General features: G+C 33.6%; 6 protein-coding genes across 9 annotated transcripts; 4 read left to right on the top strand and 2 right to left on the bottom strand.

The window, feature by feature from the left end:
* Window positions 1-49,667: 49,667 nt before the first annotated feature.
* Window positions 49,668-67,190, top strand: LOC140744799 (uncharacterized). Of its 3 annotated transcripts, none has more exons than XM_073076463.1 (3): window positions 49,668-49,914; window positions 58,962-59,344; window positions 66,059-67,190. In XM_073076463.1, the coding sequence occupies exons 1-3, from the start codon at window positions 49,839-49,841 to the stop codon at window positions 66,515-66,517; spliced, it is 918 nt and encodes a 305-aa protein (XP_072932564.1). In that variant the 5' UTR covers window positions 49,668-49,838; the 3' UTR covers window positions 66,518-67,190. The 3 variants fall into 3 exon arrangements, with proteins under 3 accessions (XP_072932564.1, XP_072932565.1, XP_072932566.1); XM_073076464.1 differs by lacking the exon at window positions 49,668-49,914 and adding an exon at window positions 54,920-55,204; XM_073076465.1 differs by lacking the exon at window positions 49,668-49,914 and adding an exon at window positions 55,301-55,460.
* An 8,665-nt stretch (window positions 67,191-75,855) lies between these two features.
* LOC140744808 (uncharacterized) lies at window positions 75,856-155,701 on the top strand. Its single transcript, XM_073076478.1, has 2 exons — window positions 75,856-76,092; window positions 154,628-155,701. Exons 1-2 carry the CDS (start codon window positions 76,002-76,004, stop codon window positions 155,482-155,484), a joined length of 948 nt encoding a protein of 315 aa, XP_072932579.1. The 5' UTR covers window positions 75,856-76,001; the 3' UTR covers window positions 155,485-155,701.
* Window positions 155,702-156,503: 802 nt separating this feature from the next.
* Window positions 156,504-183,123, top strand: LOC140744805 (uncharacterized). 2 transcript variants are annotated; one of them, XM_073076475.1, is made up of 15 exons: window positions 156,528-157,027; window positions 157,810-157,924; window positions 158,851-159,015; window positions 159,555-159,670; window positions 162,394-162,560; window positions 163,063-163,215; window positions 163,947-164,052; window positions 164,327-164,392; window positions 165,604-165,686; window positions 168,357-168,480; window positions 169,131-169,959; window positions 180,635-180,719; window positions 181,234-181,399; window positions 182,075-182,168; window positions 183,016-183,123. In XM_073076475.1, the coding sequence occupies exons 1-15, from the start codon at window positions 156,718-156,720 to the stop codon at window positions 183,071-183,073; spliced, it is 2,637 nt and encodes an 878-aa protein (XP_072932576.1). In that variant the 5' UTR covers window positions 156,528-156,717; the 3' UTR covers window positions 183,074-183,123. The 2 variants fall into 2 exon arrangements, with proteins under 2 accessions (XP_072932575.1, XP_072932576.1); XM_073076474.1 differs by lacking the exons at window positions 180,635-180,719; window positions 181,234-181,399; window positions 182,075-182,168; window positions 183,016-183,123 and adding an exon at window positions 170,296-170,390 and having other exon boundaries at window positions 156,504-157,027; window positions 169,131-169,986.
* Window positions 170,985-173,482, bottom strand: Tango14 (transport and golgi organization 14). The gene is made up of 2 exons (XM_073076480.1): window positions 172,998-173,482; window positions 170,985-172,542 (listed from the first exon to the last, which is right to left on the bottom strand). The coding sequence occupies exons 1-2, from the start codon at window positions 173,305-173,307 to the stop codon at window positions 172,076-172,078; spliced, it is 777 nt and encodes a 258-aa protein (XP_072932581.1). The 5' UTR covers window positions 173,308-173,482; the 3' UTR covers window positions 170,985-172,075.
* Window positions 183,124-183,457: 334 nt separating the features above from the next.
* Window positions 183,458-225,994, bottom strand: LOC140744806 (monocarboxylate transporter 12). Its single transcript, XM_073076476.1, has 9 exons — window positions 225,683-225,994; window positions 206,816-206,937; window positions 201,398-201,523; window positions 191,054-191,142; window positions 190,075-190,190; window positions 189,052-189,237; window positions 187,739-188,758; window positions 187,168-187,293; window positions 183,458-186,703 (listed from the first exon to the last, which is right to left on the bottom strand). The coding sequence occupies exons 2-9, from the start codon at window positions 206,927-206,929 to the stop codon at window positions 186,552-186,554; spliced, it is 1,929 nt and encodes a 642-aa protein (XP_072932577.1). The 5' UTR covers window positions 206,930-206,937; window positions 225,683-225,994; the 3' UTR covers window positions 183,458-186,551.
* A 13,046-nt stretch (window positions 225,995-239,040) lies between these two features.
* On the top strand, window positions 239,041-242,508 carry LOC140744800 (uncharacterized). The gene has a single exon (XM_073076466.1). It carries the CDS (start codon window positions 239,483-239,485, stop codon window positions 242,360-242,362), a length of 2,880 nt encoding a protein of 959 aa, XP_072932567.1. The 5' UTR covers window positions 239,041-239,482; the 3' UTR covers window positions 242,363-242,508.
* The last annotated feature ends 13,035 nt before the right edge of the window (window positions 242,509-255,543 follow it).

The following is a 255,543-nucleotide window of genomic DNA, read 5'->3' on the forward strand; positions in this document are numbered from 1 at the left end:
TGTACAATATATAAAAGTTATTTTCGAGGATATGTAGCATATGGTTGGTCTCTTTTAAGATTCCAACAATAATCTTCTTGCATTCGTGGACTCCATTTCCCTTGGTAGCGCTTCTCCATTAAAGAAATGTCCTGATGAAACCTCTCGCCTTGTTCATCATTCATAGCACCCCAGTTTGTGGGAAAGAAATCCAAATGAGATCGCAGCATGTGTATTTTTAAAGACATGTTACACCCCAAAGCAATGTAAAATGTAAATTAGTGAAAAACAGTAGTCTTACAGTTGCCGAAATAAAGTTTATCTTATAAAAACGCGTTTTGAGCGTAGTAGGCATGGCGATCTGTAAACGATTAATCGAAAAATCGATCTTTTAGCCCAAAACAATCTATTATTTTAATCGATCCCCAGTAATCGATTCAGTGAATCGATCTTTCATCCTATAAAACTGAAAGGCGATCTTTTCGATGTTGGTTTAAGGTGTTATAGACATTTTTTGCAGATGTATGCGTATTTCAGTGCTTGTTGGGTCCTGATGACCTGTTTTTCGCTACCTTCGCCCTTTCTAGCCGTAAAGATTGAAGATCGATTATATATATATATATATATATATATATACATTAATACAGTAATAAATCGATATATATATATATATATATATATATATATATATATATATATATATATATATATCTATCGATTTATTACACTTCGATTCGGATCGATCTTTTTCGGAAATAATCGCCATCCCTAGAGGCTAGAAATGTATCTATAGGTATCACAAAAAAACTGGACGTGATTGGAGGGAAATAATATTTTTTTTTATGAAGGGTTGCCAACAATAAAAAAATCACCACTAACTTCATGTGACAAAAACAGTGTTGACCAGTGTTATTTTCACAAAGCCTTATACGGATATAACATGGGATGACGTAAAATTGAGTATTACAAAATATTGTTTATTCTTTAACTAGCATTGAACAAAACCGCAAAAGTGAGTGGGCTAGTTAAAAATAACTTGTATCTCCCGTTGTTACGTCGAAATGTAGTGAGTCATTGACGTCATTATTGGCACAAAAATTGCCATGTGCGGTCTCCCGTGAGAGATGAGCTAGTCACTGTCCATACAGACCGATTACAAAGTTTAAACGATTATTTTAACTAAAAAATAATTTTAAAATTTCTGAAGTAAGATATAAGTATGCTAAAATGTGTCAGATAATACATTTTCATAACTATTTCCGAAATTAGCTAAAATATTTCACTGTATTACCTAGAAATACTGAATAACGTATGCGCAAGAGAATAAATAACAATTATTTATATTTATTTTTAAAGTCTGAAAAAAATAGGCTATAAAAATCCGTATACCCAATATTCGCATTTCTTCTGATGTTTTCCAAAAATCGATTTATTTTTCTAAAATGTTGTTCATATTTCGCACCAAAAGAGGTATGTACAGACATTCACAAAAATATTTTACATCGTATACCAGATTCTGGTTAAATCGCAGTCCTCGGCATAAAGATTTCCACCATACATTTCAACCTTGCATCAAGTTTGCTTTTAAATTGATTGTAATAAATTGTCCAAGTTTTTACTACATGCAAAAACACAGACACTCGTATGCGTGCTAACAATAACAAATTGCTGTTTAAACCGCTTACAATACAAGTTAACAGGTTTTACAAATTACTACAAACAGTCTAGGGCACTACTAGAAAAGGATTGCCTGTACAAAATAATATTCGCTTCCAACTCCCCTGTTTTTGAAAAAAAAATAGCTTGAGTTTTAAATGTGCTATTTCAATTTATATTTCTGAAACTTTTAAAAATGTTCTTGATTCGACACGCATTTATATTATACTATATTAGGATTTATATTTTTGTTTGAATTATTTATATAGAAATAAATAAATATATTCATACTTTAATATTTACTTCACATTAAAAATTACAGCATATTGTTTGTGTATATGTTTGTGTATGCATTATTTAAAAGTATTATTTTTTATCACACTTCAAAAAAGGAGATTCTGTATTCGACCGCTATGTACTCGTATGTAAGTTTGTATGGCCTCGATTTTTATTATTTAATAAGAGTTTTTAAGCGAATTAATATCTTATTATATCATTAATTTAAATCATCAAATCATATTCTAAGAAAGTGATATATTATTTTCTAAAACTTTCTAGCTTTAGATTCACTTAGAACTCACTTAAAGTTTCAAAATAGCTTGTCAGATTTTAAAGTATGAAGTATAGTCCTCGCCAAATTGCTAGTCCGTTCTGAGGTTGTTGCGAGCAGGTGTACTCATACAATTTGCTATGGCAACGCGATTTATTTCTATATTCACAGCGGACTAGCAGTTTGGTGCGGACTATAGCTATCTATGCAGGAATTCTTTTCTAATAGGTACCATACTTGCAAACCAGTGTAACGTAAGCTTTGACCACACACTCCCCAAAGGGCCGGTGTCGCGTGTCTCTTTGAGTAAAAGTCAAACATTGCCTTCAAGATGAAGCTAAAACAAAAACTACTTACGATATTTGAGAAATTTGTAAACAAACCTTTATACAGATTGGTGTTGTGCTTTACCGACATAAGCAGAATTAATGGAAATGCTAATAACTAATTCATATCCAAATGAATAATGATTCAAGAACTTTGTACTTAACAATCTTGGTACTAGTAGCCATAAGTTTTGGAAACTTCGAGAAATACTTGAATAAAATATTTAGAATTATCAAGTATTTTTAAGACTAAAAAAACTATTTAAATTTACATGAATAGCCTTGATTGGTGTAGTATTTTAACCATTTAAAATAAAGTATGTAAGCTATATTATTAGTTCTATATTAAAAAAAAATAATAAATAAAAATAATGGACATGCTTTCAAATAACCAAAACCCCATTCAAATAAGATCAATTGTTTTTGAGCAAATCGCGGACATTAAATCATATATACATACATACATAGCGGTCCAATACAGAACCTCCTTTTTTAAGGTTAAGTAATTATACGTAAAGAATCTTTGAAAGATCATTTCATTCCGTTCATTCGTAATATTATTATTTAAATAAAAGTTTCCCAAACAAATCGACAGCCCTTAGCGAATGAAAGATGCGTTTTTATTGTGCGTACACTTAATTTGTTTCTTTATGCGGTTTGTCATTACGCGTCATCAATCCTGAGGCAAATGCGTTCGCTTCGAAGTTTACCGACTGTTAATAGGTAAACGCAAAGTGAATTGTTTGCCCGCTTCAAGGCGGACTTCGATGCATACAATGCTATGACCTTATGGAAACTTAACACCATAAACATATTTTTTTCAAGAAATGGGAAACAAATCAAAAATTGTGATAGAATTCGTGGTTCTGTCGCCTTTATAACTGGCCAGTAACAAGACAGTCTTGTCTTAAGTTTGAAAAGTGAATTGTTTACGCTTTAACACATCCAACTCCTTAATCTTATGAGAAAATAATTGTACTAATGCCTTGAATGCTTCGTTCTACCGCCTATAAACATCTGTAACCGCCAACTAATATGACAGGAGACTGACTGCCCCTGATGACCAATGTGGAACGTTTTGTAGCACTATCTCTCCTTCACAATATTTTTCAACTATAACAAGCTTTATATAATATACTGGCTGAGCCGGCAAACGTTGTGTTGCCATATAAATAAAAAAATGTTAAGGCTGAACAACCATTATCACTTAGGGTTATGAAAAATAGATAGTAGCCGATTCTCAGACCTACTGAATATTCATATAAATTTTGGTGAAAATCGGTAAAGCCGTTTCGGAGGAGAACGGTACTAACATTGTGACACGAGAATTTTATATATAAGATAATGTAGAAAAACGGAATTATAATATAAAAAAAAAAACATTGATTCTGTCACAAAAAATCTACCATAATCATACTTTGTTTTGCTTTCAGAAGTGCTTAAATGTTATAATAATATTATGTATGAATACTATTTCAATATTCACCTGAACACTTTTAGTTTAAGCCTAGGCTTCGTATTACGGAAGAGAACGGCCGTTTACTCAAACCTTTTAATATTTGTTCCGAGTAAATTGGTTGTTATAAAACAAAGTCCGTTTACGCAATTGCGTTAACAGTTAACAAACCTATCGAGACTTATTTTTCAACGACTTTAGGTCTCTGGATATAAAAATGAGTTGTAAAATAAAACTGCATCTAGCATTTTGAAGCATCATACTTTAGAATAATAAAATAAAAAAATCGTTTATATAAAAATTTCAAGTAGCTATTTATTTAAAATTTTATTATATTTCTACATAAATAGAGCACTCTTTTCTATAATCAATGATTAAGAAACAAAATAGACTTCTAAAATGCATTAGGTACATTTACATGCGTTTAGAATAAGGACTTCACATTGAGTGACATGATAAAATAACTATTTAAATTTTAATTTGACTTGTTATTTTTCTAACAGAAAACTGACAGACATTAAGTGTCACTTACGAAACATATAACAAATGCATAAAGTATTAAGTGCAATGTACATTTCACATATTCTAAGAAAGAGTTCTATCTGAAATTAGGAGTCTAATTTAATGATACGAAATTCCGCCGTCATTGACACGTTCACAACAACATTTTTAATTTGTTATAATACTTTATTGCCTCTTTGCGGTTTCGGTGTATAAGTGTTTACACACTCGAACCTTTCAATTCAGTATCAAATTATAATAATCGATTGTATTCCGACCGCTCCGTTATGTCAAAAATTCTTTGCACTGTGTCTCATTTGAAATATTACGACAAAAAATGTTTGATAAGTCGTTCTACTTGTGCGGGATGATCGTTTTTTGTATTTTTTTGCTAACTCGTTTGATTTTTCGGCCCACTGACTTTTCATGTTGTTACTGACATTGACATATTCTAATTAGCTTAAATTACACGTTAAATTAGTAACCGATCAACATATTATACACGCAATAAGATCCATATCATGATCCTAATTACGCCTTTTTGTTACAAATATTGTTGGTAAAACGATACTTCCATAATAAAACTATATTTAGTTAAGTATATTACGCGTACTCTACATATTGTACTAACGAAACAAAAATATTGAGAGAGAGATTTTCCTTATATCCGTTTTTTCATTAATATATTATTATTGTTCTTTCATTATTCATTAGGACATTTTTTCAGACTCACAAATAAACAGACATTTTATATAATAGTTTTTGTTTTTTAATTACGTAATCATAAGCTTAAATCGACGCAAAGAACGGAGCAAGAATAAATTTGGCAGCAGATAAACTGCATCATTAATCAAATATTTCGATAAACTGGCTGATTGACATGTAACCGAGTGGTGTATTATTTAACTAATTTTAGTCCGGTTGTTTAGTTTTTTGGTTGTCTACAGTTTTTAGATCATAGTGACCGACGCATAGCGTCATGCTGTCATAACAGAACCTATATTTATATATAATCTGTACTTCATTCTTTTGATCTAGTTCATTATCCGCTTAAACCCATACAGGCCCACTGCTACAGTCTTAGACTGTTTAATAGTCTATCACATACATACGATTTAAATTACAGACCTATATATTTAAAGAACCTTATTATAGGTTCCATAGTGTAATTTACTAACATAGTTGTAAGTAAAATTGTTACTCACACTATATTTTATTTTATTTCCTTTTATTTGTTGACATTTGTGATCAATTTTAATTTTATAATATGGAATCTAATTCTGAAATAAATGATTATCATTATTATTATTCAATGTTTTTTTTTCTAAATTACGGTTAAAACAAATTTATTTGTAAACTATTATTGTTCAACTTTGATTTTTTTATAGAAAATTAAGAGTTATTAATTTTTTACAATTATGAAGAGTAATATTTTCGAGCGCATGATTTTGTATGTGCATGGCTATATATATGTACATGTATGTATATGATATTCTTTTGTACGTTCTGTAGCCCAAAAAGATTAACAGATTTAAACTGTGGTGTGATTTTAATTGTAGGAGTGTTATTGTAGTAATTTTGTAGCATTTCTCGTTCGATTAGTTAGTAGGCCAATAATAAATATAGTATGCTCTTTGAACACTAACTAGATAACTATTGAAGGTATTTCACTATCAGAAAGCAAAACAATATAATCTATAAGTGTGCGAGTTTAACCTTAATATGACAAGAATTTTACGCAGGTTCATTGTCACTTCTATGGACTAAGTGGTACACCGTTGTCTGTCAAGAGCAGTAAATACTGTGTAACATAAATGGCGTAAAATTTTTACGCCATTTATGTTACACAGTATTACACATAAATGGCGTAATTTTTTTTACGCCATTTATGTTACGAAACTAGTTTTACGAACTAATTCTGGCAATTTCACAGATCCAAAACTCTTTACACTAATTTAGAAAGTATTGTTAGAAATATTCAGTTAATTAATTTAATTTCTTTGAATGATAGTGACGGACCGTTGGTATAAATCTTGACCCTTGTGTTGGTCCAGGTTCAAATTCTGGTCTCGTGTCTATGATTTTCAAAATTGCACATTATGTGAAATTACATGTCTATTTTCAATGTTCTCATAATGTATGGAGTGTAACTTAGCCAGCCTGATGAACCTTTTAGATATAAAGTGGTAGAACTTTTCTTATTTGGACTTTGGAGGCACCAACACCACACATTTCTACCTCATAACAGCAGTGTCAAGCGCTGTATTTTGGTCTGATGGGTGTGAAAACAAAAAAATATGAAGCCAACTTAGTCCCTAGAGGTAGCAAAGCATCTGTAGTCTATTTCAAGTAGAACTTCAACATTAATTGACCGTTGTGACCACTTGACACCAGGTAGGCTAAAAATAAAATTGCTACATTTTTATTATAAAAAATATAGTTTTACATTAATCCTGTCACCAGCAATGGAGCAGTAATAACTTGATGATGAAATATACCTTACGTTTAATTAGTTGTAGTATTGTTAACAATAATCGACCAATAAAATTATTGACATTTGCGATCTCAGAACTTGATGACATCGTAACCTTTACTGTTAGGGTCTAACCACACTATAGTATTTGTGAAGCGTAGCAATAGTGCTTACTTTTACATATAGACATATGTGATAAGCTTTTAGTGGGGCTCCTACATATGGTGAAAATTAATAACGCAATGGGACATAAAAATGAAGGCAACCAGCATCGCCTTGCGACTATGAGCTACGCTACGTAGAGTTCAACACGACTTCTAAAAGGAAATTTCTATTCAAGAATCATCTGTAAGAGTTTGCCTACATGATCGAGTAAGTCATCTCCTGAGTATGCGGCCTAATTTTAGATCTTGCGCAGTTAAACCGCAAAATTCTCTCATAGAAGGATATAGGACATTCCCTAAGTAAGTTTGAAAAGGAAGTAAAGCGAATGACATATGATTTTTAGCGGCTGTATGACCGTGTAACGACTCATATTGAATGACAGTGTGAATAGACCCTAAAACACTACAAATACTTGGATAAATCATAGCGTCAAGGTATTTCTTGGTAATCGAATTATTACGAACATAAACCCCACTGTTTAGCTTCACGTACGCAAGTCTCAGCAAATATTATTATCAATTCTATTTATTGGATGGCGCCTAAATACTTCGTAAAGCGTTGTTCGATCCATCGGCTGATAAAATATGTTTATTGACTCATATTTGATAAATAATAGCACTAATCATTCAATGTATATGTATGATAATGATAAAAGTGGATAACTATCGAACATCTATTATCGACGCGTCGACACACCGTAATTGTATTAATAGTAAAATGATTAATTAAATTCCTTAGGCCGATAATAAATGTAATGTATTTACGATTGCGGTCTCTAGGAGTTTGTTTTACGAACAAATATATGTCAAGTTGTTTTATGATGCATACTGTTAAGTCATTCACTGATGTCATTGTACACTTTCGATTTAATAATTGATTTAGGGGTGGCTCTTTCCGAAACAGATCAATTCTTGAATCGATTCGAGTCGAAGTGCAAAAAATCGATATACATAAAATCGAAGCCCACAGAATCGATTCTCCAAAAATCAAAAATGTCTACAACACATTCAATGAACTTCGAAAAGAAAGACTTGCGATTTTCTAAGATGAATATCGATTCACTGAATTCGATCCATTACTAGAGCTTTACTAAAATAATGAATTTTTTGACCCAAAATATCGATTCTTCGATTAATCCATCTCAGATCACCATCCCTAAATTATTTTACATAAACAATGAAGAAATTGATGAATTTGAAATGAATTTTTTGCACGATTTTATTATTTATAGAAAAATAGTGTTCTTAAAATGTGTATTAACATATTTACTCATATATTTATCGTAACACGATCGCGCAGATGTGAGCCGTGCGGGGTAAACCAAATATTATATATGAAAATATAATTCTGTCCGTCACGGTCCATTTGAAATAAAATATCCGTTTTAATACACCCGTTTTTAATAATCAATTTATCCAAAAGTTTTGCCTATTATAGTGTCAACTTTCAATTTTTGATATACAAAAATTGAAGAAATTGATTTATTAACGACCGATAAACGGGCCTTTAATCTTTTTAGTTCCATTAAAACGTAAGTTCTTATCAATGATATGACAACTCATGAACAAAAAAATATGAAGGACTTCCAAATTTGGTTTACTTTCGCAATCATATTAATCGTACAGTCGTTTTAATGTTTCTTACACGAACTATGTACCTGCAGAGTCGATAATAATTGATTTGTTTGGGCGACACTTAGCTATCAACAAGGCTTCAAGCTTTGATTGATTACTAAAACTATGAAAGGTGACAGAGGCAATGCCGATATCGTCATAGTTTATTACTCTACCACATAAAATTGAATGTAATATAAACAGCAATTATTTGAACACAACAAACGAACTTGTGCGATCATCATCATCATAATCATTCTAGTGTTGCTGAGCGAAGAGGTTTTTCCAAAATGAAGATAAGTTCATAGTCTACGAATGTCAAGAGCGCGTTAATAGATTTTGCACTTCGATCCATAAGTCTTGCGTATGCGACTCAAGTTCATATCAGTCGACGAAGTCCACCGTCGTCATTATCATTAATACAAGTTTGTCTATTTCTTCTATAGACGTCTACGGAGGTATTTATAGTATTAAATGTAGGAAATACTAACCGTCATACAAGAACCCTCCACGACAACTACCACTAAGGCGACCATTAACATATGATTTTAGACTATGACCATTAACATATGATTTTTTATGCAAGTCACAAATTGTGCAAAGTACGGTGCGTAAGGATATTGTCAGTGTTGTGTGTCGTGATATGAAACCTAGAAAAGAAAAACGAACTAGACGTAGGGTAGATAGATTAATCTACCACTAGTACTTGTCAACGGTTTCTCCCCTCCACCTCAGTTTCGCCGTGACCACGATCCATGCAACTGGGTCGAAATATCGGCAATAAAAAACGCATATCGTGAGTACCCGTTACATAATAAAATGACCATTAACATGTATAGCAACCAAGACTGAAAACTACAGAATACTCTCCTTTATTGATAAGGCCTGTATTCAGCCTAGGGACCAGCATAAAGCCAACTTTACAAACCACCTTGATCTTCACGTCCATTAACTATATTATTAGTGGCTTATCAATGACTATAACTATGAAGTATGTAAAATCAAAGCGGTGAGCGGTAGTAACCACTTAACATTACAACCATTTGCTAATCAAATTACATAAACAACTCCGGAAGTAACCAATTAAGGACTTATACTCGGGGGTTAACCTACGTCAGTGCTTCGAGTGTCACATTTCCTACAGATAAGATAGCGATGCAAAAGTGGATAACATGTCTAAGGATAAGTTTGTTTGACAACCTCTACGTCATAGCCGATTACTCGTTATTTGCGATGCCTGGTGAATTACGTACATGTATGAAAGCCGTAACAATAATCTTTTCATTCAACTATTGATACAATCAATCACGCTAACGGATCTAGTTACTTGACTTATTTTCCTGAAATACTCTAACTCAAAATTTATTTATAGTTCTTACGTATGTATCCTTTACCATAACTATTAAGGTGAATCAGAGTAGAGTATTTGCATTCCAGTTAAATCCCCGTTTCAAATAGTCCAGCTTACCAAGTGTCAATAAAGAAACTTGGTGACATCACAAGGCAAATCTCAATATCCATTTGTGACGCATTCTGTGAGGTCCATAAAATGGCCTCAAGTTTTATAACTAAGTAAAGGCATTCCTGCAGAAAAGAGGTTACATTATTTAATTCGAAATAAACGTTAATATACGCACTAAAATATTAGAAATTAATTATTATTATCACTAATCAAGTGACTAATCAAGTAACAGTAAAGGAAAACATTGCGAGGAAACCTAAACACCTGAAAGTTCATAAAAAAGAAGTTCGTAAAAGTGTGTCATCATGTGAAGGTGGTAGAACCCTTTGTGGTTCGACTCCGGCGGCACCACCGCCCCATCTATTTCTGCCTAATAACAGCAGTGTTAAGCGCTGCTGTGTTCCGTTTTGAAGGGTGTGGTAAGGGAGACATACTTTTCCGAGGCGTTCCAGCTTAGTTCTCAGGGGCAGCGGCGCATCTGTGGCCGACGTCAGGTAGGAATATCTAATCCTTTCTGGGGTTGATTACAGATGTCAATGGGCGGCAGCACTTACCATCAGGTGGACTGCATGCTCGTCTGCTACTCCTATATTATAAAAAAAAATCTACACGCACACAGCCAGCGTGATGAACTACGGTCTTAATACCTCTCGCTTTGAGAGGAGACCCATGTTAAACAGTGAGACAATATGAGGACGAGACCCTAAAGTATACTTATTTTTAGATTATATGGTTTAGGATGGGGTAGTAGACTGTGCGCTAGATCGCTTCTCAATCTGGTACTAGCGATGATTTAATAGCAAATTAAAAAAAATACAATCATTGTTGTATTCTATAACAGTCTTACCGTGTGACCTATTAAGTTCATACACATTGTAGGCATAATGGTTTAAGACGTCAATTAATTTATAGTAGACATACGAGATACAGTTAATCATCACCCACATCTAACTAGGATTCCCCGCGGTACTCGCTGTAATCTACGTCAATATCTAATACAAATATTTTTACATAAACTAACAATAAGCACATAATAGAGATAATATTATCAATTACAAATACATAGATAATAAGATATCATTACCGCTTTTGATACCTATTTTTATCAAGTTATACATAGTAAGTCAGAGATGTCTGGATTTCTCATAAATTTATCTTAATCTAAACATATATAACTCAAAAGTGACTGACTGACATAGCGATCTATCAACGCACAGCCCAAACCACTGGACGGATCCGACTGAAATTTGGCATGAAGGTAGATGTTATGACGTAGGCATCCGCTAAGAAAAGATTTGGTCAATTCTACCCCCAAGGGGATAAAATAGGGGATGAAAATATTACTTCGTAACGCGAGCGAAGCCGCGGGCAAAAGCTTGTATTATATATGAGGTTTATCTTACACTTAGTTTAAGTATGGTTAAATATCTATTTCAATCAGGAATTTTTAAAGTAACTACAAAATAGAACTGATATCCAGCGTGGAATTAATCTTAAGGGCGTTGCTTTCCCTCAGAACTATGTTAAAGTCCTGACCGACGAGTACCTAACATCGTTAGATTACTGCTACAATGCAAAATTGTTGTGACAGTGGTGCCACTACAGTTCCGAAACATCCACCGAAAGTTCTAGCACTTTTTAAAAGGTTAAATAACAATACATTATTTACATGTCTGATAGATCTAGTTCAACAGATACAATCTTAAATGTTGAACCAGATACCATCTCGGTGTTAACGCCCACACTATCATAATCTAAGCGTGTTATAAAATTTCTAAGCTATATTTAAACTTTTGCAATAAAGTAATATGATGAAATCATAAAGGATTATAAGATAAAATTATGTTAAAGATTTTTGGGTCTCCGATTCTTTTTAATTATTTACAAAAGTACAGTCGAAAAGAAAACTTCCTACGTTTTATAATTCGGTTAAAAACGTTCCGTTCTAAGCAGTTTTATTGATCTTAATAACCTACAAATCCTAAAATTATGAAACAAAATTTAAGATGTTAAATTTTACTTGCATTTCAACGCAATTCATCGCTAAATTCCAATTCTATCAAGAAAATTCATCATCATTATCATCATCAAACCACTGTCCCACTGCTAGGCACGAGTCTCCTCTCATAATGAGAAGGATTGGGCCATAGTCCACCGCGCTGGCCCAGTGCGTTGGTAGACTTCACATACCTTTGAGTTTTTTTTATTAATCACTCATTCAGGTATGCAGGTTTCCACGATGTTTTCCGTCACCGTTTAGCAAGTGATAATTAATTACTAATACGCACATAACTTTGACAAATCAGAGGTGCGTGCCTGGGATTTGAACCTCGAACCCCTCGATCGAGAAGCCGAGTTTCTTAACCACTTAACCACTTAAGAAAATTGATACTAACCAAAATTTTAATCATGTTATAAAGCTAAAACACAGGTGGCACCGCGGACAAGACTAGTTGCTAAATAGTTGTTGACACATGCATTTCCCCTTGAACTAGAGATCATGGTATTAAGGCCTGTATCAGAAGGTATTAAGCTCAAACAGTACCTCAGAACCGCAAGCGTAACCTTATACCGCCTTACCTAAATAACTTAGCTAGGAAAATAAGGTAAATTGAAAACGTCAGCCGAACTTTATACGGTAAATATTAATATTAACATCGGTAGACTTGATATTAAGAAATTCAGATACACAAACTGCACACACACACAAGCATACTCACACACACGCACACACACAAACAAACAATCTACATACAAACAAACACACACCCATGTGCACGAACGTACGCATAAACGCACACCGTCAATTGTCTGCCTATACTAATTGTGTAACCCTATTTCGGCTTAATTTACAACATACGGTATATATTGTGAAAATATTATATGTATCGCTGTTGGATAACCTAATAAATTAATTAAAAAAAAATTAAGAAGTTATAGCAACTTATGAATATTTTGTATTGCTCTGGAATTCATTGAAGTATTACAACATTGAAGTTAATCTACTAAAAGAAGATTAGGTTATGCCTTCAATTCGGCAACATAAGCCACAAATTACATTTGCCTACTTTGCTCTCACCTTTCAAATGCTATGACAATATGGAAACCTTTTCTAAATTACATATAATTATATCTGCTATAAATTTTAATAAATGAAAAAAAATGAAATTTGACAACCATTATAGTTAAATACGAGGTATTTACAGAATATGAATATTGAAAACATTTACATACACTATTAAAGTAGCTACACGCTGTACAGTAATTACAGTTAGGTTAACTCAGTGAATGAAATTAGTTCCGTAAATTTGTTCCATTTAAGTTTATTCATATAAAATTGTAGAAGAGTATTATACAGTGTAAACATAACTTTGCGTATTTAACGGATCAAAGCTAATTGAAAAGACAAACTTTATTCATTTAAATGTTCAAAACAATCTCATTGTCGTCACATCGTAACAAGAATTTAATAACATTGTTTTGATTTTTATGGGATAAACAGTTTGACGACATAAATATTGACTTATACAATAAGTAGGTACTTATAAACTGCAAGTTCGGTTGCCCCTGTTAATGACTATTTTAATGAAAGCAATATAACAAACAGTTATGATTGGAGAACATTTACAAAATTAAATAAATCTATATAAGCAAATTGATACTTACTTACCGATTAAATATCGCGAAGCTTAACTACTGAAGCCAGTACCCTTATCATGAGTTTTTACGTTTCGACAAATATGACTGTTTTGGTATTTTTTACGTATGGGCCAATACGATTTCCTAGTTCTGACACAATCCGCTAGGGGCGCTGATTGGAATTTGTAATGGCAAATACGTAAACAAATACCGAAACATATTTGTCGAAACGTAAAAACTCCTGGTAAGTGTACAGAACTACGCTTGGACAATAGGTTCTATAACTAAGAAAGGGTTATGGTCGCGTACGAAATCACGGGTATCAGTTAGTTTTTCAATGTCATTAAATATGTGTTAAATGTTAAGGTACTCCAAATTAAATTAGGAATGAAATATAATAAGAATCAATTTATGTAACGGGTACTCACGATACGCAATTTTAATTACTTTAATGCCGATATTTCGATTCAGTTGCTTGGACCCTGGTCACGACGAAACTCATTGCATACTAAAATGTATTAATTTCGCGATAATATTAGTCTAAATTTAACTTATAAAACTTTTAAATGTTTCACCCGTTAAACCGATTAAAGCAAACGATTATTTATTATACGACTTTCCTTTCTAAAGGTATAAATACATGACATCGAACATAATCAAACATTCCGACTTTGTTGTTGAAAAGGGAAGTGTTTATCGATTTCTAAGTATCGATCTCTGTAAGCATTGATCAAATATTTGGCGCAAACTAGCTCACACAGTTGGGCGGCAGACTATTGCGTCAGAGCAAGATCTTTGACGCATGCGTAAAGTGAGGTGTGAACTGTGAGCAGTCAATCTGTGGCAAATATGCAACCAGTCTTATTTTTGCGCGCCATTTCGTGGAAGTGATAACCGGCGGGGACGCTTCACAACGTCTGCTGTGTTGAAAACACGAAAAATAGAATTGTAGCTCCAATTCCGTTAACATAAGACCCGTTATGTAGTTTTAATGTTTTAGAAAATTTAAATCGTTTTTGTAACTTGTTAGATAAATAACGTTAGTTCATATTTTAAAGTACAATAACAGAACACATTCTTAGCCGAGACTAAGATTTTAGTTTTTGGACATCCTACAATTTTGAATTGAATACAATAACAAACATATTAATACAAATTCGCAACTCACACACTCGCACAAATTCCCAACAATTTGTCCGGAAAATTGCAATTTTTTATCGGTAATTGTAACTAATATTCTCTACTATAAACATCAAAATCGTAATTTCAAGAACGCTACTACCAACACTAAGCATAAAATGATAACTATTTTATTTCTTAAGAGACATAGCCAATCCCATTAAACATATTTCACATATAAAGATCGTGTTACGAACCTGTACTTATACTTACATGTTATACCTGTACTTACTTCATTTTTGAAGTCGTTTAAAAATCGTTGTTTACGCATTTAACTGCGACCAACTCAGTTATCAAATAGGCCAGTTGTTAGAGCTAACCACCGTTACAAATTTAATTGTCCACGGACATTACGGATTGACGACTCATTACTTGTTACTTATGAAATTGTATGTTATCCTGGCATATGTACAGTTAGTGTTTTATATCTCGCTAGTACACAAACGCTTGTTAGCAATAAAGTTAATGTTAATCAATTTTTATATAGTACAGTTATAAATTTATCACTGCACGTAGGCAAAATTGTCTTAGATTGTGATACTAACGGGCGATATAAAATAATTGGTCTTCTAATCTCATCATAATAAAGTACAATATCATCATAATAAGGTACAATATATGGTTATACATATGTTGTGGAGAACTAAGCAATATAAAGAGATTATCTTACTAGAGTTGGTCGAACAGTGATATAAATTAGATTCAGGGCCATAGATACTGCATTTTTGCTTAATAATACTGTTAATGAAGTCTTCAGCAAATCCAGCCATATAATTTAGTATATATAAGTATATACAAGTAAACTATAACCAATTGAATTTTTGCGCCTATATCAATATTTAAAATTTGTTTTCACATATTTTGAAACGGTGACTTTGTCGCAACATTAATCACGACTAACCAATCCGTATCAAAGTATGTGCTAATAAATAACAAACTCAGATCGAAAATGGAATATAATATCCTTTGAAAGTTGAAAATAACCAATTTTGCATGCAACAAGCGTGTCATAACAAGTTTAACTTTACATAATTGTTGTCAGCCAACCTACTGAAATACTAATACACTGCAATCTGCATACATCCCACAGTCCCACTTCATTGCAAATCGAGTTACAAATCCACTAAAAAGCAGACAGAACCTATGACACACAGCCTTAAGCTCCCGGTACACAGGACTAGACGAAACTCTACTGTTGCAATTATTATTACGAAACAAAGACATAGTTCACTCATATTACATCTGTGCCATATAAATACCGTAAATCTTCAATCTTCACTGTGAAACTGAATACACATTAATCGTTTAAAAATATGTATAAACTATTTCAATTGCACATGCCCGATGTGTTTCTGACATTTTTAGTGAAATTTTAACACTACAAAAAAATTGAATAAAATCCAAAATTTCAGACTTTTGTAATTAAAACCTAAGTAAATGGCGAACACACAACTTATTTTTTTTATTCGAAATTTATTTGAATGTCCAAATTGTCTTACTTTAGCCATAAAAATGAACCTACAAAATGTTTTCTGATACACTTTTACAATACCAAATTTTGTAGCACACCACAAAACAAAAACACAAACACATAAACTCATCTCACATGGAAGATATCTGCCAAGAATCGAACCCAGACCTCAACACTACAATTGACAGACAGCATACACGGCATTGTTCCACATCGCAACGGATAGTTTATAAGCGCCTAACGAAGCGCGGGAGCTGCTTGCGCAACGGTGGCGATACCATCGCGATGTGGGCCGCTTACCCCGCCTCGGCCTATGACGTGCTACACGCTACTCTAATGATGAAGGGTCTCATCATTAAATGGCTTAAAAATACTTGAATATTTTATAGGCTACTGGCGCCCGCGGTTTCGCCCGCATTTTAAAGAAATAATATGACATACGATTTTTTGTGGTCAAAAAGATCGATTCTCCGATTAATAAATCTAAGATCGCTATCTTTAGTTCCCGTGGGATATCTGGGATAAAAACTATCTTATGTCCATTCTAGGGTCTCAGACTATCTTTGTCCAGAATTTTATTAAAATCGGTTCAGTGGTTTAGGCGAAAAGAACAGACATACAAACAGACAGACAGACAGAGTTACTTTCGCATTTATAATATTAGTAAGGATTTGTGTTTTACAGGGTATGTCTATTAATTGTCGACTGGGTCAACGGTCACTGTACGTCTCTACAATTTCTAAGTGGTAAACTTAACTTTAACAAATAGCAACAGGGCCCGAATTGACATTTGGGTAATTTGTTTTGTCTGAAAAAGAAAAAAAAAACTTCGTTGCCATTTTAAACTAAATAATATGTAAGTACAGTCTTTCTTTTACCATACTTTACCTTACTTTACCATTAGTCCAAAGTTTAAATCACAGATTTGCAACAAAGCTCTCGCTATTAACATTATTATGTAAGTCTTGCAAAATATTTACGAAACCTACACGTCTTTTTCATAATGCTCAAAAGTATGTCGTCTCGATCAATCCCAAAAACGATGAGCATGGAAAACTATGGGCAAGATGAGCTGAGCTGAGTAAATAAGCGACAAACAAAGACTTCATTTACTTATCTATTTAGCTACCTAACAGACTATAGTCCTGTACATTCGTAATCCAAAATTGTCACACCACGGTGACATTTGAAACTATTTAATTACAAGCATTTACCGGCGTGGTCATTAAGTTCGTATTGACGCTATCAGTAAAGCACGCGACCAGTTCACATTGAAAGCTCACGATCTGGATAAGCATATACGTATGGGATTAAATAATTCTGCACGAAGTAATATCGATGTGTCATCGCACTGCTAACCTTTACGTCGATTGAGATATATTGATGTGACGAGAATACCGTCTACCGATCAAGGTTTGTGTTGTATTTTTATGAATTGAAGTAGAAGGCGCGACTGGTGATGGTAATCACTGCCGCCCATGGACATCCGAAGTCAATCCCAAATGCGATTTAAGACCTACCTGAACGTGGCTTCAGATATAGGTATTTAATACTATTCGTAGGAACTAAGTTGGTATTGGTTCGTGTAAGTACTCGTATTTTTGTATAACCACACTCTTGAAACTGAATAACAGCAGCAATTGAAACTGTTGTTATATTCCTAAAAATGTATGACATTGGTTCCACAAAAGTTGAACCATAAAGGGATCGATTACCTTTACAAATAAAAGTAACAACTACAAAAATAAGTAAAATTTAATACTATACATAGTATGGAAATAGATGATGAAAAGTGTATGCCCAACTTTCATATTGTATCAAAAGTCTAAGAAGTCTACCAACCTTCATAAGACAGTGATGTACCCAAAATAAAGCAATAACATAATATTGGCTACGAATTAATTGGAACATTAAAAAAATATAATCCAATGAATTAAAATTTCAAACTGCATTTAAAATCAATCACATTCAATTAAGCCAAGCTAGTAATACTCGATCGTAACCAAGTAAGGTTTATTCCGATTAAAATTTATTAACAGATATTATACTAAAAGATATGATATTATTAAAGACATCGTAAACACCCACATCATTATTAGAATATCCATCGTGAACGATGTCTAGCCTGTATAGGGCTGCCATATTCGCACAGGAAATTTTAAGATGCTTATTCAAGATTACTATTCCATTTTAATGAATGTCAGTATTCATATGATGCATGATCATATTTCCGCAGTCGACTCCTTGCGATTGATTTACTTCTACTTTGATTTTTTTTTATAATATAGGAGTAGCAGACGAGCATGCAGTTCACCTGATGGTAAGTGGCTACTGCCGCCCATAGACATCTGTAATCAACCCCAGATAGGATTAGATACTCCTACCTGAGGTCGGCCACAGATGCGGCGCTACCCCTGAGGACTAAGCTGGAACGCCTCGGAAGAGTATGTCTCCCTTACCACACCCTTTAAAACGGAACACAACAGCGCCTAACACTGCTGTTATTAGGTAGAAATAGGTGTGGCGGTGGTGCCGCCGGAATCGAACCACAAAGGTTCTTCTACCTTCAAATAACATTAATAACACTATGTTCTGCCTACCAAAGATTAAAATTAAATTAATAAGAAAATAACAAATTTACATCTTTGGTCGGCAAAAAATGCAAAGATTGAGATAGAACGAGATTATACAACAATACAATACAAAGCGAGTCTTGTATTGTTTAGAGCCTTTTATTAATATAATCAATCTATCCAAAGTTTTGCCTACTAAAGATCGCAATTAAACAGTTATAGGAGGCAGAAATTAAAATGTTTGTGAGGCAAAAATTTGATCGATTGATTATTAAAAACAAACTTCAAATAGACCGGTAACCGGAAACCTGTAAACAACTCGAACTTCCAAAAAAAATCAATCACAAATTGGTTACAAACGTATTAATTGGTATTTCAAGCTGGAACGCCTCATGTGGTTGTCCATAATACCTACGTAATGGGCGTGGTGGAGTTGGTGGAAGGACGGCAGCGCCGCACATCCATCAAGCGTTGAGTTAATGTCGCCGACGCCGACGAGGCTCAACGAGGATCTATCTACGGCTGGAATAAAATCAGCAAAGGTTTCTGTGCTGTTAAAGGGTAATGCAAAAAAGTGTTTATACCTATATAATATGTAATATAGAATAATTTCCAAGTCCGTAAGTACTCTTAAGTGTGTTTTTTTATGTCTCTTTATTGCATGTTTGTACTAGAAATTTTTTGGTAAAACTATAAATACTTTTTATTCCAAATCCACTAAGTTGACTTGCGTTTATAAAAGACTAATCTATCCAATGTCTCGCATACTAAAAATGGAAATTTGACAATTTGAGCTGGTAGAAATTGATACCTTTATGAGACAAAAATTTGATCGATTGATTATTAAAGTTTGGTATTTCAATGGTTCGAGCTGGAACGCCTCATGTGGTTGTCCATAATACCTACGTAATGGGCGTGGTGGAGTTGGTGGAAGGACGGCAGCGCCACACATCCATCAAGCGTTGAGTTAATGTCGCCGACGCCGACGAGGCTCAACGGGGATCTATCTACAGCTGGAATAAAATCAGCAAAGGTTTCTGTGCTGTTTTTGGGTAATGCAAAAAAGTTTTTATATATGGAATATGTAATCTATACTAATATTATAAAGAGGAAAACTTTGTTTTTTTGTTTGATTGTAATGAATAGGCTCAAAAACTACTGGACCGATTTTAAAAATTCTTTCACCATTCGAAAGCTACATTATCCACGAGTAACATAGGCTATATTTTTTTATGAAATACACATATTTGATAAATAGATTTTGAGGCGGTACAAAGTTTGCGGGGTCAGCTAGTATAGAATAATTTTCAAGTACGTAAGTACTCTTAAGTGCGTTTTCTTATGTCTCGTTATTGCATGTTTTTACTAGAAATATTTTTTAGGAAAAATATAAATATTTTTATTCCAAAATCGTCGAAGCTAACTTGCGTTTATTGAAGACTAATATATCCAATATTTTGCATACTAAAAATCGAAATTTGACAATTTTAGCTATTGATATCTTTATGAAACAAAAATTTGATTGTTTGATTATTAAAAATTGGTATATCAAAGGATCGAGCTGGAACGCCTCATGTGGTTGTCCATAATACCTACGTAATGGGCGTGGTGGAGTTGGTGGAAGGACGGCAGCGCCGCACATCCATCACGCGTTGAGTTAATGTCGCCGACGCCGACGAGGCTCAACGAAGATCTATCTACAGCTGGAATATAATCAGCAACGACTTTTTGTGCTTGTTCATTGTATATCGTGTAATGCAAAAAAAGTATTTATAGACACAGTAAATAATATGGCATAGTCTTCAAGTACAATTTTGTTTTGTAATGTGTCTCTTTATTGTAAGTTTGTCTCAAATATTTCAGTTAAAATATGATATATATATTCAGTTAAATCCACAACAATATCTTGAGTTAATTATTAAAGATCAATCTGTCCAATGTTTTGAAAGAAATTTGACAATTTCTGCCCAGTAGATACTTTCGAATTTCGTACTTTACTAGGCAAAAAATTGAATAGATCGATTAATAATGGGCGTAATTGTAGCAAAAAGACTAGCTAATATTTTTCATAGAATTTGTATATTATTTGAAAGTTATTCATTAAAACGACTCGTTCACTAATTTAATAGGCTGTAATTCTAATAGAGATAAACTGTATTTATTACTATTGTTTTTAAAATATATGTGTAATAACAGCTCCATATAAATATTTCAGTGCCGAGTTACAATCCATTCATCGCGGCGGACAAATCGAACGCAACCCGCTTCCCCTCATTCAATATGAAGACGAATGGAATATTCACTTGGTTACAACCGAATACAATTGCACACATTGTGGGGACAGCTATGAAAATAAATAGGATTTGCGAAAGCTTCTCTTATTTTCTTTTCGCAATGGAGAATAGAGTAGAATCCTGATTTGAAATACTAATATTAAATAGCAGCCAGTTTATACTAAGTAACTTTTAGACTAACAAACTGACTCAATCTAATTTTTATTACAGTTTTAAGTACTAAATGTATTTAACACATGAAATTAAATACTATTCTTTATTACATTTGTATTGTCTTTTGTGTTATATCTACATTCTACTTCATAGTAATACAATATACGTATGTATAATGTATAGTTATATTTAAAAAAAGCATTAAATGTATCAATTATTATTATTGTTAAGTAGAAATATCGGCACGTTGACGTCGTATGTTGTCAATCATATCATAATAATATCAGTAACTACCCTTTGTGATACTAACGACATTCTTAAAAACTACTAAAACAAAATTCTCTTATCATTATCATAGAACAATATACAACATATCATAGAAACAGAATCATAGAGTTCTGTCAACATTACATATACACTTTTCTCTATTTCGAAAATTGTTACCAATTGAAATAAGTTTGACTTTGCTTCCCTCAATACCACACAGCAGCTGTGTTACCGTAAGTAAATTGTCCCTGTTTGTTATAAACGTCAATATGGTTTACGCGCATAACTGACCATAAATATAACATAGCAGGTAATAGACATGTCAGGCTCTATCTTGAATTACGTTGTTGACTTAGAAATCAATCATAGGGGTGTTTGAAAAAGTTATAGCTTCCGTATATTCTCTAGGGTTTCGCAGTCAATATTCGATATATTCTGACACCCGGAATTTGAGTTTGATGTCAAGTAAGACAAATATGTAACTTCATTCATAAAGCAAAAGAAATATTTAAATAACGATAATACTTTTGACAATTTAACGATAATATTAAGGTCGATTATTGAAGTCATCATCGCCTTGAAATCAGTCGGTCTCTTATATGATTTTTGTACCAAACGAGCATGGAATCTATCCGATGGTATAGTCCGTGTAAAACTGCCAGTCCGCTCTGAATATAGAAATTAATCGCATCGCCATAGCAAATTGTATGACTACACCTGCTCGCAACAACTTCAGACATCCCTCATGGACCCCTCATGGACATCTGTATCCAACTTCATACGGAACTAGGATTTTATCTAAAGTCGATCCCAGATTACAAAAACAATTATATTTATTTATATATTTGACATGTACTAAGCCCTCTTTCATTTAATATTCAACACGACATCAATAAAAAAGATTTTGTTTGTTCATGACTTTATGTCCTCTTGAAAGCGCCGTATTCATTTCAATATGATGTACATAACCACCACGACGTAACACTGCCAGTAATTTAGGAAATTGTAAAAGAATAGTTGAACATACAAACTCAAATAAATATATATGTACAAACATACCGATCAAATTCATAATCCTTTTTGCGCCGTAGTCGGCTAAAAAGTAAATGTCACGCCTTCAAAAGCATTTATAATGCAAATTCTATTAAATTAATTTCTGTTCAGATTTGAAAAGCATTTGACTCGCCCATGTAGATTAAAGATTACCCACTTTGAAACAATGCGAATAAAATTTTATCACACCCAGTCGTGATTATTAGCAATAATTCGTGACTACTACGTTTTAAACACTGTTTAGAACTAGATACGTCGTAAATGAAAACACTTAAGGCAAATTATTAAGACATTGAAACTTGTTCCGTTAAACTGAGCTGTGTCTAATGAACTGAAAATGTTTCGCTGTTACAAGCCGCTTTAATTAAATCTAGTAATATTGTTAAGATTATAATAACTTTATATTCAAATGCATATTTTGGTACAGATTGCAGTTAGCGTGAGACAATTTATTTAAAGTATTGTTTCATATTTAAATAATGAAATGAAACAAAATGATATCCGTGATTTGGACATTGTGTGAAGTTAACACTTTTTTCTACCGTCCATTCCATCCGTTGTAGCTACTTCCATAGGGTAATGTGGGACAATTTATTTTAAGTATTATTTCATATGTAAATAATGAAACAAAATAATATCAGTGATTTGGACATTGTGTGAAGTTGACACTTGTTTCTACCGTCCATTCCATCCGTTGTGCTACTTCCATTAGGAATTTAAGATAGTTCGGAAAAGATTTCCTTTAAATAAGCTGATCTTTTTAATACATACCGGCAAATTAAAGTCACTCGGTCTACGCCTTCAAAACCAAATTAGTTACCATATACTTTAAGGGAGCACTCACTTTAGTAGGTAGTTTATTGCAGTAATTGGACATGTTCTTATTGGAGTTTCTTAAGTCACTGTTCTCTTGAAAATATACGAGTGTATTTGACAATAATAACCCAAAAATGTTCTACGTAGTTCGTGGGACCGATCCAGTGTGCCCTCCGATCGATCCTATCTTTAGTCGAAAATCTTCAAAGTTTTCACTACGCTATCTTAGTTACTGTAAATAGTAGAATAAAAAACAATTTACAGAATGAAAGAAAACGTTCATGTGTTGTTTATAGAAAATGGCCGAAATAGAAAATAAAAAATACTGGATATAAATAAACTTCATGTCAACACATACAGTGTAGGGCGGTCATTTTCTGATATGGACACGCGCAATTTCCCTTCGTCACTTGGCTAATTACATAACATTTCTTATCGGTATCTAATGTACTCATGGCGCCACGACATATCCGCGAGTACAATCAATCCGTTAACACTCACCTGTCGTAACCACGCCTTTTTTGGTTGCAGAACCACTGATTCATAGTACATAGACACTGGTGGGCGGGCGGCGTTTCATAACGTCATAGCACGTCATCCAAAAACAGTGATAACCTAGTGGCTAAGAAACTCGGCCTTTCGATCGAAGGGTCCGAGGTTCAAATTCCGGCACGCACCTCCAATTTTCAAAGTTATTACTTTGAATTTTACTAGCTTATACAAGGAAAACATCGTGAGGAAACCTTCATACCTGAGAGATTTATAAAAAAATCTCTAAGGTATGTGAAGTCTACCAATACGCACTTGGCCAGCGCTGTGGACTATGCCCTAATCCGTCTCATTCTGAGAGGAGGCCCGTGCCCAGCAGTGGGACAATAATGCGTTGATGATGGACATCAACTGTACATGCAGTATTCATCATTTTCTGACATGTAGACGCGCAATTTCCTTTTGTCACTTGGCTAATTACATCACATTTCTCATCGGTGTCTAATGCACTCATTGCGCCACGACACATCCGCGAGTACAATCAATTCGTTAACACTCACCTGTCGTAACCACGCCTTTTTTGGTTGCAGAACCACTGATTCATAGTACATAGACACTGGTGGGCGGGCGGCGTTTCATAACGTCATAGCACGTCATCGCTTACGGTAAGCGTAAGGTCACCTAAAATACTTACCCAATGACTGTAGTTCCTTCCGCAGCTTGTAGGCTATATCCTGATGAAGTTACGTCAGGTTAATTAAGTTTGAACAGAGCATGTACAGCCTCACAGAGTGCCTCACTGATTCGCATTTCAGAAATTAATTATTACAAAGTCTTTAAGTAAAGGTTATCGACACAATTAAGTTTATAGCATTGAAATCATTATGACTATGATTCATAATACAATAAGTATACATAAAGAAAATTCAGAATTAATTAATAAAGGAACACATTATTACACTGCACATTTTAATTTTCTTAATGTAAAGTTTACATGTCTGACAATTTTAGTTTTTTTGTCTACAGTAGCAGTAGGCAGTATAATTAAGATCCTTTACGATTTTTGGTGAAATTGAATCGCAAATTAGCAAGCACTAGTTGGTAAGTTGGCACTGCATCATAAATTTAACATATACTCGTACCTAACATTAATAATATTCGTAAGATCAGCCCCAGACTATGCTATACTGGAGTCCTAAGTTGAAAAAAATCTTCCAGGTCTCTTTGCACACCACAAGTGTGTCTGTGTGGTCTGGCCACAGCAGCTTTGCCGCTATATTGCGCAATATGGACTCATCAACATTCAAATGTACTTCACACGACATATGCCAGCTGTTTAGCAACAAACAAAATGCAATTCGTGTCGCGGGTGTACGTTGCTCAATCAATCGTTGACATAAGTACGGTAAACAATCTAAAATTTCATCTCGGGACGTGATTCATGAAACAAATATTACTCGACTAGTGACTAGCGAGCCGAACTCGCTCGACCTCGGACCTTGCGGATTATCTTATATAATATATTCTTTACACAGATGGAGTAATTATAGACTGCTAATGAGTAAGAAAGTGTGTGTTGAAAACATTATGCCCAGCTGAAACATGCAATCAGGCAATTAGACAAAAATACAGAAAAAATAAATAGAAAAACTCAATTGAAAGTTCATCTTAAATAAAACTCACTTTCCTCATATACTGGCGAAGTGAACAGCGTGCAATAATGGCTAACTTAACATTGATTGACTCAAATAAACACACCATAAAACCATATTACATTTGTAATAATTATAGTTTAAAAACTTAAAACCCCGCTAAAATACCACAAGGAAAATCGTTAGGATCATCTGATGAGGAGAATGGGATAAAATTATTAAAATTGTGTATTGTCATCATAATTTTTCAAAATTTTAAATTAATCAGACCTTTCAAAGTGGGTAAAAATCGAGTTCAACGATTCCGTTACATACATACATACAGGTCAAGCTAATAAAAGCGTGGTAAAAAGGGGTTTACATAGAATCTATTTCACTGATGCAATACCAGGAAATGCACACGATAAGTTTGGTGTCTATCTTATTGCTTAGTCTTTGATAAAAAGTGACTAACGCTACCGTTGGAATTGACACTTTATGTTAATAAGTAAAAGTTATTTTTACGCCTGAGCATCGCGTAGGATTTACGTACCTGTTGAATCACCAAGATTACTATTTCGAACCATTTATAGATTGAAGAACTTCGTCGTATTAAAGCAAAATCTGATAGAACTCCACTATAGATTATTTCTGCTTAATTGAAGCAGTTTGTTTGTAGCGCCAATTTCTTCTCATTCAAATACTCCTGATAGACCGGTTTATATAGCCCTTCCAACATGAATTTCAGAAGTACCTCATGTTAGACTTTATAAATCGGTATATATTTTTCAAAGCAAAAGGCCTTTTTAATTTATGTTTGGCTTAACAGGTTTCATAGGCTTCAGTTATCAACTTATGTCACATACGCTGCGCTGGCCAGGTGCACATTAATAGCACTAACACATCTTTAAGAACTTATTTAGAGATCTTTCAAAGATTTCACGATGTTTTCCGTCACCATTAAAGTATGTGATATTCTAATACGCATACAACATCGGTAACATAAATCACAGGTGCGTTCCCGGGATTCAGTGACCTTATTATGAAATGACCTATTTTGCTACTTCCATCACATTAAAGGAATTATTTGTTTCATAACTTTTGATATCCACTTCAATGTTCCGATGTTCTCAATGTTTCGACTGAAGTGCTGATGATAAACAAACATCGATTAGAGATCAAATAATTCGGTAATGTATGTACATTACATGTGTCACGTCGAATACCGTTTGTATTCAATCTAATTTATGAAATCGGGACACGTGTTTTTTACGCAAGTGTTAGTTGTTTTGAATGATAAATTCATAAGGTTTTTTGGCAATATATGTTTGGCCGTTTGCTATATAGACTGAGATCATTTCGATACGATTTTATTTAGCATTTTTATTTCTTCAGTATTTATTCTTAAAGTCTTTTCTATTTCTCATCAACGTTGTGAATATACGTAGACAGTGCTGACAAAAAATGTATTATTTAGTTACAATAATGATCTAACACCTAACACTGCTAATAATAGCAGTGTTAGGCGCTGCTATGTTCCGTTTTTAAGGGTGTGGTAAGGGAGACATACTTTTCCGAGACGTTCCAGCTTACTCCTCAGGAGTAGCGGCGCATCTGTGGCCGACCTCGGGTAGGACTATCTAATCCTATCTGGGGTTGCTTGCAGATGTCCATGGGCGGCAGTAGCCACTTACCATCAGGTGGACTCCATGCTCGTCTGCTACTCCTATGTTATATAAAAAAGCGAATTTATCAAGAATCCGTTATTTGGCATTGCTACTGTACCTATTATTCTTGTCAAAACATTCGGATAATCGTTCATGTTCAAATTATGTCCTTTATTAATCCAATTAATTAATTAATCTACCCAATGCTTTTTCTGACAAAGATCGGATTTTAACAATATTTGCCTTCTACAAATTATTCAATTTCCATCTTTGAAAGGCAAAAAATGAATAAATTGATTATTTATAACGGGCCTTGTGATCATCGAGAATTAGCTTTAAGTTTTGAAACTCAAGCAAGCAGATATTCTTTGCCGTCAAAAAGCAACAGTAAATTTATCTTATTAAATAGTCATGACGTCAAAAAATTAGGAGTACGTGACTAGGAACACAAATTCGCACAACTCAGCTTCCTAAAATTCTGTTACATTGTATTAACTTGCAACCTTTCCTTTAAAAATTTCGAAGAAGGTAGATATTACGCTCGTCTGAGTCATTTAACCGTAAAAGGCGTATATGAGTTTGACGATCACACGGTCCGAATTTCCTAACGAAATGCAATATGTTGCCAGTTAGCGGTGACTTTATTTGACCGTTTTAATTGGTTCTTCAACACGAATGTTCAATTAATCCGATGCGAATAAAACGGGTGCTTAAAACGACCGAAACAAATCGGCAAGTCGGCGACTTGCCCCGAATGGTCAGTAGCTTCCATTTTCATAAATCTCCTCTTTTATATTTGTTTAAATGTTATTACGTTCTGACACTTTGGGTGTTAGTAACATTATTATTAGCGATAAATTATTACTGTAATGTTGTATGCAACTTACAGTTACCATAGTCAAATTCAAGATATTTATATTAGTATCTATTATCCAATAATAACTAAAATATACTTTGTTTTATATTACTTCATTTTATTTGTTGATATTTGTGATTAATTTTAATTTTATAATATGGAATCTAATTCTGAAATAAATAATAATAATTATTATTATTATTTGTAGGATTAACCGGATATTTACTTAGCATAACAGCACAAACGGATCAATTACCTTAAAATATTCTAATGATATTAAATACCTTATAGCCTAAGACCATTATAAAAGTAATTTCTACGAAATCTAATTAAACTTCAAAATGTAAACGTAACATAAAAAAATGCCAAGCCAAATCCTAATCTTTAAATCAAGAAATCACATTTATAAATGACATTCCACATTATTTACAACTAACTATTAAATAAAACGAGAACGTAGCGTCATCCTTATCGAGCACAGTTACTCACAACGGTTGCCGAAATATAAATTGGATTACGTTCCCTTAGCTTACATTCGTTGCATACATTACTGTATGACGGGACGGCGCGCGTGGGCGGCAATCCGTCGTGAAAGTACGCCCGTGCGATTGACTGGCACACGGCTTGGGGCGTCTGCCCACTGTACTGCACTTTGATTTAAATATTTCAAATTATTTAAATATATGTACAGCAATTTGAAAAAACAGCTTGTTTAAAAGTAAGTTATTATCGCATGTTGCTAAAAATGGCATTGTCGTTATAAGGCAGAAATAGAAAAGTATTCGATATTGTGAAATGATTTTCAAATATTTTTCAAATTATCGAAGAGTTAGAAAAAATATGAAAATTAAAGAGACGCAGATAAAAGCTCGTTTGTAAGTACTAGTGATTGCAACTAACAATATTCAAGATCGTTTCACAAGATCTCAAAGTATTGCAGATATTTTTACTATTATATCGTTTTTATAAGTCTTTTAAGTTATGTTTGTGTGAAAGTTTCATTTAAATTAATTCCGTTGTTTCAACGAACGATTGATTACGTATATAAAGAAAAAATGTAATACTTTTTTATATTGTGCTAATAACCACAAAAAAACGTGTATTCTTTTCGAAATAAGTTATACTCAATGGAGTACAATTTATTAAAATTCATAGTCATTTTATAATTTACTTATAAATTAATACATTATCAGAGACGTGCTGATGCGTGCTATGTGGGCTATGTGATATATCATATAGCACATGCCATCATTATAATGAGTTCAGTCATGTGGTAACAACCACAATACTAGGAAGTGTATGTCAGTATGTCAACTGAGCTTAAGTTAATAGATAAAATAATATGTAAACTTAGTTAAATAACATTATAATATATTATAAGATAATATTTTTCATGCATGTTATTGTTTTTATAGGATATATTAATAAATGAGCATACAGTCCACCTCCGTAACCACTTGTTACCAAATATATATAGAACAAGAGTTCTACATAAAGCCGTTCAGAGATGCGTTACCAGTCCTGAGGACTATTATAGTCGCCTCATATGTAATTTGGGCGGCATCCACAACTTTCCACTAAATCGTAAGAAGTACTTCACACTAGAAATAGGTGTGATGTTAGTACCTTGAAGGTGGTAGAACCCTTTGTGGTTCGACTCCGGCGGCACCACCGCCACACCTATTTCTACCTAATAACAGCAGTGTTAGGCGCTGCTGTGTTCCGGTTTGAAGGGTGTGGTAAGGGAGACAGACTTTTCCGAGGCGTTCCAGCTTAGTCCTCAGGGGTAGCGGCGCATCTGTGGCCGACCTCAGGTAGGAATATCTAATCCTATCTGGAGTTGATTACAGATGTCCATGGGCGGCAGTAGCCACTTACCATCAGGTGGACTGCATGCTCGTCTGCTACCCTTATATTATTAAAAAAAAAAAACCTTCCCTCTTGGACTATTGATTCGACCACCTTTCAAATATTGATAGTTTGCGGATCTAGTTTTAATTGTATACTGTGCTATTTAAATCCACTGTTAGGATCGATTACAATACCGTCTAGTGGGCTGACTCCTTTACTTTAATGTCATTGTTAAGCTTACGTATGTTTTTAGTTACATTGTTTTGGCATTATGTATGTACTACGTAGGTATGTTATTATATTAGATACCTATTTGTAGTGTTTTTAGTATCAGTCATATAAAAGTCAGTTTTGAAGGGTTTCATTTTTTTGTAATACTCATAGAATTAAGCAAACGAAGACGAACCACTAAGGATTCTACCACTTTCACAATGTTCATAATACTCTGATCTCATGATTTGTAAATGTTATCCTCGTCAGACAGTCTATGTAAAAAGATTTACTTAAATCTAGCGTAAAAATAGCGTATCTACTCTTATTTAATTCAGATTGCACTACTGATCAAAATATCGAAAATAAAAAAGACAATTACTAAATTAGAGTCTAGAAATTTGTAAATGGAAAGGTAAGTGACTGATGTAAGTGGTGCTAAATTTAAAGCGTATGGTCTAAATTATGCGAAGCTTTTTGCACTGGTAATCTAATCACATGAGAATTACTCTTATCTAAGAAGAAAAGGCTTTGTAACTTGTAATGTAATTGCATCTGACGTAAATCCGAAACTTCGTTTGATTTTGTAGAGGAATTTATTTTATTTTAGTCGAATGATGTATCTTTTTATAGTGTTACTAGCTGACCCGAAGAATTTCTTATATATAAAATTCTCTTGTCTCAATGTTAGTTACCGTTCTCCTCCGAAGCAGCTTTACCGATTTTCACCAAATTTTATTTTCATATTCAGTCGGTCTGAGAATCGGCTACTATCTATTTTTCATACGCCTAAGTGATAAAGCTTGTTCACCCTTAACATTTTTTTTATTTATATGGCACCACAATGTTTGCCGGGTCAGCTAGTTAATTACTAATTTTTTACCATTTAGCCAGTCAGCTAGTTATATATAAGATTATTAAGTATGTAGTTTTTAATTAAAATAGGACATGAAAATTATGATATCTTAATTTCCTATATTTTTTTTGTTAAGTATTTTATTTTTTTATTTAAACCACATCGCATGGAGGTTAACATATTCATCTACCACATAAAAGTTACTGATTCTGGTACATCTAGAGATAGAAGTTTACGTATTTTTTACCTGTGGGAATGTTACTATCTAGGGAACTTACTGTCTAGTCATCATATTTATGTATCTTAAGCCCAGTGTTTGCTGACATTTCATATTCACCATCCAGGACTTGACATTTAGCGACTGTTTAGAAAAAAACATTATGTCACCCAAGTGTTTGTGTATTAAATACGGAGTTTCGTGGGAAAAGTGAGAACAGCATTATGAGTCAAAGTTTGCAAGTTAGAAATATTAGACGAAATTAGCTGTAACTTAGGTCACAACGGGAAAAACCTAAAACTTATGACATAGAGCATATATTGTATTCAACAGCAGCACCGCCTTATCTCTGTCTAACCGACGAAGCCAACAAATTGCTCGTTGATTTTCAATCAAATGAAGTTGGTAGAACCCTTTCTGGTACAACTCCGGCGTCACCACCCCCACACAACGCCCATTTAAAAGCAGCAGTGGTAAGTGCTGCTGTGTTTTAGTTTGATGGGTGTGGTAAGGGAGACTTTCCGAGGCGTTCCAGCTTAACCCTAGGGGTAAGTGTCGCATCTGTATAATCAGGTAGGAATCTAATCCTATCTAGAGTTGATTCTGTGTATAAAAAAAATCTTAACATTTATAAGCAAATATTAAAACTATAACGGTAGGACTAAGTACATCACAAGATACCTATGACAAAATTACCGACATAAACACAGCCTATTATCTGAATATTACCTAAGTTACGCTTAGTTGTCCTTACGAAAGAATTACCATTTTCTAATGAAGCTAATTGTTTAAAGAGAATTCCGTGCTAGCGTCCTACCCACGGTGGTTGTAAGGAAATACCATAATTATGAGGTTTAGTTCACATTTCGGTATTAATAACTTTAATTGGTGCAATTACGACGGACATAACGACAAGGTACAATGTGCATCGGTTGCACGCAAGTGATCTGGCTTACTCACGTCTAGACATTCGTATGTTGAACTTACAATGCTATATAGCATATATTATGTGAAAGAATCTTAAAACTCGACTCCCGAAAAATATTGTCTATCCCTCCGCCGCTCCCACAATTTAGAGAATTCAATGACGTCTCGAATGTTTTAATCCGTCAAGCCGTTTGGTCTGAAGGGCGTGCCAAAAAATTAAACATAGGTATATACGCATTCTTACGTACATACGCTAGTAATACAACACCCTATTTATACTACCTTGTATTGCTATATTGTTTTTAAAGTTACATAAAAGTCTTAAAGACGCACTGAAGCCCATAGACACCTAAAGGTTTTTAACTTCGGCATCACCTATTTCAGAAGGATGTGAAGACAGTCAAATACAACAATAATTTATTGAGGGAAATACTCACCTGAAATCACTTGTCTACCTTCATAAAAAATGGTAATAACATCCCATCACATAAATAAATAAATGTAAGTTAAAGTTTTAAATTGAAAAGCGATATTGACTAATGTCTGCCATTAATTGTAATCCCAATACATAAACATCCTCAATCCTTCGTATCGATATTAACTAACGAGCTTTCACTCCGCCGACACAGGAATCCACTCAAATAAACGACACTTATCTCACTTACAATAAGCAATTTATCATAAGCAAAGTTGATTTTAGGCGTTACACTTACCCAGTAAGCCAGAGAGAGCAGACCGTGGCCTTGATACCGATTCGCAACTAATACCAAACTATCTATTTGTGTCACTTTTTTTAAGTCTGACCAGTTGATATGCAAATAAAGGTACCGCAAATTCGAGTACATCGACCTTGTATGCCGATGAGTCGCCCACAGGCTGTATGAATCAAAGCGCAGATCTAGCGTAACCGCGTCTCACGTCAAAACAGCTCCTAGTGACCTACTGATTTCCATAATGCACGTAGGCGGCTGTATCGATGTTACGGTGGTTATTTTAATTCGAATTAACACAGGTGATATGGGTCGGTGACAAACGGTCTCAAAGCTGACATGACATGATCATCCTCAATGTTCATCCTGTAACCAATCGTGATTTGTAACCGAGATACATCTTAGCCGCTTGTATTGTCCTCTACAGCATTAATATTAGTAACCACTTAAGTATTAGTCACATGTTCCCATTTTCTTTGTTTATATAAGTAAATCAGTACTAACAAAGCTATCAATGTGATTTTTGTGCAATTTTTTAGCAAAGATACATGTAAATTTTTGCATTGAAGTGAAAATGATAGCAAATTTTATGTGCGTTACCTCGAGTTTGTTAAATCTTTTCTTGGAACATCACTAACATTGAGTTCCAGTTTTACAATTTGTCTCTAATATAAGTATTTGCGAACTAATTGAGTTCAATGCTAATTATTCTGTACATTCATACATTTACTTAGTTTATTTTATTGTACACACGATTTTAATATTCTCATCGGAACACAATAACACTATCTACACCACACCACACTAATGCATATTTTTTAAATGAACTCAATACAAATTATTAAAATTCGACGGCTTGTCTGTCTATAGTTTTGAAAATAGACATATTTTTTTTTATTATTTATTTATTCATTTATTTCAGACAACAAGGTCCATATTACATATACCTTACAGACTAAACTATGAATTTTACGACTATGTATTATATAGAAATCAAATACTCAAAATAGTTATAATATAAGAACACAGAGGTAACTCTAATTTATAATTTAAAATAAAATAAAATTAAGACACCAAGTATGACAAAAGCATAGTATGATGCAACAACCAATACATTTACTTGCCAGGGTCGCTTTTAAAGCTCAGATTCTAGTGTCAATGCTATTTCTTAATTTAATATCGATACACGGGCTTATAAATGTTTACTGCTCACTTAAATTAACACTTATGTTTATAGTTCAGGAGATGACTTCGTAAGTAAGTGAACGGCAAACTAAAGGATTTTTTAACCGATATTTCTTTGGGAGAAATATTTTGTAAGACTTTGATGTATTTATATTCCATAATGTGTGTAGTTTGAAGGGGGGGTAAGGAGACAGACTTTTCCGAATCGTTCCAACTTAGACCTCAGGTGGAAATATCTTTAATCTAACCTATCTGGGGTTGATTACAGATGTCCATGATGATGTTACAGGGCGGCAGTAGCCACTTACCATCAGGTGGACTGTATGCGCGTCTGCTACTCCTATATTATAAAAAAAGTTATTTATTTAATTTATTATATCAGTTATGAAAAATAAAATACAAAATCAAAAAAGAATTCACATGCGTAACAACGTGAAGATATGAATTCATCGACTGGGCGGGCAGCTTCTGTCACTATAACTGGTACCTACAACCAATTAAGCATACGATATGAAAAACGAACAAGTTTTGATACAAACTTTTACCTCCTTTTTTACAGTTATAAGAAATAAAAGTACTTTGTTTTTATTTTGTCAAGTTTTCCTTGAATTTTGTTGAGCTTACGCATTCATATATCGACAAAGTAACACATACACTGATTTCTTGATGCATGCGACATCTGTTACAAAATATACCTTTTGTAGTACTACGCTTACACCTTAACTCTATACATAGCAAGCTCCTATACTAACTTATTCATCGTCGACAACGCTTATTGAATGGAGAGTAATAACCGCTTTGTCGTTATTCCTCAATTAATATTAAAACCTATCATTATTTATACTGTACGTGCCTACCCGTACAAAATATGATAAATATTATTACATACCTAACAATACGTGTATTTTATAGTTGTACATAAATACGACACACCTACCTGTTTATGCCGCAATGCAGCATTGTTTTAATACACAGACCGCTTTGAAAACTTCTTTTATATTTAAGATTCATTAGGTAATATTTAGTACGTCCCTGTAGTCCCGGGACAGGAATAAGGCTACGGTATGCCCTGCCTGTCGTAAGAGGCGGCTAAAGGGGGATTCCGGGGTTGCGGCCGGCAAGAGTGGAAGGCGAACTCTCCAGCAAGCGATCCCGGAAAGGACGACGGTGTGTGTGGTCACATACCGCCATAAACACCTACTGTGCGGGAGGAGTGTAATTGCTCCCCCCCGGGCAAGGCCTGGTAGGGCATCGTGCTTGGAGGAATGCGGTTGTGTTTCGCCGGAGATCCCGAAGTTCTCCACCAAGCGCTGAGGACGGCCACATAACCACATAACCTGTTGTCGCCTCCACGGCGTCGGGTACCTTTTAAAGGTTCCCCCTCGTGGGAAAAGAAGGTAATATTTAGTAACCACTTATCTGAACAAACTTAAACTGCGTTGTTGAATTATTATGTATCAATATTTATGTCGAAAAGTTGTTAGTATTTAAAAATAACTACCATTATAATCGGGGAGCCCAAGATTCGGGAGTGTTGAGCGTGGCAGATTAAGATATGGGAGATACCTTACGCCCTGTAAAGAATCCTTAACCATATACGAGCTTCTATATAGGATGGTTTGTACAGAGCCTTATAGGCTCATTGTGACTTTTAAATTTTATCACCAGTTTATTTTCTTAGATGGCAGTCTACTGAAATTATTTAAAAAATATAATAGACAGAGCTTTTGCCCAAATGCTTTAATGATTTGAGCTTTCATGCTTAAATCGAAAAACCGTGTATAGAAATGGCTATAGCAATAAGGATTTTTGAAATTCTTGACGCTTGAATTATACTTATTTGCATATATTAATAAAATCTATTCAAAATGGAGAAGAATCTTAGTTGATACCTATTTTACTTAACCCTTTGAAACTATCTTTGTGAAAATATGAACACATAAAAAAAAAAGTTCAACAACCTTCAATCACATTACACAAGTACATACTTGATTTAAAACAATGATCTAATAGAATGACGCATCATAATCACGCTATTGATTATCGAATTTATTAGATCACACTGATTTTTTGTTGTTTAAAATATTTTATATTGAACCTACTAATTTGCATTTGTAGTTACTATAGCCTTAATACGTATTTAATTGTACATAGTAACTATACGTACGTACTTATCTGAATGATTTAGTTCACTAATAAAATGTTTACACTGAAGTTTATCAGTTCTTTATTGAATACTAACTGACCCGGAAAACGTTGTGTTGCCATATAAATAAAAAAATGTTAAGGGTGAACAACCCATATCACTTAGGGGTATGAAAAATAGACAGTAGCCGATTCTCAAACCTACTGAATATGCATATAATTTGGTGAAATTCAGTAAAGCCGTTTCGGAGGAGTACGGTAACTAACACAAGAATTTTATATATAAGATTTTATTACAAAACGTGATGTTTTCTTATATAGAGTTTGCGAACGGGCTTCCAATCCACCTGATGGTAAGTGGACATCGCGGCACCTATACATCTGTAATCAACCCCAAAAAGAAACGGAGTCCTACATAAGGTCGACGACTGATATATCGCAATATTTGAGAACTAAGTTGGAATGTTCTGTGTTAATCTCTCCCCCTTACCATGTCGTTAAAACCAGAACTCGGCAGCGCCTAACCGCTATTGTAAGCCATACATAGTTGTGGCAGAATTTCTTGCATTATCCAATCACGAAGAGTTTTACCACCTATAATTACTAAGAAATTAATGATTGAAGGTGATAGGTAGAACCCTCTGTAGTTCGACTCCCGCGGCACCACCGCCATACCTATTTCTGCCTAATAACAACAATGTTCAACGCTGCTGTGTTCCTACGTTAAAATTATTAAGAATTTACTTGGTTACTATGTACGTGTACGCTCAATTTTAATTAAGATTAACGTTTCCTTAAGTCTAGTTTTTAATGAATGCACACAAAAAAATAAGAAATACAAATAAGGCTAGTTATCACCAACCCACATGGATTTGTAAACAAAAAAGGATCTTGTAGGTGCGAATCATTTGTTTGAATAACTTTTATATTCGTAAAAACATTTTTATACACATATGCAAATGAGTCTAATATATTTTCATTAATATTAATAGATTTCACTTAGCGAAGCGAAAAGCGTGGAATATCGATATATCAAACGACATTTTTTCGTATATGGTAGTGTCCTGCTTTCATAACTCAATACTTTTCGTTAAAAACAAAAACAAATATAATTTATTTCATGCCTCTTGTATATGCATACGAAATTCTATAGTCAACCTTTGTACACCTTTCGAAAAGTAACGTAACGTAAGTAAAGTAATAAAAAAATTGTAAGTACTTTTCATGATTTCCAAATTTAAGGTTATTCGTCCCCTATATTTCGCTTCATTTGATATAGTCGTACTTTTATTAAAGTCGACGTCAAATTACACATAATTATTAATTTACATAGATATACTACTAATATTAGTAGTATATCTATGTTTACTTATATTTTTTATGTTTAGTTAACAAAGACATTACGGTTACTTGCATAGCTGTACGCTATTTATTATTCGAAAAGTTCATAACCATTTTAACGTCCAAGGTAAATTAAAAATATATGTATTTAGTTTAATTTTTTATCAAAATCGGCCTTTTATATTTTGCTATCCACGCGTAGCAGAATAATTCACCCTGTATACTCTATATGACATCAGTAGTTAGCGACCATCCTCCACGGTGTCAATCTCAATTATCCCGACCGTTGATACTGGATCACAATACGCGTGGTAACGGCATCATTGAGTTAGCTGGCCCGCCCTCCGCCCACGCCAGGAATGGACCTAGCCGCGGGACAATAGTCTAGACCGAAAGCACTAAATTTAGATGTGTGAAATAAATCTAGGTCACTTTCTATTCTCGATGAAAAATTAAATCGATTAACAATTTAATTAAAGAAACATTAGCGCGGATTGGTGACCACATCGACCTGCCATGCTTGGGTACGTTAGCCGGTTAGTCTAACGCCCATTGTTAATATTTAATCTATCCAATTTCTGCTTACAAAAATCGAAAATCTGCAATTTTTAGTGGGCGGAAATTGTCAAATTTTAATCTTTTTGTGTCAAAACTTGTATAGGTAGATTATTGATAACGGGTGTCTTTTTTGTGTGTATACGTTTTTTAGGATCCAAGTAAATCATATGTTAAATATAAAAAATAATTATAAATTATTTTTTGTCAATGATTTTTTTTTGATGGTTCATAGTCATGTTATTACGCAGTTAAAATAAATTTAAATATAATCTAATTATCCATATAGTACTCTATAAGTAAGTAACCGAATTTCCAAATAAAGTTTTAAAATTTGCAATTCACTTTGTACACATATTTTATTATTCAAGTATAGTTAAAGCAAAACCTGTATATCCATATCTTTGCAAGGACTTACTTCACAAGTATAGAGGATAATGTTTAGGGTATTACAGTGTCGGATCACACACTTATCGCTTATCTTTGTTTATTTGCTTTGATCAAGTCCAGACGAGCACAGTTACATGTAACGGATGTTTAGAATATTTGACAAAGCAGTACGCGCTTACAGATCGACTCAGTACAATGTAAGTCTAGCTTTGTCTGTAAGACACTGTTTAGTAGACAGACATTAAGTTTAGATATGGTAACCAATTACTGTTTTATATTTAAAATAGAGACCTTATCCATCTTAAGATATTTTTTATAATTTAGAAGTAGCATGCAGTCCACCTGATGGTAAGTGGCTACTGCCGCCCATAAACATCTGTAATCAACTCCAGATAGAATTAGATATTCCTACCTGAGGTCGGGGACAGGTTCGCTTCTACCCCTGAGAACGCTGAAACGCCTCGGAAAAGTATGTTTCCCTTACCACACGCACCCTTTAAACCAGAACAAGAGCAGTGCTTAATGTTATGAAGTAAAAATAGGTTTGGCGGTAGTACCGCGGTTCGCGGAGTCGCGGTTCTACCGCCTTCTTAGATAAGGAAATTGTACTTGAAGCTGATCATAAATACGTAGGCACTACTGAGGACTAAGATGAAACAGGAATGCTTCACGTTATAAATAGGTGTGCCGGTATCTCCTCGTTCTAATTATACTGAGTTTGGTTTGTAAAATATATATGCAAAATATAGAAGAAATTAGAGCTTCTTTGGAACTATATAAGAAGCTTTATTAGAACTCTATAGCATACCTGTGCTCTACACGTCTATCTATTTTATACACCGGAGGTAAGAATTGTGGGGAAAATATTTGAATCCGGGAGATCAAATATTAGATAGCAAATATAAACTGACGTGAAATATCACGTATACGGGGATTTTCTTAATAATTGCTATGATGCAAATTTCAAAGATCGTTACATCTTAATCGTTACCGCTTACGTCATGGAGTTTATAGCAACAATTGCGACTGCAACAAGGTAAAGAATAATTTTTGCCCCACTTTTGCTATTTCTTCTAAGAATGTTGATTGACGTAAATAGATGACTTATTCAGTAAAATGTTTTAAATATAGAGAAAATTATTGCTACACGCTTGTTAATAACAATAATAACAAACGTGGATATACATTTCATAAATATATATATTTTATGTCTACGTATGAATAATGTGTGTGATAAGTAAGCCACCGGTTTATTGTATAGGATTGCGCCTGATTTTTGTTTATTTTTTGGAAATAAAACACATATTTTAGATTGTCTACCAAAAATTTGTTTTGTCTGATATACGTTCAATTTACATAATAATACTTTACGCATAATAATTATTCATAATAACATGTGAAACATATTTCATATAAAATGTATGAAAGTGTAAGTGAAACTCGTGAAAAAGTGAACCACTGGCTATTACAATTCCTATATAAAAATAGGTATTGATTAAATACTATAAAATGACTTCATCTTCTTTATTTCTTACTAATCGGCACGACTAATACTTCACCCACGTAATCATAGGTACATTAATATTTGATAAGAGTTATTTTCAAAATAGGTGTCATAAACAGTGATTCACCGATTTCACCTTTTACCTATTGCCTATTTAAGCCTTTCTCTACTAAAGATAGCCTAAGTAAATGTTACTAAGCCATTTGTCTGGCGCCATGCTAATTTAGCTAATTGTTGAGATAACGAAAAGCATATAAATGTTTGATAGGAAAAGATAAACAAAACTTTTTAAACTAAGATAAACCTTCTTTTAATATCGAAACACTTAATTGCCTACCTTATAAAGTCTATCATAGCATATTTGTATACTCAAATTAAATGTATTTTATTGATGTGTAAAAATAAAATTAAGTACCTTTTACACATTTTTAGACGTCATCGTGTCACAAGTATGTTAATATATTTATATATTACAAGTATGTTAATATATAAATATTGCTTTGAGAGCTATCATTGACAATTACCCATAGTAAGCCATACGTAACTTAACTTCCCTACGTTATATCGCGTAACTTAACTGCTATGTCTCTCACAAAAACTTGAAACAAACGTAACGTAACACAACGTATTATATATAATAAGACTAGATATAAAATACTGTAACATACACACTATAACAGTTATTATCAGAGACCAAGCTCTACATAACGTATGCACATTGTCGGTTCTTTTCGGGTTTATTAAAGAATTTATCCTAAAAGAGCTATTTCCCGTGGCTTCGCCTCATCCCCTATTTTATCCCCTTGGGCTACGCCCAAAATCTGGCCCCCAAAAAAGGCCTTGATCAAAATCCTTTCTTAGCGGATGCCTACGTCATAACATCTACCTGCATGCCAAATTTCAGCCCGATCCGTCCAGTGGTTTGGGCTGTGTGTTGATAGATCGCTATGTCAGTCAGTCGCCTTAGAGTTATATATATTTAGATAAAGTTGCGCACTAAAATTAATTAATAATGTTTAAGTCGAATCAGATAGCTCGTCAATATGTACTCATATATAACAGTCACTTCACTTTTAATATTGAAGTTAAAGTTGATTTTATTGTAAATATTATACATTATCTTATATATAAAATTCTCGTGTCACAATGTTAGTGACCGTACTCCTCCGAAACGGCTTTACCGATTTTCACCAAATTTTATATGCATATTCAGTAGGTCTGATAATCGACTATTATCTATTTTTCATACCCATAAGTGATAAGGGTTTCACCTTTAACATTTTTTTATTTATGTGGCAACACAACGTTTGCCGGGACAGCTAGTCCTGCTGTAAAATTGTATTTAAAAGAGAGGAGAATTGGGCATAGAGAAAACGTTAAATACACAATGACGTGCAACTCAATTATCATTGCAAGCGATAATAATCATCGAGAATAGTAGTCAACGTAATTCCAAGATAAGAAATGGTATTGAACTTGAAGCGGACAACATGCTATATTATGTCTACACTTTTCCTTTTAGCCATAAAGGAAAAAATAACATTTATCTAGGATTAACAAAAAATATAAAAATAATATTTAGAATTCGATAAAGAATAAATAAACCTTTGAATATTATAACAATAACCCATACCTAATCAAATTAAACGTAATGAAAAGTAAAATTAATAAAATTGCTAATCTCAAATCTAATTATTGTAATAGTATCTCTGTTTATAGTCTGAAATAAATAATGATTATTATTATTACGGCGACCTGCGTGGCGGAGCGGTCCGGTCTGACGCGCAAACGGTCCCGCGTTCGATCCCCGGCCAGACAGATATCTGAATGATGAATTTAGATTTCTGTTTCTGGGTCTGGGTGTTTGTGTATTTGTCTATGTGCGTGTCCATGGTACCCACGACATAGGGAATACTAGTGTGGGGCTGTGAGCGTAGAAAGCGTTGAAGCGTTTAAGAGTTTATTTATGTAAAAGAATCGTATTTAATATTATTATGTAAACAAAGCAAACACATTATACACTAGTTTTTATTACAATAGCAGTATAATGCATTGGAATTTAAGTCGAGAACAATTTTGCGTAACAACTGGGAAACAGGAAATACAGGACAGGTGAGTGGTATGAAACGATGGTCGACAATCATTAGTGATGTCGTGAGAAATTAGCCTTTTTTATGGACACTTACTGATGTACTCGATGTGCGAGTATCACGTATTTTATGCAAGCCTTCCGTTACATCTGCGAGAATCTGTTCTACACTTTCTGTTATTGTACGCGAAATCTAATAAGTTAATTTTATTTAAATGAATTCATGAGAACTACCAATTTCTGACGGTAGACGCTCTAACTCAGTATAAGAGGAAACCGTGGTCAATTTGACGTTGTATAAAATTAATCTGAAAATTTTAAAATTTATATGACCAAGGAACTGAATTACGCATACACAAAGCTTTGATGTATCATTCATATTTTGTGTGAGTATTGATTGTATGTGTTTTTTTTTACTTTCTACATATTTTTTTAAATATCGCCTGCTTATCATGGTTATTTTATTTATTGTACAATAAAATAAAAGACCACATTTTGAATCTCACAGAAAAAAGTTCAAACATGTCGTTAAACAAACTATATGTAAAAAAGCGTACTATAAACTAAGTGATTATTTGACTGACAAAACGGTGTGGTCTGGAGTAGCTCCAGCTCCACATGTACCATTAGGTTAAGTTTGACATTGTAAAAACATTTTTTTAAAGTTGTGTGTTATGGAGTTCCATAACACACAACTTTTTATATTCGGCAAAAGAAACTTCTTTCGCCGAATATAAAATATATTAATAATAAAATAAATGATCAAATATTCTGTAAGTAAAGGTAAAGTTTCTAACTTAAGCTTTACTTACACATTAAAGACTTAAAATTTACTAAAATTTTCATTACAATCGACCTAGCCAAAACATAATTATAATTGATATTACGGGATAACTAACACAACAATTAAAATTAACTGTTTAGATTTTTAGTAAATGTATTACGAGATGCCATTACATAGATACTCATTACAAACATGCCATTACATAGATTCAAGATCGTACGAAGCTCATGCCGTAATCAATAAAGTCTCTAATCAATACTTTATAATCCTACACTGTCGATCTTACTTGGACACAACAAATAAACTCGTTTGCATGTAATTCCACATGTAATACTTAACCATCTATAGCCATGTTACCTCTCGATTGGCAATTTTGCGGACTTTTGCTCGATATGCCCTGAATGCAAAGCATTCGAAATTACGTCCAGCGGCCAGCTCCCTGTTCTTAACAAGGGCATTTTATTAAGTAACTAGCTGTAATTTATATTTATTGCGCCTAATAAAATTGTTACTTTAAAATGTACCTGTACAATCCAGTTTATACTTTTACTTCTATTAAAAAGCTAAAGAAATTGTCGCATATTAAAGGAAGGACACTATCGCTTAGAAGAATCATTAACCCAATTTTAATGAAACGTAGCGCTGGGTCTTAATGAAGAATTCCGTTTAGTAGTTCAGGTAAGTTATGTATGTCATTTCGAAAACTGTCAAAAAATATAGTAAGTTTTGTGTCCTATTTTGCCGATGATATGATTAAAAATTTTCTTATGTTACTTTTTATCCTGAATACTTCTAGGGTCCTGCGTAAAAGTCAGTAAACGTTCCTAATGAAAAGATTTATTACTAGAGTTTTTCCGATCATTAATTTCGTCCTAGATATGACTAACTAAAGAGTTGCCTGCTATTGCTCGTTATTTATGTACCTCAGTCACATACTTATCACGATACCGAACACGTTTCCGATCTGCATGGATCATTGTCACGCCATGGTTATCCCAGCCGGTTTTTATTTAAGCACCATTTCTGTGTATCGGAAAACAAATTATGATCTTTTTGCTGTGTAATTGTCATTATATTAATATCATGGAGGAAGTAACTAAATAAACTCCAATAATTTTGCTAATTTGCTGAACTATGCACGTATTTTAAACCGAATCTACGCTGATTGCTTGGCACTGCACCCTATATGGGCAAAATAATTCTTGCTTCGAATAACAGATCTAACCCTTATTTCTGATGAAATGTCAGAGTTGTAGAACTTACATTAGGTGTCTATGAAATTAATAGATCCATGGGTAAAATAGATCCAAGACACCAAGGACGGCCAGCGGCGTGGGAGCGATGCGCCGTATTCAAATAGCTTCTACAATCGGAAAAAAGCAATTTACAGAAACACTTTCCAGTTTTTCCGGTAATGTAACCATTTTGCCGCGATTATCTTCTTGCGATTCAAATTAGTTCTATTGAACAACATTATAATAAAATAGTCTCACGATTCAACTCGTGCATCTATATTCAAATGAATCTTTGTCTAAACGGTGGTTATTGTTTTGTCACGTGTTTGTTTCTTTGAGTCAAAGTTGCTCCAATTTATTGCACGAGTTTCTTTGTTTTTAATTTTAGTGACGTGTATCAACATTGGATACTTACTTATATTTTATACAATGTGTCTGTAAGATGTGGCAAGATTTGAATAGCCTACTGGCGGTTAATTTTTGAACCCGCTGCTGACTTCAGCTTCATAAATTCAGCTCATAAATTCATAAATTTCATAAATTCATAGCTTCAGCTGAATAAATCAAATGGGGAGGAGAAAAAGGGGAGTTTACCGTAGTCTCCGCTAATTTTCAACATTGACGCCATTTAATTCCTTTGGTGTTTCCTGCGTTATCTATAGGAGAATGATGATATTTTAGGCTGACGCGATAAGACGTAACTGAACGTCCATTTGCGATATATTCTCCCACGGTGCAACGGTAAACTGGCGACAAATTGTTTTTTTTTTTTATATATATAATTTAATACACATTTTGCCCGAATAATAATTTATATACAGTTTTGCATGCAAGCAGAAAAAATCTAAAGCGCCTCTAATTTTTCGAAGTACTACTAAATAAATGTACTAAAATTACTGTGAAACATCGTGATGAAACGAATAGATAACATTTCTGAATCTGGCTAATACTTAGCCAGGATAATGGGCTGACCATACATTTTCCTTCTAATATCGCCCGTACCCAGCAGGGCGCACTAGTGGGTCGATGTTCAGTATTCGTTTTACGATAATTCAAATATTCTTTAAGCTTCAATTTAGCGGAAAAGAAACACGGACCGTGACCTGTTATCATTGCCCCTCATGGCATTTCCTTTGCCGCCGTATAAGTACCTGCTTCGAGCTTTTTCTCGGAACAAAGCCTAACGCCCAAAATCACGCAAGCTCGTTAGTCATCGCTGATATTTCATTAAATCATAAGCTCAATCAGATAGGCACTAAAAGCAAAAATAAAACCCATGGCCTGTATTGTTATCTCGCCGCCTATTTCATATTTGCCGCATTCAATAAGATGTAGTCATTATAAAAAAACTATTCTACTACATTTTATTGGAGGATATATTTTAAGTTACTAGACATAAGGAATTTGATATTTAGAAATAATGTTGCACATGTATGTAGCTTGGACAACATAAGCTTAAAAAAGTAATACCACTTTCGTGGCACAGAATCAGGAACATTCCACTAAATTAACGATATAGGTAACGGGTAGAACACCGACTTATGGATCCATAACATCAGGATCATAAAACTTTGGCGTAAGTCTGTTATTTGCAAAACTTGTAACCATTACCTTCATTAATCCGTATCATCAGTATAAAGTATGCCCATAACATCTTTTGACCCTATCAGTTTGAGGTCTGTGTCAACCTGTGGGGGACCTTCATTTATTATTCTATTGGACTAGTTACATCAATTACCTTCGGGAAAATCCTATTCCCAAGTCAATCACATTTTCCAGGTACTTTCAATAAAACGGTTACTAGAACATCACATTATAACATTGTTCCAATAATTGACTCTACATTTGCACATAAAATCAATAAAGCACACTTATATTATACAGTTATATTTGCACTGTGATAAATGAAGTTAAAAAACTTACTTACGAGATTTACGTCAGGACCCCCGTAGTAATAGGAAATGACAGCATCATGAGAGAATGACGGATTTGCATAGACAATGAATCGGCATTACATCGGGGGTTTTTACTGGGCCCGACATAACTGTGTTCTCTGAAATTTATCAGGATGTATGGGATGCCCGTGCATTTTCACTTCATTACCTCCTCCGTACCAATTTAGAATTCCCTAAGAGATGAGCACTTTTTGTATGTTAATCGCGGGGGCCGTGTTACACCGATTAGAACGAAAAAATATAATAGACATCTACTTTACTGTCTTATATGCTTGTTTAAAGCTTTAATTCTCTATTTAACCTATTTAAGAGAAGATTTTTAAAAGCGCTTTCATATAGCTAATCTATCATACTGCCATGTTTTGGTTTCAGGGCTATGGTGAGGAAAACTTACATTACATACAAGAGTCGGTTATAAGGGTAGCTACGCATTTATAATCCACTTCAGGTATGATGTCGGTACTTTTTTGAGTCGGTTACTTTACGTCAGATCAGTTAGACTTCAGTTTTTAAAACACTACTTCTTGAATTGTACTTACCCAATATTAACAAAAATTGTGAAACTTCACTAAAATAAACGGTAAAGTATATACTTTACCTATATACTTGACTTGAAATTAAACATGTTACATGACAATTATTATTATTTTGTGTTGTTTAGTATTATAATAACCAGTTGTGTGATGTCGTCTTATTTCCTTGTAAAATATCTCAATCATTTTGCGGTTTATTATTAATTATAAATGTATCAACGTAGTCAGGAACATTTCATCGATTTGATGGAAAATTATTGATGTTTCTGCTTACGGGAATTATTATGTATTAGTAATCGGTCGTTAACGTCATTGAAATCATTTACCTGCTATAATATATATTATTATTTTTTACTTTCCTCGTGCTTACCGCTAATTATACAAACTTCGGTAACATAAAAAAGTGACTTAGACTTAGGTATGATAGGAAAAGTGGGTATAGAAATTAAATTTCCAAATGCGAATTTATGTTATTATTATCCAAAGAACTTCATGACAACCACGGCATACGCAATTTTAGTTAATGAGTGTTACAAAATTTAAAAAATATAAATAATAATTTTAAAAATTTTAAAAATATAAAATAATAATAAAATTTAAAAAATAAAAGTAGTATAAAATAATGAGCACCTTTGATTATTTATTTAGATTGATTGTTATTTTATTTAATTTTATCTGTTACATTAGTTAGTTAAGCATAAATAATATCCTTTAGGGTACCTTTTTATATTTGGATTTTTTATATTTATTATAATACGTTAAGAGTTCATAAAAATCGTATAGCATCACTTACCTTACGGTGTGATGTGTAGTGCGGGCAATTAACTGTTTATCGTATCGGTTGCGTTAACGTAGTAATTATTACGCGAGACAATGCTTTGATGTCGTGGTAATACGTATAATACGAGTATCGGCATTCCGTTGTCAAGCTTTGGGATAAAAGGGCCTATGTGCTGTGCTATAACACGGTCCTAGACATACCACTTTTAGCGACGATTCGCATTTTTGAGATTGCAATGCCGCATCACGTCTTCGCGACTTGCTTGCGTTAGGTCGCGGTATAGAGAATGCGTTTTAGCAACTTGCCCAAGTCGAATTTCTTGCGTTAGGTCGCGGTATATAGAATGCGTTTTAGCGACTTGCTTAAGTCGAATTTCTTGCGTTAGGTTGCGGTATAGAGAATGCGTTTTAGCGACTTGCCTAAGTCGAATTGCTTGCGTCAGGTCGCGGCATAGAATGCGTTTTAGCGACTTAAAGTTGCATCGCGTTTCATTCAATTGCTGCCTCAAAGGGACAAAAGTTTGAAATTTTAATCCCTATATCTAATCTCTAAAAATCAGCTGTCATCGATCGCGCGTATAGAAAGTGTCATGTTTGACGGAACCCTTAAGGCTTGTTTCGCAATATATGAGTAAAGTTAATGCACAAATTAATTATTTTACCAGTTAAATTTCATTAGAAAATTGTCATTTCCTTCTATTTGAAGTTTTTAACTTAATCTATACATTTACTCGGAACATAATACCTAAGTTGCTTGTGTTAGTCGTTATTCGAATTCACCCTTACTCATTTAAAACTCAGTTAAAACATAACTATTTGTGTCATATTCATCATTTAAGAACACGTAAAAAGGAATAACCACATATAACAAATTGTAATGACGTACACTAAATTCGAAAATGATTTATATGTTTAATTATGTCATATATTCATCAATGATATCATCTTTTGGACAAATTCATCATACGAGAGTCCAAAGTTATGTAGAATATTTTCCTTTTGGATTTGGATGATCACAGCTGACGATAATCATACCTACGCTACGCATAGTCGCATAAGCATGTGAGCATCGTTCAGAGTTCTTTTTTAAGATGTCGAGCGCAATAAACTTTTACACTGGATGGATGTAATAGGCGAAGGGATTAACCCGACGACCAATAGAACGGGACTATTTCGGGATTAGAACAAGAGGCGGCTTCGTGGAGGCGGGAAGATGTAACAAGCAACACCTCCGTTGAAATTGCAAATGGTTTTCAATCGACGAATTTCTAAATTTAAACTTTCCTAGGTTTGTACGCCGCGTACTTGACATGGCGATAAATCTGCCAGTAATTACTGACACAAGGCTGAAAGCTGAAAAAAGATGCTGAAACGCGGAACTTTACTGATAAACACTGAAAACAGATTACACACTACACAGGCTACACAAATATTAGTGCGATTTTTGGTAGAGTTATTTTATCATGTTAAAATAATCTGCACAAAATCTTACATTTATTTTATACATACCTTATTACATTAAATAACTATTTCCCAGTTGCATATTAGCTTATTATACATATTTATTGCATTATTCTGTATGAATTGTAATGAAATGTAATGAAAATTACCAAAATAAAATAAAATAACTAATACTTAATAATAACGTCTTACCTTCTACTAAGAAATAAATATAATAATCGAGTAAAAAATCAATGTTTTATCAATACAAATTAAACATTAAATGTATAAAAAGTATAACAATTAGTTAAGTAATAATTTATAATACTAAACAAATTAAATATTTTACTATTTAAATATATGCTGTAACTAGGGTCATTGTCTATTGATTAGAAGTGCAAATAACAAATGTTTTGCCAATTAATCACCGATTAATATCAAGCAATAAGCCGCTAGACAATTTTCACACACCTCCGATTAGGATCCGGTTCTGTAACACATGCACCTATTTATTTGAACAACCTATTGCGTAAGAGCATGTGTTTCGTTTACGTCCTATCGGCGCGGCGACGTCGTATCGGTGACGTATGGCGGGCCCTCGCAAACATTAGTTTTTGCACCCTTTATCACGGGAGCGCAGACCACATAAAAGCCGAGGAAATCCGTTCAGGACACCCATTACATGTAAAGCGGCCCACTGAACGAAGCCGCACGCAAGTCCTGAACGAACCGCGGTTGCCGCCAACACGTTACGTTTTTACCACAGACTGTTTATCGAGTGATGTGCCAGTGGAGAAAATTACTGTGAATTTTTGCGTGTGACAATTTTTTTTTATGCCAAAGATTTTCTGTGATAAATAAAATGTCAAAAATTGACGATTTTTTTTCGTGCTGCGATAAGTGCTCATTAAGACGACGATCGAGTTCGGCCAAATACGGTATGTTTTTTAAGTGTAATATTTAGGAAGTATTTAGTGCAAAAGTCGCGTGTATTTAATTATCATTGATACTGTGTTTAGCTTCGAGTAAACATTTGTTTTCCTTCCTTTGTTTATCTAACGTTCAGGTATGAGTACGGAAAGCCGGTATAAGTGATGATCTAATCGAACAACGACGCTACAGTTGATAATTTCACTTATGATTTTAATTATGACACACTTACTTTTACCGAGTAATCTTTGTGACCTAATTCTAATAGATTATTGAATTTAAGTAACATTAACCTACATAGGTATTTAGATGAATTAAAAATATATTTATGTCACTCATTTTTTTTTTCGAAATACAACTATCAGACATACCTGCTAAAATCTCAATTAACTTATAAAATTTGTATAACTTCGCTCGCTATATAAATATTCATTAGTTTTTATACAGTAATTGAATTATATATATTCATATGTACATAAATATATTATAAGAAATATACGGACATGTCTGATATTAACCAATTATGTTAATATTATAAAATAGGTTATACAGTATCCACACATCAGTAATACAACATCAACAATAATATTTGATTTTTATAATATCGTATATCAATAAAAATTGCTTACAGTGATAAAGATATTTAGAAATACTTATCTCTTGATAAATGTCAGATCAAACGGGGTTAGAGGAAGTTACGCGAGAAGCCTTTACAATAGTAAGAACCTCCGTAAGCAATGCTATTCGGGTATTGCCCGCGCCGATATTAACCAACTAAAAAAATACGCCAAACACATAACTATTACCTACAACAGCATTTGACATTTATAGACATAAATAATTATGCACAGTGATGTAGTATGATGTAAACTAGTAGAATATTATTTAAAATTCATAGACATAAATAATCATATGTATCTGTTGATAAGTTGCCAGACGGTGACGTTTAGTGGTGACTTAGACAAACGGGGTTAGAGGTACTCGTACGTTAGAAAGAGCTTTTACAATAGTACGAAGCTTGGGTGCGATTAATAGGCGACCCGCAAAAAATCGCTACGTCATCATCAACCCATTACTGTCCCACTGTTGGGCACGGGTCTCCTCTCATAATGAGAAGGATTAGGCCATAGTCCACCGCGCTGGCCAAGTGCGTATTGGTAGACTTCACATACATTTGAGATTTTTTATAAATCTCCCATGTATACAGGTTTCCTCACAATGTTTTCCTTCGCCAATTAGCAAGTGATAATTAATTTCTAATACGCACATAACTTTGAAAAATCAGAGATGCGTGCCTGGGATTTGAACCTCGGACTCCTCGATCGAGAGGCCGAGTTTTTTAACCACTAGGCTATCACTGTAATCGTTACATTACTACAATAAATAAATCAATATAACGTTATGTACATGATATAACAGAAATAAAAATAATTAACATGTTTTAATGACGAATCTAATCCTATCTGGGGTTGATTACGGATGTCCATGGGCGGCAATAGCCACTTACCATCAGGTAAACTACATGCTTGTCTGCTTATCCTATAATATAAAAAAACATAGATGTTCAGTGGTGACTTAGTGTGGTCAAACGAGGTTAGAGATACGCGCGAAGCGGCCTCTACAATAGTAAGCTCGGGTGTGATTTATATGCGGCCCGCAAACAATGCCATTCGCATATGCGCGCCGCCGCGGAAGCTTATGTTTACGGTAAACTTAAATTAACTGAAACTATGTTCTAAAGGCTGTTGATTTGACAGTGTAACCTCTCGCGCCAATGCCGTATTAGACATAAAATACTTTGTAAGTTTTTACGAAGGCAATGTGAAGTTGATAATATGTTTTAGTAATTAAGAAGTCATGTGATAATTGGAAATAAGCTTTTAGTAGCTAGAAATCTACAAATTTGTCTGAAAGTTTAATTGGGTAAATATATCAAAGCTATTTTATTATCAATATATAATGTCATCAAAACTTGTCCATTTTATTGCAAGTTTTTAATATTCTGGTAGTGTTGTCACTTTGCATTGCAACTAAAAAGTGAAACCGCTGTGAAGAGGTAGTCATAAATTAATTTAAATATTCTTTACAAAACAAAAGCGAGCTTTCAAAATTCCGAAAAACATTGAATCACCCAAACACTAGGAACTAGGAAAAGTGATGTATTGTATATTATTTTTATCGCAATTAAATATTGTACAAGATATTACACAATAAACACTTGTTCAACGTTACAAGATTGTTTCAAGAACAGTCGACAGAAATAGATTATTTGATAACATGCACACTTCTGATCAATCATTTCTTTTGAACCTTTGCACTATAAAAGTGGGCTATAATTTTCGTACATTATGTTATGCATATCAGTGACCAAACGTACAAAGTTACGTGGATGGAACACGCCACAAATTGAACTTGCATGAGTAATGGCTAACTCATTCCGGTACTCGACACCGCTCTTGTAGGCTTTCAGATTTTCATCGGTCGCGTGTCTATTCACGAAAATTTGGGAAATCCATGACTCACCGATGAGACAACCGCCGGAAAGGCATTTTCACTCATCATTTTCTTATAGAACGTTGGTTCGTAAAGTTAACTTCATGTATACTAAACGCGTCTGAAATTATGTTTTACTTGTTTAGGAAGAATATTGTTTGAAATGACCTTTATTAGTTTTAAATTTCTTATTAATTACAAAATTATTAAGCTATAAATTATTCAGATAAAATTATATAGTAAAAGTTATTCGGATGAGCAATCCTAATCGTTAGCGCCTTGATCTCTTACTCATTTAAAATTATAAGATGCATCAGTTTAACAAATGGTTGATCGATTGGTTACTTAGCTATAGATCATAGGCCGCCGTAATTACATAATAGACACAAACTACTTATTATTAGACTTGATAACTACTTGATAACACTGACATTCACGAACGTTTCAAAGTAAGATTTATTTCAATGATTTGTTCATGATCAAAACCCAACGTCAAAGGGCAAAGACCTTCGTAATTGGCGAACCAAAACATGCTTCTGTCCTTAAGATTAATTAGCCGACGGTAATGTTCGTTCTCTCGCTATAGATTGAATTCCTGTACTCGACACAATGCCTCACTAAAAACATCGTATTTCAATCGACCAGAGTACAATTGCCGACCGGAAAAGCCTCTACTTAAACTAATTACAAACTCATTTTCGCATAAAAACTGCTAATTGACGAAAGCTGTGTCATCATGTCACAAGAACGATCGCGTTGGGATTCTCCTCCACTTACATCCTACAAAAAGATCATACTCACTCATTATGAGTCGATTTGTTATACACAATAAAACATACAATGCATCCGTGTACGTAGAACGTATAGCAACACTAATTATTCAGAATAACTTCATGAATTTGCAGAAGTATGACACAACTAAAATTTATTATCCTAGTTTGACACGCTGAACTACTTTTCTCCGCTTGTACGTAAAACATCGCTCAAGAGGTACTATTAATCATGAACATAATAATCCTCTATTGACACTATCAATAAGCGGCTGAGTACAATGGCATCGCCTTGTTAACCACGAAAAAAACGTGTCAATGTAAATACTAGCAACGCTCGTTCAGATATTTGTACCACGAGCCATATGCAAGCGATTCCCCTTTGACTGGATATTATAAACAACCAGTATGCTAACTGCTTTCTACGTCGCTTACTTATCACTAAAATTGTCTGTAATAAACAAATCCTTTGTGAGTAGCTGTCCTTATGTTAGTGTAGTTGTTCCTCAGGTCGCCCCGCGGTAATCTGTATGACTATCAGAGCCGGACGAGTGTCTTTCCCATACTTTCAAAGTTTTTTTTCACTCCGTTTGCTTTCGTGTTTAGTCCTTCGGTTCTTTTTCGCGTCGTGTTTGTTGTCCGTTCACGGAGAAAGACGCAATGTTAAAAAGAAAACGAGAATTGTCTTCGGTGTATAACTTGAGCATAATGTCCGTTGAAAAACAATTAAAAAGGATACTCTTCGTGTGAAAAACTTTTTGTTATGCAGATTGGACAACTGTCCAGTAAATAGACGTTGAAAATCCTAATATTGACTTTAGATGCTGCTGTGTTTAATATTGAGTGAATGGTTATAAGACTTTTTAAAAGTTGGTTAACTAAAAAAAATATTTACGTTATTTTACGAATATAATAACTAACGCACCTTCACATAGTACTCCTGACCTATTTCAATAAATACGATTTTCTACGAGCAGAAATAATGCAAAATACGTATAATTCAATCAATTCTTACTACTTTTATCTCTTAAAAAAATTAAGCCACGTTTATTTAGCCGAATGCGTCAGGTTCGCAATTTTTTATTTAAATTACGCAATTGAAAACCAATCGACAAGAATTAACATGATATTGCGAGCTGATCGCGTCTGTGATAAGGCGAGGCATGCCCCACACGTGCTACGACTAGCGTCCGATAAAAACTCACTTTAGGATACACTCATCGATGAATCACCGTCGAGGTCTAAGCGAATAATTGTTACTTGCACAAGATGTGGAAAGCGAATGGTGACCCTCATTTCGAATGTTTTAAATTATAGTGCCGTGCCAGGTTTTAGTTTCTTTTTATACATTAAATATTTAAAGTGCTGTATTTATAGTAGTATATATGTCTACTTTCTCTAATACAACTTCGGCACTGTAAAAAAAATTTAATATTTACTTGCTGAAATTAATGAAACTATTTCTTTCCGTTAATGACTCATTATAATGAAAGTTATTGTAAATTACGTTATAATTGTGAAATTCTGTTATCTAATACAGAAATTAGAAGCATATCTTTTCAATATATCCCATTGAAATTATATAAATACGGGAACTTTCTATTGCGAAGTTCGTCTCAAGCGCTTTGTCATCATGAAAAAATTCGGCAAGAATGCGCGGAGGATGTGTTCGAGAGGGTCGATTTTCGCTTTCCGGCGGGCGTGTAAGGGTTTTCGCAGTGTTTGACTGGCTATTTCATGTACGGTGCCGCATTTCGGTGCTCATTCAACGAGCGAGCTGCCCGCGCGCCGGTCTCGCACACTCGCTCCACTCGGTGACAATCACGAGACCAAACACTTCGTTGTTTAGTGCGACAACTTGTACACTTGTGATTTCTATGTGATCCTGAGTGCGACACGTAACGCGAGTGCTTTCAGTCAGTGTTTTCAAAGGTCCCGCCAAACGTTTTACTATCGGGAATTATTTTGTTGAATGAATATGGACTTGCCCGAAGGAGCTACATCAATGCCTTGTTCATGGATGTCTTTTTAACTGGTGTGTGAATTTTTTATGTTGAAGGGATATTTTATTTATAAATACTGATTTTATTTGTAGTTGTCATTGCCAGCCTTGATGCGTAATGTAAACAATAGTCATTGAGTGGGTAGATGTAAATATTATTTTAATTGTGATTTACAATTACGCTGGGTATGTTGATTAGTTATTTAAGTGCGTGAGCATCCATATGAAGTCGATTTAAAAATGTTTTAAAATGAACAGTGATTTATTATTACCACTGACAGGCTTACAGGTAAGGTAATATTTAAGGGATTACACATAAAATTAAAATATTTACGTAAATATGGTAACGTCCGTGCATCTATTGCGTTGAACAATTTTCCGAACAACTTAGAAATATTTAAGACGAAATATCGTCCAATAAATATATTTAATTATAGCAACCATCTATTAAAATTGTATAATTGACTTTTGTTAAGTAATTATTTGAGATCTTTAAACTTATAACAGTGGATTATGAAATGTCTTTGATTGTTTTGACTAAAGTAAGCCTTAAAACAGAAACATAAGAAGCAATTTTGTATCCTTTTCATAATGTTGCTGATACGTTACTCCAAAATATTATTAGTAATAAGTCGTAAAATCACAGGTGTTCAGTCATTATACCTGCGTGCGATATTCGAGATTACAGGCGTTCGAGCGTTTTAAAACCTTATTATTTTAATATCATGTTATTATTTAAGTGTATCGCAAAAAATATAAAACTTAATTTCTTATTTATACCGCTATGTATACAAAATAGGTAGGTACGTAAAATACACAGCTTGCGAAAATTACTGAAACATTGTAAAATAATAATATCAATAAATGTTCGTATACCCAAAATACCGACATCAGGAGGTATTAAAAATAAACACCAATAATCATATTTAGTTCAAGAAACCAATACTACTAAAAATACCAGAATGATTTTTATGCTACCAAGAATAAAAATCAACTCATATTCCAAAAAGATCTATGTTAATAAATCTTTCCTCGAAGTAATTTAAGTAAAACAGGAATACGACATCATAACAAGGGTAAGACAATGGAAATAAACCGTAAAAGCAAAACAGGTTCTAATAATAAATAGAGACAATAGAAAAACCTTATAATTTCTAAAGAAGTCGCGGTAACATTTCAAAAAATTGTATTCTTTGAGAAATTCGTTGATTTTTAAATAAATACAGATACATAAAAAATAAAGCTAAATAAAATTTTCGCGTTTTTCTAATTGTGTCTATAAGTTTATTTTAACGCCAATTAAAAATAATTTTAATCTATTTTATATCAACAAATTATATACCGTTAGTTATTAATTTATAATTAGCTAAATCAAGAGCGATACCAATAATATAATTGCTAATACAATTAAGAATGAAAATAAGGCTAATAAAAGTTAAACGAATGTTTATGTATTACATCACCGTTTATCCATATAAGCGTAATTGTACAAGGTATTGTTATTGAAGCCGGTGCTGTAATGAAATCGATTGATGATCATTTTAGGAAAGACAATATAGATAAAGAAAGAAATCGATACAGCGTAGTAAGCGGATCGTGTGGGAATGAACAACATTCACTCGCCGGCGACTGATCAAAGGGGTTTCACTGAATTCTGCCCGCGATGTCATCCGATACCGATTAGTTTAGCTAACCGAATTCGAAATACCGATCGATTACCTCTCCTGCCTTTTTTGATCGTAATTATTTAATTTGTATCAACTCCGGTGGCAATGTTGCATCCTATTTCTAGTTTATAGCAGTGTCAAGCGCGGCGATTTTGAGTAAGGGGGAGACACTTATCCGAGGCATTCCAAGTTGGTCCTAAGGTACACATTCTAAGCCGAGCCCAGTTAAGACTTTATCCCTATTTGGGGTTGTTTAGAGATTTCCGAGGGTTATAGCGGTCACTTACCGTCAGTGGAATACATTTTCGTCGCTAATTTGATGTCATTAAAATCTCATTTCGAATCACGGATGTCATATTAAGATATGAAAGGAAAATAAGTTATTAATACTATTTTCCCTAAATCTGTCACACCTACGTCTGTTATGATGTAGGATAAGCCGCGGGAAAACCCTATTACAAATGACATAATATACGTACCTGGTTTTCGTGGTAACGCACGTAATCATTGTTTGAACTTGACAATGCATTCGTTATAGATACTGAAGTCAGTGATCACGAACAATGACCACAGGATAAAAAATACCGTATATAAATACCTCGCAGGCCGGCAATATACAAACGTTTTGCTTGTATCCTATTTTTAACTATACGTGAAACGTCGTGTTTAGTTAGCATACATTACATTGTCAACGACACAGATTGACCTAATGATTCACTGACCATAAACACCGCTTATCCTCGTGTGACGTAACTTAAGTAATACATAGTTCCTATATGATGTCGGTTTGTTCTAATTTTGTAATATTTTTCTTATAATCTCGAAATAGTAATCTCGAAATAGTCGGTGTCACTCCTGAGGACTTAAATGGTTACCTCAGTAAGTCAGCCGGCTTCTAACCCCTTCCATTAAAACGTAAGAACTGCTTTATGCTAGAAATAGATGCGGCGGTAGTTCCACCCCTATACGAACCATTGTACATACATATGTTTTAATAAACCTTATATCACCGTGTAACATGTTCAATTTTAATTGAACCTTTGAATCGTTTTAAATATTTATTTTTTTATATAAATGTCACTGAGGATTGAAACCTAAGGAAATGCTTGAGAAACCGTAAATCCTACATATTTGCTAACGGAAACTATACCTGTATGGTAAGAACAAAGACCGAGTAATATATTAGACTCCTAACCAAAAATAATATTTCCTAAGATTACATTAGTTTAATAGATACTTACACACTATGACATGCACCATTCGTGAATACGTTATGGGAATAAATTTTGTCGCAAATTTAACATAGCTACTATAGGAGTAGATACATAGAGGGGGGACTATAGGAGTTTATTTAATTACTTCGTCGATGGTTCAGAACCACAACATAGGGCTTTCTACATTTTAGCACTTGAAGTGAACAAAGCTGCTTCTAAGTGGGGATTTCTCTTTTAAAAGTTAAAAAACTTTGCTTTACAGAATAAGTCTCGACATAAAATATGTTTTATGACCCTGTACTAAACATAATATCTTCAATACGAGTCGAACTTTAAATCGAAGAGTCCTCGTAAATTTTTGGGAAGCGGACCAAATGTATTTTTAAAAATATATAAATATTTTAAACAACCAAAAACTGGTTTACTCGGGAAATTGATTAAAAATTACGTGCAAATTCCAACATGCCTAAAGTTTGAAGATGAAGATTGTTCACTTAAGCCATAATATGTAATATGAAGTGCGTTTATCATAATAATGTAGCTTATTATTTTTTATGTGACTCCCGCCTGCTTATAGGAATGCACTCACTGCGTGAAGTTAACACTAAACTACGCTATTGAGCTCAAGCCTTCAAAAATAAAAAAAAATAAAACTATCATTTTTGCAAGCAGGCACAAAAATATTTACTAAATTAGTTTAAAAGGGAAAAAATCTGGAAACTGCAACATAGTACACTAATTACCAAAAACAAACTGACAAATTTACAGTTGTCTGAATCCGGACACCTGTAAATCAGAAACGAATCCAAAGCCCAGAATCCGTAAATACCACTACCATAAATAAATAAAAGCATTGAACTTCAAATGTTATAAACAATGAAATAAAAGTCTTTCATCTCCTTGTTTCAGGTTTTCCCAAAAGGCTTTTGGTAGCTACATCTGTCGTTATAATAATCGCCATGTGTCTAATCCCGGCTGAGGCTCGCTCGGTGGAACACAGGAGACGGCATCAGAAAAGGCAGCCAGAGACCATGGCGCAACTAACCAAAGAATTGTCGTCAATGAAACGACCAAAAAATCCAAGCATCGAGCTTTACAAGAACGCAACTAGAAAGATTAACAAGAAGCTACGGAACACAAAAAGGTTCTTTGATCAGAAACGAAGGATTCTAAACGAGACGAAAGAGTACGGTGATGGGAAGCCGGAGTGGCTGCCGACGTTCAGCTTCGTCGACGTACACTTCCACGATTATAAGTCGGCTAGGAAGGGCGCATCGATAACAGAAAGAAAGGTAAGATTTTATCATAGACATAGCAAGACCTTATGTTAAGGCACTTATCAAAAGATAGTATCGCCGATTCCTAGAAACTAAGTTGGAACTTTAAACCAGAACGCAGAAGCCTCATCAGTGTTGTTTTAAGGCTAAAAAAGGAGTAATAATTCCACTAAAAACTGTTTATTGACCAATAACTACTAACTTCTATTAAATATTTATATACGTTTTGTATTGTACAATTATGTTTCCAATAATTATCGTAGAAGACTGAGGAAACTAACTTCATTCTCTACACTAACTTTACGCTATAAATCGAAATCTTTGAATCCAACGACGAGCTGATTTGGAGTAAGCTTTAAGAGTCTGACAGTGTAATTACTGTGGCCGATCATTTCCCATCTTGAGGGTGTGGTGGTCCAACCCATCAGTCTTTTTGTTCCGTTCAATGTTTTTACGTCATTTTTAATTTATTTTTGCTTTATTTAAGACAAAGAGTGTATATTAGCCCGCCCGAGACCGTTGCAACTTAAATGAGGTTCCGTCGAGCCAAATTACACGTGGCTGGCCTTTGTACCGCGTTTATTTACTTCACATTGTACTTAAGGGCAATAACTAGAAGTACAAGCCCTTCATTTTCACCGCCGCATTTTGTTCTGATCGGTGCGTTTTTTGCATGAATCCATAATTACGACTGATTACAGTTTTCTTATACTTAGATAAAAAATACAGAAATTCTATTAACTTTCAATATTCCATTTGAATGATTTTATTTGAATACACATGATTTGCACACCACAGTCATTGCCTGTTAAGTAGAATAATTATGCGCAAAAAGAGGACATGCTCATAACTTAAGCCCAATGAGAAATGACCTCAAACAGTTGTCCATTTCCATTGTAAAGCTAAGTTAAGTGCCCGAGAAAGAGGTTCCCGTGTCGCTGGTGGCAAATAAATCTGAAGGTTTTGTTTAGTCTCAGTTGGAGCAACCACGGATCCAGTTAAATGTTTCGGAGAAATTTGCATAGATGGCCACCGACCGATGGTGCGCGCACGCGATCTTAAATTGAACCTTTAATAACAATAAACGTGCCTTCTTATTTGAGAATATTCTTCTCGATATTTTATATTGCAAGAACTCGTAACGTACAATAAGAAGATTTTACAATTTTCATCGTTTTCTTTCTATCTAAGTAATTCTTATTATTATAGTTGTGCAATAACACCGAAACTAAACTCATAAAAAAAAAATTCGTGAGATTTTTCTGCCATAATTTTAAATCTTAAACTAAAGTTTTAATTTCTGAGAGCTAAGAATTGAATTTCTTCAATAAAGAAAAACATTTAAACATATATGTCCAAATCACCGTAATTGCCAAATTATCCGCTTTTGACAAAGCCGATATCAGTTCTGTAAATACACCTTAGAACCTTTTTGCTCAATTAGGGCCGTACGCTAACACCACTAACACAAATATGTAAATGAAACAAACATTGTCCAATGAAAATGTATTTATAGTTTCAATTGTACTTACCGCCTCCGTTCACGAAAATCTATTATCCACAAGCATTTTGTAACGGATCTCTTAAGCTTTTATTATTTACCGAACACACATCTGGACTGCGAGACTTTCTATTACGTATTCATATTGAACACCCACTAATTAGTACACAAAAGTTAATACGACACGAGACAATAAGTATGTGTGCATTCAGTGTCCGATGTCCTTACACATTAGAGCGACCTTTTCGTTGAGAGAGCCATACACTAAATTATTTTCTAACACAGCAGTGCCGAGTCGCCCGGTATCCATGTCAATGAATATTAAATATTTCTTGTGTATGTCTCGACAGTTCGTCAATGCACGGCCACTTAAGATATTTAAATATTTGACGTTGGGCAAAGGAAAGCGTTAGAATTCAAGTGATCTCAGCTTCGTTCGGGTCTTAGTTGACTTACGAACAATTTAAAAATTAAATACTGCTCAAATGAGACGTTAAAACAGTGGGTCCGACTAAAGAGTAATGTGGATACACTTTTATTTTAAATAACTTTTTAACACAATTGGATTTTACTGTTATCTTAGTAACATAGATAACTTATGAGCACTAGTTTAACAAATTCATGTAATTATATTTTTGAAGATGATTTCATAAACTTTCTTTTAACAACATTGGAGTTCACATTAGCTTATCTATCAATACCGCTCTAATTAATAAAATTTATGAATTGGGAACATATTATTATCCAATGTCAAAATATCTAATGGGAAGATGTTCGATCCTATATCCTATAGAAATACGTTTTTCACTTCTTAGGAATTCCGGTAATTTCGATAGTTATACGTTACAACAAACGAGAACTGCGAGCGCTTTATATATTCACGTATAGTAAGATACGCCGCGGAGAGCAAAGGGCAGGCATTCCACAGTATTAGCACGAAAGCTTTCGTGGTGACAGAGTGCGTTAAGCGGCCGCTCCGTACGTTCGGTGTTTGTTCAGTATTTACGATTTAACAAAACAACACGAAATGTTAAAAACACATTATTTGTCCAAGTGAGACGAATGTGAACTTACGATTCCGGCACAGTGCGTTTGTCTCCAACACGTTCCGCGGACTTCGTTCGCCTCTTTAAGGCAAATGTACGGCTCATTGTCGGGTTTTCAGTGTTAAAACTTCGCCATATTTACTCACAGACCCCGACGCTTTTATTATCGTGCCCAACAGTTTCTTTGCGCGTCTCTCACAATGGTCGTGGCAGCTCCACGGCACAGCACTCAATGCTTTTATGAACCGTAAAAGATTAACGATTAATTTTTCAGTCGACCATACGACGCCTTATAAATATCGAATATTCATTATAGTTACGCGAAATTCCTAAGCCTATTACTGTTCATTTAACGACAAATTTATCATACTTCTGAATTATATAGACTTACTGTGAGAAACAATAATTTATTATCCAACGCCAGCATGATTGTATGAAAAGGAATGCGTATTCCGGAAATGTGGTTAAAACATTAAAGAAATCAATAACAGGCTATAAAATATAAGTACTGATAGGTTAGAATTAATTACAAACTACTGCCTTCATAATACATTGTTAAGAATTAGAATCAAAATTATAAAAAAAAATATTAGTTATGCTTTGTATAAATATATTAATCAAATCAAAGTCCTCAACGCGTTAAATGTTGAAATAGTTAAGATTTAAACCAAGCAGACAATGTAAAAATAATTGCACATTGACGTAAAGATGAGCGGAAAACGGACCTCGCTCAAGATTTCCGGAAAATGAAATATTTCCGTTGTGCGCATTACCGTAACATATGTGTCACAAGTATGACGGTTTCAATATGTTAATCGCGTTAAATGTTGACATAGTTTAGATTTAAACCAAGCAGACAATGTAAAAATAATTGCACATTGACGTAAAGATGAACGGAAAACGGACCTCGCTTAAGAGATCCGGAAAATGATCGAAATATTTCCGCTGTTCGCATTACCGTAACATATGTGTCACAAGTATGACGGTTTCAGTATGTTAATTGAGTACCAGTATGATTCGGCAAATTAATTACTAGTAGCGCTAGACAGTAATCCGACGTTCCCGGAATAATAATGAGTGCTTGAATGGGATGAGTTCATTCATTACTCCCGCTTCAGTGGATTGTTTTCCTGAAATATTAGTCACCGTAGTAATGTAGTATTACTCAATGCTTAGTGATGATATAGTTACTGTAATATGTGACTGGACGCGCGAAAGATATTACGTGTACGTTCATTCATTTGTATGCGACAGGGAGAATGTGCAAAGCGATAGCTTTTAGAAAATTGAAAATTAATGTTATCAAGAAAAAAATCAAACTTAATGTTTATGTGTAGTTCCAACCACAATGCGAAAATATTATTTTCAAATAGATTTATTAATTTTTATTAATAATGATTTAATCCTAATCCATCAAACTGCGCCAATAGCATAATTTCAACAATCTTTACACATCAAAAAGCAGCAAAAAGCTTTACACGTCAAAGGACATTATCCATTATCGCAATGTTTTGAATTGCTCATAGGTAGACGCTCTTAAGGCATGTATTTTTGAAAGACAATAAGTGATCTGTTACAAGCGTTGCCGTCGAGGCAAACCGGATCATCTGGTATTTGTATTTGCGTTTCCTTCCAATCGTAAGATTGTATTCTAAGAATGGTTTTCGGTAAACGTCAAAAATACAGGATATTTTTATATGTTTTTAAATTTAAAATATGTTAAGTAGAAATTAAACTAGTCAAACATCTAGCGGTAAGTGACATAAATAATCGACCCGAGATAGGATTACAATCCTACCTAAAATTGGTCACATGAGGTTAGTCCTTGTTGGAACACCTCGGAAAAATGTATCTCTCTTATCGAGAGAAATGATGACACCAGAACAGCTGCGCCTGCCTCTTGTTATGTCCCTGGAAACATACCACAAAGAGTTCTGTCACTTTATCTTCTTAATATTATGACTCCATAATATATGTACGTTATATATACTTACGTTATAATTTTGGAGCACCGGCAGACACACACATTAAATATTTTTTGCATATTGTTTTGTTACCTAAAATCTATAACGTATTTATATCTTTGACATATCATTGTTCTTTAAACCAGTCACGCACACTAACATACGTATTGTCGTAGTCCATGTAACGTACTTAATATTATAAAGTTTCTCTCTTTCATACTGTATTTATTAATTTGTTTTACCTAAAGGTTTACTGGAAGGGAATGCTCGTAGCATTAAGAAGCATTAGCACAAGCCTTATGACATAAGACGCCTTAATAAATAATAAGTTATTTTAGAACAGTATCTTAATATAGATATATTTCGCTTCGGCACAGAATGAAACTAAGCTTCATGATCGGAAATTAAATGTTAATCGAGTATAGAAAACATGTAGATCTACAAGTTTTTCCCGTTTTCTTACTACATTGTAGACGCTATTTTACTAGCCAACTAACTAACTATTGCCACTTAAGTCGTCATAAATACTTAGAAGTTAATTCCTCGAAATCAATAATGACTAGAAATCAATCAAAGATCTACTAGAAACAGTCAGACTTCGATCTTTGATAGGTAAAGTAGGTTATGTTTCTTGGTTTAACTTAAAATACCTTATTGAGACTAGACGAGAATCTACTAGAAATAGTCAATTTCCATCTTTAGTAGGCAAAATTTGCATTGATCGCGTATTGATAATAAGCGTCAGTAATTTCTCTATCTTGGTTAAGTTAACTTAAAAGAACCTTTTGAGATTTCAAACAAAAACACGAGGAAACACTTAATAACCTTCTGCTCTATATAGCCTAATGCGTTACGTCAAAACAATAAATAAACATTATTAATAAATCATAAAGCAATAACATTACGTCAATTTCTGAGGAATGGATTTCCTACGTTAAGTTATTGAAGGATATTTATAGGTTAATATAGTTACGTCGAATTCGAGTAACTGTAACCTTTATACAACCTATTAAGACCTTTATATAATACGCTAGGTATTTAAACCAAAATTGATCAAGTGAATTAATTATTTCTATATTTAGTACATGACATTGTCCTGTTTACTAATAAATTTCTTAATTACAAATTTTAGACAAATGACATTCATTGGAATGTTTTACTTACTTTATAAGGAATGAAAGTGGTAATTTATATAATAGATACATTGTAGGAAAATTATAGTTAATAACTATTGTATTACATGATATTACATATAGAGTTTACAAACAACGTATATTTGTGGATGTATGTTTAAGCTTAAAAACTAAATAGGACACTCTACAGGGCTTTTTGTATAACTTTCATAAGCACTTACATATTTTTGAAAATCTGATTTAGAGGAGAAATGGAAAATCGAATATTATCTTAATTACTTATATTTTTTACAATAAATGAATATGAAAAAGTATTACCTACTTATTGTAAATTATTTTCACATTTATTTTGATTGAATAAAAACAGAAACTTATTTCAAAGCTCGGTCTATGTATAAACTTAACGCCACGCAATACGAGTCTAAGAATAATGCCACTTGAATGGCTGTATCACAAATGCTTATGGATTATACAGCCTCGACACGAATTAGCGCTGTCGTAAAGTATTCATGATATAAAGGCAATATTAATTAACACTACCTATCTTCATTCCCTGCATTGATTGTAAAGAGAGCGTAAAATTATTCTTCAAAGTTTTATATCTCTATCTTATTTAATTTGGTTATTTATATCAATATCTTGTTTAAGTTATATTCCTTTTGGCGCGTTCGAAAAATCGTTCAGAGTGTATTTTAAGTGGGGTGCTGCGTGTAACGATGTAACACATAATTTAGTGGCTTTTGCCTGCAAATAGCGACATCTATTTTAAAAAATAAATGTTAACACGCGGCGGTATCGGTATAAGGACATTTAAAGTTATATGGACTGCTGTAAATAATGAAGTAGCGAACTGTATATAAAATTAGATATTTCATCGCAACTATTTGCACCAATTAGATGGCAGATTGGTTAATTTAAACAAGCAATAGATGTCTAACTTGTCACGCTACTTCACGGGCGGTATAAAGCTTGTTTGTAGCCAAATTATAGCAATGTAAAAATATATCATATAGTTCGAACTTATAAGTAACTCAAAATACTTAAAACTTGCGACACATAATAAAATTCCTTTTCTTTTGTTACAGTTTACGTACATAATGCCGAAACTCTACAAGTCGTTGAAGGAGTACGAGGTGATATTCACACGACTGAAAAACGTCAAAGTAGAATTTCCCGACAATCCGTTCAACAACTACAAAATACTACGTGACCAGCTGATAGCAGACACCTTACAGCGGCTGATCAGTACCATCGCGGAAATATCAGAGAACATGTATTCAGTCAACGCTAAAATTCCACCCTTCGAGGAGAGCAGAATGAAGTTGGACTCGCTCGAGATGAAAGTAGACGCAACTCAGTGCCTCAAGAACGACTACATCGCATTCCGAGGCTACGGCAACTTACTTAACAATTGGTACTTAGTATTCAGATGTCCCAGAAACAAGAGAAACACGAAGAGATGCATTGATTTCGAACATAAACTCGAAATGAAAAGAGGGTACAGACGTCAGAAAAATAACAAACCTAAATCTTTAATGAGTTGAGTATCAAATACTACCCATTTATAATAAAATCCGTTCTCGAACTAAGTATTTATTCCATTACTGAAGTATTCGCTTTTGTACTTATTTATTTTAGGATTGTTAAGTGCGCTCTCTTTAACTCGCGAGATGTTAAACATTTTGAATTACTTGACGAGACAAAGTTTGTCGATTAAGTAATGGGTACTTCCTCTGTGATATTTAGTATTCTGTAGTTATAAATGTTAATTTATTGAAAGATGTAGATTGTAAGTTGTTATAAGTTCCTCTATTTAAAATTCTTCCTTCCTTGCTTTATCTGTTGTACAGCCTGTGAAAGTATTATTTCGTATTTATTTATTTACTTATCTTATGAATCTGTTGTCTTGTCTCTTGCAATGAGTATTAACAAACCTATATTTAATCTCAACTAGTATTACTAGAAGGCGATAATGTCATTTTAGAAAGAAAGACTTTTAGCTTATATTAATGTGTACTTATTTATAATACTTAGATATAAGTTTTTATGTAAAATCTGTGCCGTTATTTTCGTAATGAATAAATGAACTGATACCATGTGAGTTTTACCGACGGAATGTACATATTTTGTATTATTTTTACCGATTTGTTAGCGCAACGGACAAAAATTAATACAGACTTAAGTATTCAAATGAAATAAATTTATAAAATATGTAAATATATTTTTCATTTCACCCCTTATTTTTATTTCATTTCAGCCTGTCATTAGAATATAATGAAATAATTCCTAGAAGTGGAGTTTGAAATAAAGAAAATTAAAAGTAATAAAGTAAAGTAAAATTTGACTAAAAATATGTATTAAGTAAGGCCTTTATACCAGACTGTATGTTCCCGTTATCCCGTTAATAAAATGGGGAAGTTTCTTTTAGCATTGTTTCTATTTACTTTTTTTATTAAAAGTTAAAAATGGATGTAGCATTTCTCTACAAATCAAAGTTAAGGAATGACACACAGTGATGTTAGATAAAGAATAATATGAAAGTCAATCTTCCATTGATGCTCAGAAATTTAAATTCAAAGTACCATATAATATAGATTTCTCGTAATAACGACTGCATTACTAGAATATTACTTCCTTTAAAGGTAAAAGAAAACATCGCGAGAAAATCTGTATTATTATGACCAAGATTTCTCCATAATTGTCTCAGTGGTTTAAAAACCCTATCCACAGTAAGTTAATAATAGCTTAAATTTGAATCCGTGGATTTCCAGTGAATAGGTATCGTTAACCGATATTAAATATGTAATATTTATATAACACTAAGAATATAAGCAGTCAAAGACACGTTCGTATTCCAAGAAGTAGTTTGAATATTGTATATGTGCCTACAACGAATACGCATCAAATAATTATATTATTAGGTACATAATATTATTATGTATCGTATACGTAACGCCATCGCATATGTAACAAATAATAATAGTTACAACATTTAAAAATTATGACTCTCGAAAGAATTAAAAATACAGAACATTGTACAAATATTATTTTATAACATTTATAATAACAGCAATAGTACATAACAAAAATATATATGCTGTACGTCACCAGAATTATCTAAACTTTCTGCTTAATAAAGCAGCTTTAGTGCCACCTGTTGTGTAATTTTTGCATTTTTCCTAAAAGTTCCGCTACTCAACACTAGATGGCGCTGAAAACACACGCCATCTAGTGATAAACTTCTGCAACTATATTGTACCTATGTAACTCCTACTGCAAATAGTTATCAATACTGTCACTAGATGGCAGAGTAATGGAATAACACCTATGGTTATTGCAACAAATATTTTAAATCACAGAGTACAAGCGAAGTTTTATTTGATTACAAAGTAAGTATTTATTTATATATTTAAACTTATCTATTAAAGTAAATTCATATTATATTTTTATAATTTATTTTTACTGTTTTACTAGTGCAAGCATTCATGTTTCATAATTAATGGAAATCCATTCTGCCGGCAAGTACCTTCCTTATTCGCAATAATTATTTTCTCCTCAAAGATGACCTAAGGTGTTCGCTACAGTACTCTCCGGGAAAACATCCAGATTTGTCTTGTACGAGTATTTTGTGGTTTACAATCAGTAACAATATCTAGAGGCGACTTGGTCACAAAATGGCAGGCAATTAATAGTTATTATATACATACTTGCCTTAATTATTGTTTCTTAATGCAAAACGGTTGCATCCCGTATATGCAGATTTGTGTACAAAACAATGATAAAACCAGATTGTTTAGTGGCCTTCATACTTCAGGTGTTACGTTTCGACAAACAGCTTCCGTCGACAATTATTTATGTTGTAATCTGACTTTGATTGTTAACGTTGTTTAGCTTTATCAACATTTTGTTAACGTACGAAGTGCACATTGAGAGTTATTTGATATATTTAGTTGCATAGCTCAAACAGCAATAACTAAAATTTAAGCTAAAGGAATAGCAATATTGAATGTGGCTAAACCCTGTAAAATTATTCCTAGGATTGGAAGTAATTTTAGATTCATTCTTAACTTATCATAAACACACATATTCCATAATTATTTCGCAGTTAAGGAGGTTACACACCAGCTACAGTTTGTGCAGTTTGTGTCTCGCACCATCGCAGAGGGTCATTGGTGCTGACGACGGGTGGCAGCGCTCGGCAGTCGCTGACTTTCAGTACCCTTACCATGAGCTTTTACGTTTTGACAAATATGACTGTTTAAATATTTACGTATTTTCCCATACAATTTCCAATCAGCGCCCCTAGCGCATTGTATCAGAACTATAGTGTCAGGAACGTAACATTAAATGTCTAATTTGACAAAATGGCGCTTTATGTTTTGTCTCTCTTTTTTGCGAACGTGTGAGGTAGGCAAAAATAATTGAGCACTTACTTATTGTAACGTTTACTCAGTCTACTGAAGTAAACGGAACAAAATAATGAATTGAGTAAACGTAACATAAAATTGTGGGATGTTTTGAAAACTCAGGTTAAGGGTACAGGCCGCGACAGTCGGCCGCCGTCTAAGTTGGATATATATTGAGGTACATCGTACTCGTGCTTAGTACGTACTATGTTTTGTCAATGTCACTATACCTTATACTTTTCAATTTTTTTCAACATAGGTCGGTAGGAAACATTATTAAGAATTTCTTGCACTTATTTTATCTATTTTAAATATTCATCATCATCATCATCATAAACCCATTACTGTCCCACTGCTGGGCACGGGTCTCCTCTCAGAATGAGAAGGATTAGGCCATATTCCACCGCGCTGGCCAAGTGCGTATTGCTAGACTTCACAAGTATTTTGCATGCTAGAATTGCTAGACTTCACAGATATTTTTTTTATAAATCTCTCAGGTACGCAGGGTTCCTCACGATGTTTTCCTTCACCGCTTAGCAAGTCATAATTAATTTCTAATATCAGAGGTGCGTGCCTGAGTCGCCTGGGATTTGAACCTCGGACCCCACGACGAGAGGCCGAGTTTCTTAACCACTAGGCTATCACTGCTTACTTTTAAATATTACAGCAACCATTCTTAATTTGCATAAGACATTTTATATGATAAATTAATGTTTGAATATCACTAATAGAGTGTACATCCAACCAGTAATTACCCTGTATGCACGATTGCACTAAACAAACGATTTTAGGTACGTGTTGTTATCTACGTCTATTTCTTCATACAATTATTACTTATTCATTGACCAGTTATCCATGAAAAACAGGTTAATGACGTTTTTTCTGCACTTTTTATACACGCTCTGTTTGTTAAGGCCTAAGACTATCATTGTTAAACAAATATTTTCATAAATATATTGTTATCAATACGTAACAATTGTTATGTGATGTTATTATTTACATTGACGAGCCCCTTGTTACAGCACCTACCTTTTTTTTCTCGAGCGGGAAACCTTCAAAAGGAACCCGACCACGTGGGAGTGACGCCGGGTTATGTGGGATTTTTACCGCACTAAAACCTCCCCCGTGGCCGTCCACAACGCTTGTTGGAGAACTCCGGGATCTCCGACGGAACACAACCGGAGCCCTCCAAGCGCGATGCCCCGATGGGGCTCTACCCTTGGGGAGCAGTTTTCGCTCCTCCCACACCATGTAGTGTTTACGATGGTATGCGACCACACATACCGCCGTCCTTCCCGGGGTCGCTTGCTGGACGGCTAGAGCTCCCACTCTTGCCGCCCGCAACCCCGGAAGCCCCCTTTTAGTCACCTCCTACGACAGGCAGGAGATACCGTAGCCCTATTCTAGTCCCGGAACCACAGTACAGCACCTACCTACAGACTAATAACTTAAATTTACTAGTTCCCTATTTTTTGCATTTAAACATAGAATTTTAATACCTGAATATTTGAGATAACCGAAGCGACATCACATGTTGTCAGATGAATTGACATGCCTTAAATAGCTTGGCATACTCTTAAATGAGTTTAATACGACTAAAATCGCACTAATCATATAACACATTTATTTTTAAGTACACCACGTTCTTTAAATAAACTTTAATACATAAGGTTAAATACATTAAGGTTTAATACATAAGGTTAAAGGTGGTAGAACCCTTTGTGGTTCGACTCCGGCGGCACCACCGCCACACCTATTTCTGCCTAATAACATCAGTGTTAAGCGCTGCTGTGTTCCGTTTTGAAGGGTGTGGTAAGGGAGACATAATTTTCCGAGGCATTCGAGCTTAGTCCTCAGGGGTAGCAGCGCATCTGTGGCCGACCTCAGGTAGGTATATCTAATCCTATCTGGGGTTGATTACAGATGTCCATGGGCGGCAGTAGCCACTTACCATCAGGTGGACTGCATGCTCGTCTGCTACTCCTATATTGTAAAAATAAAAAAACATAGTTACGTGTTTCACATATTGGAAAACGTGGAATGCATAAAGTTGGTAAATCAGACACCATACATTTTAGCGCTGAAATTAATAATCGTTTTATAGGTACTTCTAACCCTCATACAGATTTTAATCATCATCATCAACCCATTACAGCAGGACTGTTGGGCAGCAATGGGTTGATGATGATGAGCAGTCTCCTCTCAGAGTGAGAAGAATTAGACCGTAGTCCACCGCGCTGGCCAAGTGCGTATTGGTAGACTTACCTACCTTTCAAAACTTAGCATATTAATATATTTTACAAAATAATCAAAATAGTAAAGCTTTACTGTGAGAATTTTTATTTAAGTATAAAGTAGGTACTTGACGATTTCAAAAGCTTTAACAAAAATATCGACCGACATAAATGTGTCGTATCACAGAACTTGAAGTGTGAGTAACAGAGTTCAGGGATTTATGGTCACGATTTTTTGTTTAAACTTTATAAAAATTTTAGGTTAGTTTTAATCTATCGCGGTTTGCGGTTTAGGTTAATTCGTGATTTTACTACCATACCATAAAATGATTTATATTCTATGAATGGGTACTACTGATTAAGCGCATGTGATTATGATGTTGATAATGAAACATAACGTTATGGTCAGCTAGTACTAAAACGCTCAAAAGGTATTTCAAAAATACATATTCTTCACCATCATTAACTTACACACTTTATTTACTGTTTTATCGTAATTCTTTTACCAAAGTAAGTAAAAATCAGATGAATTTTTAACTCAAAGCAAGACTGAGTGTTCCAAAAGTATAAAAACAGAAAAATTATAAATTATGTGTTCTGTACCCTTACCATGAGTTTTCACGTTTTGACAAATATGACTGTTTTGGAATTTGTTTACGTATTTGCCCATACAAATTCCAATCAGTGCCCCTAGCGGATTGTATCAGAACTATAGTGCCAGTAAAGTAACATTAAATGTCTAAATTGACAAAATTGCGCTTTATGTTTTATCCCTCTTGTTGCGAACATGTGAGGCAGACAAAAAGACTAGATCACTTACTTACTTATTGTTACGTTTACTCAGTCTACTGAAGCAAACGGAACAGAATAATGGATTGAGTAAACGTAACGTACAATTGTGGGATGTTTTGAAAACTCATGGTAAGGGTACTGTAAATTAGTTATCAGTGTGATGTAACTGTTTCAACTACTAAGCAATATTTTTACATAGCTTTTAGCTGCGATGATATATGAGTATAAATAATGTCACTAAGAAGTAAACGGCTGTTAGAATTGTGTGCACGTATTTTGCAAAATGTAGAGTAGAGTTGCGCAAAATGTATCACTAAAGTGAAAAGAGTGATATATATCTTTTGAACTCAGTGATATATATCACTCTTTTAGCTCAATAGCTCACTTTAGCTCAGTAGCTCTGTAAAGATACGCGACATTTTATATCAGTATATCAGAGAATCAGATCAAAATGTTTTGACAACATTTTTGATTCCTATAATTAATACAAAACTGGCAAGAAATTATATATGAATTATCACAGCCAACGCTATTTGTATATCCCGGTTTCCATGTTCTTAGCAATAAAATATTTTAATTTAGTGTTTAATACGTAACCGTAACTGTTATATATCTCAATCAACGCATTTGACTCGAATCAGGCTCACTACTCACTCTCAGTCAGTCGCTCATTTGACTCATCGCTCACTCGCGAGCTAGTATAACACTGTTGAGTTGAAGAAGATCTTATATCCGGAATCGTTTGAATCTATGAACTAAACCATGTGATGCGGATATAAAGATATAATTCAAATCCGTCGGAGTTGATGAGTGATTAGCTCTTTGGTGAAGATATATATCTTTTATATCACTCACTCGCGAGCTACACAATTCTAATGTAGAGCCAGCGTTGGAAAAATTCGCGTTAATAAAATATATTTTGGAAATAAAATGAAAATGCATTACTTTCTACATAAATATTTATTTTACTTTTTATACATTAATAAATATATTTATAAATACATATTATAGAACATTTAAGTGTTCAAAAATATTAGCCATTTCCGTTTTTAAAGTGATATATATATTTTTTTATAATATAAGAGTAGCAGACGAACATGCAGTCCATCAGGTAAGTGGCTACTGCCGCCCATGGACACCTGTAATCAACCCCAGATAGGATTAGATATTCCTACCTGAGGTCGGCCACAGATGCGCCGCTACCCCTGAGGACTAAGCTGGAACGCCTCGGAAAAGTCTGTCTCCCTTACCACATCCTTCAAACCGGAACACAGCAGCGCCTAGCACTGCTGTTATTAGGTAGAAATAGGTGTGGCGGTATTTCTCACGTGACAAACAGGAAACTGAATTCAAGCCTTTTGGTATTATGTAAATAAGAATACCATATGAGTTTGATAAAGGCAGACTTTGCACACACAGGAAGTAACTGTATTTTTTGTACTGATATTTTTTACAAATTACATTTACCACAAAATTATTACGAACGCTCACAATTTGAACACTGCTGATCAATTCTGAATAAAACACAAAAGGAACGCAATAAAAAAGTATTACATTACTTTTTCACATCTTCCACCTACATGAAAGTTTATCTTGGGTGGAATAATGGCTTTTTAGGAAGCATATTAATATCTCGGTTTACGTTTGATACTGATCAATTCAAATTCAAATAATATAGAACGTTACGAAGCGTTACGAAGTAATATTTTCATCTCCTATTTTATCCCCTTGGGGGCAGAATTGGTCAAAATCCTTTCTTAGCGGATGCCTACGTCTACTAGCGGATAACATATACCTGCATGCCAAATTTCAGCCCGATCTGTCCATTGGTTTGGGCTGTGCGTGGATAGATCACTATGTCAGTCAGTCACCTTTGAGTTATATATATTTAGATAGATATAGGAGCAGCAGACAAGCGTGCAGAGTCCACCTGAGTGGCTACTGCCGCCCATGGTCATCTGCTATCAACTCTAGATAGTATTAGATATTTCCGAGGACCTGAGGTCGGTCACAAATGCGCCGCTATCCCTGAGGACTAAGCTGAGACGCCTCGGAAAAGTATGTCTCACTTACCACACCCTCCTAACCATAACACAGCAGCGCTCAACACTGCTGTTATCAGGTAGATATAGGAGTGGCGGTGGTGCTGCCGGAGTCGAACCAAAAAGGGTTCTACCGCCTTCAATAATAAAGCTGTGTCAGATTTTCACACATCGACGGTTCGTAATTTTAAATTCAGTCTGTCTAGTCGGAAGTCAAATCCACTGCACAAATAATTACGTTGATCATTTTGGTATACATATAATATGATTATTGTATATCTTATATATAAAATTTTCGTGCCACAATGTTAGTTACCGTACTCATCCGAAACGGCTTTAGCGATTTTCACCAAATTTTATATGCATATTCAATAGGTCTGAGAATCGGCTACTATCTATTTTTCATAACCCTAAGTGGTAAGGGTTATTCACCCTTAACATTTTTTTATTTATATGGCAACACAATGTTTGCCGGGTCAGCTAGTACTTCATATATATTTATTGATATTTTTTCTTCAATAAAAGTCACATTCACATTTATTTAAAAACATGCATATTTCTATGAATGTACTAAATGTGCGTGACAGACTCCTATAAAAGACAACTATATCATTATTATAAATGAAAAAAGCGTATCAATTTTCAACGGCGAACATTAATAAAATGAAACCATAATAAAACGTAGGCCGCGTACGCTAGAGTATAATATGCGGGTGCAATCATTCACAAAGAATAAAGAGACTGACAGATGGGATATTTTATATTTAGTGATAAATTTACTAACTATTTAATGGAATCCAATATTTTAATAGTAAAAGTGGTAGTTTCATAATTTGATTTCGGGGAACTTACTGCCTAACCTACTTTTTCCTAATAACAATTTAAGCGCTGTTATCAGAAGATAAACTAGAAAGTTTGAGGGTGTGATTAAGGAGAGACTCTTATACAAGGTGCCTCAATTCAGTCCTCAAGGTCTGTAATGCATTTGTGGAGAACGTCAGGTAGGACTGTTATCTTTTCTGGGGTTGATTATAAAGGTTACTTACTATCAGATGGACTGCATTCTCATTCGCTACATTTCATGCATTCCACAACTGGAGTAAAAACAGTACTTATGAGATGCTTATGTAGGTAGTATTAGGTACCTACTTATCTTCACCACGTTAAACACCTTGTCTTTTTTCGTTATATAAGAATATTTAATAAGTTGAGTCTTTACAAACTAACTCTGGTTTTGATGCTGTGTAAGTTGTAATATTATGACCATAACAATATTATTTAAGTTAAATCTCAACAAAGTAGGCATAATTGTAAAGCAAACCCAGAAGTCATTCTGTACGTGAATTACTCTAGAATCGACAAAGTTGCGCCGGCGCATAAACCAGCTGATAGAAAGTCCGCGCCAACACTTCAGTTGTTGACAGGTCGCGGGTACGAACGGACGTCGATCGCGGCGCAAATGTTACCGGCTGCACGCGGGAAATAGTTGCGTCTTACGTGAATTACATTTTAAAAATATTTTCGTATATCGAACTTTAAGACTTGCAGACTAAAATGGGTGTCAGTGCAAGGATTGTCTTCTTGTTCCTTTTTATTTCTGTAGCAACAGCCATTCCTACGGGATCTGCACGGACTAAGATCGATGGTATGTATTTTTAATTAAATACACATAAATCTTACTACTATTTACAAATATATCCTAACAAATTATTCATTAAATGAAGTCGGTTTAAAAATAAAAATAGGGGATGGCTAATGAGCCATAAAAATGATTTTTAAACATTTGAAAATAAATATAAATTGAATACAATGAGTAAATAGAACACTAACTTTTTTAGACGTGTTAGAATGCGTTTTCGGCCGGAAATTTTCAGATTGTACTATAATTGTATCTGAATAAAGCAGAGCAAATATAACCAGGAGATGATTGCAAAAAAATACTTATGCAACAGAGTTCACAGTTCGAAACAGTTGCAAAAGCGGTGCAGAACTTTTACGAAAAATTTCACGGTAAATGAAATTATTCGCGCCTATGAGTGACAATGACCTACTGAAAGCAACGAGACGTCATGCTCTAATGGATTGCGATAAAATGGAATTTACCTCAAGACAATGAAATATCTCCCAACATTATGATGCAGGGCAGTCCGCGTACTGCATGATAAGAATAACATTTTACATCAACGAGTTACCGGCGATCGTACAGGCATTTATTTGGCACTATTACAATTTTTACGCAATGTCTGCACTGACCTGCAATGTAATACTGTCAGCGTTTCGTTACAAAAACTATACTTACTGAGTAGGTACTGTAACATCAAACAACTTGACCGATATAACAATAAAAAGTAAATAGATCTTGCACAAAAATGTCGGAACATCATTTCTTAGTGTCTCAATGCTCCGGAAAGGAGGGTATTGCGTTTGATATAATAACAGGGTTTTTGCAAGCTTGTTGCACCGCATTTTTGTCCCTCCATTGTCTACCTAACTACAGCCTAATCATAACTCACTTAGGAGATATGAAGGACGAATAACTGTGTCAAATTTAATATTATGCCCTTAAATTGATCTGTACTAGTATCTATCGTAGCTTTGAAAGTCATAACTACTGGCGCATCCATACCTTTTAAGATAAATACCTCCTCAATGATACTAGAACGCTTCCATTTTAGGATATTACAAACAGCAAGGCCTCAGTCAAAAATTCAAAGATTTCTAACTCCGACCTTATCTTAACTGATTACACCTTTTTATACAATTTAAAATTACTTTTTGCATCAATAACTCTATCAACTTATTGATTATTTTTAGACAACCTTACAAATTTAATAAACAAATCTAGTTAAATCCGTTTCGCGCCGCGAACAATGAAACAACAAAGGGTCATCAAATCGTTGCTTAAGTTGATTTTCTTTATCCAAGGTTTCCTTCCAATTCTAATATTGCCTAATTGCTCTAACCTGCAGTCTGACAATGGAACTTAAATAGTTAATGCTTAGAACCGAATAGTTTTTCATCACCATTGTTTAAAATGTCATTACGGAACGGAACCGTTCACTTCCGAGGAACTAGGGATGGCGATCTGAGATCGATTATTCGAAGATCTTTTCGGCCAAAAAAATTGATTATTTTTATCGATCTCCTGTAATGGATCGATCGAACGATCTTTCATCCTAGAAAATCGAATGTCGATCTTTTCGAAGTTGGTTGAATGTGTTATAGACATTTTTGCGGACAGATTACGTATTTCAGTACTAGTTTGATCCTGATGACCTTTTTTTCGCTATCTTAGCCCGTTTTAGATGAAAAGATCGAAGATAGATTTTTCGGGAATCGATTCTTCGGCCTCGATTTTTTTATGAATCACTTTTTTGCACTTCGACTCGAATCGATTCAAGAATCGATCTATTTCGGAAAGAATAGCCACCCCTACGAAGAATCCGCTTCTCTTGTGCAATCCACGTGAGACACTTCACGGGTCAACACCATACCCTTTTGTTTATCTCGTAGACGTATTGTCTTGTAACTTTATGTCGTAACGCTCAATTTAACTTAGAAATTGGTCGTTTTATGATACTTTAATCAAATTTATGACAAGGGTATCTGTATACTAAATTACCGTAAATATCATGCTGTTGCTCAAGCAATTACTGTAGCTTTGTTGAGCAAAGGTCTCCGCTTATACAAGGTTTACACCATTGTAAAACGCTCTAACTAAATATGTCTTGGTTGACTTCACAACCTTCTGAGGATGTTAAAGAGAACCCTCAGGCACAGGTTTCCTCAGGATGTTTTTCTTCACAGCTAAAGCAAGTGGCAAACTTGAAAAATAAGAGTACTTGCCCTGATTCCAACCAGACTGCACTAGAAATTTCATACTCCAAAACGATATATCACTGATCGAAGACGGTGAAATTGCAACGGAGACTTCCATTAAGGTCCTCAAAGATCATAAAGCATCAGCGATCTACTTCATTATTATTATTATATTTTAGGTTTGATGATATAATATATATCAATTGTCAATTGTCTTCGGATAGTAATGACTATATTATTATCATCATCATAATATCAGAAGAACTACATTCGTTCTATTACATAAAAATCAACAAAAAAATTGCATCGCCTGTGTCACTAACTTCCCGTAACGAAATTATACCCTTTGTATGTTTTAACATGTTTTAAACGTGATTTTTTCCTCTTACCTGGTATTGGCACTTGTCAGGGTTCAATATCCTTGACGGATCCCGACTCTCCAATATTGACAATGTACTCAGACTTTTACGACCTTAACTCGAGTTAAGGGCCTGACAAGAACTTAAGCATAATAATGCAAAACCAAATTTGGTGAGCAATAAGATGTGGGCGTACGAATGTTATTCTTGTGAGTATTAAAAATGTTCTTAATCTGTAAAATTAATAACCTTTTTCATAAAACGCTTTGCTTTTAATAATATCAATATTTTTGGTACCTTTCTCGATTACTTTTCTTTGTTTTCTTGTCGCATTTATTCTATATCAAACCGATTTATCATCAAATTGGTTTCCAATTCGTTTCCCCATAAGGCATATTAATTAGTACGTCTAAATCTACAATTACACGGCACTTTCGGGTTTGGGTATTTGTGTACGTATGTTTGTATGCACGGGAGCTACTATATAAAGAAGCTGAGAGTGGAATTGAACAGAGAACACATTTATTGTCCCTTTTATTGACATGATATGTACGGGCTTCTCTCATAACTGCATTGCAAATTTCGAAATAAAAAAAATTACTCGTATTTTATTCCTACAGTGTGTGTTTAATTCAATTCATTTATTTATCAGTTTACAGAGGTCGATATTAGAGATCCAGTGACATAATAAGCGATTATGCAACAAAAATGTTTAACAACCAACTATGACCTCATTCACTAATAAATAAAGATGGTTTGATATTTGTTAGTAAGACCAGACTTAATCCTAATGTTAGTAAAACATATTTATAATACCTTAAAACAGATAGACATTACAATTTTATGTTAAAGACTAGCTGACCCGGCAAACTTTGTACCGCCTCAAAATCTATTTATCAAATATATTTCATATATAATATAGCCTATGTTACTCGTAAATAATGTAGCTCTCGAATGGTGAAAGAATTTTTAAAATCGGTCCAGTAGTTTTTGAGCCTATTTATTACAACCAAACAAACAAACAAAATTTTCCTCTTTATAATATTAGTGTAGATTACGATAGGCACTGGAATCTTAAACGAGTAATTAATTATGTTGTCACTGCGTTCTTAATTATCTCTGGGTACGAAGTTAATGTAACATAAACATAAATATAATTTAAGTATCTAAAGAATGTTAATGCTTGTAGAGCCCACATATTTGTATATTTTAATAAGTTCGTTATAAATAATAATTAGTTTAATTATAATCAATTAACATAGATGTCGGCGAAACTTGAGTTGAATTAATTTCGCTAAACTTTAACGTACTGCGGATTGCTTATGTGCATAAACTTTAACTAACATCTATTTCTGATTGGGGTCTTATAAGGTGTACTTGCTTATTGCGAATTACTGCCCCCTACTGGTCACGGGTCTAATTTCAATTGAAAAAAAAATCCACTACGTAATGCACTAGCTATTGCAGAGTCAATACTCTGCAATAGCTAGTGCTAAAATCAATACTTTAGAGTATCATAATCCTTCAGGCTTATACCCTTCACGATATTTCGTTACCGTTAAAACGAAAGATCATAAGGTTCGTACAGTCTAAACATGATATGGAATGTGAATCTGAATTTCCAATACATGAATAAAATCCAATAAGCTGCTACTGTTACATCCTATGTTTACTCACGCATTTACTTACACGGAAAAGGTCCCAAGTGTGTTCTCACTACAAAGGTATAGCAATTACAATTTGAAATTAGTTTTTGTAAAGTTCCTGTTCTGTTGGAATTGATTATTTGTAGTTGTGCATGGGTCAGTGACCTCTGAAAATGTACGAGTCCCAAAGATCAATAATAACATGCAGGACGATCTTGACGTCTACTACTTCTAATTTCTAATATCTTCCAAATTCCAATTTCTTTAGATATAAATAATAGAATGACCGCATTAACAGGTGATTCATTAGTGATGTAAATGTTATCGACAACTCAAATAATACGATCCCTCGATATGACACGTACAAACATTTTATCGATTCGAACAACTCTTTATTTGTAATGCAATGTAATTCATTGTTGTAATGATTGCTAATAACTTTACTTTGTAATATCTGTAAGAAAAGGCAATCGTTGTTCAAAAATTCAGGTGCCTATTTGTAATATTGATTACGCGTTTCATCATACTTGCAGGTTACAGTTGCTTATCGTACTGTACATTGATTACATTACATTATGTCACAGTGTCTCAATCTATGTTTGTGTATATCGAAAGCCGAAATATAGAATCTGTTTATATTTTAAATGTGAAAACTTTCTTTCACTTCTGCCGGTGGTCCCGGAGTGGGACCTGTACCCTTACCAGGAGTTTTTACGTTTCGACAAATATGACAGTTTTGGTATTTGTTTACGTATTGGCCCATACAATTTCCTAGTTCTGACACAATCCGCTAGGGGCGCTGATTGGAATTTGTATGGGCAAATACGTAAACAAATACCAAAAGAGTCATATTTGTCGATTTTGAAAACTCCTGGTAAGGGTACTGTTGATTTTTATGTTGATTTTTTTATGAAATCACACTTAATAACAAAGTTGAATGAAACCCCCATTCAACTTGGTGATAAAGTGTCGCTACCGCCCATCGGCCTGGGTAGTCAACCCAAATACTACTGGAACCCTGAAATTCGCTATGGATTTGTTATTTCTCAAAAGTAAATGTTAACCTACTCTTTAAACCTAAACACAGCAGCGCATATCATTGCTGTTATTAAAGGTAATCGTTCAGATTTCAGAGACCATTACTTCATTAAGCTTAAAAGTTAAGCTGAATGATGCCCATGAATATCTGGAATTAACTTAACAGAATATTTCTTGTGACTCATGCAGGTTGAAGAATTCTGCAAACTTCTGATGTTGGTGTAAAGAGACACACACGTAAGAAACGAATAGATATTGGATTTGAACCCAAGATTATAATTGGATATAGTAAATACGAAACTATTGCTAATAAAGCAATTTCTATGACTAAGTTCCCTGGTATGTTTATATTATTGAAACGGTGTAGGCTGCCGAGATATTGAGCTTCAAGCAATTTTGTAATTAATTGCTACATGATTATTAATTTATTATCCTTCAAACATACTCGTAATAATCGTAATTTATTGATTGAAATACATAATTAAATTAGTTGATATACCATGGCATTCCTTGCCATGCTAACTTTTGAGTAATATTAGAATTGATTATAATATTACAATGAGAAATATTTTCTGAAATTATTTATAAAACTGTATCTACTAATTTTAGCTCTATTGAAATCGACCTTGATGTAAATACGTATCTCATATTTTTATTTTCAGTGATTACATAGTACTGAAAAGTTTTATCCAAATTACATTATCATAGATGGTGTCTCCCACTGCAATGTAAAGACTTACTCACTAATTTCAATTTATGATGGAAGAAATGAATGGCGCTGTGAGTAATAGTAAATATAGTATGTTTCTATGCATTACGTTGTTAATGTAAATGATACGGTATTTTTTTCAATAAATAAATAATATGAAGCTGTTAGAACCAAGGTAGCCTAACTACAAAAAACGATTTACAATATTTGGCGAAATATAAAAGTGTATAATCCGCTCTGAAGTCGTTACGAAGAGGTGTAGTCATACAATTTACTATGGCGACGTGATTCATTTCTATATTCTATATTCAACATTTTTAAATTACGAAAATACAGATAGGTCAAAAATCATTAAAATGCAGTTAGGCCACTCCGGTTCTAGCAGCCTCATATATAAGCTGATATATAATTACATAATATCTAACTGTAATTTAGGGCTTCACGTTAACGTTTAGGAAATAGTTTACGTGCAGACAGTTTTTTGCCTATGTTGTATAAGCGAAACCAGTTCTGCATCTTTCCAGTGCATTTCTACACTATCTTGTCATCAGGAAATCCTTATAAAGTCATAGTTCTGATATGAAGAGTCATCGAACTCTACTATAAACATGTTTGTCTCAATGACCGCGCGGATCAAAACAAGGAAAATGAGTATAAATAAATCAATGTAACTGAATTATAATAATTTGAACTTGTATTCTTTATAAGTACAATAACCTACTGTTGATACAATGATATATTGACGGAATCAAAACGCTCATAAAAAGTAGTGCTTTATATTTTGACCATAATATATTAATCACCGATAAGTTAAAAAGAATATGATGAAAAGTAATATGTGATAAATCTCACGATATATTTAGAGCTAGATACAAAACCGGTTATTTATGTGAATATCTAAATATTTATTATTTTATTATGTTGCTGTATACTTACGGTATATAAAGCCAAAATTATAAAATTTAATTTGTGTGTGTATATAAAAATGTAACTTTTGTCTATCAATATATGTACAAACTATTAAATCTATATAATAATAACACCTGCGCGAATATGTTTGTACATCTATACTAATATTATAAAGAGTAAAACTTTGTTTGTATGTTTGTTTGTAACGAATAGGCACAAAAACTACTAAACCGATTTTAAAATTTCAAAGGCTACATTATCCACGAGTAACATAGGCTATATTTTATATGAAATATATTTGATAAATAGATTTTGAGGCGGCATAAAATTTACCGGGTCAGCTAGAATAATATAATTCAATACTTTTATACTATACAATACTTTACTTATACGTTATTAAGGCAAGATAAAAAGAGATTACTTAAGAGGAAAAACATTTTTATTGAAATGTTACGTTACATATTTCCTTGTCCCTTATAGGATATAGCTTACATAAGTGAACCAGCCACAGGCAAGGCATGTTATAAGTTTCTCATACATCCGTACACCGGTAAGGCAGCTTACGTTTATAGAAAGCAATGCAGAAATGCAGTTGATTATATCCTTATATTTTATGTCCAGTGCATTAATTTCGGGCCTACCTGTAGTTGAAGAAACCTACCTTAAATTAAAAAACCTTCTTAAGAAAGAAAAAAAAAGGATCTTTTGTCTCAGCGATACACTATAGAAACTATGGATGTACCAATCTGATACATAAAAAAATCACCCTTATACATGCACATACACATGTCAACACTAGTATATAGAGGTAGCAAGGCACCTGTTTCTAAAAGCTATAAATACGACTTGTAACTTTTTGGGATTCATTTGTATGAAATAAACATTCAAAGTCAGTAATACTCACATTGAAGTCCTGGAAAAAAGGCGCAGGATCTTGGTACTCTGTCCCTGTAGTTCCGGGACTAGAATAGGGCTACGGTATCCCCTGCCTGTCGTAAGAGGCGACTAAAAGGGGGCTTCCGGGGTTGCCGGCGGCAAGAGTGGGAGCTCGAACCGTCCGGAGAGCAACCCCGGGAAGAACGGCGGCATGTGTGGTCGCATGCCGTCGTAAACACCAGGTGTGCGGGAGGAGCGTAAAGTGCTCCCCCCAGGGCAGAGCCGGACCGAGGCATCGCGCTCGGAGGACTCCGGTTGTGTTCCATCGGAGATCTCGGAGTTCTCCACCAAGCGCTGAGGACGGCCACCGGGGGGGTTTTAGTGCGGTAAAAATCCCACATAACCCGGCGTCGCTCCCACGTCGTCGGGTACCTTTTGAAGGTTTCCCCCTCGAAAACAAAAAAAAAAGGATCTTGGTACTCATTTCTGTTCAGATTAGGAACATCACTACTGTAGACTTCTCTTAGAACCTTTATTATTTTTTGAGTTAATTAAGAGTAACATTCGATGCAACAACCACTAACCGGATGGACTGCATAGTTTAGTAGTTCTTATACAAAAAACAGTCTTAAGAGCACAAGTCAACGTCAGCTCCAAGCTTCAGCGATCGCTAATGTCTTCATTCTGACATTTAAGTACATCAATCACTGTTGCATAACGTACGATAAACATGTTTATGAATAGAGCTTTCTATTTGTTTACATAGATTTTATGTTCACGTGTTTTTGTTAGGATTAGCATAATGTTTACGTTTGAGTGTCTATTCACCATTTATGTTCATTATAGGGACAAACTTTAAACTATGGCTATATTTAAGATTCTCTATGTCATTGTAGGTAGTAAAATGACCGTATTTGGTGCTTTCTAATATTACGCTATCAATCGCTATCATGATTACCCATGTATCAATGATGATACTTCTTGAAAGTTGCTACTACAATGTACATAACAATCCTAAAAGTGTTTTAGCTTCAATAAAATAAATAAATTAATCAATTGAAATAAATTCAAATAAATATATTATTAGGTCGAAATATCACTTACTTATACCTGAGTTGATCAACTTGCTAAAGCAAAAACTCGCATTATAAAGCTCTTAAATTTTAAATCAAAGTCGGCTTTAAATATTACTTTAAATTAAAGTTGAATGAACGGAGCATCAAATCGAAAAAAATGGCCAAAGCACTCGAAAACTTCTAAAGATGATTCGTTCAATTTGGCATCATTATAACGAACATAATTTATCCTTCTCAATAAAGTTTATGGCGTTGTAAAAAGTAAAGTTAAGACACGTTTTGACGAATGCCCTCTAACGAAAGGGTTCCGATCACACAGGTCATTGCCTCCACACAACTCAAGGTAAGTGAAAGTACAAATCGAAAGTTACTGCGAATCAAACTCTTTGTTAATACGTTTTTTCTTTACCATTTTAAGAATTTTTCACAAAAACTGAAATGGAAATATTTCAAATAAAACTAACAGTCCGAGATGCGACTAATCGTTCGTAACGATTTACATTCAATCTTTTCAATAAGTGAAATTGATTCGTCGGTTAATTAAATTCAAAATTGAATACCAATTTTATAATAATAATGTTCCTAATTAGCATACTGTGATCGGAGAACTCCTTAAAGGTATATCTAAGGTCTTATATTAGACTTTCTCTTCCCTGCTTCTTATAATATCAATACAACGACATTAAGGTATATCAAAATTAATAATTCTTATGAATATTGTTGTTACGAATCGATTCAAATACGATAGTCATATCAACAAGCTGTCAATCAAAATAACTAACGATGTTTCAACAATCTAACTCTGAACGGAGCTAAAAAAATAATCTATAACACACGCACTCGCTTTAAACTAACGTACATAATACTAGAACGTTAATATATTTGCACCACAGTTATTAATATTTCAAAAGCTACAGATACGCAGCATTAGTAAAAAAACCAAAGAAATACTTTATTATAAACTTTGCACGAATATTTTTTTGAGCAATGTGAAAGTGCATCGAAATTTTATTACACATTTTACTATACGAAACCGTACATCGATCTATCGAATCGTACATCGTACCTCGAACCGTACATCGTACACCTATTATACTGTAAAAAGGCGGACATCGAACTATGAATATTGTTGTACCCGTAGTTTATATTACCGCTGCACTGAATAGCGTGTTTTTTTTTTATAATATAGAAGTCGCAGACAAGCATGCAGTCCACCTGATGGTAAGTGGCTACTGCCGCCCATGGACATCTGTAATCAACCCCAGATAGGATTAGATATTCCTACCTGAGGTCGGCCACAGATGCGCCGCTACCCCTGAGGACTAAGCTGAAACGCCTCGGAAAAGTATGTCTCCCTATTATTTCTGATGGGCTCGCATAAAATTAGCCGCAAAATGAAATCTCTCTTGAGTGATCGGCGAACGACAAGCAAATTATTTGCGCCTCCACATGTATAACATAATAATATACGCGCACGCTACATTACACCACGATCGAAGTACCGATTTTAGTAATCTCTGTGAAGAAATTTAATCCGAACGGCTAAATTGTTGGATATAAAAAATAATTACACATTACATTTCATCATCAACCCATTACTGTTCCAATGAGACAGAACTCTCTTAATGAGAGGATTTAAGGTCATAGTCTTTATCTCAACTTCGAAAACTTTATTAAGCTCTTTTAAGTATATTTTAAGCTTCTTCCCGGGCCTTTTCTCATCGCTAAAAAGTAATTAATTTTTACATCGATACTCCTTTTTCCTTTATTAAACAGTGATATAGGTGCATTCGAATCTTCAAGAGACAGGTAATTACAAAAATAAGTCGTAAATAATATTTTGATTGGCACAAAAGTCTTCTCTTTAAAGATCGTGTTTATTGTTGAACAAAATTGATTACTTGAATATTTTGAGATAAAAAAAAATTAATTAACATTGTAATCAAACATTTTAATCATAAATATTGTTAATATTACATTACATGGTATTGTTACAAGGCGTAGCAAAATTATTAAGGTTAAGTCACTGAAAAAATTACATAATTTTAAATAAATAAAAAATAAAAAAAACCCGTTAGATTTTTGCATAACTGTTCACAATAGATCTATTATTATGAACAAATAATTATCTTATATTTTGTTACGAAAGAACATTGCAAATAATTTAATATTCTCTTGAAATTATTACTGTAGTCAGTCATTTGTCAGAAGGAAACATTTGTCAGATGTCGGCATCGACCACATCCAGTTGTCAGCAAAGAAAACAGATGAATTATAGTCCCGATATTGTTATTATGTTAAAAGGCAATAGCACTCAACATCAGAAGAACTTCATTTTCTATTTACGCAACGTACGAGTAACGTACTCGTATGATGGGTATACAACTTTTTTAAAAATTTGAACTGTCAAAAAATCTACCATCACTACCACCTACGCACCTACAAACCTACACCTACAAATGCATTCAACTCCAAATCAAAGAATCGAAATCCTGTCTGTATTAGATCATGGACTTTAAGATACATTGCTTTCTATGACTAAGTCGGAACTCCTCGTGTAAGTGTATCTCCTTTATCTACTTTGCCCTTTGAACTAGAATACATAAGCGCTTGACATTGCTGTTACTATCCCTAACCAATTCCGCTTTTCTCTTGCCTTTAAAGTCATGCGGAAATTTGATCAAGGAAGAAATAATTCATTTTGAGTTACATCGACAGTTCGCGCTTCCCGCCCGCTAAAGGTCTCGGCAGGTCATTTGGGATCTCGTGTGAATCACATCTCAAACCAGTGATTAATATTTATTGTTTACCGACTGTATAGGGCTGTAGAATTAATTGTATCTTAAAAGAACATTATATAAAAATTGAGAAAGTTAACTACTTTTGATTTTAATGTTCATTTGTTTTAAACTTAATTTATAATTTACCTTATTTTATAATTTTCCCTTTTAAAGACATTCTTTTCTAACGTAATGCTAACGTAAGGCTTGTGCATAATTATATCGTGTTGATTTATTTTCTTAATTCTCTTATTTTTAAGGATCATATTTTTTCTATATTTTTTTTTGCATAAAGCACCTTTTAAATATTAACCTTAATAAATATATTTGAGTACATTTTAAAATACGCATATCCTTGTTATAATGATACCTAGGTTTAATATAATACGTCTAATTTCAAAAACTCTATGACCATTGTCTAGTAACTAGGAACTTAAAATAAATTCCATTAATTCCTAGGAAAATGGCATACATACAAATAAAAGCACTCTTGATTCATATTTTGGTTACCGTTACGCCTCAACTTTTCGTGTTACACTTGATTTTACTCCTCATAAAATTTCCGTACCGGGCCTTATAACTCAAATCGTTTCTTAAGGAGTAAACTCCAATAAAGTCTTAAGTGCCTTTTATGCGGATAAAGTCACGGATATCCGATATGTAGTTAGTAATAAAAGTACATAAAGTGTGCACATTATATCACGTTGCATGAAAGAGAATGGAATTCACGACTAGGCATTATTATCGTAACTGAAAAAGGAATAGAGCAATATCCGTCGTGAATCACTTAAACCATTCAAAATTAAATATAGCATTCATGTACTACTTAATCTACCACTTAGGAATCTAAAAAACTTATATAGCGGACCGCCTGCTGTGGTTCAGTGCTATATAGATTTTGTTACTTTGTTTGATTTTCATTAAAAACCTTACTATCAAACTGATTAAGGTAGTCAATTTTTTTTCGCGCCAGTATTTAAAATGTAATAAAATAATATTATTTTCACACGTGTATTTTCAGTGTTGTGGATGCCATGGACATAAAAAGAAATACATAAGGACCCCAAAACTCTTATAAAAAAGAAATAATATTTACATACCTAACCCGGGATCGAATCCTGAAACCTCTGAACCTGATGTCGGACTGAGCCAAAACATTAATCAGGATTAAGAGAATTTTCCTTAAACCTCTCGTTACAATGTATTTTAAATTAAAATGTCATCAAAGGGATTTGCTACAGTAAGCATAGGATATGTATGGTGGCAGAGCGTTGCAACACATTCACTCACAATGCCGCAGCACGTATAGTACTGTGTCGAAATGGGCATTGTTGAAAAGCCTGAACTCTTTACAAGCTTAAGATTGCATTGAATTTAGACGACAATTGTTATAGTCGTATGTGAGTGTTTAATAAAGGATCGTGTCCAATGAAAGTCAGCTCACGCCTATTATTGTTCTATGTATGGCTTTAATAGTAAATCGATTATTTTACGAAATAAATTGTTAGTATAGAAACCTAGTAGTGGCATTTTTTTCATTAAAATAAAATCTTGTTGTAGTAACATAGTGATGCTAATACATTGTTTTGGAAAAAGTATACTTAAGTGCTAGGGAATTGAAGAAAAGATTCGTTTTTGTTAACTCATACAAATAAATTAATTAGCGATTCCTTAACGCCGTTGCTTTTATGTATTGAGTTCGGTTTTAATGATAGTAATTATGTATAAATCGGTCTGAAGATGAATAGCACAATTAAATAAAACTCCACTGATGATGCTAATAAATATACGCGATTAAATCTTTGAAGCCGAAAGGCATTATCGTTGGATTGCGTCTTACGTCGTTACGTCGATGTATTGTATGGAGATAAAAGGATTTAAAGAAAGAAAACATACGTGGCATTAGTCAACGTCGACTGGAAGTACTTTTAAGGTTCGAGAGAAAGTGGTCATACAAAGATACATGAACATAAACCGTTTAAAGTAATGAAAAGATCATGTCCGGATCTTTTAAGAGACGGTTATGAAATTTTGTATAAAGATCCGCTCAACATGAGATCAGATAACAGTAGATTTATTAACGATATTAACATGAAGGGTTAAAGTTTAAGAATTAATTTATTCGAAAATATACGTAATATGCATATACATTCCATACGCATTACCATGCAATGTACGCCTCGCACTGTCAATCAAAGAGGGAAATGATTAATTAGCTGTTCATTTATTAAATAACACAAACCCTTATTTAAAACAAATCATTAGATAAATGTAGAAAAAGTGGGAATATCAATGCAGAAAAATATTTCGTTAGAGAATTTTTTACCCTCCACTAATGTAAATAAGTCTACGACAAATTGATTTCAGATTGTTTAATTATCCCATATTTAATTTTACATAATTATATCACATTCATATTATATCTGTATGCAAATTATTGCCATAAGTCACCATGTACATCTTGTTTATATAAGCTAACATAGGCCAAAACTACTTTCTCTTAGAAGACCTTTGACCAATTAATGTGTTATATTTGTTCAAGCCTTGACGGAAGTTACAACTAACTTTAACAACTCTTATAGTTATATATTATATACAAGTAAGTACTTGTATATAATATATATCTACAAGTATTTACTTATTACTATTAAAGGTATAAGTATTTTATCGGAGACCTTATAGATGTCTTGAAAATATCGCTTAAGGGTTGCCAATTATTTGTATTTTCTTAAAGAGTTTTCTAACTTCTTTTAATCTATATCATTCTCAAGACAAACATCAACTCTGCGTCTTTGGACTTCTTCTAAATGCAAACTAATGGCATCTTTTACTTATTTAGCAATGCCAAAAGTTGCCAAACCCTGAAAGGAAACATTATTATAATGTAACGTAATTTCGACATCAGCTGTCACTTCATATAATTTTGTCGAAAAATCGTGACTGTAGGGTCTCGAGCGCAACGCCATTCGCAATCTCTATGATTTGCCAAATCCTTATTATGCCGAACGCTTGAAATATAATCGATAATGGGCAATTATCTTCGTACCATTCAATTGTCCAAAAGCGTCATTGGCAAGAACAATAGTTGCACATACGGCCTCCAGACGAATGTCGGGTTAATTTAGGACTTGCAGATGCGTTCCCAAAAACATAACTAATCTATTCGTCAGTTTATGAAAAATAGTGCTTTCCATTTTTAGCGTGAAGAGATATATGTTTATGTTTGCGTGAGATATGTTTTGTTGGAAAGGTGCGGATGCCAGCTGACTTACTTCTTAGCCTCAGTAATGTCAATGCATTTGTGATCGACTTCACTGAAGCATTCACCATCGGGTGGACTACATGCTCTTCTGTTTTATCATTATAGAGGGAACTCTATAATAATAAAACATACCCAAACATACATAGCAAATAATCTGCTTGAAAAGAGATTTAAGGGTGCCATGAACCATACAATTCTGGTTTGCTACCTGCATATAGAGAGAGACTCATTTAGGGTCGGAAGTATAATTTCTGTGAACAAAAATTAATATCTTCCATTAACGTAATCAATAATAATGTTTTAGCGCTCTTATTTCTTTGAAGCTATTGTATTGATAACGATTTATCAAGGTAAGCAAGACCAGCCTTCGGACACCCAACAGCCTACGGAATGGGTGACAGCTGAGTTATATCATTTAAATATTACCTGAGTGGCCGAGCCTCGATGTCTAAGGTTATATAAACTCATTTTCACTCAAATATAGTTATAAAGTAGAGTATATTGATTGCAACCATGTAATAATGATTATATGTTTTTGTATTTTCAATTTCAATTTGTAACCTAATAATAAGCAATAATAGTGACCTACCACAACAATTTCGTTCTAAGTATTGAACCACACCTATTTCTTAAAGAAATAGTGTTTGTGCTGTGTTTCGTTTTGAAGGTTATTATATTGCTAATTATAATTTTGATCGATTTCATGAAAATAATAATGCCCTTCACAAATACCGACTCTCTTATTCTACTTTGGTCGTTTCGGATGTGCATGGGCGGCACTGACCACGTAACATCAGGTAATTGAAACATTAGACTGGAAAAGTAGAAGAACCAGTATGGGGACATGGGTCTCTTAAAAAAAGGTGTAAAAAGAGCCCTCCTTCAAAGCCGGCGATCCATTGGCGACTCCTCTGGTGTTGCAAATGTTCATAGGCGACGTTGACTACTTTCCATCAGGTAGCACGTCTGCGTTATCGTTAGGCTCAAATATAAAAAAAAAATGTTTCGACCGGGGAGATACCACCATTACAATTGTGTCTAGCTTTCAGCCGTTCTTACGTTTCGATGGAAGGGTGGATTCATTTTAGTCTTCTGGAATAGCAACGCATCTATGATCGGCATCAGGAAGAAGAGGTTTTGTTCTATATAGCATTCGTTACATATGGCATCAGTTGAGTTGCAAACTCGTTTACTATTTCAATCTTGTAATAAAAATAAACAAACTGAATGCCCGTTGAATACTTGCATTACATAAAAACGTTAAGCAAATACCAAGTCGCACGTTTCTTTTCTTATCTTTATCTTTTTACCTTCAATCCACAAAGAAAATTGTAGCAGCTATTTTTAGTGGCAAAAAGATTTTCTGTAGCAATTTTCCGCTTTATTTACTAAAGGCCTTGATCAATAGACACGTACGTATGCTTTCGCAGTCCGTTTCACACAAATTCTTTGTTAGTCGGTGTATGCAAATTAGCTATAAACGAGTACAATTACACCTTACTGAACTAGTTCAAACGCCTTAGACAGGTTGCGAAACGTGTTGGTTTTGTTTAATGGACTCACTTACATAGTCATACGTAGGTATTATTTCATACTTCACTCTTTAGACTCGACTAACTGTATATGTAACAGAGTAGCGAACTCATAGAGAATAATGCTGTTTTACATAAATTAAGACTTTAGACTTTAGAGGTCTCCTCTCAAAATGAAGGCTTAGGTCATTATCTACCGCGCTGGCGAAGTGAATTTGCGGACTTTACATATCTTTGAGCTTTTTTATCGCTCAGATATATCTGACTATAGTTAACTATAGTTAGGTACAGATTTCCTTACAATGTTTTCCTTCACTTACTTTAGTGTTAATTTCTAATTCTCTTTCTAGCAAATAAATAACTTATTGAAAATCAGAGGTGCGTGACAGATTGAAGATTTTATATACTGTGTATTTATATATTTTTTTTCTTTTTATGTGCCTATGACAGCGACGATAAAGTTAATTCTAGTAATGACAGCGATGTTCAATTAATATTTTGTTAAATATTAAATATTTATTTTATTATTTAAATAGGAATAGACTTCTTAGATGCATCATTAAGTATTACTAATTTATCATACAATTTTTGTCCTAGTTTCATCATGCAATATTTTCTGAATATAACGTTTCATTAAGTCAAATGCTGTACTTAACAATGAATCTTACAAACATTGCTCTATCATAACTTATCAACCGAAAGTCTAAGACAATACGCGTCAAAACCTTACCGCAATATTTTGCAACCGGATTGCAAAGAGTGCATTGTATGTGCATTATTATATACGATGACGGCCCACTTTATTACTGTAGAATATTCACAAAGCACACACAGGAAGACAACAGCACGAATAGCAAATCGTTAGTCAAGTAGAGTCGTGCTCTAAGTATTAGACAACAACATGGCAAGCCTTTTTAATATGTATTCCGCACTGACTAACTTGCTAATGCCATTTTTTGTTCTGCGGAAGTGTAAATTTGAGTCTATAGGCAGTCATTAGTCAAATGGAAACTAGATTAAATCGCCTTAAAGGAATGGGTGTGATTTAAAGTACAATTATTTCCTGTCAATTCTACCGTTATATATTTGGGTGGAGTAATAAAATCAGTATAATTATTTTCAACCGTTAAAATTGAATAAGTTTAAAGTTCGATAATTTTTTGCAAAAGTATTGCAAAATTGACCCAGATATACCGCTAATGTAACTAACTATTGTGCTGTGGGTACTTATAAAATATTATCTTAAGGTTCAAATTAATCACTAATTCAATTTATAATAACTAAACTTTTAATATCGAGTGCCTGTTAGATTTTAAATTTATATCTATAGATGGATTGGTAATAAAGTGACTTTATTGAAGGTAGTACACTTCAACGGCACCACCATTTATGCTTATAACAACTGTGTTAACGTTGATATGGTCTCTGTTTTTAACGGTATGATAAGGGAAATTTATGAGAACCTAACTTAGTCCTGAGGAGTAACAACTAACAATGCATCTGTGGCCGACCCTAGATACGATCCTTATCTTCTCTGAGTTTCATAACATATGTATACCAATGGACAGCAGTACACAGTAGCCGCTTTAGAATTTAATTTAATTAATTTTATTGGAATTTAATCTTAAAACAATTCGTTTACATTTGTGTACTTTGCATATATGCAATTTAAAGTGCTAATGACATAATAATGATTGATTCCTAATTTGATTACCTACATGAATAACGTCAATCTGAGATGAACATTAGACGAAGGTCGCGAGGTCAAGCACCTGAATTATTAAAAAGTCACTTTAAGGTCTTTAAAACAATCAAATTTTGTTAAACAAAATAATTAAGCGAATATTGCAATATTTACAAACGATTTGTTGATATAATAATGTTTTAAAATATCATCATGGGAATTTTAACATTTTTTTTTTCATAATATTAAAGGACCTGTCAAACGTGCAATATGCATGCAGTCGACCTGGCAGATGGTAATGGTAAATGTGTATTGGCACCCATGGACAACTGTAATCAACCCCCGATAAGATCCTGAAGGATCCTGGAGCTGGCAACAGCTGATTTTGACGTTTATACCCCTGGGAACTAAGTTGAAATGACCTGGATTAATCTTCTTTAGAACACAAATAAATAACGGGAACTAACTAGGTAAATGAAGTTTTATTTATTTAATTAATGCTGATATTTCTCCATGACAACAATTAAAAAAACTGGGTCGAAATATAGTCACTAAATAATTTATATTTATAAATTATATTGAGTACCCGTTACTTAAAACAATTCGATCAATAGAGAAATCAATCGGTATTTTTTACGTGTTTCGGTACATGATCTTAGGTGTAATTTAATATGTAGGTATCACTATAAAATGTTTAGGTATCGTGAGGTAAAAATAAAAAACCATACGGAAGGGACATATCTTAGTCATTACACAAATCAAGTACATTTTGCTTTGTGACATTCGATCGTGATCAGCTTTATCTCAGATCGATCTTAATTCTAAGCTATTGATAGGTTGTCAGTAAGCGAGCGGTTATCTAACGAATGGGACTGACGTAATATTGACTATTGTAGGTCTATGGGCTATGGGTAAGGTCATGTGCACACTATCCACCTCCTCTTCCCTTTAGAATGCGAATTATGTGAAAAATCTTTTTTTGTGGATATTATGGATATATTATATACTAGCAGATATAGCCCGGCAATATAATAGCTTTCGAATGGTGAAAGAATCTTTAAAACCGGTCCAGTAGTTTTTGAGCATATTTATAACAACCAAACAAACAAACAAAGTTTTCCTCTTTATAATATTAGTGTAGACAAATCGTTATGAACCAATGGTATAAATAAAACTGAAGCGCTTTATTTAGTTAATGTAGCATCAAAAATATGTTTATTACAACTTTTAATAAGAATTCCTATTCTCAGTAGTTATCTAGTATTTTAAACATCTTATTTCAAGCAGAACACCAATATTGCTAATTTCAAGTGTGAATACAGCCTTAGCCGAAAACAAGGAGATTGCTATTAATTTAAAGTGACATGGATTGGAATCATCTGACGCCGGAATCTATTCATTATTAAACACAGTGTTCCAGTTACATATCCATGTTATATAATACTAACATCTAAATTGGTTTATTAACTATTTTGGTAATACAATCAGTTCCATTGATAGTTTTCGAAATTTGATTAATTTATATGGTTCATTAAAATTAATATGACAGTTTGTGTAAACATAATATTACAGCAACGATTTCTATTACGATGTTAATTTATTCATTACTAAAAACGATGCAAGGGCATTGGCAATTAAGTAAAGTGTTTATTATTTATTAAAAACTGTATCCACTAAATAATCGCCGGTGTTTCATGAGGGAATTGGTTTAGGTGTAAAGGACAGGAAATCTGGAGGCACGGCAGTGCTTGCGCCAAATTGAGCCATAAATATTTTCAGTAACATTGACATAATTATAACTTACGACTTATGATGCATTTACATCTAGAGTCATCGTGTATGTTAGAGAGGGTAAAGATAAAATCGTATCGTTCGGCCCGTATCGCATACACATCCTGGGCCTGTCAAAATATTGTATACAAAATATAGAACCTACTTTACATGAAAACAGTTAACGATTTCGGAAAAAGCAATAAACACGTGCGTTGATAATTAGTTAATTCCAAATTGTTATTAGCATTGCTGTTCAAAGTGTTAAAAAAATAATACAAAAAGATATACCCCTAATAATTTTAACTCGATGTTATACTATGTTGATATTTTTGATCAATTGTCTTCGCTATATATTTAGTCAATGAGTCAATATATGTAGAAATAATAGTCACGGCAATATTTAAATAATAACAAGCATTTATATCAACATTATTATAATGCCACAGAATTGATTTGTCAACAGTAACATAAACTAGCTCTGGTAATTAAATTATCTATTACCGAAGTAAATGCCACGATCGTAATAGAAATGCCACTGTAATAAAAAACTTACCTGCATAAAAAAATGGTACCTAGTGACCAATCATATAGGTATTGTACAAAATGTACTTGTCCATATGATGTGTGATAGCCATATTTTAATGTGTTTGATTTTTACTTTCACTTCAAACAATATAATCTATCATGTGTTATGTTTATTTTCAATATCGCCTAACTAAGGAAAATCGAGCTATCATAACAAATTTATCAATGGGTTTGGAAGATATTATGTAATAAAAAATATTTCATACGTACAATGACGGGCCCGCAAAACGCTTCAGTCACGTAACAATGTCAGTTTCAATTAGAAGCACTTATTATCATGCCTGAAATTAATTATTCCGATGCTATTCTATACACTAGAATCTGAGACGTGCTTGTCATATGTTAGAACTTTGACGCATTAAAATCCGGCAATATATACCTTTAAATCTCAGTACACAATAGAAGCAAACCTTGAACCAAAAACATTTGATTTTAACCCTTGTCAATCTCCAATCGACATATTGATGCTTTCACTAACGATCTATAACTCTACACCGATCTGTAAGTCAACCAGGGCCGGGTTTAGCGGTGTGAGGCATCGAAGGTTTCGGAATCTTATTATTTTCCGAATAAAACCAAAAAATATGTCCTTAAAAATGTATATAAAATAAATTTATTTGTACTAACAAATTTACAGATAAATTTATCAATAAATTTACAAATAAATTTATTTCAACGAAGTGTTAACTCATTAATTAAGTGCAAGTATTATCGCAAAAAATGCTAAGAAATACTTTTTGAAATATACCTAATCATTACTGACCGGTTGAAATTCGTCTAATTTTTTCTCTATTTTGAGGCCCCATCTCTTGTGGAGGTCCCTGCCATCCTCCAAATCCGGCCCTGAAGTGAACAATGTTACGATGACTTGGCATTTGGGACGATTGAACTGGGTCAAGAGCAAACATCTTCCTCGACCTTATAATTGGTCGCGATAAATAGTTTCATCACAAAAGTAATTTTAATGAGCTGTAAGATGTTTAGCTCACAAACCTTATGGGCTGTTAACATTGGACAACTGTATATTAACACGTGCTTAATATGGATATTCTAATGAGTTAACTGATGAAGGGTCAAAATGTGTGGGATAAATTGTTTATTTTAATTTATTCCTGTTTATTTCTCTGTGTATTAACCAAAACTCTTAAAAGTTTAAAAAATATAGCATAGGATTAAAAAAATATATTACGTTATTGTTTTAAAATTCAATTCTATAATTTCTATTTAGAGTTCCATAGTGAAATGATAAAATCCGAATTAGTATAGATCATAAGCATTAATAGATTCTGCACTAAGGTAGCTTTAATTCCATTAATTTAATACTCTATTTTTTATAATATGTCGTTCTTATTCACTTTTATTTCGTATAAAAAACCAGTGTACAGAGTTCCCAGTTCTCTTAACATTTATCTTATGTAACATATATTTGAAGTCTTACAATATATTTAAACCTAACAAACGATAACAAAGAAGGCTTTGCAATGTAATCCTTACACAGCGGATAACGAATCTCTAATTAGAAATAACTGCTGTAATTAAACCAGTTACACGGCGTAACATCTGCTGAAATATTCAATTGTTGCTGTTATTGATTCTAATCGCAAGAAAGCATGACTTCTAAAATATTGTTTTATAGAAGTGGTGATTTATTTGACGACCCGCGTGGCGGAGCGGTCACCATACCGATCTGACGCGCTAAGAGTCCCGGGTTCGATCCCCGGCCAGGCAGATTTCTAAATGATGAATTTAAGATTCTGTGTCGGGGTCTGGGTATTTGTACCCACGATACAGGGAATTCTAGTGTGAGGCTGTAAATGCAGAACGTTTTTTTATGCTCAAAGCAAAGTTAAACCATTTTTTGTCAGGAGCAACGTCAAAAAAATCCCATTTCAATATACCTTTTATGGATTACGTCGTGCCCGTCCATTAAATGAAGATTTTTACTAAAAGAGATTTTGAAATTTATCTTGTCCTGATACATATTATTATAAAGCGTCCATTATACAGGCATAACATAATAATATACAAAGAATATGATAGACATCTGTGTTAGTAAATAAATATAGTTAAAAAATTCTTTCGATCTAAAATGTGTTATATTCGGAATATACACCAATATACTCTGTTAATAACATACACCTGTACCCTTAGTATGAGTTATTACGTTTTTACAAAGGTGACTGTTTTGGTATTTCCCATACATTTTCAATCAGTTCTGATACAATCCGCTAAGGGCGCTGATTGGAAATGTATGGGCAAATACGTAAACAAACACAAAAACAGTCATTTTTCTCAAAACGTAAAAAACTCATGGTAAGGGTACCCTTACGTCATTTTGAGTTAATATGCCAATTTGTTGTCCACTGCTGACAATTTAACTTAATTCTCGAGAGCAACAACTTATCTGTTATCAACTTCAGATAAAACGACATTCCTCTTAAAGGCGGTTTATTACTTGTAGATTACTTACCCTTGGCTGCATTCTGGTTAGCTTATTCTATATTATAAATAATTTGAAGTTAGGATCCTTTGTGTTTGGATTCAACAGGCGCCACCGTCACACCTATTTCTACCTAACAACATAGATTAGTAAAGATACTTCGCCGCCTTGAAATTGAATGAAGCCACAAACGGCTTATTTTAGTAAGTTCTTTTTTTGAATTCTTGACAAATAAAAACATTTTTAGAGAAAATTTACGTTCTACGGTTACGAATAAATAACTTATACTACATTAGGGACATTTTAGCACGGAGACGTGGCGAAACTTTTTTACGCAACTATTTCAATTCTCAAAACTGGGTAGTTTTTCTTGTTAGGAGTGAGTAATCTTTACTAATCTATGCCTAACAACAGCATTTTAAAAGCGCTACTATGTTTAGGTTTTAAATGTCTGGTACGGGAAATATTCTAATCCGAGGCGTTCCTGCTTAGTCTCAGGGCAAACAACGCAACTTTAGGTAGGGCTCTTATTGTATCTGGTATTGATTACAGATTTCCTTAGGCAGCACTAGCCATTCACCATTAGGTGGACTGCATGCTGGTTTGCTACTACTATATAATGAAAATACGTTTATGTAAACCACTATAGATCGTTACAACCGCGTAATTAGAAAGTGCTAATTACACCGACTTTATTATTTAAACAATTATTTCAATTATTTGTCGTCGTGCGTGTCTCACACTTGTCAGTTATAGCAATAATAACGTTATTTTCTTTGCTACAATTACCCTCAGTATGAGGTTTTACGTTGTTACAAAAATGACTGTTTTTGTATTTGTTTACGTATTTGGCCTTGCATATCCAATCAGCGCCCTAAGCGGATTGTATCAGAACTGATTGAAAATGTATGGGAAATCAAATCAAATTAAATTATTTATTTTGCTTATTATAGGTAAATACAGTTGTTATTTCCTCAAAATTGTCCTTTATATTCCACCTCGTAAATACGTACACAAAAACCAAAAACAGTCATTTTTGTTAAAACGTAAAAACTCCTACTAAGGGTAAATAACTGCAGTTGCTCAAAAAACAATGGAATGCAACAATTGAACACAATATAGCGTAGAGTTGCAACGGATTACCGGTTCCGAATTCGGATCATATCAGTGACCGGCGTGATTCGGAACATAATGTGCGTGTCAGCGGCGAAAATAGGGCTGACCGATAAACGAACACAAAGACAGCAGCACCACTTACGTAATCTTCTACCACAAAATAAAAAAATAGGGATAACGCGTATAATTATTAATGACATGGGGCTCTTCAAAAAAGGTGTAAAAAGCTCTCCTCCAAAGCCGGCGATGCATTGGCGACTCCTCTGGTGTTGCAAATGTCCGTAGGCGACGGTGACTGCTTTCCATCGGGTAGCCCGTCTGCCTCATCGTTTAGGTATAATTATAAAAAAAATCGCTGAATATTTTAAATCGACATTTCACAGCAAATATTACATGTTCTTGCTTTATTTTCATTATTAATGCGAACCACAGCGTACAATTCCGTGTTATTTTATATTATGTAAATAACGTAAAATGATTTATTAATAGACTAAGTACAAAGGCGTGGTAAGGAAGACATACTATTTCACGACTCTCCAGCTTAGTTCTCAGTGGTCGCGGCGTATCTGTGGTCTACCTCGGAAAGTCTTATCTTCTTCGTCTTAAATATAATCTTATCTGGGTTCATTGGTGGCATTAGCCACTTATGCTCGTTTGCTACGCTTAAAGTATAAAAAAATAAAATTGTCGGTATTCGAAACTTTTGACAATGTTTCTAATTTCCTATCATCTGCCAACCCTAAGCGGAACTGTAACTCACGCGAAAGTGAAACTTGGAATATATTATATATGGGTATTGGCCACGATGTCGCGAGTTGCGTCACCGCGACGAATCAGCACATGCATGCTTCGTTTTAAATGGCACTTTCGGGAAACGCTCGTTATGATTCGTCATGTGCTCATCACTGCACGTGGTGAATTGTTAGTGTCTGAAGAAATGTACTAAAGTACTGTTCGGTTACGTCGCCGATGGAGCAAAGCTTGGGAAAGCTTTCTAAAGAGCATCTCATTTGTCATATAAGGGCGTGTGTAGCTAATATCGTTTCCGTTAAATTTATACAGTTTTAGCAACATAATGTAAACTCTTGTATGTTTTGGAATATATAACGCCAAGATTAAACGAAATGATAGCGATATTTTTATGAATTTTTTTTACATAAAATGTACCTTATAAGATTGTTTTCTACCTTAGTACGAAAAATATTATAGATAGTTAATTAATAATTCCGACACTGTAATTATGACAATAGAAATAAATGTATTTTAATGTGACTGTTAAAGTTCGAAGGTAGAAAATATTATTGTGTTTGCAAAGTTACGTGTCTGTATACAATGCAAGTACTTCAAATACCTCAAATTCCATGTCCGGCAATCATGACTTAACAAAAAGAACAAATCAGTTTGTCATTGACATTACTGTAATCTCATTAATCAGTGTTCAGTCAATGAAGCCGTCAAACAAACAATCAACGCTTGATTAATCTCACACATGCACGACGTACTGCACGCCTGATTTGGCAATTACCAAGAAAACATAACGTATTCACCATTTTAGGGCTAATATTAACGTAACAAAAAATTAAGTTAAAATGAAATCGATAAAAATAGTTTTGATTAAATGAAACCTATATTATAATATGTACTTCGCCCAGGAATTCGATTTTTTATTATATAAGGGATTATCTAAAATTAGTGATAGCCTTGTGGTAAAGAAACTCGGCCTCTTGATCGAGGGGTTCGAGGTTCCAAATCCCAGCCTCTGATTTTTCAATGTTACTCGTATGTGCATACTAAAATTGAAATTTATTATGACTTGCTTAAACGGTGAAGGAAAACATCGTGAGGAATCCTGCATATCAGAGAAAACTTACAAAAAAGTTTTCAAAGATATGTGAAGTCTGTCAATTAGCACTGGGTCAGTGCGGTGGACTATGACTTATACTTTCTCATTCTGAGAGGAGACCCGTTCCCAACGGTGGGACAATAATGGGTCCATGATGATTATGATGACCTAAGGAATGTTCCGTGACCGACAGTGGGGCAGTAATAGATTGATTAGTGCCCATAAATAACATATAAAATTACATTTTATTCATTATAAAAATAGATATATCTCACTGTGTTGTATATATTTATTTGTATATATTATATTTGTATTATATATTTATATATTATTTATATTTATTATTATTATACGTAGATATTGTATGTTTTTTTTTTCTCTTACAGTTGTATTTCTTGTCTATGCCTACCACATGTTATCGCCATCACCCAGGGTCAACTGGCAGAGAATGCCATTAGGCATTAAGTTTACCCTTTGTAACCCTTAGTTTAAGGTGTACAAAAATAAATAAATAAATAAATAAAATATATATAGAAATAAAAATAGACAGTTATTTGAAGTTACTAAACAAATTTTCATTTTAAGTATTCTACCTAAGTAGGTACTAATATACGTAGTTAACTTTCAATCCACTGAATACGAAGTATTTCGTGTAGTATCGTGAAAAAATACAGTTACATAGTCATAAATATTATAATGTTTCCTCAAATTCATGCACTCACGCATACCGAGTTGTCATATAACGCATTCCTCTTTTTACGCTATTTAACAACATTTCACTGTTTGTAGCCACAAAAACCTTTAATGACCTGTCGGAAATAGTTCAATGATCGAAACACCAAGCCATATATTGTTGATGTTCAAAAAGTTTATTTTGAATTCTTTAATATTAGAGAAATAATTCAGTGCTTAAGTAGTAAGATTATACTGCGTTTCTCTTGTTGAAAATTTTCTTTAATATCGTTTATAAAATGATAAAATTATAATTTTAAAATGGTGAAAACTCATCAGCTACCAAAATGATTATTCCATATATCGCAATAAAGATATATAACTATATTTTTAGCATGAAATATATTGCGTCCCGTATATGGTTTCAATACGAAATACACATTTAATCTATAATTGAGTTTTCGTATTGATAGTCGGCACCGTAAATTCATCTTTTTATGGTATTAATTATAAAACTTTCGGTAACATCCTCATTTCTGTATGGACCTGACTAAAACATTGACTCCATTCTGTCACATAAAGATGTAAATGCCGATTAGAAAACTTGGGTAACAATTCGGAATCCGAAATCGTGCACATTGTTCTACATGACTACTAATGTACTGTTACGAAATTTTACGAATGTATCGCTTGATTTTGTTTATAACTGTTTAGTATAGTATAGCTCACCGATATTACTGACTAGCGATTATAAACGGCAATTTTTAACAATGTGCAAAACGTTTTGACGCTACTGATAATAAAAGGTTTCCAATATTTTGCAAGCTTACTAACATTAACAGCTAATAACGTTGACATTTTAAAAGTTGTAGTTTTTTCAAAAACATATATTTTTTTAAATTGGCATAATTTCAAAGACTTTACTTAAAAGACAAAGTAAGTACGAGTAGTTAAAAGTGTCGTTGGATCTTCGAGAAAAGAGGAGTTGGCGCAAACACTAAAAATAAAATCAAAGTAACAACTTGTTTGACACGATGTTTACCATGCCGGCTTCGATGCTTTAAATACATTTAGATGTTTGTTAACAGTGTTTGTTCAGTGCACATAACACAGAAAAAAACACTAAATAAAACATAGTATAATACATTAGTACCTAAATGAAATAATTTAAACAGTAGTGCTTGAAACTCGGCCTCTCATTCGAAATGTCCGAGGTTCGAACCCAGACGCGTACCTCCGACTTTTTCATATTTATGTAACTAGGTATTAGAAACTGATTATCGCTTGCTACTTACGAGTAGAACCATGAAGGAATACATCGTGAAAAGTTATCAATGATGTGTGAAGTCTATTATTCACAGTTGGCCAGCGAGATGACCTAAATACCTCCAGTGTACAAGGACACCCGCGCCCAACTGGAGGAAAGTAATAGATTGACGACCTAAAGAAAAAAAGAGTTTAAAAAATACAAGATACAGTACTATGTTCATTACCGACTTATTGAACACACAACAACATTTATAAAACATTCCTCAAAGCTGGCTGAGCGCAACTGATGCATTGACCACCTTGAATTTTCTGGTATTACGTGCAATTGTTATCCGTTTCACTCCTACGTCCTGTAAATGGAGCGCTCGATTTATTGGTTCGTTTAATACGATCGAATATCATACACAATAAACTTTATTGCTTCAGAATGTAAATTTATTGAACCGGACATCCTATACAATCGTAAATGTACTCGAATTTTGAAATACGATCTTCTCGTCATTTGACACAGGTATATGTTTGTGCATTATTAAACGAGTCCCTCAAATGGACATAAATCTCTTTCCGTTGGGAAAAGCGGGAGTATACTTTTAAGACGAGAGAAATGCCAATGAGCATGCAGTCCACCTAATCAGATGCCACTTATCATCGTAAATGACCACTGTCGCCCATGACCATCCATTACCGTGCTGTTCGAACCAGAACACAGCAATATTTTACACTGCCGTTATAAGACAGAAGCAGGTATGGTAATTATGTCTGCAGATTCGAACCAGGAAGAGTTCTACCATCATTTAACTATTACCATACCTACGATATTTCAACTAGCTGCTCCAATAGGTACCTACTGATTTTTGAATGAAATTAAAAAAACAATGTTGTAATTTAAGAAATTCCATTCCATTCTTGAAATTTAAGAAATTCCAAATTAATTATTTATTTCCGGGCAGATTACTGGTTCTGGTGCAGCATGGAGAATTTCGCTCATACGGTATTTGAATCTTTAAGGTCAAAAAACCACCAATAACTGCAAAGATCGGCCATTGAATTCCGCTCACGATTTTTTGCAAAAAGTGTAAATAGATGAAACTAGTGCAGCCTTTGTATGCAGCGATTACCGTTGGAGATCAAGTGCTAGATCGTATCCGAGCTCAAGGCGTGCAACTATCTCCATTCGCTTACATAATTTGTAATTGCTTTTCACAGCGTACTCTTAACTAATATTCCTTCCTGCTTCGCATGAACCGTCTTCATCTTGACTTCCGCTACGCCTACGCCTACGTGAGATGTTTCGCATCACATTGTGTGAACACTTGTTCTACTTTGTGTGTAACTAGCAACATTATCTTACTAATAACCGTCTCGGTTACTCTGTTTACGGTTTGTTTACGTTATGAGCTTGCGTGTTATGTGAAGTGTGAATTGCGAGTTACTGCTTATGTGCGTTTATACTTTCTAAGCCAATCTACGTCTAGTTAGTCGTATTCAGTAAATGTTAAATTCTATATTACAGGAGTAAACATCTCCTAGCATATTCTTTAGTTTACATTTTGAGTCAGTAATTATTTTAAACGTGGAACATACAACCATAAGGGTAGGGTAAGATAGTTTTGCTGGAAGAGTATGAATGCCAGCTGACTTATATATAAGACGAATATATCTTAGTCCTCACTGTGTAATCGGCTTCAGATTGAAATCAGGTCTATATTTAATTAGTTACAGATATCCATAGGCGGCAATGACCACTGACCATCAGATGGACTGCAAGCTCGTTTGCTACTTTTAATTCTTTAAGAAATGTATATAAAACATATATTTTTCATTATGTCCAATAATATCACACATGCCGTACATAGAGCAGACAACATTTGATTGATAAAAAAACAAAAAGGTCGCAGACGGTCGTACCTGCTGATTATTGTACTCGTATGAACAATTTGTCTTAAATCCCACTTACTTCACGTCCTACTTACGTTACTTCAGTACCCTTAGTATGAGTTTTTACGTTTTTCCAAAAATGACTGTTTTTGTTTTACGTATTTCCCATACATTTCCAATCAGTTCATATAAAATCCGCTAGGGGCGCTGATTGGAAATGTATGGGCAAATACGTAAACAAGTACCAAAACAGTATTTTTTATAAAAACGTAACAACTCATACTAAGGGTACTGGATAGAAACTGAATGTATTACCAGTTTTATTAGTTGAATCTTAACAGTAATTGTAATTGATTTATGTGTTTATCAATATGAGTGTCATTTATTACATGACTTATCTCATTGGAGAATTATTTGAAGTCGTGCCTGTAAAACTAAAAATGGAAATGTATGCCATAATTGTTGTATACGAATGCAAACAGATATGATCATAAATAGTTGCTTACTTCCCGTTGTTTCAATGAATTATATCAATAATTATGGTCACATAATTACAACCGGCGAGGCGCAGTTGCTGGTTGCCACGGGTTTCAGGTTCGATTTTTTATAATATCGAAGTAAAATCGAGCTTGCAGTCCATCTGATGTTCATGGATCATTACTACCTCTGTTCGTAAAGCCGATTACAAATTATCGCTATTGTTGAGGACTTAGATGGAGGCTTTGTATATTATGCAAGTCAGGGCTTCAACGCCTTTCCCTGAAATATCAAAAACTCCTTCACATTAGAAATTTCTGTGATACTGTTTTCTCCCTCTTCGAACCTTAATGGTTCTACCATCATTAGAAAATAGAGAAGTATTGTAGCGTAGGCTGAAAAACACGATTTTTAATCAGTACAATAATTTAAAAAGATCAAACCACTTTTTTATTTTAAAAACGACAAAACATGATTTTGCTTATTTACCGGTTCAAGTTGTTTTAGGGCATTCTTGAAACGCACTTCAATGTCAGGATTTAATTTCATTGAACAATGTCCTTGTTTACAATATCTTAATTTTTAATTGCACGACCTCAACTCAAAGTTGTGAATCGCAATGACGGCCCACAACTGATGTATGTACGGCTCACGAATAATTATTCATCTATTCAACTATTCAATAATTACTTACTCCCACATTGCATAGTCGTGATGGCATAAACTGTTAGTGCCGCATCGCTCACGTTTGGTTTATTTTAATAAAATTTAAGTGCCTCCATGATTTTAGTAATAACTTAAAACCATTCTCTTTTTATGGTTATGAAAGCTTAGGCACAGGTAGCTTAAATCTTCATTTTGTATCTACAGACAAGGGTCCTTCTATAACCTGTATCGATGATTTTTTTAATTCACTTTGAACTTGACAATTTATTTTTTGGCTTTGGCTCGACTTGGCGGAGGCACTGCCGTGCCTCCAGATTACATCTGTCTGCCACCACTATAAAGGTATTTTAGAACAGTACCCTTACCATGAGTTATTACGTTTTGACAAATATGACTGTTTTGGTATTTGGCTACGTATTTGCCCATACAATTTCTAATCAGCGCCCCTACCGGATTGTGTCAGAACTTGGTAAAAACTCATGGTAAGGGTACAGGTATGTAAGAACATTTAGTATATCAAACATAACTTGAAAATTTTGCTTCCATATTTTCAAAAGCATATTATTATCTTATAAACATTAGAACATATAAAATTCAATTCAAATTCCAAATGTCAGTCAGTCAAAATCTAGAAACTGATTCGAAAAATATTTTTATCAATTATTTGTATCAGTCTTCGAACATACAAGAATTCTTGCATTTCTAAGATTCGTACACTCTTATTCATTGTATAACGAACTGTTACTTTTACAAGTCTATTCCATATCTAATGATCTATCCGGATAGTTCACATAACGAGCGATAAAGATTGCCGACACTATAAATTGTATAATAAACCGTCTAGTGAAATCTAGAGCTGTTAAATCATAAAAAATATTACTTCCACATTCATCTAATTCAATGAGGAAGATAACATCGATCGTCCACAAATACATATTTCCGAACATTTTATCATCATTGTTAGACTTCGTTAATAAGAAAAAGTGAAACTCGACTTTAAATTATCTCATTCGAGAGATCTGTGTTGACTTTTTAATAACTAACGCTGTGTCGAAATAATGCACGGTATTTAGCGATTTGACAAAAATATCGCGCTCGTACTCGCTTCAATATAATTAACCTCCTGAGATCTTTCGTCATATATATATTACATAGAAAAGAAAAAAATGTAACAGCACCATCTGTCAATATTTACGAGATCGTTTAGTTTTATTCAATAGATAACATGTTGGTCCACCATTTAAAACTGTGATTAGCTGATAGGATGATACTATTTTATTGCATTGTGAATTTTAACCAAACGATGGCGTCACGGTCGGAAACAAGTAGTAAGTGAATTTGAGATTTTTGTTCAAATATCGATGTTTTTATAAAAAATATGTATTTTTATCGTTTATAATAAATCATTTTTACTAAATATGAGTCTGCAATGCTTGTAGGTTACATTAAAAATTATGAAATATCGGATGAAAGTTTTATGTCATACTGGTACCACATGAGTTCCCAATTACTACTGTGAATGGAAGAGTCCCAGTGTAATACTCATATGACATAAACATTTTTCTTTCTCGAACTTCATATTTTAATGTTATTTTTGTTTGTTATTACGAGCTTACGCAATTACGAAATATCCGCTATGCTAGACGACTTAAAGCTAGACTTAACTGATGAAGATGACCTAGAAGACGTAACATTACAATATCATGATGGCAACAATGACTCGTATTCTGGTTTCTCGAATTAGAATTCGAATTCGGTTTATTGAAGTAGAAAGTTGTGTAGGTTCGAAATCATTAGCTAGGATAAATAGTTCTCACATGGTGGTTGGACAACAAACACACTGGACTGTGTCATTACACTGAATCTGACAGTAATTCGAGTTCGATTGGCAGTTCGAAGACGAAGACATATTAATAGAAGGCTAAAATAAAACCCATGTCAACCGAAAGTTTCCGTTATCATAAAGTACATAATTTAGTCCATTACTCCAACGTTCCAAATAAATGCAGAAAACCAAAATACAGCAACTACAAGAGCATATTGTATTAAATGCAATATATATTTCAATAAAACATAATTGTTTCTTATAATACAACAAAAAAAAATTTTTTTAATCACCAATTTATACTTTTTGTAACCATATTTTGTGTTCAGTTATCAATTGTGTCATAATAAGAACGTACCGCAAATTTATTAAATAGTATTATTTTTACTTTAAAAAAATATTTATATAATCTGTGTACTGTGACTTTATAACGGAACATATTTTAAGTTTATTTGATGACTGTGATATATGTTAGAAAAAATATACAAGACAACAGACAGTTAAGTTTACTGCTGAATGTGATTGTGAGAATCATTTTTTTAAATTGAGTGTGACTGTTTAAAATTATAGATTAAGATATAATTGTACACAACACAGACAGTATTTTTTTACAATACATTTCTCATATTACCAAAATTTTACATTAATATATATGATTAATGTTCTATGTCATATATATATGACACAAATAATAGTTGTAATTGGGAACTCACGTGTTATATATATGACATTGAGAAAATCCATATTTTCCGACTTACATTTTTTGTTATATTTTTTCCTGTAATTCTGTTACCTATTGTATTGGTCAGGATAAATTTAATTCAAATTCCTAACAACTTTTGTTCCTGGGTCCCAGGAGGTTAATTCTCTGGAAAGTTTTATTTTTTGTACCTGAAAAATAAGTTTTGTTAGTACTACATAACATAATTATCGGGTACATTTTTTTCAAGATATTTCACAATATAGTTTTAATCGATTTGTTGGATTTGACCAAAGTAGGTTTATATCATTTCAAGTCAAAACGAAAACGTATGAAAGCATATATTATGCTTAATTCGTTTTTAGTCATGTTATATATTTTGTGGAAACAAATTTAATGACTACATTTTAATTTTGTCCAAATTGCATCTTTACATCGTCACAAAAATTCTTATTAAAACCAATGAATGGTAAGCGGTGTTAATTATGGTAGTTTTATAATGTAGTGTATTTATCTTATACAAAAAATCAACAAAATTACCAACACCGTAAAGAATAAAACATTTCTGTATGTAAATGTGTAAGAAGCTATATGGAAGAACTTCGTAAGAAATGAAAAATACAATATTATCTACATTTGCGTGCTAATAAAATTATAATATTACCAATAACATTGTAGACAGCACGTACTTTATAAGTTAATTCTGTACGTACATATACCTATGCAAATTGAATTATTAATAGGTATTACTCATAATTACTATGCAGTTATTATCACAACAATGTCACGCTTTATCGACACGTTAATCAGAGTTAAATAATATGTTACGTAAGAGCATTGGCTTACATTACAGCTACCTGTTAAGACTTAATGCTTTATTGTAAAGAAATCATCTTTGATTTTTATTTTTTTCATTAATAAATAATAGATAGATAAATAAACACATCCCCAAACTTTGATTCTCTGTATCGTAGGTGCCATGGAGACAAACACAGAGAATACCCCAAGAGAGTTCATTATTCAAATATCTGTCCGAACAGGAATCAAACCTGGAACCATTTGCGCATAAGTACGAGATGTTTTATATAGGAGTTGCAAACGAGCTTGCAGTCTACATGGTGGTAAGGAGCTACTGACGCTCATGCCGCACAACTGTAATCAACCCCGGTTAAGATTAAAGTCCTACATGAAGTCAGCCACAGATGCATTGCTACCCGACTACGACTATGTACTATGTTACGCATATAATACCTACACTAAAATAAACATTTTACATTTTCTATATGTGTAAGTCAATGTCAGGCTATCGAAGTCATTATTCTTACGTTGTTATGAGCTACCTCTACTTCCACATTGGCTTTGAAATATGGGTTGAGGAACTTCGAAATTGACAATAGATTTGTTTGCAAATCACTACGTCACTTAACTGTTTACAAAAAACGAAGGAAACAATAGCGTTAAAGATACAATTCCGTAACCAAAAAGCGCATTGCCAATCGGCGTTTTAATGAACCTGCATAGCATAATGCGGTTAACGCGGAGGCGCATCGTGACAATGGCTTTACGAAACCAGAGACACTAATTATAAATCTCCAATTCTCGCAACTCGTAAGCCCAAGTGAATTTGGGAAACCTACAAAGCTGATGGTAATATTCTACAGACGTTTCATGGGCTTCAACTTTGTCTTTGTTACTGACTTAAGGCACTTTTCCTGTCGCGCATGTTTATACCCGCACGTGAATCCCACCCATACACATTTTGAAGGTGGTAGAACCCTTTGTGGATCGACTCCGGCAACACCACAACCACACACATTTCTGCCTTATAACAGCAATGTTAAACGCTGCTGTGTTCTAGTTTGAAGGGTGTGGTAAGGGAGACATACTTTTCCGAGGCGTTCCAGCTTAGTCCTCAGGAGTTGCGGCGCATCTGTCGCCGACAGGTGGGAATATCTAATCCTATCTGGAGTTGCTTACAGATGTCCGTGGGCGGCAGTAGCCACTTACCATCAGACGGACTGCATGCTCGTCTGCTACTCCTATCTTATAAAAAATAACATGAGTTGACTTTGTGTAGTCTCATCGTAATTCGTGTATCCGTATGAAACGATAGGATGCAAGTGGCACGCGTGCGTATGGAACGCGTGTGCGTGCATATACACGCGCGACAGAAAAAACATTCCAACTCGTTAACAGTCTCGTCGCGACCCGTGAGCGTGTACGAATTAAATTATAGGATACAAATGGTACGCTCCACTGGATAAGCACCCCCAGTCTGCTTTTTTCACTTAATACGAATAAAGATCATGTAGTCTAACAGATTGTTCGTGATATAACCACACTTTATTAGTAAACAACCCAAAATAAAACAGATCCAGAAATCGATCACTTATACGTCGCTAACATTTAGGTAAAAAGACGTACTTAAAAAGTGATTTACTTGTTCATATAATGTGCTTGTTAACCAAGTTTAAGCAACAACAAACCGCTCCAGTTGTAAGAGAGATCTTGCATTTTTTTGTTTTACTTAATATTGGTTTTAGATAATCGTGAATTTCAGTAAGCCTGTTAGCATTACCTTGAACAACTCTTAGAACATTTTAAATAATCTTTTCACTATTTCGATGAGGTAAACGATCGCAATCACCTTATCGGTTTATGTCAGAGGTTCCCAACCGTTTCTTGTTCAGGGACCACTTTTATGACATTCTTGTTAGCAGGGACCACTACATAGGTAAAATAAAAAAAATGTTATTACCAAACTGAAACGTTTAATGAAAAACTCAGTGCCAACATACAAACAAAGAAATAATAATATTATAGGATAGACTTTTGTAGTTTTGTATTAATGTAATTTCTATAGGTTTTTGCATCATACTCAAAGTTACACGCAAATTATCACTTACCTGCTTTCAAACGGGTAAAATTAATAAACGACCCGCTAAATTTTAAAATTGTTCGCCACTGGTGGTGCACGGACCATTGGTTGGGAACCCCTGGCTTAAGTAGATTGAAGGAAAAACAAAAAGTACCGAATAGTGTCTATACAGATCTAGAGGTTGTATGCAATAGCCTTACAAAAGGTTACACGTTTTTACGCTTGTTTTAAAGTTATGACAATGTAGTTTCTTAAGAATCACCGTAATCTAAATAACCGCTCTTAAAACCAAGTTTGTTATCACACAAAAACAATTGCTTTATCCCGTTTACATCTAAAACTCAAAAGGTGTACTGATTGACGTATTTTCTTTTAAATACTGAGGGTAAAATATGAATCAAACGCCTGAAGTCAGCCTAATTCGTTCTTAAAGGTGAACTCAGTACCCCTAAAAATTTACTTAAAACCCTTGTGTGTGTACCGAAACATAAACATGAAACCAAAAACGACACTGTTCCTATAATGGATTATTGATTCTGGCACAACCTGCACCACAAGAGTTCTGCCACTCACGATACAAAAAGTCAGCAAATGAAATTATATTTAGGAGATATAACTGAACCAGTGACGGTCTTTCACCGATCGGCTTGCGCGTTCTAATATACTGTCCGCGTCCGAATGCGGAACGAATTATCTCTTGAAGTATTCCTGGTACGCTGTGACATGGAATTCCCAATAAAGATTTCCAGCGAGGCATTGATGACTTCCCTGGTGTCGCAAGTGTACATAAGCAGGAGGCAGCTTTATTGCTACGCTTAGCAATTAGACAAAATTAGCATTTCATATCTCACTCATTAAGTTTTTATTTCCATAATGATGTTCCACTCATAATTACCAGATTCATCCGAGGCGACGGCGTAACAGAGATTATGCATTGTTATTACTGACATGTATACTTCCGGTTGTTTATATACATTCTAAGTACATGGTAATACAGTCATTTGTGTGAAAATTAAGCGGTTTATCTACGCTCTTTGAGTGTAAATCGCGCATGCGATGCAAATTTTTTACGCAATACAATCGTTCCGTGCGATGTGGTAACGATACTAAAGACATTTAAAACGGTAGAAAATAACGATGTTTACGGCAAAGGTAACGCGGAATTAAAAGTCAAATGTCGATATTCAAGACGTAAATAAACAATAAAAAGTTACATTTCAGTACCTTTTAATGATCCAGTGTAAAATATGAGTTTATGGGCTGCGCCACCCTTTGACCCATCATCGTAAAAGTTTGCACATCTTTAACAGTTTTTCATGGAGGTTTTACACCGTAGATGGCATTTCCGCAAATTAACCTACACATACTACTCGTACAATTAAATGTGTTTTTTTTTATAATATAGGAGTAGCAGACGGGCATGCAGTCCACCTGATGGTAAGTGGCGACTGCTGCCCATGGACATCTGTAATCAACTCCAAATAGAATTAGATATTCCTACCTGTGGACGGCCACAGATGCGCCGCTACCCCTGAGGACTAAGCTGGAACGCCTCGGAAAAGTATGTCGCCCTTACCACACCCTTCAAAACGGAACACAGCACCGCCTAACACTGCTGTTATTAAACAGAAATAGGTGTGGCGGTGGTGCCGCCGGAGTCGAATCACAAAGGGTTCTACCACCTTCAATAAATCTTGGATACAGAGAATATTTTTGCGATTTGTGGTTCAAGGTTACATATAGACCTTCAATTCACAGATTAATGTTAAAAACACTACTGCTACACCGATTTAGTCTTTCATACAGTTATATTTTAAAACCAAAATATAGTAGAATAAAATATCCAAGCAAATAAACTTACAATGTCCAATTATTCCGTTCGCTTAGACACAAAAAGTAAATTAAAATTGCTGTAACTTTTAGAGGATACAATGAACATTTTACAAATCCGGCACTAAATGTAGAAACAAGCTTGTAATGTTAGGAAAACTAGACTCTATTTAGAAACTTTGTTACTTCATATTGCACTGTTGTTATAATGTATAAATAATATTATAGTAACAATATCTAAAGGAATTTAACTCATTCGTAATCGCATAATTTATAAAAACAACCTAAGCTATTAAATCTAAGTAAATAATGTAAAATTATTGTGAGTCTTTTATTTCATGGTTGAGTAGTTACAAAAATTAACACAATTATAAAAATACAAATAACTTTAAAATGGTAATTTAATATAGATTAAATGAAAATAAATATTTAGGAATGTTCCACTTAAGAGTGAAAATTATCACAGTCGTGATATGTATTTTACATTTTAGCGAGCAAAAAGAAAGGGAGCTCATTTTCCACAATCGTTATGACTTTCAAGTGGAACGCGAGAATTATCATAGTAGTAGTATATCTTTACCTTTTATGAATCAATGATAGAATATGCACACGCAAAAGGCCTATACAAATGGGTTTTGTACAACTAAGTAAGAAGATCTGGGACATCAACCTGAAAAGGTATTTATTTACAGATGGGTGCAATAAACTCCACCGTGTCAATGATCGCAAACACAAGCAAATCATACTGTACTCTGAGTCATTGTTTAGCTAAGATATATTGCATAAAATATTGCTCGCATCGACTACCTAACTGTACGCAAAACCGCTAAACCGCAGCGTATGTAGATACGCTCTAATAGGTCATGTAATTAATTAGAATCAACACTGTACTATGTCTCAAAATTAAATATAATTTAACGCTGTTATTAATATAATTAATAGCAAATATAAGTGACATAATAATTACTTAACAGTAGAAAATATTTTGGGTGTAGTCCGCGCCAAACTACTAGTCCGCTCTGAAGTTGTTGCGAGCAGGTGTGGTCATACAATTTGCTATGACGACCCGATTAATTTCTATATTCAGAGCGGCTAGCAGATTTACGCGGACTATACCTAGATTATTTTGAAACAGAGTATATAAGTACCTTTTCAATGCTAATCCACTCTTATACCATTTCGCCGGTCTCTGTGTTCTTTGGACTTAGGAAAACATCAAGTTGGACATTTATATATCATTAGCTTCTTTAATCTATCATCTATAGAGAAATCAACGGCATGAGCCTTATACGTGGTCACCGTATTTAAATTAAGTTATAATTAAAATTGCCCATAATTTCCTAAGTCATAAACTTTGTTAGGGACTGAACTCCGGCTCTAGGCTATCATCACTTCGTATACCAACATTACATCAAATATCATATAAACAATTATAATTATAGTGTCATACTATTTAATTTACAATACAAACAGTTTAGGTCAAGCTTTAATGTTCTTTTGAGGCGTCAGTTACAGAAAATTAATGTAAGCCTTCAATACGTACAATATTTCTATAACCGCATGCTTCGACCACAATACCGGTACCACAGAGAGTAGGCCACATCTATTCAAACAAATATCAGGATACTGTTAGCGTATTGTGGTATTATCCGCGGATGAGTAATGATGTCTGACATCGGGTCAGTGTGTACTCGAAGTCACTCTAACTAACATTCATCTATGCAAATATCATTCAAGTCACATTCAGTATTCATCGGTCATTTCAAAATAGCCGCAATTTTCTAAAATCACAAATATAAACAAAAGAAATTCACGCTGTCTTACCAGGCCGATGCGCTGAATGTTACGGGTTGCCGATGCAGCAAATATATATTTTTTAATATAATTTAGAAGTAGCAGGCAAGCATGCAGTCTTCCTGATGGTAAGTGGCTACTGCCACCCATGGACATCTGTAATCAACCCTAGATAAGATAAGATTCTTACCTGAGATCGGCCACACATATGGCACTACTCCTGAGGATGAACCTGTAATGCCTCGCAGAAGTATATCTCATTTAACACATCCTTCAAGCCAGAACATAGCAGCACTTTACACTGCCGTTATTAGGAAGAAATAGATTTGGTGGTGGTGTTGCCGGAGTCGAACAACAGAAGGTTCAACCACTTTCAAAACTACACGATAAAAATAAAATAATTATCTAAATTTGAGTGCTAGTGTACTGGTATTTGTGTTATAACACCAACGGTACAATGTAAAACGACGTATCTATAAATTATGAGCGGCGAAAAGCATATTTTTGTCCGTCTATGATGACCTACATACTCTTAACATTTAATTATAAGCATAGATGGTAGGCATTAGGCGTGGTGTAGACAGAACAGTTATGTGAGTACTATATATAATTATTTGAATCATCAGTGAACGGATTTCGGTTATTACTTTTTAGCAAACATTTATTGTTAATATTTGATTGAAATTAAACGGTTTTGATTTATTACTTGTGCTGCTACATGAATATACTTCATTTATTTCTTAGCCTTTTTTATATTATTCTATTAATATTAGATTATGTAATAGTATACAGATAATTATAATTTGGTTACTTATGTTTGTTCCTGTTATTGTAAAAAATACAACCTTCTTAAAATATTAAATTTGTACCAATTATTTTAACATACTTGAAATAATAATAATATGTAAGTATATTTTAAAGTCTAACAAACCTTGCGTGTACTTAATAAACTAGCGGAAGTAAATAGAGTATTAGAAATATTTGCGGAGTACTAAATAAGCAAGTATGCTTACTCATAAATATAATGTTGAAAAAGTAATAAATCTCTCACATTCATATCTTCATGGTCACAGCATCTGATCTTGAACTTGTAGACACCAATTAAAGTAATCTGCAAATTGTTCATTTATATTTATCGCTTTTTAAAATATTAATAAATGCTGCTTTAAAATTCGATGAGAGCTTCCGTGACTTCCGCGACATTGTCAACGCTCATGAATATAAAATGTATATATAAAATGATTATTTTAATCATTTTTAATGACTTCCGAATTTCCTAACATCTTAATTTAATCATTAAGTAAAAATCAGCAAATTTATGTTTACAAAATTAAAACTCTTTTTGGAAGAACGTGAACGCCGGATGAGTTACATAAAATAAGGTGATTTTCATAATACTCAGGACTGGATGATTTATGAGCAGCTTCAGACAGAACCCCTGTATTAAATGAAATAAGTTACAGTTGTCTATGGGCGGCAGTGATAGCCTAGTGGTTGAGAAACTTGGCCTCTCGACCGATGGGTCCGAGTTTCATATCATAAGCACGCACCTCTAATTTCAAAGTTATGCGTATTAGAAATTATCACTTGCTTAAACGGTGAAGGAAAACATCGTGAGGTAACCTGCATACCAGAGAGATTTATAAAAAAATGTCAAAGGTATGCGAAGTCTATCAATACGCACTTTGCCGGCGCGGTGGACTATGGCCTAATCCTCCTCTTTCTGAGAGGAGACCCATGCCCAGCAGTGGGACATTAATGGGTTGATGAAGATGGGCGGCAGTGATCACCTACCATTCAACCATTGCTAGCTCATTTGCTACTTAAACCTTAAAAAATAAATATACGTTATATTCAAAACCCCTCCTAAGAGTCGATTCTCAACGAGAATAGATTACCACGTAATTCGACACTAAATTAATGTCATCGGATTACAAACGTTTACCCAACAGTACTCACTCACGATCTTTATTTACTCAGACGATATTTCAATCCAGTTACACGGAGCGTAGTCACGCTGTCTCGTCATAGATCGAGATATCGGTCAGGCTAACAAAAGCGAAGAATCCCGTTGCAAATACATATAGATTTTTGTTATGTAGGCATAGTTACCGTTAATTGACACAGACTTAATAATATAACAGGTACGTGGCCCAATTTTTTGTACCTTACTTGTTAGGCACGTTAATGAAAAATGATTTTGTTGCTGACACATCCATATGAAAATGAAAATGACAGGGTCGAAGGTCGTAGCGAACAAAGGTATTTCAAGAGTTAAAATTAGTAAAAACATATGAGTCGTAATCATCTCATTCTCAGTCGAATTAAGTTTATGCGTTTGAAAGAACTTCTTATACACATAGTCAATTCCTATGTTTGAGTGCCTATTAGGCATGTTTAATATTAAAGTAGCTAAATCTCTATATAAATAATGTTCATCTTCAACGGGGAATTGCGGTTACCTTTTCTATGTTACTACTATACCATATATGTACCAACAAATACAGATATCCTTAGGCATAACTTACTGCACTCTAATATAATTTACATAAATAAAATTATAAGTTACACTACAATCATAATAATCTTCTGGACCCGAACTCATCGAATTCCTACTACAAGAATTCATATACCACTTATTATTGTGACTTATTCCTATACGCTACCTGCGACTTATCCTAACCTTTTCATTAAAGTCACAGCTTACAATAAGTGGTACCTTCTTACAAAGACCTAGAAACACACGCATTAATGTGTCCCAAATACTGATTAACAAAGACCAAGTTCCCACAGTGAGTGCATCGCACCACCCATTGTTCTTGAGGTCAAGGTTATGCAACAATACATCAGTCTCCATCGATCAGGATTCTCTCATAAAATATTATAATTCTATGCCAGAATTTTAATGTACAAATTCTTATGACAAGATTTAAAAGCTTATAGCAGAATGTTTTAGGTTGAGCTGTACAATGGGATGAATAAATAAGTTCGTCTGTTACTTATTGATTTATGTTACAGAGGAGCTTTATTTTTTTTTTAATTTTTACGTTCAAATTTTATATTGAATCTTGTTGTAAACTATAAATATATGACACCCTGTCTACAAATTAAAATTATACTTCGCATTAAATTAACAAACAGGCTAAACATTTTCAATGCTTTGAAATCCTTTTTTTTTGTTTAGGTTCTTATAAATGCTGAAGAAATATATTTTCCTTAGACACATTTGTTTCTTTACACCCGTATGTGGCAGCTTTAGCCATATCGGTTTGCTACCCAAAAAGATCTAGGTTTAGTCCTTATCAGACAAAAAGAAATTAAAATATTTAACGTAGAATATTTATTTATTATATTACTTGTAGTTAAGTTACAACCTACATATATAGATTACATATCCAAGATAATATCATGATATTATAAGTGCCTTTATTTCTTAGTTTCACAAATATCAACATCTTCGAATTTCCATCTATCTTATGCAATATTTGCCATTTACACCGATACCACACGATACCTAGGACGTCACGAAACAATAATTTACCGACTAACATGCCTGTCAAGGATGTGATTACATGAAATAGCCCTTCAATGTCTTATTATTTCAAATTATATCCGCTAAGATGTATATGACGTCTAAATGTTATGTATAAGATTATTTGTCTTATAATCGTGAATATCAATCATCTGTAGGTAACTAAGATAAATTTGGAAGTGATAAAACTCTTTTTTGGTTCTCCAACGGTTCGACCACCTACATTATTGGTAATCCTACCTTAAAGAAAAAATGTTTAACGCTGCTGTATTATTGTTTGATTGCTAAGGTAAGTCAGAGGGTAAGTAAGGGAGAGACACATAATAGGCGACATTCCAGTTAGTTTCCAGTAGTAACACTTATATATCCCATTATTTCAATTCTAATATGCGACAGGAGTACGAATAAGTACAACAAATAAATTGATTCGGAATATTTCCTGTATTAACTTCAATAACATATCGACAGAATTGAATACAAAACACATGATAAGTCATTTTGATTTCTCATCAAGATATGCTAAATTGAATTTCAAGATCGTTATCTGCTGTTATGAATTTTCTGAGAAATATAATCGAATTGACGTTCGAGTAAAATATCGAGCAAAGGCACTTTGGTGTTCAGAATTATTTATTATCAATTTTATGACCCTTCTGGTATTTGTTTAACATTTATTGATTATCATTAAAGTGCAATATAATTGAAATATAATGTATGAGAACATAAAAATTTAATACTTATCTCTTTCATCTCAAAAGTACTTATCTCTTTTCATGTATAAAAGTGTGTTTTTATTCGTAAATAAGTACAATTTGTACTCGTATTTACAACATCATTAGTACCGCGCAAACAATGTGCTGCTTTGCAATAGTCTCACAACTCAAAAAAGATATTTTAAAGAGGAATCAGTTTAAAATCGATGTTTTTGTTTCGAGATCTTTTTAATTGATGAAGCTAAAATAATAAAAATGTAGATATAAACAATTATATATGTCACCACAGTATAGTTAGACACAATAAATTAGAAAATATTTTGGATTAAATTGTACTTTTAACAGAAATATTAATTTTGAGTTGTGCGACTATTCATACAAATTAACAAATGTTTGTATTTTGTCAACAACACCATTCAAACTGTTTTCTCAATGTTTAAACGACAAAATTCAATGAAAATCGCAAACAACAAAAGACGCTCGTAGGTCTACGCATTTTCGAGCTACTAAGTAAATATTTATCACGTGCTATCGTCGAAGTATTTTAGCGAATATCCTACGTCTTTGGTCGGTTTACGTTAATTTTAAAAGCAAGCCTTTGTGATAAAAATGTTCAATTACTTTTTTTGTGTATTTGTGAAAATCTTATCTAATAACGCAACTAATTTTTTATTAAGAAAATTTAAAGGTTGTATTTACAATTGCAGTGGACGTATAATGTACAGAGGTTTAAACATATATTTAGTATAATTTACTAATTGCTGTATGTTTATGTATTCGATTATCATTATAAAAATATTGTACATGAAATCGTTGAGAACGAAGTTTTTATCAAAGCGTAAACGAAATAAACCATTAGTATTACTCGGGAAAGCTGATTCGGGTAATTAGAAAGCCCTGCAGTAATAAAATTATTAGTTCAAGGTTGTAATAAACAGTAAAAAGTTGTATAAAAATGGCGCGCCGAATTGTTGTACACGCACCATTCCGCAACCATGGCACAACACTGAAAGTTAAGTGTCGCAGAAAACATAGAGACGAAGTAATTCTTAACTTATTCAAGCAAATATATCATGTTATATCAAACCAGAACACAGCAGTGTTAAACGCAACTTTTTTTTCTTTTTTTTCCACGAGGAGGAAACCTTCAAAAGGTACCCGATGCCGTGGAAGCGACACAGGGTTATGTGGGACTCTTACCGCACTAATATCCCCCGGTGGCCGACCTCGGCGCTGCGTAGAGGACTCCGAAATCTCCAAAGGAACACAACCGGAGTAATGTGTTATACGCTACTGTGTTCTGGTTTGAAGGGTGTGATAAGGGAGACATACTGTTCCGAGGGGTTCCAGCTTAGTCTTCAGGGGTAAGGTCGCATCTGTGGCCAACCTCAGGTAGGAATATCTAAGCCTACATGGGGTTGATTACAGATATCCATGGGCGACAGTAGCCAATTACCATCACGGACTGCATGTTTGCCTGCTACTCCTATATTATAAAAAATCATGTTATATTTATCACTAACTGTGATCGTCCTTATGAATATTTTTTATTTCTTTTTCACCATATAATTTTTATTATTGAAAAAATGTAAATCGTACACAGCATCAAACTTTTACTTTTGCTTAGCATCAGACTGTTAACAAAATTGGCCAGCCAAAAAAAAAAATTATATTTTCTTTTCTCCTAGTAAACTAAGCAAGATTTTGGAAAATATTTTGAAATAATACATACATTCTTTAGTATGCATTATTTCAAAATTAGAATCTACATCATACTCTGCCTATATCTACTAGCTTATAACTCTGTAAATAATAAAAACTTTCACTAATTAATAATCTCTACTAAAAGTTTTACCTGCAGATGAAAATTATAATTTAATGGTCCATAAAATACGAAAGCATGCAATACTTAACTTGAGTTATGTTTTCAATTACTTATCTTAATTACTATTTCTTATTACCTACCGTATCACTTCGTTAGTTCATTAAACCATTCCTAAAAATAATAAAAATATTATTTAAATGAAGCTTTCTTCTATGGTTGGATAACTGTTAACCCTATAGATACGAGTACATATTTTTTTTTTATAATATAGGAGTAGCAGACGAGCATACAGTCCAACTGATGCTAAGTGGCTACTGCCGCCCATGGACATCTGTAATCAACCCCAGATAGAATTAGATATTCCTACCTGAGGTCGGCCACAGATGCGCCGCTACCCCTGAGGACTAAGCTGGAACGCCTCGGAAAAGTCTGTCTCCCTTACCACACCCTTCGAACCGGAACACAGCAGCGCTTAACACTGCTGTTATTAGGTAGAAATAGGTGTGGCGGTGGTGCCGCCGGAGTCGAACCACAAAGGGTTCTACCACCTTTAAAAAATATATTAAAAATTATATTATAAAATTATATTTTATTATTGTCAATTATTATCTTTCGATACAGGTTATTCTTTGAAACCTATATTACTCATCAATTCGTGATTGGACCACGATTTCGATTAATGATGGCATAGATTATCAAGCATATGACTTAGTTAATCATAACTATGGTTAAAACTCACTTGGGGTGGAGAGCCGTGCCCAGCAGTGGGACAGTAATGACTTGACTAATTGTTAATCTTTACCAGAAAAACTCTATATAATGCACCTAGAAATAAAATAACACAAGTGCAGTATAAAAATATTTTAGATACTTACGAGTACCTATATATAATTCCATAAAATGGTTTTAGTCCCAAATACGATTACATTAATAGGCATATAACTTTATAATTGTATAACGTTAAATTATATTTGCGTGCTATAGCTTGATGCACACGTTAAAACGTTCATGACTGAAAACAATGAAGTTAACAGCCTTGTTAAGATGTAGAAATCAGTTAAGTACAACACGCTTGTTATAATTAACCTTCTTTTGTATTAGTTCGTAACTACTAAAACTCGAGGTAACTCAAATTGATGTAATTATTCGCATCCTCTGTGAAAGATTATTGCAATAAGGCTTAGGTTGAAACGAATAGAAAATATTGTTTATACAAATATTCTGTGCGTCTTTGTTAAGCCTCCTTTTATGTCCGAGGTTTGAATCCCAGGCATGACTTGTACCGAATTTTTCGAAATTATTTTAGTTTTTAGGAGTAACAACATATAAGATAGTCGACGTCAACTTATCACTGTCTGTACTGCTGGGCAAGGATCTCCTCTCAGAATGAAAAGGATTAGGCCATAGTCTGCCGCGTCAAGTGCGAATTGGTAGGCTTTACATACTTTTGAGAACTTCTCTTATTTAAGAACTCTAGAGTCGTGTAGGTTTTGGCACGATGTTTTCCTTCCTTCGTTATAGGATGTCATTATGTACGTATTTTTGGAAAAATCATTACCTTAATTTTCGAATTTCGGGCCTTCTGATTGAGTGACCAAGTTACAACCATTTTAATTTAAAAATACGAAATACATTGAATATTTTACATAATAGGTATTCAGCCATATACATTATTAAAATTACCTGCAATTTTCTGCCATGTACTCTTTATCATTATCTTATTAAATGTGGTGTGTAGTTCCGATACTATAATTGCGCTGCCACTTAAATATAATAGAAATAGTATTAAATACCGGGAATAAATGTGATTTCCATCCATGGGTTTAACACTATAGTTTGATCCATAGATTATAGCTGCCCTAGCTGAGCTGACCTGGCTGACTTGGCCTAAATCAATTATGTCTAGACCCCTCCCATTTTTAGATGTTAATGGTATGATTAAGAACTGACACAGTGTTAATATACTTTAAAGGTAGTGGAACTCTTTGTGGTTTGTGTCAGTTATTCTCTTTGTGGTTGTTAACTCTGCCTATACTATCTTCCACTGAACAGGTCTTTCGGAAACAGCTATCAATATTCGATAGTGATCACTTAACCTATAGTGATAGTGATATACCTATAGCATGGACACATTTACTACTTACATGCTTACTCCTCCTACTCCTTCCATCCATTTGATAACCATTATCGGCAGTATTCCACTTATTATCAGTTAGACTGCACGCACATGACATAAAAAACATGAATTTAAAACAAATATAGAAATTAGAGGTATAGTCCACGTTAAACTACTAGTCCGCTCTGAATATAGAATTGAATCGCGTCGCCATAGCAAATTGTATGACTACACCTGCTCGCAACAACTTTAGAGCGGACTAGCAGTTTGTCTACAAGGATTTCACGTTACAAAATTTGAACTGTAAGTGGTGTTAAACAGAAATAATCTTTTGTATCAAACACGACCTGTGCAATAAGCGCATTTACAACACTATGTCATTATCTGAATTCTTCTAAAAATGGATAGTGGCCTTTGGCCCGCAAAGGAACACGCCTCGGAAATATTTGTTAGGCCGCGTCCTCATAGCGTCGAAACAGTTTAATTTCGGTATATAAAGATTGTATTCGGTATATAAGAAGAAAATTGATTTTTATAAAAGAAGCTCACGGTATTATACAGACGACTTAATAACCTAACCAGAGCTTTAATTTAATTCTTACCTTCTTAGAGTCAGTAATAGATTAGTAGTTAACGTTATACAGGACGCTTCCTTTATAGGTCTGGTTTCAAATGTCCTCGTGTGTCAGTGAGCACTTATAAAAACGCAGCCCCATACTGCATTTTTGTACATGAAAGGATGGTACATGGAAGGAATGAAAGGTCTGTCTTATTAAAGCTGCACTTCTCTGCTGTGTTATGATGTAAATCAGCGTGGGCGAGAAATAAGCAGACATAAGCAATAAAACTGTATATACTTTTACGACAACTCCATCCCAATAAGCCAGCAGGCTTAGAACTCAAATTCTACCGCGTGATCGTCGCGGCATTCAGCGTATGACCTATTGGAGTGCCACAATGAACCTCAGTATTCATCTACCCAATGTTATATTATTTCAAACCACCATTGTATGTACGTACACCTGTAGTATACAATAATACATGTTTCTGTGCAATTTGTAAAATATTTTGTAGAATAACAAAATGAATTATTTTTTATTTTATAAAATTTTAGTGTCATTATTTTCGTACTTTGCTGTATAAAGGTAATACTCGTATGTACATTTACGTTTGATAAGATATAGTATTTTATTAAACTTTTTCAACAACATAAATATATGTTTATTGCTAACATCTATCGTATTTGAACTCGGCATCGGAATCATCATCATCATCAGCCCATTACTATCCCACTGCTGGGCAGGGGTTTCTCCTCTAAGAATGACTCCACCGCGCCAGCCAAGTGCGTATTGTTAGACTTCACATACCTTTGAAAATCTTGGTATTTTATGCCCTTTTAATTCATATTTTCAAAATAAATTCTCTCACAATGTTGTGAACATATTTTGAAAATGTATCGTTGTGAAATTGTTCTAACTATAGGCTTCGCAGGGAGTGTGCAAGAAAGCCATAAAAATTGTATAGGTAGTTACAAAGATCATAAATCTTGAGAAACTATTTTACACAAACTTATAACAAGTGGCCATTGTGTTCATTAATATCACAATAAATCATTATATTTATTTACGTTTACTTTTTGTTATTGTAATAATTGATGTTCAAAGGTAGAAGAACTCTGGATTTTTACGAAGCAATGAGATCATTCGCGGGAGTAGCAAGGCATTTGCTAAATATGTGAAGTAAAACTCTTATTCTACATGGAGTTCAATAAAATGTTTAAGTTTAATGTCTATAGCAGGTAACCACTTAATAAATAAACTTATTACTTAAACTATATATATTTGCTACTTAAACTGTAATTAAAATACAATAAATAAGACTTAGTTCAGTGCGAGAGGCGTAAATCAAATTCAAGGCATCTCAAATTATTCAAAATCGAGTACTTATTATGATTCAATGTATTGACTTACAATGTATCTGGAGGCACGGCAGTGCCTCCGCCAAGTCGAGCCAAAAGAAGCGGCACGGCCGTACCATACTTTTCCCGAAGCAATTCGGCCCATTTTTGACCCCCTGTAACTTCGTTGCATATGAAGCTAGAAGCCTGAATTTTCAGGAGCCAAGCAAGCATTGTATAGACACGGTGTATTACCAATTTTATTTAATTTGAACCAGTAGTTTAAGAATTACAAGTAGTCAAAGTTCGTAATTTTGTCACTCACTGACTGACCGATCATCAAAATGTTTAGGCACTTCTAGCAGACATAGAAGGTTAAGATTGAGAATACAATTAGTGTTTAGTATATAACTCACGGAAAAACTATAATATTTTGCAATTTCTTTCCGGTTATCTAGATACACCAACTACATAAAATAACTTTGTATCCTATATAAGTATATAGGATTACAAAGTTACATTTGCAGTTAATGAATCTGTGTTCCTGTTCGCGAAATGTACGAGTAGTAGGGGAGCCCATGATGCTTAATGGGAAGAAACTCGAGCGAACTCGTTTGGACCTATACGATTGTATGGATTACACTTTAGTGAGTGAAAAAAAGTTTGTATGATATTTTTCGATTCACGGTGGGAATAGCTTCTAGAGGATTCGAAAGATGTAAAAAAAATGAGTCAGACGGACATACTCAAGGCGCAGCAGAAATATGTTTATCTGCTGGTTTGCAGCCATACGAGAGGTAAAAATGGAGAAAAAAATTACACCAGTGCATTAGATTTTCAAAAGGGGATATTAAGTTACCCCAGATGAGTCGCCCATTCGAAAGATTCGATTCGACTCTTCGAAAATGCAAAAAAAAAATCGTTATCTTGACACACTCGAGGGCGTAAGATTATTATACAGGAAATTCCAGCTGATGTTTTACTTCTCATAACCCTTCATCTGACGATTTAGTGGAGGGGTCTTTTTATACCGACGATTTGAAAAAAAATGTATTTTCAGTGACGCTACCAGATAGTGTATGTACATATTCTCTTTTTAAATGACTGTTTTTTCACTACATAAACGTGTGGTATGATTATGATGTTACCCGTTTTCTAGCATTATTTCCTTTATATTAAAAAAAAAATACCGCGCTCAAGTATGTCCAGGTAACGATTTTTTTGCAACCTTATTACGCCACCCTCAAATCGTCAGATTGTTATAAATTTATTGTTTTCAGCATGTAATTAAGCTACTATAGATTTCACGATATTTTCCCCGTGCGAACCCTCCAAATGGATGGTTTAAGATACTGTATAGGATGTAAGGTATCTTCCATATCTTAATCTGCCGCGTTCGAGTCACTCTCGAAATCCCCTCTTGGGCTCCCCTACTATTATAGGCGACGTCAATTGTTTTTATTCTCGAGACAAAAGAAGTATTCAATTCCAACTTCAATTTAACTTCAATACAAATAATGGGTGAAGTGCGAATCGAACTCGTACACTGAGGGTTCCGTACCAAAAAAACATGTGTTTTTTATATTTACTAATTGATATTATAGCAGCCATAGAATGCATTGTGAAAATGTCAACTGTAACATCTATTACGGTTCAATAGATAAAGTGAAAAACGCCAAAAAATAGCAGGTCCTTATATGTTTGTCCCTGTAGTTCCTGGACTAAAATAGGGCTACGATATCCCCTGCCTGTCGTAAGAGGCGACTAAAAGGGGGCTTCCGGAGTTGGGCGTGGCAAGAGTGGGAGCTCGAACCGTCCTATAAGTGTCCCCGGGAAGGACGGCGGTATGTGTGGTCGCATACCGTCGTAACCACCGGATAGTTTGGGAGGAGCGAAACCTGCTCCCCCAGGGCAGAGCTCGATCGGGGCATCGCGCTTGGAGGACTTCGGTTGCGTTCCGTCGGAGATCCCAGGGTTCTCCAACAAACATTGAGGACGGCCACCGGGGGGTTTTAGTGCGGTAAAAGTCCCACATAACCCCGCGTCACTTCCACGTCAGCGGGTACCTTTTGAAGATTTCCTCCTCATAAAGAAAAAAAAACTCTCCTTTATTTGAAAGTTTTTCTTTTTATTTATAGTACTTGTTGTTAAAGTGGCCATCATTATACATATTCCGTAAAAATTTAAAGTTTATATCTATTAAGGTTTCAGAAATAGAGCTCTATGTCAGACAGAAAAACGGATGGCTTAGTAATAGGTTCCGTTTTTACCCTTTAGGTACGGAACCCTAAAAAGTAATATAATATCAAAAACATTCCGAATTTCTGACAAATGTCATGAGAATAAAAATAATATGTTACGGCTAATGTGCCTAATCAGATAAAACGCAGATTAGCTTGCCCATTACCTAAAGTACAAAACGAAGATTGTATCAATTTTCACCCCTTGACGTCGTTTCGTGCATGCCATGATGCCTCGTCGTGTCATGAATTTACGACAAACATTGCATATTTTCAAGAAACAATATCGCTTTGCGGCATGATGTCGCTATGTGTCACGATACGTCGTTATGTCGTAAAAAGGCATATGTTTTAGCCCTAAGAACGAAAGTCGAAACGAACGAAAGAAAGTCTGAAAAGATGTTTCGAAGTTTAATACATAGTTAATCTGCATATTATAATCTTCTAGCTAATCTTGAGACTAAGTAGTTAATGTATATGCTAACGTATTCTGCAATCTAACCGTAACATACACAAAATACAATAACTGTCGTGAGGTAAAGCAACTGACACCGTATTATAAAATAATAATAAGTTTGTTTCCAAGGAAACAAATGTTTAGGCAAATTTCGCCCTTGTTGCGCTTAAATAAATGTCTGTATGAAAATAAGCGTACATAATTATAAAATTTTGCAAAGTTCACAATGTAAAATCCTTAATAACTTTTAAACGGATTACCCTAATTACACAATTCCTTTTGCCCTATCCGTTTTAGACCTAAACCTACCAAATGGCATTAAAGACAAACCAATATCTACACAAACAAAAAATCATGTTTTCAACTTACGTAATATTTGAAAAAAAATACACCCTCTATATTATTCCACTACCTCATAGTGTTGCTTATAAGGATAAAATTCTTGAAAGTAATGATAAATGACAAAGTAAAGGAAAAGCCTCATTTTTAAGAAAATTTAATTTTTTTCATAATAATTTGGCAGTTAAGTTACCGCCATTCATTAATTTAAACATTTCGCATATTAACAATTTTTTGGCCTTATGTTTTAAATCATTATATTTTTTTTATTTTTATATATAATTATATTTTTATGTTCGACTTAGTTCAGGTTATTTTTAGGACCATTATAATAGATTTGTAAATTGCTATGCGTTTGTAACTTGCTATGCGTATGCGGAGTTTACATACAGATGTAAAGTTGACAATTTACGAGAATAACTTTTTCGAGTCAAATCCGAGTGATTACTTAACAAAGAGATATTGAAAATCATATTCAACGTTATTACGAAGTTGTAAACAACGAAAAATAAGAATTTACTAATTAATCAGTTATCTATTTTTATTAAAAAATAAATCCTCGGCGGGAACTTAGTTGCCAACCTATTACTTTCTCATACTAAGCCGTAAGTCATGGCCATAACATCGAAGAATTAGTTGATTAACCAACAAATTCTTCAATTTTATGACTTATGTATAGTCCTAAAGAATTAAACATAAGTCATATGTTATGTATAATCCCTTAAGGATTAGTATGCCAAGGTATGAAAATATATGTATTTTCTTCAAAATTTTCCTTTTACTTTAATTTATCATAACATAACATTACTTTCCAGAATTTTATCCTTATAAGCGACACTATCATATAGTGGAATAATATAGAGGGTGTATTTTTTTTAAAACTGAACTCGTTCGATTCCCGACTAAGGAAAAAGATATTTTAAAAACTAATGATGCAGTTATAGTTTTTATCAAAATCGGCCTCGTAACACCTTTCAGCACTTTTCGCTAATGCACTTTTCGATATTGTTCGGTGAAAAATATGGTCTAGCTGAAAATATTTATTATTAATATACTTTGCAAGTAATAATTTTAAAAATAACTACAGGTTGAATGCAGAAGACAAATACAGACTAATAATTTAAGTATGATTTCGTTATTGGTGAGTAAACTTACTGAAAAAGGATTTACTGTTAATTTCCTGAAAAACGGTTGCATTATTAGTAACTCTATGGATAATATCATCGCAACTGGCCACAACGTACATGGTATACATAAATTTGAACAATTTGTCAAATCACCGATATGTGATTTGACAATGTCAAATAAATATTGGCATAGAAGACTAGCCCGTACTAATCCGGAATATATGCGCATTTTAAAGAATATTGTGACTCGTCTTGATGATGTGAACATTACGACGGATATGTCGACTAGTAAGAAACCATTTCCAAAACTCTGAACGGGAGCGAACGATGTACTGGAGATCGTACATACAGGTTTATGTGGTCCCATGGAAGCTACTTCATTCAACGGTTCAAGGTACATGTTATTATTTATCGACGATTATACTCGAATGACAAATGTTAATTTTCTCAAACATAAGAGTGAGACTTTACAAAATTTAAAAAATATAAAGTTCGCGTTGAAAAGGCAACTAGCAAGTCGAACAAGTGTATTAGATCAGATGGTGGAACGAAGTTTTGTAATAGAGCTTACGATATTTTTTTGGCAACAAATAAAATTCTACATCAGAAGGCGATATATAGTATATACCACCAAACATAATGGTATAGTTGAAAGAGCTAACAGAACTATTATCGATAAATAAATTGAAGCAAATTTGAGCAAGAGCGTTAAATATTGTGATTTATATCAAAAACCGGAGTCCGACTAAGGCAGTGAAAGACTACGTGCCACTAAAAAAATGGTCTGGGAAACGAGTAGATAGAGTACTCATTTATGCTTATTTGGATGTGCAGCGTATACTCTTATACCAAACAGAAAAGACGAAAATAGGATGCAAAGTCAAAGCCAATGATATTTGTCGGATATTCATAAGAAGATATCGATTATTTAATACGAAGACACGTGAAATCACAATCAGTCGAGGTGTTAAGTTTTTAGACGATGTTTTTCCTGAGGATAACGGGAGTAATTCCAGTTGTCAAAATATTAACTTTTTCGATTTAATTTATTGTCATGTTCGAATGAAAGTGATGATGAATGAAAAGAGTGCATGACTGATGCTGGTATTACAGGTGATATAGGTGTACGTGTGCCTGCGGTTACAGATACAATTGATGTAAGTAATGTGACCAATGCTATGACGGATGTAAGCGAGTCTGAAGTAATAGAACGTGAATCTGTTGATATAAGTAATGATAGTAATAGGCGTTATCCTGTTAGAGAGAGGAAATAAACTAAATTTTACAACTTACAACATGTGATTTAATTTCAGAGAGTGGTCCTGTAACGGCCTGAGTGTAGGCCTGATCGTAATTTGTGCTAAAATAAAATCAAACTTGAGTTCTTGTTGGACCTGCGCGTGATAACATGCTTATAGATGACTGAGTGATTATTTGAGACCAAAAACAATGTATTTTAAAATTATTGCAAGCGTTTGGTATGTCCGTTTGTAAGTCCGTGTCAACTTCAATGGAGGTTGATTTGAAATAAACAAAAGGTAACTCAGATAGTAACAGTAGTCTACCGTGTCAGAGTTTAGTGGAGATTCAACTATTTAGCCAGTTCCACAAAAGAGTTATGTTTGGTAGTATTTATGTAGAGTTTTGTTATAGGTGGGTAATATAGATAAAGGGGGCGTATTGTAAGAACCTTTTTAATATAAATTGTAATCTATATTACTGGTTTTGTATAAAATGATATTGTTCGGTGACTCAAGATTAAAATAGAAATGAATAAAAACGTGGTGTAGCGGAAAATATGTTTTATTAATATACTCTTCAAATAATAATTCTTACAATAACTACAAATATTACCTACAAAAAAGAACGCTCATTCTCGTAAGACAGTGAGAGGGCTTTAAAAAAATCTGTTGTTGACATTTAAGTAATAGAAGGTCCCGGAAAAGAAAAAAAGTAGGCATACCTACAAAAAGGAATGAGATGCCATCAAAAACACTGCTTGTAAAAAAATCCAAGCCTCGCCATTCAGCTCTTCCACCGTAAAAAGTCGTAAGATCCATGCAATCCAAGTCGGTTGATGCAGTCTCTACTTAAGAGACCTTCTGTCTTAAGGTATTATCTCACTATCTAACCTAACAACATCTATGGGACCATATCAATATTAAAAATATTTTATGTTTCAAATAAATAGATTGGACTTGGCAATCGTAGTAATGTTACTCATGTGCTGCGATATGATGCGATTAAAACACAATGTGAACTGTTTGTGGTATCACCGCTTCCAGCGGCACCACCGCTAGATCATTTTTTGCGTCTTAAGCGCTGCTATGTTCTAGTTTCAAGAGTGCGGTAAGGAAGATATACTTTTCCGAGGCGCTCCAGCTCAGTCTGTTTCCTCTATATTATAAAAAAAAAACAATGTATGTCACAAGTATATGTATATTAAATTAAATTAGTTTGTTTAGTACGATTGCCAAATCCAATCTATTTATTTGAAACATAAAATATTTTTAATATTGATATGGTCCCATAGATGTTGTTAGGTTAGATAGTGAGATAATACCTTAAGACAGAAGGTCTCTTAAGTAGAGACTGCATCAACCGACTTGGATTGCATGGATCTTACGACTTTTTACGGTGGAAGAGCTGAATGGCGAGGCTTGGATTTTTTTACAAGCAGTGTTTTTGATGGCATGACTTATTATAATGGTAAAGTATTATATCATGATAGAGTTCTGCATCGTAAGTGAAGTCTACCAACCCGCATCAAGCCAACATGACAGTATTCGCTGTAAGAGTAGGTATAGCATATTGTAAGGGTATATTTTCATTACAATACTTTTTTTATTATTCTATGTTAATAAAAGTAAAATTGTGTGTAGCAATCTAGCGGGAAACTATATAATAGAAAGAAGGATATTATATTGTTTAAGAGAATAAGAGGTCATATAATGAATTGTCAGAGACAATAAAGAATAGAGTTGTTATTGAATCTTTTATTATATTAAATAGTCTTTCAGGAATTATAAGTCTACAATATAAGTATGAGGAGTTCTTAATCCGTTTATTGAATGAAAATAATAAGGAAAATATTGTGTAATAAACTTTATTCTGAAAGAGGACGTTACTAAATTGAATGTTAAACCAGGATTGCAAGCAATACAGACGCTGTACCTTATATCTTTCGTTTTAATTGCTGGCCTACTGATATATAAAAGTGAAATGTTGTCCGAGCGGTCAGGATGTTTCTTTAATACCACTAGGGACACGATAAATTTATCGATACTCCGTGGTATTCAGTACTTTAGATATCAATATGTTTTTACTCGATACTTTGTATTCGATATTTTTACATAATAAGTACTATAAACCTGTACCCTTACCATGAGTTTTTACGTTTTGACAAATATGACTGTTTTGGTATTTGTTTACGTATTTGCCCATATAATTTCCATCAGCGCCCCTATCGGATTGTATCAGAACTTGAACAGTAAAAACTCATGGTACTGGCTGTCTATGCCGGTGTCGAACCTTTTAAAAGAACATTCGGCAACACGGCTTTTTGGTAACACGGGAATTTGGAATTGGCTGGTGAAAGAAAAATTTATAAAAAGGTAGAAAAGGTTATCCCCCAAAATCTCGTGACAACCATTGTCGTGGTTAAATTTGGGTTTCAAAATTACTGAAACCCCTGAAATAAGACGGCGAGAAAAAAGGTCTTAGCGAAATTTTAGGAGTAACCGAAATTGGCTTCACTTTTTTATATTTTTGAAGTAATAATTGATAAATTTTCCTCTGATTCTAAGATGAGACCCGAGCCTAGCAGTGGGACAGCAATGGGTTGATGATAATGAATTGATAAATGATTGCATACTTTTGCTTCGATTATTTGAAATATCGATACATTTGTATCGATACTTTCTATTCGACACGTGTCCCTAAATACCACGCGTTCTTTCGACTGACCATCTTAAATGGCGCAATGTGAACTAAGTGGTTCACACTTAAATTGCACACAGTAAAATAAACTTTACATTTCATATAGCTACACCATTTAACTTCATTTCACCATTCCCAAAGTTTACATAAAATCCATTCTACGTACGTTTTATTGCCATAATATTCATAAAAATATACTATACCTCATGTTCATGAAATATATTCCATAATAGGTATATGTTCTTTTTTATTTTCGCATTTTTGCTCTATTTGAATATTACTTTTCATTAATGTATATTTACGGCATTTAGTATCAATATATTTATAACTATCTATACGAAAAATGTGTATATAATTGATGCAAAATGCTGTAAATTCAGAGAGTACACAAATACCCTACCTACACAAACACACTACCTACACCTACAAATAACCTATAAGACTGCTAGCATTCCTAAATTAACTTTGCGAAACATAACAAAATTATTTTGGTATCTCAATTAATTACACCTACATCGTTCAAATCGGAACTCCTTATCAAAACATCATCCATCAAAGCGGAACGTTGTAATGGGTGTTGAAAATTGTGAACTATTGTTACGAAAAAAGGCTTTTGAGGTAACCTTGGACATTTCTCAACACTGCATTATTTTGACTATCTGTAACTTATTTGCACTGGTTTACTGCAGTTACATTTATTTTCTACGGTTATTACATAGATACATCTATGAAATTGTAATTTCACCAATTATGAATAAATAAGTATATAAAGATTCCCCATATTACGTTGACCACATTATTAAAAGTTCTTACACATATCAAAATAATATCGTGTGAATAGATATACGAGTATACTGAAAAATTTTGTGAAAAACTCAATGACATATTTCGCGCTTAAATAAACATTAAAGCGAATAATATACACAACCTTTAACTCTTAGAAAATCTTAAATATTATAAAGTATTTTTTACCAATCTTAGTTTTTTGTGCCTGTTAACAAATGTTTAAATATTTAGTTTTAACAGTACCTAACATAAATATGCAATCAGATCGACAGAATGTAGTTCAAAATGCTTCTCGCTTACCTTGCTTTGATAGTATGACAATCATTTAAGTCATCTAGTTGCATACTTACTTTCCAGTTTACACAGCCGGTTTTTTTAATTATTCTGTAAATTACTATTATTATTTTTCAAGTAACTACCGACCATCTCAAATTAGGATGATCAGAGTCCTAACTAAGATTCTGACTGAAATCGGCCCCAGATGCATTGCTACCCGCGAGGACTAAATTGGAACGCCTCCTATAAATTTAATATTACATTTTTACAATTATTTATAAGAGATTATTTAAGCATACGTATGCTATTATGTACATTTTTACAAACATATTACTTATATGTATATAGAATAGCTAAAATAAATAACATAAACATTATCTGTTTTGTCAAATTAATTTTCATAAGCAAACATTATCGTTATTTATAGAGATACTTTAATCTTCTCATTCGAATTATGAGACAAGGCCCATACTCAGCAGTAAGACGGTAATATGGTGATAATAAAATATACAATTACTTATGTAACTTATTTAATTTTTGTTTTTATTTTTTCAGGTACGTTGAGGCGTTGACATTAAGTATCGTATGAACACATAATTAACTCCATCACAATGCATGTAACAGCGTATGTTTACACGATTACAATAGATAGCTCACAATCAAGCTAATTTAAGGTTACATCAGCTTTGCCATCTTATTGCCTACCATACTGAGAGCCTGACATACAAACCGGAACATAAAATTAAAATGGGCATATCCAATCCTGGCTTTAGTTAAAAAGTTCTGTAACCTTTCATCAATACATATCATTAACCAACATTCAACGGACAATGATGGTTATTTACATATTATCATGTGTGAATCACTAACAGATATTATCGAGAAAGTTTCGTTGTATAACATGTGACACGAATCGATACAAGCATTGTTTATTTATCAGAACATCTATCGATTGTTGATTGGCCAAGCAAGTGCTTAAGATTTCGAAATATTGTAAAAATATCTTTATCAAAATAAAGGCTAAATATTTGATATATACTAAATATTTTTAGTAGAATAAGTATACCGAAAGTTTATTAATTTAATGTATTATTTTATTTAAGTGTGTATTAAACACACACAAACATCACTTCAAGCAAACACTTTACGAAATGTACTTTTAATGTACAAGCCCTGGGCTATGCGACGACGATGATGACAAATGTTAAATTGGGTAAAAGGAGAATGAAATAAACTTCATATTAACACATTAATTCATTTGTAATCTGTCAAATTATAAGAACAAAGTTATATCTACATAGGTTTTGTCACTTTTCTGAAGAATACTAATAGGTAATATTGTTTTCACATTGGCTTACTAGACTCGTTGAAGTCTTTTGTATGACCGATGTTACTACAAACAAACAATGAACATTGTCAAAATTAGACGCCAGTAGTTAGAAATGAATCAGAATATTATGTCTGATACATTATATACTTAGTATTATTGACATTTTTTTTTTATTTTTAAACAAAAAAATGAGAATTTTCGTTTAAGCTACAGTTACACTTAACACGAAAAAAATGGACAGAAATCTACTTGCTAAGTACAATTTCGAATCGATGTTAATAAGTTACATGATTCCGTATGCCTAAATTCCTAATAACTAAATATTATCTCATACATATTCATATTTTGACGTACAAAATAGTTTACTGACTAATTGTACATTACACATGCTTACCACATGCATATGCAATTAGCAATAAAATTCAAGTTCAAAGATATCTTCTCTATCTTTGTTTGTCTGACTCGTAATTAGTTTTAATTATTAGAATTATGAAGAAACCAGTTTTTACACAAAGGAAAATACTGCATATCGCACGGTATTATGGCCTCTGAGGTTGACATAATGAACGTAACATTCCCGGACCTTCACATAACGACCATTATTTTAAAGGCAACAATTATACATAATTAAGTTCTTTATCTAGCGAGCTTGTGCCGGCGACGTGGCGTGGACACGAATACTTGTATTTATTTCATTATATACATAGTAGGACGCACTTGGATTTGCTGGACCACTGTGAGTCACTTGGTATTGCTTGTAACACATAACTTTACTTCAAGACTTTGTAGCGTTGACCTAGAACATAATCTTCCTCACTCTCTTCTCGCTTAGAAAGTTACTCTAAAAATACTTAATCCACAAAAAAACAGCAGTGTATTCCCATTATCTTCTGACGTCACCAACACGTATAACCAGAGGGCTTCTCAAGCTAAAGTTCCTACTTCTAGGATTTGTAGGGCTAGTTCAGTAAGCAACTACGAATTTTTAAATTTACTTTATTAAAATATGATAATGTAAACTTTTACGAAAAAATATTTCAGAGAAGTCCACAAACTGAAACCAATTTTATCAAAAATAGAGGATAATTACATAGGTAAAACTTAGAAATATGATAAAATTAAACATATAGCAACCCATGGATATTTATAACATCCCCCTAAGTAGATTTTAAACCACATATTGATTGACCAACACCTTGACTACTAGCATGAGATATTTAATAAAGTAATTTCAAGCCAAAATCAGGTGATTACCAACAAAATAAAATAGTAACAATAGTAAACAGTGCGAAATAATGTACATTATTTCGCACTGTTTACTATTTATTAGGCTGGATCAAAACACTATGCACTTAATTGCATAACAATAACATAAACAGTGCAGCTGCATCTAGCGAGTGAAAGGTTGTAGGTCATGACTCTATTATTAAGTGTTCATAATACGGAATTTTAACTAACCTTTGTGTATACAAATACAAGAATACTTAACGTTTCGACACAGTTGTGTGTTCTATTTAAATCCCACGCCCGTTATTAATAATCAATCTTGGTTTGCCTACTAAAAATCAATGTTTAACAATTCATGCCTACTAGATTTTTGTTATCGTTGGTACATAAAAATGGATAAAAAACATTCAGTCAATTGACGTTGCTATATTATTTAGCATGACTCGAGTATTTATATTTCAATTTAAAAAAAATATTTAAGTAATCTCTACTTTGGATAGAGTATTTTCTTACATATAGGGAGATTGAAGACAGCCAAGTTTTATAACCCTATAAAATGTAAGGTGTTGTAAAACCAAGTTTAATACGTGAAACATTTGCATATCTGAGTTATTCATAGGGATTCTACCAAGTCATACAATTTCCTTATATGCGAATTAGTCCTATGTATAGCCGATAAGTCAGTTATTCTTGATCGTCAACAATGCTTCGGATATCACCTGCACGTCATAATTTTGAAAATATAATTAGTTTTTATGTATTTCATACAATTATGTATTTTATTACTTACATTTATTTATTTATTGCACCTCTATAAAAATAAAAAGATACAATAGGGCAAACTTAATGCCTGATGGCATTCTCTGCCAGTCAACCCTGGGTGGAAGGAGAGAATGGCGGCAGGTGTGAATTATATATACATAAAATAAATTATGTTATATATATATATATATATATATATATATATAACATAATTTATATATATATATATATATATATATATACGTATATATATAGTTCAGATATATATCAAAATATATACAAATACATACATATTATATATACTAAACAATACAGATGATGACGATATTGCAGCGGTGTTTAGAAAATGCTCATACATACATTGACTTGATGAGAAAAGCCACAACAATAAATAACATTAGAAGCTTAATTAGACTTTGTTTTTAAACATGACTATGCAGATGGAATCTCATATGAGTACTTCCTGTTCTAACTTCATATTTCTAACGACTAGTAGAAAAACGTGGGATTGCGTGCTTCCTGAAACACTTCCGTGAGAGGTGCAATGAAAGTGAAATAAAATGGTTGTATTTATGTCTTTTAAAAGCGCAACGAGACACGTTATACAAGAAACCACATTGAAATTACGTGCTTAGTAAAGTGCTTGCACATAAAAGTCACTCGATTACCGGTAAATTGTATTATATATGTTTAACAAAGTTTTTACAAAGAACAAAAGGATGCAGCAGGAAAATGATATAAAATATATATGAATATATGAAATTAACACAAATAATTTTAAATATGATATTACGTGTATGTCTGTGTGTGTGTTAATGTGTAGTTTTATATATGATAAATATGTAAACATTGACGGCTATAGGTGATTTTTCCTAAATTTGAAGTCAAAAAAACTATTCTATGAAATTTATCGATGCCTGATCTGTGCCGTAAAGTCATATGCGATATAAATGCAATGTTTTATAATTATTTAAAAATGTATATATGTATCACCGATGTTTTTGCGCGACTTATTACGTAAGTTATTCTATAGTGATTGATGTTATTTATTTTCTATTAAAACCATTTCAGAAATATTCTTACCCATCAATTTACTTTACACTTAGAGTTTAGTGTTGTTGTCAATTAGGTACTTTTATAATATTCTTTATAATAAATTTACATATTTATATACAAACATTATTCACACAATGAATAAGATTTCCCCGGTGCACAAACCACAACAATAAAAAGCCCATTTGCGTTTATGTTACTTTTTAGAAACTTACGAAGCAAACAGTATTCAGGTGTCACGGAAATTGTTATACAATGTAGTCACTTTCAAGGATATAGAAACTCCATTACCTTCGTGTGTAGATTCAATTTTATAATTGCCTACTTCATGCATTCCATAAGTCAGTATTATTCCTTTCTGTAAACTTTTAGTTATTCAGTCATTATTTGTTTTAAACGCTATTTTTTTAAATTATAAAATTAACTTAGTTTAGAATAAAATATAATACTATATTAATAAAATTTATTATGTAGTCATTACCGTAAATTCTAGTACCTACTACGTAAAACTCGTAGTACGAACAGACAATCATGCTTCTCAATATTTTTGAAACAATATGGTTCAAAATATGTAGTTAAAATTATAACGTCAATAATAATATAATCATTCAATGTAAAGTTGTTGGCCTAAATTAAACCAAACATAATAATAGCAATCATGGGGCGTATTTCGTATTGCCTTATAGAAATGCAAGTGTAGCCGCATATTGTACTCAATACTTAATTCTCTCTACATTACTTATATTTGCCAGCGACTTCCTACGCGTAAATCATAACATAATACAAATTTTAAATCGCTATTGTACCCCCTTAAGGTATATGTTGAAAAATGGGAAAAGAAGCTAAAAAAAAAACAAGTTACCAATTTCATAGAGCTTACCTTAAAATTGGCAGATTGTCAAAGAAATTTTCAACCCTTATTTAACTCGTTTAGGAGTGTAATATCCTTTCTTAGTGGATGATTACGTCATCAAAGTAACTTAATATTCCAATTTTATGTTTTATTTACCATCGTTCAGGCTCTACGTTGATGATTCACTCTGCCAGGATAACTCTTATTTAAGTATAGATTACAACTAGTATCTAATACAATTTTCTCTAAACCACAACGTTATCCACTTTGGTACAAGGTTGTATCTTAGAAACCGGTGGTTTCCACTACAAAGCTAAATGCACAGCTTTACATTTGCAACTTATTAATAAAATTGCATATTGTAATAGACACTTAGATTAAAGGTATATAGTTAATAGTACCTTAAAGCATCGATGATCATTAATCATTTTTTGACATGATAGTTTAACTAAGTTATATTTTAGGTACGTTGTATTTAACCCAAATGACTGAGGAATGTAATCATGTATGTTTTTACAATTACATTTGTGTGTCATTTGTATGTATGGTGGTATGGAATAATTTGTTAAATAACTTAATACTATATTCAAGGAGTCGTTGTACAAATAAATACTAGTATTAAGGATAAAGTTTGTAGGGTTGTTTTTTATAATATAAGAGTAGCAGACGAGCATGCAGTCCACCTGTTGGTAAGTGGCTACTGCCGCCCATGGACTTCTGTAATCAACCCCAGCTAGGAGTAGATATTCCTACCTGAGGTTGGCCACAGATGCGCCGCTATCCCTGAGGACCAAGCTGGAACGCCTCGGAAAAGTATGTTTCCCTTACCACACTCTTCAAACCGGAACACAGCAACGCCGAACACTGCTGTTATTAGGCAGAAATAGGTGTGGCGGTGGTGCCGCCGGAGTCGAACCACAAAGGGTTCTACCACCTTCAAAGGTTTCAAAGGTTTCATCTTCAGGTTTGATATTGAAGGATGGTAAGACTTGTATGGTTCAACTGAGAAGGTACCATGGCTACAGAGCGTGAAGCAGTTCATACTTTTCGACCATCTTCGTCCTCAAGAATATCTGTGAGAACTTCTGGTAGAACCCATGCTATACTCCACCACTTACTATAGAGTGGACTACATGCTAGCTTGCTACTTTATCTTTTAAAACAAAATCAGCATTTTTCGTAATCTTGGCAGAAATAGCAGCGATTTCATTTATAGAACTTGTACTATGCGGGCGAACGTCACAGAGTTCTACTTTTAGTTTGTCACATGTAAGTTCAAAATAAACTTGAACTACATTGACCTAATATTGATTGAACTACTTCCATACGCTTAAAATACTTATACAATAATATATAGTGTAATGTGTACACAGAGACACCTCCGGCTAATCAAGTTTAACGCCCATTGCGACATCAAAGTTCAACTTTATTAGTTAATGTATTATTTCACATTACATAATAAAATACCAATGTTAAATTATGTAATATTGAGAACTAAGCTACTTTGTTTTGACATGCATTCTGTTTTCTCATCATGGGAAATCTCAGAGGGCAAAGGGTAATGAAAGGCGACTATGGGGTTACGTAAGGTTTAATTTATTCGCATATTTATGTTATCGGAAATGGATATCGTGGGATGTAGATTGAGATTTGCTCTAAAAAGAAATGGCTTTGTACAAAAGTGCGGTGCACTGATTATACCATTATACGTAATGATTATGCCCATGGGACTAAGTTCGAATCCCGATTAAACACCGGTATTTGGTTAATGATAAATTTAGATAGATAGATTTTAGGTTTCTGTTATTCGTTATTTACTTATGTTTGTGTGCAAGACACACAACCGAAAGAGAGCATCATACACACCAGACATGTCTGTCTTATATGCCACTATTACGTTCCGGTTTAAAGGGTGTGGTAAATAAAAGAAACTTGCAAAACGTTGTAGGTAACCTAGTTCTCATGTATGACCGATGCAAGTAGAACACAAAATCTATTAAGTTAAGAACATATGTCCAACGGCGGCAGTGATCATTGTCCATTATTTTGAAGGAATGCTTGCTTTAGAAATAGTCAAAATTAATGTAACCTTCATAAAAAAATAAGTAAATTAGTGTCAGAAAATGAAAATTACAAAACACTAGACAATAATTATTTACTATCAAAAGTGAACATAAAATTCACAAATCTTACAATTTATTTTATAAACTTCATAACAAATTTCAACTGACCTCGTATTCATTCTAATTAGTTGGAACATAATGGTATCTGTAGTTCTGTGCGTCTGTTAGCAACTGCAACTCATTATAACGAAACATTATGAGCAATATGATAACCTTAAGGTTCAGGCATTTGGATAAACATTGAACCATCGTATTTAAGACCGTATCCACTTAGGGCCTTGCAATAAATAGCATCTTTATGGTTATTTCTTTGGGTATTTGTACCACTGAAAATTCATTTTTATGATTACTTTAGTCTACGAAAGTGCGTTGTAAATAGACCTACTTAGGCGATTCTTCTTCAAGTTTATGTCAGAAAAAAGACATGTATCTTTTCGAATATTTTTTTTTTATCTTTAAATATTTGAACTCCAATTATAATAACTTACGACTCTACTTATGTGTTTGTCTGAAGTCATCAATAACAACAAAAAAACAATATTCCAAAAAGTCTTCAAAAATCTATTCATCTATTCCGTAAATAAATCAATAATCGAGGCAACTTTTCGCTACTCGACAATAGATGACGCCTCACACCAAGCCGTAGAATTTTTTTAAAGATATCTAAACCTTATTCATTTTCTCTTTTCAAAGTGGTAACCTCGGACTTAACTTTACTAACTGTACTAACAACAATATTTAAAATGTACGTTGTGCCCTTTAGACTACCTTAACAATATCTTATTCAAATCTGTAAACCTTGAGACCTACAAAGCTGGCCCTCTCTAATGCCTATTGATGGGAATGATGGGATAGTAATGGTGCAAACAACAGAAGTCAATAGACATTAAGCTTTGTTGTTTGTAAACTATTCGAGAATCAACCGTGAATAAAGATAATAATGTTGTTGAGAAAATCCCCCACAATTTCGTATAAATCTAGTGTGTTTTTTTGTTAGTACTGTATAAAATACATAGCTTGATTTAGTTACGTAATAAAGTAATTTGAGTTTTTATATAGATGGTACATTAAACAGTTATAAATGCAATAATTATGTAGCCCTGAAGTAAAAGATAAGCTACAGTTATTATTTTGTCAAAATAATTATCTACTTAATCAAACTTTCTTCTTACTTACTTGATTTACTGATAGAATAACTAAAATATACCGCACATCACTTATTCTTGTCTGCTGAGTGCTGAGTTGCTGAGTGTAAGAAATTTAAATTTCGCTTACGGCTTCCGTACATTTAAGTGACAGTAAAAATACATTTATCCCGAGCCAAAGAAGTGACAAAAATTACATATTTTGTCAAATATGGCATAATGGTTTAAAATATACCTGAATTTGAAAAAAAACATGCTATACTTTATTAACAGCTTCAACTTCAACAATCATCTTAGACAACTTATTTCGCGCAATGGCAGAACCACAAAGCACAACAAATTCAAAATGTCCATGCGTCCCTAATCGAGCGAATAAAAAACATCTCGAGATTGTAACCGCGCATAATGACTCGTACGCGACTAAGTTACCTCAATTGTGTTATGTAAGCTATGTATGTACTGGCGTAAAAACTGTTAGTAAAGTGAAGTTATCGATATTAATATCGATATTTACGAAGTTCCAAAACATCGAATCAACTATGTCGTGAAAGGTATTATCGATAATTCAATACAATCATACTTATACATCAAATAAGTAGGTACAAAGTTGCAAAAAATATGAATATTAACTTTTATTTTCGTATTCTATAGAAAGTGTGAACAAAATTGATATCCATATTAATTGTTTCGATATAATTATATCGTTTCCGTAATGATTCAATATCGATATTTTGAGGCCATATTATCGAACCTCTGATATATTATTGCATCCCTAACAAACAGACACTTGTTCTACAGCTAGAGGCAAAAGCTAATGTGTCCTAAACATACTTTTAAGGTTAATCTGTTTTTGTGTGATAAGAGGAGCATACGGATATGAGTCCACTTAAATGGTAATGTTAAATGGCTACTGTCGCTGTTATCTGTAACCTACTATTACTCGTTATTAATTACAATTTCCTTTCTACTGAGGACGTAAGAAGAAAGATAAGAAACCAAACGATTTAAAATGTATTACATCCATTTTCCATGTGGCGGTGCGGGCACTCTATAGATCTGACCCGCGAAGGTTTCTGGATTCGACCCCCGGCCAGGCATTTAATAATATTTATCAATCAATCAATTCACCCACATACATCATTATCATCTTGATCTATTTTGGATGGTAGTATTTTTTAAAAGCCTTAGTACATCCATGGGATCCAGGGAAAAATAATGTGAGCCTAGAAGAGTACAAAGCGTCGAAAGTTGTTGAAATACGATAAAGTTTACCGACAATATGGATATAACGTAGAAATATGCGTGACGGTGGTGCCACCGTAGTCGAATTACGAAGAATTCCACCACCTTAATACAGCGTAACGTATTACAAATCCATCGATCAAACGGACAGACAGCATAATAGTTTTGATTTCTTCATATGTCTACAAAAACTATATGGTGCTAGTAACTAGCCTGAATATGACCTGCATTAGATTTATTAATTTATCTCAGTTGTCAGTGCAATAATAATTTGATTAAGCTGATTCATATTTTGATCATTTCATCATTATTAACCCATTACTGTCCCACTGAGGGGCACGGGGCTCCTCACAGAATGAGAAGGATTAGGCCATAATCCACCGCGCTGGCCAAGTGCTTATTGGTGGACTTCAAATACCTTTGAGATTTGTTTTTATAAATCTCTCAGGTATGCAGGTTTCCTCATGATATTTTCCTTCGTTTAAGTCTTCATATTTGATATATCTATAATATCAAACACATCCATCGACACATCTATTTTAGAGGTAAAATACCTTCTTGTGGTGGGTTTTGCGGGTGCATCATGGCCACATCACCTTATACACTATCGAAAATTAAAGTTAAAAAATATTTTATATGTTAAATCGACAAGAGATCGCGCTAAACATGACCTGAATCACGCTATTAAAGTTTTCTTAGCATCAACTTGATACTCAAAATAGGTAAGACTAGCAGAGTACAATCACTTGAAATCACTTCCTAAAGATTATCTTAACGAGTTTTTCCTTTTCTTCACAGACATAAATCGATAATTTGCGATCAAAGTAATTTTAGAAATGCATCAAATACTGAGCAAATTGCTCATAATATTACTAAGTAAATTATCGACAATGTCAACGTTAATCGCTCGTAGCCAACATTAAGCACGCCAGCAGTACATCAGCTGTCTGCCCAACGCGTCTGTGCAACAGTTCACTGCTTCCAACAGATTGATGACTTAACATAGTATTTACGGTAAATTATAGCGTAAAAGTAATGGATATTTAATTCCTAAGCCCTTTCATATGTAGTAATAACTATATCTTAGGATAGATGGTAGCTGCTGTAATTTAAATATAAATTAAAATATGATTTAAAAGGAAGGTTAATTTTAGGAAGTAAATTTTGTAAATGTTTTTATTATGGATTAAATCTTACTGCTAGTAGGTACGTATTTACTTGAAACACATTTAAATATAACGTTCATTGTATATAGAACAATGTTGTTTTAAGCAATATCAAATTCATACAAAATTGATTTACGAAATGAGGGATATAAGACTTTATTTCTTTAATTTCCTCTTTATTTAAATTTCCTGTTATTTGATATTCTCTATTTCCACATATCTACTTAGAAATATAGGTTGCAATATTTACAAAATATATTTTTCTCTCCTTCGTTTCTTGGCATGTTGTGTGTTATATGTTATTGTGTATAAACAGTCTATATCTTAATAATATAATAATCATAAAAAGCAAACAATATTATCAGATTGTATAAAACATCAATCATTCACGCACGTTTTATTATTCACAGTTTCACGCCGAATATTTTTTATACATTTGCATATTACTTCCTTCTTTCAAATATAAATAGTGCGATATAATTTGTGTGTATAAAAAACTTATTTTCTCTTTTAAACACACATCAAATATATATAAGAAATATAAGCACTGGTCGTGCGTATATTTTTAGATAAGGCATTAAAACAATATATAAAATGCCTTTTACTTACGTAAAGCTGTATAGGGTTAAATATTTTTTATAAACATAAATATTCCTACAGAAGGAAAAGTAGGCAAGCGTAGGTAGGCAAGGCATTTAAAAATACTCACTTTTTATATGGAATAGAAACATCATGCAGCTAACTACTATTGAACCAAGAAGTATAAAATTCGGCCATAACTAAATTGCATTTACATATTTGAATTGCTCCTTTGAACTAAGATAAAAAAATTAAATTAGACAAAATAAACAACAGATAACAACACAAATAAAAAGTCACGAATGTCATTGTATAGAACTACATTAACATCTCATTCAGTTTGTTCCGCATCTCTTTGTGATTTCATGAATAGAAATGACATTGAATTGCGTGAGCATATATTGCGGACACATATCCTATGTACATCGTAACTAGCTTTAGTGAAATTGTTAAAGGTACATTATATAATGATGAAGTACTTGCCATACAGAAATCAAAAACAGAAGATCTTTCACAACTGTTTGTATCTTAAAACAGCTACAACCATGTTAAGTACTACTAAATTTACATATTTTCTGTCTGAAAAGAGCCATATTATTATTTAGTTAAAACTAGTTTTGTCTTTAAATAAATAGTCTCGTAAAAGAATAGTCTTAAAACAAAGAGTGGTAAAATAAGACTCTTAAAAAACCAATGCTGGTACTATTAGTAACGTCTGTTTTTGTCACTAAACAGCGCTGCTGTTTTTCCCAGTCAGTATTAAAACAGCGTTGTAAACACCAGCTTTTGTAAGACTCTTCCTCGTCCTCATGATATAACTTCATTGATGTGCGAATCAAACTATATTTCACCATTAGAAACGTTTGTTATGAAAGTAGCTACTAAAATATGTCACATGAAGTTTCTCAATGTCTCATCCCGCTTATGAATCGCTGGCGAAACTGGAGCATGACATCGATTGCGTGCGCGATCGACGCCACATCGATTTACTTTCTGCAACTGTTTGTTTCTAATCTATAATTATACGCACTTTATAAGTATAATATATTCTAGAGTAAACGGTTAGTTGTGTTCACTTTTTATTTTTATCATTATCGACTTATTATCTTAACATTCATATTGCGAAGAGTTAAGGCTACTGTCTGAATCGCCGAATGCAGTTTAATCATCAACTTTATACTTGTTTAAGAACTATATTTATGTACTAACTACAAAAAAATCTGGAAAATGCACAGCTTCTATTCAAACCACCTTCGTCGTAAGAACTAGAAGCATATCTCTATTATTTATATACATTTTATGACGTGCATGAGGTTAAATAATAAATAAACCATATTACCTATATTTTATGTGACTACTGTAGGTTGTTGCATAAAATATAGGTTATTGGAGAACCTGAAATTATTTAACATTTTTAGGAAAAGAATGAGACGTTTTTGCAAAACTTTCTTTTTAACTAGGTACTTATTTTAATTGATGATAATAAACAAAAAAATACGTTATTAAAAATAATGCGAAAATACCGGAAAACATTTTAAGAGTTTTAATGATTGCTTAATAAACATTAAACATTTATGTTAAATACGTAATTAATATTCATATATAGTCAATATACAAACTGTTTGGGTTTATGTACCCTAATTGTATAATTTTGCAACTATTAGAAATTTTGATTTAACAGTAAAATACGTTATGTAAACTTACTTTGTAAAAACGGAATAGGAATTTAATCAATATAGTAGCCATTTAGTCATAGAAGAATATTAATACCAACGAAATAACTTCATGATAAATATAGAAATAGAATAACTATTGTTTTTTTTAATATAAATCAATAGTTCGCACATAATGCGTAGTCAAGTAAAAAAATTAAAATGATTTATATCCAATTTTATTCTATCTCAGTGTCCTTCTGGTTGTAATTTCATATCTTGCAAAAAAAAATACATATTTCAATAACCGATTTAAATAATAGACATTGTAAGCAATCGCATACGAAATTGCACACGTAATCGCATAAATAAGAAATTAAATCGACACGGTTTCCTTGTGTTGTCACCCCTGATGCTCGGAGTTCAAGGTGTCACCCCTGAACCATTGGTCAACTGTGAACATACCGTTTCGCTACATCAACATTGTTGCTAACTTTCGAGCTAATTAATGGCTGTTTTACAACATAATAGCAATCGTTGTTTTATTATTCATGCATATTGTCAATTCGCGTGATAAAATTGGTGTTGCAGAAATATTTTGGCTGCGACATAGCTATGTAATTTATTTATATTTTTTTCTTAATATAGAGCTTTCCAGATAGAGATACTGAGAATTCCAAAGTAAATTAATCTTAATAGACTAAGAGAGACTTTAAACAATTTTATTATATTTATTTACAATTATAGTTACTAAATATATGAAATTTTAAGTAGTAAAATAAAGTATAAACTAACAAAGGGGACTTATTTACAAAATATACAAGAAAACTATAAATAAAATAAGCCATCTAATATTGCCGTGTGAGGCATGGTTCCCAAAACACTTGTAGCGTTTCCTTGCTGCGACTTACTTTAAGTTCAGTAGGATCTCAGGAAACTAGATCGACAATAAACATGTTATATAATTAACCTTTAAACCCGGCACTTGAACCTGGTGCCATGAGCGCGTTAAGCAATAGATATAAATATAGTTTAGGTACTATTTTCTTATCGTTTTTTAAGTCTTTAGGAAAACCGAACAACTACGCTTTTACCAATCGAAACAGCAATCATATCATTGTATTTATTTTAGCATTACATGTATTTATTTTAGCTAAGTGTTAATTTTTTTAATCTGTTACTAAATTAATTAGTCGTTCTAATTTGGTCCTCTGGGTTAAATACTGTTTACATATGAATTTTGTCTACGCCTACAAACACCCTACATTTTTTTATAGTACAGGAGTAGCAGACGAGCATGCATTGCACCTGATGGTAAGTGGCTACGGCCGCCCATGGACATCTGTAATCAACCCCAGATAGGATTAGATATTCCTACCTGAGGTCGGCCACAGATGCGCCGCTACCCCTGAGGACTAAGCTGTAACGCCTCGGAAAAGCCTAACACTGCTCTTATAACGCAGAAATAGGTGTGGCGGTGGTGCCACTGGAGTCGAACCACAAAGGGTTCTACCACCTTCAAACCTACACGCGCCTTATACGCAAATGAACCGCGAAAAGACTGCAGCGAGTAGGACGAGAGGAACGTACGTGCACACGCGTATACCGCCCGACAGGAAATGCGTGCTTTAACTATTTCATTGATATCCTTTTAATATTTGGGCTAATATGCCGCGACAAGGAAACTACTCTTTGATGACAAAAAAGGTTTCTTTACCTATTCAAGTTAAGTTAAACATGTCATAACGTTGCATTCGTAGTACCAGATGCCCATTAGCTATTGCTATACTGTGCCCAGTTTAGAAAACTCCATACTTTCAACCAACACGTACACACGTAGGAGGCTTTCTCATAATTAAAAATATTGCTACACGGTTACATAATATTCCTTCAACGGGCACTTTATTTGTTCTTATTATCCCAGAGTCGCACAGTGCCATAGTTATCTGAAATGTCATCGCGAGCGGAGACGAGGGAAACAGTTAGTTCCTGCGTAATAATGCTACTATTTCTCAATGCCTTGCAGATTATAATAACTTCTATGCTCACGTAACAACATAGGTAAGGTTCTTAACTTCTTACTCGTAAAATGCGTGTATATATTTTTTACCTTTTTTGGTACGAAAATCAAGCAACGAAGTGACGTAGAGTTTCAGGTTCGTCTCGTGCAATATTAGGTAAATTCAGATTTTTGTGCTGGGTCTGGGTGTTTGTCTTCGTGTCTTTATGTATATCTATGACTACGATACAAAATACTTATCACCAATTAGTAATGAGTCGATCTCGGTAGTTAAGTATATGTTAACTGTCAAAAAATGTGACATGGTATAAGTGTGAACTTGAAGCGATATGAAAGTTTTTGGATGTAATTCCTGGCAATGTCCACCCTACATTGTTGCTAAATTTTACGTCTCATAAAAAAACAGTTCAAACTTGTAACTTAACTATAGACATAATATGTAGTGTTTACATTAGTCGTCATATCAAAAATTAAAACTGAAGTACAATAAGGGGTTCAGATCAGTAAATAATTTAATACAAAAGCAATTAACCTTACGATCTACAATTAGGGACGAACAATGAAACAGAGGTAATGTGATTGCATAATCATATATCTCATACAACATCAGCCAATTAAACTTCGAAACAATAAGATGTACTAAATACGTGACCAAAATTTTACTTACCCTCAATTACAGAATACTATAGGTACGTACTATATATTGCCTATCCATTTCTATGTACAACGGTTTCACGGGATAGTTTTATATCGTAATTACGTCTTTTTCGGCGGAAATGTAACTGTTATTAATTATGACCCTTGTATTATGTAGGAGTATAAAACATATTAGGAATTGGTGATAATTATGATTAGGTCGTTAATAAGTTTACATAACGTAAGATCATTAAGTAGGTACTTATAACACAAATAATTCAGGCAGCTATCTATAAGTATTTAAAATACTCTTAAAATGCTCCATTCTAAAATAATACTATTGATTTTTTGTTTCGAGTGCAAATGGAGTTTGTTTAAATTTTACAGGCTATCCGCAAGATATAGGTACAAATACTTAACTTATTAATTATTATCAAAAACCCTTTTACTTCTTTCAAAATGTATTGTGAAAATAATTAACTTAGAAAATATCTGACAATCTATTCAAATCACTCATCAATTTTACTTATATCTGCAAAAGATTAATTATTTATTAGATAGTGATTATTTACTTAGATGTAGACATCGCATAAGTCAGTCACGTTCAAGCGTCATTGGTGGCTTAAGTTTCATTATTTACAGTCGAACTGAACTTTCTCCTGACCCGACACAGTTTCGAAAGAAGTTTTTGTAATTTCCCAAAGAAAAATGCAGATTTTGTTAACATCATGATTGTGGGTCGGAGGTTGCCGGGGTTAGACAAATACATAATCTCCATTAATAATAATACGCAACGTCTATAGCTAAGCGTTACAAATATGTCGCGTAACCCGCTTATATATTTGTTTTATGTAAACTTTGTTCCGTAAGAATACTAACGATCTAATAAAGATATTATTAATTTCGAATATTCAAATTAACTTTAAGTAATCGAAACTAGACTAAAATGAGAACTGAGATGTCAACGTAAACTATCATATCTTTTTTGAAATTGAATTAGAGCATGAGTAAGAAGCCGAAACACCTTGTGAAGTGGTGGTAGTTGTATTGACATTCAAAAAGTGCTCTGTAAAGAACACATATTTGGAATAAAAAAAATTGATTTGATTTTAAGTTTATCTGATGTGCAGTGGTCAATGTGGACTTTTGACATCTCATAATTGTTGATGTCTAAAGTTTAAGCATAGGGCAGCGAAAGAAAAAGTGGAAATGACGGCTCCAAGCTCAGCACTCTTCCTTGCAAAGCTTTAAATAAGCTTAAAAAAATATCAAAAAGACGATTAACTTAAGAATCTGTTAAATACTTTCACTGCGGCTCATCTTCATTATTTTTAGTAGGGAACATCACTACATGTTGTTTATTCATAGCTCTATCAAATCGCCCATATAAAGAAAAAAAAATATATACGGTCGAATTGAGAAACCTCCTCCTTTTTTGAAGTCGGTTAAAAATAAACAATTGTATGCATCTATACATCTAATGTATACTTTTACTATCTACTTATATAAATATTATGTAAGTCTACTTTTAAATGAACTAGATTTAGTTCTATTTTTGTATATTATGTAAATACCAAATAGCATTGAACATAGTAACAAACAAATATTAAAAAACATAGTTTATGATTTACTATTTACATTCACAGCAATAGTAGGTAATACATTAAGTAACTTCGGCCACCACAGAACCACAAATTACTAATTTCCAACATGTATGATATAATATTCGTTTTCTCCGCAAATCGCATTAACTCCGGTCTCCGGGAAACGCGTGATGCGTGTAACGAGCGTCATCAACTCATTAGGTACTGTACCAATCAAATGAGAAGAGTTAAGCCATCACGCTGGCCAATTGCGTATTGGAATGATCTGCTTTCAAAACACTTACAAACATTTTTATTTACAAATCAATACTTTAATTTGAATTTGAACAGGTTTTGATAAGGAAGGAACTAACACGAAACATTCCATCTTAGATCTTAACGGCAGTTAAGTTTCTGGAAGCCAATTAAAAACTGATGTTAAATAGTCTTAAATTTGTATTTGGTTACTTGCGCATGTGTGGTAGAGACATATCATCAGGTGGGCTCAAAAAACGCCGATATTAAAAATTGGGACGTTTATTTTTTAAGAATGAATGAATACTCGTATTAATCTAATACTGCATTGAAAGTAACACAACAAGAGGAATAGGTATTGCACTTTCATACGAAGGTACATCGCGCAATAAGAAATTTAAAGATGCCTAGGCATGTTTCCGTAATTTATGAACCTGCAATCAAAATTAATTCCTGATTACGTAAGGTACCTAGCGTATGTTTCTGACATAATCAAATTCGTACCTATCGACCCAATCTAAACAGTAATACGGAAATCTCTTCCATAACCTTTCCTGCACAACCGCAAATCATTACTATTCGAGCAGGAAGACTGCCTACTTAACTGTAGTCGCACTGAGTAGCATATTTTAAAGGGCGTGTAAACGATGGGAGGTTGTAAGTTTTAATTTAATTATTGTTTTGTAATATGTACTAATTGCAGTGATAGCCTAGTGGTTAAGAAACTCGGCCTCTCGATCAAGGGGTCCGAGGTTCAAATCCTAGGCACACCTCTGATTTTTCGAAGTTATGTGCGTATTAAAAATTAATTATCACTTGCTAAGCGATGAAGGAAAACATCGTGAGGAAACCTGCATACCTGAGAGATTTATAAAAAAAAATATCAAAGGTATATGAAGTCTACCGATACGCACTTGGCCAGCGCGGTGGACTATGGCCTAATCCTTCTTATTCTGAGAGGAGACCCGTGCCCAACAGTGGGACAGTAATGGGTTGATGATGATGATGATGATGATGAATATGTACTATGGGAACATACTTCCTTCGTACCTAATGGAGGCGTAAACACAATGTCTACTGTATCAGTTGTTTACTAGTATAGTTTGTAAAAATGTTTTTTGTTGAAATAAATCTTTATACTTTCAATTTGACGATTTCTTTATGAGGTTAGGTAAATATGCTCAAATGATAAACCTATGGTACATATTATTATCGGCCGCCAGAATTTTATAAATTCCCGTGTACGAATAATATGCTGGTAATTGTCAAAACTACTACATTTTCGGTATTGCTTAAAGAATTGAAAGGAATCAAACATGAAGGTTTCTACCACGTACACCAGGCACCACCACGCATATTTTGTACTTTATAACACCTTTGTGCATTTGTCCACAAATGTGCGCACATTTGTTATTTCAATTTTATAAAAAAAGAAATGATCATAATATATTTGAAACACTCTTAATTTTAGCGGTTCCCTACTTGTGAACGAAAACCATAAAATATTTTTGTAAACCAAATATAAATTTGTCTAATTATACGATCGTTTAAAGACCTCTTTACATCATTTACACATGTCATGATGCAAGACTATTCCAATGCTATTCAATAATGTCACTTTTACGCCTACCAGTCGTTCAGCTTCATTTGCAATGATAATAAAAATAGTAAAGCTACATATGTATGCATGTCTATTAATACTAATTTGAAGGCGAAAAGACTTCCATATGTACATACATTATTTATATGGTACATAGATAAAAGATTCCCAAAACCGGATTAAGCCGTTTTTTAAACAACAATAATAAAAGAAATATGTTAAAAATCTAATCACATAATAAATTCTAATACAAAACAACTCTTTGTTTCAGATCATACAGATCTCACCGCAGAGTCATCAGAAATAATATCAGAAGCAGTGCTGCCACCTTCTGACCATCATGAAAATCAAAAAGAACGAGACTCCGTTGCCGCTGCAGATGAAGCTGATCATTCAATAGAAGTCGTAGGGGATGCTCAGAACTTCTTTCCAACGTTTGCCAATCTATTTGAACCACGACAGAACAATTTCAGATTAGGATTTGGCAATCAAGAAGGAGCATACAGTCAAAGACCAAATTCTTACAGATCGTTGCTAAACTATCCGCTGTTCGGTGGTTACAGGAACGTTGATGGCTTTGGAAAGCAAAATGTACAAGCTTCCGAACCTCTTGTTGATGCAAGTTCTAGCGTTCTCGGCTCTGGAAACTTCGGCATTATTAGAGGAGGGACATTCTTTGCTCAAAATGACGAAGAGTCAGAATATGGTGCCGGTTTCAATTCATTCTATAACAATGGCCACGGCAGACCATCAGTTGGAGTTGGCTACATAGCGAATCCGAGACCAAATTACAACCAGGATCAATTTGCTAACTTTAGAGATTTCGCTGATATAAATACCCCGTCCAATTCAGCTTATTCTCACTTCGTCGTAGTTTATGCTAACAAGAACGCTACAATGGATGAGATCAGCGAAGAAACAAGGAAAGTATTATCTGAACCCAAAAATATAATCGAAACATTGGAACGTCTTGACGAAGTTAGTCCTCCTAAGATATCTAAGTCGAAGACTAAATTGGAGGCAACGAAACAGAAAATGCCAAACAAAAAGGAACAATGGAAGAAAACCAATTCGAAATACTCAAGTCAAAAGCACGATCCAGAAGAACCGTTATTAGCGCTTAGTTAAATTTAGTGTAAATCAAAAGACTTGCGACCTAGTATAAGTGTATATAGTGATATAAATAGTAAAGGATTTCGTCACATCGTAGATGAGACAGAAGTTACATTGCCTGTAAAGATTGTGTGATTGGACTGTGCAAATTGTTGTTAGTTTAATCGATGTTAAAATTAACGAATGACAGCGAATGTTGAAAATGTGGAAAATAAATTAAATTAAGAACTTACTATTATTTTATTTCACCCTTTATTAGATGCAAATGTATGTTGCTTTGACCTAATTAAATATACTCGAGTTGTCTAAATATAGGGCCTACCTAAAGACGACATATTTTTGACATAGCATGATAATAATAAATTCGTAAAAAATACGAAATATTATTTTTCGTAATTGTAACCGGTAGTTCTCTATTAACGTTGGTTGTAGATGTCTGTTACGTAAAAATTACGTATAAGAGGATGAATTATAGAAAATAATATACACAGGGTTATAGATAGATAGATAGAATATTCTTTATTGTACGCTTCAGTAGATCAGTCGTAACAATGTAGATTTAGATATTTTAATACATTCCTCTATGAAGTTCTTATCAAAATAAAATTATCTTATTCATTAGATCTACTTAACTTATTTTTTAATATCTCCAACAATTTTAGGGCTGAAATTCAGGTATTCATAAAATATTATCTTTCGTGTCTTACTGATAAAGAATTTCCTTACACCTGTATATTTTAAGCAGCGTAGCGACATCTAGTATGCAGTAGATAAAACATGTAAATTGTATTTAGTGACATCTATTATGCAATAGCAGAAACAATAGAACCATAGGTAACAAATAATATTTAACCTGTATAAAAATTGTAACTTACTACATAACAACAAAAAATACTAAATTTGATTTATCGTCCTTAAAATCGTTACAAATATTTTAATCTACGAGAATTAATTAAATTTATAAAATATAATGATTATATTATTTTGGAATGTCTATGGATAAAGCAAGAATGACAACATTGAAATTCTATTAATGTCTTTTTTAGTCTATCAAATATGTGCGTTTATTTTCTGTCTCTGTGGAAAAATGTGCTGTGATCAGGAATTATGATAAGGTCGACTTAGTCAAGTTTTCATTTTTCTGCAACTACATTACGGAAATAAGCGTAAACACGTGCAATTGATAGTTAATCAAACTGTGTACAGTATGTTAAGGAATCTTTGAAAAATATTTCGTACACACAACGTATGGCCACCATGTTCTCGGGGAAGGATGCCGCAAACCCCGCGTATCCCACGCAATGGGCCCTAAATCCTGTTGCGTATCAAAATGTAGACAGTAGTCAGGTGGATTGGGCAGCTTTAGCGCAACAATGGATTGCTATGAAGGAAGCCGCTGCGATAGTGGCGCCGCAGGGTGCTCCGAAGACCGAGGAGGAGGGCGAAGCGCCGATGGAAGTGGAAAACTCGGAGGCGAACCAAGACTCCTCAATACCACCTGGGGCTGAATGGAACGCTGCAACAAACTCTTGGGGTGCCCCCCCTTGGAACCAATGGGGTAAATTATTATTAATATTTTAGTATTTAATTTGTCATCGGTTAAGGTTATCTAAACAGCTGATTTTTGATTAAACTACAGGTAACCTGTCCACAATGATTCCATTTAACAAATTTTGTTTATTTAAAAGATTACATATTGACAGATTAATATAAATATATTGCATTCAAATTACAATTTAAAAATATTGAAATACATATTAAAACATAATTTCAAGTTACGTGAAATGTTTAACGTTATTACTATGGATTAATTTTTTTTTTTAAATCTCAGGTAATTTTCTTTCTCTTAAAATTTTGTCCATTTTCAAATAATTTATGAACTTAAACATAAACCCTTCATTTTTAATACATGTTTTAAAATGAAATATAACTAGGTATAATTTAAGGTGGTACCGGTTGTGGTTCGACTCCAGCAGCACCACTGTCACATCTATTTCCACTTATAACAGCATTGTTAAGCACAGCTGTGTTCTGGTTTGAAGGGTGTGGTAATAGCGCCATACTTTTCTGAGGCATTACAGCTTAGTCCTGTGTACCTGACCTCAAGTAGGAATCTAATCCTACCTGGTGCTAATAACAGATGTCCATGGGCGGCAGTAGCCACTTACCATCAGGTGGACTGCATGCTCTTCTGCTACTCCTATATTATGAAAAAAAACTAATATCATGCTTCCCGCCCATGTTGTTTGATTACAGTATATTAGAGTAACATGCACACCTATACAGAACACACTGCACCAATATTTATTACTATATTACACTGTAAAAACATCTTTTAAGGTTGGGGATGGCCTGGTTCAGGTTCAGTGGATCCAAAAATACCTTCAGATCCATCAATGGCTATGCCATCCATGATCGATGGCTATCCCATGCAAGATGGAGCCCCGATGCCAGGGTAAGAGATTTTAATAATGTCTTTTTACAAACAATTGTATTTAGAAATTAATACAATATATGCAGGGCTTTAAAACTAGCATCAGAAGTATTTATTAAGATTTGCATGACAAAGACATATACTTACAAAAATATGTGAAGTACCTACATAAATGAAAACAATAGTAATAAAATAGATCTAATACTGTGACATACATTTTATTTAAAACAGCGTTGTTTGAAATAAAATGTATTGTACAGACCATAGATTAGTAAAGATTACTCACTCCTAACAAGAAAATGTACCCAGTTTTGAGAATTGAAATAGTTGCGTAAAAAGTTTTGCCACGTCTCTGTGCTAAAATGTCCCTAAAATATCTTAAATAATTATTTATTTATTATGTAAATTATGCAGTATTAGTTATTTATTCGTAAATTTTCTCTAAAAATGTTTTTATATCTCAAGAATTCAAAAAAAGAACTTACTAATAAGCCGTTTGTGGCTTCATTCAATTTCAAGGAGGCGAAGTATCTTTACTAATCTATGGTACAGAAAAACAGAAAAGCTTACTTTAAATATTTCTGCTTAACATGACACAATTAATTTAGTATTTTAGCCTTGTGTTTGATCATGCAATTCCAACAGCAGATACAGGCAGTCATATTGCTGCCATAACTAATGAAATATATCATTTCACATCTTGCACATTCTTGCCACAAACACGTAAGATGTGGAATGAACTACCTCCTGGGGTATTCCCAGAGTGCTATGACATGGGGATCTTCAAAAAATGGTGCGAAAAGAGCTCTTTTTCAAAGCCGGCAATGCTCTGGCAACTGCTCTGGTGTTGCAAATGTTCATAGGCGATGTTGACTATTTTCCATCAGGTAGCATGTCTACTTTATCATTAGGCTCGAATATAAAAAAAATCTTGTATACATTTCTAGGTACACAACCGGGCCCATGTCATCATCTACATTCCAGCACGGCTACTGGACAGCCCCACAGGGTGACCCGCCTGACAGCCGAGACAGCAGCCGAAGTCGTGAGAGCTCACGACGGTCCAAGAGCAGAAATCGTGACTCCAAATCTAGTAGATCTCGACCACCGAGGTTGGTTACCATACTAGCTTATATTGTATGAAATGCCCACATGCCTACCATATAAGAATATTTGGTTGCTTAGGCGAATTGTATTGTCATAAAGTAACACCTCTTACTCTTAATATTTTATAGCAATTTTATGTTATTTACTTATTGTGGTCACCAACAAGTAGCAATTGCAGTGACTATAATAATGGACTACTAGGGCTAAGAGTCAATAATCATTGATATCTACCTAATTAGGCCTACAGTGTACCAGACATGTGTTTGTGTAATTGATCAGTGCAGATTCAGAACAGATCGTAGTTTATTAGATGCTCTTGTACGTACATATATTATAATAATGCACAAATATATTCCCTATTTCTGACATTAGAACATGTATGCTTTGTTCAAGACATGTCTTTATTTATAGAATGAAAATTGGCAACCATTTATGTTTAGAAAATATGTATATTGGTTAATAGTTATGATGTTAAGTTTATAGCAGTGTAAGAATAATAATATATAACATCAAATTGAGATGTAATAAAATTTTAACTTTCCAGAGAGAAAATACCCATAATGCCTCCAGTAATAGAGCCAATAGTATTACCCCCTATGATGATGACAACTACTATAGATGCAGCTAAGCGGCGACAATTGCCTGCATGGATAAGAGAAGGTAAACAGGTTTTTTTTATTTTGTTTTATTAACTTTGCAAGCTGTTTTCAATATTTGGGAAACCACCTTTTAATAATGTAGAAACAGGAAACAAACATGAAATCCATCTGATGATAAGTAGCCTATAACACCCACGGATGTATATAAGCAAGCCCCGATAGGATCTGAATCCTACCTCCTATATGATGACGAAATTGAAAAACGTCATAAAAATGTGAAAAAATAAAACATAACAGTAATAACAATACTGATTCAAGACAAAAATAGTTGTAGCAGTAATCTTCAACTTCGCCATGTGTAATTAAAATAGTTTCTACTACAGTTTATTTTGTGTTCTCTTTTCTTTATACGAGTGTTGAAATAGTGATCTATATTGAAATAAATTTTATAGATAATACACACTAAATGTATTTTAATAATTGATATATTACTTGAGGCATAAAAAAGATTAAACAATAACTTTTTAAGTTAAAATAGTGTACCTGCTAAATATACCTCTGGGTCAGTAATATCACAATATTATCTTTTTACTGCCCACCAAGATACACCATCAAAGAAAAACAATTCAAAGATTACTTCAAAACTCTTGAAAAGCGCCAAACACATGTTCTGGGGCTCCAGATTAACCTTGAAGAGGTTGTGAACTTCTCATAAGTGTAGAAGCAGGAACAATGAATGTCAACTCAACAGGACAACCAACATACTGGCCCACCAATGAAGGGAAAATACCAGATACAATAGACTTTTGTGTCACCAAAGGTATAATAAAAGTACCATATCTTGTCATAGCTGCTGGGATTTATCGTCGGATCACTCTCCCATTCATGTGGAAATTGCAGCGAAAGCCAGAAACCTCTACGAAATGTATGTTGCACAGGAAAAGGACAAACTGGTCCTTATTTCGTACGCTTATGGAGTCCCTTAGAACTCCAGTAGCACTTCAAACAAGAACTGACCTCAGTAATGCTATTGAATTCTTCACTGGCAATATCCAGAGCGCGGCTTTGAATTCGACCCCAATAAACAAACATAACATTATTGCCCAACATATACCCATAAATATTCTTGATACAATATGTGAGAAAAGAGACCTTCGTAAACTGTGACAACGAAACAGGTGCCCTGATACCAAAAAAAGACTAAACTACAAAATTAAAGAACATAAGCAAATTCTTGATCAGGATCAAAACGCAGGATACCAGGCATACCTTGAGGGCCTTGACACTTCAAGAGCTACTGATTATTCTCTCTGGAAAGCAACTCGAAACATTAAACAACCGACAATAACATCCTCACCACCGAGAAAGCCAGATGATTGTTGGACACGAAGTGACCAAGAAAAAGCTGATATCTTTGCTAAGCACCTGGAAAATATATTCCAACCTCATCCATACGAAGGCACTCCAGAACATGAGTGACAGAATGTGTGAAAGCAACAGACTCAGATGAAGTCCCACCAATGCGATTTACAACAAAGGAAGTGGTGTGACAGATCGTAGTAAACATAGATATGTATAAAAAAATCCTTTATTATATGTACATTTAAGTCATTCTTCGAAATTAAATTTCTAATTAAGTAACAATTATATATAATATATCTATCTATTTACAAACTTAAAATCTATATACAATATACACAAAAAATATAATTTAAACAAAAAAGAAATATTAAAACTTAAATAATTAAATATAAAACAATGAGTCCAAATCACTGCCTCCCGGTAGAGTCCCAAGAATGCTGGCTGCGTTGCCGCGTTGTATGGCCAAACTTATTCTTTGGCCAAAGTACGCACCAGCTCTTGGGTCTCCAGAAATGTCAACCAGACGCGACGACATTTCTTTGTAGAACCGTCGTGCTTCTGGCCCCCACGGACCCAGAGTCTCTACCGCAAACGGCACAAATATGTAGCCATCCCCCAAGGCTGCATATTTGCGCCGCTTCACAGATTCAGCCGCCTCTGCCGCACCTCCCGCATGCGTCGAGGTCACTGAAATATGGGATGGAGCCAGCGTATCCACGCAAGTCGCATCCCATACAAGTGACCTCCCCTGTTTCCAGGGAACGAGAGTCATACCGTCGGGCCGCTTGCCATCATCACGTGCAATACCATTCGGCTCAAGGCAAGCCGGCACGTTGATGGTAACAAGGGCCCTTCGGATGATATCGTTGACACACGCATGACGCGACAAGCGACCAGCACTGCGGCGGCAAGACAGTCCGTGGTGGCCAAACTGGCTGACATTTTCACCACAGAGACAGCGATGTGGCTCATTTGTTTTCATACCTAAACGCAGGCAGACACAAATTGAAAATGATATATTATCAAAAAACGTACCTAAATTGTATGATGGTAAAGCCTGCAGCCAAAAACCTGACTCTTTTTCAGAGACTGCTAAAAGACGAGCCCGCTCTGAAAGATTTTGTGAGAGGTCTAAAAGTTTTTTTTGGTAATATTTACAAATGGGCTCGTCCCACAATCTCTGAATAGTTTTGTCATCAGGAAAATTTTGCCCTGGGCAGGCCAATGTCCAGGCAGTTTCGGCTTCGTTCACATAAGCAATTTCAGGATTACTAAAAGACATTTTATGTAGTATCTTGTCAATTAAACTTTGTGTGCTATGTGAAGAAGCCAAAAAATAAAAATATATATACATATTTATGTATAAAAATATATATATTTTATCATTTTTAAGTTAATTTGCATTTTACCTTATTTTATCAGGCTTAGAAAAGATGGAACGTGAGAAGCAGAAAGCAATAGAAAGGGAACAAGAGAAGAAAGCAAGAGAGGAAGCGGAAAAAGAAAAAAAGAAATTAGAGGAAGAAGAACTTGCGAGATTAAAAGCTGAAGCTAGTGGAGTTCCAATGATGCCCGCAAAAAGCAAATTTGTAAGCATTTTACTTCTTGTTTTCTGTGCATACTAATTAGCAATATTAATTATATTATTTCCATGAAAATGTCATTTTGTTCCCATACATAACACTTCTTGCTAATCCTTATACACTTACCTCCCTTATTATTAATTATTCAACTTTCACCTACAAAAGATCGAAATTTGACTATGTCTAGTATAAAGAAATTGTCAAATGTAATTCTTTAATAGGCAAAACATTGGTTATATTAATTTTTAATAAAATGGTGTTGGAAATTGTTGATCTTAAGCAATTTCTACCTAATAAAGTAGTAAATTAGAAATAAAGGCCACATAAGTTGTCAAATTTTTAGTTGTTGTAGGCAAAAAATCTTTAATATTGTAACTGATATCAATACATGTAAGTTACCATTGATATCAACTATTACTTGCGTGTTTCAAAACCCTTAAACACATATCATAATTATTTTTATTATTAAAAAAAAAAAATTGTACAATTTTAAATGCCTTTTTTGTAGGAGACAGATTCAGAGGGCGAAGAAGAGCCCTCTAAAGAGGAGAAGGAAGCACCAGCGGCCGCGAAAGAGACCGAAGAACCACAGAATTCAGAAGAGCCTGAAGAACAAGTTCAATTACCCAAGAGAAGCAGGGAGGAGACTATGCAGGAGGTGGTAAGTTATCAGTTATATGTCTGTTACCATATGGTTTCTACGGGCAACTTGATGATTAAATTACAACAGTAACATGATTGTACTACATATAACTAATACATGCATTCATTAATTAATGAAGCATGTATTAGAATTATGAAGAAGCTTTAAATAACAGATAATCATTAATTACTCTGTATTTTAAAAATGTTCTCACATGAAACAGAAATTTTCTATCTTAAAATTGTTCTCACATGAAACAGAAATTTTCTACCTTAAAATTGTTCTCACATGAAACAGAAATTTTCTATCTTAAAATTGTTCTCACATGAAACAGAAATTTTCTACCTTAAAATTGTTCTCACATGAAACAGAAATTTTCTATCTTAAAATTGTTCTCACATGAAACAGAAATTTTCTACCTTAAAATTGTTCTCACATGAAACAGAAATTTTCTATCTTAAAAAGGTTCTTACATGAAACAGAAATTTTCTACCTTAAAAATGTTCTCACATGAAACAGAATTTTTCTATCTTAAAAATGTTCTCACATGAAACAGATTTTTTCTATCTTAAAACTTTTAAAAACAGAAATTTTCTTAGAGATCTTAAGCTGTGCAGATAATAATTCCATTTATCCATAAATTGGAAAAAATCTTTAAGAAATTGAAAATGTAAAATTGATTTATTTAAGTTGCCCTTATATTCTTTCTTTATGTTTGTTCTAGAATTATTAATATATCTATTTTCCAGATGATGACTGTACGTCGCACACTGACAGAAATTCTGCTTGAGGTAACAGACCACGAGATTCATATGGTGAGCCAGGAAGAATTGGCCCGATATAATGTTCAACAAGGTACCATATCTCATATAGGTTTATACAAAAAGGCCCCGCAATCACTATCAAGATTTTGTTTTATACAACGACAAACAATTGTGTATTGACTGTTACTGTGATAATTGTCTCGTATCGAAACACTAAAATTGTGAACTGGGAAGAAATGTGACGTGTACAAAATGTGTTGTATATTATTTTCATCGCTAATAAAGTTTTATTTCAGATGTTGCCCGTTGAGAAATGAATACATTAGTGTGTTTTATTAATTTTCGTTTTATTTATATGGTAAAAGCATCGCGCCTCAACGCTATGAAGGCTAGCAAGTCCAAGGCACTCTCTGCTATCACCAGCGGGCTCGGTGAGTGCAATTCTTAACGACTTCATCTCTCATCTATCTTGCAAACTGATTCTATGTTGTACCAAGTAACAGTTTGCTAGATAACATGTATTCAATATATGTGGTGGTTTTATTATTTTTTACGATAGGTAAATATTGTCTTCGTTAACAAAAAACCACCATGTATGTTACGTAACATTTTATTTCAGCAGTGCTACATCAAAAATAATATTTTAATACTGATTGTATTGGCAATGCGCATGTTTAGAATGCTGTTTGAATATGCTATGTTTAGTGGATTGCGTAATTGGTAAGAAAAGATTTTATTATTGATGAAGTTTATGTGATAGTTAGTTTTGTTATTATGTAAAATTGTAATTGATATTGACATTTTTCTGAAATCTCTTTTAACAAATATGCAAAAATGTTTGTTTGGAAACAAAATCTATGGAACTCTTATACATTACAAAAAAGTTATTTCTATACATTACTAAATTTTTTTAAGCGTTCAATCAATCATATAGGGTTAGGATATTTTTATACCAGTAAGAAAAATATTTATTATATAAATAGTATTACATAATTTTAAACCAGCCATTTCTGTTTTTCATAAAACTGCCTTTATTGACTTTGAAATTGTTATATCACAAAAAAAATGATATAGCATGTGCAATGATGGCAAAATTTTCGTTAACTTAGATGCAATATAAAAAAATATATTAAATTAGTATTAGCTATTTGAGTTGTACATTGACATTAACATGGTTAGAAACATGTTAATACATAAATAGTTGGGTCAAGTAAGAGGATCACAAAAATTTTGTATACAGGTACAATGATGGCAAAATTTTCGTTAACTTAAATGCAATATAAAAAAATATATTAACTTAATATGAGCTATTTGAGTTTTACATTGACATTAACATGGTTAGAAACATGTTAATACATAAATAGTTGTGTCAAGTAAGAGGATCACAAAAATGTTGTATACAGGTACAATGATGGCAAAATTTTCGTTAACTTAAATGTCATAAAAAATGTTGCGTCTATATTAATACTGGCTATTTGAGTTGTACATTGACTTTTACAAAAAATGTCAAACAGTAATGTACTCATTAACAAAAAATTGGAGTAAGAAACATGTTAATACATAAATAGTGGTGTCAAGTAAGAGTTGCATGTGTGTGCCGTGGGCAACCACCCCGTGTTACCGGTGCGCTCTGTGTGCGCAGGGCTGGGCGCGTACGAGAGCAGCGACGACAGCGACGCGAGCGCCGCGGACAACCCTAGCGAGCTCACCGACCATCAGCTGCAGGTACACACTATATCATGTTACTAGCTGACCCAGCAAACTTTGTGCCGCCTCAAAATCTATTTGTCAAATATATTTCATGTCAAATATAGCCTATGTTACTCGTAGATAATGTAGCTTTCGAATGGTGGAAGATTTTTTTAAATCGGTTCAGTAGTTTTTGAACCTATTCATTACAACCAAACAAACAAACAAACAAAGGTTTCCTCTTTATAATATTAGTGTAGAAAAACGTTTTCGTTCTTCCCCCTTTAATGCTCCCATTAAAATAAAAAATCTTAAAATACACCCATTAAAATAATAATAAAAAATAGGTGCATATTTTCACTTAAAATATGCACCGATTTTTAGAGAACAAAAAAGACGGTTCAGTTCATTTAGGGTCGGTACATATCTGACGGGAAATGCGTCACGTATTATCGGTCGTGTTACGCTAGGACAGACAATTATATAATAAAATATTCAACCTTTCACACCTAAACGGTGATGCGTTAGTGCATCGAGCATACGACGTCTGTTTCGTTTCCGTCAACACATTAAGAGGCGGTCGGCCACGCGCCACGTGTATTTTGACATTTTTGACAATGCAACATCAGTAGAGATCGTTTGTGTACAGGCAAGACAAGACGCGTAATATGGCAGGTCTAATTTAACCGAATAAACGCGACCGATGATACGCTCGACGCATTTTCCGTCAGATATGTACCGACCCTTAAATTCACTACAATATTTTATCTCGACCACCATCGCCTCAGAATTTGAGTATTCTAATACAACTTCAAAATACTGTTCACATTGGAGAAGTGGCTGTAAATCTTAAAAAAAAATTAGACAGTCATAAATTGCAATTTTATGATCGTATTTGCTAATGCAATAATTTATTATTGGTTAATATATTCATGGTTTACCATACCATTACCATTACCATTGTCGTCCCTTGTCCTAAAATCATGGTCACCTAAGCTTTAACTTTGCACCGATATATTATTATTATTGTTATCTGTTAACAGTCTCATGTAATTTATTATGATATTATCTTATTAATGAATCCCAATTTGCGAATTTCACCGCCAGTTGGCAGAAAGTGGAACTAAATTCAAATGACTAAGCTAGGCCAGAAGTTAAAACGTTATCGAGTAATTTACCTGTTTTATATACTACTGTTTTAAATACTGAATTTTAGTTGAACCATTCAGACCACTGTTTAACGACACCGATTAGTAATCAGTTACATTGAACACCATTTATTGAATGGCTAATTAAGCTTCTTGTCTGCAACCATTCTGCAACATAGAAGCATTAATATTTATTTATTTATCAAGTTGATCTCCACATTTCATATCAGGTTGCTACCTCATTATTATAACTGATTTTCTTAATTTATTCAAGGTTACGCTAAAAAAATCGCCAAAGCAAAACTTCGCACAAAAACAACATGACATGACAAATGCCATGTCAATTATAATTGCAATACTTAAATAATAGAGCACTTACCTGCTACATAAAAAAAACGATATTTCAATTTCATTTAAAATTGATCATGAAGGAGTGGAACTACTTAAATGACCTATAAATGTCAGTTGACATTCATATTATCCAACAATATATTTTTTAACTTATTTTAATTAAATTTGTTCGAGAAATAGCTGTTAACCCATTTACTTTGTTTGGCACCGACACATTTACAAAGCATATACATAATAAGCGTACATGATATGTCATGATAGCGTATCTATTATCTTGGGAATTTTTTCTTGACCTTTCTGCATTTAGGTACTAAACCAGACGTTTATTTACATTATTGGTGGGGGGATACTGTCAATGTCTAAACGCAATTTGTACCTGTAGGGTGAGCGTAGCTATAGTTTTGTAATTGGGGGGGTAACAAACTTACAGTCTAGCGGGTTCGCGTAGCCGGGGAATGGGTGAAACAGGTGTCTTATAGTTTTTTTCGCTAAAGCTAAAATGAATAGTCTCTGAAGTTATTTATGGATACAAAAAAATATCCTGCTATTTAAAGAGCCAACAGGGTAAATAGGAACTCAAGAAAATAATAATAATATGTTAACAGTACTTGATTGATTGATTGATTGGCTAAATTAAGTAAATAGTTTAATGCGAACAAAGTTGTTCCAACCTTGCAAAAACAAGGTTTGGAACACATAGTTTACGCTAACCGTTGGCCTTGAACATTAGATATAATCAATAAAGGGGCTACAGTAGTATCAATACATGTCGCGGTGACCGCTAGTTTCGATGACCTAATATCCTTTCACCAAATAATAAATGTAACATGAAATGCCCCGGGCAGCACTTTTAACTAGCGACTAAATTTAACTACTCGTATTTTTATTGAAACTGGTTTGAATCCACTACTACTATTTCTGCCTAATAACAGCAGTGTTAAGTACCTACTGTGTTCTGATCTTACGGGTGTGTTAAATACTTAAAGTTACACTTAATTTGAAAAGCCTGTACCTAATTTGATATACTCGTATGTAATGAGTAAAATATGAATCTGAAAAATAAGAGTACCTAAACTCAGATGATTTTTTCGGCCTAAATCTTCGATCGCTAGTTCCTGTTAGTGATCGAAGGCCTAAATAGTCGGTGGTAAATGCAACTTGCGTCCAAGCCCACGCCACGTGACTACGCCGCAATATGTGTTCTCAGGAGGTGATCCGGCGCAAGCGCGCGGATTTCGAGCGTACGGCGCGCGAGATCGAAGCGGAGGTGCGGCTCGCCGACAGCCGCGAGCGCGCGCCGCCCGCGCCCGCCACACCTGAGCGCGCCGACCGTTAGTACAATATAGTAGCGTAAAACTGCTAGTCCGCTACGAATATAGAATTTGAAGGTGGTAGAAACCTTTGTGGTTCGACTCGGGCGGCACCACCGACAACTTCAGAGTGGACTAGCAGTTTGGCGCAAACTATACCACACTACCCTATCATCATCACCCCCACATTGATATAGTCCGCGTAAAACTGCTAGTCCGCTCTGAGTATAGAAATGAATCGCGTCGCCATAGCAAATTGTATGACTACACCTGCTCGGAACAGAGGACTAGCAGTTTGACACGGACTATACCCTCCGCTATCCTTAGGTTAGAGCCCCGACTAGCCAAACATCGACGGACATATTTAAATGCGTTCTAGGCCTAAGTCTACACTAATTTATTAGTCCTCTGTCTGGATTGAGACATTTATTCAAAATATCCCTTCAACACAACACACGACCTTAATATAGAACAAGTTCTGGGTTTCATATGAATTAAGTTAATTAAATAAATAATATCTTTCAAAACATTAAAGAGAGCTAGAGCTCTTGGGTTTCCCCATCATATTTTCTTTCACACTTAAAGCAAGTATTAGTATATTCGTGTAGATTAGGTCAGTTAAATGTCAGCAATAAGTATATTATTTGAAAACAATGCAATCTAATTTGCAGGGTCATCAGCTACACCACCTCCACCTAATACAGATGGCGAGACGCCCGAAAAAAAACCAGAAAAAAATCAGTCAAAAGATAAAAAGAGCAATCATAAATCGATTGACAAAGTAGACGGAGCGCGAAAAGTAGACCCAAGTCATGAGGATAAGAAAGATTCAAAGAAATCTAGTAGATACGACCGAACGCCAAGTCCACCGAAAACTCCCGAACCAAAAGAAAACTCGAACGTTAGCTCTAGTGATTCGGAAGAAGATTCATCTTCTTCCAGCTCTAGTAAATCATCGTCAGACAGTGATGCGAAAGTTAGAGTCGAGAAAAGTCGACCTAAAAAGCGAAAACGCAAAAGCTCGTCCTCCAGTACTTCGCCAAAAAAATCAAAGAAACAGAAACAGGCAAAGGAGAAATCGCACAAATATGAAGAGAAAAACTCTCATTCAAAATCCAAAAAATCAGACGACTACGTTAAGGAAGAAAAATCGAAACATAAGAAAAAAGACGATTACTACTATGAGAAACGCAGATCGTCCCGAAGTCGAGATTTCGAACGAAGAGATAAATATAGGGAGTATTCGGACGACGAAAGGCCGAGAAAACGTTCAAAGCGCTCGCGATCTGTCAGTTACGAGTCGCGATCGGGACGGCGGAGGTCTCGGGACAGATCCGAGGAGCGATACCACAGACGGGATAGAAGATCGTACGACAGGGACAGTTCGAAGCGGGATAGGTCCTACGACAGGCGCGACTACGACAGGAACGATAAGTATGTTCGGGTTAGGGACTACGAGCGGCGACGCTCGCGCAGTGCCAGCCGCTCCAGACACCGCCGGTGAACAGCAGGTTACGAATGCGACAGGTTGTATTTTTGATATATCCGTTATGTGAGTGACCCGTCTTGAAATCTCCTAATTTCTCCATTTTAAGTATCACAATCATACTAATATCTTGTTTACCTAATCAAAATAATTATTTCCTTATTCAAGTCCCCTTTTGAGCTCGAACCTTGTATACAGTAATTAAAACCCAACTAAATTATGTTTAAGAACATCACAAAACATGTCAGAAAAGTACTAAAACATTACCATATAAAGTATTGGAGATAAGAATTTCTAACAAGTATTATGGTCGAGTAAGATTGTGGTATATTATTTGTTTTCTTTTACAGGTTGGTCCTCCGTAGCTCTGCTTCTGGTGTAAATATTCTAGTATAATTATGTACAACTATTTAATTAGAATCCTTCAATAAACTTATCGACCAGCCTTATTGTTTTATTCTGCTTTATATGCTTAATGATGAAATAATTGCAATAGGAAGTAACATAATGACAGTTACAGAATTTGCTTTTAAATTCATTTTATAAGTGAGCTATTACTTGCCTATACAATTCTCAAAACGTACGAATTCATATTTGAAAATGAATAAATTTATCAGTGGGTAAAGTTATTGTTCATTAAGAAATTGTTATTATATTACGTACTATTAAATAATTATTATATTAAGACAATATTGTACCAAATTAAAGTTGCAATACCGTCCTTATTATACTATTTTAATACCAATGACATTTGAAGAGAAATTTGCAAATAAATATAATGCTGCAGTGTTAATTTATAATTCAGCTAGGTTGCTGCTTTTTAAATTATGATCTTTTATAAGAGATCAGCACCCACATGAAATATACAATAATTTTATTAAAATATCTTTACCTGTATATCAACCAACCCATTTGCCCTTGGAATATCCTCCAATTAAAATACAATGTAATTAGCTCCGCAAGGACTACAAGGTATACATTCTCCTGATGATATATACATGAAATTTAAATACAAAGGGAAAACAGAAACAGTACTATATAAGTTTAAGCGTATATTAATCTTAAAATTAATATCATGTTACTTTACAAACATAGATCTACAAGAACCATCGAGAACTCAATAAATAACTTAGTATATTTAAGTCTTTATTGCATAACATATCACTCAATTCTTTAAGGAATTTTTATCTTCAGTTCCAATAAAGCGCAGGAATAAATATAAGATCCATAATATATTCCATTTTATAAAGAAGTTATCAATGGGCAATTAATAACAGTAGTTTAAATTTAACAATTATATTATATGCTAGTAAAAGATAGCATAAGTATTTGTACACTATTTACTCCATTTTTTTGTGGTTGAATTACACATTTATTCCTGCACCAAATATCATAAATTTAGGCCTATAAGAAAATTGGATTAAAAAATAAATAAACATTAAAAAAGGAAAAATATTTTTATCATATTTCGATTGGACCTTTGCCTATCCTTGTACTCATGCGATCATTATATTGAAATAACAATTAATTTTGTCAATTATATACAGAGGACAACAAATTCATATGCATATTTCATCATAAATTACAGTAATAGGCAGGATGGTATATAAATATTTTTATATATATAATATTCCTAGTCTGCACCAAAATATACCAGTAGTGTGTTAGAGCACAGTCTAGGTCTCCAGACTCACTCACTCTAGCTGAGATGAACCATTCCTAACAAAGTGACGAAAAATATTGCAGACTCCTAAACATTTCTTTTGTATGTGCTAAACATACATTTCGTTTTATTTGATTGTTTATGAATATTCAAAATAATTTAATTGCCAGCAAACTGGTTAATTTGTTGACACAAGCTGTTTAATCAAACATACTTTGAGGCAATATATTTTCATATTTTTCACAGAAAAATAAGTCACATTTAAATTCAATATTTCCTCATGTTCTTTACATGTTCCTCATGTTCTTTAAAGCAACTTTAACTATATTTTTAAAGATAGTTCATAACACTTCATAGATATAAAAAATAAATTAAAATGCAAATGTGACAATAACGTGAACAGAAATCTATATTACATAAATTTTCATTATATGTACATCTACAGTGTGCAATAAAATATCAAAATTCTATGTTCCAAATCTTTGTTCACATTTATTGTATTTGTACAAAGCACCTATGTAACTGTCTGTGTTTATGCTATGATTAGGAGAAAGTTGCAGTATTTCTGTGAGCCTAATTTGCCATGGAAGAAGACCATGGGTAGAGCACAGAGGCCCTGTATACAAAGCTAGCTCTGGTTCCGGAATGGTAGGGTATACATTAAAAAGGGCATTATCTAATTCTTGTGCGGTGAATTCTCTAGAATTCCTTTTACACAAAGACCTATCCTTGGCTAAGTTTCTTACAAATTGTGCTATCTTTGGCCGACCATCACTATACTCTACAATATTTATAATAATTGTGTTTGCTTGACTGCCATTTGTATAACCATTTAGATCAGGTTTATCAGACCATTTTATACATCCTGGTATTCCTTCTTTCTTCTTTTTCTCAACTGCAATGAATAACTTTTTTTCATATTTTTTTAAGTCACCTGAAAAAAAATGTCAATGAAAATACTGGACTCAATGATGCAATAGTCAACTATCTTATGCAACCAAAATATATATTGATAGCAATATCAATTCAAACTGAACAGATTTACAAACTGGATATATTATTTTTAAATTTAAAGTAGTCTGTGTGATGGTAAGTCATCATTGACGCACAAAAATGCTTGTGATGGAGTCCATATAGAAAGCTTTACTACCTAAATCTGATCACAGACATGTAGCCTCTTCTGAGAATTAATATTCCTTATATGTAAGTTGAGTGATATTACAAATAGGTGACAGTCTTCACTCGTTCTCCTTCCCAGCCCAACTACACTGGTTCTAGCATCTTTCAAATATAGGAACCGATAAAATTAGCTCTATTAATTGCAGTTCATATTTATCATAAGTAAACTAAGTAGTAACAAATATAAAGAAATAGAGAATAGACATGTACCTGAGATATCGTAAAAGGAAAGATATGTAACTCCAACAATAAGACTCCAAATGACTACAGAGGCCAGGTCATCTATAGAGTGATGGTTGGTATCAGCCAACATAACCAGATGTTTCAACCTCTTCTGCAAGTGTGGTCTATGCTGCAATATCTTCAAAACCTCCTCCTTCGTCGTGGCCCCTTTATGGAAGCTCAATATATTACTTTTTATAACACAAAACTGATAATAAGCATTTTCAATAGCAACAAGTTTGTTCACAATCCAATGTATGAGGAAAAATAGAAACTCTCTTAGCAACCTCGACAGCATATTAGATGTTATATTATGACCGCGTCGCTGAGTTTATTTAACCATTTTATGCCAGTCAAGAAAATGAAATATTTTGTATATCACACGGGTTTTTTCAATAAAAGTGTGATCATATCGGCAGTCATCAGAATACCGCTTTTTGTAGATAACCAATCACGAGCTTTTAGGTGTCAGACAAATAGGGTTACCAACAAAACCAAAATTTAGTAAAATGTTTAACTGCGTTCAGTTTAATACCAAATATACAATAAAAAATAATAGTTGTAATTAAGTACATATGTAAAAAGATAGGAAAATATGTTATAAATAAGAGCAATACTTCATAAACGTGATAAAAATAAAATTTGGTATGATAATAATACAATTTTACTACTATAAAAAAACTTAGCGCCAAGTTCAAATCTTAAAACGTTGATAACTCATTTACATTTTTTATTATTATATTTTGTTGTATTGTATGTACACATGAACAATCAAATCTAATAATAATCTATCAGTTCTATATATATATATTTTTGTTATTCATAAACAGAATTTTAATAAATTACAAGCTATTACTAGTATAAAAGTTTCTGTAAAAATGTACAATCATCAAACAGGTTTTTTTTTGCTTTTTAAAACTTTTTGAAACTACTTTATTTTAATAGATGTAAGTAAATATTTTCCTGAAAATTTATTCCACAGAAAATCCTTAAATATTTTGAAATTAACTCGCGAAATTATTTTGACTTTTAAAATATTACTTAAAAAGAAGCAACTGATATAGATCTTAAAATGTCGCTCTACCCATGGTAAAATGAATGTAAAAATCAAAAGAAAATATATAAGTAATATCAAGATTTTTAAAGAAAATACGATACATTGTTTATACTTAATAATGCCACTATTATAAGTTGGTAAAATGTTTATTACATACCAGCTGATATGTTGGTCTTGAACATGATAAAAAATAGATTTTTTTTTTAACAAGTTTTACATTAGATGCACTTTTAACCTTATCCACAAAATGTTGCTCACTCACTTCGAGCTGTGAACGTAATAAATAAGTGTACGACTTAACCCCTCTATATACATACTTAAAATTTAATAAAAATGTCCTTCCTTTCACCTTTAAAATGAAGCCTTTTAATTGATTAATTCTTAGAATATAAAATTAGACAACGTCGCGTCATCGAATAATATATTCGTTTGATAGTTTTTTAACTTACTTTTCGCCTCTTACGACAGGCAAGGGTTACCGTAGCCCTATTCTGGTCCCGGTACTACAGGGACAACGTAATATATTACCTATGCACGTGAATAAAATCTAATGCCGCGTCCCCACGTTTGACGTCGATCTAATTGTTTAGAAATATATTTATAATAATAAGTGCCCATTTATATAGTCACTGGCTGGTACAATTGTATGAGTTATAGCATAAAAAAGAAAAATAACGCTTTTGAGGTTTGAGTTGTAATTTGCGCGGGAATAATAAAAATTGTAGGTAAATTCAGTGGCGGACTAAGGTCGTCAGAGGCCCAGGGCGGAAAATTGAATGGAGGCCTCCATTCAATTTTGTAAAAAGTTTATGTGAGTTTACAAAATGACAAATGTACATTTCATATATTGTTTGGTTCTGACGACCTTTTTTAGTAACTGTGTTAGGAGGCCCCCAGGATGGAGGCCCGGGGCGGACCGCCCCTTCCGATCCATTAAGCCAGCAAATTGGATCAAGAAATCGTTTTATTATATTATAATGGAATGTCTGTTTTTTAGGAAATGATTAACTAGAGCAATGCTGAAACATACCGGCTCCGTTTGTTTCCACAAACGTACCCCTTTATTTTGAACATTTTTATTTTTAGTATTTGTTATTATAGCGTTCACATAGATAAGTATAAAAAATAGCGTTAGATGCACATCGTTTTAATATTTCAAGTGTATCAATCTGATAAAGCCCTATGACATATTATCTATTGACAAACGGATGCTAAGTACGGGATCCTATATCCCGTTTTACGCTTTTAATTACGGAGGAACCCTAGCAATCATTTAAAAAACGCATTTTAGCTTAGCGACTGCCTCGTTGCAAACAATTTAGGTAGGTACATAATATATACGCACCAAATTACTTAAAAAATGAACTTGTTTTAATATTACGCAATATAATGTGCAATCTTCATTTGATAACACAGATATACATATCTACATATCTGTATACATATATACAAAGAAACTGCATATTTTATTACAGCAGCAAAAAATGGTGACCGTGATTGTTGCAATGATAACGTTTGAAGATTTTTCGTTAAGAATGTTAAGATGGTAGATAATGTCACATAAGTGGGTTAAAACTATGCCACTCATTCTTTTGTTTCAGGTTTGATTTTTTAGCTATGAGTATTAGACCGGTCAAGTTAGACATAAAAATAGTGGTCAAATAGCAAAAATTCCGGGAAGGACAATTTTTTGTAGAGACATTGGGTTCACCATTACAAATAAAGTTCCAAAAGTCCCCATCGATCCGAAGTGTGCGTCGGCAGTTATTCGAGGTCAAATGTCAAAATTTTAGGTTCTTTGAATTTTTCCCGAAAACGGTAAGTTTTATCGAAAAAGTACCTAGGACCAAGTTGTAGCTCTTAAAATTCTCTACAAATTAGTCTTTATTTTTTTCTCTAAAACCTATCATTATTCAGATATTGCGCTTGTAAGAATTAAGAGTACGTTTTACACGATATGCACATATTTCCACACCACCTGTGAAATAGGATACTCAGCGCGTTTTTTTAACGTGGTTTCCTTAGGAGGACTATTCCACGAACCTTTATGATGTTATTTCCAGCAACAATACTTATTTAATAGCATGAAGAATATTGATATTGGCTATTGAGTTCAACTGTCGTTCTAATTTTTTGGTTATTAGATATTCCTACCTAAAGTCGGTCACAAATGCGCCGTTACCCCTGAAGACTAACTAAGTTGGAACGTCTCGGAAAAGTCTACCTTTTCCGAGACGTTCTACCTTTCTTCGTTTCGTTTCTACCTTACCACACCCTTCAAACCAGAACACAGCAGCGCTTAACACAGCTGTTATGAAGCAGAAATAGGTGTGGCGGTGGTGCCGCCGGAGTCGAACCACAAAGGGTTCTATTAGGTACCTTCAAAAAATCTGATTTATACTCGACTTAAATAATCATGTTTTCTGCGATTTATTTTTCGTCTACTTCTTCCTCACTACCCTCAGTAGTGAGGAAAACGGATCGAAGACAGAGAGCTGAATGTCTAGAAATTGTTCAAACGAAGATGAATCAGTTCTCTCTGTCATCAAAATTACATGAATCTTCCTCTCTTGTATTTAATGGACCATTTGAGCAAGATAGACCTTGTTAATTGGTACACGCCGAAGAACTGAAGAATTGTTTCTTCAGTTCTTCACCACAAGAGGATAGGAAGAGGGGGATAAGGGGATGAACTGGCTCCCAGGCGCACTACCGAAACACGACGAGTCGTTATTAGCGGTAGACTCCGGCCTGAGGGTGGTAGCTATCCAGGCAGATCCCACGAGGAGACCTTACCACCAAGCGGGACACCTTTGGGAATTACGCCAGGCGGTGTCAGATCCAGCAACCAGTGGGACCGTCGCAGTAGGATGTTAAATGCCCGAGTAGACGCTGCTGCCCATCTACCCGGTAAATACCCTTAGTCGGCTTCTACGACACCCACGGGCAGGTATGGGGTGGTCTATTCACCGCCGGAGCCACACGGCATAAACACACTTGTATCAGGTCAGACATGGCAAGGCAATCAACTGAACCCTGAAGACTGGGGTTCAAAATTAATGAATAATACTTTGGAATCGATTCAAACTTTACTGACCCCCACTCGAGAAAAACTTCTTAATACTATTTTTTGCAATTGCAAAAAAGGTCGTAGTGCCAAATATGGCAGTAGAAAAGTAGGGTTACAGTATTTTCAGCGTGTACCAATTGCCAAGGTCTATGTTGCTCAAATGTTTAATTAAATACAAGAGAGGTATATGATCTGATGAAGAGACAATTGATTCGTGTCCATTTTAACAAGTTAAGAAAAAGAAATAGAAGAAAACGTGATTGTTGAAGTTGAATATGAAGAGTATAAATCAGATTAAAGTAACAAAAAATTAGAACGACAGTTGAACTCAATAACCAATGTCAATAATCTTCATACTATTAAATAAGTATTGTCCCTGAAAATAGGATCTTAAAGGTTCTTGGAATAGGGAAACCATGTTAAAGAACCCCGTTACGTACGCTATTTCACAGGTGGGGTGGATATCATGTAAAACGTAATTCTTACCAGCGCAATATCTTTATTATTGGTTTTAGAGAAAAAAGTTATAAACACCATTTTATAGAAAATTTTAAGAGCTACAACTTTGGCCTGAGGTATTTTTCGATAAAACTTACCGTCTTTTGAGAAAAATCCAAAAAACCTAAAATTTTGACGTTTGACCCCGAATAATTGCCGACGCACACGTCGGATCGATGGGGACTTTTGACACTTTATTTGTTATGGTAAACCCAAGGTCTCTACGAAAATTCAGCTTTCCCGGAATTTTTGCTATTTCAATTGTCTAACTTGACCGGACTATATTGACAGAAAACATAATTCAAGTGACATTCCAAACATAGAAACACAAGCCTAGATAGGTACAATGTACACACCTACAATCTCTATACTCTATCTCAAATTTAATTTCGCAATAATGATATTAAATGCTAATATGTGGTAGTGACACATTCGACAAATCGTTTCTAATTTATTATTACTATACTGGCAAAACCACTAAAGGCTATCAGCATTCGAGTTATGCTAAATATTTCATTGCTTTTTTAAAACGCTACCAAACTTCGACGCCTTATTCATCAAACAGTACAAAAGTGATATTAGACATTAAGAAATAGACTATGTATTAATATTCGACTCCGTCAATGTCTAGACTTCTTCATTTGTCTAATTCTAAGTCATAACCTATATCTATGACGTAGTGAGGGGAGAAAGAGGAGTGCAGAGAAGGCCATGTCCTCTGCCGTCCCGATCTTTAATAATTCTGCGAACGAAGACGCGGTTCATTACAAGTATCGCTATAATCACTACTCATCCGCATACTATACTGTAATCTTTGCTGCTCATGTTTACTTAATAGGTTAATACTAAATAAACCTAGCTTTACCTAACCCATTAAAAATAACTACATTCTTAGGTCAGAATTGAGGCGTTATATTGGATTTTAACACCTACAGATAGTAGCGTTGTGTGTATTGAAACGTAACGGTATTTGTCGGCTCTGAAAATGGAAGCCATTATAAATTAACAGCTGGAGTTGAGCTGCAACAGATTTTTTTAGTTCAGAAAATCAGATTTTATTTATAGATTCCGCAAAACGTTGTTTGCCACTGATAAGATGAAAGTTTCTTTTTTGTAAATAATTATATGACTCTGCGATTATTGAATGTTATGGTACATTTTTCTCGTATTTATTACCTATAGGAAGTTATGAAACTTATTAGTAGGTACCATTAGAAAAGTAAGTAGGTACTGCAACTCTGATATCCACAAAATGAAAGCAGGTAAGTACAAAGCTACCTTCGTCACAAGGAAGCAAAATAATAAATTTAGTTTTGTGGTGAGCGGACCGACGACTTTAAATCCTAATTTGAATGAAATTAGATGATGAAAAAAAGGTGTAAAGACTAAACATGTGTCTGAAATTTACAATTTTGCTGGCTAACCATTGTTTATTTAATTATTCATAAAAGCATTTTAGCATCACCGAGTTGTTTTTCGGGACATCGGGGACAAAGTAGTTGCAAACAATCCCATTCAAAATGGAATGCCTGGTCACGTTATCTATAAAACTCGTCAACGCAGATGCGTTTGATTTTCAACAATTTCACTTTCATAGGTATAGAGATGTAGAGTAGGTTCGACATATCACCCCTTCGTCTGTTTTTCCTATATAGGTTACTGTACTCTTTGGTCTGATTGATACGAATAATTTTACGGTAAGGTAACGGTAGGTGTTTATTGTTATTAGTGTAATCTGACTAACGTAAGCTGGGACCATTGAGTTTTGTAAAATGTTATGTAAAGAAGCTATGATGACATGCATTAACATTTATATCGTTAAAATTCAAATTTAACTATTTCAACTGATTCTAGATCACGGAACAAGAATAATCGGCCAAGTACGAATGTAACTCGCACATGGAGATTCCGTACCATCAAATGTTCATTATTATTTTATATTTATGGCCACAATGCGCAATGGCCACATGTAATAAGAGTCCTAAGGTTATAATTATGATTACAATAACTTGGAATTAAAATAAATAGTCGTCACAACTTTAATTTATATTAATAATTTATATTTTATACTTATATATAACATAGATATTTTAATTTATTAGAGCGTCAATTCTGTAAATGCCGTGTTCACCTATAATTGTGAATACACGACTTATTTATCTAACTTTTGCAATGTAATTTATATAAGTGTATACTGCGTTGGTGAACCTTTAATAAATAAATTAACAATACTTAGTCGTAAGAAACAACACAACAACAACAAATGAAATGAAAACTAGTAGTTTATGTGTATATTAAATCTACTATGTAATATAAATTGTCAAAAGTGGTTACATTTTCTTGTTTGAAGTAGAAGAATCTTTACTAATCTATGAGTTTAACAGTTAAATCGAAAAATACCGTTTTTTGTATGGACACCATTAAATATTCAACATAACAACATATCTATTATGGTTTTAGAGATAAAGCACTGTGACAGACGGACAGACAGATTAGTAATAGGGTTCCGTATTACCCTTAGGGTACGGAACTCTAAAAACTAGCTAATATGCACTATGGTCGGAACCAAAGACTAAAATAATATTCATTAAGATTCACAGACTACAAATAAGAAAACAATCTTTAAAAATATTACAAACGATTCTATTTTATTTTACTTTATAAATACATAAATTAAGTTATAACTTAACGTAAAGTTAATGTGTTATCTAATTTTAGTGATTATTTAAATTTATACAACTATCCGATTTATCGTACGTATCCGTTTCCTTCCGCCATTATTGTTTCTTTCGCTTGTCAGACGTGCCTGATAGGTCAGTATGCAAAAGATTTTTAATTAATATCAAGATTTTACCTCTAATATTTCTTTATTAAGTGATTCTGTTTAGATAAAAACATTTTGTGGTTCAATCGGTAATAAAATAAGTTGTAAACAGTATTGATAGAGAGTATTGAGAGTAGACCACGCCGCCAAGTTATTATGTGGTTTTCTTATTTCAGTGGTACCAAGATGCAGCTGCACATAAGAGGACAGTCGACACATCTTCTCGATGTCACTGGAGAGGAATCCATAGGCCAGATCAAGGTAAAGTTATTAGTATTGAGAGTACACGATGAATATTGTTGCTCCAAAAGTCGTATGATTTTAGGTTATACTTGCACATATTATTGCATTTATTGCGTTCTAAATAATCTCAAGTATAGGTACTTTAAAATGTATCTTTCCATGATTATTGAAGTATAGACTAATCTATAATTATTTTCAAGTCTTACTTTAGAGTATTCGTGTACTTTTGCGTAAATTATACTAGTAAGCAGTTTATTCACATACGTAAAATGTAATCTTAATAAATCAGTATTTTTAAGTAGCGCAAAGTTGTAAATTACTAAAAAATATATTTGATCAAAACAAAACAAATCAAAGATTACAATAGCAATCAATTATTCTAGAATATGAACAAAGTGTATAATATACTTAAATCCTAGTTTCCTTTTTCAGGTTTTATTTATCCAATATGTTTCAGACAAAGTTTTATGATATTGTCCACATTTTGTAAATTAGTTTTGACTGCAGTAAAAATATTAAATGCATATTTCAGGACCGCATCTGCAGCCTTGCTGGTGTTGGAGCCGAAGAGCTGTCTCTGTCGGTCAATGGAGCACCTCTTGAGGATGACTTCCTTGTTTCTGAGCTCTCCTGCACAGAACTGGACCTGACAGTACCACTGCTCGGTGGTAAAGTGCATGGCTCCTTGGCTCGTGCTGGTAAGTGTATAATGTGTAGTAATATATTTTTTTTTATAATATAAGTGTAGCAGAAGAGCATGCAGTCCACCTGATGGTAAGTGGCTACTGTCACCCATGAACATCTGTAATCATCCCCAGATAGGATCAGATAGGCTGAGGCTGGCCACAGATGCGCCGCTATCCCTGAGGACTACACTGGAACTCCTCAGAAAAGTATGTCTCCCTTACCACACCCTTCAAAATGAAAAAGAGCAGCTCCTAACACTGCTGTTAGGCTAAAATAGGTGTGGCGGTGGTACCGCCGGAGTCGAACCACAAAAAGTTCTACCACCTTATAAACTTCAGAGCGGACTAGAAGTATGGCCCAGAATTATACTTGTATGCTCCTTCCATTTATTAAATCATGAAAATGCTTTAACACCACAGACTTGTAAGATTTGAAATGACAAAGCTTTTTCAACCACTGAAAATGTAATGACAGTCTGACTCACACAAATGAGTGCCTTAATTAATAAGATGTCAATGAATAAATGTACAATGTAACTTCTATGAATACAAAATGTTTCCAGGCCTATATCCTGGATGAATCTTATCTGTGGAATTTAGTCACAGACAAGATTAAAGTTTTGAAAATTAATCTATACATGCATATTTGCATGCATACATCTTTAATATTTGTGACTTATTTTCCAGGTAAGGTCAAAGGTCAGACTCCCAAAGTAGAGAAACAGCAAAAGAAGAAGAAGAAGACCGGCCGTGCTAAGCGCAGGATCCAATACAACAGACGGTGAGTATCATCATTTAATAGGTTCCACTTTAAATCTCCACCACTAGAATCAGCATGATATTGTCCCTGCAGTTCCAGGACTAGAATAGGGCTACGGTATCCCCTGCCTGTCGTAAAAGGCGACCAAAAGGGTCTTACGGGGTTGCGGGCGGCAAGAGTGAGACCTCTAACCGTCCAACAAGGAACCCCGGGAAGGACGGCGGTATGTGTGGCCGCATACCGTCCTAAACACCAGGTGTGCGGAAGTAGCGTAAACTGTTGCCTCAGGACAGAGCCTGTAAAAATCCCACATACCCCGGCGTCGCTCCCACGTCTTCGGGTACCTTTTGAAGGTTTCCCCCTCTTAAACAAAAAAAATAATGCAGGAAATTAACTTTAACTACTAATTATTGCATTATTTTCTACCTACACTGAACTATACATGATGAATTTACGTTACATGATTGACATATTTGCCACGCACTCGCCAGTGACATGGCATCCTAGTGACGTCACGCCTTTGCATTTTGTCTATGCTCCATGTAGAAACTCAGCAATGTTTTGATAAGACATGATGTCATATGTTCTGGTAGATTTTTTAGTTAACATTGCCAATTACAGTGTTTTATACTTGTATTGTAATGTTAATGAGAATATAATTTTATTGTTTATTAGAATCTTTCTAACTTATCTTTATTAAATTCTTAAAAAATATTTATTTCATTCTGCAAAATTTATCCTTTGATTCTTTAATACTGTCATCATGCCTTTTGTGAGCAACTGCACACTATTTGCATCTGTTGCTACAGTGTGCTACTGAGTAAAAATTGTGATATAAATATGGAATAATATACGGTTTCTATTCCAGATTCGTCAACGTTGTCCAGACATTCGGTCGTCGCCGCGGGCCTAACTCCAACTCGTAGATTTATGATTTGTAAATAATATGCAATTATAACACCTGATTTGCACCCAATAGTTGTTTTATTTCTTGATTTCAATGGTAAAAAATGTGGTTCTTTCATTGTCACCTATCTATTTGAGCCGTATAACAGTGGAATCTATATTACTATTTTCTGGTACGATTTATAAAAGGTTTGTGAGAACCTTATCATAATATTAATAAAGAGGCAACTTTGTTCTCAAATATAGTAATGCATGGGCCCCATAGACAAGGATTTTTTTAGCAATGATCTTGTCCGCCCACCAGTCTGAAGTTTTCATTTTCATTAATGCCATCTGAAGCTGACAATGCAAAGATAAAAAAATGTTTGTAAAATAATGTGATTATATTAAAGTAATACAGAATATAAACAACAAAGGTATTTATTCATATTTGATACAAGTTTATTGTACATACAGATGTGATGTTAAATACCTCAATAACTATTATTTTAATAGAAGTACATAATATATAGGAAAATACCTCCATATAAATCCTAATAATTAAAAATACAAGTAAATTACGTCATTCAAAATGGCACTGTGGTGTACATTCTCGCAAAATGTAAAAAAATCATAGTCACTCCGTATAAAATAGGGCACTGAGTTATATACATACAACTGACATTTTAAGAACAATTATGATTAAGTACACTTATAAATGGAATCACAGCAATATATGCAAGAAACTATAGGCTTATTTATTTTCGTAAAGCTTCGTCTTGACTTGTAAGGTAACATTTTTAAAAATGTTAGGTATACAACTATTATTTTGGACACTGAAAAAATACAGAATGAGGTAGGTTAGATCATTGTAATTTTATGTCCGGCCTAACACTCATAAATACATATTAGATAAACTGCACGTTCATTTATAGGCACATTTAGCGCCGGTTAGGAACAAATCAATAAACAAATTAGAAAGGGCAAGAGGACTAAAAGATATAGGTACGCCATTTCTCGAAATCGTTGAAAGACCTTTTCTAGATACCATTATTTAATTCTCACAGTCGATCTCACGTATTAAATTTCTTAAATTAAGCTTTGTGTGGACGTACCTTTATTGAGGAATATAAGGCGCTACAAATAAAATGCACACTTGTTAAAGATTTTTATGTTACGAATACCCAGTGTACCGTGTTGCCCGACGATAAAGTAAAACAAATAATATTATTTAGAATTTATATTGTAAATAAATGAGAAGACGAAGGACTATGATTTCTTATTTACAAATAAAACACTACAATAATCCACAGCCACAGTCGTAGCACTTAATCTAAGAGGGTTTGATAATTAACTACATTCCTGTTCTAGAAACAAAAAAACAAAGTACAGACAATGGGTAGGTAGTTGTCTATTTGGAACTTTTTCTTCATAGTAACAATTAGGCATAATGTTATACAAATGTGTTAAATTAAACAAAATATCTAAGATATTATTAACGCCTAGGTACATACTCGCCTATAGAATCCAGTATCACTTCATACAATAAGGCACAGACATCGATAACAACTAAAGTTGAATATCCTACTAATGTTACGGTTATCACTAACAGTCGTACCATACCGCACACTGATATGCTAAACATACTTAAATTATTATTAACAAAATAGTCTGATATTAAGCACTAATATGGACAAGGGTACATAAAATTCCTATAAGAATAGTAATCTATGCAGGTAATATACCTATTCAGTAGCCTATGTGTAGCACCACACATTGATAAAATCAACGTAACTTAACGTTACAAGTTGTAAATTCAATATATCTACCTACATCTGATTTATAAGTCCAATCCAATTGTAACTGAAACCTAAACTAGTCACAATAACTAAGGCTCTGTGAAGGTACATACCTATTTCCAATATGCGTACAAAAAACATTGAAATTGAGACTGCAGAGTAACATAAAATTTGCAGTCATTAAAAACTCCGCGATAATTAAATCGATTGCGTGCTACGTTTTAACTTACATTACTTATGTTTTAGAAACAAATCGTGTCTGCACCTACGATTTTAATTTCCATAGGTTTCTACGGGGAGCCTAATATTTCGAGTCATTGTACTTTATTCACTAATTCTATTTAAATGCAATACTCCGACTTAACTGAGCCATTTTAAACAATAGACGCCTATGGTTTGCAGTAAGTCAAATAGATATTGGCTTACCTTCTACGGGGAATGTAATTAAAATATAATTTTAGTGATATAGGCAGTAAATCTCCACCAATTTTTGGGCAGCGTGGTGGAGCATGGAAAGCAGAGGAAACTTGTATTTAGCATTGGTTTACTGGTTACCCAGCAGGAAGTCACGATTTGGAAGAGCAAAAGAGGCATTCACACAAGCATTTCTTAACGATTTAAACATTTGTTTACTAAAACTTATTAAGAAATGTTTACCGGATTATACTCCATTTAATTTGACTGAACTTAAGTACTTTAAATAAACACACTTATAGCAAATTAAAACATATTCAACATTATAATTAGTATATATGACGGCGTTTAGTGATAATATTAAATATAAATCGATCAAATTTGTTCACAAAGCATGTCGCTGTTTTTAAATCATGTTACAAAATACATTATTTTTTTTAGATATTCCTTGTTACATTCAATAAAATGTATGATTGTATAATTGGCAGTTTAGAGCCTATTACAATTTACGATATAAAATATATGTACCTATCTAACAATAAGTATATTTTATCGATAAATGTAAAATCCACATTTAAAATCTATTTTGTACGTAATATTGTGTAAAATTCGCCACATCAGATTCAGTAATTTAGTTTTAATTCCTACATTCTATAATAATTACCTTTAATAGATAATGATAAAACTATTAAGTAAAATATGAAACATAAAGCAATGCTGACTACCGACCAACGAATTGTTTTAAACGTCATAAAACTGACACTTATAAACTAATTACCGCTGCTGTTAACTTGTACAACATAATATATTCAGCCTGATAGTACGTACTTATTTTAATGCAACAATAACATTGCGAGTTCTTCGCTGGCTAACTTGCCAAACAATGTAGAGTACCCATGTAAACGAATTCGTTTCTACTATGCCAGTATCTAAATGTTGCATTAAAGTTGATGACTCATCATTATATAAATTATGAGACTCAGAAAAACTAGAACATTTACTAAGCATCGAGACCTAGACATAACATAAGAGTTACATTTGGTACTTTAGTACTTAAAAACATTCGACCTTTTCATGACACACGAGTAGGCAAGAATAGGACCTAATTTTATATTACTATACAGGCTGTTTAACTAAGTTTTGACTTCTACCAAATATGCGAGCACAGATATATCTTAAGTTATACACCATTCATTCAACAGAGTGATTCGACAGCCATTCGAATTTCTGCAAGTTTGGAAACCCTGTAGGTATTGTACTCCTTGGCGAGTCTTTCTTAATTTCTTCAAGGCAGTTTATTAATAGTTCACGCTTTCTGCGAATTCGTTAGCTTGTTTCGCGTCTTCTCCCATCGGCTGATGTAATCCACAGGGTAGCACATGACCGCGGAGAACAGAATAAACGCGCCAGATACATAGAACGATACGTCGTACCCGTCAGTCAAATCGTAGAGTGCACCTGAAACAATGATTAGCATTTTATAAGTAACTCGAAAAACTAGCAGTGATATCCTAGTGATTGTGACTCGATCTCTCGATCAAATCAGACGTGCCTGGGCGTCTGATTTTTCAAAGTTAGGTGCGTATTAGAAATTTATTACTACTTGCTTTAACGGCGAAGGAAAACATCATAAGTAGTACGGGTGGCATACTCAAAAGATCTTCATACAAAAATAAGTTCTTAAAGGTATGTGAAGTTTACCAATACGCACTTAGCCAGTGCTGTGGTTTATAATCTAATCGTTATCATTATGAGAGGAGACCCGTGCCCAGACGGACAGCAAAGAATTGACGATGACGACAAAAATCAAATATTATTTAGAATAGGCGGCAGTCACCATTTACCATGAACTGAAAACCATGATCGTTTGTTACTTATGTTTACTGTTTTTAATTTATATATTACAATTCCAATACACTTACCAGAAATAGGAGCACTAAGTACAGCTCCAAGGCCTTGGAAGAGAAGGAATAGACCAAAACTATTCGTCAACTGTTCAAGACCGATGTACTCCACCACCAAGATGGACCGCAACGACGCGAAACACGCTGAAAATATAAATGACGGTATAAAAATCAGCTATAATATAAAATTGTCTATTAGTTACAATATATCTACAAATACGACATTGAAATAATAATTAATTAAGCTAAAATAAATTCAACTATATAGGTATTAGGTTCTAATAAAAAACTTATATATACAATGACTTAATAAATTGTCTCATATTGATAACAGCGAATCCTTTGTGTTATGGACTATTTAGAATGTTTATGTGACTGATTGTAAGGACTCGGTGGATAAGACGGACATGCTTGAAGACAAATGCGTACCTAAATGATACGCCCTAGAACTGATCATAACGATATTAAGTCCATGCATTACGGGCGCCGCTACACAAAAGAAAAACAATTGTGTGTTAAACCCTTATTACTCCTAAATCCGTTTTTAGACGTTATATTATTAATAAAATATTAAAAATTATAAACTCACCGACAGCAAGTCCAAATATCGCGGTGTATCCAAATTGGTACGTTAGGTTATAACTGAGACCGCTGAAGATTGTCGCGATGCCACCAGCGGACAGAGCAATATTGTTGAGCCACAGGGGAGAGACCTTCGGCATGGACGAAACGAGTCCACATGCGATTCTTCCAACAATATTAAAAATTCCAATTGAAGATATCAACCACACAGCGGTTGTACTGTCTACGCCATGGATCATCGCTCGTTTCTCCATATAATAATATGGAGTGAAAAATCCTAACATGGTAAAGAACCCGCTCACAGCCAGGATGTTGAAGGTCGGTGATCGGAAGAGACTCACATCCAACATAGTGGCTAATGCTCGTTTAACAGCTTCGGGACAAAGGCGGCACTTGCCAGAGGTCTCTTCTTGCGCATCTTCTTGAGTGGGGACATGTGTAACGGCCATGTGATAACCGAGGGATGTTCTAGAAGTGTATTGAGGCAACCTAGCTAAACTTCCACCGAAGAAGATGTCGTCACGGTAAAAGGGCCTGGCTACAAGATCAGCGTGAGATCGTCGCGGCCGCGCTTCCCTTGGCACTACTTTGATGGATGAAGCGATGAGGGGTTCCGCATTATCGATGTTACTGTTAGAGTCTTCTTGTTCATCCTTTTCAGCGACTGGTACAGCAATGAATAGCGGTTTGTTCCCGAGATGATTCTTCAATGTGCCAGCGGTAGCAGAAGAACGCCTGCTCAGGTGTGAGTTACTTCCTTTAAAAACTTCTTCTGCAGTCGGATATCTTGTGTTGTTCGCTACTCCCATCCAAGTATGCGGGCTCACTTTATTCGTGAATCTCATTTCTGCCGGCATCGAAATTCCGGAGTCAAGTTTATTATGCAGTTTTAACATGGAGTTTAATTTCTCGACAGCTTCTTCGTGGCGACGTGAGTTGTCTTCCTCGTTTTGATCGGCGAGGGTAACTCGAACGGGCTTTATCGGCTTGAACATGGCGCCGAAGATTACACATAAAAGGATTAAACCTGAAAACAAAATGAAATATGAGTAAAATGGTCCATAGAGTGTGTGTGTATTTAATTAAATATTTTTTAATTTATTCCGGGAGAGACAATGGCAGCGTAATGTTAATTAGTAGTAAGAAGTTGCGGTCGAACAAAGCATTTTTTTCATGTAATACAAAGTTCATCGTTAAGTTCATAACAAAGCTACTAGATTACAACAATTTTATCTTTCAGTTTGATTCACTATAAAAGTGTAGTTTTTAGTTTTTTATAATATAATTTATTTTTTATAAAAAACTAGGAGTATCGCTTACCCGCAAGAACCAGAAGTGTAGTGTCCCAAGAGTACTTATCGATAAGCATTTTTGTGACAGGCGCGAAGACAAATGTCCCCACTCCAGAACCACATAAGGACAAACCAGTAGCCAGAGCGCGCCATCTCTCGAAGTAGAATCCAACGGTCAATACTGATGAAGTGTATATCATACAGAGGCCGATACCTAGAAACAAAGAAAATGTATAAATCTATGGACGATAAACCATATAAATACTAATTATATTAATATAGATTTATTGAATCCGATATATTATACCTATCGTTAATATCGTTGTTGAAAGGTTAGCAATGAAAATTAATCTTCAAATTGATACATTTTACGTACTTGCTTGCTTTAAGTAGTGTCGTAGATGACAGAGTCCACTCACCAATAACTGGTTCGTTACTTATAAAAAATATATTTTTAGAGTTTGATGAAACGCGTGTACTTTGTGGTTCGACTCCGGCGGCACCACCGACACACCTATTTCTGCCTCATAACAGCAGTGTTAAACGCTGGTGTGTTCTGGTTTGAAGGGTGTGGTAAGGGAGACCAGCTTAGTCCTCAGGAGTAGCGGCGCATCTGTGGCCGACTTAAAATAGGAATATCTAATCCTATCTGGGGATTACAAATGTCCAGGGCGGCAGTAGCCACTTACCATCAGGTGGACTACATGTTCGTCTGCTATTCCTATATTATTAAAAAAAAATGTGAGCCGTGACGGGACGCAGATGGCAGATGGCAGATGTGAAACATCGACATTATTTTGTAAAAGTAATATGCAGAAAAGAACATATTGTGATAGGAACTAAATATGTCATAATGATAAAATAAAATATTACGATTTTTTTCCAGATAACGATGACTATTTATTGAATTCGATTGCGCATGGCGTACACACTACTGCATATAGACTGTATATATATACCATCGTATAGCGTGGTAGCGTACGGCATGCGTCGCCACGCCAGAAATCGGTTTTACGTGCGGCTATAGATGTTTCACATCAAAAAAACTTACCGCCAATGACTCCATAAACTATGTAAAGATATATAACACTTGTAGCGTAGTAGCTGAGGGCAAACGCAACGCTCGATATGACACAACCCAAAATGGTCACCACACGGAAACCGTACCTGTAATCAAATAAAATGCTGTTTAGTTATGTTTTAAACGGACTCATTCAACAAAAATATTTTTGAACTAATTTAGCGAATACTACTGTATATGTATAGTGTAATATGTCACATTCATATATACCTACACATATAACGCGGAAAATTACAAATAGTTCTAGAGGTATATGTTAGGCATTTATGGGGTTCCTATATTATTAATATAAGGTAATGAATGACAGTAAGTTGGCATCTGATAGCAACGTATTTGTGATCAATTTAAGATAGGAGTAAGTAGATACTATCCTATTCAAAATAAATAGATGTCTATTGGCGGAAGAGACCACTTAACATCAAGTGGATGCAGCTTTACTATTTTAAATGCGTAACTGAATTTAAAATTCTTAGGTTTAAGAACATCCTCCTCCTCGCGTCGTATTTCCCATTACTGAGGGTCGTGATCCCCCCGTGATGGAGTCATTTTTCTATGGATGATGTCACGCCATCTACGCCTATCCTTTGCTACGTGAAGAGCCTCGTGCAGGTTCGTGTCGAGTGTCGCACGGATTTGGTCCGACCATCTTATTGGACTACAGCCTCTCGGTCGCTTACCGTCCACCTTGCCAATAACCGTTAGTTGTTCCAGGTTGTTTCCGTCTTTCCTTGCAATGTGACCAAAGAACTCCAGTACTCTTCGTAGACATATAGAAGAGAGTCTGGTATGCACATTGAGCTCTCGAAGGATGGAGTTGTTGGTGCGGAATGCAGTCCAGGGAATATGCAACATTTTCTTCCAGCACCACATTTCGAAAGCGTCAATGCGATCTCGGTCGGCCTTCTTTAGGTTTAAGAACATAAGTATTAGGAAAGCAATGGTTTCTTACTTGTTCGCTAAAGCTGAGACGAAGGGTCCAGCCAAAAGGTAGAATCCAGATAGTAGCGAGTTTACAGGCGCCACTACACTCCCCGTGACCTGTTGAACAAAGGGGTAAATTGATTTCAATATTTTAATGAAGATAAATTATAGAAACTTTAGACATACTATTACTCATATTATACTTAGCATAGTTCCAAACATAGTTAAATATTAATAATTGGTCTCTGCTACGCTTGTTATGTATGGTTTAGAACTTCCATTTCTGTCGATTAGAATCATCATTATCATCAACTCATTATCGTCCCACTGCTGGACACGGGTTTCCTCTCATAATGAGACAGACTAGGCCATAGTCCACAACGCCGTCCAAGTGCGTATTGGTAGACGTCACATACATTTGAGATTTTTTTATATAAATCTCTCAGATATGCAGGTTTCCTCACGATGTTTTCCGTCACCGATTAAGCAAGTAATTAATTTCTAATAGGGACAAAGTTTTGCAAAAATCAGAGAGTGTGCCTGGGATTTGAACCTCGCACACCTCGAACGAGAGGCCAAGTATCTTAACCACAAGACTATCACTGCTCACACGATTAGAATATTATGCTAGAAATATGTACAAATTAAATGCGATTCACCGTCTCCATTCCATTGCATTTTTGTTTGTTTTTTTGTTCTTCGGAACATATTACAATAAACACAGAAGTAGATACGTTACCTTTTTTAAGGATACTGAATGTTACCACTCGCTGTACGCTTATGAATTAGACTTGGAAACATACAATTATTTGAAAATGATTTAAGTACAGTCAATGTATTCAATATAAGTATTCAAAATATGTTACCAGTCACCTTGACAAAAATAAATACTTATCATGAATAAATTCCTGCAATACCTACGTAAGTATTTTAAATTAATCCAATTTCACATTTATTTGTCTTGAATTAATCTGATTTTGTTTTGACCTCTGCATAATATAGTTAAGACTATAATTTGCGAAAGTAAACCTTTGTATTTTACTATTTAACGTTTTGATTTAAAGGTTCTTTATATTGTAGAGGTTCTAGAAGGTAAATCACAATCTGCCCACAGGTCGTTCTTGGTTGAGACCTAAATGTCAAAATCATGCTTCCTTATTGTTGTTCTTAACACACACGGAAACACGGATGATACAATCTATAGATATATTATACTCTCCAGTCTATACATCTCTTATAGTTATATTTTTGTCGTAGTCCACATATTTTAGGATAAAATTTATTTTCAGTACTCCCTGTAAGTTGCTCTATTTATGATAATGATGCGTCTAAAAAAATCAGTTCATGTTCACTTATGAAAGTAATGTGAATACTGTATGTCTGTCTCTGTCCCTATTTATTTTTTTATAATTATTTAATCTCATATAAAAATATGTAACAAATTAACAATTATTTAGTGACTTTTTATAAATGAAATGATTCAATTTATGTTTTGCATGTACCTATCTATAGAAAGTCAGAAATAGGTACAATATTTTTTTATATGTTTTAATAACTACATAATATTACAAAGAAGCATTAAAAGCTTAGACATTAGTAGTTAAATCGCAATTACAGTCGCACACATCAATTGATAATAAATAATTATTCCTAGATTATTATTCATTATGAGACGTTTATCGCTCAGGAAATAATACGGATTAGTTAAACATCAAGACAAAAACTCAGTAACATGGAAGTGACACTTCCCAGATGCAAACATTTCCGTTTTGAAACCTCTCATGTAACCTAGTAGCCTTGATATGTGACAGTAGTGTGAATGTCCGTACGCCGCTATTCATTCTTTGGTTAATTAAAGGCATATTAGGAACGCATTTTAGTGTTGATAAAACATTGAGTATTGGTTAAGGCGTCCTCAGTGCGTCGTAAGTAATAAGCAGCGAGTTCTGCGATTTTGTCATTAATGAAGAAATGCTACTACTTTGACTTAAAACTTAGTTTTATTGCAGGTAGATATGTAATTACATAAACTCGACTCTGTGAGGCACTGAAATGACACCTTTCGGCAAATGACTTTAGTTATAGGTAAATTATTTCGAATCAATTTACAATGACAATGGGGGATTGTCCTCAAACTCATTTCAACTATATATAGACATTAATGCGTTTTTCAATATCGAGTGCAAAGTATTATTTGTAGTATTACTACGTCTACTTTTACTTTTAAAACTACGTTTACCTAGACATAAGATAGTGTGAACGAGACCTAACACCTAACCCTAGCATATGCACGGCGCCACCGATGCTTACGGAAGCGTGCGACGTTCACGCCTCGCCGCCTATGAATTGGATACGTGTGTTTGTGGCCAATTTATTCTGTGAAAACACAAGCTGTGCGCATAAAAAGCTATGGATGACGCACATTCTGCCGGCGAGGCCCCTGTTTGCCGCGTTTTTATAATTATTATGTTTACATCAAAATGTACGTGGAACAATGTATCTACAATAGTTTTAGTGTTATCCATAAAATCATCAATTCATTAAATGGTAAATAATACATAAGTATTATTTACCATTTAATGAAGATTTATTGTAACAGAATATGCGTATTTAGAATGTAGAGGTCTCCATGATTCTAGACTCCTATATTATGTTTTTTTGCTCTATTGATTGAAGTGCGTTTGTAATTTACCGAAAGTTGTGCTTCAAGTCGATCAGTAGGTACATACTACAGATATTAAGTAGCGGTAGAGCCAGTATGGTTCGACCGGTGAGGTATTACCGCCACATGCATTTTCAGCGTTAAGCAGTTCTGCATTTCGGTGGATGAATTTGAATTTACGTATGAAGCGACCATCTTAGACATGACGACATCAGGAGTAGCAAAGATTACAGATGTCTATATGCGGCAGAGACCACTTAGCATCAGGTGGACTGCATGCTCGTTTGGTACTCCAATATTACAATAAAAGTTAGGTTTTCATTGAATTTCATCGTGTCAACAGTACCCCTTCCATGAGTTTCTACGTTTCGACAAATATGACTGTATTGGTATTTGTTTACGTATTTACCCATACAATTTCCAATCAGCGCCCCTAGTGGATTGTGTCAGAACTAGGAAATCGTATCGGTCAATACGTAAACAAATACCAAAACAGTCATATTTGTCAAAACGTAAAAACTCATGGTAAGGGTACAGTATCTATTACTTACTACTGGCAATCAGCGCATTGTAGCCACGTAGAAACGCGTGTACCGTAATAGTTAACTTGCAATGTCTAGACGCACATTACTTAACTTACTGTGAGAAGGTTGCAAGAAGTTGAAAAAGTCTAATGAATTTAGAACCTTATTCAACGCAGTAGGGTACAGTTTAGCGTCATTACTACTAGCATTTTTACCTCTCCACGGCGCATTGTAGTGAAGCCTGCATGGTTGTTCCTATTTACTTTGACCATGATGCATACGGTGGCCTCTCGTTAGGTCATTCGCGGACTATTGGCATAACGGGATCTTAACTAGTCAAGTTACAAGTACTGCATAAACAACCAAACGATTACCATTCGAAGTACACCAACAATCATCGATTATTAACAAATTGTAAAATAATATATGTTTGTAAACTTGTTCTATCATAGACTTAAGGCTGATTCTAAGTTATATTTTTATTTTTTTATGACATGAAACTAGCAAACGAGCAGCAGTCCACTTGATGGAAAATGGCTACTGCCCCTCATGGACATCTGTAGTCGACCACAGATTAATTTAGATTCCTACCTGAGGTTGGCCAAGGTGGAAATCCTTTTATAAGCTTTTACCACACCCTTCAATACGGAACAAAGCGTTGCGTATCACTGCTACTGGTGTTGTTAGGTAGAAATAGTGTCTTCGGCGGTGGTGCCTTCGGAGTCGGAGTAGAGGGTTCTAAATAAATTATCTATTAATATATTCATATTAAGATTCTATTGTCTGATCTAAGTAATAAGGCTTTCAAAGGGGCTCAAACGTATGATTGATGAAAGCTACAAACAAGGCAGGTAGGTTATTGTTTGTTTGATTAAAGTTCATAGTTTACCGTTACTAAGACTTGCCCTTATTAAGCTATGGTAGAGTTGCTTGTTTACAAGTTCGCGACACGTGCTTCAAATAAAGGTGTGGTTAAAAATGTAGAGACATTTGTTGAAGGCTTACAAACATTGTTTACTGGTCATGCGATTGCATTCTTGACCTTGCACTGCCTTCAATAATAATAGTGCAATGCAAATCATGTTTATTTACTGATATCTCTCTGTTACCAGTTCGAGAGGTCTGTTTTGCATCTTTGTTTTGCTAACAACTTACAATAATATTTTTAATTGATTTTCATTGATTGCTTTATTTACGTATCGCAGTGTAATTACCTACCAACCAGATCCTATACGTACTATTTGCTAACCTACCTTATACGTAGATATCGCTAGTTATATCTGGTACGTATTTCCGTAAAAGTTTAACAGAACATTTACCTACAAGTCACCGAAAACTAAACAGTTTAAAACCGAATTAGGTTACGAGTAATTAAGGATGTAATGTTGGTTCATTAGCCGTCGACGATAAACCCCAGTCATTAGGCGCTAACAAAAATTTCTAGAACGTGAGTAACGCTTCAAAAATAAGTTCGAAGCTACTCGTATTACAAAACGTAACTCAGTAAGTAGGTTTGAAATATTTTTTGTTAGTTATCTGGCAATAGCCCAATAGTTGCGCTTTGTGACCGACAAAATGGGTTTATTTTTAACGCGACGCATTTATCTATTTGAGAGGTCAGTGCAGTCGGGATAAGATATAAATGCAATAAATTATATAATTCTTTTAATAGATAATTTAAGTACTTTAAGTAAAGTTATCGCACTGTTTTACAACAACATGTATTTATTTTTAAGTAGATTAAGAAGGTTATTTTCACTCGTCGTAACAGCTGGTATTGGTACATGGTCGTATTAATATTTTTATCATTTTTGGAACCTAGCAGTGTAGATGGCGATAAATTCATTTTTGAGTGCATAAGGTTTTGAGAATTTCATCTGTTTTGACACTAATACATCGAATTAATGTTATAAACGATTTCTGCACTTATATCCCACAGTAAAATTATTTAATTTACTATGTACACTCGTTATTAAATAAATTCGACTGCCCTATTTTTGCCTATCAAAAATTGAAATTTGACTATTTCTGCTTACTATTAGCGTTAGTAATAGGGCGTAAATGCTTACGTCAGAGGCAGACTTGGTATATTTTTGTTTTCTCATGAATTGAATTGTAAATCGTAGGCGACCGACATAACTTCATAAATTCATGTTCTACGACACGTGTTACTTTTAACTTTTTAAGTAATTTATAGCTTGTGTAAAATTTTCCACATTATATTTTTGCATAGTAAAAAGACTTAAGTATGTCTGAAAGTTCATTAATAGAAACTTATATTTATATAACTCTATCGTGTAAACCTACATGAAAAAGTATGCATATAGAACTTACTTAATTTAAGATAAATTACATTCAACATACTAAAGTTAAAAGATCCCGAAAAGATAAAAGTCGAAATCTTCAATATTTTTTCTAAATTAGTAAAAAATTACCCAAAAAATATATTGTACAAAAATAGAACAATTACAGAAGAAAACTGCAAAAAATCTAAACCAACCCGATATTATACCTGTCGATTAGCCGAGAATCTATGTCGATCATCTAGTAAAAACGATTCGATTCGTAACGATACCGATCGAAAATGCAATAATGGCGTCTCGGGGTCGATGCCGTACGTTGAACCCACATGGACTGTACTCCATGCACTTACAATCCGTGGAAACTTTTACTAAACTCACCGTATTCCGTATTAAACATGCGACATTCAAATTAAGCCCGTGCGACGGACTAGAGCGATTAAACTAACACCGTCACGGGTTGTGAACTCGTTGATTACTCTTGTACATAGATTTTTTCTAAATAATATATGACAGAAATGAGGTTATTTGTAAATTGTAGAACTCTTTGTTATTGGCACATATTTATTTTTATATTTTAACAGCAGGGCAAAGCTATCGTGATCTAGCATAAAGGGTAAGGCATATTAATATATAAGGAGCCCTTATTAAAATTTTTGCTTTACTATTATTATTTTATCCGTGTATAGACAATACTACTAGATACTAATAATAAGGGGTGTTTAACCATAAACTATATACATTTAATAGGGATGTGCTAAAATTTATAAAAGAATGTGGTACCTAACTTTGATCTTTTTATTGCAGACAGCCCGCAAACGAGTTTTTCGTTATATAATGGATAACTCGTTTAACATATAATATTGTTACGGAATATTCCAACATATCCCAAAACAGGTTTGCTGATAAACTATCAACGATGACATTGCAAGGGCAATGAATTAAAACCTGATTTTCGAAATATAGCACCTTCGTAATTCCAAAAGGCAAAACCACCACATTATGTAAATTAGGTGACAATCCGTCGATTTGGAAGATACTGCACAATTATAAAAAAAGAGTGAAGTAGCCGTTTTGATGCAGCAATAGGATGCCAGATAACGTTAATGCTAGAAAGTACCTAAATTTAATCAAAATGATGATATAAATTACAAAACTATTAATTTTAAATTTGTTGGAAAACCACACGTGGGTTCAGAATTTTTGTTTAGTGGGCTTGACCTAGCAGAGTTTGTTTTGTCACTTCAATGTTATAAAAAATAAATACGTACCTATATGGAAAATATATTTTATGCTTAGCACACCCTAATTTCATTTCGAACTAAGAAACTGACTAGCACAAAAACAATATGATTTAAAATTTAGATACCTATCCTGAAAGCCAATTACGTATTGGCCCAAATAAGGCGACCCTAAATTACGATCGTGGTATAATTCTAAACAGACATCTAAGTACCGCGGTGGGTGTAGTTAATTGACCAGCCTCCGCAGCCTCCAGACGTCAGACGCCTTTGAGAAATAATAAAATGAAACGCTCGATTTTATTAAGGCAAGAACTCGTGCCTGTAGGTAGAGCTATTGTTTAAAATACCTACACGAAATTGAATTAATACGTACATTGTAATTTCGGTCCGTACCAGACAATTTAAATGGAGACAATTAAAATCGTTGTGTCAAAATTCTGAAACTTGAAGCTTAGGACATTAATTACATATCTATATGTAATGTCAAAAATTATTTAAGTCTCCACACACAATAGTTTATCTCCTTTCCACACACGAAAGTCGACAATGTCGATGACACCACGACTATGAACCTGTTAAAACCGTACGTCTTTTAAATTATTTTTACTTGCTTTTCAATTGTACGTATTTTGCTTAATCATTTAATTTATTAACACTTTACTTTCTCTGAAAGAACCTGTCATAATAAAATTAAATATACCAATCGACAAACGGTAAAACGTAACTGTATTTAGTTTATAAATAAAAAATGCCTATGTATATAATTTGTAAAACAAAATTGAACGACGTAGATTGGACAAGGTCGCCGCCCACTAATAGAATGTCGAATAAAAGAATGAATGAAACAGACTGGTCAGTGAGAAGTGTCTCGAGCTGGCGTGAAGACCTTGGCCTTAACATTATGGTAATCGCAGATAGCCGACAACAATTGTTCAGAACGATTGTGGTTGCACTTTAATGACAAATGCGATCAAAACGTCACATTCTGACCAATCGCGCCAGCGGTCGTTGTTAATAAATATATCCAATCGTTTTCTTGCCAAAGATCGAATTATGACAATTATGGCCTGGTAGAAATTGACAAATTTCGATTTGATCGTTGGTAGATAAAAGTTACATAGATTGATTAATAATAATGGGATTGGGCATATGACCAAAGAGATCAAAAACAATCTTATATAGAGCATTGTCGAGATTTTTATATTAAAAAAATGTCGATTGACATTGACTCACTGAAATTTACGCTTGAAATATTATATTCCATAACAACATATTACCAATAGGTAGTTATAGCTCGTATTCGTACACTTTTCCTCCCCATTTCAAACCTATTCTTAGATAGTAGGTAGGTACTTTATACTTGATTCATTTTGGCTAAGGCCTAAGTATATATTTTTTAATTCAAGTACATTTACCAAAATTAACAAGTTGTATTGGAATTATGTTTTATATTGGATATTATTTTCCTGTTATTTAAATATATTTAGGTACAGTAAGTTATGGTTTTCCTTCAATTGTATTTACATTTTTCAATGACATTTCTTCGAATAATGAAACATTCTAATTTATTTAGTTTACATACAGACAATTAAATAGTACCTATAGTACCTACATTTGCAATAGTCGGAACTGGGGGCCTACCACCATCTTTTTAAAACCATCATAGTTCAGAAAGTTTTATTTCTTCCTTAAAACAGTAAAATATTCCGTCATACACAGTTGAACAAACTTAAACCCTTATTACTTTTTCGCTTGTCCATTGTATAAAACTAACTGAAATTGTCATATTTTGTTTAAAAAGTTAAATTTCCTGCAAAAAAAGTATAAGTATGATTAAAATAATATTGATTTAAGAGATGGTAGTAACCTCCCTGAATGCAACGCGTACCACGCCTTTTATAGGTACATTATTTAAAATACAGACAAATTAAGTAAGTAAGTACATAATTATCTCGTAATTACTGTGTACGTAGTTGTAATAAAAGCTTTTAGATAATAGTAATTTTATCAAAGACTTCAATTGTTATAGTTTACCTATACGTACACAAAAATATATTTAAATAACTAAGTGCTTTTTTTCTTTAATTTCAAGTAAACCAAAGTAGCAACTCAAGAGCTTACCAAAAAATACAAAAGAGCTCTGCCACTTTAAAAAACAACTATATGAAAAACAGCGATTATTCAAATAAAGATATCAAACGTGGTCAAATGTTATCATTTCGGAGCGGAGGCACGGTTATGACGCCGAGTCAGCGAGCATGCGTGTGCGGCGCGAGGGTGTGGTCTGTGTTTCACTAAAAATAGAATGCGCGCGCGATTGTCTTTGAGTCGACGATGTTATACGCAAAAAAGCTTTTAATTTACCTAGCTTTAATGTTTTGTCGATGTGGATAATAAAAGTGCGTAAACTTATTTGCTTACTGTCTCTAGCTAGACTCTCGGTATTACACTAAAATTACGCGAATATACATAGTAAAGTAATGTACGTGTTTTAATGGCCACGTAGATATACATATTTTGAAATATTTTATTTTTATATCGTAAGTCGTAACCAAAGATATGTTACGTTTTAATGTGATTTATTTTTCAGTTACAATTAAATCAAAGGTTTTTCATCTAGCAAAATGAAAAAAGGAAGAAGACATGAGTATCAATAACAATAATAATAATTTATTTACCTATTCAAGTAGCAAGGCAATAAGGCTATTATTTACAATAATAATTTTGTATAAAGTGATATACAGTGATTGACATATTGACAATCTACTCTCCGACCAATCATGTTCAGGGTGCTATGCAATAAATAATTTCATATATAATAACTACTTCTAAGATTTAAGATGAGTGATTATTATCAATTCCCGTAATTCGTTTAAACTGATTACACAATTTCATTCCACGTGGCGCCGATCCATTCAAGTTACAATGACACACACACGTGGTATTATAGGTGCTTTTATACCACAACCACATGTAAAGTATTAAACGTCTTTATTTTTATATGTTGATAGTACAGAACCGGTTCTTATAAAGTTAATTGATGCTTCAATTCTCTCTTCAATCAAGACGATAATACCTGGCCTTAAAGGTTAAGGACAAACATCAAAAACACAAAGAAAAGAAATATCAATACATTTGTTATATGATTAAAATAGCATGAACTAAAGCAGGATGAAAGGTTTTATATGAAAATTTGACAATCACCTCTCTATCTCATCTCTCATCTCATCCTCTCTATCATCATCATCATCAACCCATTAATCTCCCACTGCTGGGCACAGGTCTCCTCTCAGAATGAGAAGGATTAGGCCCTAGTCCATCGTGCTGGGCAAGTGCGAATTGGTAGACTTGACATTCCTTTGAAAACTTTTAAGATTTCTAAGGTATGCTGGTTTCCTCACGATATTTTTTTTCGCCGATTAAGCACGTGATAATTAACTTCTAATACGCTTGTCACTACATCACTTTGAAATATTAGAAGTGCGTACCTGGGATTTAAACCTCGGACCCCTCGATCAAGAGGCTGAGTTTCATAATCACTAGGCTATCATTGTCCACTATTATCTCTATAGTACCTACACTTATATTAAATCTCTTGTCTTTGAAGGTACCCCGAAGCTCGTATTAGATAAAAATACATACATGAAAATGATCTCCAATAGGCTTCAGCATCAATCCACTGCTGAAGATGATGCCGTCGACGATCATGTTGCACATGAAGGACGCGAACACCACCACCCATCCCCATCCCCCATCTGGCGGTACTGCCTGTGGAATAACATCAAATAATTAATTTTCTATTAGACTAATATATTTATTTATTGAAACAATCGATAGCACAATAAAGATAAAACAAAATACCTCTTTTCTTTGGTCAAGTCGGTTAAAAAAACACATGGAAATAGAACATAAAGGCGATAGAACTACGAGTAGTAAAACTAACTCATGTTATTCATAATAATCACACTTAACCAATTTTTGCCTGTAATTTAAATTTGTATGTAGTAAAAAGTATGGGGATGTACCAAAATAATCAAAATATCAAATAGAAAGTAATGTTCAATAAATTATAATAAAAAGTTACTTGAATGAAAGAGTTGCAGAGGTTAGTTTCTATTAGAAATTGGCAAGAATTTTATCATTGATTGACATTACGTGGCAGGTAGTCAATTACAGAGGGTGGATAAAAATCAAAACGTTGATATTGAACTAAATAAAAAATCGCACGTCGCCTGCCAATCTGTATAAATTACACTCGACCGAAAAACGTGTAAACATCGACTAGGTAACAGCAAAGATAACATCTCGCATTCAAGTCGAACTACACATTCTTCTAACTTACTTTCTTCGTCGACTTGTATTTCTGCCTTATAACAGCAGTGTTAAACGTTGCCGTAAGCTGATAAGCTGTTTACATGGAGGTATGAGAGAGTATAACGTATGCAAACTCAATTTTTTAAGGTAGCAACGCTTCTGTGTCTGACTTATATTAGAAAACGACGATAATCATAATTATCATATATTTAATTACAATTAAAAAAAACGCTTTCTACATTCAAAATTATCCTACTTCATATAATTTAATTAATAATAGTAGCCAGTTGTAGACAGTAGAGCAGAAACCGTGGATATAAAAAAAAAAATGCTTTCTACACTCACAGCCCCACACGAGGATTCCCTGTATCGTGGGTGCCATGGACACACACATATACAAATACTCCCACCCGGAAACAGAAATCTAAATCCATCATATAGATATCTGTCTGGCCGGGGATCGAACCCGGGAACCCTGTGCGCGTTAGACCGGTATGATGACCGCTCCGCCACACGGGTCGTCAATACGTCTTAGAAGTATTGTTTATATGTATATATAGCTATTTTACGGTAATACAATACAATAGAAATACTGTCATTAAGCTTTTTGTACTAATTTAATTGAAACTTATTATAAAGTTCATACGTAATATCTATTTTCTATCCAAAATTTCAGTTTCAATCCAAAATGTTAATTAAGAATCTAGCGAAAATCTTTATATAACTACTCGTAAGTACAATAACTAAAAACTGGGCTAATTAGTAAGTAATTATAACCTGTACAAGATAAATTTGTAAGTGGTTATAATTTAATTACCAGTAAAACTGTTTAATTATCATTTCATCATCTAACCACCACTGAAACTAGAATTATGTATGATTGTTTTACTATGATATCTTATAACAATGGATAGAAGTCTATCAGTTTATCACTATTGGGGGCAAGAAATATAATAATCGGCAGTATTTCTCAAGTACAGTTATTTGAAAATTATATAATATATAGCTAATATATAGATGGTAATAAAAATGTTATGAATTTGGTTTAGAAAATAGACAATACAGCATTATAAAATATACTCGTAAATAAGTCGTAAGTTGTAAATGCTGACAATTGAAAGCAACTTTATTATAATGGATATTGTAATTAAAAATGAGAATCGACATGGTTTCTAAGAAAAATGAGAAGTACACTGATATCGTAGGAAAACATAACTTAAGTACATCTGTATTGTTTTGGAAGTTATAGTCCGCGCCAAACTACTAGTCCGCTCTGAAGTTGTTGCGAGCAGGTGTAGTCATACAATTTGCTATGGCAACGCGATTCATTTCTATATTCAGAACGGACTAGCAGTTTAACGCGGACTATACTAAATTACCACTCTACAGACTCTTGGCCACTCGTATAGGAAGTTGTGAATATTTTAGATAGTAAAAATATTATACAGTCTTCCGATGTTACTGCGACTTGTATAATTATTTAAGAAGGTTATGCAGAACAAACAAAAACTTTTGAATCCATTTCCACTAATACAACGCTAATCCAACCATGGAATATGAAGGTACTCTACTGGTGAATTTCGCACACATCCTTAGCATACTTGGCTTTCTTGCACTTAGGAAAAGCGCTTTAAAAGAAATCTATATCGAATCTTCAATGAGAATAGAGTACGTTAAACTACAGAAAAATATCCTTGATTCACACAATACTGCTCTCCTGGAAGCTTATCTTAAAATGTATGTAACCCAGGAAAATGAGAAGATACTTAACGCAGTCCTCAAACTTCACATCGCCAGCGCCGTTGAGAGAACTTGGTGAAACAATCACAAATTCAGGCATACAGAAAGTAAATATAATTTATATGTGCATTTATTTGTAATTTTTGCTATTTTTTCAATGTTTACATTATTCTATCTTAATTCTTGAGCCTTGACACCATAGCTTGACACTTGTGATATATAGTTGAAATGTTTGTGTTTGAAACTTCACAGATAAACTGTAATTGGATATCATCTATTATTTCTGTTATGTGTTCTAGTATGCACTGTTGTTTGAATTTGTGTGTGTGTGTAGTGGTTAATATATTATTCTCTTAGGCTCTGCATAAAATTCTAACTGAAATTCTTACGTCCACATTGCATACTTTATGAACGTATTAATTTTTAATTATATTTAAATTGAAACGCCTTTAAACTTAATTGCTTGAATTAAGTACCTATTATTATTTACATTCTACATTGTACCAGCATAATGGAATAAACACGAGAATTCAGAGTTAGACGTGATTCGCGCTAAGCAATGGAACGCAAGGAAGATAGAAGCCATAGTCGTATTAATTCAAAAACCAAAAAATAACGTATTGAGTCTCAACAAAGTGGAATTTATGTATATTTGTAATATTAATGTATTCAATAAAGATGTCTATCTGATATAATACTTCATAATTTATTAACTTTTTTATCAATAACAATCATCAAGAAATTACAAGAAAGTAGGCTTCTTGACCTTGTCTAGAAGGTTACACATATGACATCACGCGACATCAGATATGTCTCGCTGTAATATACCAAGAATCACTCTGTCAAGACACTCAAGACCATGTGACTCATCAAGTTGTTACCAAGTGACCGGTGCTATCCCCATGCCGCAAGCAATTATAGTAATTGCCTAATATTAGGTTTCTTTCTATCACTCCTCCGTAATCGATTATTGATCACACACGTAACTTGTCACTATGTCACTATGCTGATCTGTTTTAGGATTTCTAACTCGGTTTCACTTAAATTTTGAATCTGGATACGTTTAAATTCTGGGTTTAACTCAGTCATCTTGGTACCCATATAGTGGAATCATTGTGTAAAGCTATGAAAGTTAAATGCAATAAATAATATTCTGAGTTGGAATAATACTCAACTACTAGACAAAGGTTTATTTAGTGCATATAGGGGTCCGTTACATTGTATCAAATTAGTTTTATGTTTTTAAATACATCAAAGTTATACCATTAAGCTAAGTTATAGCTATGTAAGCTATAGCTTCTGTATACATACGAGTAAAAACAACCACATTATCAATTAACTTTACGTGATAATTTAAGTTAGCAACATATAATGATGTAGGTTCCTAAAATCAGCATAGTCCAGCACAAAGCATCGGTTAAGATAACCGCTGCTTTGTGAACTATTTCCCTTCGTTTCTGCCATAATCTGTTCAAAGCCATCTTGATCGTCGGTCACAGCAGCAGAAATATCAAAGTCATAGCTATTTCCATTGACGCCACTGTAATAGTGGTTAATAAACAACCATTTATTAATTTCTCTACAAACAACCGAATCTTCTTGTGTTTTCTTTGCTTCTTCGCTTTTACAGTCATCTTATAACGTTTTAGGTTCTACAGGTTCTGAGTTATTTTCATCAATAGATTCGCTGGTTTTATTGTCTTTCGTTACTGTCTCGTCATGACAAGAGCCTGCTGTTCTTCCAACGGCGCTGGGGCATGTTTCAACACATATTATTTCATTTGCACAACAATACTTCTGCCAGTTGAAATTCCAGCCGACGTTGTCGAAGGTGCATAGAACGGTGTAGATGTGATAGCCGACTACCAAAACTATTACTGTGTTAACGCAGGTTGAAGCTACGGTCATATCCAATATCACGTTTTGGAGGAGGCATTTCGTCCTGTCCTATTTATGTATTTATTTTTGTTATTTCTATTTTTCAATCAGTCGTCCGTGTTGAACATTTTGAATGACGTTATGTCAAGTCAGTTAAACTTGTTTTAATAACGTGTAGGTTGCCATTAATATTTTAAAACCAGTCTTTACCATATCCATCCTAAAAGATTTTACCTTTGGGTCCTTTGAACCCACACAACGACAATTAAACAAACATTTCAACTACATCATGTATTATGTATACACAAAATACATGTGCATGTGTGCATACTATTTCGAATACACTGTACGTCACTCAAAATGAATCCATATGAGGTATATGCGTATTGAATCTAGCTTTAATTAGGTTTCTTTATAAAGGACATCCTCACTAATTCAGCTGAATTGTATTAGGTATCTATCATCTTTGTTTAACTGAGATCGCGTGTAATTTTGAACGCAATTAGCAGGTATATGCACAAAGAGTGTAATTAGGATAAGGATAATACACCGTTAATTAATATTTTTTATTCCTCTACAATCTACGTGGTAGTGTATTGTTCAACGATTAGCTAATTAAGAAGAATAAATTACATTTCATTAGAGTACTGATATAAATTTACATAAAATCCATTTCTACATTTTATTTATTCAGTCAATTTCAATTGGTAAAAAGTTCAAAGTATTTTAAATAATACGCATAAAGCTGTTAATTAAGACGCTTTAAAAAAATCGCTTGCATAGACAAATTAATCAATGACATTTATAATGCATGCCATATAGTTTCTGGTATTTATAAGTCAAACAGATCTTATGTACCTAATGCCAGGCCTTCGAATATTATTTACGAACTAACCGCATACTGTAACTACTTCAACTTAAAAGTATATAAAGTATATTTTGGGTCTGTAGTGTAGGTTATTGCACGTAAAACAACTAAAAATATTTTTCTCTAATCTCTTCGAAAACTCAGAGGTGCTTACGAATCCAGCAGAATTTAGCTGGCTAAATTCATATTTCGAGAATTCGGAGTCCAAATATAAAACCGCCACGTTATCATTACTATTACGATTTACTTCATATACATACCAATGCTGCCTCTGGCTCAGAGTCATCAGTGGGGGAGTCACTGCGACCCAGCCCGCTCTCGTCGGAGGACGGGGTCTCGAAAGGCCGCTCATCTGTAGCTACGCGTTGGACCATCTTGTGATCTGAAAATAAAAAAACACATTTGGAATAAAACCAAACGTATAAAATTTACCTGACGTTAAGTGTTCTCTGTGAACATCTGTAGATTGTACTAAGAGCAGAAGGGTAGCAATGAGGAATCATGTAAGTTTATGTGCCTTGCTATATCCTTCAAACCAGAACACAATAGCTGCTGCTATAAAGCTTTAACAATCATGATATTGATTCAGGCAGTGAATTCCGGCGGCGGCTCTCTACCACGTATGCATTTTCGACCAAGTCTGAGCATTCCGATGCATTTTTTTTTTGTAAAATTAAAGTTTAAAAAGCCTGCTGTTCCTTTGAAATAATCTTACATACAATTAGAGAACTATCTGCGGAAAACATACAACAGCTGTATTGAATAAAATAAAGGTATTCGTTTAAAAATAATCGAATAGAGTGGATCAATTCAGTGGCGAGGATCGCAAGGAAAGAGGGTTTAATCTCATTAACCTCTTTATGCTCGTAATGACATGTAATGTACGCCTTCATTAAATACTTAGTTGTAACACGTGGAAATAAATATATTATTTAATATATAACGCGTACAAGATCTGTATTATATAATAGAACTCTTCGTGGCGGTACTCCGGAGGCATCACTGCCACAACAGCGAACATAAAGGAAACAACAAGTGTTAACGAAGACTGATAACTAAGTTGGAACGCCTCATACTTAAACGAGTTACCAGGTTCCTACCTAATAATCCTTATAATCGTTTATAATCAGGGATTGTTTATAGCTAAGCAATAGTTGCTTCTTACTATCAGGTGGACTGTATGGTCATTTGATACTTCTATAATACGAAAACAGCAGATAAATCTTTTGACCTACTTTTTGTAAATGATTTGATCGCATAGACCTCGAACGCCATTGCATACTAGGTACATAAGAATAATAATATGACGTCCTATACAGTAATTATAAACGAGAATATACCAATGATAAAGGTGTTGTTACATTTTAAAGCGTAGTAGAACCATGTTTCAGCTGTTAAAATAAAAACAAAAGAGTTCACTCCTTTGTACACGCTATGACGCAATGGTAAACTTTTTGTCCATAATTATTTACATATCTGGTTCGGAAGGCGAGGAAACTGCTTGAAACTGGATTTTTAATCATTATTCTCTCATATACATCGAATATTTCACGATAAAAAATAATTACAACAATCAAAACGTAAATAAAAACTACACACCCATTTCCTTCCTGAAGTTTACTGTTAAGTTTTTTATCAATCGTCAATATGTAATTTATTAATGTTGTCTAATTACGGCCAAAAATCATTGTCAGTATTATATCAAATAATATGACACAAACAAATGCATATGCGTGTAAATTAAATCGTAAAAATTGAGCCATAAATTGTGGAAAAAATATTATTCATATTTGTGTTACGTAGAAATAGAATATACGGGTAGTTGCGTAAGTTTACACAAAATAGCAGTATTTGTCGTGCGATGTAAATAATTATCTATGTTAACAGTTTTATGATGTAACTCTCTATCTGTACAAATTGTAAACCAGTGGTACATTTTTTTGATAAATCCCTATGGTAATTCTCATTTTATTAGGAATCAATATCAAAATTAATCAGTTGTTCGTTATCAGCTGTAACAAATAAAAGTTTTTCATACTGACTACTGCTTTTAAAATCATCAATTAATTTAGTCGTTGGGTTACTTATTCTTAAACATACTTGCTACTTTAGATTATCAGTAACCAGCGCATTTGCCAATAAGCCGAGTAGTCTAAAGCCTAGGGCGGCAGATTTTAGGCGCGGCAAAATCATGGACAAACTTTCATTTCAACAAAAAAGAGTATTGACGACTTTTTTCCCTGACTTTAGTAAGCGGCAACAATATGGCAACCTACGGTCGTTACTAGTATGGCCAGCCCAACTAAGAAATCTAATTGTAGAGATTAGTAGAGGCGGCCAAATTTAAATAGGCTACTGGGGGCAAATATATAGACGACCCGTGTGGCGGAGCGGTCACCATGCCGGTCTGACGCCCAGAGGGTCCCGGCTTCGATGTTTGTGTATTTGTCTCTGTGTGTGTCCATAGCACCCACGATACAGGAATCTTCGTGTGGGACTGTGAGTGTAGAAAGCGTTTATATATATATATATATATATATATATATATATATATATATATATATATATATATATATAATATAATCCTTCCTTCTTCTTATAATATTTCTTCCTTATAATATATATATATATAATCCTTCACTGAGCGTACATTATTATAACGTATGAATCGAAAAAAAGCCCTGTTATTAATATTCTGAGTATAATTATCATTGGGCCTTTCAGTTTGTGTCAATATTTAGACTTTCTAAAATATTGTTCACGTATGTATGTGATACATAATGGAAGCTTTAAATAGAACCAACTTCCGGCTATGAAACATGATTTCGGAACATGAAATTTGAGTACAGTAAAGCATGTTAATGATTTTGCAATTGACAATGCCACATAGAAATACAAAAGTAGAATTTGTATAGCGGAAGTGATAAATGGATACATATGTATTACCGGGTATTAGCTAAATTAGCCCACTCTTCACATTGAACTCGACTAATATTTTCTTTAAGAATTTCAGTATATAAATTTTACATAGAAATACGAGTACAATGTTGTATAAAAATTAAACGTAATTCATAGACTTCTTCTCATACAAATATGTATAAGCTGTATGTTTACACACACATACACATTTTTAAGTACATATATTTCATTCTGTTAGCTTATCACATTTTCATTCATCAGAAAATCGTAACCTTTGGATCCGAAAAAATGAGTTTATACCTACATAAAAAGTGTTTTAACTGACCAAATCGAACAGTTATGGTTACAAAAAATTAAACAGTTTAATCTTTAGCTGGACGTTATCTATATACCAAACTTTAAATTTTCCACTAAAGACCTAATGGAAAACTCCATAAGGGAGGTAATGGACTCAAGATTGGAAACAAACATCAAGTCACATTATTTGGATCGATGACCGTGTGACCCGCCAGCGTAATTATGTGCGACTGTAAATCACGACTATTATTACATACAGTGATAAAGGCTGATAATAGCGTGGCTCTACGTAGAGTATTGCGGTTAAATAAAATTTAAATATTTTTTCTGGAACTCTACTTCATTAACGACAAAATATTCATGATTATTTAACAAAATATGTTCTGGAAATTTTGAAAATTCAGTTTGAATGTATATTAAAGTACGCCCACAAACGTTATTTTTAACCGTATTATTAATAACTCAATTCTTATCTATAATTAGTCAAATTGTTACTTCACTCAAGTACATACCTACACTTACACGAAGAATAAATTTAATAATTTTTAATTATTGTAATTATTTATCTTACACATGCTATCAGTATAAGCATCTAATTTTCAAGTCATAACATAAATATTATTCTCGTACATATCATTCGCAGTTATTATAAAGATGATGCAAATGTAATCGTTATTGATAAACAGATATAAATAAGTTTGTTTTGAGACTTATTTAACTTGACAGTTCTATAAAAGGGCATTTTGATTGGGAGTTTATTAAAAAAAATTTACCTAAAAATCATTAAAATGTTACCTAATACATTTGTCAAAAAGCGTAAAGCATGAAATCGGAAGCTTCTGATTGCGTTGTGGAGTTGTAGAGATAAGAACTTGATAACAGTTTGTTGGTTGTGTTATCAAAAATAGAGCCGTGATACAGGGAAAACTATAGTTATTCACAAAGTTTTGGGATACAATGTAAAAATATATATATGTCGAAGCTTGAATAGAACATAAAAAAATTAAAAAAATCTTTTACTTATTGAATTTTAAAATCCTACTTCATTAAGATTCGTTAAGAAATGCTTAAAAAAATATTGTTAAAATACTCGTAGGATTGTCAGTTATAAGTTTATAACTCATCTTTGGTTAAAGATCACTGACATCTACAGACACTACCAACTTAAGAACCTACATAAAGATTGTCAAAAGAATATGCATACCTAATATATATAGTTCATAGAAGGATTAAGCTGAAAGTTATTTCTATGATTGTATAATTTAAGATTGAATAATCTTTTTATTAATGTATAGCTTACGACAATACAAAAGCTACAAACCAACAACAAGATACTTATAAACAAGTTCATATGTAAGTTCAATTTATTATGACAATTATTGATGAAATAATATCATGTTTGTTCGCGTGGGGTTGTTTACAATGAACTCGATATCATTTAAGTACCTCTTCACACGTACCACAACCACACCGAAGATAACTGCGTGGACGTGCGCTATGTATGAAAATGCTTTCATTCACATGTCCATACATTTTGCCGTTCAAATTAACAGACAATCCTCACAGATCACAGTCACAAACCGCGAAACACGCAACTTTATCGCAAAGACATTTTTTATTTACAAAAATTCTACAAGAAGCTGCTTACTCACACGTTAAAACTTCTTTCACAGAATAATATACCTTTTTATTTTGTACTTCTTTCCTGCTTTATGTTGCTGCGATGTGGTGTGGCTATGGTACGTGTGAATGGCCACTAAAGTATATACTCGTGTCAACTCGTGTCGTGTATTTAAATTGAATAAAATAATAAGATCGGAAGCTAGTTTTAGTAAAATATAATTATGGTTCACACGCAGCAAACCAGACGTATAATGTATTTTTCATTGCAGTTTCACTGTAGTTATTTAATATCTTGGTATAAAACTTTCACTATATTTCATGTTGTTTCATATACCTATTTATTTATTTTGGCAATTAACAAAATATACCTATAAGAAAAATATAATTATACAAATAATGATTAAAAAAGGAATAAATTTTGAAGCTTAATTTTTAAATAGGTACTACTTTCCTTATCTTTTAAATATTGCATAGGTATCTACTTATTAAGAAGCTTAATAATATTAGGTAAATGTTTAATAACAAATTCTGTAGCATTTTCTACCACTAAAATCACACGATATAATATCATAATAATTTACTAGATAACGATTGAACTTGGGAGCAAACTTTATCAACTGTTATTGTAACCTAACTTACCTAAACTATGACTACTTTATTTATTTTGACTGTATTCGGACTGCGTATTTTCATTAAATAATTATTTAATGAATATACGCTTTTGAGTGTTAAGTATGTTTTATTTTGTATAATAAATGACATCAACATGATGTTCATAACAAATGACAGGAAAAAAAACATATATCGAGAAAATATAAATAAATATGTATGTACAATTGTACATTCGTACAAAAAATACAGGTTGCTTTTGAAGTCAGTTAAATAAAAATTTAATCGTGGTTAATAGGCAGATTTGATTCACCTTCAAAATTTTGCAACTGCCATTATAAAAAAATAGTTTTTCTAGTTAATTTGAAGCAAGTAACTTGATCTAGCGCTAATTATTTTTATTGTTTTTTGAAGTTACACTTATTGTTACAAAATATAGTAAATAAATGTTTACAATATAATTTATATTTCTAATAATCTTTTATTTTTATCACAATTAATTAAATTTACAAAATATAATCTATCTAACTATTTACAAACTATAAATCTATATACAATATATACAAAAAATATAATTTAAACAAAAAAAGAAATATTAAAACTTAAGGAAATATAAAAAATTAAATATAAAACAATGAGTCCAAATCACTGGTAGAGTCCCAAGAATGCTGGCCGATATATATTATATTATATAATTTATATTATATTATTTTTATAAAATATCTGAGAATCTTACCTTTTTACTAAATAATTACTTTAGTTCAAGAAACTCCAGCAGAACTTATATCAAACGTACACTGTATCTTACTGTGTGAATATATACAATGATTATGTTTATATCGCTTAAGATTATGCAAATTTTCAAGTTCTATGTCATTCAAAATACTGGTCAGTTCTGGTTTATAGACTGAGGGTTTATCCATAAGTTTTATTCAGTATGATAAAAAGTGAAACAACATATTAATATTTGAAAAAAAAAACAAACAACTCTCTACATTTTCTTGTAATGTATAATTGCTCATAACGTACGTTTTAAAAATACTCATTTTTAAACGAAGGCCTAAGTGTATGTATACTTAAAGATACCTACATATATAGCTATTGTACATTTGTTTTTTGTACTGTATATAGGGATACACTTAATAGTTATTATTTAAAGGATTTTAAATAATATGTGGACATCATAACATACTCATTGTTTATAAAGGCAGGAAGTGACCTCGCCTCCATTGATAGGTGTCTACGATTAACCCCAGATAGTATCAAAGTTTTAGTTGAGGGCACAAAGCTGGTACTATTTTGCTACTCCTGAGAATTAAGTTGGAACACTACATACTACTGTTTTTACTACACAAATCAAATTATAACACAGCAGCGCTTAACACAGCTGTTATATAGAAATAATAAGTATGAAGACTATTCCTCCAAAGACGAACCTTAGAAAGGGCTCTACCACCTTTAAACGTTCAGTTTCAAAACCGACTCCTAGACTGTTATAAGAATTATAGACTAAAATAAAATCTCATAAATTAAATCAGGATTATGCTGTATCATTGTTGGAGTTTTATGATTTCACAATATTTTTCAATATATTCATGAAGCTGTTAATTCTCAATTTATTATAAATAATGTATTAAACATTAAGTCCGCAGTTGGTAGACTTCTGTCCGTCTAGATGTGTTATTTTAAGGTTTAAGCTTAGCAGTTAAGTTTGGTAACATAGTAAATTAACAAATGTTTAGCATTTTCAGATAGAAAAAATTCGATTTTATTTTTATTAACCCAAACCATTTTTTATTAACATTGCGAAAGTAAAGAAATAAATACCCAAAATAAATGATGTATAAAAATATATCTATAAATATATAAATCTAAAAATATACTTTGATATGTTTCGCAAGCAAGTCAAAGAAGTGTAAATTCAAAAAAGTTTACTGTTTTATATATCCACATTACTTCTTCTCATAAACAAATGTTCTTTGGACTATTAAAATAAGATTTACGTCACAAAAATGCATAATCATTTTCTACACGTAACCTGTATCTACTCAATGTAGATGTATTGCAACTGTAATGTTATGTGCATATTTTACTACTTATAATAATGTAATCCACCTTTACGAGCTTTAACTATATTTATTTGTTATTGTCACAAAAGAGATATTGTTAATAATGTTTACTAGTGTAATAACTTTATTATTTTTATTTTTAAGCAAACTTATAATTACTTCCAAGAATAGATTAGCTTACCTCTGCAGTATATATCACCGGTTTGTGTTAAGCGAAACTCAAAAAATATAGTTATTAACTATTATTTTAATATTCAAGCTTATAAGTTTTACCTATCTTATTATGCTTCTACCTTACGTGAATATCGTACCTACGTAGAAATACCGGGTCAAAATGTAAAAAAATAATTTAATTTAATTAATGAAAACTGCGTAATGAAAGTTAATTAATAAATGAAAGGATTTGTAACCATTTTACGTAACTTCCATTGGTTTTTTTCTAAATATGTATGTGGAACTGAAATTATTAATATCCCAAAGCATAATATTCATTCGACAAGTCTAAATTCTTTAAGTACTTACTTAATTTACAATTAAAATATCCATTATGCATCTCCACTTGGAATAACGTTTGGTTTAAATTTACTTATTTATTTATACGATATTGTGTTACCTAACGTTTTTTACACTTACACATTAAGAGGAATACACAACAGCGGACAGACAGCGGAGACCCTAGTAATAGGGTTCCGTGATCCCCTTTGAGTACGGAACCATAAAAATGAGAGATCCTTTCCAGTTATCATACGCGTATGTACAGTACAGTTATATATAAATCAAATCGTTTTGCGAGGAATGTGGTCGGAGCGACTTTCCATGAGTTCTACAAGTTGTCCATACGAGCTTACGATCGTTTATAAATAAGTTGATAGCGATAATCAGTGATGTACGGTGTTGTCAAGGCTGTTTATACTGGTTATAACGCCGTAACAGTATCTTCTCTAGCTTTTTGCTTTTGTTTCATCTCTACAGGTTCTCGATAGAACTTACAATCCCTTATGAGTCGACGCGGTCGATTATCAGAGGTTCGGTGCGATCCCGATTTTACCAGTTATAACGCAATGGACACCATCAACGACGTTTTGTTTTTGTCTGATTTCTAGTACTCCTCCATAAAAGTTACGATGTTCCTTTAAATAAGGTGATACGACCGGTAATTATCAGTGATTTATGTTGTTGGCAATACCGATTTTAGATGTTATGCTATTAGCGGCGTCTTTTATCTATTTTTATTTAGTTCCCTGTTTCTGCCTCATAATAGCAGTGTAAGCGCTGCTGTGTTCTAGTTTGCAGGGTGTGGTAAGGAAGACATACTTTTTCGAGGCGTTTCAGCATAGTCCTCAGGGTTAGCGGCGCATCTGTGGCCGACGTATAGGAATATCTAATCCCATCTGAGGATACTATCTAATCATCCTTTATGCTCGTGTGCTACTCATGATCATATTATAAAAAACATAGTTAATTTCCACATGTTTTCCAATTAACGAGGTTCTTATTAATAAGTTTTTACGACCATTAATTACAAGTGATATAGTTTATCGCCGATACTACTTTTACTATTCATAACGATTAAAAGCAATTTCGTTGCCTATAACTTTAGATTAATTTCTGCAAGTTCTCCGCAGAGCAAGTTGTTGAACGATAATAATCAAGGAAGCTCTTGCCGAGATGAAACTTAATTCGTTTTAAGTACATATAAGTAATAAAATCGTTATAAGGTGCAAATATTATAAAGCTTATGCAAAATGAAAATGTGTTTTATTAATATATCGAGACAAGATTTTTCCATAGATTTAAGACTTATAATGGTATTCGTTCTACTTATGTATATGTGGTGTATGTTTTTTTAATTTGCATGTTTTCTATTAATGATAATTACATGAACTTATAAACTGAGATTAATAAATAAAAAGAAACTCTTCACATTGTTCTAGAAATAGTGGAATAAAAGGAAAATAAAGGAAAGATTTTTCTGCAAATAAGCACGAATATTAAAAAAAGTTGCTTCAAAACTGACAAGTTAAATTTTGTTATTATTTACTTACTTAAATAGATTTTTGTTTTATTTTGTTTTTTCTATTAACTTACGCGTTATATGCTGTTATTAAAAGTAATAATGAAAGGTATTTCATATGATCGGTCAACATTTGCCAATACATTGACATGGCACACAGCCTTAGTGCTCAGGAAATTTTCCACTGCCTTTACTCATGACATTTAGACGGGCGCGTCGAAATTCACAGGTACCTATATCAATGTGTAAGTTGATAAATATTAAGTGATTCAATATTTATTTATTTTTAAGTGTGCTACATTTCTGCGACCCATTTATACTTAATGCTATACCCATGTCTAGAGAACGACGTCCAAAAGCTGGTGGACAAGCTCCATTTTGACAAGCAGCAAACCATCTGACGGTAAGTGGTCACGGTCACTCATGGAAATTTATAACCATCTTACATAGAACAATGATTGATGATGCTTTGCCAATCCTGAGGACGACGCGCCTCATGTCATCATCCACAATTCCACACTGTACTGCGTCAATGCTTGTTGGAGGAAGGTACGGGTTATCTACCGACTCTTAACGGATATTTTCATACTGCCTCATGCCTCTGATAACGTTAAAGTGTTATTCAATAATATCAACTGAAACCGAAGGTTTAATATCCTCCAAAGCACGGAATCTAGTATGAAATTGAGTTACTTGCGGTTTCCAATTCAACGCCTGACGGCTTGTACCATTGCTTAACATTGTAACTTAATCATAATACACAAGTTACATTTAAGTATTAAAAATTGTTATCAAAATTTTCGTATTCGGTTTCTTAGTATAAATCTCCGACCTGTATGAGAAGGGTTAAGGTTAAGGTTAAACATTTTGTTTGGTAAAAATCTGACTACTTCAAATATATTGTGAACTTACAGGATTTCTCGCGGTCTTTTCCTTGCTCGTTATAAAAAATGATAATGCTGAATTCGAACCCAAAGTCAGTCTTTGGGTTTGGAGATACTTATATCCTAAATAAATGCGATGTTAATTTAGACTTTTAATCATTTCATTTCTTACTTTGCTTAAAATAATTAATGAAAAAATAAAATAAAAAAAAAAAAAACATTCTTTTTTTGGATATTAATCTTATCGATCTTTTAGCATAGATATGCTATTTGAAAAGTAAACTTAAACTTAATCCGTGATTTGTATGAGCATCGAACCTACGTAAAAACCTGTGAAAGGTAAATAACCACGTGCTAACTATAATGATGACCAATTTGAGCTCATATGTATTGTATGAAGTAGGTAAACATTAATCACATTATCATATGCCCAAAAACAAGCTAAACGTTTCATACTATTTGCTGTGTGCTATCTAAATCTGGTTTAGTGTTGGCATATTATTTGTACTTGTATTTAGGATGGCTGACCGGATTTTTAACTAAGTATACAGTTATGGTTAGATATACGTTATTGTTAAATATTAATTTTTTAAATAATTTACACGTGCAGAGTTTTCGTTTTTTATTCAGTTTTATGAAGTAGTTATATTACAATAAATACAAAAACTAATTGCTTTATATAGGTATAGGCTATGTCACAAAATTTTGACTAATCTTACGACACCTCATACGTTAAAATTGATCAATCCGTTTGGATTGCAGGTCGTGTATGAATGAAACGCAAATATGCAACGCAAAGTATGAAACGTAAATACGGTATATACGTTATACGGGTATTACCGGGTAAATATTGCGGATAAAATTGATATAAACTATTTTTACGGAGTATATAAAACGCGCAAAAATACATAACTATCATAAAAATTATGATTGCAAAAACACGTAAGAAATATGTTTGCAACATTGAGAATACTTGACAAGTTTTCTACTTAATCGATCCATGCGAGTGTGAAACTCCATAAGGCAAACCTGTAAGATATCTTTGCCCACATAAGAGCTAAGGGCCCATTCACATTCTAGTTTCATATCATAAATAGCAAACAAATCTCGGAATATGATGCACCTGTAGTAAAAACAGATTACTTTTAATCTGAAACACTCTTATCGGATCATACGATGGTAGCAAATTTCCTAAAGCTGCTTAGAGCTGGCTGTAAACATTCTCTATAGGGATTAAGTTGCACGCTAAATATCTAAGATAAAAAAGTGTGTCAGTGAAAGTATAATAAATCATCTTATAATCCTGTCTGACGTCTGTGCGAAATAAAAAAACGGCTATTGTTCGTCTCTACATTTTTACAACTTCTATGTCATGAATTCAGTCGAAGTAAATTACTAAATATCGCTTACATTCGTTAATCTCTTGCAAATTCTCAATTACTTAGCATACTACTACACTATCCAATAATAAAGCTAATATATTTTAGCTACTTCATAAAGTAACTATTAATATAACAAATATGTACAGCTACTTAATATATGCTGACGAAATTCAGCCTTACGTAGATACGCTTCCGAATTGTTAGCCTTTAATTATTTAAAGAAATATGTGTTACTCATTAATAACGTATTACTAATTAGCATTTGTTTTAACAGTGGAGGTAACAGAAGCGAGGACGTGCAGACACACATGCTAACAGTTTCCCGTACTTGGTGTGTGAAGTCTATCAACCCATAACTGACCATCGTGATTGACTATGGCCTTAGTCCTTCAATACTAAAAAGATATTCAAGTTGCGCAGAAGGATAACGGATTAATTATTACGCTGTTATAAAGCTTACTTTAGACAAAAATGTTTGATTTTATCATATTTAAACCTAGGATTAAAACTCTGGACTGACTTAAAAATGAACTCAGCGCATGACTGTTAATGCTCTTTCTGTTACAGAGGACTTTATTGTTGTCTCGTAATACACATAGGATTTATATTTGAGTATAATTGTATACAGGGTGAATTTTTAAAACGGGCCTTCAGGGCCAAATCCGAAACTATAAGGATTAGCGAAAAATGCTGAAAGGAGTTACGAAGCCGATTTTGATAAAAACTATAACTGCATCATTACTTTTTTAAAATAATTTTTTCCCTAGCCGGGAATCGAACGAGTTCATTTTGAAAAAAAAATGCACCCTCTACATTATTCCACTATCTGATAGTGTTGCTTATAAGGATCAAAATCTGGAAAGTAATGATAAATGACAAACTAAAGGAAAAGCCTCAATTTTAAGAAAATACAAATTTTTGCATGTTAATTTGGCAGTTAAGTTCCCGCCATTCATTAATTTAAGCATTTCGTGTATTAACATTTTTTTGGCTCAATGTTTCTAATCATTCGATATGGACGTTTTGTTTCCCAATAATTTATATTGTTATGTCCGACTTAGCTAAGGTTATTTTTAGGACCATTAAAATAGATTTACTTGCTATGGGCGGAGTTTTGTTTAATACAGATGTAAAGTTGACAATTTGCGAGAATTACTTTTTAGAGTCAAATCCGAGTGATTGCTAAAAAAAGAGATATATAAAATCATATATAACGTTGAAACGAAGTTGTAAACAACAAACAATAAGAATTTACTATTTATTCAGTTATCTATTTTCATTAAAAAATAAATCCTAAAAACGGCGGTAACTTATTTGCCAAACTATTACTTTCTTATACTAAGCCGTATGTCATAGTCATAACATCGAATAATTAGTTGATTAACCAACAAATTCTTCAATGGTATGGCTTAAGTCTGTTTCTAAAGAATTATACATAAATCATTTGTTATGTATAATCCTTAAGGATTAGTATGCCAATGTATGGAAAAATACGTATTTTCTTCAAAACTTTCCTTTTCCTTTAATTTGTCACATAACATTACTTCCCAAAATTTGATCCTTATAAGCGACACTATCAGATAGTGGAATAATATAGAGGTGTAATTTTTTTCAAAATGAACTCGTTCGATTCCCGGCTAAGGAAAAAAATATTTTAAAAAACTAATGATGCAGTTTTAGTTTTTATCAAAATCAGTCTCGTAACTCCTTTCAGCATTTTTCGCTAATCCTTATAGATTCGGATTTGGCCCTGAAGGCCCGTTTTAAAAATTCACCCTGTATATCTAACGTGTATTTTACATTTCTTAGATGACGTACCTACTCAAATAATACTTTTTTGAGACGTAACAACGCGTCTGTCGACCTGAACTAGGAATCTAATCTCATGAAGATTTGATTACAAATGTCCTATGTTCTCCCTTTTTTATAATATAGGAGTAGCAGATGAGCATGCAGTCCACCTGATGGTAAGTGGCTACTGCCGCCCATGGACATCTGTAATCAACCCCAGATAGGATTAGATATTCCTACCTGAAGTCGGCCACAGATGCGTCGCTACCCCTGAGGACTAAGCTGGAACGCCTTGGAAAAGTCTGTCTCCCTTACCACACCCTTCAAACCGGAACACAGCAGCGCCTAACACTGCTGTTATTAAGCAGAAATAGGTGTGGCGGTGGTGGTGCCGAAGTCCACAAAGGGTTCTACCACCTTCAAAATAGGCAGTCAGGCAATTTACCATCAAATTGACTGCATTCTTGTTTGCTACTATATTATAAAATAATGAAGTAACCGCTAGTACTACATTTCCCTTACAATATTGTTCTAACAGTAGTTACACGTAATAAAATGTAACTAGGGCCTTAGAGGTTACTGAGAGGCATGCGGCCACCGTCGGATATAAATTTATCCTTCTATAAACATGACGAGGAAAACTGGTAGATTTCAAAACACTAGATAACAGTTTCGTTAATTTATGGTTTTCCTTACCCAGCAAATTATATTTCGCACTTTATATGTATTTAGTACGTCGCGTACTGACGTCATTAGTTAAGTGTCTGTAGTGTGTAATTGATGTAATTGACGTCGAGACTTTTTCAATGAAATTATCCGAGTGATTTTTTTCACGGAAAATAATAGACACCATTTTTGTAATTCAAGTAGGAAGGTTTTTTTTAAATATAGAAATAGACAACAAGCATGTAGTTCACCTGATTAAGTGCCGATGGAGTGGAACCATAAACCTTTTTCTACAACCCTTACAATCGATCCATATATACACAAAATGCATTGTTTTATTCTTAAGCATATTTTTTATTAAAACTTTTTCTTCTGAAGACAACATTATGTACCTACAGTTACGAATCCTTACATAATAAGTTATTCAACAAACATGCGAAACACGTGCGTCTGTATTTAAAAACTTTTCTTTACGCTCTTATTTATGAGAAAATTGAATGTATCCAAAAATACGCAGACTGTTATCATTAGTTATTTGTTTGCCAACAATTTCTTTTCTGTTTCCAAAATAATCTGCGGCGGGGTTTAACGTTGAATGCAGGGTTGGCGCCAAATAGTAAAAACATTTTATAGATAACTTTTTACGTCCCGCTGAGCCAAGGGTCGCTACTTCCGAGAAATTCTGAATGAGATCCGTGAACGTAAAGTTGGATTTTTGAATGGAATGTCCGAATCCATTAATATAACAAAGTTGAATGTTTGTCGGCATCTTTGGTGTTAATGGCGTGTCTCGACGCCTGAGATTTGATGTTTACGAACAACATTATAAAAAGTTGTATTTTTATTCAGAGTAAATTCTTCATAGAATTCTTTTGCCTTCTTCCCAAGGTGTTTTTTTAAGAAGCGGCGCCTAGACTCTATAATCCGTGTCGTTTTTATATGTATGTACCTACAAACAAAAAGTTACTCAAATAAATTTCATGTGCAATTTAAGTAGGTTATGATTTACTTACCAAATGAGCAATTTAAGTAGGTAATGATTTTGTTTGTAATTTTAAGCCGCGGGTAAAGCTATAAATATACCATTTATAAATATACGCCAATAAAATTATAAGGGCCACAGTCAGTCAGGTAAGCAACATACGCCCGTATAATAATGACAAAGTATAATAATTTACACTTATCACGGAAAATAACTGAAATAGCCCTACGTGAAAGAATTCGTTTATCTTTTTAGGACAACTTTATCTGAGATGTGTCTCTGGCTCTCTGGTCAAACGAAAACTAACTGGTGGTTAAATGTAAATCATTTATTATCTACCAACTACTATTATTTTCTACGTAATTTTATTAACTTAATTAATGAGTAATTATTTGTGACTAATTTATAATTATAAATATTAAGTTGTCTACATTCAGGTGTGGTATAAGAAATTTCTGTAAGAAATATTATTTGTAAAATAGTATATCCTTGTGAGCCTTTTAACTGTAGATAAAAATATAAATCATTATGATGTTGATCATTATGATAATTGCTTATACCTAACAAGATTTTTTTCTATAATTGTTATTTTCATAAGTGCTCAAACGTTAGAAGGATAATATTGGTTACAAAAAACTAAATGATTATTTAATGGAAATAAGCAAAATATATTTCTTATTTCAGTCCAAAAGCATTATGTTCGCTAACTTAATGTCTTTGGCTCTATATATAGTTTTTTAGCTCCGTTTTTCGTGAAATATTCTTATTGTTAGTTCTTATATACTTGCATTGAAGTTAATAAATATATTTTATAACCAGAATGACTAATGGTCCAGTTGTTGGTCGTAATGTATGGCCTCCTAATTCTCCGACCATTAACCTTAGCACGGGTGCGTTGTTTCTCCGATTACTAATGTAACCATTAACACGTGGAAACTGGGACATGAAAAAGCAAATGCATAAATCACAATATACATCAGGCGATGTTTATACAAGTAGTAAATAATGATAATATAAATAGAGACCAATAACTACTTATAAAGTGCTTTTACTAGTATTGCCTGTAAAGTTACATTTTAGTTAAAAGTAAGCGAAATATACAGTTGAAAGTATAATAAAAAAGATAATACTCACTGATATTTTTTTTATTACTTTTAGGTTTTAAGCGACTCTCCAAAGAAAATATATTACCTACTCGCATAGAACACGTGATATTCATTAAAAATTTATTGATAAAAACAAACTAGTTAAATATTTGCGGAAGCAGGTTAAAATAAATATGGTCAATTTGTAAAAGCAGCGTGAGGTCAAAAAATAAATGCACTTCATTTAATCTCATAAACCGGCATGTCTTCCGTAAGTGAGGTAGCTTTGTCACAGTAGCGATTACGTCCAGTTTGATATGTGGGCACATGTCACACACGCCAATGATAAGCCATAAACTGTAATGACCATAGATTTATTTATAAAGCTAATGGGAGATGCACTTTCGAAGTATTTTGAACTCCTACGTATTTTGGACCGTTTGTAAGTATTATAGATTGATACAGTATTTATAGATATTAATTGACTCAATTTAGTCTGATCACGACGAGTAATTTAAATCGGATAGCTTACTTATTAGATAACTTAATTTTTCATGGTCAAAATAATCCAGTACATTTAATAAATTGTATTTAAAAAAAAGGTATAATCTAAATAAAAACAAAGCTTTGCAAGATTTTTAAGCATTACAATTGCAGAAGATCCGTTTAATTGTGTAGATTTAACAACATATGAAATAACAGCATGGGAATTATCCCACTTAAGTCTTTTTAATATAAAAACCATGATAATAATCATTGTTATAAATTCAAAGTATTTTTGTTATATATTAAAATTAACTATGTACTGCCAAAGACATCCACAGAATGGAATCAGCATTCCTCCACTAATCGGTTTTGACAAGTTTCTGTGCATAATCGTTTTCCGGGCTATAAATAAAAAAGAAACGCCACTGAAAGGTCGCAAGCTTTGCAACATGTTTAGTGTCCACATTCACTGGAAACTAGTTTTTTTGTCTCAAGGCTTAATGTACTCCCAGGCCGGCGGAAACAGATGGTCTTAAAATATACCAACCCACATGTATCAATTGCGTATCGGTTTAACATTATCAAGTGAGGACTTATGCCATAGTCAATGATTGCCAAGTACGGGTATATCAACTAGACATACCTTTGATGACTTTTTTCCAAACTCACGTTTTTTTCACCGTTAAAGCAAGTAACCATTTATCTTTAATACGTACATAAAAAATAAATAAACAAACACAAACGTACAAAAAAAATAAAGATGTCTATATTAGTTCAATTGTCTTTAAATAGGAAAACTTTGGAATTTCACGTAAAACCAAATTCGTATTCATGAGGTATAATTTAAACCGCTGTATTCGTATAACTTGGTAAGAGCGAACTAAACGAAACTTTACTTTCTCTACATTTATTGAATTTCAAAGGTCTTCGACACAGAATTTAATTTGTACGTACTTAAGAATAATAAGAATAGGTATGTTGTCGTGCGATCTTGTTTTACCTGTTTCATTCCGTAAACAAATATAACGAATTATTAAATGCGCCAAAATCGATCCAAATCCAAAATAATTATAAAGCTGTCTTCATATAGTTTTAGTTTTTAGCCAAACTTTCCAAAAATAAATTTTATTACCCAAAATATATTATATCTTTGAAAAATATTTGCACCCTATTCAGTTTAGAATATCTTGAGAATTACCCGTTTAAAAAATCTAGGGACATAATTAGAAAACAGAAAAAAAAAATTAAGTATGCATAGATAATTGATTTGAAGACACACGTAAATACATACAGATCTATTAAATTTGCATACAATATGAGTTAACACATGGTCTCATGCGCATGTGAGTGAGCCAACCTGCCAAACTGAATCAGAGGATAAGGTCAAAGAAATCAATTCGCATTCAGTTTCGCGCCCAATAACTGAGTCACGTGCTTATATTCGCTGATATGATATCTAGATCTAAAGCGAAGAACGTGGGATACTGTTATTAATATCGGTTAACCGTGTTATTACAAAATTAATTTTGAATACTAACTTTAAATTAAATTTTGTAGATCTTTATTTAATATTTTTATGTTTACATGATGAGTGTAGAAAGCGCTTTATTAATTTAATTGCAGAAAATAATCTTAAAGAAAATACATATAATTAGTACAATTACATACCTCAGAAAATAATTCAAGCGCATTTTACTTTACATATTTTTACAGTTTGAATTAAAATAGGTTAATTAATATTAATACAGTTTATGAATACATTATTATCGATAATTTATTTTTATGTATTTTTAATAATACGCAAAAAGTAAAACATTTGATCAAATAAAAAATACTTAAACAATATAGTGTGAAGCTGTAGTACTTTAAAACTGTATTTCTGAGTGTGAAACAAATGTGTTAGTACTCGTATAAATACCTACATACTATTATCAGTTTGTTTTCTGTGTCATTGTGTACATAGCCTTATTTTAACGTTATTCACACTCGACATGTCATTAGCGTTATTTTTTGTGTACCAAAATTTTTATATGAAGTGGTGTCAAGAGTAATTTATATTTCCACTAATGAGATTATATATTTAATTTTTCAACTTAAGTTTCGTAGGTAATTACTTATATCTCGCTATACATCTCGTTATTCGTGTTGTGCGAAGTCGCTTATCTCTAACTTTCCAGCAATAACGTTCTGAAACTTGAGAATGAAGTTTAGAATATAGGTGTGAACGTGTGATGGCCCAAAAATAGTTTCGTCTGAACATCCCGTGCCTTCTCAAGTTTAAAAATAAAGCTGTAGCTAGCTTGCCCTCGATGTCACTCACCCGAAATGCACGTAGCTTAGAGGAAAGCACTGTTTGGTGCTAAATCCGCAATATTGGACCTTCACCAATTTAAATTCCAAATGGTCCGTAATGCCGGCTTTTAGCAAACACGCGAACGCGTCGGTATCACTCCCGCGCTTTTTGATAACTTAAAGAGTTCACGTCAAGGTTTCGCTCGTAAATTTTAGTTAAACACATGTATAAGAGTGTACTGATAATGAAAGTTATTTATTTTAATTAAATCGTAATTTATTTTTGATTGTGTTGACGCGTGCCTTCGCCGGCGGTTGCGAGAGTACTGAACGGCGCCGGCGACAGACGGCCATGTTTAAAGCACGCTGCGGTTAACTCGATAAAAATATTTTGTTACTATTTCAGTGTATTGTTTACGTAGAGGGTCAGTCAAAGCATCAGTCAAGCATTAGACACATCGCACGGCTTACGTAATAAAGTACAATCAACTTTACATTTACTAAGTAACTGATATGTATTCGTTTTCAGTCTTAAGGTAGAACTTACATAAGTTCCGCTAATTGATGAATCTTCAGTATCGAACACGTGTCGAATGTTTTCGTAAATATGTATTTTATACTTTATCCTTGTAACTTGGTTGGTTATTTCATGTCAAATTGTAAATTAATATTAACTTCCTCTACATTTGACAAACGACGTATTGCAGTGTGAGTGTGTTACTTATTCGTAGACAGACATCAATTACGAATAGGCACCATAGCGTAGTCTAGTAGCTATGAGAGATGATGAGAGAGATACGAGAAAATCAACTTATTATTATTTAACGATGTCCAAAAAATCTTCAGAAAATCCTACTAGCCGACACGTCTCTGATATATTGACTCCACTGAGCTATGAACGCTATGATCTCAAATTATTAAGTATAAATAAAAAAAACTTGTTATTTGTCTTCCGGGTTATGGCAATTACATGTTAGGTACTTTTTGGTTTGAAAAATCGAATAAAACATAAATAATGGAGTGCGGGGAAAGCCACATGCGGAAACTTATTTTTAAACTGCCACTTATTACGTTTTTGGAATTAAACTGCTTTTTAACCCTAAACGTTGGTAAACCCCACAAGTTATTAACGTCATATGGTGATGACATATACACACCCAATTAAGACATACTAGCTCCGATTGTGACTTTTTAAATACGTAATAGATCCTTCTATTTTTGCTGCAGCAATCGAGTTCACCTAAGTGGAAGCATGTAAAGAATTCCATAAGCGGCTGTGACCAGCTCTTATAGAACATATTACATAAAGTCCATCACAGAAGGGTTACTTGTACTAACGACTAAGAACGTAAACAACTACGAAAAAGTAAATTAGCGTTAAGATGCAATCCGATGCATGCACTTATAGATATTGTCACAGGTATGTGGAAAACAACAGACCACACTTTGGCAATGTGATGGAGTATAGCCTAAACCTTTGTTATTCCGAAAGGAGATAGTAATATGAAAATAAACTATCGTCATTATATTAGATAATGGCTTGTCACTATCGTAGAATATATATTAAGGTATAAATAGATACTTTAATTCCATTTATTAGGGTCCCTTAAAAAGGGTAAAGGGTAAAAACGGAACACTATTACTAAGCCTCCGCTATCTGTCCGTTTGTCCATCTGTCACAGGACTCCATCTCCTTAACCTTATAGATAGATACTTAAATTTATATAGAGTATGTATAATGGTGGTCCCTATATCAACACATACTAAATCCGCAATAAAAAAGTTGAAAACAAATAGGGAAAAATCGCAATTTTTCTATTGAACCGTAATAGGTAGAGTTCAAATTTTCACAATGCATGTTCATTGACTGCTACAATGACAAATACTGAAAATAAAAAAGTGAAAATTTTGATGGTACGGAACCCTCCGGATGCGAGTTCTTGCACTTACAATTATTTTATTTGGTTACTAGCTGACCCGAAAAATGTTAAGGGTGAACAACCCTTATCATTTAGGGGGATGAAAAATAGATGTTGGCCGATTCTCATAGATACCGGATAAGCACAAAAAATTTCATCAAAATCGGTCAAGCCGTTTCGGAGGAGTATGGCAACGAAAACTGTGACACGAGAATTTTATATATTAGATATTACTAGGAATCGATCTAGTAGCAGTCGAGAGTATCTTTTACACACAAACAGTCCTTAATATTAGTCGACAAGTGGAGCGTAATGTCGTGACCTAGTGATGAAACTAAGCTCATACCGAAGTGTCACCTGTTTGGTAATTGTAACTGTAAGCTTGTTTATCTAGAAACGTTAGGTACATGTTCAGTCACAGATATCGTGACCAATTGCTTTATGACTCAAAGCGGGACATGGGATTATTTGACAATTAGTAGACCTGATTCATAAAGGGAAATTAATTTGATAATCTCGCTATTCAAGCTCGCCAATTCCATAAATTTTGACGAGCCTATTACAAATGTATACTTGAGTTTATAATATTAGGGGCTAGGTACTCAGTGAAAAAAAAAATTGCAAATTCTAAAAGTTATAAAACGTTCGTAAATCTATACGTGTATAGTTTTACGAACGTGTTAGTAAATTCTTTTTAGTAATCACCATCGTAGTTTGGGAAAACGAGACAATTTTGCGTCCCGAGGTTTTTCTCGTGGAAATAGAAAATTTAAAAAATTTAAATTTATTTAACATTCGGTTTCGTACAAAACAGGAAGTATGGTCACGTTAGTCATAGATATCAGTAGCGTATTAGAAAGTACCTCTATAAATGTCTGCCTCAGATCACTAACGTCGAACATAATAAACTAGTGGGGATTTTACCATGATTCCATTTTATTAATTAATTCAATAATTCGCATGAACTAACACATCAAATTCAATCACAAAATTAAATGTCAGTGAATAATTAAAAGAAATTAAATTTAATGGACTAATAGGCCTCGTAGTGTAAAAGTAATACTCCAATAAAGATTTAAGAAGATGCAAATATCAATACACAATCAGGATTTATCACATCTATTTAATAATTCACATTGTATAATTTCAACGTATGGCAAATGTTAAATATTGTTTTAGTTTTTTTGCAATGGATTTTAGTTTTTATAGATGTCCGAATATTTAAATTATATTAAAGGCTCTACCAGCCGTACGGTTCAAATGGAGAGGTACAATCTTCACATTACATACGAGTATTTAATCGTAACTACGAACATACAAAGTGCTTGCTGCAATAAATCTACGAATGTTTTGAGAATTTAATTTCATTTGATTAACTTGAATCCATTATATCCACTATATAATTATTTATTATAATATAATATAAGTTTATCTTGTGTAACATTATTATTTGTCGTAAAACAACTTCTTAAATTACTATAACATTTACTCTAGTTCAATTTGCGACATAAGTCACATAAGTAATTTCATTTAGAGTAAGGTTAAAATATTTGTATAATTCTTATCAAGTATATGTAATATGTATATTTTATGTACCATAATGTGACGTACATTACAAGATATTATGCTTGAAAATATTATTTGAAGTAAATTTGAGTTCAGCATGTTATGCGGATATTCCGAACAGGATTCTGTTTTGTGTATATTTTAATAATATTAATTTTTTATCGAAACAGGAATGAAAAAAATACTCTCACTTAAAAATTTACTTAAGGACATTATTTATGTTAAATTCGTGTCAATAAATTAATAAGGTGAGGTTATTGTAGGATTACAATATGGTCTTGGTCAGTCTTTCGTCTACAACGCGAATAAAATACAAAAGTTTATATTGTACATAAACTATTTGTACATACCTCTTAGTATTCAGATAACTCATAATGATATAAAAGCTTATCGCAAGATTGTACAAAAAACATCGTAACTACAATTTAACTTTCCATGTGTATTAGAAGTAATAGAAAAAGTATTTTTTAAATATAAATAGGTAAATCTCGTAAGCTTTTATGACATTTAATTTTAGTCTAATGATTGTTTTTTTTTGTTTTAAAACAATTTCAATATATATTTTTAAATATCTTTATCATTTACTAACGTTGTCTTAGTGAATACAAAGAGTAAATCGTTGTACTTAGTAATACTAATTGCCCACAATGCACTGAAACGTTAAATATAACATTCCACAGTAACTGCGAAAAGATTAAAGTCATTAAGCAATTACTTAAATTTTTAGCAATTTGCTATAATTGGTAGCTAATTACCTAACTTTACGGTAGAGTTAAGACAAAAAAGACAAAGTGTTTCAGTAGAGCTGAATAAGTAGAGCCAGTTTCGTTTGTTGTTTGTTTTAATTATCATAAGAAGGTTAAACGTATGTCTGCAGTATTTTATCGTAACTCTATTAAATTTATTGAAAGAAGTCATGAATATTCAAAAAATCGTAGTCTTTATTTTATCTGTTGAACCATTAGCAGTTAAAATACACCATTATCATATATACATCATTGATGTTGAATTAAACATAAACAATGAATGAAACATAAACATAAATTGTTAACAAAAAATATGAGTGAAGCTACTATCTTTGCTAACTAAATTGTTAACAACACAAACAGTAGTGAAGATGCTACCTTTGGTAACTAAATTGTTAACAACAAAAACATTAGTGAAGATACTAGCTTTGCTAACTGAATTGTTAACAACACAAACATTATTGAAGATACAAGCTTTGTTAACTGAATTGTTAACAACACAAACATTAGTGAAGATGCTACCTTTGCTAACTAAATTGTTAACAATACAAGCATTAGTGAAGATGCTAGTTTTGCTAACTAAATTGTTAACAACAAAAACATTAGTGAAGATACAAGCTTTGCTAACTGAATTGTTAACAATAAATACATTAACAATTGCAGCGTTGCTTTAAATGAATTTCGGATTATCTCCAGACTTGGTAAATAGAATAATTACGTGTATAAACAATGGCTTCTAGTTAAACAGCCTACACTATTAGTTATGTCGAAACAAATTTCGTATTCAACGTCACCACGAAATTGAATATTCAACAAATTATTTTAAATTCTTACACGTGGTCAGAATAAACATCTTGTTTGGGGTAAATGTGCTACGAACACGTTTTAAAGTTATTTATTTAACTATAATGTATGTATATTATGAGTCAATTCATGTAATCATAGATACGAGTACATATCATATTAATAATAGTGTAGATGTAGTAAGTTTTTGAAGGTGGTAGAACTCTTTGTGGTTCGACTCCGGCGGCACCACCGCCACACCTATTTCTGCCTAATAACAGCAGTGTTAGGCGCTGCTGTGTTCCGTTTTGAAGGGTGTGGTAAGGAAGACAGACTTTTCCTAGGCGTTCCAGCTTAGCCCTCAGCGGTAGCGGCGCATCTGTGGCCGACCTCAGGTAGGAATATCTAATTCTATCGGGGGTTGATTACAGACGTCCATGGGTGGCAGTAGCCACTTACCATCAGGTGGACTGCATGCTCGTCTGCTACTCTTATATTATAAAAAAAGTTACATTGTAATTTGTAACATTGATCAAAAAGTCTATACAATCTTTACGTAAGTAATATACTCCTGCATGCTTATCGTTTGTACTGAGTGTGCAAAACCGGACAGGCATCCTTTTTGTAGCTTTTCCATTCGTCTGCACTTGAAAATTCTCTATTTTACAAAAATATTCTATTCAAATTATTTTTAAAATCGTATTGGACTCAGTCATGTATCAAATTGCGATGACAGTTTTGAGTGCAAAATTCTGACTATGAGCTGATGAAGCTAGTATCTTGTTCAGCTTTAATTACTAGCTTTAATGAAGCATCTTATCTTAGTGAAGCATCTTATTATTTAAATAATTTTAACTGAAGATGACTTTAAGCCTTCGATCACTAATCTTTAAGCTCATGATGTGATGAAATCAGTTTTTTAAATTTTTATTTTAAGTAAATGTACGGAAACACCGAATATTTCTGTGTTTTCCTTAAATGTACTAAGTATAATGATAAGTTATAATATTGATAATAAGTTAAGTTGATAATATCCATACAAGTTGATTTCATTAGTAAAACTGAGTAATGTTGTACCTACATAACAATCGAACCATTTGTGGCATTGATGGTTAAATTTTTATAATAATTTAAGTACAATACTTTTCCTTCTACACAGTTTACTACTCGATATAATTTAGTCAAATGTTCATTAAAATAAATAAAATATTGATACAGCTTTAATAGAGGTAAATTATTTATCTGTGCACGTGTACGTTTATATAATTGCGTAAAATTAAAATGAAATATAAAAACAGCTTATTGAAATGAAATAATTTATTGCACAGTTATATTAATTACAATGACAACATTATTTATCACCTTGTCAAAATACCGTTTTTATGAGTAAAAAAATTACTACTTAATTGAAATACTATATACATAGAATTTCTGTTCAAATTAGTAAAAGGAAAAGTATGCAACCTAGATTGTTAAGCACCTGAAAAACATTGACCTTAACTTGCCAATTTAATTCTATTAAGTTAATGTGATTGTTAACTACTGTAATCTGAACCACAATTGCATCATAACAGTAGCTGTATTAAATACGGAGTTTGGTGTTAATGCCTGGTCTTACAGCCTTATTTCAAAACAAAATTTGAATCACTTTTGTTTTATAGCTACCTTTCAAATTACTCCGAAAGATTGTGGGTCTAAGCCCTTTGTTTGAGGTACCGAAAGAGCTTAACATTTAAATCTTTAATCCTAAACTATCTATTATCTCCTTATATGACCCCATAAAATATTTACTTATTTTTTCTATTCTAAAAAAAGATGAGTGGCGATAATAGTAAAGTTGTTTTTAGTTCTAAGTATTTTAAGACCATTGAAGCGCGACCGTAAACGAAATTATACGAAAAACAAACAAACCAAAACCACACAAAAATCTAGTTAAGAATAAATTTAACGTTCATTGAAATTCATATTATATTTCTATAGCGAGATAGCGTCCTCATCACGTATGCACAAAGGTTACAACTCGTGACTAGTGATGATCAGTATTCTATGGGCATTTTGCTTTAGAGCCAACCTTATGGGTATCGCGAATGCGGTGCGAACTATGCCGTTGTGATGAATTAGCATGTGATGTCCGTGTAGCCTTTTCATTGTTGACGATCAAATAATAGGTGGTGATAGGTGAGTGAATGTTTTGTTACAAGTCTACAGCTAGTTGGATTTTTCTTTCAACATGCATCACGCGAAGTACTGGCTTAGATCAGGTAAAGTTTTCAGAGTTACATAGAATTTTTGGAATGTGCTTTAATTTTTTTTATTTGTCAAGTTCTTAAATGTTGAGTTGAATTATTTTTGAGTTTAACATACCTACTTAAAAAAATCTAAAAGTCTAAAAAATCGATTCTCCAAAAATCTATCTCCGATCTATTTAGGGGCGAAGCTAGCGAAAGAAAAGAGGTCGCCAGGACCAAAAAAATATTGACATACGTATCCGTCAGCAAAAAATGACAATAACACATTTGTTAATATTCGATCAACTTAAAAAAAAACGAATTTTGATTATCTAATCTAGGATGAAAAATCGATTAATTACCGGAGATTAATTGATCTAATAGATTTTTGGTCCAAAAGATCGATTCTTTAATTAATCGATCTCAGATCGTCATCCTTAATAAACACCAGTATAATTGTACATTGCAATGATCGTATCAAGTATATTGCGCTCCGATCATTATTGTGTGATAAAAATATATTATAAGCCGCAGTAAAGTCAATGTCATTAAAAATACCGAGTACTTCTAAGTTCCATTTGAGTTGAGTCTAATGAGTGTACCTTTTGTTTTCGTTTCAACCTTCAGCGAAAAGTATTTTTACTATGTTCCAATTCTAGCTAAATGAGATTTACGGTTAATTCAAAGGGTTTTCTTAACTTAGCCGAACTGTTTTTATGTTATCAAATTTCCAGAAAACATTGTCATTATTTAACAGAAAAATGTTGTTTGGTTTAACAATTCGTGTCCGTTATCTTATCTATCTTTGCTTTCGGTGTCTTTTATTTGAAAGAGTTGGTCAAAAATATTTACTTTCTTTTGTTGGTCAATGCCAATGGAGATCTGCACTGATTTGTTATCTAATGGTCCTAATGGTACTAATGGTATCTGGTAATAACATTATTGTTCTTAAGCCCGATAAATAAATAACACCAAAAATCAGGCAAAAGACGGAAATAGTATTAATAACTTGATTAACCAAATTCTAGCCGACTAAGTTATATGAGTCAATTGAAGCATTCCCCGCACATTTCAGGATTATGCTTGCAACTCAGACCAAAAACAAAAGACAGGTTTAACATTTCGAAATTCATTAAGTTGGTGTACATTATTAAACTATTATTTTGAAACAAATTGAAGTGATATAATTCAAATCACATGAAGTTCACATTGCTTACAGTCACGAAATTTAAAAGCACTCTGAATTATCTTTCGTTTTGTTCGTCTAAGGTACGTATACATATAGTTACACAATATTTACATAATTAAGTGCACTGATGTATGACAATTATCTTTGTGTAATTATAGTTACAGGTTTCTAAAGCCTTCATGTGCACGGATCCATGAACAACACGATTTCATGATCCGAAACCTTAGGTGTATTGTTTTTACGGAAATACCTTTTGACACCTTAATAGTGTCAAGGCATTCAAGGCAAGAATTAGTATTCATAGGCGCATAACTCATTGGCTCTACGATTTGTCTCTACATATTACGTTTAGACAGATCGGAAGTCAATGAACGCAAAATGAAGGACTCTACCGGTTATAATGCGTTCTTACCAGAAATACCAGAGTTCTTGAACTATTAGACTTTTAAATTGTTAATTACTCTACTAAATTGATTTGATTGTATTTTAATTCGGTGAAACGATACACAAAATAACATGATTTATATAAGATCTCTATCTATCGGATTTCTATCTAGTCATAGTGACAAGAAACAATAGTTACGAGTACATAAGGCGGAATCCAAGTTTATCATAGAGTATATTAAGTTGTTTTGGTATTGTATTCGGCGAAACGATACAGAAAATAAAATGAGTATTTAAATGAGTAGTATTTAAGATGACAATTTCATCTATTCGTAGTAGTAATAACAATAGGTACTTTACGGAATACAAGTTTATCAAATTATATACATACTTAAGTGCAAATTGTTTTGTATGTTCGTCATATTACGCATTTACGGTTTTTACGCAGAAACGTCAAATAACAAAGTTTGATAAATAATCTTTAATTAATACGGCATAATTTTCCTTAAGCCACTAAAAGGTTCTTCCCGCACTTCCTAAGCTTAACGCCGCATGATTTTGTGACCTTTGTTTTAGGTAGAAACTTAGATAAGCAAAGTGGATAAATAACTAAGTATTAAATTAAAGTAATTCTTTCAACAAAAGCAGTGATAGCCTAGTGGTTAAGAAACGCGGCTTCTCGATCGAGGGGTCCGAGGTTCAAATCCCAGGCACGCACCTCTGATTTTCAAATTTATGTGCGTATTAGAAATTAATTATCACTTGCTTAAACGGTGAAGGAAAACATCGTGAGGAAACCTGCATACCTGAGACATTTATATAAAAAAAAAATCTTAAAGGTATGTGAAGTCTACCAATACGCACTTGGCCAGCACGGTGCACTATGGCCTAATCCTTCTCATTCTGAGAGGAGGACCCGTGCCCAGCAGTGGGACAGTAAGGGGTTGATGATGGTGATGATGATGAATTCTTTCAACACAACCTTTGGTTGTCCATAAAATTAACGAAATACGAGTTTAAAAATTATTTAAAATGAACATTTCCTATTTTAAATTCGTGAAAGAATGTGTATAAGTATCTACGGCGTTGGTTCTCTATGTAAAATGTAGACTAATTAGTTCTGTAAAAAATGGTGTGAATGAATGTTTGTGAGAAACAAGGTCGCTCCTTTTTACATTGTAACGTAACAATGCCACGAGTTATTACAAGTGAATACAAAATTTCAAATACTATGCTATTTACGTTTTTATTACTTATATAACCCCAAAATGCGGCTTTTCTTTCTTTTCGCCAAGGTTCTCAGATGATAAATTACATGTTTATAAGTTTATTGATATAATGCAAAATATTAATTCGCACTGAAACTATAGCATTACATAATTTGGATTACTATTAGATCATTATGAAAAGTATTATAAAGTATTTGTAGTTTAAATAATCGGAACACGTCAAAATCAAAACGGAAACCATAGTTAATTAACTTTTACAGTGGAGATAAATTTTACATAATTAATGTGTACAAGTACCTAATTCGTTTTATAGTTATCTTTGAACAGTCAATAAAACTTACGAGCGAATAATACATACATGAGTATTACAAGGAACATGTAAAAGTTAACAGCCTGTTTTGCATGATGCACAGCGCATATTCCGCGATATATCACTCTGAAGGGAAGATTTCTTATTGTAAAATAAGTTCCGAACAGGCAGCCTCGTCGTGGAGACGTAATTTATTTCTGGTCCTTCCAAGAATAAGCGGTTATCGATATTGGTTGTAAAGCAATTAAAATTTACTAAAATAAATAACGCCTTGATAACTCTAACGAAAATAATTGCTTACTTAATTTTTCATAGATGGGTTACATTAAGGGTTAGGAAAGAGAGGAATTAATGGTAAAAAGTAAGAGTTACTTAAAATATAAATTGTATTTTTACTAGAACCTAACGATAAGGCAAACAGGTTATTTGATGGAATTAGTCACCATCATATATAGCCATTTGCAAAATAAGAGGAGTCATAAATGCATCGCCGATTTGGAAGAGACCTCTTTTTCACTTTCGAAGAATCCCTTGTAACGCTAAATATTAAAATAAAATAATAGATACGACGTGGGGGTTGCATAGAGTCATTTTACAAGACTAGTCTTAGTACTTATCAAGGATATTATGTGAATAGGTTAATTACAGAATTCAAAAGTACATACTGGCAACTATCAGTACACATAAATTATAATAATATGCTATATGTTATCCGTTACCTACATATAATTAATGTAACCCCTCTGTCCGTATCCGGTTGTCACGAGAGTTATAATAATCCTATAAATATTTAATGAAATAATATAACGAACTCATATTTTACTCTTATCGGGTCTATACCCAAATCGTTATCATGAACGCTAAATAATTCGTTATTTAATTAGCAAAATAATAAAACTAATTTGATCTAAATAAACACATATCCGCTTGCTTAACAGTTTTGACACTAAATTGGGTTATTTTTGCATACTTAAATAGTAAAAAAAGATAGTAGAACCGCAGTCACACTTAGGTATTCTGCCTAATAACAGTTGTGTTAAACGTTGTAGTACAGAACACAGCAACACTGCAGCAAACCTGAGATTAATAATGTTGTAAGAGAGATATACTTATCCGGCCGATCCAACTTAGTCTTCAGCGGTAGCAACACATCTGTAACGATAAGACTCGCATCTTATCCGGGATTGATGACAGATGTCCATGACCAACAGTAGCTAGTTATAATTTGCTAGCTATGTTTTCAAGCTGAATACTTGCTATTTGCAAGCTATTTTTTTTTTTAAATATAGCAGTAGCAGACGAGCATGCAATCCACCTGATGGTAAATGGCTACTGCCGCCCATGAACATGTAATCAACCCCAGATAGGATTAGATATTCCTACCTGAGGTCGGCCACAGGTGCGCCGCTACCCCTGAGGACTAAGCTGGAACGCCTCGTAAAAGTATGTTTCCCTTACCACACTCTTCAAAACGGAACACAGCAGCGCCTAACACTGCAGTTATTAGGTAGAAATAGGTGTGGCGGTGGTGCCGCCGGAGTCGAACCACAAAGCGTTCTACCACCTTTTAAGAATTACTACATCTACACTATTATTATTACTAGTATTATATATACTCGTATCTATGATTACATGAATTGACTCATAATATACATACATTATGCCACCAGAGTCGAACCACACAGAGTTCTACCACCTTCAAATTTGCTACTTCTATATTACCTACATAGATACTATGTATTCTAAGGTCCCACGATCTAAATATGTATTGCAATATCAGATAGTAATTACCCATTATCTTTTTCTGTCGTCATTGTTTTTGTTACATTGTCCTAACTACGTAAATTGTGATCTTAACTTCCTGTTTCCGTCTCACGGAATCTGTGTTATCTCCGTTCCAGATCACGGACACTGTGACATTGCAACTCAAATAACTACAGCAACAGTTTAATCATTTTAGTAATGTATTTAGTATTTACATTTGCTAAATATTAAGCCTTTAACGGAGGTTCAATATCACAAGAATACGAACTATGTTTCGGAGTAAACATATCATAGTAAGGTGCCAACAACATTTCATTCGGCTGTGACGTCAGAAGTTCAGAACACAGATAAACAAACAAACAAACATACAATTTTGTTAGATGAGAAAATGGAAATTCATTTGAAAACTTAAATAGATATTACTGGGCGAAAAAAGAAATTGATTTAAATTGAAATTAAAAGAAAACTTGCATTTTCGTATAAACGTTAGAAGAGAATCAAATTGAAAACTCAACTCTTTTTCTGCTTACAATCTGCGCAAATAGATTAAAAACATGCCAAACAGTACTTAATTATCAAAGTAGTGGACATTTTCTTGTAATTGAACTCTTACTAAGTAAAGGAGAGCATCTCGAGAAAACGCCTAGTCGTTAAATAATTATCAATTAAATATGGCCTCAGTAGGCGGATGGCAGGCTCCTTGACCCTCTTACCCAGTCCGATGTAAAATCTTCCGATTCTGTAAACTGGATCTATTTACACTGACTCCTATTTCATGAGAAATTACGTGATAATGCCTATTGTCAATAATTTTTAATCAACTTCAAAACAGGTTTTGTTTTCGACTGCTATGTATGTAAGTTTGTATATCCGCGATTTTCTCCGAAACTACTGATTCAATTTGGATGAAGTTTTGGGTTATTAATGACCCATGATTTGGTCTTCCTATGATAATTCATTATTTTTCTACTCGGGTTTGAAATTTTGTGCCTGAGCATTATGTTTACAATTTTTCTCTACTTATAAGCAATTCCGTCAACACTTAATTCGCGTAGCATTACAATGTGAATATTTTCTTTCTTTAATGACCGTAAAGAAATAAAATTGCACCAAACCAAGGCATACAATCTAACTAAGTAATAACAAAAATAAAAAAAATGATAAATAAATAGAAAAAAATGTCATGGGCCGTTGTACTGTGTTGTCAAGTCTACATTGATTAAAATAATTTAATGTATTTTATCGTGTTTTTAGCCCTAAAAAGGTCTTCATTCATTTTTACAACCAGTGAGTCATCCACACAGTTGTGGGTAGAATCAGGACGTGCTCGGTTCTAGTGAAAAATAAAATTGTAAAAATATTAATAACAAAGCAACCTGTCAAAACGTAGCTAAGGACGCCTTTGGACGCCACTTGTTACCAAGCAACAATGCTTCTTGGAAACCAATAGCAGAGATTCTTGTCTGTTAACTAGCCAATCAACAAAGTATAAAATACATCTTGAAAACCAATAGCTACGCTTCTCCGTCATCCTGCCAATCAGTTGTAATATTATGTAATCGTTACTAAGCAACTTTGTTGTTGAAGTTTTGTCAGATAAATAATTTATTTTAGTTATAAATATGATTTAATTTAGTATGAATTAATTTAAAAGGTGCTATTTTACATATATTTATTGTTTTTTGTATATTATAATTAAGTCTTTTTTATATGCAAAATATTTCTATTTCGTCTTCGTCAGACGCAAACACCTGTAGCCAATATAATAACTCACAATGTGGAAACTTATTGAAATGTCAGTTATGTTCTCAGCCACGCTACTTCAAAGGTAATCGGGGCTTAAGGGTACATTTTGGGAAAGCTCATAAAAATGTCGAACACGTCGAATCCACAGAAATCACACAGACTGAAGCTTCAAGTGATTTCGTTAAAACTCTCGGGCGCCTCAAAGGTTCAATACCAGTGGTTAAGCGCATTCCTAGAGGTTCACGAGTCACTGTTGCAACCACCCTTAATACAATAATAAAAGATGTAGTAAATAAAAACGACTTACAAAGCTGGGAACATTTATTGACATTTCCATATGTTGTTTTACATGCAAAAAAGGATAGTCGCAGTTCACTCACACAAATAATAAAAACTAATTGCACCAGTTTAATAAAATACAATGACATCGTAATTAAATCCAAAACTTCCCACAAGAACAGTAATATTTTTAAAAAAGTTGAACAAAAAGTAACTGATGGAGATTTAAAAGGAGCTGCAACTATCCTTTTTTCTAATGATGTTATTGCTCCCGATTCCCCTGCTACTCTTTCGGCCCTTTTGGAAAAACATCCACCAGCTTCAATTCACGGCTCCCCTGAATTTCTTAATATTGAAGATGATCCACTACAAATTACACCAAAACAGGTATTAGCTGCTGTAATGTGTTTCAAAAATGGTTCCGCAGGTGGCCTTGATGGCTTAACACCACAACATCTAAAAGATCTTGTAGGCGGTCATGTTGGAGATGCAGGTCAGTTACTGTTAAATAGTATAACGCAGCTAATAAACATAATGTTAGCTGGTAAGGTTACCTCCGATGTAACCCACATTCTTTATGGCGCAAATATATGTGCATTAAAAAAAAAGGACGGTGGTATCAGACCAATAGCTGTGGGTTGCACCTTGCGTCGCCTGGCTTCCAAAATATGCTGCAATGTTATTAAACCTGATATATCTGAAAAGTTATCCCCTGTCCAGTTAGGTTTTGGAAGCCAGGGTGGGTGTGAGGCTGCAGTCCACGCAGCTAGAACTTTATTAATGAAAGAGAGAGGAGACGTGTTTTTGAAGTTGGATATAAAAAACGCTTTTAATTCGGTTGACAGGATCACCTTGCTGGATCAAGTAAAACAAGTTACTCCATCTATTTATCCTTTTCTTTGGCAGTGTTATGGTACTCCGTCAAAGTTAGTATACAAACATCATTTATTAAATTCATCTGTAGGTTGCCAGCAAGGTGATCCACTTGGTCCAGCAATTTTCAGTTTGGCTATTCATCCCATTGTATCAAATTTAAATTCAAAATTTAACGTGTGGTATTTGGATGACGGCTCTCTAGGAGGTGACACAGAAACAGTTTTTACAGATTTTCAGGAAATTATGGATAAATTTAGCAATATTGGTCTTGAAGTAAATTTTTCAAAATGTGAACTTTTTGTTTCAAATTCCAAAAATGTAAATGAAAAAAATAGTATTATTGAACGATTTAAAACTTTGGCTCCTAATATCAAAATTTCAGATAAACATTCTTTACACCTCCTGGGCTCACCGATATTCCCAGAATCAATTCCATCTTTTATCGAAAACAATATTCATAATTTTAATGAAACTTCAGATCGTTTACTTAAAATTAATTCACACATGGCTCTTTTCATTATTCGATTTTGTTTATTTGTCCCTAAATTTACATATCTTTTGAGAAGTACACCCCTTTGGAAATTTAATGAACTTTGTTTAAAATTGGATGACATCATCATGAAAACTCTTTCGTCTGTTCTAAATTGTCATATGAATGAACGCGCTTGGACCCAGGCTTCATTACCCATTAGGCATGGAGGCTTGGGTATACGTAAAATTTCGAGTGTTGCGCTACCAGCATTTTTATCTTCAGTCCATAAAACACAAAATTTAACTTCGGATATATTGTCTAAAATTTTTGAGGAACCTCAGATTACTTTTATGGATGAAGCTAAAGATGCTTGGTTACAGGCTGGACCAAATCTAAAATTTCCGGTACATTTAAATTTACAAAAATTATGGGACGAACCCCTCTGCATACTTGTACGACATCAGCTTCTTGATTCTGCACATGATATTGCAGAGAGGGCTCGTCTCCTTGCAGTTGCAGAGCGGGAGTCGGGGTTTTGGCTACAGGCATATCCTTCGGGAAATATAGGTACACTTTTAGACAATCTAACTCTATCAGTTTGTACTCGTTTGCGTCTGGGTGTAAAGACAGTTGAGCACCATCGCTGTCATTGCGGTGCAGACGTCGATGTATTTGGACACCATGGACTTTCTTGTCAGCGCAGTGCTGGTCGCTTATCGCGCCACGCCACCATCAATGACGTCATTCGTCGGGCTTTTGTCACCGTCAATGTGCCGGCTTGTTTAGAGCCGAATGGTCTCGCACGTGACGATGGCAAGCGGCCTGACGGTATGACGTTAATACCCTGGAAGGGGGGAAGGATGTTGGTGTGGGACGCTACGTGTGTCGACACACTGGCTCCTTCTCACCTCCAGGCATCATCATCTGGCGCGGGGGCGGCGGCTACTGCTGCTGAAAACGCCAAGCGTCATAAATATGTTAGTTTGTGTAATAACTACATATTTGTGGCGTTTGGTGTTGAAACTTTAGGTCCATGGGGCCCGGATGCTTGGCAGTTGTATAAACAACTGTCAACACGATTGGTCGACGTCTCTGGAGATCCAGGAGCTGGCACGCATTTCGCTCAACGAATTGCTATAGCAATTCAAAGAGGAAATGCTGCCAGCATCTTGGGTACCTTGCCCAAGGACAGCGATGGTGATCATTTTTTATGGTAGTTTTTATGTTTTTATATTTTTGTATTTCGTTTTTGTATATATGTACATTTTGTAAATAAGTTTCTATTAGTATATAATTTGTTTTTTTTTGTTTAATTAGTATTTAATTTTATTGTTTCAAATATTGTATATAATCCTTATTATTATCCAATAAAGTTACCTCACCCATTTATAGTAATAACTTTATGCTATAATAATCGACCAGTTATTAAGTAAGTATCCTGTTAGAAGGGGAAGATAATCAGAAGGCTAATATGGTCGCTCGGATTATGTGACATCAGCCACTTCTGAGAATATTACGGATTTTCAGGCATGATCATATTTGTGATTTTTCCTTCATCATTAAACCATATGACATTAATTTGTAATACACATAGTCGTTACTTCAAAAGTAATTGTTACCTTTGTGTTATATATTAATGTAAACAATAGAGACGTAAATAAAATTCATTCTACATATTTAAAGTTATATTAGTAGGGGACATGAAGTTTTTTTTTATAATGTAGGAGTAGCAGACGAGCATGCATTCCACCTGATGGTAACGCCTCGGAAAAGTCTGCCTCCCTTACCACACCCTTCAAAACGGAACACAACAGCGCCTAACACTGCTGTTATTAGGTAGAAATAGGTGTGGCGGTGGTGCCTTCAAGCTCTTCAAAAAGGTGCAAAAAGAGCTCTCCTTCAAAGCCGGAGATGTATTGGCGACTCCTCTGGTGTTGCAAACGTCCGTAGGCGATGTTGACAACTTTCCATCTGGTAGCACGTCTGCTTTATCTTTAGGCTCAAATATTAAAGAAAAGTTAGGTATATAACGTATTTTGAGACACCAATTTACGACAAGCTGGTTAAATATGTATTGGAAATTGTAAAGTAACTACGCTGCAGTAGTCCCGAAATAAATTATCGACGAATATAAACTATCGACAAGTATAAGTGCATATATGTGCCTGTTACATCAACGTAACGTAATCTGATGTATTGCATTATCAAGAAATGGGGCAGTTTGCCAGTTACTAAGAAACAAATCGACTTAAAAAGGAAGACCCTGAAGAAGACACGAGCCAATTAACGAAACCTATTATTCATCTTCATAAGCTAGATTTAGTACTTTTGTGGAGATTGATTGGCACAATTATTTATTAGTATTTATTGCTTTAAATGTCAAAAGCATTCTGTATGTAGATACACCCATTCTGCTTTTAATTGACGTGTTATTGTGTGTCAATGTTTAGTTTCAAAGGATTGGATTTGAGAGACATTGAGAGACATGGCAATCTTCTGGTATAATACTGCAAGAATTACAGATTTTTCTGAACACGTTTTTGCGAAGGTGCCTGAAAGATGATTACATTTGCAAAGAGCAATATCATAACGCTGAAACCCGTAATGATATAGCTCTTTCTTAATATCGTAAAATGGTGCCAGCTAGTCTTAAGACAAGGTTTGTTTTTACTGATGTTAGTTAATTTACAATACACCAATTATACGTAGTTGCAGTTAATTATGTCCCAAAAATTGACCAGAAAATAATATCTAACAACAAATAAGGATCGACCGCAGTCAGGAGAAACCCGTAATGGGCTAAAATACCAGTTAAATATTTGAGTAATTTTTAATAAGAATTCGTCTGGTGTAAGTTTGCGCAGAGTTACATCATTCATTAAGTCATTGTTATACATGGCATTCATTTCTATCCGTGTTTCAATGCTCTTTATGTTAATAGTGTCTAATGTAAATGAAGTGGAGAAGTTTCAATGTAAAGCGTGTACGATGTATGTTGTCGTAGACGATTGTTACGGGCCGCTATGGGTGCGCAAACGCACGTTGAGCTGGCATCGTGTTGCGTCCATTCTACGTGTCTATTTTTAGTAGACGTTACATGTAGTCATGTACCGTTGGAATGCATGTCTGTCCATTGATATCGATACATATCTACGAATCGTGTATCCGAAACTGTGTTGAGTCACTATCACATTGAGTTGAGCTTTTGTGACTGAGTGTTTAAGATAAAATAAGTAAATAATAAAGATATGAATCTTTTTACGTATCAAGTTATCACTTCCTGTGTATATTTAAAATGACCGGCAATAAAGTAATAAGAGTGTTAAATTTGACACATGTTTATAAGCTTTGTTGTAATTTATTGTGATTTAATACAATAGTAATATAGTTTTTGATGTGAAACATCTATAGCCGCACGTAAAACCGATTTCTGGCGTGGCGACGCATGCCGTGGCGACGCTATACGATGGTATATATATACAGTCTATATGCAGTAGTGTGTACGGTGTGGCGACGCGTCGCCATGCGCAATCGAATTCAATAAATAGTCATCGTTATCTGGAAAAAAATCGTAATATTTTATTTTATCATTATGACATATTTAGTTCCTATCACAATATGTTCTTTTCTGCATATTACTTTTACAAAATAATGTCGATGTTTCACATCTGCCAGGCGTCCCGTGACGGCTCACATTTTTTTATTTCTTATTTATATTATTTAACTGTTTATGTTTATATCGATTACTATATTATTGTTTCAATAAATACTACATGTTTTCTTACTACTCATTCTTTCCGTTTTTATATATCCCATTGTGTAATTTATAACTACAAATCATTAACAATTATAATACATGTATAAGTGAGTGTTTTAAAAATATCTTCAATATTTTTTAACAATATGGGTATTTAAGGAAAAATAATTTATCCATTACCTACTTCTAATTAAAACACCTATTGTTTCCCTTGTCCTCCTAGACTTTTCACATTTATATTAAGCATAAAAATGGCTACCTCTACTTATTCAGTAAAGGGTTTCGTAAAAACACTAGTAATAGTAGACTACATTTTATCCCGACAAAGTAAACTTTCCATACACGGGCACATCCACGTTAAAAACCTTGTTAATAATAAAATATATCGTCTGTACGTACCTTTACAATTATTGATATGATCGACAGTGACCGTGTCAAGGCCTATGTACTGTACTTACTCGTAACGCAAACCCAGACATACTCACGTTTTTTTATTAATTTAACTGAAGTAAGATTATCATCTCGTATTTATGTTTATGTTTTTTATATACAAATTGGATCGTTGGTTTTTTTATTTTTATTTTATATTTTTGTTGTGTCTCTGTGGAGGTGGTGTGTTCAACATAGGGTTGTTGAGGGTATCGTAGAATCGCGAATACAGTCAGCACAACTTAAATCTTGCCTATATGTTTGTACATATAATTTAGTTTGAGATCTTGCAAGTAACAAGACATTTGATCCATGGAGCAGGATAATTTATACTACTTTTCAGAATATTATAATCTTTTCAAGATCACGCAAATCCTTTTGGATTTAAAGATTGAAATAAAATTCCCTCTTAACCAGTTTTAAACGTGTATTAATTAGAATTTGGTAACGGAACAGACTATGACTCACGCGTTTTTTACGTCGGTACGTTTTTTGTATGTTTCAATTAAAATGACTTCAGGTTGATGTAATTTAATAATAAAATTGCGCCGTGTTTTATACTTAGAATCAAAGAACCATAACCACGAAACGGAAAGGAAAAAATAATATCAAATTTCAAAGTACAAAAATAAATAAAAATCTGCAACTTAAAAAGCTGTTACTTTCTGTCGATAGTTTGTGTCGACACACACAAACTATCGACAAAATATTCGTTATTTTTCCACATATTTTTTGCATCCAAGTGGTCAAATTGGTGTGATTACTTTGGTAAACTTAATGTGTTTCAAAAATACCCTGCAGATTCCAGACTTAAATTAAAAATATTTTTTTTTTAATTCGCTGTTGGTAAAATTATGCCGTGTCTGAATCCGCCTCGAATATTCATTAGGTACATCGTCGAAAAGAGGTTTTTCGACCTCTAATCTACTAATATTGACGTATTTAATAGTCATACCAAAACAACGTACGAAGTAAATCAGAACCGGATAAGTACATACACAAATGCTTAACTCATTAGCGCTCATTTTTGGTACTTAATACTTTCCATTCCGACTTAAATTAAATCTGTCGTTGGGTCACAAGAATTAATAGCAGAACAAAAGCTTGTTTCAGCTCTTCTGGACATTATTTCCACGAGTAGCTGAAGCGCCGGGGGCGTTACGGCACCGTCTGCCATTGTTCCGCGTCGGGCAAGGCCGGCTGATGTAATTTTAGCGTCTGTTGCACCAGGCGGTGGTCAATGACCTTGCTTGCGTTTTCAAAGTATCGATATGCGTTAAAAGCTTATGCGAACATCACTACTTAGGGCATAAGTATATATTAGGTACTTGTAGGGTAGAGAATCTTTATTTTCTTTAATTGATACACCTGTTACATATGTATATCATGCATTTGTATGTAGGTACCTATCTGCTTATATTGTAGCTTTTGGTGATAAAAATACTACGATAACTCCCATTTTCACTTTTGAAACCTTTACACCTTTTTTTTAAAGAATTTACTAACTTCCTTTAAAGAATCCCTATCAAGGGAGGTAGGTATGTGGTATAACTTTCTTTGTTAGAAAAACTGTGGCTCTAGTATAGTTTTACAATGACACAATTATTTTATTACGGCAGAAGTAAAAAAATATAAGATTTTCATTTTGCTTTAGGGTAGATACACTTTTTAAAACATCCGCCATCTTTATCATTATTTTAACAGCAATATTGTTATTGTAGCAACATGCAAAATGCTAGTGGCATTAATTCTTATAAAAATGTTTAATATATTGTGTGACGCGTCTTTACTATTGTATAGAACCTAGTAAATTACTATTGTAGTAAACCTTGGCAAAGGCACCTGACCTGCAGTAAAAAACGCAAAATGATCATTTTTATTGAATATGTAATATACCTGTAATTGAATTTTTTATTATGCTACATGACGACTAATTTACGGAACTAAAGCACATATAACTTGATACGGAAATATTAAAGAATATGAGAAAATGTATAGGTTTCTTCACGCGAAGGTAATAAGTACCTAACTAGAATATGCCTGCGACTTCTTCTGCATGGTGAGTGGTGACCAAAATTTGATAGTGAAGCGTATACAACGGATAAACCATGTTTATTTTCTTGGTAGCCTTGCTATTGCGTTTAAATATAATGGCGACTTCAGAAACTTGTTAAGAGATGGCACCACACGATTTTGAATCATGCTATCGAAGTTTTCTCAACAATTGCATATAATCATCGACCCATAACTGTTTTACAGGTGGACACGGAATCCTCTCCAAATGAAAATATTTGGGATATAGTCCACTGTAATGCCCAAATGAGAAGGTAGACTCAGCTCACATTTTTGAGACATTTTCACGATGTTTTTTCGCACTTTAAAGTTACTTTCTAATAAGCACATTACTTTAGAAATTAGAGATGCGTACCTTAGATACAAACCTCGATCCCTCTATTGACAGACGGAGTTGACAACGACTACTTGAAATAGGTACCTAAACTAAAAATCAACAAAATTATTACCTAGTCCGGCGGGAAATTTGCCTATGTCAAAATATAATCTGGAGGCACGGCAGTGCCTCCGCCAAGTCGAGCCAAAGCCAAAAAAAGCGGCACGGCCGTAGCATACTTTTCTCGAAGCAATTCGGCCCATTTTCGACCCCCTGTAACTTCGTTGCATATGAAGCTAGAAGCTTGAATTTTCAGGAGCCAAGCAAGCATTGTGTAGACACGGTATATTTCAAATTTCATTAAATTTGAACCAGTAGTTTAAGAATTACAAGTAGTCAAAGTTCGTAATTTTGTCACTCACTCACTGACTGACTGACCGATCATCAAAACTTTAAGGCACTTCTAGCAGACATAGAAGGTTGAAATTGAGAATACAATTAGTGTTTAGTATATAACTCATGGGAAAACTAAAATATTTTGCAATTTCTGTCCAGTTATCTAGATACACCAACTACATTAAATAACTTTGTATCCTATATAAGTTATATAGGATGACAAAGTTACATTTGCCGTTAATGAATCTGTGTTTCTGTCCGCGAAATGTAAGAGTAGTAGGGGAGCCGATGATGTTAAATGGGTAGAAACTCGAGCGCCGATAGGTCCTATACGATTGTGTAGATTACACGTTAGAGTGAAGAAAAGGTTGTGTGATATTTTTCGATTCACCGTGGGAATAGTGTCTAGATGATTCGAAAGATGTTAAAAGCAGAGTCAGACATACTCAAGGCGCGGCAGGTTAGTGATAGAGTATATATCTCTGATGCCGGAAATATGTTTATCTGCTGGTTTGGGATAGTCATACGAGAGGTAAAAATGGAAAAAAAAGTAACCAGCGCATTAGATTTTCAAAGGGGATATGAAGCTACCTCAGATGAGTCGCCCATTCGAAAAACTGACGATTCGATTCGAAAGACTGTCAGTGACTCTTCGAAGATTATTATACAGGATAAGATTATTATACAGGAAATTCCAACTGATGTTTTACTTATCATAACCCTTCATCTGACGATTTAGTGGAGGGGTTTTCTATACTGACGATTTGAAAAAAAAATAGAATGAGAATGTATGAAGAATAATGTATTTTCCATAAAATTTGCCTTTTCCTTTAGTTTGTTATACACCATTACTTTCCAGGGATCCAAGCTAATAAATGGCGCTATCAGATAGTGCATATTTTCTAGCATTATTTCCTTTATATTAAAAAAATTACCGCACTCGAGTATGTCCAGGTATAGATTTTTTTGCAACCTTATTACTCCCTAACGCCGCCCTCAAATCATCAGATTATAAATTTATTGTTTTCAGAATGTAATTAAGCTACTATAGATAATACATTTTTTTATTAATAGTCTGATGGACTTCCCTGGTTGAACCCCCCAAATGGATAGTTTAAGATACTCTATAGGATGTAAGGTATCTCCCATATCTTAATCTGCCGCGTTCGAGTCACTCTCGAAATCCCGTCTTGGGCTCCCCTACTATTATAGGCGACGTCAATTGTTTTTATTCTCGAGACAAAAGACGTTTTCAATTCCAACTTCAATTTAAATTCAATTCAAATAATGGGTGAAGTGCGAATCGAACTCGTACACTGAGGGTTCCGTACCACAAAAACATTTGTTTATTTTATTTTTATTTTTACTAATTGATATTATAGCAGCCATATAATGCATTGTGAACATTTCAACTGTAACATCTATTACGGTTCAATAGATAAAATGAATAACGCCAAAAAATAGCAGGTCCTTATATATTTGTCCCTGTAGTTCCTGGACTAAAAAAGGGCTTCGATATCCCGTGCCTATCGTAAAAAGCGACTAAAAGGGGGCTTCCGGAGTTGGGAGTGGCAAGAGGGAGCTCGAACCGTCCAATAAGTGTCCGCGGGAAGGACGGCGGTATGTGTAGTCGCATACCGTCGTGAACAAAGTGTTTGAAGGTGATAGAACCCTTTGTGGTTCGACTCCGGTGGCACCAACGCCACACCTATTTCTACCTAATAACAGCAGTGTTAGGAGTTGCTGTGTTCCGGTTGAAGGGTGTGGTAAGGGAGACAGACTTTTCCGAGGCGTTTCAGCTTAGTCCTCAGGGGTAGCGGCGCATCCGTGGCCGACCTCAGGTAGGAATATTTTATCTTATCTGGGGTTGATTACAGATGTCCATGGGCGGCAGTAGCCACTTACCATCAGGTGGACTGCATGCTCGTCTGCTACTCTTACATTATAAAAAAAAAAAAAAACACCGGATAGTTTAGGAGGAGCGAAAACTGTTCTCCCAACGCAGAGCTCGATCGAGGCATCGCGCTTAGAGGACTTCGGTTGCGTTCAGTCGGAGATCCCGGAGTTCTCCGACAAACGTTGAGGACGGCCACCGAAGGATTTTAGTGCGGCTAAAGTCCCACATAACCCGGCGTCACTCCCACGTCGTTGAGTACCTTTTGAAGGTTTCCTCCTCTTCATAAAGAAAAAGAAGGTCTTTGTATGGCAACTCTCCTTTATTTGAAAGTTTTTCTTTTTACTTTTATTACTTGTTGTTAAAGCGGCCACCATTATAAATATGCCGTAAAAAAATTTAAGTTTCTATCTATTAAGGATCCAGAAATAGAGCTCTATGTCAGACAGACAAACGGACAGCTTAGAAATAGGGTTCCGTTTTTACTCTTTGGGTATGGAACCCTAAAAAGTTATATAATATCAAAAACATTCCGAATTTCTGACAAATGTCATAAGAAGAAAACTAGATGTTACGGCTAATGTGCCTAAATCAGTTAAAACGCAGATTAGCTTGTCCATTACCTAAAGTACAAAACGAAGATTGTATCAATTTTTACCCCTTGACGTCGACCCATGCATGCTATGATGCGTCGTCGTGTCATGAATTTACGACAAACTTTGTATATTTTCACGAAACAATATCGCTTTGCGGCACGATGTCGCTATGTATCACACTACGTCGTCGTGTCGTAAAAAGGCATGTGTTTTAGTCCTAAGAACAAGTCTGAAAAGATGTTTCAAATTTTAACTACATAGTTAATCTGCATATTTTCTAGCTAATCTTAAGACTGCCTAGTTAATGTGTATGCTAACGTATTCTACAATCTAACGGCAACATACACAAAATACAATAACTGTCGTGAGGTAAAGCAACTGTCACCGTATTATAAAATAATAATAAGTTTGTTTCCAAGGAAACAAGTGTTTAGGCAAATTTCGGCCTTATTGCGCATAAATAAATGTCTATGAAAATAAGCTTACATATAAAAATTTACAATGTTCACAATGGAAAATCCCTAATAACTTCTAAAAGGATTACCCTAATTACACAATTCCTTTTGCCCTATCCGTTTTAGACCTAAACCTACCAAATGGCATTAAAGACAAACCAATATATATACGAACAAAAAATCATGTTTTCAACTTACGTAATATTAGGTACCTAACATTTCAACGCAATATTACAAAAATTTAGTTATATTCATTTCAAGTGATTCGAAATAGGAAACTGTTATATAAATCGAGCTTAGATAGCCACTTTATAACATATTCTTGCCATGATCACCAAAAATATCAGCTCCTAGTGGCTTGATAATTGATAGCTATAAAAAAAACGAAAATCCACAGTTTAATGTTGAATTTAAACAACCGTCCATTGCACAATTAGGGTATTTTTTTGCTCCATTGCTTGCACAAAACAGTTACAAATGCGTGTAAAAATGAACTGACGAGTCGAGTCGAGTCCCCCCGAGATAACTAGTCGGTAAGTGGTGTCTATGTGTGCGTTACTCCAGCCCACTTTGTATGAAGATTGACTTCTGTTAGTTTTTATTTTGTGGTAATACCTACCCGGAAAAAACGTGGAAACTATTATAAGAAACCTTTTTAATATAAATTATTTGTAATCTATAATAGCTATATATAAAATTATATTGTACGGTGAGTTAAGTTTTAAATAGAAGTGAATAAAAATATAGTCTAGCTGAAAATATGTATTATTAATATACTCTGCAAATAATAATTCTAAAAATAACTACAGTTGAATGCAAAAGACAAATGCAGACTAATAATTTTAGTATGAATTTGTTAGCGGTGAGTAAACTTATTGAAAAAGGATTTACTGTTAATTTCTTGAAAAACGGTTGCACTATTAGTAACTCTATGGATAACATCATCGCAACTGGCCACAACGTACATGGTATATATAAATTTAAACAATTTGTCAAATCACCGATATGATATTTGACAATGTCAAATAAATATTGGCATAGAAGACTAGCCCATATTAATCCGGAATATAAGAATATTATGACCGGGCTTGATGATGTGAACATTACGACGGATATGACGACTAGTAAGAAACCATTTCCAAACCTCTGAACGCGAACGAACGATATACTGGAGATCGTACATACAGATTCATGTGGTCCCATGGAAGCTACTTCACTCAACGGTTCAAGGTACATGTTATTATTTATCGACTATTATTCACGAATGACACATGTTTATTTTCTCAAATATAAGAGTGAGTATTTACGAAATTTCAAAAATATAAAGTGTTGAAATGGGAACTAGCAAGTCGAACAAATGTAGGTATGAGATCAGATGGATGAACGAAATTTTGTAATAGAGCTTTCAATATTTTCTTATCAACAAATGGAATTCTACATCAGAAGGCGATGCTATATACCCCTAAACAAATTGTTGTGGTTGAAACAGCTAACAGAACTATTATTGTAAATGCGAGAAGTTTAAAACGAATGTTATCATTATTAAATAAACATTTCATTTAATTTCATTTCAGAAGTCAGAAGTATATTATAAATTGAACCGAATTTGAGCAAGAGCAGTAAATACTGTGGTTTATATAAAAAACCGGAGTCCGACGAAGTCAGTGAAAGATTACCAATGATTTTTGTCGGATATTCAGAAGAAAGTAAGGGATGTCGATTATTTAATACGAAGACACGTTAAATCACTATAAATAAATAAATAAATAAATCACAATCAGTAGAGATGTTTTTTCCTGAGGACAATGGGAATAATTTCAGTTGTCAAAATAGTAACTTTTTTTGATTTAATTTATTGTCATGTTCGAATGAAAGTGATGATGAATGGCAAGATTATTTACATAACTACAAAGACTAACTACAAAAATTTAATTGGCTTTAAAAAATCTGTTGTTGAGATTCAACTAGTAGAAGGTACCGGAAAGGAAAAGAGTAGAAATATCTACAAAAAGGAATGAGATGCCATCAAAAACAATGCTTGTAAAAAGATCCAAGTCTCGCCATTCAGTTCTTCTACCGTAAAAAGTTTTGAGATCTATGTAAAACCAAGCCGGTAAATGTATGCAGTCCCTACTTAAGGGACCTTCTGTCTTAAGGTATTATCTCACTATCTAACCTAACAACATCTCATGGGACCATACCAATATTAAAAATCTTTTATGTTCTAAATAAATCGACGTGGCAATCGTACTAATGTTACCTGTGTGATGCGATATGATAAGATGAAAACACAATGTGACTTGCAGTACGATTGCCACGTTAATTTATTTAGAACATAAAAGATTTTTAATATTGGTATGGTCCCATGAGATGTTGTTAGGTTAGATAGTGAGATAATACCTTAAGACAGAAGGTCCCTTAAGTAGGGACTGCATACATTTACCGGCTTGGTTTTACATAGATCTCAAAACTTTTTACGGTAGAAGAACTGAATGGCGAGACTTGGATCTTTTTACAAGCATTGTTTTTGATGGCATTATGTTTTCTGTCAATATAGTCCGGTCAAGTTAGACAATTGAAATAGCAAAAATTCCGGGAAAGCTGAATTTTCGTAGAGACCTTGGGTTTACCATAACAAATAAAGTGTCAAAAGTCCCCATCGATCCGACGTGTGCGTCGGCAATTATTCGGGGTCAAACGTCAAAATTTTAGGTTTTTTGGATTTTTTTATTATTTTCCTTTAATGTCATCATCAATTATGTTCTTATTTTGTCTACTATTGTTCATGTCTCTATTATTGGTGTATTTGTCACATTAGGTATTTCGTGGACCACTGAGCACTGACATTAGGTACCATTATACACATTAGGTTACCCTTCGTGGTTCGACTCACCACCACACCTATTTCTGCCTAATAACTGCAGTAGTGTTAAGCGCTGTTCTGGTTTTAAGAGTGTGGTAAGGGAGAAATTCTCTTTTGAGGCTTACCAGGTCTGTCCTCCGGGGTAGCGGCGCTGTATCTGTGACCGACCTCAAGTAGTAAAATCTAATCCTATCTCGACTAAATGCTTGTCTGCTACTCCTATATTATATTTAAAAAAAAACATTTAATACAAATTTACTTGAAGTGATTGGTTTTGTGTTCGACTCCGGTTAATTGTAATAGCTTAATCACAAATACTTTCATGAAACTCCCCAGACAAACAATGGCCTTATAATAAAGGTAGTTAGTTAGTATAGACTGAAAGTGCTGAACTGCTGACGTAACACCGTAACCTGTTACAGCAGACGTTTGATAGCAATCTGCGAGGGTCAATTGTATCTGTAGTCACTGGTAGTAACCGTATTGTAGACGTGCCATAGAGTTACGAAGACGCTTGATGCTTTCTAATAAATATACTGTACGAATAATAAAATACTTTATTACGCATCACAAGAACATTAGAATAGGCATCTATAGGTAAAATGTATTTGCATATTGCTGGCGCAGATAAACGGAACTTATAGGGTACCTCATAAGGAATAAGGAGAAAATCGTCACAAGTCACAGCCCCGAAGAATCATAAAATGTCTGCATAAAATAACACAGCAGTGATAATAGCAGTGTTAACACTACTGTTTTTGGTTTCTAATATGTGGTAAAGTAGACATACTTATTTGAGGCGTTCCAACTTAGTTCTCAGGGCAAAGCAACTATGTCCCATCTCAGATGAGTCTCTTATTGGACCTTGCTTATATATATTCTTATATCGGGTTCACTACAGATGTCCATGGGCGGGAAGGGCTATTTACCATCAGATGGACTGCATGCTCGTTTTCTTCACTTCTATAATATTAAGAAAAAATATAAGACATTGCAAACATAGCAAATTAAGCGTGTCTCTCGTATTGTAAGGTATATTTATATATTACGGTTGTTTCTGAATTTGTGTTTACAAATCGTGATAGCCTCGTTTTGTATCTCTCAATACTAAACCAACAGTTTCTCAAACAAGCAAAATGTAGATCGCTCATATAATTAGGTACGTAGTTAATAGAAGTATCAAATAAATCATAACAAAAAGTAAAGTTATTTTAAAGTTATCAGCTTAATCTATCGGGTTGAAAAGATTTGATTAACTTAAGGTTTTTTTAATAAATTCACATTTATCTAAAATAAAATATGTAACTTTCATGGCTCCTTAGTGCCGTATAAATTTTGCTACGTACTTTTAAATTGACAGTAAGTGATATGCGGTACAGCGAATCGTGAATCCTACTGATAAACATCATCTTACGCAAGTAGAGTGGCGTTCTATGACTTATTTGTAAGACATTGAAGTTGATTATATGAATTGTGATTGATTTAGTCTTTTTAACCTCCAGCCAGCCATTCATTCCGACTGTCGCCGGACTATCAAATGATATGATAATGTTAATGTGAACGACGCTTAATAGTTGTTAAAATAAGACTGTAGTTGACTTCGTAGCTTCATATTAATA

This window comes from Epargyreus clarus, unplaced genomic scaffold (assembly GCF_041222505.1).
Source record: "Epargyreus clarus isolate Ecla_fem2 unplaced genomic scaffold, WU_Ecla_fem_2.2 ptg000009l, whole genome shotgun sequence".
In the NCBI taxonomy this organism is placed as follows: Eukaryota; Metazoa; Arthropoda; class Insecta; order Lepidoptera; family Hesperiidae; genus Epargyreus; species Epargyreus clarus.

What these genes read in the sequence shown, in the direction of transcription:
- LOC140744799 (XM_073076463.1), top strand. Translation starts at nt 49,839, where the DNA reads ATGTCAAAAATTGACGATTTTTTTTCGTGCTGCGATAAGTGCTCATTA. An exon ending in ATCGAGTTCGGCCAAATACG is followed by an intron (nt 49,915 to 58,961) that starts GTATGTTTTTTA and finishes TCCTTGTTTCAG; the next exon opens with GTTTTCCCAAAAGGCTTTTG. An exon ending in CATCGATAACAGAAAGAAAG is followed by an intron (nt 59,345 to 66,058) that starts GTAAGATTTTAT and finishes CTTTTGTTACAG; the next exon opens with TTTACGTACATAATGCCGAA.
- LOC140744808 (XM_073076478.1), top strand. Translation starts at nt 76,002, where the DNA reads ATGGGTGTCAGTGCAAGGATTGTCTTCTTGTTCCTTTTTATTTCTGTA. An exon ending in TGCACGGACTAAGATCGATG is followed by an intron (nt 76,093 to 154,627) that starts GTATGTATTTTT and finishes TCTTTGTTTCAG; the next exon opens with ATCATACAGATCTCACCGCA.
- LOC140744805 (XM_073076475.1), top strand. Translation starts at nt 156,718, where the DNA reads ATGGCCACCATGTTCTCGGGGAAGGATGCCGCAAACCCCGCGTATCCC. An exon ending in AGTAGATCTCGACCACCGAG is followed by an intron (nt 159,016 to 159,554) that starts GTTGGTTACCAT and finishes TTAACTTTCCAG; the next exon opens with AGAGAAAATACCCATAATGC. An exon ending in TCACCGACCATCAGCTGCAG is followed by an intron (nt 165,687 to 168,356) that starts GTACACACTATA and finishes ATGTGTTCTCAG; the next exon opens with GAGGTGATCCGGCGCAAGCG.
- Tango14 (XM_073076480.1), bottom strand. Translation starts at nt 173,307, where the DNA reads ATGCTGTCGAGGTTGCTAAGAGAGTTTCTATTTTTCCTCATACATTGG. An exon ending in TTCCTTTTACGATATCTCAG is followed by an intron (nt 172,543 to 172,997) that starts GTACATGTCTAT and finishes ATTTTTTTTCAG; the next exon opens with GTGACTTAAAAAAATATGAA.
- LOC140744806 (XM_073076476.1), bottom strand. Translation starts at nt 206,929, where the DNA reads ATGGTCCAACGCGTAGCTACAGATGAGCGGCCTTTCGAGACCCCGTCC. An exon ending in CTATTGGAGATCATTTTCAT is followed by an intron (nt 191,143 to 201,397) that starts GTATGTATTTTT and finishes TTTGTTCAACAG; the next exon opens with GTCACGGGGAGTGTAGTGGC. An exon ending in AGTTTATGGAGTCATTGGCG is followed by an intron (nt 189,238 to 190,074) that starts GTAAGTTTTTTT and finishes CTTTGTTTCTAG; the next exon opens with GTATCGGCCTCTGTATGATA.
- LOC140744800 (XM_073076466.1), top strand. Translation starts at nt 239,483, where the DNA reads ATGCAAAATATTTCTATTTCGTCTTCGTCAGACGCAAACACCTGTAGC.